The sequence below is a fragment of the Thunnus albacares genome, chromosome 18, assembly GCF_914725855.1.
Source record: "Thunnus albacares chromosome 18, fThuAlb1.1, whole genome shotgun sequence".
In the NCBI taxonomy this organism is placed as follows: domain Eukaryota; kingdom Metazoa; phylum Chordata; class Actinopteri; order Scombriformes; family Scombridae; genus Thunnus; species Thunnus albacares.
The window spans coordinates 17,713,569-18,001,926 of record NC_058123.1 but is presented as its reverse complement, the minus strand read 5'-3'; the positions used below and the strand labels follow the sequence as shown (position 1 = coordinate 18,001,926).

General features: G+C 39.6%; 12 protein-coding genes and 1 long non-coding RNA gene across 16 annotated transcripts; 3 read left to right on the top strand and 10 right to left on the bottom strand.

Moving 5' to 3' along the window:
- Positions 1-17,524: 17,524 nt before the first annotated feature.
- Positions 17,525-20,471, top strand: LOC122968771 (carboxypeptidase inhibitor SmCI-like). The gene is made up of 6 exons (XM_044334246.1): positions 17,525-17,681; positions 18,010-18,091; positions 18,374-18,541; positions 18,920-19,087; positions 19,454-19,621; positions 20,011-20,471. Exons 1-6 carry the CDS (start codon positions 17,601-17,603, stop codon positions 20,013-20,015), a joined length of 672 nt encoding a protein of 223 aa, XP_044190181.1. The 5' UTR covers positions 17,525-17,600; the 3' UTR covers positions 20,016-20,471.
- Positions 20,472-23,279: 2,808 nt separating this feature from the next.
- LOC122968657 (protein AMBP-like) lies at positions 23,280-28,441 on the bottom strand. Its single transcript, XM_044334042.1, has 10 exons — positions 28,216-28,441; positions 27,252-27,394; positions 26,659-26,735; positions 26,345-26,461; positions 25,810-25,911; positions 25,559-25,614; positions 24,623-24,704; positions 24,314-24,481; positions 23,708-23,881; positions 23,280-23,471 (listed from the first exon to the last, which is right to left on the bottom strand). Exons 1-10 carry the CDS (start codon positions 28,333-28,335, stop codon positions 23,446-23,448), a joined length of 1,065 nt encoding a protein of 354 aa, XP_044189977.1. The 5' UTR covers positions 28,336-28,441; the 3' UTR covers positions 23,280-23,445.
- A 729-nt stretch (positions 28,442-29,170) lies between these two features.
- Positions 29,171-33,231, bottom strand: LOC122969033 (protein AMBP-like). Its single transcript, XM_044334605.1, has 8 exons — positions 33,068-33,231; positions 31,404-31,549; positions 31,233-31,309; positions 30,985-31,104; positions 30,622-30,723; positions 30,041-30,088; positions 29,840-29,896; positions 29,171-29,476 (listed from the first exon to the last, which is right to left on the bottom strand). Exons 1-7 carry the CDS (start codon positions 33,179-33,181, stop codon positions 29,889-29,891), a joined length of 615 nt encoding a protein of 204 aa, XP_044190540.1. The 5' UTR covers positions 33,182-33,231; the 3' UTR covers positions 29,171-29,476; positions 29,840-29,888.
- A 1,418-nt stretch (positions 33,232-34,649) lies between these two features.
- Positions 34,650-38,484, bottom strand: ptgdsa (prostaglandin D2 synthase a). Its single transcript, XM_044334145.1, has 7 exons — positions 38,249-38,484; positions 36,578-36,717; positions 36,302-36,378; positions 35,348-35,458; positions 35,124-35,225; positions 34,975-35,006; positions 34,650-34,874 (listed from the first exon to the last, which is right to left on the bottom strand). The coding sequence occupies exons 1-7, from the start codon at positions 38,339-38,341 to the stop codon at positions 34,866-34,868; spliced, it is 564 nt and encodes a 187-aa protein (XP_044190080.1). The 5' UTR covers positions 38,342-38,484; the 3' UTR covers positions 34,650-34,865.
- A 1,464-nt stretch (positions 38,485-39,948) lies between these two features.
- Positions 39,949-62,198, bottom strand: slc27a4 (solute carrier family 27 member 4). The gene is made up of 14 exons (XM_044334087.1): positions 61,084-62,198; positions 59,343-59,504; positions 56,080-56,290; positions 55,697-55,880; positions 53,928-54,086; positions 50,489-50,558; positions 50,239-50,330; positions 49,769-49,878; positions 49,296-49,505; positions 48,828-48,954; positions 47,756-47,893; positions 47,490-47,654; positions 45,995-46,141; positions 39,949-44,913 (listed from the first exon to the last, which is right to left on the bottom strand). The coding sequence occupies exons 2-14, from the start codon at positions 59,501-59,503 to the stop codon at positions 44,756-44,758; spliced, it is 1,932 nt and encodes a 643-aa protein (XP_044190022.1). The 5' UTR covers position 59,504; positions 61,084-62,198; the 3' UTR covers positions 39,949-44,755.
- A 3,876-nt stretch (positions 62,199-66,074) lies between these two features.
- Positions 66,075-74,037, bottom strand: swi5 (SWI5 homologous recombination repair protein). Its single transcript, XM_044334482.1, has 5 exons — positions 73,806-74,037; positions 72,864-72,912; positions 72,656-72,759; positions 72,297-72,391; positions 66,075-66,699 (listed from the first exon to the last, which is right to left on the bottom strand). Exons 1-5 carry the CDS (start codon positions 73,901-73,903, stop codon positions 66,635-66,637), a joined length of 411 nt encoding a protein of 136 aa, XP_044190417.1. The 5' UTR covers positions 73,904-74,037; the 3' UTR covers positions 66,075-66,634.
- LOC122968940 lies at positions 73,405-83,439 on the top strand. Its single transcript, XR_006398914.1, has 3 exons — positions 73,405-73,669; positions 77,127-77,257; positions 83,143-83,439. It is a non-coding gene; the product is annotated as an uncharacterized LOC122968940 (long non-coding RNA).
- Positions 79,577-110,123, bottom strand: fam163ba (family with sequence similarity 163 member B, genome duplicate a). The gene is made up of 3 exons (XM_044334481.1): positions 107,883-110,123; positions 85,125-85,240; positions 79,577-82,208 (listed from the first exon to the last, which is right to left on the bottom strand). Exons 2-3 carry the CDS (start codon positions 85,215-85,217, stop codon positions 81,771-81,773), a joined length of 531 nt encoding a protein of 176 aa, XP_044190416.1. The 5' UTR covers positions 85,218-85,240; positions 107,883-110,123; the 3' UTR covers positions 79,577-81,770.
- Positions 110,124-112,536: 2,413 nt separating this feature from the next.
- dbh (dopamine beta-hydroxylase (dopamine beta-monooxygenase)) lies at positions 112,537-130,399 on the top strand. Its single transcript, XM_044333455.1, has 12 exons — positions 112,537-114,067; positions 117,226-117,372; positions 118,962-119,219; positions 119,522-119,698; positions 122,950-123,052; positions 123,929-124,095; positions 124,276-124,419; positions 126,419-126,457; positions 126,938-126,997; positions 127,252-127,379; positions 127,767-127,926; positions 129,545-130,399. Exons 1-12 carry the CDS (start codon positions 113,699-113,701, stop codon positions 129,668-129,670), a joined length of 1,878 nt encoding a protein of 625 aa, XP_044189390.1. The 5' UTR covers positions 112,537-113,698; the 3' UTR covers positions 129,671-130,399.
- sardh (sarcosine dehydrogenase) lies at positions 130,144-180,625 on the bottom strand. The gene is made up of 22 exons (XM_044333454.1): positions 180,365-180,625; positions 178,990-179,179; positions 178,387-178,523; positions 177,886-178,064; positions 176,342-176,521; positions 174,990-175,113; positions 174,437-174,537; positions 172,083-172,187; positions 168,135-168,264; positions 166,398-166,484; positions 156,624-156,714; positions 156,225-156,366; positions 150,272-150,355; positions 149,610-149,723; positions 148,983-149,121; positions 146,606-146,719; positions 145,313-145,460; positions 139,010-139,103; positions 136,594-136,756; positions 136,100-136,268; positions 135,038-135,173; positions 130,144-133,003 (listed from the first exon to the last, which is right to left on the bottom strand). Exons 2-22 carry the CDS (start codon positions 179,172-179,174, stop codon positions 132,875-132,877), a joined length of 2,751 nt encoding a protein of 916 aa, XP_044189389.1. The 5' UTR covers positions 179,175-179,179; positions 180,365-180,625; the 3' UTR covers positions 130,144-132,874.
- Positions 180,626-182,458: 1,833 nt separating this feature from the next.
- Positions 182,459-194,693, bottom strand: cercam (cerebral endothelial cell adhesion molecule). 2 transcript variants are annotated; one of them, XM_044334270.1, is made up of 12 exons: positions 193,915-194,693; positions 192,039-192,149; positions 191,016-191,133; positions 190,647-190,781; positions 189,727-189,931; positions 189,406-189,525; positions 189,101-189,177; positions 188,556-188,662; positions 187,556-187,688; positions 187,137-187,264; positions 186,527-186,730; positions 182,459-184,460 (listed from the first exon to the last, which is right to left on the bottom strand). In XM_044334270.1, exons 1-12 carry the CDS (start codon positions 194,115-194,117, stop codon positions 184,226-184,228), a joined length of 1,776 nt encoding a protein of 591 aa, XP_044190205.1. In that variant the 5' UTR covers positions 194,118-194,693; the 3' UTR covers positions 182,459-184,225. The 2 variants fall into 2 exon arrangements, with proteins under 2 accessions (XP_044190205.1, XP_044190206.1); XM_044334271.1 differs by lacking the exon at positions 193,915-194,693 and adding an exon at positions 193,823-193,908.
- A 12,451-nt stretch (positions 194,694-207,144) lies between these two features.
- urm1 (ubiquitin related modifier 1) lies at positions 207,145-222,662 on the bottom strand. Its single transcript, XM_044334446.1, has 5 exons — positions 222,550-222,662; positions 219,098-219,168; positions 213,761-213,842; positions 211,715-211,763; positions 207,145-211,128 (listed from the first exon to the last, which is right to left on the bottom strand). The coding sequence occupies exons 1-5, from the start codon at positions 222,582-222,584 to the stop codon at positions 211,060-211,062; spliced, it is 306 nt and encodes a 101-aa protein (XP_044190381.1). The 5' UTR covers positions 222,585-222,662; the 3' UTR covers positions 207,145-211,059.
- Positions 222,663-226,888: 4,226 nt separating this feature from the next.
- On the bottom strand, positions 226,889-286,807 carry sh2d3ca (SH2 domain containing 3Ca). 3 transcript variants are annotated; one of them, XM_044334007.1, is made up of 16 exons: positions 286,632-286,807; positions 284,603-284,890; positions 283,996-284,443; positions 280,336-280,375; positions 240,570-240,698; positions 236,897-237,046; positions 235,702-235,979; positions 235,460-235,537; positions 234,598-234,725; positions 234,113-234,485; positions 231,659-231,788; positions 231,314-231,429; positions 230,635-230,806; positions 230,428-230,539; positions 230,135-230,341; positions 226,889-229,468 (listed from the first exon to the last, which is right to left on the bottom strand). In XM_044334007.1, exons 1-16 carry the CDS (start codon positions 286,648-286,650, stop codon positions 229,293-229,295), a joined length of 2,844 nt encoding a protein of 947 aa, XP_044189942.1. In that variant the 5' UTR covers positions 286,651-286,807; the 3' UTR covers positions 226,889-229,292. The 3 variants fall into 3 exon arrangements, with proteins under 3 accessions (XP_044189942.1, XP_044189943.1, XP_044189944.1); XM_044334008.1 differs by lacking the exon at positions 235,460-235,537; XM_044334009.1 differs by lacking the exons at positions 280,336-280,375; positions 283,996-284,443; positions 284,603-284,890; positions 286,632-286,807 and adding an exon at positions 271,171-271,814.
- Positions 286,808-288,358: the final 1,551 nt, after the last annotated feature.

The window sequence follows — 288,358 nt, the reverse complement described above, 5'->3', positions numbered from 1 at the left end:
ATTGCACGGCTCTGGGAGGGTCGTGGGAAAACCGACGCGACAATACATCTTTCTACATGTTGGACCTGTTCATATTGCAACATCCATTGGGTGTCGACCTGCAGTTAACTGCTAATGCTTGAGTAAAGAGAGGTTGCAGATGTTATGAAAATAGTGTAACGTTTTTTTTTTTTTGTGGTTTGAGCAATTTCACTTCAGTATGATACTGCATTTAAATGCTATGAGAAAAACAAAAAGGAGCAGCATCTTACATCTGGTCATGTGTAAGTTCATTCTATTGTTAGAGCAGCTGTTAAACTTGCTTTCTGCGCTGCGGCTGAACCATCTATGACCTCAGCTCAAATGTTCTGCACTGACCACATCAAGTGCGTCCGTCCATCTGATGCATTTCTTTTGTTATAAGTCTCAGATGCAAACTCAACACCAGGAAAGTTAGCTCCTCTAAAACACCAGCCCCTCGTTGTTTTGATACCGTGGCAGGCTGAACGGGGCTATCTGGCTTGCTGCTCGCTTGTCCTTTCCTCCCTCCCTCTCTCCCTCCCAGGCTCTCACTTCTGCAGGATGTTTTTGTTGAGCTGGGTTCCCATTGTTCACACACTGAGTTGGCTGGCCTCCCAGGGTTGCTGCTGGCTGCTAGGCCCCCTAATAGGTTCTTCATGTGCCTTGGCTTTCCTTGCTCGTCTCGGTCTGGCCTGCGCACGGAGCAGCCTGCTCCACAAGGCATTTTTGTGAGGAATTTGTGTAGAGAAGACAGTGAGAGAAAATCAGATGAAGAATTGTTTCTTGTGGGAATTGTTGGAAGTCCAGAAAACTTAAGAGAGGAGTACATTATTTAAAAATGAACAAGCCACATTGGCAAATATAAGAGGTTACAGTCCTGTTTTGTGTGTTTCAAAGATAAATTGAGTTAAATATTGTCAGTTTATCGATGTTACAGCAGCTGCAATCAAGTGCATCTGTGTGATAATCTTCTGTCTCCATTCAAAAAGCCATTGTTCAGTGCCTCATAAAATATTCATACCCATGCTTACACCCCTCATTTGAACGGTTACACATGATCCGTAAGACACAAGATTATCTGGACGTCTTGTGAATATGCGTGTGTGTAAAATGCAACTTAATTGGTTTTACAACACCAAATTCCTCATTTTATAACAGCTCCTGATCAGCACGTCGACAATGAGCTTTGCTTGTGAGGATCTGTGTCTGACTTCCTCAAAGTACCTTGGTATTGACATGTTAGCAGTCTGACTGATTAATTATGTAGCACAAGGCTGGTTTGAATAAAATCTGTATTATATTTAGGATGGGAACACATATGAGGAACCTTTAGAGTTGCTACAGAAACTACTGGGGTGATGACAACCACATAAAGAGGAACTTGCTGCACAGAGACGTTTAACAGTTGTTCCAGTAGGTTGAATAGTGATTTTTGTTCTTGTTGGTCTCCACATGACACCTGTGATGCTGTTTAGATGACCTTGTTTTTTTAAGGTGAAACTAACTTACAGTACAATTTTTCCAACTTAAGACTAGGCAAAGCACTTTATTGATCCTTATGACAGATTTACCATTTGCCACTTGAAGGCAGTGTCAACTCCTGCTATTGGCTTGCAATATTTTACCTAGGGACACTTCAGAAATGGTTAATAACTGCAGTATAACCATAAAGGCTCAATGAAAGTATTAAAGCCCCTACACACCCATAGTCCACCAACACAGGTGTTTTTAATATGTTGCCTGATCAGAGCTCCTCTCAGGATTGTGTGGATGAGTACATGCTGCACTTTTTTGACTTGATAGCTCCGTTGCTCTTTTAGTTTTGTTGCAACTCACAGGGCAGTAAGATTTACACTGTTATCGTTTCTATTATTATGTAGAGTTTGCTGATGTCACTTGATCTCTCCACCCAATTTACACCTGAATAGATGTCTAATCAGGCAGAGTAATTGAAAATACCTGCATGTGTGTGCAGGGTGTTAAAATAGCTTCAAGATAATTATGACTCAGGAGGAGAGCAGTCCTGGCGTATCAGTACTGTAGTGCTCACAACTGTTCAGTGACATTTCCACAACATACACACCTGTCTGTGTGAAACTTAGTTCATAAACATGTTCTGTGTGGGCTTGACTGTGTTTTATGATGACATCAAACAATGAGATGTATCAATGTATTTTTTTAATGAGTAGAATTTTATATTTAGATCAGTTGGTTGTTCAACTTAACTTTACATTGCATTCATGAGCACAAAATTTGTGTTTATAAGGACATTTTTAGACAATGAAGCCATAGATGCAGCTTGGTTGCATTTGGGAATTTGTAGCATGAGGTTAATAAATATTCCTGTTACGCAAAGTATGTCAAACATAGACACCCCTCACTTAACTGTATACTGGCAAAAACTAATATATGTTTAATATTCTGTAATTATTTAAAGAATTTAAACCTGATATTGATTCTTCAGCCACTTCCCTTATTGTTGCTAGGGTGAATGAGTTAGCAAAGTTGCTTATTTACACATGCAGCAGACACAGAGCAACATTAGCATTCATTTGGAGTCAAGTTTCTGTCCACTTGATGAATGCAAGTACAATATTCACTCTCTGTTTTGGTCTCCTCCAACTCTGGATAATAATATCTGCCGCTGTAGCTGCAACCACTAGCTAGTCGCTAACTTTTCCTGTCTGCTGTTTGGCGTTGGGCTCCTGTTGCCATAGGTAGTAATTGGGGGTAGTAAACAGCACATTGAATTTCCCATGAATCTCTTGAGTCAGTTGCTTTAATCACCTAATCATTTCTAGGTGACGTGACTCAGAGGGAGTGGAAATGTACAAGATACTGACTGTTTCTTTTTGTTTTGTGATGTGATATAATCATTGAAGTCTTTATCTGTGTCACACTATGTGACCCAAAAATCTCCAGAAGTCAACAAGATGACTTTCCAGCTACACAATATCTTGCCACAGTTAGCTAACACAAAAATTAACCACCGGTTGTACTTGCTCAAGTAAGTCTGTATAGCTGTAACAGTTCTCTTTCCTTTTAGTTTTGCTTTAATGCATTTTTGATGTATGCAGCATTTCAGTTAATCACAGGGAGTGGGTCACAGAGAAATTAAGTTGTGTACAACAAAGCTGCAATAAAAAGTTTCCGCATGTAAAACCTAGTAAGACACTTTCCCCTCTGGTTGGCTTAAAGTTTCCCTCATGACAGGTGTCTATGTCAAAGTACTATTGATGGGACAGGTGATTGTTTATTGATTGTTTGGATCTCTTTATCTTGGCAATCATACCCCAATGTCTCATTTCTTAACTTTTTGACTGCCTTTATACAATGTTGCTTACTTTTATTATAGCAGTCATTTCCCAAAATCATTTGAAACACAGTGTGCATCAAAAATGAACAGAGATGTCCAGACAGTGATGCTGATGGATGACAGTGAGCTTTAAATCCTGCTGATACTGCACTTTCTCTGCGAAAACAAAAACATGTCTGTCGCTAAACACGACCAGTGAACACCCCCCTCCCCAAAGTCTGCCTGTGAGTAAGAAGGGGAGTAAAAGAAATAAAGTGAGAGAGAGAGAGAGAGAGAGAGAGAGAGAGAGACAGGTGGTCGGGCCGGTCTTTTCCTTGCCCTCCGCTCCTTTTTGAACTTTTCTTTCATTCTTCCAGTTCATTCTGTGCTTCTTTCCATAGCGCCAGTGACAAGGCGCTCCATTCACTGCCTCATTCTTCCACCCTTCCCTCCTCCCTCCATCTCCCTCGCACACCCCGACCCCATCCCCTCCCTCCCGGCTCCTTTGTCTAGCTTGCGGGGGCCTGCTTTAGCTGCTATTCACCAGCCAGACGGACCGCCATTGACTGGACCCCCCCCCCCCCCACACACACACACACTACCACCCCCCTAACATCCCTCCCTCCACAAAACACCCTCACACACACATATGCACACAGCAACCTGGCCATTCCCCACCCTACGCCCTGTATCAGGCAGCTGCTATGCTAATAGGGAGGAAGGGAAGGATGGAGGGAGGGAGGGATGAGGAGGAGAGACAGAGTAGCCAGCCTATAGTAAAAGGACAGAGGGAGGGAGAGCAGGGAGAGTGACCCCGCTCCTCCATCTCCATAGCCATGCCAGAGCAGCAGCAGACCTCCTGTTACACAAAGGGAGTCCCCCGGCCCCTTCTTCCCCCCCTCTCCCTCCTCTGTTCCCCTCTTTCTCATTCAAATCCATTTTATACCCCAGTGGTAAAGGGAGCTGTAAGTGCAGTATGTAAAGTAACCTTACTCCTGCCCTGCGGGCGTAACCATTCAGGGCTCAATACACAGAGAGCAGCCTGTGTGTGTGTGTGTGTGTGTGTGTGTCTATGCGTGTGTGTCCATTCCCTTGCTTTGTTTAGGACTGCAGCCCATACCTTCACACACACACACACACACACACACACACACACACACACACACACACACACACACACACACACGCACACACACACACACACACAACTGACACCTGTCCTTGAGTCTAGTTGCATCTCCCGTCATAGTCACATAGTGCAAGACACATTAGAGACCTGCGTGCATTCACACAGGCAAACACTCACCAACAACTGGGTTTTATGAGAGCAATTTATGTTAACGTACACTCAGCTGCCAATTTATTACGTACACCTAGCTGACACTATTATGCAGTTTAATACAGCAGCGCTGCAAGAAATGCTTCCTTCATGACAACAATGATGTTCAAACAAAGTGTTTTGGAAAGAATTTTAGGGTCAATTTGGAGACTTTAGTTCATGGTGCTGCTTATTTGTACTGTGTATGTCAGTGAGGGTAGACTTAAATATCAGAATTAAAAGGAGTAATGCCGCATGTTATAGCATTTATAGCCTGAACTCATCTGCAAGGCTTGCTCCTAGATGGGTTTTTATTGCAAAAAAAAAGAAAAGAAAAAAAGACATGCAGTGCAGTACACAATACAACAATATAAAATTGAAAGTACAAGCAAATTACAATAATTGCTCCACTGAACTTGATAAAATCCTTAAAAAAGTTGCCAACATTATCTGAAGAGAGATCAGACATGGGTGTTACATATTGAGTGAGGTCTGTATTTTATTCACATTCCTCATGTTTGCTCATAATTGTTTTAGGGTTTAAATCCCCTATTTTTTCCTGCATGAAGTTTGATCAAAAGTCTGGCTTAATTTGTTACTTTCAAAGTTTCAAAATACAGCACTGCTGGTTGTAATGCTTTGCCCAGGGCTGTGTGTTGGCATGTTTGTGTCAGCAGCTTTATTTTCTGCTAGCATGTGTATACATCTCTTTTGGTGTGTTTTGGTGAGGGGGGATGGGGGGTGTTGGCAGGAAGACATTTCTCTCTCTCTCTCTCTCTCTTTCTCTCTCTCTCTGTCCCTCCTGTTCTGTTATTTACCCCTGTGCGGTGTGACCCTGTGCCCCATCGGGGAGGCACGTCCCATTTGACATCTGCCTGTTTGTAGGGGGGAGGGAGGGGATACAAGGGGTGGGGTGCCCATATGGAGTTTCCAACCCCCTCCTCACCCCCAACCCAGCCTTCCCCCTTCCCTGACACACACACACACACACACACACACACACACACACACATGCGCACACACACACAACATCACAACTCCTGCTGCCTTGCTCCCTTTGTTCCACCGTATGTGTGTGTGTGTGTGTGTGTGAGATGTCATGCCATTCCAACACACAGACCTGCTGCAAGCTGGACTGAGTGGTGTGTTTGTTTAGATAGAGATAGATAGATAGATAGATAGATAGATAGATAGATATATAGATAGATAGATGGATGGACTGAAATCAGCCACATGGTCTCTCCTCTAAAAGCAAAATCCTATAATGACCTAATACTACACCTACTGCCACACACAAAAACACACACATGCTTACAGGCCTGACGGGGCCACTGTGTCATGACCTAACCCAGCTGGACTCCCTCGACTCTGATGTGTGTGTACGTGAGGCCATTTTTGACACAAACGCTGATGAATTTGAGAATGGAGTTTTTGTGTTGACATTCCTCTGCTCACGCTTGTGATCAAGACCATTCCTAAAATTACTTATTATCTACATAACTGATGGATCAACACCACCCATCCATCCATACCTAAATCTCTCTCTCCTCATGTGTTGCATGATTGGGTGTACCAATTACCCTGTATGGATTATCCTCCGACACAATGATTCAGTGTGCTGGACGCACAATGAGCAGGCTGGCTGCAGGGCTGGATCTAGGCTAACGAGCTCGGTGGAGTTTAAATGGCCCAGTGTAACACTAACAAAAACTGTCGGTGATACGGCACTCTCTCTGTCAAGGCCTGCTGCCTTTGTCTGACATGCTGTTTACTGATAATACCTCTTGTTAAAGGGCTTACAGTGAATTAGGTTGTTAACACATTGTTGCACAACTGTCGCAGCATTTTTTTTTCTATTACAGCAAAGAAAATGTGGCTTTGTATGTAAATCTTCTACATATTCATTGGCTGAATCGTGTCTACTAGCTGTGGGCTTTTTGATAGATTGCAGATGGATGGTTGGATGCACATCTCATCCTATATATTTAGGCCAGGTGCAGAAGAGTATTCATTCATCGGATTATAGATTCATCAGTCAAATGGCTAACATGACAGAGAGCAGGGTATATATTGGCACAAAACTGATTACATCATGCCGATATCATGGTCAAGGGATCAATGGAAACGAGTAATGTCTGCATGCTTAAGCCAAAGCCACAATTTTGATTCAAATGGACAAGGTTTCAATCCAAGTCGGATCTTTTTCAGGTAAAAATGTGTTAAAAAATTAATCCCATAACCACATATACTGTATACACCCAAACACACTCATAGGCTGGCAGGCTCTATAGTGGCAGGTAAATATCTCAAAATTTGTGTATATATATGGGTGTGGGATTCATTTTTTAAAACATTTTCACCTGATGGAGATCCAACTTGGATTTAAACGTCATCCATTTGAAATAAAATGAATATAGTGGCTTTCGAGTGGCTTTGGCATACTCTTTACCCATTGGTGCTGTCTTTTAATAGCCCTGCACCTACACGATGTGTGTATAATGGCACCTCTCCTACATGGTCAATTGATCAAAGAAAAATAGATAGAGAACACTTACTACTAAAGATATTGTCAAAAATGGAATTGTTGCAAAGACAGTTACAGAAATCACAAAAAATAAAGAAAAAAGAGAGAATATTCAAATATATTTAAAAGATTTTTAGAACAATGGATACAGCATACTATGAAACCATTGCACAAGATTGCATAGACCCCATTTACTAGAAAACAATAGTAAGGCAGGGAAACTCCACCTCAAAAATGTAGGAAATGTAACTAGATGATAATCAGCCTCATCACAGTATAAGAGTATACTTCATCAAATCAAAGGTTAGACTGTGTCAGAGTGACATTTATCATGATTGATTGACTGACTGATTGATTGACTGATTGATTGATTGATTGATTTTACTTGGCAGTTTCATTTTGAAAACACCAGCTCTGCCAGGGCATTGAGTGGTTACATAAAAGGAACAAGTCAGGATAACACAATAAAGCCCTGAGGCTTATTTCCATTGTGGTCGCTAATCATGAAAACCTGCCAGAAACTGCGAAGGAACAACAGTAAGATGTCGCACACATTGCTGCTGGATCTTCAACACCACATGGAAGTGGTCAGACTTGTGCTGTGATCAGAGCTGTACATACTGTTCTCTGGCTGCAGTCCAGCCACAACGTGCATACAGAGAACGAAGAGACAACAAGGCGGATGACTTCACATATGAAATGCTCATCTTAGGTGAAATTATCACTGTATACAATGTTATGTCTGCAATCATGGACATGAGATCAAATCTTTAAACTGTATTTTTTTTTTTTGTAGTATATTTTTGATTATTATTTTCCATTTCATCAAACAGTAGCTACAACTAACAATGCAGTCTACTCATTTCATCTTGCCATCACCTCAGGCCGCATTTACCCAAATTTCACTGTTTGTGAGGAAGGACAGGCTGCATTTGTGCTTGTAGTGTTTTTTCTCCAATCATGATGGTAAAACACTCTAAATCTATACTTTAAGAGTTTGCAATCTTTATTTAGATATGTGTACAGGTGTGCTGGTTATCATCCCGTCCATAAATAGGATTAAAACAGCTGTGTGGACATGCAGCAATGTAATTTCATAAAAAATACTCGCCTATGTATTATTTTCCTATACAATGAACTTTCAGGTTCAGCTGTCCTGTTGAACTGTAGCCTATCACTTGACACAGTTTAACGTGTCAAGAGTCAGTCTGGCTGAGTTAGTTTTGTGTGATTGGTGCATAAAATCATTCGCATATATGTGTATGTGTACTGTATGTATATGTGTGTGCGCACATGTGTGTATACATGTGTGTCAGGGAGTAATTATGGAGAATAAAGGCCTGGTTGTACAGAGTGAAACTGTGGGTTTTGAAGTGAGATGGGAGATGCTTTTCTGTTTGGCTGAGCAGACTCAATGGTTCTATTCAGCCAGCCCCCTTACTGCCCATTGTCCTCACACACACACACACACATGCACACACACACACACACACACATGGCTGTAGGGGCTCTGTGGAATTGGAGTGGAGGCCTGGAGGAGAGGGATGGAGTGTTGGGGGATGAGGGAGCTCCTGCTGAATCTGAGAGCTGTTGGGGGGTAAAGTGTCGAAGAGGGTTAGGGGAAAGAGAGGGGATCTGGTGGAAGGAAACAACGCTGGATGAAGCTCTGGGATGAGCAGAAAATGGAGATCCCAATAGGTGTCTCTTCAATGTAATATGAATCTTGCAAAATAAAACATTTCTGCTGGGAACTTGATGTTATACTTGTAGTGTCATACTCAAATAATACCTTAAATGTTGGATATGTCTCTTACTCTTGGTCAGCGCTGCTCAGGGGTCCTTAAGGGAGATCCAGGAGTTTTAATTTCACTATTATTTCATTGACTAGAAGTTACCCCAACGAGAGAATGTATATGAACGACTATTCTGTTCATAGGTTTAACACTCTTCACTGTTAATCTGCCAATCTACAGTGTAGACAGTTATGGAATAACTACATTTTATCAGATGGGGATCCCTGAGATTACATCTTATCAAATACAGGTTGTGGCCTGATGTGTATCAATTTGGGAGTCCTTGACAGCAAAAAGGTTGAGAACCACTGCTCTAGGTGGCACCATGTTTTTAAAAAAATCCCTGTGTGCACAAAAATGAACCATACTCAAATGCCCTTCACAGTGCTTAAACTTATTTTATTTACTTATGTGAGAAAATCTATAACAGTGTCTTAATCAGATGTTAATCACAGTTGAACTGTGTTGAAGTGTGTGTGTGCTACTAGGTCTGACTTTTTACATGTTGTAAAAGTAACTCAGGCACTTCATTTCTGCATTTTGCAAGTGCCGTTTTCCACTGTTTTCTCCAGTCAAGAAAACACACATTGTCACCATCTCCTGCTCTAACTTAGACCCCTCGTCCAGCAGTTAACCAGCTCCACACGTCAGAAAAAGACCCTCACACAATAGCCTGTATACGAACACACAGTGGTCACACAATAGTCTGGCTAGGGGTATGACGAACTCACACTCGTCGGGGGTTAATGATCGTCGTCCATTGGTCTGGAGCCCATTAAGCTATTGATCTGGCTGTGTCTTTTATGCCACCTGGGGAAAGGAATGTGCTGGGTCTTCTATTGTGTCTGTCTGCTAGTGTCACCGAGTGGTCATATACCCTCTGTGTGTGTGTGTGAGTCAAAGAGAGGTCGATCAAAGTAGAATGGGCGTCACACACTGTGCAGAGACACAGTGGAGAGTGAGTATTCTTAAGGTCAGTTGGTGAAGGGTCATTTGCTTTAGACTGACATGAGCACGAAAATGACGCGTGGAAAGAAACTTACTAACTATATTCCGACTCAAACATGCACACACTGCACAGTCCTTGACAAAAACACTAAGGAAGTAGATAAATGATAATGCAGAGCTCAGCACCTTTGGCGTCTACGTGAGGCGCATACATACACACCACACACACAAAGGGAAGAAAGGAGCTTCATTCATAGCTGCTTCTATTAGGAGGCTGAATTTATTGCCTCCTCTTATAAAACATCCAGAAACAATAAAACTTCTCCATGGGTGGAAAACGACTAATTACAAGCACTCTTGTTAGTTTAATTGAGCAGCTTTTTCCATGCACTTCAACTCTTTTTGAAAACATTCTTAAATCAGTAACTCTACATTCACTAAAGTAGATTCTGTATGAGGTAGTAAAGCATACATTATAAGGGGTGTACAAGTAGTAAATAATGACTATATTAATGCTTTATAGATCAATAATATGCCATTTATTAACTTTTAGGTTGCCTATGAAGAACACACAACTTTATTAATGACTTTCTATCAAGACATTAAGTTTGCACTTTATAAATTTTTGTAATTCATTAATAAAAGGTAATGTGTTTGTCAGTCTAACAATCAAAATAGTCTGCAGTCTCACAATAAGTTGTTAATTAGTGGATTTAGAAGTGGTCAAATGGTTCATTGAAGGAGTCTCTCTCATGAGTTTAAGAAAAAGAGTCAAAGTAAGTTTTGCTGGAGGAGGATAAACACTTGTCAGACTGATGGTCACAATCTGGCAACTTATTACGTTTCCTCATTATGTGTCAGTTATCATTATATGAAGCATAACACTTAACCCTTAGATGCAAAGGTGGGCCAGTAATGACATGGCTGGTCTTTTTTTTTTGTGAAAAAAATATTTCAGGTATTGCTCAGAAATCTTGTAATTGATTTCCACTCATTCAAAATTCTTTTATTTACATATTAAATTTTTGTATCATTACCCCGACTTTCCACCAGTGGGTCAAATATGACATGTGTACATTTATGATGGAAAGCTAAGTAGTATAACTGACTGATATTTACAAGTTTGATAATTTGATGATGAAAATGACAAATACACATAACACACTTTAAATAATGCAACTACCAGCAAAATTATACTGGCACATATGCAGGCTTATAGTACGGGTAACTTCTGACCCACTTATGGAAGAGTGTAGGTTCCAATGACTTATGTATCTAAGGGTTAATAAAGCAATTAATAGCAACTTATAAACGCTTAATTAAAGATCCTCTCCACGCGTTTTAAGACATAAAAAAACTCACTTTAGTTTTTTTTGTGGAAAAATCTTATCAGATGCTAATTATTATTCAGTTACCTAGTAAAGAATTCTTAAAACGACATCTCGTTTCAAAAGTTTAACTGCTGGACACAAGATGCCTCTTACTCCTACTACTCCTACTCCATTCTCAGTGTGTGCACTGCAGGCTTCAACAGTAGTAGCAGTAGGAGGATTGCACTTCTTTTTCTTGTTCTTTACTAGAAATGTCAACTTTTCAAATATATCTGTTACTGTTATTGTGACTGTTACGCCTACTTGAGTAATATTTAAGTAAATAAGCATAAATTTCTTGCTTTTTTTCAATATCTGAACATCTTTGCCAATTTTCTGGATTCTGGCTATTCTGAGGAAACATCTGTTGGATCTCAGACTCACTGAAAACGCTCAGATGACACAGCTGGGGCTTAGAGGAGGGGGCGAATGGGGTCTTTAAATGTTGGGGGCTGCCAGTTGGTCAGCCATGTAATCAGAGTTGAACTTGAAGAAGGAAAGAAAGTGATGTCCAACAGAAGATGAGAGTGAGAGTAATGTGTGTGTGTGTGTGTGTGTGGGGAGGGGGGGTCTTCTGTTGGGAGGACAATAGACAGTGGCAGCAGCAGCAGCAGCTGACCAGAGAATCCCTTCTTCTTTTGTCATCCTGTATAATGACGTCTCTCCCTTTCTCTCCCTCCCTGTTCACCCTATCGCTGCTCATCACTCCTCCCTCTCCTCCGGATTTGGCATCAAGGGACTTCAGCATCCCTCTTTCCTGGCCTCTTTTTACTCCATACTGCATGTCTTCTTCTGTCCATCCTGCTCTTCAGAGCCACATGATCTTCCTATACATCATTTTCTGTGTGCATGTCTTTGCATGTCAGTGTTTGTGCAAGTATGTGGGTTTGTATATATGTCTTTTCCAGCCTTTGCTCCTAAAGAATGTAACCTTTGAGACACTCTCCAAACTCAGTAAATATCTCCGCTACAGGCCATGTGTTCACTGTGTGTACGTGCAACTCCCATCTGTGTGCAACCTGTGTGTGTTGACGACTGAGATGCCCTCTTCTCTTCTCTTCTCTTCTCTTCTCTTCTCTTCTCTTCTCTTCTCTTCTCTTCTCTTCTCTTCTCTTCTCTTCTCTTCTCTTCTCTTCTCCTCTCTTCTCTTCTCTTCTCTTCTCGTACTTTGAGTATCAAACTAAAAGTACTTGTTCTGCAGGAAATTGTCCTGATGATTGTTATATGACATTATTAGATTATAAATACCGATGTATTAATGTTGTAGCTGCAAGGTGAAGCTAGTTTTAACTACGTGATACACAATTAGACAAGTTGACCACCAACATAGGAGTCGGACCACTTCTAAAGAATCACAAGTTGAATATGAGAGGTCATGAGATGATTAATGATATTGGATAGATTCTCTAATCTTTGCTATTTTTGGTGAAATAATTGATAATTTCTTACTTCTTCATTTACATAAAACCATCTAAGAAGTTTAAAAGAGGAAGTCACATTTGGTGGAAACACTAACTGTTCCCTGACACCTGAAATGTGACAAATGTGATATTTTCCAATGAAATGTAGTGGAGTAGAAGTATAAAGTAGCACATAATGGAAATACTCAAGCTCTAGCTTCAGCTAGACACTTTATATATCCATTGCAGAGCTGCAATGATTAGTCGATTTATCGATTAGTTGATCAAAGGAATTAAGCAAAAGAGCCAAATATTTGCTCAAGCCTGTGTCTCAAATGTGAGGGTTTTATGTTTTTTTCTGTCTTCTGTGATGGTAAACTGAATATCTTTGGGTTTTTGGACCATTGCTTCAACTAAACAAGAGATTTGAAGACGTCAGCTTGGGATGCGGGAAATTATAACAGGCATTTTTCACTATCTTTTGACATTTTACAGACAAAACAACCAATCAGATCCAATTAATCAGATCATTAGTTGCAGCCCTGATCTGTTGCACTGCTTAAGTTTGTAACGATATTTATCTGTATGGTCCCTGCTAACTAACTAAGTATCCTAAGTATAGTACTGGAGTAAATATACTCAGTAATTCTTCACCATTGGTTCCTTGAGTTTGATCCAAAATATTCAGTCAGTAGGGAACATGTCCACAATTTGTAATTTGTAATAAACTAATTCAAATTCATCAGAACGTGTGTCCTGCATTTGACTAAAACATTTCTTCGAGTGAGCAGGCTCGCCCAGCACTGTACACTGTGAGACTGTCTGAATTTTGTGTAATTAGAATGAGTAATTCTGATTAATTCAGATGCTCAGCCAATATAAACAGACAAGCAGCCAAATAAGAAGAAGTACAGACAGAGTGCTTGAGCTGACGTGAGGAACCAGCTGAAGCTTGGTGGGAATGTGGTTCACACAGCATGTCTATGCAAAGGTATTGGAAAATTTTCTGCATGACCAATTGAAGTTCTCACTTCCTCTCCCTCTTCGCAGGAACTTACTCACAGTTTTTCTCCTGGAAAGCAAATTGAAGTGTCAGTGTGTCAATAAGGTTGTTTCAGTGTGAGTGTGTATGTGTGTGTGTGTGTGTGTGTGCGCGTGCTGAGAACAAGAGAAGAATGTGTTTCTGGTTATCTGTATGTGTGTGTGTATATGTGTGTGCGTGTGTGTGTGTATGTGTGTGTGTTTGTTTGGTAGCTCTCCTCCAGGCAGCACCAGGTGATATGGCCCGGTACGGAAGGTCACCGCTGTGATGTCACTTCCCCTTCCTCTCCGGATATTCCCAGCATTCTACTGCCAGCCGGGAACTCTGGGAACTAAGAGCAGGAAGCCTGGCTCCTTCACAAGAGAGAGAGAGCGAGCGAGAGAGACTTTCATTATTATTATTTTGTTATTTTTATATATATATACTGTGCATGTATTAATAGTAATGTCAGTAATATGTTATGTTTCCTTATGTTTGATTGTGAAACATTCATTCCTTCATTAGTTCCGCATTTATTATTCTTATTATTATTTGTGTTCATTAATAACTAACACACATGCAGACAATAAACACATATATTTATTTGCAAATTTTGTCTAATGTTTAAAAGTAATAATACATTTTTTAAAATTGGAAAGATAATAAATCTGCAGGTTTTTTTTGTTGTTGTTGTTTTCAGTTTTTCCTGTCCTGAAATGTATTGTTGTTTACTGCAATGAGTCACTATTTATACAGTGCTTTGGCAATACTGTATCTGATTATGGTCATACCAGTAAAGCCCTTTGGATGTGAATTTGAGAGAGAGGGAGAGCAAGTGGTGGTGAGGTTATGTGGTGATTTTGCAGCACCGAATGACTCATTTGCTGTAGAAAAACAAATTTAGGCAGCAAGGAGAGAGTTAAAATAGAAGTAGAAGAGCCAAGGACACAGGAATGAGGAAGGTGCTGTTGTGTAGTGTTTGTGTATTTTAACTGTATGTATGTGTGTATCTGATTGAGATGGCGTACACAAAGTGAGGTGAATCATCTGTAACTAGAGCAACATCGCCCCCTCTTGGTTATGTACACTCAATGAAAAACAGCAGGTTTGAAGATGAAGCTTCATTTCATTTCATCCTTGTGTTTTGTTGAGATTCATTGAGCTTCATTTCCTCATTGTTTGGGATCCCACGTGCCCAAGCGATGTATGTATAAAAATAATAACAATAATTGCAAAACAAGCTTTTCTTCTGACCTCATTAAAAACCCATTAAGTAGAGAAGTTTTGCCAAAAACTGGGCTTCCTTGTTGAGGGTAACAAAATACAGAAATGACCTTTAAAGTACTGTTATTACACCAAATTCAGAAGTTTTTCATGTTTTATATGTTGCAAAGGTCATGCATTAACAAATATTTATTTATTCTATTTGCCAAAAAGTCATTCACAGACAAATAATGTACAGTATGTTAACCTATAGTGACATTACTTATGTTTGGGGTCAGTTAGACCTCAGGGGGGTCTGGCACCAACAACCCTGCCACGTTCAAAGTCACTTAAATCACCTCTCTTCCCCATTCTGATCCCAGGTTTGAACTTCAGCAGATTGTCTTGACCATGTCTACATGCCTAAATGCATTGAGTTGCTGCCACGTGATTGTCTGATTAGATATTTGCATTGACAAGCAGTTGAACAGGTGCACCTAATAAAGTGGCTGGTGAGTGTATATTCATACTGTAAAGTGGGTAGACAAAATATTATAAGCACCAGTAACTATATCAAGAGAGTTATAAAGAAGAATCAGCAGCATTTGTCAGCTATTAAAGAGCTCAGGCAGTCAATACTTTGATATGTGAGTTTTGAAAGACACAACTACAAGACAATAAGAAACAAAACAGAGCTGTGTCAGTCAAAAAAAAAAGAAAAAAGTTTTATTTAACCATAAAAGAGAACAATCTTGAAAATCACTGCAAGATATGCAAAAGCACATTATGTCTATACTTATATATGTGTGAGCTGCACAGTACTTTGCAGCTCACACATTATATTTATCTGACTTTGACAAAGAGTAAGACTGCAAAAAAAGATGCGGTGACAAAGAATGAACATTGTGTGAGACATGTTGTGTTTCGTATTTCACACCTCACTTTCAGTGTGACATCTCTGCCGACACTCTTTCTCATTTTCAAAGTTGTTCTGGTTTCCAGCACCCATAGATGAAGACTTCACATCTCTTTGAGGTGCAGCTGTAGAAGTAATGTTGTATCAATGCCTTACATGGACCTGCCTCTGGTGCTGTTGTACAGAGGGAGATACAGAAAGTATGACAGAAATGGAAGATAACCATTAGTTAGGACTTGACTGTAACACAAGCCAGTAGTGTATTGTTTGTACAGTCTGTTACTGTGATCAACATCAGAATCAGGATCTCTGGTCTTCCATTCAGCACACATTCATTACCATCACTGCACAACTATGTTGTATATAAGAGTACCATGATATGCAATTAATCAACTGAGTAACTTGATCTCTTACCTGTTGCACTGAACTCAGTTGCATTACCAGTAGGACCAGCCACATCTGTTCCAGTCAACAGAGTTGCATTACAAGGCTCATTGTCCACTTCTGCAGAAGCCACAGAGGGCTTCCACCCTGAGGACCAGTCCGGGCCTGTCCTTGCCTTACCATCACTTATAACCCTCACCTCAACTCAGACTAAGGTGTACTCTGTTACCCCCACATGAACTCGAGCCGTATAAAAACCATTGAGTAACAGAATAAAGCTCTGCTTCAAGGTCCGATTTGACTGACCACTTACACAATAGGGTTACAGCAACATCAGCAGATCAATAAATGTCAACAAGCACACAACATTTTCTTCTTTTTGAGGCCTACTTGCTTCATTGCCTTGTGTATTTTCATAAATCTTACTTCAATATTTGCTCATTTTATTCTATTTTTTTAGTCATTTTTTGCACTTCAGTGTTTGTTTGCAACATTTCCTTTTGTGTGAATATTTTGCAATTTTATGTCAAGTACAAAATAATATACAAAATATAAAATAAAGTGTATTATTATTATTTTATACTGCAGTATTGAGTCTTTTATAGACATTTTTCTCTGAGGGCCTTTTATTTTTATAAAGCTGTTGTCTACTGTTGGATGAGACTTTTCACGACAGCATTTCTTTTAGATTTAAGACATCATCTTAGTATTTGTTAAAGGAAGAGTAAAAATTAAACAGCAAATACAAATTTGTTTTTAAAAATGGTGACATATACCCTCACAAGTTTCCCGAGCGCAAGGTGACGTCCAAAAAAGAACAACAATACTTAATTTAAAATGATATGAAACAGCAAATCCTCACATTTGAGAGGCTGGAAAAAAAGATTTCACATTTAGCTAAATACATTACGTAAACAAACAATTGATTATCAATATATATGTATATAAATAGAAATGTATTTACATTTTATATATAGTTACAATGTTCAAAAGTATGCCATTTAACGAAAACCAATAAACCTTTAGATAACACTCTGCAGTTGTAGAGACTCTACATGCATTTTCTCTACTCTCAACTCCTTTTATCCAGAGAGCATTCGTCCATTCTACACATATAATATGTGGATATAAAAAATTTGTATATACAGTAGATTGAAAACACTTCTGTGTCTAGCGTTTATGTGGTCAGTTACCCAAACAAGTCAGACCACAGAGAGGCAGAGTTCAATATAAAAGTTTTACCCTTTCGCTCATTTATTTGGGTCTGGGAGTTAAGTACACGTGGGGGCAGCAGAGCACACATAGCTCACAGGTCAATGCCTTGTCTGGGTCGAGATAAGGGGTATATCAGAAACAGCGAGGCGAGGAGATGGCTATAATTCCTTCTATTCAGACTTCAAGAGACAGGTGAACAGAAAGACGGACAGTATGGTGAAAGCTGTGATTCTGATTTCTGTGCTGGTCCTGGGGTTGACATGGACTCTCCAGGGGCTGCCTACGGAGGATGTGGTGAGTGGCCGAACTCTGCATTTCTTTCTGTAAAGGATTTTCTATTCTTCTTTTGAGACCTTTTGTTTATTGCCTCTTTATGGCAACAGAGAATAACAGGTCAAATGTCTCATGCCTCATGAAATGTGGACATTTCAAAACATAAAGTTTTGTAAATTATGTCTCCCTTCATAAAATATGAAATATAATAAACCTTTACACAACAGGTGATGCTGTCAACCAAACTGGAAAAAAAGTGTTTTACTTTTAAGCGGAATACAGTATTTAGAAAAAGAGGTTTTAGGTGTCATTGTATCTCTGACTGAGTCTGTCTGTGGTTGTGATACAGGCTGCTGGGAAGCCTGAAGACCTGGACAGTGGCTCTGATGAGGGCTTTTCTATTAGTAATGCAACTGAGTTCAATGCAACAGGTAAGAGATCAGTTTACTCAACTGATTAATTGCACACCACAGTGCTTGTGTATATGCAGTACAGTTGAGCTGAATATGTGCTGAATGGAAGACCAGAGATCCTGATTATGATGTTAATCACAATAACGACAAACGATACACTAGTGGCTTGTGTTACAGTCAAGTCCTAAGTAATTGTTCTCTACCCTTTCTGTGCAATGTTCTGTATCTTGCTCTTTGATTTGATGTATGAAATGTGCTATATAAATAAACTTAACTTGACTTGACTCTCTCTTTCTGTAGAGGCCTGTAAAGCAGCTCCAGAGGCAGGTCCATGTGAGGCAAAAATACCACGTTACTTCTACAGCTCCTCCTCAATGAGCTGCAAAGTCTTCACCTACCAAGGGTGTGGTGGAAACCAGAACAACTTTAAAGATGAGAAAGGGTGTTTGGAGGGATGTCACCCTGATGGTGAGGAGCAAAATACAAAACACAAACTGAACACTGCACATGTAAAGTTGACATTTTACTTGTCCCTAGTGTAATGCCTTTTTGCATTTTTATTGTTTTCTCCCCCCAATTTGCAGTGAGGTTCCCAGAAATGGGGCCCCCACATGCACATGATCAACTTTTTTATCATAATTTGATGCACATTCAATGTAATGGTCAGCTCACAGATGTACATAATTCATAAACACTATTAATAGGAACTTTAACTTGCCAACACTGCTTCAGAGGTGGATCATATTAGGTTGTATTGTAGTTTTCAGTTTCAGTTTGTCACATATACTGTATGTTGGTTCCTTTGTGGTTGCAATGTTCTGTATCCCCCTCTCTCTGTTTCTGTAGAGGCCTGTACAGCGCCACCAAAGACAGGTCGATGTAAGGCATCTTTCCAACGTTACTTCTACAACTCCACCTCAATGAGATGCGAAGTCTTCATCTATGGAGGGTGTGCTGGAAACCAGAACAACTTTAAAAGTGAAAAAGAGTGTCTGAGGAGATGTCAAACTAAAGGTGAGGAGGGAAATAGAAAACACCACATGTTACACACATCTGAACACAGTACACGTAAAGTTGACATTTTACTTGTTCATTCATTGTCAGTGTAATGCCTTTTTGCAGTGAGGTTCCCAGAAATGGGGCCTTCCCATGCACATGATCAACTTTTTTATTATAATTAAAAGTAAAGTACTGTGCAGCTCACAGATGTACATAATTCATAAACACTATTAATAAGGACTTTAACTTGCCAACACTGCTTCAGAGGTGGGTCATATCAGGTTGCATTGTAGTTTTCAATTTCAGTTTGTCACATATACTGTATGTTGGTTACTTTGTGATTGAAACTTTCTGTATCACCCTCTCTCTCTCTCGCTGTAGAGCTGTGTACAGCACCACCAGCGACAGGTCCATGTAAGGCATCTTTCCAACGTTACTTCTACAACTCCACCTCAATGAGATGTGAAGTCTTCATCTATGGAGGGTGTGCTGGAAACCAGAACAACTTTAAAAGTGAAAAAGAGTGTCTGAAGAAATGTCACAAACAAGGTGAGGAGGGAAATATAAAACATATTTCACATGTCTGCATACTGTACATGCATAGTGAGGTTCCCAGTCACAGGTGTCCCACATGCACACGATCATATTTTTCATTATATTCTGATAAACAATGACAGTACTGTACAGCTCACTGATGTACAGGGATATACATAATAAACACTGTATGAACAAGGACTTCAGTGTTGTTGCAAACACCGCTTCAGAGGTGAAATATTGACTGTCTGAGCACTAGCAGCTGACAAATGCTGCTGATTGTTACTGATGTTTATATTATTTTGTGCACCCAGTACACAGTATGGATATACTATATATGTGCTCATGTAGATTTATATCAAATCCTCACTCAGATATGATTTAATGTATTTTCTCTTTTACAGCATAATTGCATCCAAAAGCCAAATGAAAATCAGTGCAGAAGAATCTGTTTCCTGAAGGCGAAGTGAAATGAGGAAAACACAAACACAAAGATGGAGCATGATCCAACTTCACAAGAGGAGCACATCAAAGAAATATTGTGATTTTTGTCAGCACTTACAGAATATGTTAAGTTATATCACAACAGATCACCAATAAAAGAACTCATTACTGTGTTTGGCTCCATAAAACAGAATTGAATTATTAGATCACCAAGACAGCGATAACAGACAGGCCCAAAAGATGATTACAATGTTTGCAACTCTCAACTTTTTTAGGCTTTCCTGAGAAAATGTTTTTTTCTGATAAAAGCTAAGACAAAGCTATAATTGACATTCTGATAAGTGTGAAAGTTGCTCCTCTACATTTTCACCGGGTCCTGGTTCCCAACACTACTTTTTTGTATTAAATCACTAATTTTGGTCCAATGTTTCTGCTGATTTATCAGTCATGTTACACAAATAATGGAGTATGTGTTTCAGTTGATTAGTTTGTGTTTCACAATGTTATATTTTGTTGAAGGGCTTCAGTCCTGCTGTGATGTTTCTTTTTTGAGAATTTGTGATGGTTGCGCAGATTGTCTGCTAAATCAGTCATAGTGACAACAGGTGTGCATCATTAATTACGCAGTGAGTCACTAGGCCTTGTCCAGTTGAGGTAGGAAGGATAAAACTGTTCTGTTGTGAATTACATCCTGTATAATTTGGTGCACTCATGGCTGTGTGTGTGACCACAGGAAATTGTGATTGTCATCAATAAGAGAAATTCTACATCTGTGTAGTTCTATATAGTTTTGTTATCAGTCAAGGTCACCCTGTGGTGACCTGGGTAGATGCTATGTTTCAGTTAGGTGAGGCTGAGAAGGTAAAGGGTCAGTCACTGGTCAATTGTGATGAGCGAGGGAAGGGAGTAGGTGGCAGCTTGCTGTGAGGCTGCAGATTTCATTGTTTGTTTCCTTTTACTTAAAAAAAAAAAAGGTTCTATATGTAGAATTGTAAAGCAATTTATATGTATTAATCATTTTTTATTGCCAGTGAGTGAGCAGGTAAAAATGAGACCTTCCTGACTTTCTCGGTTGTCTGTAATAGCCTGTGGGCCCGGGCCAGATTTTCCACAAATCCAACAGATGTGATGTTTTGTGCGCTCCCAAGTGTCTTGCCTCTCTCCTGCTAATGTCAACAAACGACTGGCAGAACGACACAACAACACAAAAAAACGGTGCTATATGACAAAAAACACCCTGCAGATATTAGCTCTCCAGATAATGACACAGCTAGCTGCCTCCATTAATAAATACACATTTCACAATAAGACACACTTGCAATAACAAGTTACTCACTGTTGAGCACACACAGCTAAAAAAAACATTATTTCTCAACAAAGGAGCAGAAAGAGCAATAGCGGAACATAGCTTACCCCTTTTGTTTTTCCTGTTGGTAGTCCAAAGGTCCTAATAAGCACACATTTCACAACAAAACCGCAGCATGCTGCTCCCCGACCACAGTGTGTTGCTTTCTGACCACAGCTCGTTGCTCCCCGGCCACAGCTCACTGAGCCTACTGGCATTTAGTAAACACGATTGGTAAGAAAAAGTTGGCGGTTTGCAGGTTGGGTCAGGTTTGGGTGGTTGATTAACACATATCTGTGTGAGTTTGGTGGTGTGGATTGGCTCTCACTAGCCACCGGCCACAACACAGCAGGAGCCTCTGTGTGTGTATTTGTGTGTGAGCAAGCAAGTGCAGGTACATACAACGCGGGTGGGGCTGACTGACTGGGACTGAGAGATGCTTTGCTGAAACATGGTGCAAAACACAACGTTACAGATCCTTTATGTACTTATGAGAAGTGTAAGTGAGGAAAAAGACAACACCTGCAATAGTCTTGTGACGTGAGCACCAGGATGTCGACTGTAGCTCATTTAACAGGCACAGATGTCACTAATGAGAAGGAATTTTTGATTCCTACATATAGAACCTTTACATTTCTCAGGATTCATTTTTGCCTTGTTTTTTTAAAATATCACCTCAATTTCATCCTCTTTTTTGCACATACTCCGTCCTGCCGACTTGCTTCTTTAACATCCCTTTAAAAATTTCCAGTGCCAAATAACATCATCTGCCCTTTATATGGGGCAGTGGTACTGCACAGAGCTTTATAGCAAGTTTCAGCTCTCATTGTTTATCTGTCTGCAATTTTACTGTTTTGATTCACTCTCATGGCTCTCACACAGTGTTTTCGACCACAGCAGGAAGCTATTTTCAGAGAAAAAGCTCTAAAAACCGACTGTACACTACCAGCTTAGCAGCAAATGGCAAACAGAGAAAGTTAGCCACTAGTTAGCAGTGGGACACATAGTGGGACATTTAGCAGAGAGCCAGATATTTTCCTCAGGAGTTGGTAGAGACCAAAACCAGAGCTAAAGGAGAGCGAATATAGACGGGTTTCCAAGCGCCATCATCAGCGAGATGCACACACATGTGGGTGATGAAAAACAAATGAGAAAGACTACGAGTTTATGAGAAGATTAACATGTAATGCACAATTCACAAAAATAATGGGTGAAAAATGTTAATTATCACTTTCCGATTATTTTCAGCATGTGACTCATTAACAGCTGTGTATGGAAAATGCATCACATTGTTACAGTGTGCAGAGTGTCTTTTCAAGATCCTGTGTGGCTGATAAATAAAACTTATTAAATCTTATACTGACATAGTTTCTTATGAGCAAAACTTTTCCTGTATTCACCATAGTCCAGTGTGTCTGTGCTCTTAACTTGTGCAGCAGTCAAATAGCAGGATTGTCATGCTAACATTATGAAACAGTAATTATACTGGTTTCCAGCAAGTTGCTTTATTTCTAAGTATATGAAAATGTGTTTTCTGCGCCCCTGCTGTGCACAAACCCATTTGTTTGAATTTCAATCATCAGGTGGCCAAGAGGACGACTCCAAATAAATCATAATGTTGCTCTGTAACTTCTGAATGTATAAATGAGCAACTGTTTGCTGTGTTCACTACTTGTTTACACTGTTTGCAAGTAGTTAAATCAGTTAATGCAGGTTTAATTGTTCCAATTGAACACTCTAAAAGGTTTAACTGTGTTAAACCTAAAGATGAATGAAATGTCACTTCAATTTTATCATTTAGATTAAATGTTGAACACATTTAGGACTGCAGCCTCTTCTACAGTCCCTTCATTCTGATCAAGACACAATAAACATCAGCCAAAACAGAGTGATGAGTTGTTTTATTGGTGATGTTTTGTGATATAACATTACATATTCTTTGAGCGCTGAGACAAAATCATAATGTTTAACGTGCCCTTTGTGTAATGCTGGTTCATGTTGCATCTCTGAACAGCGAGTTCAGAAGAGCAGCAATGTTTCTTCATGTTGCTCAGTCCAATCTCAGGAGCTCAGGATCTGTGGAAGAGCAAAAATACATGAAATGCTTTTATCATTATGTGGGAAGAGATTCAGTGTGTTTTTTAGTGTTGCATTTGCATGAACACATACAAGCTGTACAATAGGTAGTTTAACCAAGTTTTACTTCAGTTATGCCAATTGTGCAGAATTCCTCTTTCTTCAATAGGTATCTGAGGCTAGATGTATCTGTGTTTCTATTTTACAAGTCTGTATTTCTTCATATGTCCTCTCACCATCTTTGACCACTCCGCAGTACTCCTCACACTCAGCCTTGCTGTAGAACTTGTTGGCATTGGCCTGGCAATAGCCAGGTTTGTAGGGCAAACACAGACCGATGGAGGAGTCAAAGGCCCAGATGAGTGGATGTCCTGTGCAGGGTTGGGGTGCCAGGGGCAGACGACACACAGCTGTGGAGATAGAACACAGGAACTTGGATGTTTTTCATTCATTTTCATAGTTTTCATGTTTTCGACAGCCCACACTTGCAACAATGACAGGCAGTAATAACTAATTCTGTCCTACGGATGGGCTTCAATCAGGCTTCCCTTTTTCAAAATTCCATTAAAGAGGAAAAATGGCATCAAACAGTATGTGGTGAGTGGGAAGCCAGTGAGGGATCATATCCTTGTTGCTGCACCAGCAAGTTCTAGTGGTTGGTAAAAAGAAGTAGCTGGAAAAATTAGTATTTCAAATTTGGAAGAAAAAAAGGTTAAAATATGCAAACCAAACTAAATATTGATACTAATATAGAATAAACTTGCAATGTATAAAAACATTGATGAATGCATTTTATGTGTAATCATCTGATATGAAGATGTGTTTTGTATTTCACTCCTCACCCTCAGTGCGACATCTCTGCAGACACTCTCTCTCAGAATGAAAGTTGTTCTGGTTGCCCAAACAACCTCCGAACTTGAAGATCTCGCAGCTCATTGCGGAGGAGTTGTAGTAGTAACGCTGGTGCATCCCAAAACATGGTCCTGTGTCTGGTGCTGCTTTACAGGCCTCTACAGAGAGAGAAAAGTAAAATAGATACCCATCAGTTAAAACCTCAGAATCATTCATTTTCAGGAATGTGTTATACTGTACATTTATATGTAAGTGTATAATGACATGCTATTAATATATTGAGTAAGCGGATCTCTTACCTGTCCCATTGAACAGAGGTGTGTCATCACCAGAACCCTCCAAATCTGCAACCAGAGTAGGCACAACACTTCTCTTCACCCTCTGTATCACATCCACAGACAGACTCAGTTAGAAATGCAAAGCCACATGAACTCCAGTATTTCAAATATTTATAAATTTTTTTAGCAACATCATGTTCTGTAACTCCTTGTACCAGTGCTTCATTGAATCTATCACATTTTACAAAGGGAGTTACTAATATATAAGACTATATTTTTATACAGTTGCAGCTTCAGATCTATTGTAAAATTATAGATGTTTGTCCACATTAAAGCAACAACATTAAAATGTGCATTAATGCATTTAACACTATTTACTTTTTATATGCAATATGCAATGTATACATGGTTCTAATATATCTGTAGTTTTACTTGAAGAGAATCCATGGTTTTTAGTTTTTAGTTTTAAATTATTATTAAACATAATACTTCTTGCACCACTTTCACACTCTTCTATTGTTTCATTATTTTACAGTTCCACTGAGAGCACATTTAAAAAGACAAATTAAATTTTTCATGGTCATCTGAGCAAGGCATGAAATCAGTTTGATTTCCTCCATTTTTGCAGCCAGAAAAATATTAGCATAATAGTATATTAGTAGTATTAAATGTTATTTCAGGCATTCCTATATAAATGTACTACTGCTACTGTACTGCTACCAGAAGGGCTAATAATAATAATTCTCTAATTTCGGCAGAGAGGGATTTAAATACTTATTCTTTTACTTAAAGCTGAGTGTATATTAAAATAAGAATACAACAAGAACTAGAATATGAATGGAAAGCTGACTGAATTTGTTACATTGTGTTTAAATGACAATAAAATCGAGACATGCATGTTAAGAGAATTTAGTTGTTTGTTTTTTTTGTATCTGTAAGTATGTAGTCTGTAAGTACCTGCGGCTCAGACTGAGGTGTTGGCTTTGCCACCTGCTGTCCAGGAACACAGTCACCTGCACAGACATGTAATGACAACATCATTTAAATGTCCAACCATCCTGTTGTCTTATGTTGTTTTTGTTGTGTTTATGTTTTTGGGCCACCTTGCTGCAAAAAAGATTTTCCTCATGTGGGACAATAAAGATCTGAACTCTTGAAAAATGTTAGTGTGTGTGTGTGTGTAATAATCTATTGTGTCTGTGCTGTACCTTTGTTCTGTTTAATGATAATGGTGTTGTCACTCATTCCCTGCTGTCTGACCAGTGTTTTGAAGTCATCCAGCACAGTCGGTCTCACCTCCATGGTCCTACCTGAAGGGAACAGAGCAATTTGGCTGAAGCAGATGTAAATTAACACTTTAACATGGTGTGAAGGGCTTGAGCTACTGTAAAATGATGTACTTGGGTTCACCTGATAATCACTTTCACTTAAAAAAAATACTGATTTCACCATGTAATTAAGGGCTGCTAATAAGTTAGAAAGAATTTGGTTAGAATTTATGTTCTATCTTAACACAAATGACGGGAAATCCCAATACTAATAAAACTTGTGCTTGATAAGCTGCTAAAAAATGACACTTAAAGCTATCAAAATTATACTGATTTGATTTTCTTGTATTTTATTCATAAGAATTTGGGTTGAAATGGTGCTGAAAATATCAGTCAAGCTTTTTTCAAAGAGCAAACTAAAACAATATGAAAAAAGATAATGAAATGTCCGGGTATATAGAGAGTGTCCACTCACTGTAAAGCTTAACAGAGATGGTCTTATTCCCTGATGATTTCTGTTTGCTCATTATTAGTATCGCATACTCATTGTAGTTTGTGTGAACCACATAGGCATCAACATCTGCCGCCCAATCTGCAGGAAGAAGAGCACAGGGAGAATAAACATAATACTTGTAAAATCTCATGGATGACATCAACTGAAGACAGAGCTGCATCACTTTCAAGATTATACAGAGAGAGAGAGAAAGAGAGAGAGAGAGAGAGAGAGAGAGAGAGAGAGAGAGAGAGAGAGAGAGAGAGAGAGAGAGAGAGAGAGAGAGAGAGACATACTTGTATTATGGTAGAAGAATCGTCCAGGTGTGGTGGTCAACTCATAGTCCCCAAAGATCTCTTTGCATGTTCCATGTCTAAACACAAAATGTATTTATATCTTTATATTTATGTGATCATATGTGTGAGTTCATCCTTGAGATCATGTATGATGCTGCAGGCACCTGACAACAGTTAATACAACTGAAGAAGTGTCATCTGTGCAGAATATGTCATATATGTATAAAACACAGTTGGCACAGGCAGCTTTCGATTTTGCACACCTGGTTTTGGTTATTACTTGATGTTGTCTCGCCAAAACACTGTCAGGATTAGCCAATGAGGGCATTATCATGCACATAATATATATATATAATAATATATATAATTATATATGTAAAAATTACATATTTAATTTTCTTTCTTGGATTAACCCAGGTTGAAATTATAATTTGTTGAATTTTCTGGTAAAATTGCATACATTTTTATAATACAGTAGTATTTTTTATTTCAATGTAATTGATGATAAAGCATTTCTAACTTTAAAAATCATATATTTTCATAGGTTTTGTCCATTAGAGCATGTATGTGTCATTCATGCTCTGCTTACAAACCTGAGTACATTTCGAGTCATCTTGATTTTGCCCTGGGTGGTACTTCTCTGCAGGACCAGTTTGCCAATGGCTGCATCTCCCTTGTATTTATGCATATGGGTACATGTAGTTGCCTTGGCAATATCGTGCCAAGTTCCCAAAAACTGGTAGGAAGAGAAACTGCTATATGAGTTGAGAGTTTACTTGTGTAATTCACATAAAGTATAACTGAAATAAGCAGGGTTGTTGCTTCAGTTTATCAAACCAAAAACAGTAAAAAAAAATGTGAACTTCACCTTAGTTAAAAATCAATTTATAAAGTATATAAAAATAAATGAATTACAAATGAATATTTTACAAAAACTATTTGTTTTGCACTCTGTAGATCAGAAATTTGCACAGCTCATACTAAATTAAAAGTCACAATTATTACCAAAACACGTTAGTACAAAAAGAAAGAAAGAAAAGAAACACAAACGACCAGTCAAAACTACAGAGTATTGCATAAATTTGCAAAATTTGCAATGTAATTTAATCATTTTTTTAAACACTTCTCATCACATTCAATGCTTGAGAAAGGCATTAGTAAAGGATAATGTACTATATACATCAATCCCTTTGCAGAGCTCATTTGGATGGATTTCAAAAGAAAAATACTTTTTGTTGCCTGTTTGCAGCTGAAACTGATATTTCTATTCCAGGCTGCTTTACAACATTTAATGCATAGAAAGCACAAGAGGTTTATATAAAATACACATTTAAATTTACGATACAAAACATATATTTTCAAGTAATTGATATGTATGTATTTTAAGCTTTCCACTGACTGCAGGATTAAACAATTTATCCCCCAAACAAAGATTACAGATTAATTACTTAATTACAGAAAGAAGAGAGAAATACAGAAGAAGAATATATACATTTAAAAGTACTGAATATTACACATAAAAGAGCAACTGTGTGACTACTGAACTCAGACACTCACCCTGGCCAGATCAAAGTTTTCCTGTGTGGGGTAGAGAGGTTCTGGGATTACAGGGAGACCCTGGATGGTCCAGGTCCATCCCAGGACCAGGAGAGAAACCAGAACTACCGCTTTCTGCATCCTATCAGCCTGTCTTTCCACTCGTCTCTGACAGGACTAAGACACTAAATCTTAGGAAAAGGGCCATCCCCTCACCTCACTGCGTCTTCCACCCCCCTCTTCTCTTCAAAGGGGGACAGGGCATTGACCTGTGTTATATGTGTGCTGTGGCCCCTGCATGTACTCACTCCCACAGCCAAATAAAAAACAAACAAGTAACAGAGCAAAGTTCTGTCTCTCCGTCTCTCACTTTGTGCTTTGACATGTCAGAGCAGCTGACTGCTTAAACGTTGGACTTCAGCGTTTTGGCAGCCCCAACCAATCAATACATGTGATGATCCGAGAGACTAATGAGTAACAAATACATGTTATTTTACCCTGCAGTATTGAGGTTTTTATACTTAACTTTTTAAAATTGGCAATCTGCAATACACAGAAAAAACAGTAATCTTCTCAGGCTTCTCACAAAGCTCGTGTCTTTATTTGACATCTTCTAGATTTAAGAAATCACAGATTGAGGCTTTTTTTTCATATGAATAGTTCAAATTCTGGATTCATATTTTTTATTATGTAGCTACAAATTAACATTTTGTAAATATAAAATTATAATCTGTAGAGGCAAAGGAAAAAGCAACCAAGCATTTAAATTGTCTTCTATATTTGAAAAGACTACCAGAGCTTTTTCTTCTTCAGTCTGAAATTACAGTTAAACAAATACAATGTGTTTTTACTGGAAAAGTTAATGTTAACTGGAATTAATTTGTATTAAGTAATCATAATCATCTGATTAGTTAAAATTAAGGTAATAAATTATTATGTATTAGGTGGAATTATGATGAACTAATTATTTTATCATCATCATGATTATCTTCATTTATTATACAGTACCAGTCAAAAGTTTGGACACACTTTCTCATTGAATGGTAAAGTGCATCCAAATTTTAGTTAGTGCATCACAAATGAAATTTAAAAATCCTTTGTATACAAACATATTCATTTAATTACTGTAGATAGTGACATAGTATTTATATGTATTCAGAGAGGATCACTGGAAACCAATCAGTGTTGCTTTTTCCATTGAGGAAACAGTCAATGTGTTAATAGACTATGATTGTTTATGGTGATGTTCCTCCTCTTCAATTTGTCCACATGGGCTTTTAACCTGTAAAAGTGAAAAAATAATGATCAGTTCTCTAAAAGTGGACAGAAAAATACAGTATGTGAGTTATGTTTCTTATATTCAATATTTATACTTGCAGTTGCACAATTTCAGTGTGTACTTTTGAAAAAATATGAAATAAGGCTTGGGATGAAAATGTCTGTTGTAGTTTATGAAATACACTGGATATACAATATGGGAATGAAAAATACTTTACTACTAAAAACTACTGTTCCCATGAGCCTCCTTTACTGATCTGTGGGAGACTCACTCTACTAGTGTAGTATGAATTTGTTAAAGAAAAATTCCATCTGAGCACTGACCAGTGTAAAAAAATTTTTCAATGGGAATGATTTGTACTCTTACCTGGTGAAGTATTGCCAGCTCTCAAGCCAAAGTCACCACCACATTTCTCTTAGACCTCTGGGGAGCAAAAACATGCAGTCACGGTCCAAAATACACAAATTGGTGACTTATCCTAAATTTATGACCAATGGGAATGTATTCATTGAAAAAAAAAAACATTGTTAATGGTGCCTGTCATTTCATTAAGTGTGAAGCACGTACCTGATCTAGGAGTGGGCTCTGTCACCTGCTCACCTGGAGTACACTCACCTGGGAAGAGTAAGACAGAGAGAGAGAGAGAGAGAGAGAGAGAGAGACGAAAGACAACAAACTTACATTAAAAACAAACAAAAAACAGAAAACATGCAGTACAAACCAAATAACAGCTGCTCACTTTGTTGCAGCCATTTTTTGCATGTTTTAACCGTTACCTTTAATATTTGAATGTATTTTAATCTCTATAGAATTAATTGCTTACATTGTAGCCTTGTAAAAAAAACTTATAATATTTAGGGTGATGGTTTCCTTTGCTTTTATTTGACTGTACCTGATTCTCACCTGTCAAACATATATGCAACTAATAAAATCAATACCAATGTATTGTGCATGCAGCCATCATTAATCTTGTTAGTTACACCTGTGCTTTTGCTGCTGTAACAAGGTGTGTCCTGAGAAAACTCTATCGGCTGGGAAATGTCTTCAGCCGCTTGGGAAATGAGCATGAAAAAATTTCAGTAAGACAGACGAGACAAAAATGGTTTCAGGGAGGACCAAGCGTGTAATGAATGTGTGTACGTCTAAACCTCTGTTCTGATTATTGATGATAGTGTCGTCACTCAGTCCCCGTTGTCTGACCAGTGTTTTGAAGTCATCCATCACAGCAGCCCTCACATCCATAGTTCGACCTGAAGAGGACACAATTTCTGTTATATTTCTTTTAGAGCACAGACTGCTCTGCCTCTATCACTGTTTATACTTGGGTTATACAGAAGTAAATGGAATTAGTTAGTTGTTGTTGAGATGGATTTTATACATCTGATTCACAATATGCATTTTTGTCACAACTTTGATTTCATGATGAAATGTTACCAAAAAAAAAAAAAGGGGCTAAACATAAGCATGTGCACTTAACATAATGAAAAATAAATTCAAGAATGGTTCCTCACTGTAAAGCTTCACAGTGGTGGTCTTAATTCCTGAAGGTCTCTCTACGCTCAGCAGAACCATCATTGCAAACTCATTATAGTTGGTATGAACCACGTAGGTGTCAACATCAGCTTCGAACCCTGTATGGAGGACGGTGTTCACAATATGCTACATGACAGATTTAAACCTTGTTAATGTGGTGTGAAATGAACAGACAGAATGTGAAATTAGATAAAAAAGGATGGAGGGCAAGAGGAGAGAGACATACTTGCAATGTAGTGGTAGAATTGTCCTGGGGTGTTGGTCAAACTGTAATCTGTGGATGTCTGTGTACATGAGCCGGTCCTACATGCAGGCACAAACAACACAGGTTTTAAATTGTGTGTTTGTGTGTGTGTGTGTGTGTGTGTGTGTGTGCAAGCATGCATGTGAGTCTGACCTGAAATTAGTGGCTGTCATTGTGAAGTTGGCCTGAGATGCCACATGTTTCAGCTCCAGTGCACGAATGACAGGGTTTCCCCTCTTGCGCTGCATGTAGTGAGGACAGGTAGAAACCACTGCCAGCTCATACCACTTCCCCATGAACTGCAAGGAGCATGAGAATATTCACATCGAAGCATTTGCATATGGATTGATATGCAGTCATAACAGCAATCTCGGAACTCGTGATACAACTCAATACTTTCATATTTTATTTTTCAAAGGACAGTATTAGTGATAATTTCCATCCCTAGTTGAATTAATTCAGCGGTTATTACAAGGCACAAAAGCATCTCACAGGGGAGCTGCTGAAATCATATTATGGCAAGAAATCTTCCATCATTTTGACTAGTTAACAACAATAATTTAACTTATGAATAACATACCATTAAAGAGGGAAAAGTGCCAAACTTAGTTGTGAAATAATAACCATTATTACTCTTTTTTAAAAAAATATTTTATCTTGCTTTTTCAAATCCAAACACAATAACAAACAACATGTAACCAACAAATGACAGTACAAAGTCAACAAGACAACAAACAATAAACAAATCAAAATTAAAATCAAGTAGACACCATCCACAATGACAACAAAATAATGCAAATAACTGTGTCTCAAAACATTGAGAGACACAGGGCAGCATCTCACCTCGAGGATCACCTGGTCAAGCACATCCTTAATACAAGAAGACTATAGAGGTGCAATCAATGTGATGCGATGGGAGATTTTCCATATAATCCACAAAGGATTGCCATATCTTGTAAGATGTTTTACTCTTATTCCTCAACCAGCAAGTTATTTTCTCTAGGGGTGTACAGCCACATGCCACTTGGGAGGGGGACATCTGATTTCCATTTTAATGCAATACAGTTTTTTTTAGCAATGGCCAGCACAATTTCTGTGAGTAAAGTTACCCAGTAAACAAATCTCTGGATACAATGGAAAGACGACACCATGAATACCAGATAGGGGGTCACATACCCCTGCTGAAACCCCTGAAGTTTAGGGCCCTGCCAAGTGGAATGTAGGAATGCTTCCTCATCTAAGCCACATCTAAAACAAAAGGGCAATATATTGTAGTTGTATTTGTGTAGTTTTTATGGGGCGATATAGAGCGGATGCAGGAAGTTAAATTGTATCAATCTATATCTAGAGTTTAAAGTCCAGGTCACACCATCCCTGCACAAGTCACCCCATAGTTCCCCATCCAGTTCTATTCCCAGGTCTTTCTCCCATCTAAGTCTGGATCTGTTCAGATCAGGTATTAATAAACTTGATAACATAAGAGCTTCATACACTACTTCACACACTAGTTTTAAATAATGATTGGTCAGCATGGCCACTGGTCTTTGTGGTTGACTCCAATAAAGTTGTCTGGTTTCAGATGGCTGAGGAAATCTTTATCTGTCAAGCAGTGTTTCTGTTTAAACTATTCAAAGGACATAAATGTTCCTTCCTCATAGCACCAGAACTACTCTTTAGGGAGAATACATGATGATGAAAAGATGGAGCGGGTGGGGAAGGGGCGGAAGGGAAAACTATGTCTCCGTCAAACTTAGTTAAATTTAGTCATATTTGTCTTAAATAAATAAAATAATCAAACTAGTATCTGAGCAACTCACCTGGCCCAAATCAAAGTTCTCCTGTATGGGGACACGAGTTTCTGTGAGCACTGGGACTCCTTGCAGGATCCAGGCCCATCGCAGGACCAGCAGAGACACCACAACTCTTTGCATCCTTTCAGCCTGACTGTCCACCTCTGTCTCTGAGAGGATGGAGGCCCTGCACCCTGCACTTGTCCAACCCTCCCCCTGCTTTTCACTACCTTCCCTGGGCCAAACTGTGTTTTGTGAATTCTGTCCCACCACACTGCAAAGAATAGACAACGAAAAGAGCAAAGTTCTCGACTGTCTTTGTCTGTTTCGTGTGTGCACATAAGTGTGTGCATGTGATTGTGTGTTTGTTGGTTGAAGTGTTGAACAGTCCAAATAATCAAAATGAGACACTGGACTTTGAATTTGAAGCTAAAACAAACAACCAATCAATACATGTCAACTATAACAGCTGATAGTAGAGAAAAGGCTGCACTGCTCTCTGCCACCTTGTCTTTTCTGATATTACCACAGGAGGGTATTAAAGTCAAAAAGCGATGAGGTCTGGTTCATGCTAATGTGGTGAAATCTGCCCCCTGTATGCAAGTTTTAAAATATTTAGAATTTTTTTTTAAATAACATCACATTTACCTCTTAATTTGTTCCTTAAAAAGGACCTTAAATTTCAAATTTAGGGGTTCACAAAACATGGGGATAATGAATGGATAGATTAATGGACTAAAATGAATTAAGATATTTTAATGGCTTACTTGCATGGTTTTTAAAGTTTTTAAAGGGAAAAAAACACCCCTGAATTTTCATCTTAATTAAGTTTTAAGGCCTTTTAAGGTATAAATTAATGGGTGGCTTCCAGAATTCTTGGTCTATTTTGAGGGATTTTTACCTTGCAAAAAATCATTATATTAAAAATATCTTAATTAATTCCAATCAATTTGTTATCCCCTTAAAAACCCACAAAACAAATCTTAATTCCATCATTATTAATGGGTAAATTAATGGAATTTTATTGTAAAAAATTAAGGGATTCGTTTTCATAGTGTAGTGAAATCTGCCACCCGGTGGTCATATTAGAGTCGATTTTCACATGACACAACTCACACACAAAGCTCAGCATTTCCTTTCAGTGAGCTACAGCACTCGCAGTAGATAGATGAACATGAAGTACACAGTACAAAGAGTAGATTATACACACACACACACACACACACACACACACAAAATCAAACACTTGCACCTAGCCTCAAGGCTTATATTGTTTATTTAAGTATAGGTTAACACTGTGTCAAATAGCACAATCAAATATATTCTGATGTTTTTTAAAAGTCAGAACTTAATTCAAGAAGATGAATATACAATATTTGACCAAATGGCAAAAAACCAGCTACCACAAAATGTGGTGATTAATTAATTAATGTAAAATGCTTGGTGATTAAGTGAAGCGCTAACATGCACAGTATATCTGAATGAAACCTGTGATTTAAATAACTCATGAATAGGCACACACACACACACACAAACACACAAACACACAACACACACACACACACACACACACACACACACACACACACACACACACACACACACACAGTCTGGAGGTTAAGATTGTTTATTTAACTATGTCAACACAGTGAAACAGCAGAACTATGAAAATAATGTAAAGCTCTATATAAAAGAGGATGATGTACAAATTCCATCAGCAATATTTGCTATTTATCATCTTAGTAGCCAGAATGATGATGTTTGCCGGAAAAAGTACTTCATAGTCAATGCTGGGTGAAAATAGACTGGAGAAGCTGGAGCAGCATCAGGAAACCTGGAGAGAGAAACAAAAACTATTACACAGAAGATTTGTTAGACAGAAATCAACAATTAACTCTGCTGTGTTTCACATTTTCAAAAAGAACTAGACTCACCTGACGTCCAGATCCCGCTGGTGGGCAGTTTTCTGGTGGTCAGAGAATATATAGACGTGAATTAGCTAACTTCAGGATAATTGATTTCTCCCCATTGTTTTTATGTGCATGAGTGTATTTATGTGTATACTGTATTGGCTCTACTTTACCTACTGGAGGTGGAGTCAGAATAGACTCTCTGGAGAAACCCCGGGACAAAGCAAAGGCTTTAAACTTCTGAATGATGTCAGGTTTGAGTCTTTGAGTGCGACCTGCACACAGAGACATATATAGACAGACAGATGTGATGAACACTATCGGCTCTGCAGTGACACTGCAGCTCACATGTTTAGATGTAATGTAAAAAATGTGTGTATGTGTGTTTGCATCTCACCGTAAAGTGCCACCTGCGTGTACTCTCTGTTGAAAACCTTGTGTTTGAGAACCAGAGCGAATTCAGTGTAGTTCGTCTCCACCACTGTGATGTCCTTCACCATGTTATGGCCTGAGTGGAAACACAACACAGAAATGAGACACTTCTTGGTATTCAGTATTAAATATTAACCAGGAAAACATGAGATTGAATGGAAATCCATGTGAGATGTAGAACAATTAGTAAAATCTGTAAAGCAGAAGCAGAAAAACAGACAAATCAAATTGGGTGTATTAAACATAAACAAAACAAAGAAAAACAAAATGAAGCATATTAGAAATATATTGTATATAAATTAAAATATCTAAAACAAGAAAGAAAGAATACAACATGAAAGAATAAAAAGTATAAATACATGTAGCATTGGAATAAATATGTGATGTACTGTACATGTATTTACAATTATAATGAATTTCATTTGTAACAATTTTTAGAAAGGATCATCTCAAAGTGCTATAGATTTGTTTTAAATGTAGATATTAAGTAAAAACAAACAGCAATAAAAAATAACTAAAATGCATATAAATATACATAAGTGCATCACATACATTCTAACAAAATCAACACTCTACAAACATGCTTGGGTCATTTTTTGGGGGTACTATTTTACTTTGATTTACATTCCTACATTTTTATGACACTTAGGAATATTTGTCACATGTTCTGCCTGGACACTGTGGCTTCAATCTGTGTGCTCAGGGCGGTTTTTTGCTCATACTGCTGCTGATCCAGAAACTTGTTCTACAACTACGGGCACTCAATCAATACCAGTCAGACTTCTATATTGGATTATCATGGAAAAAGTAACGTCACAAAGCTTTTTAACTATTATTTCTTGTCTCTTTCTCTCAAACCACAAAACGATCTCTCCCGTGGGAAGGTTATGAGTCAGATCAGAGGTGAGCCGAGACTTACGTGTGCTGAAGTAGGTGAACTGTCCAGGTACGGTAGTCTTCTCATACTGGTACAGCTTACTCACACAACCTACAGGTCTGAAGCACACAAAGGAAACACAAACATCACTTCATATATCCCTCTGTGTCTTCTGCCTGTCCTCCTCTCCTCTTTGACTAGCACATCTCACGCCTTTTGTGGCCCCTCACGCAAACATGTACTGGCCTGTACTGTGTATGGCAATATATAGACTGTGCTCACATACAGAATGTCACCGCCTCACACACACAGACTCACGTGACGTCCCACATTGTGAGGTTAACGTTGCCGTTCACGAGTGGTGTGATGATTCCCATGGAGGCCTTTATTTTGTCTCTGTACGGGACAAAATTTGGAGAGTCGTAGGCCAGACCCACACGGTACCACTTCCCTGCAAACTAAACACACACACACAAAAACACTCAAATGTAACATAACATATTAAAGATCTTGGGTTTCTGAGTGTTTTGATACTATTTTATATATATATATATATATATATTATATTTCACTTTCAGTTTATGACTTAACCTCATTAAAAAGGAGAACCAGGACGACATAAACACATGTTCATGCAAGGACACAGTTTACACAGACTATTAGACGAATGTGCGCAATGTAACTGTAACCCAGTCTTTGAAAACAGGTCATGTATACAGTTTCATTTTTAAAAAAGGCTCAGTAATTTCCTGAAACAACTGGGCACTCTACTTTTATACAGAAGCAAATAGTGTTCAGGGAACAGATTTGGTGTGCTAGTGAGTAATTAAGGTAGCTGGGGCGTGTGTGGGGGCTTGACCCAAAATATGCTGAAGTGCACGTAGTCATCATAATGAAAGAACATGTCACCCATGTGTTTTTAGTGGTTTTTGGACCATGATGGTCTATGACACAGAGGAATCAAGCTATATCAGGCTTTAAGTAAACAGGTAATACTTCTTAGAATGATCAATTTGTTGTTTGTTTCATGAGATTTGTTGTTAATAATGAAATATATATTATACCATCAGAATTATCCATATAATCAGCTTCCACCTGTCACCAAACATAAGCATGGATAAAAAATAATTTTCTTTCTTTATGGAACATTTCGTGGCTTTTTCTTATGCATACATACATGTTAAGTGTGTACAATTTTAGCATTGACTGCCCCGAGGGAGGAAAACAAGAGAGCTGTATTTGTGTCATGTTGTGAACATTTCTGCTAACCACATAATCTCCTCATATCTCAACATAGATCCTTTACAAAGTAGACTGAACTATAAGGACAGAGCTGCTTTATGTAAATGATAAACAACTTTTTCCTGATGCTGCATTTTCTGTTTAGGCTTTGTAGATAAAATTTATAAGTGGGAATTGTAAGGTAAAAAAAACAAACTGAGGCTGGGTGTTATCTGACATTTTACATTAACTCACACCAGAGTGGAAAATGACTGACCTTTTGATAAATATAGAACAATCCCATCACAGAGATCTTACAAAAACACTTCTAGGATAAATCCGCAGTTGCCTATCAAATCAGCCACAGGAAACAAATGTATATCTTCCTTTTCATGATGTTTCTCATGGTGTATTTACCACGGGAAATATCAAACTGACCTCTCTCAACCTCTCCTGTGTTCGGAGACCAGGAAAATAAGAATTCACAAATTTTTTAGTCATTACAATTTGTGACTTGATTGTCAGCGCTGGGACTTATGCCCATATTTGTTTGTTTTGGCTCAAACTGAGGAGCTGTTCTCAAACTTTGAGTACATACACTCACCAAAACACACGTGAGGGACACAGCGTTCCCTCACCATTGGAGTCACTAACTAAAGAACAAATAATGAGATCAGAACCTGCTGAACTTAACAAATCAAACTGATTTAAATACATTCATACTTAAAAACAAACATTACATGAAGCATTTATGTCTGTCCATCTTACCTTCTGCAGGGAGAAATCTCTCTGTGGCTTCACGTCTGCGTGCACCATCATCGAGCACATCACCATGACAACAGCGGCCACTGTGGTCCTCATGGCTGCGAGGAGAAACGAAGAGGCGAGATGGACGGGCTGAAAGGTTGAGAGAGGGTATCTGACTTGAGCCTAAAATGAACTGAAAGCGTTCGTCAGACAGACAGACAGGTACAGAGTGGCAAAGCCTGTGGCAATGTTTGTTTTTCTCCTGATCCACCCACCTAGTTGTTAGCCAATCATTGCTGAGGATCAGGGAACAGTGGCTAAGTGTTAGAGATGTGCGGTTCCAAAATAAGCCGAATGTACAGGAATATGTCATGCATGTGGTTTATTATCAGATGAGATTCATGTGATTTCCTCATGAGTTCAAACACACTGGTTTCACAAGATCTTACAGCACACTGAAACACACGCCACAAAAAAGAAACCTGATGAGGTCAGTAACTTCTGTCTACCATTACCATTACAGTATCATTTATAACAGATGAAGACATCTGAGGACACAACAGTGGCCTTCAGTATCATGATCTTATGGGGGCAAACTGCCTTCAGTGCTGGGTTTTAACTGAAGTTTCATAGTTGCATATAAAACAAGTTCACACAACTACAGTATGACATACTGTCATAATTATGACTCATATCATGACTTGAGAAATTAGTCATTAGTAAATGAAGAGTCTAATTTTGAAACTCATTTTTATGTTCTGCTTTCACTTTCCTCAGTTTCAATATTTCTGTCTTTATAAGAATAAAAATCATTTTCTTATACTGAACTGAAAGTAATTTCTTCCCATCTGAGACGTCATACTTTTAGGTTCTGCTTTTCTGTCACAAAAAGGACAATAATGTAAAGATAAATTGCTCAAAATGGCATTTATTGACAAGTTCACAGATTAAGTAAAACTGATCAATAAAAGGTTAATAATGTAGAAGCTTTTAAGATCTAGTTTGTATTTCTGAGTAGTAGCTTGACTTTGGTAAAATTAGGGCCGAGGCTGTAATAGGTGTTGTGGGCCGTGTAAATGTTAAAAATAGGCCAAAAGCGAATGAATATACAGAACATACGATCTGTGTTGAAAGGGGTGTGTTTCCATCACACAAGAACAAGAACTCACTGTTAAGCTTTTCAGAGGTGTAGATATTTGGATGGAGCGGGAAATGATGTTGTAAAAACAGAGATTAGAGTACAAGTTCTTTGAAAATCCTCTGAAGAAGGTTTGTAGGGACCGAAGATATACCGGATGTACACACCTTTTATCCTAACCTGATACAGTAGTTGATAAAATATATGCATGCTAAAACTAGTTTAGATCCTGCTGTATGTAAATTAGAAAGAATAGTTTTTTTTGGACCGCCTAAAAGGTCCTTTCATACTTTCCAGTCATGATAGTTAAATCATAAGAGAGTATGAATCAAATTAAATGGTTAATCATTTATTTTAAGCAAAACAAAGGCATTTTGACACATCTTAAATTTTACCTGGAAGTTCCCTTACAGGAAGCCTGATGTAACCTGAAGTGAACTGCTTAACCCAATGTTTGGAACAGTGTTTTTTCGGGTAAATGGCCTGCTGCTAGTGTTGAAACAGTCCAGATATTGCTAATGTCAGTTCCTGGCTCAGGCCTGAGCTCAATCATAAGAGAGTAGTTCAACAAACAGAGCCAGAGTGAACAATTTAAATAGTTTTTATTAATAATGATTTTCCATTTGCAGCACTGCTTTTTATCTCATTTTCTTGAAATGCATGATGTATACAGCTAGCCTTCGGTGGACAAGAGGACATCAGTGTGTGTGTGTGTGTGCGCGTCTCACACACACACACATCACACCTCACAGACCTCCTCCTACACACTCTGCACAAGCTGAGAGCTGCCGCTTGTGCAACGACACAATAGAATAAAATAATGATAAAAAAAAAAACTTTCACACAGATAGGCATACGTGTACAAACTTGTTGCCTTCTCTAGCACTGCTTGATGTTCCTGAGGATCACGGCAGGGGAAAAAAAAAAGACAAACAAAAAGTGCAAAAAGCAGAAATATTGATCAGAGGCATGAGGGACAGCGAGACCAGAGAGACATAAATTTGATAAAACACAAGTGTTCAGTTTGTTTGTGATCTACAGTGTGGCCTGCCTGGTGTGTAGTGACACACACATGATCACAAACTTCACTGTGACCTTAGAGGTGCTTTACAATCAGACACTCTGGTTATATGTTTGCAAGTGTCAAGATGAGCTGGGTGACAGTTTGATGCCTCTGAGACTTTCTCACAAATTTGTTCACTTTGGAACTTTTTGATTTTTGGCTCAAGAAAGACATAAGCCGAATAAACTTATAGTCAAAATCAATCACCACAGACTGACTACATTTAATATGCGGGTGTATTAGGGGCTGGCATTAAATCAGTTTAATCTGTCAAATAATAATATTATACATACAATACATGTGTAGAGGACCTGGGAAATCAGTCTCTTACACCTTAAATCAAAAAAGGTGAAAGGATCAGGAGTTTTTAACTGATTATAATACCCACAGGTCAGTTGGAACATTTAAATCTGTTTTATAGATCGGTTTACAAATGTTGCATGTAGTCCACACTTCAAAATATAGTGTGTAATATTGCGTTTTCAGCATTAAATGTCCATTTACAGTAGTTCAACTTGCAGTCATTAGGCCCTTTCATTTATCATCCAAAGACTGCATGATAAAATAGCATGGAAACTTGTGTGAGTCTCCTTGTCTGAAAAGGTTTTAAGTATTGATGAGGAAGCAGCTCCCCCCTCTGGTCAAACAGGTGACCCAACACACCCTGTCCCACAGCCCCGTCACTCTGCAGGCCTTCAGCTGTTTCAGGTTTTGCACATTGACTTATCTGGTTTGCCATCTGCTTTTTTAAAAACAGTATTTATCAGCTGGGAAATGGAAAATTGGCTCCCAGTCAGTTTCATTCATAAAAGATCCCCAGCTGGATAATAGTGCCTTTTATGAAGGTACAGTTTGACTCTGATGGCTGCTTTAGATTGTCTTCCACTCACACATGAATCCCCCTTTTATACCAAAAATCACAAAGCTATGATTTCACGCAAAGGAAAAAAAAAAAAAGCAAAAGCAAACACAAACAGCAGTGAAACAATCAAAGTATAATTAACAGTTCTTCAAAAAGAATAATTTAAGCTCATTTAAAATTAAAAAAGTGAAAATGGAAACATCTTATTCAGAGTGCTCTGCTGTGGGGCTGTTTAGTCACGCGCCCCCTGGTGGTCAGGGTTGACAAGTGCAACCCTCAGTCAGAAGCATCATAACAGCCAGAAATGTTCCCTTGAATACGTAAATCACACTTTACAACATCATCATTGGTCACTCGTTTGCTTTTCAGACATTCATGAGAACATATCACACTCATCATTAAAGAATAAATACAAGTGACAGAGACAGACTCTTTTAACTAAGACCACAGAGGAGGCAGGGATGAATCTCACTTTCTGTCAAACAGCTTTATTGGGTATTTTTGTAAAAGTCCCAAAATATGGAAATGATAGATGACAGCAAACTGCAGCTGTCAAGGTCAACTTTGTCAGTCAGTGCAAGAAGAAAGCTGTTTAAACTGAAGTGAGATTCAGTCTGCAGAAAACAAAGCAGCCTAGGCATCGCCACAATTACTGTTAGGAGTAATAAATCCTCTACATTACAGCCAGTGCTCAGACAACTGGCTGTACTGTAGGCGGACTGGGATGTGGTCATCTGTAAAAGATACTGTAAGAAAAAGTCATGGGGTAATGGCAGACTATACACGACACACACATGAGCAAAGAATATCTGAAAACATTTTTTTGAGTGTGTAGTTGGAGCTTTATGTCACTAGACCTCCTGAACAATCTCAAAAAAGTGGGCAAAACCCCTCCAATATACTTAATTGAACACGTAACGAACGCCAATCAAGGAAATCATTTGAAATGTACTCAACTGCTGTCTTTTTTTAACCATTGTCTGAATCAACGTGAGCTCAGCGAGATGAAGCAGATGCGCCAGAGGACGCGGCTCAGTATCTGACAGAGAGAGCGAGGATCGAACAGAAGGTGCCTGCTTCAGAAAGGATTGAGGGCCACGGCCAGAAAGAGAGAATAAAGAGTCAAACAGGGAGGAGATGATTTAGTGGAAAGGAACGGGGCGGTTGGCAGAGAGACGATAAAGGCTTAAAGTAAAGGTGCTGAGCAGATGGAAACTTAGGCGAACATTTCTATAAGACAACCCAAGAAACACACACGTTACGAATAAGACGGCTAGACGACAAATTAAGCTTACAGTCAGGACTACGTAGAGTGGAAGAGACTCAAAAGGAAAGGGAGTAAGGAGGATAGAGTCCTGGGAAACGCAATCACAGTAGCCTCGGAAATTTTGGTCTTCCTGCAGCTCCCGAGATTTAGGCTTAGCTTCGTGAGGCTACAATGACAGGGAACTCAAGAGACAGACAAAAGAGCTAATGGAAGATAGAAGCTGAATGAAGAGAGTGAAGGTGGAGGACATGCTGTATGAGATACTACTGTATGTTTGGGCCAGGGCCTGTGAATCTGGGAGGTGAACTCACAGTAAGGCACAGTGCTCTGCTTGTGGTTGATGATGCTCATTCATGCTGCTACAACCTCTGATGACAGATACTGTACTGCAAAAACAGACATAACATCGATGACACATGTCACATTTTCTCTTCTTCTACTGCTCTATTTCGACACATCCCCCCCCCCACCCCACCCCACCCCAAGTTCCAGTTTCCCTACTCCAACCATTTAAATCTTTGGATCTTTCGGCTCTCTTGAACGCGGCGGAACATCCCTCTTTAGCACCAGAAAACACAAAGTCCTCGCTCAATCAGGTGATCTGGTGCTTCTTTTGCTTCAGTCGAGTCCTCTTCATATGTTTCAGAATAATACACACACACACATACCCTATTATAGGTGAAGTCTACCTTTTAGGACAAAACCTGCACAATACAGCCACACAACCAAGCTGCACATTAGCTCGGTGTTTATGGAAATAGCCCCATGTATTTAGCCCAGGGTTGAATCAGTCAGATCACATTACTTTGTGTTCTAGCAGCTGATAAAAAATGCATGCTGCAACTTCATTTTTGAGGACTCTAAGAGCTGTGATAGCACAGATTTGGATACACATAAAGCAGAAAAAAAACTGATACATTTGCACTATAACAAAAAAAAAAAAAAGAAAGCTTACAACAATGACATAAATAACTAAGACTTCTCTTAAATATGTAAACAAGCACTACAACTTAAATATATTTGGTGTGATGCAGACATATTTAAATACAAAGCTTTGTTTTATATCAGCTCTCGTGTGGTGTGGCTGATTATTGCACTGCAAACGCTGGAGCCCTATTGCACTTAAAGTACATCTTCAACCACTGGTCTAATTTAACTTTTACATGTCAAAGGCTTTCCAAAATCCCTCACATCCTTACATTGTTCCCTTAAAAAAAAAAAAAACACACACAAACAAACAAAAAGAAAAAAAAAACTTGGTGACCTTTCCTCATTTTCATCTCAAGCCCTTTGTGGCAAAGAGCCAGAGGAGTGGAAATGAAGACTAGGAGACCAGAGAGGTCAAGTAGACCTTGGGTAGAGAAAAGATGTAGCTGTCACATATATTTGTCGCTGCTGGCTAATTGTGCAGGTGAAGTCGAACAGTAGAGACTCCAGGCTCTTTGCAAAACAAATGAACAGAGAGACAGTTTAGGTCCTCATAGGTCCCTCAAATGTCCCACACACTGATCCATGTTCCTCTTAAGCATCCATCAAGTTTATGGTCATCCATAGTTTCATGTTTTTGCATTCTGGATGCCAGGCAGCCTGCATTCCTCATCCCTCCCAGTGGTGGTGCACCCCCTTCCCCACCCCTCCAGCAAAACATCTGGTTTGATGGACCAGTACGGACAGGCGGGGCTGTTTGACAGCTGTGTGTGCAGGGGGTTATGCGGCCATGACGAGTGGTTTCAAGTTATCAAACAGACCTGGTTACTGGGTTTGTGCCTCTCTCTGTGTTTGCTGAGGTAGCGAGAGGAGTTGCCGGGGAGATTTCGGGAGGGATGGATGGAGTGGTGCGGTGTGTGTATGTTTGTGGCGTGCATAAGTCTGGTTTTAGGGATCAAAGAGCAAAGTGGTTTTGGGAATACAATGTGTACGTGTACGTGTGTGTGTGTGTGTGTGTGTGTGTGTGTGTGTGTGTAAATGTGTTGGCATTTGAGTCAGGGTGCACGGAGTGTGTATGGCTATTACTTTTTATGTATTTATTTGTGTATATGGGGACAGGGTCCTGCAGTCTGCTATCCTGGTCGCACAATATTGTCTTCTTTTCTGTATCTGTATGTGTGTGTGCGCTTGTGTGTGTGTGTGTGTGTGTGTGTGTGTGTGTGAGTGAGTGTCTGCATGTACGTGTGTAGATGTAGTGGTCAGCCTGGTCATCACAATTTGTGTTTCCCTGACAGTATGGAGCGGTAAAGCTCCTCGTCCACCGGCACGTAACGTGCTCTGCTGGAATCCAGGAAGTACAGTCTGTCTGACACCACGGTGGGGTCAAAGCCGTCCCGACGCAAGTCCGTCTTCTGAAATTTGAACGTTCCTGAGATGGAGAGACACAAAGAATACAGTAACACTAAGCAGTTTCAAAATTACTGCACTGCACAGGTCAAATCCCATGAAAAGTCCAAAAACAAACAATGAACTGATTCTACTAACAAGTCTGCGTATAAAGCTTAATACAGCTTATTCCTTAATGTTCCACAGACCTCCATTGTTGTCCAGCAACAACTAATACAGTTTTTCTCAATTGCTTAAGCACAACATTTCTCAAAACACTAAGAACAAACACCACACCATTTCTTACTGAACAGAACATCACTTAATTTGTCTTACGAAACATTTTACTCGTGTCAACAGGAAGTTAATTAACTATTGCATCACTGCCACCAAAACTGTGCCAGTATGACTGAGGACATTAAAATTGTGTTTCTTTATGTAATTTCTTATTCTTATCTTAGGACTGCTTGGTCCATGTTCAGTATAACTGTGGTACAGCAAACTCAGTTTTGCCCCATGTGATGTAAATGTGTTTGAGAAATGATGATAGGAGTTGCCCCTTTAAAGATTTGACAATATGTGAAGTTTGACTATTTCACACAGTGTTGTGAAATACTATTTCCATTCAAAAATTGCGCCAAAGCAACTGAGAGAAACTGTAAATAACACATTAGTGAGCACACAGCTGCACTGGGCGACATGTCCCTTCATTACCATGAACACATGCAGTACAGTTTATTTTGTGTCAATCCCACAAACCCCGTCCTGCTGCAGTAAATAATCACTAGCGCACCAGATCCATGACTGTAATATGGCTTAGAAATAAATTTACACATTTGTACATTGACTTCACTGGTACGGATCTGTCTTGAATAATTTGATACAGATTTTCAAAATATTGGATGATATTATTTTCTCCTATCTGTCTTGTGAAAACTAAAATTAAAAATCAGAAAAATAAAATGAGGGCACACCAGAAAGTAACTATGATAGTTCACGATTTAACTCCAATTGTAATTTTTGTCATATTGCACAGACATAAAAATGAAGTTCATCTTAACTTCTAAAAATCTCAGTTGTTGGTTGAATGTTTTACACAAACAGCAGTGAAAAGAGCGCTTTACCTGTCTTGTTGACCTCCTGAAGGAAACGGAGGAAGACAGGTTTGGCGTACGGAGGGAGGGCCTTGTCCATGTCCTTCACAAACTTCTCCAGGTCAGTGGAGTGAGACGGATCAGCGATGGCTGCCATTCCAGCTTTTCCCTCTGCTCCTGCACATGCGGAAACACATATATGTTTAAGTTTATGGTCAGACAGATGTGTGTGTTTATGCAAAGAGTATCTCATTTGTACACTTCCCCTTCGTACAAGAGATCCAGCTTCACAAATGAGAGTTGTCTGGCAGTATTCATTTACTTCTACATCTAACAGCAACAGGGAATAGGCATCTGTGATTCGTCTTTCATGTCATTCAGACTGCAGAGCCTCAACAACAGCTCAGCTTTATGAGTGATGACGTTTCATAATAGTATAATTAATTTCCTATCACATTAAGTTAACCCTAAGTCAACATACATCAGCAGTAATAACTTTAACCTAACAGCTTTTTCACAGTGTGGCTCTTGTCAAAATTTGTTTAGAGTTCATCTCTCTATACAATGCTGTAAGTCCAGAGGGCACGAAAAACCTGCCAACACCTCTCTGCCAGTGTCTGCAAAACTAAATACTGTAAACTTCAGCTGTCGCATTAGATCATTCACATGTTACATACTGTATGTCTACCTTGTTTTTCTTTCATTTGAGACACAGTACAAAGTATCTTAAAATTACATTTTTGAATGCATTTTAGCATCCATCGTACTGGAGTGTTTTGCCTACATTTTAAAGCATAACTGTGAACAAAAAAAGCATGTGGCTACAGGTGAAGAGGTAGAAAAGGAAACAAGCCCAAGATCTAGAGTGAACAGGAGGAATCTGTGGTCCAGATGTACTTTTTGAAGTTGTAGTCAATTTTTTTTGTTTCCATTGTTACGTAATGTTGTCCCAAGAGGCTGAGGAAGTGAAGTACAGAAGACCCAACTGAGAAATGACTACACATAGAATAATAAAGGAACTAATAGAAGCCCAAATTAAGCAAAGCTTGCATAGCTCCAAACCAAAATAATACTATAATAATAATAATATTAATAATTCAAGAAACGCCTGAAAGCTCTTTGAACCACCTTGAGCCGCTTAACTTTTAGCACTTTGTTGATTGTTACACCTCTTTCTTGTTGTTTATGGAATTTCTTATGCAATTGTCTAATTCCAGTTGTTTCTTACTTTAATAATTATATATATATATATATATATATATAAAAAAAACGCTCTTTGTGTAACATTTTCTCATTGTACTTGCACCTGTCAGCTATTTGAGTATTTGTACCACAGCTCTGTCTGAGTCACTGTCCTCTAGAGATTGATTGTCTTGCCTCGTTTGTAAGTCGCTTCGGATAAAAGCGTCTGTCAAATGACATAATTTAAATTTAAATGTAATACTTTTTTGGGCACAAATTGAGGAATGTCCCTTTAATCTCAAATGAGGGCACATATTCGAGCAGGTATGTTAAAAGATTTTACCTGGTACTTCTACTCCATATACAACTACATCTTTCATGTCAAGCAGCCTGCTGAGAGTCCCCTCCACCTCAGTGGTTGAGACGTTCTCTCCTTTCCAGCGGAAAGTGTCTCCTGTCCGGTCCTTGAAGTACATGTGGCCGCATTCATCCATGACCAACACATCACCTGGTGAGAGCAGGGGGATTAAAGATCAGTTGGCATGGAACAAGATGAATATGTCAATATATATATATATGTGTGTGTGTGTGTGTGTGTGTGAGACTGACCAGAGAGATAGGCACTGTCTCCCTTCTTAAAGACACTTTGGGCAATCTTCTTGTTGGTCGCTGTTTGGTTGACATAGCCGTCAAACCTCCGAAGAGGGTCATTCTGAATGATCCTGCCGACTAGCTGGCCAGGCTCGCCTAGAGAGAACGAGAGAGAGAAAGAGTGAGAGAATGTATTTGTGTGAGAACAGAGGGATTTGTGCGGCATTCATATGAAATCAAATGGCCATTTTCACAACACAAAGTGGATTGTTTGTGCTCCATCACGGGTTTCAGAGAGGACTACGAGTGTCTGTGCAGGTCTGCATGTCTACGTTGCATCACATAAGCCCCTTTCACAACGCTGCTGCAACCCTGAAATTTTCCGGACTATACCTGGAGGAGCTGTATGTGTGAACGCAAATGTCCGAGTCAGTCAGACTGGACATTAAACAGACTTTACCCTGCCAGCTCCCCGGTACAAAATCCGTGTAATGTCCGATCGAGCCCATGTGTGAATACAGCAGTGAATTCTCCGGAGAATGCACGGAAAGCGAGTAGACTGCAACTGCTCGCTGCAGTAAGTGCAACAAAATCCCGCAGTAAGGGAGACGGTGTTAGCAATTTATCAAACAACCGTTGAACAAGCAGAACATAAACTTAAATACAACGTCTTTGGCTTCTAGCGATCAATCAATTTCAGCAATTTCTGGTCAAAAGCTTAAAAACACTGAATTACAACCTCAGCGTACTTTTTTTGCATCAGGTCCTGCCTCTTTCACCCCTTGCCTAAACCAAACAGAATATTTCCAGTAGGTGAGAAGACGTCTGACACACATGTCTGTAGTTCATGTGTGAAAACAGCTATATATTCTGAACTCAATGCTACGCTATAATTTTGATTAATTGCAGGCTCTCTAGCTCTCTGATTAGCTCATCAATGGAAGCCCAGGTGTGAGCCTATTAAGCTACGAGTTGAGTGTTCAGCCAGTGAAATCTGATGTTAAAAATTTCCAGAAAAAAAAAAAACAACAACTGCAAAACGCTGATAGTGGTGCTCTCTAATAAATGTAAACGTATACAGTAAACCTACCAGGTTTACAGGGAATGCAGACGCCATCAGGTCCTCTAATGAGCTCCATGGTCTCTTCATCGACCCTCACCAGTCTGATGGGGTAGATGAAGGGTAGAATCTGACTGTTGAAGCCACACGCTCCAACCTGGAGGATGGACAAGAAAATATCAACATCCACAAAGCTTTTAGTGTGGCGAGGAAAGTGAAAGGCAGACAATTTCCAGCCAGAGTAAATAACAGCAAAAACAACTCCTGTGCCAAATGTTCCATTCTAGTGATTCATCATGTTTGTTTCCATTTGATCATCAGGCTCTGTCCAAATGTATGGCGAGTGGGAGTGCAGTGTGTTGTGTTATATCGATGAGAGGCTACCAAAACTGAGAAAATAACACATTTTTAGAACAAAAGAGCACTTTACATGAAGAGGATTTTGGAGCTCTATCACTCATTTTTCAATCACCATTTCGTTGCAGGACGCATTCCCACCTTGTTATCGAAGTTGCCCAGGCTGCAGTTGCACTCTGTGGCTCCGTAGAACTCTGCGATCTGTGGGATATTGAAGCGGTTCATGAACTCCTCCCATATGGACTGACGCAGGCCGTTGCCCAGTGCCATGCGCACCCGATGCTGCTTCTCCATGTCCCGAATTGGCTGGTTCAGCAAGTACCGGCAGATCTCACCTATGTACTGCACAATCTAAAGGGGGAAGGAGGAAGATGGTGGTGAGAGATTAGGTAAAGTTTAGTTATGAGACAGGTCTAGGCTAATTACCGATTTAATACAAAGCTTGCAATAATGAAGGGATTTAAAGAGCTTAACTGGGGAATAACATCAAATCTTGAGATTATTTTTTATGAAAGTGACAGGAAAGATGTCTTTTCAGCAACACAGTGAGATTGCGGTGTGCTGGACTGCCCATTGAATCTGTGGAGGAGACTTGTTATCTAAATCATGCTTACAGTGCAGTTGTATTTGACACAGTCGTCCCAGAAACGAGAGGCGGAGAACTTCTTTCTGATGACTACAGTCATGCCGTGTATTATACACTGGCCCACTCCCACAATGTTACCTGTGGACAAACAAATATGAATATGAAGCAACAAATGTGCAACTTCTTCTTTCATTAAAATAATGAATAGCACATAAACATTATTAGTCTTTGTTTGTCTGTGACATTATTTGTACATGACATTCTGCCTAATTGACAGAAAAAAACAGAGGATGAACATTGACACCCTTTTTCTTTTTTATTGTAGATTTTCAACATTCACCATCTCATGCTAAATAAAGTAAAAATCACATTATTAGAAATATCAAGAATTATACTGAATGAAGAAAAAGAGCAAATGTCCTTGCTGACATGAGGACAAGTTGCATGCATTGTAACTTTGAATCTGAACTCTTAACACACACAGAGTAACAGATTTACCTGCTGAGTGGTAGAGCGGAAGGCAATCATACAACACGTCATCTGATGTCATCCTGAAGCCATAATACACCAAAGCTGCCATGCGGTAGTATCTGAAAACCAGAGTGGGATTTAAAAAAAATAAAAATGTCATGCGCTTCTCTCATCCTCTTCTAACAGTATTTATACAACACAAAAGCTAAATGGATCAACAAAAAGAGCAGCTGCAGTTCCTGTGTGTGGGGTAGTTAGCTACATGGCTCCTTCCTACCTGCTGTGCACAACGATAGCAGCTTTAGGCATCCCAGTGGTTCCTGACGTGTAGATGTAGAACAGGCGATCTGAAACAGACAGCACAGTGATAGTGAGTTAACTTTACGGGGGCTGCTGGGCTCAGGAGGATCGGTGGTTCGATCCCCGGCTACTCTAGTCCGCATGTGGAAGTGTCCTTGGGCAAGATACTGAACCCCAAATTGCTCCCGAAGGCTGTGCCACCAGTGTGTGTGAGTGTGTGTGTGAATGACTATTAGAAACTCCTCCTGATGAGCAGTTGGCACCTTGCATGGCAGCCTCTGCCATCGGTGTATGAATGTGTGTGTGTGAATGGGTGAATGATGGCATGTAGTGTAAAGCCCTTTGAGGGGTCAGAAGACTAGAAAGGCGTTATATAAATGCAGTCAATTTAATTTAAATAAATTTAATGCGTAAAAATGATCGCTCTATCTATCGTGTTTGAATGCAGCTTCAGTTTACTCTTTTTCCAATGAATGTTTAATCTTGAATGTATGTATGTATGTATGTATGTATGATCTATGTTCTATGTGTTCATGTGCATTGTGACATTGTCGGCAAGTGTGCTGTGTGATACAGCAGCTTGGAGCCCAAGACAAATATCCTTTGCGGGACAATAAAGTATATCTCATCTTATCTTACCTTATCTTAAACATTGCTAAATTCTGATTAGCTGTGCTTTATTGAAATGCCTTTGATCAGAACGTTTTTGATAGCTTATTTTGTCAAAGTTACAGCACTGAAGGACTGAGGCAGAAAAAAACAGAATCTCTCTTTAATAGATAATGAAAATTAGACCATTACAGTAAGTCAGTTTTTTCTCTGTGACAGCACAGATGCCCTGATCAGACTGAGAATCCTGCATCCAGACGTAGCAAATTGGCTTTAGATTCAGTTAAGAGAGATCTGGGACCCAAAATGAACTAAACGAACTACCAAGTTGAATAAGCAGCTCCTCAGTCATTTACACACTACACAACCTACTGTATGTGTACACACACATTTCTTATCATCTCCACATGCAATTTGGCTGCAATCTGTGCACATCACCAACATTTTGCCATATTTCAACATGGCCAAAGGTCACAGGTTTTATTGCTGCATGAGCCTGCGTGGCTATCAGTAATTACAGTCCACAACAAAACTGAGTACACCCCTGTGCAACACTTAATTGTTAAATGATTAGATTAAATTGAAAATACAGGTGTCACAGTACAATCACAATGCAACAATAGTGAGTACGCCTGTGACCATTGAAACAAAAATGATTACAACTGTGACTTCCAATCAAGACTGATTAACAACGTTATAAAAGAACCTAGGAACACCACTATTTTCTCAATTTTGGCCTGGGTTGTGGCTTATGCAACGTGGCTCCACATGGTGAGGAATTTCCTGAGCAAGAAGGAGGGAAAGGGTACAAGATCACCAGTAGGCTACTGAACAGAAGCCAAAGCACAGTTGCAGCGGTGGTGAGGAGGTACAGGAGGACCCATACTGCACTACCAATAACAGAAGGCCCAGTGGTCGTCCTCGAAAAATTATGACACGCACAATTAGCTATTTAAGCAACCTTGCTTTGAAAAACAGACCACCAAGTGCTTTTGACTTGGCACAAGGATCATCTGTGGAAATTGGTATTTCAGTGAGTGCTCAGACAGTGCAAAGGACATTGCATGAGGAAAACCATTGCTCACAAAACAGTATGAAACTGCAAGATTAAACTTTGCCAAAGAACATGAATAGAAGCCTGATGAATATTGGCAGCACATTGTTTGGTCAGATGAAACCAAAATAAATTTGTTTTGATCAGATGGGGTTTGGCATGGACCCGGCCAGGACTACCACAGTGACTGCATAGTGCCAACTGTGAAACATGGAGGCAGGAGTGTGCTGATATGGGGCTGCATTGAGTGCAAAAGGTGTAGGAGAGATGACATTTATAGATGGCACTATGAATGCAAGTTTTCTCTACCCAATTACTGAACAAAAAGATGGATACCAGTCTCAAGAAAGTTGGAAGGATAGAAATCTTCCAATATGACAGTGATCCCAAACACACTGCAAAAATCACATAAGAGCTTTTAAAGAAGAAAAAAGTGAAAACTATGACCTGACCAAGTATGTCCCCTGACCTGAATCCAACTGAACCCCTTTAGAGTATTTTAAAGACGGACGTAGCTCAACAAAACCTCTCCAGCAAAGAGCAGCTGATAAGATAAGAATTATCTGTGAAGAATGACAGAAAATCTCTCCACAGATTTGTTATCATCAACTAATGAAAGCTGTGCTGATATTTGTTGCAGTTCATGCTTAAATATGGACCTTTCGTTATAATTTAATCAGTCAAACATTCTGTTTTTTTAATTAGTTGGCTTAATTCTTCTTCTTCTTCTTGATATTGACCAGGGCTGTACTTTGTCATATACTATTCATGTAGTGTTGAAGTATCCTATAGCAAAAGCGAGTGAGCAGGTAGAAGTCGATTCATATTGTTCTGGATGAGAGATAACTGATTAGTGGATAAAATAAAAAACATGAAATGCTTAATAGTGGAGACAATAACAAAAACCTATTATTAACTATTCTAGCTACCTGATATTGTCATTCTGTTTCTCCATAGTGAAATGCTATTATCGTTATTTCTGTCAACTCTGTACACATGACATCTACTGCATGTCTGTCCATCATAGAAGAGGGATTTCTCCTCTGTTGTTTCTTCCTTTTTTTCCTGCTTTATGTCTTTTTGCAAGTTTTTCCCTTTTCAAACAGAGGGTCTAAGTATAGAGAGTGTCATATGTTGTATAGATCATAAAGTCCTTAGAGGAAAATTTGTGATTTTGGGATATATGTAAATAAGTTTCTGTCTGGCTCCATTCTTATTTAAAGTCATACATATATTTAATAGCAGTAACATAATAATTTCTAAAATAATCAACAATGAAACTGTGTACTTTTTAATACGCCTACTGTATAAAAAAATTAAAAAACAAAAAAAGAAACCTCGATGCAGAGAAAATATTATTGACATTTTAATTCAGTGTGTTTCAGTCCTAAAAATGATTTATTATGTGATTTCTGACTGTGAGTCAATGCTAGACCCCAGAAGTATTACTCACCACTCGTCAACTTCAGTGCTGCCAGACTATTTGTACATGCAAACAAATGGAAATTTCTGCTTTGCTTTGGTTAGAGTGGGTGTTGCTATTTTGACAGGAGGCAACGTTCGAAATTTTTATTACTGATGACCAGGACATCTGATGTTGGTTGCTGAATTATTAATACACCACAGAAAAGGACTCCAAAAAGCATCTGTCAAACAGCTTCTTGTTAAATTAACTTCTTAAATCTATTAACATAGCTGGGGAAACTCGTATCCCAATTGGTTATGAGGGACTTGATGACCATGGCGTTCTTACCTGTGAAGCAGCGTTGCGGCCGGCTGGGCAGGTGAGACGGGGCGGCAGCCAGCAGGGGCTCGAGGCACTCGGTTCCCTGTGGGACACGTTTGGCGTCCCAGTCTCCGGAGCAAAACAGCTGCACTGACTTTCCCATTGAGCTGTGGATCTCGGTCATCGCTATGGGAGCAAGGGAAACACATTAGAGTAAATTAGATCAATTTTACAATCCCACATTGCAAGAGAACTACATGTGATGAAAGATGGTTTGGCATTGGGCAGGGTAATAGGGGACAGAAAATGCCTTAGGGTGTCAGGTGGAAGGTGGGGAGGGAGAAAGACAAAAGAGAAATACTTTGACATAAAAGGAGGAAGAGCGGTGTAACAAAAGAGAAGGGCAAAAAGAAGAAAGTGTCAGTACTGTCACAGTGAGAGAAGCAGACAGAAGGAGGGAAACAACATATTGTAATAGCTCTCATATTTCCCCCTGCAAACAGACATTGTATCTTAATTTAAAAGCTTTATGTCATGCTGGCTCAGTACTTATGCTACTGGCTTGACTTTGGCCTGTTCGGTAGCAAAGAGGCTGCGTTTCCAATTACTTAAAGGCATAAAGCACATGATGGGGTCCAGGATCCCAGGACGAATGGCTCAAAGCTCATTCACTCTTTATGGCTGTTGAGATCAGGGCTTTTCAAATTGGGCAGGGACCCAAAAGAGGGTCATGAGGAGATTGAAATAGATCTCCAATTTATGTTTGACCATTCTACTGAGCTGCAATTTTATATTACTAATGCATCCCAAGTCCAAGCAATAAAAGGCATGTTTAATATTACACTGTGGGTAATGAGATGAGACATTATTAAAGGTAATTAGTTCTATTTGGACATTCAAATCCAAAAGTAAAAAAAAAAAAAATCACAAACACACAAATATTTCAGCTGAATTTAATCTCATGGTTCATTTAATCTTATTGTTAACAGTCGCTTAGCAACTACTTCCATTAGTCAATATCAAAAATATAAGGTCAAGACCAGTAATACGTGGTAGAAAAATATTGAGGTATGTAATTATTATATGTGCTGAAATGATTATCCATTAAAATGAGAGTTTTATGAAGAGTTTTATGAGTTATATTGCTAATTTACAAAAAAAATACATGACTCAACAGGGCTTTACAGTGGTTGTGTTACATCAGCTCTGTTGTTGTTTTCATTTTTAGTCCAACTTTAACCCTAAAAAAATATTCTGTAAAAAACAAAATCAATCACAGGTTGTATCCTGTTTGTTTGAAGATCATGAGTTTACAGTATAATCTATTTTTAGCTGGATATCTTTGTCTGCATCTCAGTGCTGTAGGTCACCCCATCTCTCCTCATACACCTCTTATCTGTTTCAGTTTATCTTTTATCAGTCAGTTTTCTTTTCAGTCCCGAACACTGCAGATCGATAATGGTGACATTTCTCCACTTCCCTCTTCATTACTTTTTCCTTTCTTTCCATTCATTAGCAGTTTAAAAGCTCCATTGACTGATATTGAGGAGACACCTCCTTCAAACCCATCTATCTTTTATGATGCTTTCTCGCTGCAACACTCACCTTTCTCATCTCGGCGGAAGCAGAACAACATTCATCAGCAAAAGTCAATGCTGTACAAACTGAAAAGCCCTCTGAGACAAACTTATGATTTCTGGCTTTAAACTTGCTGCAGATAGTACTATTACTTATATTATCTGTTAGCATTATGTGCACATAACAATATGTATATTCTCAATCCTCACTACTCTTACCATCAGTCAGCTCTGACCCAAACACCACAGCCTTGGCATTGGAGATGGTGACACAGTGGACCAAGGCCTCTAGTCTCAAATTGAAGTTGATGAGAGCGGCTTCTATTCCGATCTTGGCCATGCCCAGCCACAGGCCCACATACTGGGACCTGTTCTCCATGAAAAGGGCCACCACGTCACCCTCCTGAAGGGAAACAAAAAAAAGAGGAGCTGTCAAACAGATTGTCATCAAGTGATGACTGACATTTCTTTCTATTTAACTTGACTCTCCGTAAAGGAGTCACCTCCAGGATGGAAATGACATCAGAGAGAGTTATGACAATTAAGAGAAATGACAATGACAATTAAGAAGCTCTTTGGGATATCTTGTTTTATGGATCTACCTTGAAACCTCGCTGGAGCAACAGGTTAGCCACTTTGTTGGAGTATTCATCTAACTGGTGGAAGGTCCATCTCTCCCCAGTCCCTTCGAAGATCAGTGCTGTTTTGTCCCCGTGGCGGCGGACTGTTTCAGCGAAGATCTTCGGAATAGTGTTCTTTTCTTTGAGGTGGCGTCTGACGTTCATTTTTACCCTCAATAACACTACCGCCGCACTGGAGGAACAAGAAAAAATATGTTATTAAAAAGGGTAAAACAGCAAGTTAGAATATCTCTTCCTTTTTGCCATTTGATGTAAAGGCCAATCCCCCTCACCTAAAAGACATACTGTTAGTTTTTGGTTTTGCAGGTTTTAGCACAAGAACACAAGTTTTTAGATGGATTTCCCACCTTTCAGGCAGGTGTTGCTTTCAGTTCATTGTGTTATTAATATTTCGTTGCTTTCATTTTGTTGTTGTTACCATGTTACCATTACATAGTATTGCAACTGCAAAAAGGAACTTTCTTGAAAACTCTCCTTGTCGGTGCTTCCAAGGATGCTTAGACATCTGAAATTTGAGACTCTGCTGGCAAAAAGCATTGTATTCATGAATCAAAATATCAGAAAATCAACCCAACAAGACAGACTATACATAATTATGGAAATTATGAAAAGAATAATGTGAATTTGGTTGCTCATGAGTTTAAAAAGTTTTGGTTTGGGAGGAAAGCAGACAGTATTTGCAATTGTATAACCATGCAGCAGTAATGTGACTTTTGCAAAATAGTCAGTCCTGCACAGTGGAGGCATGGATGCTGAGACCTCGGATATTGTTTGGATAAAGGTCAGCAATAATATGAAGTGTGTGTAATGTGTAGCTATGCAGCTAAAACATGCAAAATTACCAGTATTGTCATTTGGAGTCATTTGATGTTCAGATCAAAACACTATGAGGTTCATCTAAATGTATAGTTGACCAACTAAGGTCATCTCTTACCTATAATGTGCAAAACGTAACAACAATAAACATAAAATGTCACAACAGAGATGGCTGGTCGGGTCCGAGGGGGCAAAGTCTGCCTACATGGAAGCATCTCACTCCATACTTTACATTTATGGTGCAAAGGTACAGATAGTGGGCATGTTACAAAGTACTGTATAATTACTGAAACATCATAAAAATCTATTAGGCCAGTTATTGAGTTACTTCTGGCTACACTTTGATGGTAATGACATCTTTATCACTACACAGGGGATTAGTTTGATGTTGGTCTAGATAAACATAGTTTATAGTTGCACAGCTGTTTCAGTCATTTCAATAGTACACTTGGTCGAAATAAAGCTGTTTGGAGATCTTTGTTATGCAACAGATGAGCTGCATGAACCATTTAATTGTATGAAAACTATGTAAGACCCAAAATAAAACTGGTATGATTAACTTCTATAATTTCAAATAGTGGGTTCTTTATTCATGAGTGGAGTTTCTAATTAGCAAAAAACTGCACTGCACAGCATCGTTAAGTTAAAATAAAACTCTGTTTAAAAAAAATTCTAACAAACACAGATGCTTTACGCCCACCAAACCACCCAGAGACAGTCACTGGCATTTGCAGGGACAGAATTGTGTATACTGGAGGTCGGTTTAGTGTACAATGGCATTAAGATGTGAACCAATGGTGCTTCTTACAGTGTGAATACCTGAGCCCTGTCACAGTACATTTACCCAATAAAAAATCATGAGTCACTGTGGAAAAGGAATGCTTTGACAGGGTTATATGGTGAATTTTTAACCCTGAGGTTTCAGATATTGTCAATACATAGACAAATAACTCCAGCTTTATCAGAACTATGTTCTTAATAAACTGTATTAGGGATATTTGCATCTGCTGCAGTATTTCTGAGCAGGTGCACCCAGCTAGGTGCCATGTGTAGTGATACATGTAAATAAGAGGAAAGGGATTACTCTTATTATATGACAATTTAAAAAAACATATAGCCTTGGGAACTGGGATCTGAGAACAGAGGCCATTTTTTGTAGTCAATGGGTCACAGAAAAGCACTTTGGTTTATTTCTCGTCTTTTACAATTTCCTGTTTTACCACTATTGGAGCTATTCAGGGGGAAAAAGGAAGTTAACCACAAACCAATTACCATGGTAACCTCCAACTGTAAATATTGGCTTTAGGTAAGACAGTTAAAAGCCTCGCACCTCCCCCCTGCCCTCCATTGTCCTTTGTCTAAAATAGTTCAGGCTACCTGCTCTGCCACAAAGTTCTGAAACACACAACAGGAATATGCAGCTGGTTACTAACGCTGGCTGTAAAAGAGCCTCAGGTCTCAACCGGTGACTTCTTTCAAACATGACGGCCCGCATTTTTTCGGTGCTATAAGAGGCTTTACTTGCACATGTTCCTCCTTCATAATATGGACAAAGTACTGCATAATGTCCTTATCAAGTGTAATGACACTGAAATATTGAAATTATTTATTCAGAGTGTACTTTGTGGGATGCATGCTTTTAATAACTAACTTAGAGATTACTGTGTATCAATATGAGTCAATATCATTATTTCATCACATATCATTCGATTGAGACGTGGTGAACTATAATTCTGGTTTATAGTCCTAACTTATCAAGACTAATGTCTTTGCCAGTAATCTTATCAAAGACTTGCAACATTTTTGGTGGATGTATGGCACAATTTTTATGCCTAACCACAGTGTGTACAAATGTCAAATTTGTTTTACTGTGTCAAAGGTCTTGTTTTAACTGATGACAACTGATCTTCAGGAACTGTTGAGATGTCTGTAATTGTTTGAACAGAGACAAGTTTTCAGTTGTTTGTGCTGTTTATCAAGTACATAAGATTTGAAATGAAAAGATGGAGGAGGTGGATGAACCCAGTAGGACTCATGACCTTTTTTTATACGTAAAAAGATCTATAACTACCCCAGTTTTTGTATAGTGAGATGGGACAATGATACGGCTACTGTTTCAGTTAATCTGGATGTTAACACCCTAAAATCAGAAAGGTGTAAGTCAGCACTTTCACCCTCACGGTCATTGTTCTGCTTCAGATCCAGTGTGCTGGGGTGCAGAGCCAAAACAACTGAAAATTTGTCACTGTCCAAACACTTACAGGCTGCACTATATTTTGGGTTTGGCTCACTGTGACAGCAAGCAGTTTAAACCAAGACCTCACTGGTTGAAAAATAGCTAGTAAAAAAAAAAAAAAAAAATCAACAGCCCAAAAGGTTTCACTTCACATCAACATCCCTGCACTTACTGTAAGTCTCTGCCAACTGTTTTGGCGAAAATCTGCAGGAAACTCCATCCTCCGCTTCCAAGGTAGAAGATCAGGATGGCCGGGAGAACCTGGTACCAAGGCAAGCCCACCAGCAGCCTCAACACAAACAGCAGGGCAGTGCAACACGATAGACGCAGCATCCTGAAAGAATGCACACACATATAAATAGAGGGAGATAATAGCCCAAAGACTGCGGACCATGGCTGCCGATCATAAACATCAGTTCACTGGGACAAAGGTTACATAAGGTTTAAGTGAGCAAAACTGATCTCAAATCTGCATCTTCACAGTGGTATTCAAGCAAATCACTTAAGAATGTTATCTACAATGATTTTGTACACACATCCTTTGCCTACTTTAATACATTGACTAAGCTTTGGTGCCCCATGAGCTTGTAGTGAACGAGGAACGAAAGTGAAATAAGAAAATGACTTCTAATCGTATCCTGAAAGTTCTTATCTTGTATGGGAGTTGAAAGTGGCCGTAATCAAGGAACTACAAAACACAAACATTTCATTTATAAACAGCTACACATTTGAGCGTAATACTTTCTTTTTCAGCAGAATTGGTAAAACCCGAAAGGAAAGTCCTAGTTCTTTTCTCTTACAGGTAAATAAAGCCCAAGGCTACAGAGACCTAACTAAAGGCAAACTGTGACAGCTGAGAGTAACAGAGGACAGCATGTTGTTGACATTGGTGCTCAGTGCTACCTGATAGCTACAGTAGGAAGATGATCCTAAAACCGGTGAACGATAGGCTTACATGACTGCTTATTATCTATTTATTAGCCTACAAAGAAAAACACTGCAGGGTTGTTAATTTTTATTTATCATTACAGAACAAACAACTGGGCATTTTTAGGATATTTTAATGAAAGTACAGCCAGTTTTTAGAGTCAAGACTAGATTGTCATTGCTCTGCCTTCCTGCATGTGGTTGTCTATATCATGCCATTGCAATAACTCAGCTGCTATTTAAAACATTTACTGTGGACGATTCAGTTAACCCTGGATGTCCGACATGACAGGATTTGTCATACGTCAGGGGGAAGAAATGCATTAAGAGGGCAGTAAGAAAAAAAAAACAGCTTCATCATTCACTGCTGCTGCTACACCCGGATATTTAAAAGGCGCGTAGCATCATATTGCGGTAGTGGATAGGGGAAATCATAGAGGCTCAACCCACAGTTGGGTTGACTGCACTTCACTAATCGTGCCATGTGCGCTTTCAGACAGGCCCTTTTTGAGTCATAACCCGGTTGGACATTATCTATCGGGCTAACCTGATGTAGGATATCATGGTAACAGGCGCGCCGGGGGGAAGCAGGGCGCGCTGCGTAAAATGCGTGCATCGGCTTAAAAGCGAGGAAGCGGATGGACAGTGTGACAGCAGTCTCTTTGTAGGATTGAAGAGGCACGCTGACTATGCTGTCCACGTTCACATAGATTACCTTTCATGGACCGAGACATGCCTGAAATTAAAGTGCCGATCGAGCCACCTCTCTAGTCTCTTTAGTGGGGCTCATCGCTCACAAGGTTGTCAGAGGACAAGGGAGTCAGCGCCGGGCTCTTTCCCCCCGTTTTTCGCCCTCGCCAAAAATAATCACCGGACCCCATCGGTGAAAGTTGAACATCGCGGGGGCGCACAGTCAGCTCGGGGCTGTGGCTGGGGTTGGAGTGGGGTGGGGGAGAGTGAGGGTGACCAGCTTTTTTCATACATACCTTGCACTTGGTTCACGCAGTCACCGCATATGTAGCTGCGCAGAAATCCCAGACGTGAAGCTCGCTGTGTGCGTTTCCACCTTGATCGGCTTATAATGTGCTCGCCTGGTCGCCCTCCGCTTCTCACCGCCGCTCGCTTGTGGCTTGACAGAGGCTCACAGAAACAGCACACACAGAAAGAGAGACAGACACACGCACCGGGATCCCCTCCTGCTGTTAATACCACACCGACCCGCTGCTCCTCTCTCTCCTCCTCCGGTGGTTTCAGGGAGTCAGATTCTCCTGGCTGTGCGCGTCGACTTTGACCCCGCGATCATGATCCGTTCATTGTCACAATCATTGATATCATTTCTGGGTTCATTGTACCGGATAAGCTCGCTAGCAAGCGTAATTCAAATGACCTTATAATTTTCTTAGCTGCGCCCGCCCACCGCCGACAGCATCCCATCAGTGTGTCAGGAATAAGCGCTGACGGACGGGGGTAAGAGCCAATCAGCGAGGGTGATTTCTTACACATCACATCCGGTAGGGGCGGGATTTGCGGTAGTTGTGGAGAGGAAATGCGGTGGGGCCCTGCCTGCCTGCTCGCTTCTGCTGCTCTCATCGACATCTCACCGTAGCAGCGAGGTTAGCAGAGCACACACAGCAGTCTCTACCCGGCAGTTGACAAGGCCCAGATGCGGAACTCGGTGGTGTAAAATGAGCCCTGCCTCTGCGTGTGGAGTCCGCCTCACCACGTCCATTCATTACTGCACAAGACGTATGTGTCAACAGGAGGGTCCCGCGGAGGAATGAGGAAGGGCAGGGTTACACACCAGCCTCGACTCTACTATTATGTGCCACTGCGGGCCAATATATATAATAAAAAAAAGTGAAACACATTAACCACCAGCCTGCAGTTTTCACTGCAACCTAACGCTACACCGGCTAATTGCACGATGTAGATGTCTTGATTGGAGGCGTGTCCTGTAAATTGAAAACCTGCTTTGCATTCACATGGTTGGCAACCAATGAATGTTAAACAAATGTAAATGCAGCTGACACATATGTGGACAGCAGAGCCAGAGAATACTGAAATATGCTTAAAAGTGAGCCTATAATATCACATCTTTGCATATTTTTTTGACATTGTATTTCCTTCCTGATTGCTGCAACTTTAAGCAAAGAAGAATCTTGCAAGTCCACAACAAACAATAGAATAGCTTAAAGGACAGGTTCCTCAAGTCAGTCTTAAAACAACAGTCAGATACCTATATGAACACTGAAGGAGGTTTTCCTTGATGTCATCATTCCTCCTGTTCATACTGGCTATTTAAAGATCCCTTTCAAATGCGCTTTCAATGTACAGAAAGTAATGGGGGCCAAATTCTACACGTGTAGTCCACAGTAATTTGTGCAAAAATGCATTTAAAAATTTATCTGAAGCTTATATGAGGCTTCAGCTGTCTGAATCAGTCATATCAAGTGGATATCTGCCACATTTAGTCTTTTCAGCATTAAATTCCCTCTTTACATTGTAAGTGCATTATGAAGGGATCTTCTATTGGCCAGTATGAACAGGAGAAATGTTTACATGATCACAGCAAGAAAAACCTATTTCAGTGTTCATTTGGGCTCCTGACTATTGTTTTAAGATAGACGTGAAAAACTGTGAACCCGTCCTTTAAGCCTATATTTGAATGACACGACACTGACATTTTACACAGTTTCCATTACAACAATGTGACATGTCATACAAACACATTGCATAATCAGGGGAGATTACAACATGTCTACTATAACAAACTGAAATAAGTTATTGCTGAAGGTTAACAGAGGTTACTTCCCCAGTGGCCTGGAGAGCTCAGATAAATGGGGACACACTTATTAGTACAATCTTGCAAAACATGTTACATGTAACCCATTTTCAAACAGTTGGCTGCAAATGCCTACTTGGATAAAAGTCAAAGCTTTACACTGCAACCCTGTGAGACCCATGATCAGCATTTATCATCTGGTACATGAAGGTACAGTATATACCCTCTGACCCTAATATGTGAGATATTAAATGAATGATAGGCGATGGAAAGATGAGGATAAGAAAGTAGGATAAGCTTTGTCCTGCAAATGAGAGATAATAAAAGTGCACACACACACTTTTTTACTTGTCAGTCACAATTACACCTGAGGAAGAGCAGACGTCCATTGACACACAGACAAACAGAGCATCATCAGGGCTGTGAAGCTCATATGCTGCTATCGGCTCAAGAAGAAACATTATCTGTGTTTGTAAGACAGATAAGGGCACACCCAGGATATTATGCCACTTGTCTACTGAACATTTCAGGCAAACAGAACAGCACTGGGGACTTTCTTTTAAAATAAAGGAAGTAGGTACCCAGCCCCTTGTTTTTAGTTTAACCTTTAGATGGTTCTGTGGAGACAGGCAGGAAACTGTAAACGAGCCTGACAGTTGCCTAATATCCTTTTGTCCTCCACTATGTTTTTTTTTTTTTAAAAGTGGGTGGGTTTAACAAGAGAGAACTTCAGGGGGAGGTTACCACAGAGATATGTCATATTTTGGGTTGAATTCAATGGACAGGCCTGTTATAAAAGTGGAGTCTGATAAACGAAATACATCATTTTTTTAAGTTACACTTTCACTTTGATGAAATGCATTTACTTAACCGTTTCATTCCACACAATTAATACTATAACTTTGACGTATCTGTATACCTCTTTTGACTTTTCAGATAACACTTTAAGTCCTCCTATTTAGCATTTACAAGCAATACATAAACATTTAATAAATGGTTTATAAGACACTAGTTTAATTTAGTTCTAAGCAGATGTAAGTTTATTAATACATGTCAGTAACTCCTCGCTGTTGGCACCCATAAGTGACGGCTGTTGTATAAACAGATAATGGATGACACTATAGTAAAACACAGTTGTAATACTATAAACTATGTTTTCATAGCAGAAGTTATAATTGTTATAATGAATACTGTACATTAAAGGCATACTATGCAGGATTTTCCTAAAAACAATGTATAGACTCATACAAAAATAATCTCTCTCAATCATCACTTATGACCCACTAGAAGTGTGTGGTAGTGTATATATCTACAGAGACTCTGTCCTCTGCCTGTATTTCCATATTATTTTGCTGTGTTCGGGACGTTTCTGGGCGTCAACCTTTGGACAGTGGGTATGTAGTCCCCAGCCAATAACAGCATGCAGGGTGTGAGGTTGGGACTCCATAAAAATGTAGCGACCAGATTACATTGTCTCTCTCTCCTCTGCTCTCTGTCTGTGTCTGTTTGAGCGAGGGCAGGACTGAGCTACATACACACACAGAGCAGAGGCCACAGCAGACAGGGTGAAGCTCTGCATTCACATAAAATCCAACAATGCTTTAAAATAACATTTTATTTATCTGATTCACTACTTTGTTCTCGCTACTGCCACTCCCTCTCTCCATTCACTCTTTAGCTCGCTTGACCACTGCCCTCTCTGCTCTCTCTCTCGCTCTGGTGCTGTTGGGCCGAGGAGGAGGGGCCAACTTTGAATGTTGCGTTTACAAACACCAACCGACAATCCCACATAGTATGCCTTTAATAAACACTTAGAAATGTCCTCATATCTGCTTATAGCAGTATCATATAAGCCATTTATTAAATGTTTATATACTGCTTATAGATGCTAAATATGGGTACTTAACCAGTTTTCCTAGTGGGATTAGAGGTGATATAGCAAATAGGAACATACTGGTCTGAGTGCCTCATTTATAATAATAATAATAATAATAATACATTTAATTAGTACCGCAGTTTTTATTCATAGTGAACTCAACTCGAAGTGCTACAGTATTAATAACACAGAACAAGCAACAAAGAGAATAATAGAGTTAAGATTAAAAAGCCTTCCTGAATAGAAAGGTTTTTAGACCTTTTAAAAAAAAAAAAAAAAGAGTCTAGGGTCTGTGCTGCCCTCAAATGGTTAGGAAGGCTGTTTCACAAGCATGGTGCAGTAGAGCAAAAGGCTCCCATGCTATGGAACTTCTGAAGGTTTGAGTGGAGGTTTGTGGTGTGATCAGTTCCTGTAGATAGGGAGCCGCATATCCGTTGAAACCAGAATTGATGTTACATGTTTGTGTTTTTGCACTCTCATCAGATCCTGGCAGCACTGCTCTGAATGTACTGTGACTTCTGGATGCAAGGGATCCCTGTGAAGAGCACACTGCAGTAGTCCAGTCTTGAAAGAGATAAAGGCCGAGACAGGTTTCTCTGCATCTGACAGGGTTAGAGAGGGGTGAAGTTATGTGGAATTATGTGTAGGTGGAGAGATGTTTTTGGAATTGTAGAAAAATGTTTTGCATAGATGTCTTATATAGTCACCAAAAGTCAGCTGAGGGTCAAACACCCAGATTAGTGACTGAGGAGGAAAGGGGGATGTCATGGCTGTCAAAGGTGAGATGAGGTATAAAGTGAGCTTCAGTTTTGCTGCTGTTTAACTGGAGGAAATTTGTGCTCATCCAGTCCTTTGTCTCCTCAAGACAGGTGCTGAGACATGACATGGCTGCAGAAGGGCTTGGAGCAGTTTTGATGTACAGCTGGGTATCATCAGCATAGCAATGAAAAGACATCTCATGTCTGCTGATGACACGTCCACGAGGGAGTATCTAGAGGGTAAACAGGATGGGGCCGAGAACCGACCCTTACGGAACAGCACAGGTGACGGGGAGCGATCTAGACCTGCATCCTCCCAGTGAGACATACTCAGTCCTACCAGAAATGTAGGAGTAAAATCACTAAGTGCAGAGTCTGACAGACCAATTCTGGTGTGGAGGCGCTCTAAGAGGATAGTGTGATCCACTGTGTCAAATGTAGCACTCAGGTCAAGGAGAATCAGGAGTGAAGGGGACCATGTATCAGCTGCCATCAGCAGGTCATTCACAACCCTGAGTAGACCTGTTTCAGTGCTGTGTGCTGAATGAAAACCTGACTGAATTTTTTCAAATTTATGACATTTTATTGTCAGTGTACAAAGCATAATATACTAGGAACTAATATATTTTATGTTACACTTTCATTTGTCCCTTTTTCTGTAAATAACATACCAATATAAGCTCAAATGTCAACACAAAACACCAAAGTTGGGAGTGTCTCAATAGCATTTATATTCTTGCACAACCGAGGTGAGCTAGAGAGAAATCATATAAACATTTCGTTTTCTTTCACAGCCTTAAGTCAACCATTTGAGTAGATGGTATGACATCATGCCTGCCTGCTGGGCCGACAGGCATGATATCATTCTCTTTTCATGCTTATTGCCACTATTCAAATCTCTCTCTGTAAAGAGGTGAAAACAGGATCACTGAGAACATGGGCAAACCTATCTGTAAATGAGCCAGTAGTGACTGGCTGAGGTTAAGACCGTTCCTCCAGGCACATCTTTAGTGCGAATCCACACTCATGTCAAAGTTCTTTGGTGTTTTCTTTATGCCTCTCTCGCCTTGGGAACCATTCTCATCACTGTACTTTCATACTTTTTTCCCAGTCTTTTTTTTTCAGTCTTCCAGTTCCAGACCAAAGTGGCTGTAGAGATCTCGTGTGGTGGTCCCCCTCAGAGCAGCTGCAAGACATAGCAAAGTAGGGGTTAGGCCCCTTCAGCAGATTACAGGGTCAACTCCCTCTAGTCTTCTTTTCAAACAATCTACAAAACACTGAACAGACCAACATCACAGTACTAAACAAATGAATGACTTTAAACACAAGGCTTGTACTTGGTGAAAAGATTTTACACAGTAACTTTAACAACTATTAAAAACTAAACCAGACCTTTTGTCATATCCATCGCCATTGTTTTCATTGTCACAATGCAACTAAGAATATAAAATCAGCTTTTTAAAAAGTTTTTCCCATAAACTTAACATCAGTTTATATAAATTCTAGCATATCTGACAAATTACGCCCACTAGCTTGATCTCTGGCTCTTTTGCATTATACAGAATCAAGCCATGCTGAGTTGTGCCAGGCTGAGCCTGATACAGAGACCAGTTGGCTTGTACAGTGTTGTGTAGGAAACACATGTATATACAGGGCTGACAAAGCCGTAGCATTTCTAGTATGTTAATGCGCAGTCAGCGGTTTTATTATCAGTTCATGTGTGGACTATTTAGATCAATAATTTGTCTATCATAATATAAAAAGTAATGACACAAACCCATCACAATTGATCACAACTAAAACTGATATCTTATTTTTTTTTTTTTTTTTAACTCTATTTGACCAACAGTTAGAGACATAAAATATTAAAACATACAGTAAGTAATGTGAAGCAGACAGTAGAGAAGAGGGAGAAATTGTGGTATTTTTTTCTTGATAAAGAAATTAGATAAATAACAGATTATCAAAACTGCAAATTACATTTTATTCTAAACAATTATTTCAATGTTATCTGGCTAGATTGAGAAATTTTGAATCAAGAACTTAGATTTACACTCCGTCTTTCTCTCACTCATATACTGTACATCTTCACTTGGTCTTCTTACTGGCCTTGATAATAATAAGCAATAACTGAGCCCTCAAGTGATGAAACTGTTTCTCTTATATGTTATGCACATTATTCTCATTCCGTGAGGGTATGTACATGCAGTGCTGTTGGCAGGGGGGTTTGAAGGCCTGGAGCTACAGAGACGTTCATTGTTTTGATGTGGTTTAGTCAATCATCTCCTCCTGCGGGGCAACGCTCAAGACTTTGTTGCATTACAAAGTTTTGTACATATTTTCGTTCACTGACATTTCATGCGATTTCATTTGAGAAAGTACTGTACTTAAATAATATGCTAACTTCAGACTTAACTGTTGAATGAATTTTGAATGAAAATTTCTCAAAACGGAAAAATGTAAATAAATCCAGGAATAACACTGTTGACTACAAGCAAAGGAATCTTTCAAGAGCAAATGACAATAATCAACAACTTCTGACCAAAGCTGGTGGAATGAGGAAAGAATGAAGAATGAATACTTCCACTGTATATACAAAAGACAGTATGTTTGTTTTTCATGTTTGTTCATTTTATCGCCAAATCCACAAAATCAACCTAAATCAGTCTAATTCTTATTTTGCCATTTCAACAATACGATTGATCATATTGACAGACTATCAATAACGATGGCAAACTCTGTTTCAGGGTAAATTTTCATTTCAGCTCATCTTAATTTTTTTTTTTTTTTAGCAAGAAACACAGCAGAGTAATGAAAAACACTGCCAGCTGTGGGCCTGACACAGTTTAGAAACTGTTTTCCAGCAGGTTTCCTGCTGTCCCACAGTGAGGACAAAGAGCAATAAAATTAAATACAATTTCTCATTTGTAAAACTCAGAGGTTATATAAATAGCTGTGAACTGGTCAAAATTTGAGTATTTGAATGACTAGAAAGTCAGAAAGGACATTTCTTAGGAGACATGACAATGACCTTAACCCTGACCAACAGACAGACAGACAGACATGGCGAGAGACAAAAGGACATTGTCTTTAGAGGGTACTGCAGGGCATCTCCTCTTGTCTCCTCTCACTTTACAGCCTGCCCACCCATCTCCTCCCTCTCAGAAAAACAGCATACAGTACAATACACAGCAACTCAGTGTTCAAGTGTAGACTCTTTGTGAAAGTGTGTGTTTGAGAGAAAGTGTGAGAGAGCGAGCAGGAAGAGAGAAAGAGAGGATGATGTGTGTTTGTATTTGACAGTGTGTGTAAGTGTGTGTGTGTCTTGTATGACAGACGGAGATTGTGACCGTGTATGTGTGTAAGTGATGTGAAAGACTGCCATTGTCTCAGAGGGGAAACGCCATCTCTATTCACTAAGAGGTCATTATCATCCTGACTTTCCACTGTCAGGATGATAATCTGAGAGATGTTAAAGACATAGCGAGTTTTTACATCACAGTTTCATCTAAAATGAGAGTTTTTCTTCATGGAGTAACATAGAAGTGGGTAAGAAGTGATATTAGAGCATCGAGGAATGTGTTGGTCCTAAAAATAAATAAAAACCGACTGAAATCAACAATAATGGTATAACATAAAATGTGTCAAAGATAAGTAGACTAAATTGATGTCCAGATTTTATGCGACATCACACACACAAGCATGTGCATATAAAAGTAGGTGAAAAGTCATGTTTGTTATGACACACACACACAGACCATAATGTGACTTGGCTGTGATTCACCAAAACTTTCTTAACAGTGTGAAAGGCTTGAACTTCTCCACACTTCCTCAACCTTATGCACACAAACATTTACTGTAAAGATGCACACATTTACAACAGTTATTCACTAATCGTAGCCTATTTCCTCATACTGGTTTGCTCCCAGTACATGTGTCACTATTTTACTGATTTACAACCCACACAAAGTGGCATGTAGTGTCATGGGAATCATGTTAAAAGTTGTAGGAAGGAAGTGAAATTCCAACATGACTTTTGATCTCTCTGAGAAAGGAAAGTGAGGGGGCTTGCTATGTTGTAGTGGCTGGTTTCAGATCAATGATTTGAGTAAGGAGATTACTAAACATAGCATTGCAATTTAAGAAAAAAGTGTCATCAAATGAAATATGGCAACAATGCCAATATATGACAGTGACACAGAAAATTAGGGACTTTAAGTGGCTTCTTGTAATTTAAGTTGGATGATATGATGAATCATGTAACTCAGCTGGCTCAAATAACACTTCAACCAAAGACATTTTTTCTGTAAGGCCTAAAGGGATTCAGTGTTTTATAGGCAGGCCAATACAATCTAATGCAAACATAACCAGTGCTGTACAATTAAATACAATATAAAGTTGAATGCGAGAATTGGCTTGGCTTTTGATTCAAATTAGTCTTGGTAGAGACACCACTCTGTTGCCCTCTGATGGCCAGCTGTAGAACAACTTGAATCTCAACAGATCAACAAACAAATTTTAATATCAGTGTTTCTCCTATACAGTATTTATTCTGCAGCGGCACACCACTCCTGCAAAATTATGAGCGCCGCTGCTAAAATTTCACATGATCATTAATATCAATGGGTTACTAATGATTTTCACTCGCACACAGAGCGAGCACGATAACACTCATTATTGTGAAATAGTTTTGAGTCATTGACTAGTGCATCAAATCCCAGAATCCTCCCTCTCCTCATTCTTCAAAGGACATCTATGTGAAAGGTACTGTTATAAGAGTAGCGTAGCTCCGTTAAAGAATAGGAGAGCGTGTGATGTGTGCGCTTTGTGAGTGTGTGGTTGAGCGAGCGGCAGAAAAGTGAAGGTGAATGCGAGCGGAGCAGAGGAAAAGATTAGCGATAAGTTGTCAGTCAGTCTGGCAGTAAATGTACAGTACAGGCTACAGTGTGTCATTTGATAAATGCTGCAGCTTCTCAAGACCAAGAGAAGTCTCGTCTATTGTTTCCCAAACTGCTGGAAAAATGAAATCAACCTAGGAGAAACACTGAATATGTTGTAATGTGACAAAGACACATTTTCAACTTCAGTTCACATTATTCATACAGGCTACAGCTGCAGTACCTTATCATATAAAATACATGATCAGTAAACATTTTTTGCTTTTATTAACAATATTGGTTAAAAATAATTTTATCACTAAGGATAAGGGCAATAATCCTAGTTTTGGCAGCAATATCAGGTTTTGGAAATATGATCCCATTCATTTTCCACACTGAGAGTCATATTATTTTAATGCTGTACAGCAGAGTTCCTAAAAACTACTAGACTGTGACAACATCTGTATATTAGAGCTGCGATGACTAGTCGATTATTAATCTCCACTCAGTCTGATGCCACCGTGACCCGGTCCCTGATAAGCGGTGAAAAATGGATGAATGGATGCATTATCGTTTTAGTCATTTTTAAAGTAAAAATGCAAATTATTTGCTGGTTTCAGCTTCTCAAATGTGATGATTTAATGACTGTCTTTGTCAAACATGATGATAATCTGATTTCCTTTGGGTTTTGAGCTGTTGGCCAAACAAAACAAGACATTTTAAGATGCCAAACAATTAATTGATTAATCGACAATGAAAATAATTGTTAGTTGCAGCCCTATTGTATGTGATAATAAATCTTATTTTGTCTATTTATATTATTCTGAGTCATTTAAGTAGTTTAAGGATGTGATCACAGATCAGGATGTGATCTTTAAATAGCTTACATTCTTTGGTCCAAATAACACCAGAGAAAAACATATTGTTGTATGTCTCATCCAGTCTGTTCAGGGTTCACACTGCCTTATTATGAATGAGCCAAGAGGTGCAAACATGAGTCATATAGACAGACTGACAACTCATTCAGTTTTGGTCAGCTGTCATCTTGCAACACTCTTATTTTTGGTGTGGAGAGCTCAAGAGGAAATAGTTGAGAATCATTCGTAACTGCATCAAGACTTCATCTGTCATGGATACAAAAAAAGGCAAAAGCTAAAAAGGAGAGGAAGCATCCTATAAATGGCTGCCAGGATAAGAGGACAAGTCGAGTATTATATGTAAACTATGGTTGCTTCACATTGCTTTCATACCATTAATTTTCTACACCTCAGGCCACTTAGAGGAAAAATTAAACTCATTCCCACAGCCTCCATGTGACTGTGCACTAGCGTTAGAATGACATTGTATTGATCTAATCAAAAGAACTGGGTTAAAGGAGTGGAAGTTCGCAGTTAGGGTTGGATGAATCACACCGAAACAGCTAGGAATGAAAATTGATTAAGAAACACTACACTATGTGTAAGCTTTAGTAAATTCCCATCATGCAAAGTCGCTGTGACCGCAGCAACCTTGACTGATCAAAAGCTGTGCATGTTTAGGATCCAGATTAGTGCAAAAAAAAGCTGGTTGTTGAACAACCTTTATTGGTGATCAGTGCTGTAGAGAATGTGCACAAGGGCTAACACATTAAAAACCATTAATCACTATTATATTACTTTATCACTTTCCAGTATCTATCATCGAACCTGTCATTCTTTTTACAGCTCAGTTCATTCAGTTTAAATTGAAATTCTGATATGTTTAGAGGTCTAACTCATTTATTTTTTACTGTATATGGTAGCAAAGAGAGGCCTTAATATTCACCTGTGTATATATTTGTTGTGGAATGTGGAACTTAATATTAAAGTGCACTTTTAAATGCCACTAAATAGGATTGATCTCCGGTCTATATGAGCATTTCTCTTACCGATACGGCCCAGGAGTGACTGTCCAATGTCTTTGATGTCATTATATTCATGCAGCATATCAATATGATGCTCCAGCTCCTCCACTCTGTAGCCCCTGGAGAAACACAACTGGTCTCACACAAAAGCAGATATGTGCAAATGCTCATATACAGTACAACACACACATACTAAATTATAAACATCTCAAAAAGAGGCAAATAACAGTAATACTGACAAAACTATGGGGCTCATCACTAGTGATTCATTGTCCCCTAATCCTAAACTGAATCATCAACACTACATGCTTAACCTCAACCCATACCACTGGACCTCAAAGACAGAAATACAGAAAGACAAACACACACACAGCTGTACTCACTCAGCCTCCAGCTGTGCTATCTCTGCGTCCAGCTTCTCTCGACTCCTCTCTAGCTCTGCCACCTCCTCTTCAGGGCTAACTTTAGCAATCTCTGTTACTTGAAGCTGTCAAGTGCAAAACAGACAGCCATGATATCGTAATGTTCATGTGGCACTACATACAGGATTAATGTGTATGTGTTACAGATAGAGAGGGGGGGTGTACTTACGGGTGATTTGAAGTTGGAGTGTACTTTCTTAAACTTTGAGAATGGAGTTCTAGGGAGAGAAAAGTGGGGAAACTATTGTTGAAGGCATGACATGTTTCACTTGATGAGAAATGTTTAAAGACACTAAAGTGTCTGTGTGTGCTAGGGCTGCAATGATTTGCTGGTAAATTGATTAGTCAATTGACAGAAAACTCATTGGCAACTATTTTGATAATCGATAAACCATTTAAGACATTTTTCAAGCAAAATTTCCCACTTCCAGCATCTGGGTTGAGAGGATTTGCAGCGTTTCTTTATCTTATGTGATAGTGAACAGAATATCTTAAGGTTTTGGGCTGTTGGTGAAACAAAATAACCAATTTGAAGATGTCACCTTGGGCTTCAGGAAACTGTGATGGACATTTTTCTCTATTTTCTGACATTTTAATAGATGAAATGATTAATCGAGAATGTAATGGTCAGATTAATCGATAATGAAAATTATCGTTAGTTACATCCCTAGTGTGTACATTAAAAGAAAACAACAACAGGGTTACAACAAGAGTGCACATTTCCTGCATTGGCATTGAGAAATTCTCCAACTAGTTGTAACAAACAAATCACATCATTTATGTTTTAAGTTAATTTAATTACAGCTCCTGCAAACACACAGTTGAAGTGTCCGTCAGTGTCCTAGCCATGGCTAAATAATAATTAGTGCAATCAACCAAGGATTACTCAGATACTGTTGTGTTCGCACTGCATTCACATTCACGCAACTTGAGCAGAATAAATGGAAAGAGGAAACTCGACTTGGAGGTGAAAAGGTAGGTGATTTGTTTGTTTGATGCAAAGACTGAAGACATAAGCTGAAAAAGTGGGTAATAACAGTTTGTGATCATCGGCCAGGAAACAAGAAATGCATTAATATTTAAGCTAGCTTAACTGTTCAGTTAGCGTTACCTTTTCAGTGCTCCTTTCTTCAAGCTATTCACGTCCGGCGTCGAAGCTAGACAATTACTTGGACTACGGTGGGGTTCAGCGGGCTGCTCTGTGTTCATATTGCCTTCAACTTTAATAAATAGTGCGTGTGTTAGTGTTAATTTGATGCATTAAGTACAGCATTTGAACACAGAGAAAAGTAGGAAGTTTGCAGTTCGCGGCGGATGGTAAACAGTCTCACACTGAAACCTGATTGGTTCTTGAAAGCGAGAGGCAGGACTTGGGTACATTTTGGTAACCGTGGTAACAGCCGTGTGACTGGCGATTTTGATTCACAACTGCTCCTCTCGTCTCGACGTGGGAGTTTTTGGAGATTATAAGGCATTTGCTTATTAGATGTTTCTCAAAATATTAATAATTATTATGGCTTTATTTTGGTTTTACATGTGATACTCTGCACATGGGTTGAATATAAAACGTAAGGGAGAACGGGGTAAATAGAGCCAGTGGGTAAAATGAGCCACCCACTTTATCTAGGTAATAAATAAGCAAAAGTAATTATGTGATCACAAATTAAGAAAGAATAGTTCACATTACTCAATCTATCTTGGACTTAAGCACATGGAGAGAGTGGTCAGCAAAACAGAGCAAAAAAAAAAAAGATTTTTGTCATGCCAAGTGAATTCATCATGTCACTAAAGTTATGTCACTGTAGTTACTACATTTTCTGTAGCTTCGGGGTAGTTAGTATGCACTTTTTGATCTAATAGGTCCTTCAAACAATGATATAAATACACTGTAAATAGGAGTCAAGGTCCTAGAAAGTGAGTAACGGTATTTTGACAACAAAATTGATTAAAGTCGCAACATAAAAAATTATAGAATCTATGAGGTTTCACCATAATTGGATAAAAGGTGGGAAATGATCTATTCTTAATCAACTATGGACATTGCGAAGGGGTGTCTCCAAATATAGCATCAAACAATGTCACGGAGAACCAAGGAGTGATATATATAAGTTTTACTCTCATCCAAGTTTTAAATTAGCTAATTTGACTGTCTCAGTTTGGAGTGTTATTGAAATGAATTAACCTTATGTGTGACTGGAATGTGTAAACAAAGCAACTGTCCCTATTTGACCACTAGATGGCGACAATGTCACGCTTATATTAACTTTCATACATTTCTGATTTCATCTCTCACTTGATTCCCTCTCTCAACACTTAGACTACCTCTCTTTCACTCTCTCCTTTTTTCTCACTGTCTGAAACAACCCACACACTTCTTGACTGAGAAGAATTTTGCATAATTAGAGTGTGATGTTGTGCCATATATTCATGTTTTTAATCTAAACTGAAGCCACTCTGGACTCCTCACCAACCAAGCTGCCTCTTAGACTGATTCAAAGCCACCAGGGCTCTAAATCTAAATCGGTGGTGGATTAACAAAGCAAAGGTCGTGTTCAGTCCACCAAAACACACACAGAAACAGACACACACAGACACTTTTCCACAACATCTCAGTACGGTTCACTGGACAAGTACCAAAGGAAGGGGAAAGATTTAGCTCTTAAAACACAGAAAAAACAGGATGAGTGCGGAGGAGACAGACAGGCTTCATAGAGAAAAGAAGAGGGTGAGACAGGCAGGGAGAGACGCAGACAAAATGTATGTCTAGGGTTGGTGTTGGGGTGTGGAGGACATAAAATCAAGCCCATTCTGCGTCATGTCCTCAGGATTTCATTGCTTATTTATCAGTTGTTATACAGAGACAGAGAGGGTGGTGAATGAAAAATTCAGACAGGATGCATGGCCTTTTCTCCTTTTAGAAATCGCAAGATTACACACACTGGCCGCTAATGGCTCCTGGACGCAGTCATGTGTGTGAGAGGAGGGAGAGATTTGTGGAGGATGGCTATTTCTACCCATCTCTGACACAGCAATGAGAGGGAAACACTTGCAATAATGATTTTCACAATGTCACAGCAAATACATCAGCTGTTGTTACTGCTAATGAGTGTAACAGAGAAGTCTGTTTGTGGTGTTGGTTGTACTTTTGACTATAGTCTGAGTCTGATCACAAGTGCTCTTTGTGATGTGTTACCAACCTCTCAAAGCTACTGCCTGTTTATTTTTGGCCATCTGGTTAATGTCCATATATTGGTGGTGAGGGGTCTTTTAGGATTACAGAAATAAAAGACTAAAGTACTAGCAAGGATTGTTCTCTGTTGGACAGTGAACATTGTTGGTTGAGATGCTACTGTTTCTGCCTTTATTGGCCCTTTGATTGAACCGAGTATCTTTATAGTATTTAGCAGCAGCCTTTGTTTATGCTTATAAGTGATGCTGGATGCTGCATGTGAACATAATCACAAATAATTAAGAGTGCACACACATGGGTATACGGCAGGCTTGTCATAGTATAGCACAGGTGTCACTAATAACATTAATCAAGTGTCCTATGTAAGCCATGACAGTGTAACCATCAGCCAGCATGCCAGGACCCTGAAACTGAAGCAGCTGAATTAATTTTTTCTGCAATTACATATCAAAGTGTCCTCTGTGGGAAAAGACTATTATGTTTTTAGAGTACTATATTAGTATCTACACTGGCTGCATTATGTTGCATGTGCACTATTTATTTGCTTAGTAACTGAGTCCTGTCTGAGTACCAAGTTCACATGTATTTAGAAAAAAATTCTTAACTGTAGATCTACTTTCTGGCTTTTTTGAGCAAACTTCGTCCACTGAGGAAGACCATGAGATCCGGTTTGAATCTCTGGAAAAAGTGTAGTAGGTGGACCTTTAGTTAAAAGGGCACTCCACTGATTTTGCACATAAAAGTCAGTTTACTCATCATGAGAATTTGCTGAAAACAGCTGTATAACATCTTCTGTGGCTCTGGAGGAAGTGTAAGAAAAGCGAGTTAGACTTGAGACTTTAAGTATTTGACAGAAAAACTAGGGGCATGGAGTTGGAAAGATAAAGACATTTAACAGACAGTGACGGTCAAATGAAAGATGCTATTAAATTGCAGTATGGGAATTGAAGGATCCTTTATAATAGTGGCAAAAATCTTAATATCTCAGTTTCCTTTGACAATTCTTTTTGCAATCTCTCTCTGGCAATTCCCTCAAGTTTATCTATTGTTTCAAAATGAATTTTCATGCTCAACACATTTATATTTTTTTGGACTTGTTACAGTCCTAAGCCTGCCAACAATTTCATTGCAGTTCTTTTAAATCAACTGTCTATTTGGCTTTTTGCACAGAATCCATATATGGATAATAATATAGCAGGTTAATAACCACATCTCCTGTCTTCCACTATTGATAATCTAAAGGAACTTTGGAAAGGAGGTAGAAGAGGAGGCGGTGAGAAAAGTGTAAGGAAAAACTGAACAGGAGGAGAGCAAGGGACATGGGAGCGAAAGGTTGGAACAGCAGAACAATAAAGAGGAAAGGAGAAGAAAAGGTAGGAAGCATTGGTTTCTAATGTTAGTTGGAAAGCCTCCTATCTATCATGTTCATAATTCATGGAATCCCAGCCATTCCTCTGTGCTCCTATACCTCTAAATTCCACCACTGGGGAATTATGGCCAGAGTCCATAAAATAGGCACACACACACACATACACACACACACACACACATACATATGTACATACAACAGAATAAGGGAGGAGGAGGAAGAGATAGCAGAAAAAGATGAGTGCACAAGAGATGCAATGGACAGAGTGTGAGAGCGTGAGCACAATCTGCTGCAGGGTGAGCGTGTGTGTGTGGGGTTCATAGATGAGGTGGATGACTCAAAGCATGTCATAAAACATCGATACACCTCTAAAGGCCATGCTACGAGCTCTGCTTACACTGGAGGCGATTATGCCTCTAAATAATTCACACAGCTTGCGCAAGCACTTCTTCACACAAATACAGGAATGCACACGAACCTCATCAAAAACCTACGTTAAAAAATGTATATTATTGTAGTGCACACATGCAAACAGTCAGGCAGTTCACATATTTAAGCAACCAAACATTGACAATTCAGTATAGATAAATACACATATTTTTTAGGTTTGGCTGGAATAAAACATACAGTAGAGACAGCCGCCAGAAGGAAATGGAGATGATGTTATTTTGACAAAATGTCAGATTTTTCCTTCAAGTGTGCAAATAGACAGATGAAGGCCACTAGCCCACATTGAACCTGCCAAACAGCATTTAAAATGAGTTACAGAAAGGCACCATCACTGAACCTTCCTTCTCATCTAACTCCTGCAACTTAGAATTTTTAAACGCCTCATGGTAGAACTTGAAATCAAAAGTAATCAAATGGCCCCCAATAATTAAGTGTGAAATCTGGAGACTGTAAACAGAATAAATAAATACATTTCCAGACTATTTGTCTTGTGCATAGTGTGACAGTAATTCCCTGTTACAGTACTTGTCATTATTGTAGAAATAAGTGGGAGTTTGAATATATCCACATCAAAGAGAATCAATCATAATCTGAAATGTTTTTCATGGCTGAAGCAGTGCTGTTGTATTAATTACATCACAAAATGGCTATTCATGCCTGTGCCAGGGAGGCCTCAGTTTGATATCAGCTCCTCTACGCCTCCATCTGTCTGTATATTCTGTGGTATGTGCTATTTCTCATTCATTAGCTCTGACTCATTCTTCTAATAACTACCTCTATTTCCTCTGATATAGTTTTCAGTTTTTTTTATTGTATTATTCTTCTTTCCTCTCTGACTCAGTTTATTGCCAGAATAAAGCTTCTGGTTTTCATCTTTTAGCCTTGCTGTACAATGACTTTTCATTGTGGATATCATCTGCTCGCTGTCCCATTCTTGTTTCTTATCCTTCCCATTCAAACATATTTGCCGTCTTCTTTATCACCTTGCCTCCTCAGGCCTGACTGGATCTGTGTGCAAACACATTTTATTGCTGTTGTTGTGGTTAGAGGTTTGACAGTCTTTACTGAATTCTCACTTTAACATTTCATCTTTTAAAAAAACCCAAAGAAAAACATATTAGTAGGTTCACTGGTTTCAGTCTTAGACATATTTACACCTGTAAGCTTTTAGAGAATACAACTTTTGGCTGCTACGGGGGAATACCACTTATTTTCCTCTATGAGTTTAGATGATGAACGGATGTTGGCTCATCAACAACAAATAGCCAACATATGCAGCCAACAAAGCAGAAGTAGTTTTCTGTTTTCAATCTAGGATGAGACACGACTGTCATTTTACAAAGAGATATCCAAACAGACTTGTAATACGCTGCTTTGATCAGTAAAACTAATCATCTCATTTTAAATCCTTTCGTCTAGACAAAAAATAAATCTCTATTTTCTACAAGATTGCTAGCAGGAAATGGTCCAACTCTCTGCATGGCTGTCCTGTCTGTGGTGTGGTGTTCCAACCTAAGCACATATGTCATCTAGCTGATATTTACCCTGCATTTAGCAGCTCACTAAATAACATAATCCAGGATGATGCACCACGGTTTTAGTTGAATCCACTGTTTAACATTTGGCATCCAGCAGGAATATGGTCAGAGAATTTCTAACTATATGCATTCTCATTACTATAAAATGTGATAAACGTTATTATCAAAAGGCTTCACTTGACATAAAAGTACACAATGCAAATTCTAAATGTGTAAATGACTCGAATCGAATGAGTGACTTCCCTCGCTTGTCATTCAAAAACATTCAAATACGAATTTGAACTGCGAGAAATGTTAACTCAACAAAACAGATCAGAAAGATTTTCACACCATTTTATTAGCAACAATGTGTCTGTTAGTTATACATTAGAAACAAGGACAGAAACATTTCTGTTGCACTGTACTTAGTCTGAAAAAACAGCTGGATCATAAAATAAAGCAAGTAATTCAAATACTTTAAGGTAAAAGCAACACTGCATTTGAATATACACCTGTAATAATAATAATAATAATAATGATAATAATAATATATTTGTCTCATTATTCTTTATGGCACTAAATTTCCTGTGCAACTGTCACATAGTTTCAGTTTAAAAAATAAGGAAAGCATAGCATTGTTTGTATGTGTGTGTGTGTGTGTGTGTGTGTGTGTGTGTGTGTGTGTGTGCGTGCATGTCTATTATGTCCTAGTGTATTTGCAGGAAAGCACATGTCACAAGAGGAAAAACTAATCAAAATCACTCAAGGTTTCACCCTTTGGGAAAATAAATGAGCATGATTGCTGTTAAAATCAAGAGAAAGAGAGAGAGAGGAGGTACAACAGCATTTACCATCCATTTTGAGAGAGAGAGGGCGAGGGGGTCAGGTCCAATCAGCTTTGAGCCCCTCGCACGTCCACCGATATTTCCTCTTCTAAAATCAAGCTGTAAATAATTTCACTCATTAAATGTGTGTCCCGTGTCCATAAAACTCAGCCACTGCTCCTCCATTTAGAATATCAGCCCTCGAGCCAGGCTGGCCAGCCAAGCACAGAAAATAAAAACAATCCCAGGAAGGAACTCTCTGAGTACCTCAGAGCAAGAGCGAATATTCCTCAGTCCAATGAGTTGAGAGAAGAGAGAGACTGCCGTGTATGCTATGGCCTGTTAAATATTTATAGATGTGCCTTCAGAGGTGAATGAATCTTCAGCCCATGAATTCATATATCAACAAATTAGAGACAACATAAGGAATGCAGTGAAGAATCCACAAACTGAAACTTCAGTGGAGAACTATGATGAATGTCACATTGTAAAGTTAAAAGTGTTGCCGTAAAAACTTTTCGCTCCTATAACTGCCATCTACAACTTGAGCCTTTGTTATAGCAATAATCTGTAAAATAAACATTTACAAAAAAGCTGCAAACCCATTTAGAGTTTGTCATATCATCTGCTCGGGTCTTTTCTTTGCATTAACATGAATTTAGGGCACATGGAAACCAGTACGCTCCCTTCACCCATTACAATAAATGTTTAAAATATTATTGCAACCCACCACTGGGTTCAGTATGGGGGTGAAAAATTGTGTTTAATTACGGCGTAAGAATTCTGGTATAACAATTGATCGAGTTATACGCACACACACACACACACGCACACACACACATGCATGCAAGCACACTCGCACAAATGCAGCCCCCTTTGGCACCTATAGTCCCCCCTGTCCGCAAGAACGAAGAGACCTATCTCTGCTGAAGTGTAGTGTACTGTTGTCATCAGACACTTCTGTCAAACTGGAGACCTCTATGAATGAATCATGTGGAAAACAAGTAGGGATTTCCTTCTTCTGTGAGCCCTTTATATGTTAGAATATTATGGCCTAAATTAAGTCTTTCTAAAAATGTCTGTGGGTGACAGCTAAAACACCCCCCTGATGTCCCCCTTTCTTCCTGTAGTCTTTCCACTGGTGGTGACTGATATTTCATAATCTCTGTAATCTATGGATGCAGGAACAGACAGATCATCCCATCATAGGAGAGGGGAAACAGTGAACTTCTCCTACTCATATTTTGTTTGTAGCAGCTATGGCAGAGAGAAAATCCCTGCCGATTATGTCATTTTGACATGGCAGGAATCCATCTGTCTTTCAGGCCATGAGTAGAAGAGTCCTGGGGAAGTTAGGCTACACAAATTTCATCAAATCTTAAAACAAATTCAATTCTTGTTGTTTAAAAAAGAACTATTAAAAACAAAACAAACCAAGAAATTCATGTTATTGATAATTTAACATTTTTTAAATACTTTAATTTCTATTTTGGCCCAAGTGTACAGTAAGGTCCTGGACCTGAGCAGAGTACCTTTTAAAATCCTGTCCTGAGAGCCATCTGAGTCCTCCATTCTGCAAGAATTCTGCCAGACTAGATCAGACCATACTAGAGGGGATTAAACTGGTCAAGATGATGACAAAACACAGTCTGACTCAAGCCCAGTCCAGACTAGGCCATCCCAATCCATTAAAGCATAAACTAGACTGAGTTCCAAACTCGCCCAGCTAAACATCAGTGCTGATGCTACAGCTGCGTGTGAACATGTCCCTCATGGTGACCGACCGGGCGAGGTTTGGTTTGCGGTAGTTTGAAATGTTCACAGGCACTGGCAGGTCCAGATCCTGCTGCTGGATGCTGCGGTAGCTAATCCGGTCACCCCCGTTCCTCAACCCATCTGGCTGGTGGTGGATCTGCGGCTGAGGGGGCTGGAGGTAGAAAGGCAGCTCATAGTGTGTACAGGATGGACAGAAGGTCTGTGAACGCGTCAGTTTCCTGGCCAATGGAGGGGTGGAGAAAAGGGCTGGGCCATTTGGGATGGCGGAGGCGGCGGCCGTCGCCGCCACAATGTTGTGATTGGAATGGACCGGCGGGAGGCGGGATGTAACGGCAAAGTCTGGCTCCTCCTCCTCCGACTCGGACTCTTCCTTCTTACAGCAATAATACTGGTAGTGGGACAGGAAGTAGGGTGGAAGATGGAGAAAGGTGAAGGGGAGCAGAGATGAGCGATTGAGTAGGGAGGGAGAAAAGGTACAGAATGATGTAGAATGTAAAAGAGAGATTGGGGATAGAGGATGAGGGAGAGGGTGGGGAAAAAAGGCATAAAAGAAAATTAAAGAATAATAAAGACAAAGAGAAGAGAGGTAAGAGAAAGGGAAGAACATTTATTACACTGAGATGACAAATATCTGCATGGTCATAGTGGCAGTACGGCAGAAAGATAAATGTTTTGTTAAATTAGTTTATATGTGCTACCTTGCCAATGAAGTCTAGGTCAGCCTCCATATTATAATAATGTTCATGTAGAACAATTTTCCAATTATTGCAACCAGATAGCCAGAGGCTTTCTGCATATTGAATAGTGGAAAAGGCAAATAACATTCCATATAAAATAAATCTAGCCTCACTAACTGTAATGCACTGTATATACACATTTATCAACATCACTACACATCTATGGTTTATGTACTTCCACAAAAATTGCACACTATGTGCCGAAAGCAAGCATTCACTCAACAGTTTTCAGAGAGTGGATGTCTCTAAAATGTCAAAAAGGTTTTGTCTCTGATCATTTTTATCATCACAAATCCTCAACCATTACAGTTCGTGCTGACCTTTATGCAGACTTGACTTTTCAGTCAAGAATTTGTGGCTGCTATTTCTTGCCTTACTTATATGAAACCATAGTGTGGGGATCACTTTGATTTTTCTGTGAAATATAAGAATCCAAACAACATAATCAGCTCTAAGTGGATAGTATCATATAACTTCCACTCAAGCAATGTTACCTTAGTTTCCGGTAATCTTCCGGTTATCTTGGTAAATGGAATGCATCTATATAGCACTTTTATCTCTTGCCTCTCATTCATCCATTCACAGCAACTCTCACACCGATGGCAGCGGATACCATTCAAGTGCCAGTGGCCCCAGGAATCAAACCACCAACTATGCACTTATAGGATGACCCTCCCTACCAGCTGAGCCACAGCAGTTTTAAGATTTGCATCAAATTTGTATGTCTTGTTCCACTGTTCAGACTCTCTGAATCCCAATGAAAGACATCGGTTTTGCCATTGTCTCATGGTAATAAGACTATGTCATAGCATCATTTTGTCATTTGTCATATCCAGTATTCCACAAAGATTTTTAACGCTCCATTGCTGTCCGTGCAGCAAAATGCACAGGGGATTAATTCAGTGTAATCTACAGTATATAATGTAAAACAAAAACAAATCCACAAGCTGCAGTAATACTCCCTGGTGGTGTTATTAGTGTGATGTTTCGACCTAACTGGGGTTTGTCAAGCATGAAAACACAAAGCAGTTTTTTTTCACCTGATTCTATTTTCATTTTGTTCTTTCAAAGTACAGAGCATCTGGTCAAGACCAGTGATCTGAATATAAGAGCACAACCCCAGAGAAAGATGGACAGCCTGATGCCTTTTTAAAATGACCACAGTGAGATGAAATACTTGATAGGAAATGAAACTGAAATCTGTAACACAACTAATGTGAGAGAATTCAGCAAAAAGGGATCAAAGGAAGGATTTGCTAAACATTAAGAGTTTGAAGAGAAGATTGGGTTCAGAGTGGAGACACACTGAGGCAGAAGTGCTGATGAAAGCCAAGTGCACACATTTCTTGCTTACTGGTGTGAAATGAAAAGTATTCAAACTTATATTTGTCAGTGCAGATACGGCTTTTATTCCTCAGTGCTGTAGCAACCTTGAACATTTTCTATTCCACTGGTTCACTGCATTCATCCAAAGCTCCAGTTGTGATCTAATTTGATGGCTAACAGACTCTGAGCCCGGATGACCAGGATCAAGAACTACTGACATAGAGTTAATTTTTTTAGCCATACTAACGGTATGGCTCTGGGGATGTCAATGTTACCACTCTAGTCCAGACTGAATGAGGTTCATGTTTGTGATTTTGAGTGAAATGTAAAACTATAGGGTAGATTTCCATGACATTTGTTACACACATTCCCTTCTGGATGAATTTTGATTACTTTTCATCTAGCACCACCATCTACTCAAAATTTCACTTTGTTCCATACTTTGGTTTATGAACAAATGCCCACAAAACTAAGGCCATTCCCATCAGCCTCAGCTGTTTGTGTTTAGTGCCAATTAGCAAACGTTTGGATGCAAACACACTAAACTAAGATGGTGAACATGGATAACATGATACCAGAATGTTAGCATTGGCACTGTTATGTTAGCACGTTGATGTTAGCATTTAGCTAAAATCACTGCTGCACCTTAGTATAGCCTCACAGAGCTACTAGCATGGCTGTACCTGTAGACTCTTTGTCTTAATTGGCAACTGATTGTTACATCTGCCAATGATCAGTGGGCTATATGTTTGTTTGGGATCTCAAAAACGACTGAACAAATTCTAGTGACCTTTGGTTCAAACCATGACCCTGGAAAGAAATGTTTCATTACAGGTGTGAATATCACCATGCAGCCATTTATAAAGCACTTAATCTTTCAGTTTTAAACCAAATTTAGATGACTGGTGCACATGTTGCAGTGATCCTGCAAAATTTGATGACATTTCACCTACAGGTTGCACTAAAGCACCATACACAGTTCAAATGGCCATGCCTGAGTGGAAGAAGTAGAAAGAAAGCCCTGGTCTGGACTTATCATCCTTTGTAATTGAGATTCACAAAGACAGTTCTAATGGATTGAAGCAGCTATACTTCACATATATTCTTATATATGCTTCAATAGTTTATTTAACCCAATACTATGACTACCAACAAAGTGCTATAATCAAAGACTTGCAGCTTTGCAAACTTTCAGAGGAAATATAATGAATAAGAGAGGCTGAATTCAACTGTGGACTCACCTGCAGCCTACAGTAGCACAGTACTGCGATGATAAGGAGTAATATAACTGTAGCTAGGATTCCACCAGTGATGACCACTGTCCCGGCTGTCATTCGAATGGCTCTCCATCAACACCCTGCAGAGAGCAAGAAGAGGAAAGAATGGGAGTACAGGAACATAGAGAAAGAGAAGAGGATGGTTGGGAGTGAGTGAAAGAAGAAATGAAGGAGGAGAAAGCACACAATTCATCAGTACGGTGGCTTCATTAAGTAGATTATAACTGTGTGTCATCTCAGTGGTGCTTATTGAATTATCCAGCAGTTAGGAGACATGTAATAGAATCATCCTACAAATGCTGCTCATAATATAGATGGGACCCCAGACCTTAACACATAGAAAAAAAGAAGTACGTGTGTGAGTGAGAGTGAGGGAAAACTGCGTTCAACAGCAGAGCAGCAATAAAAATGAGATGCAGCGATGACAGAAAAGAAAAGAGGTAAATGAATGGTGGGAGTGAGGAGAGATGAAGCTACTGAGCAGCCAAAAGAAACAAAGATAGAGTGAGCAGTGATTTGACATGAGGCGAGAGGGAGAAAGGAGGTCAAGATGAACTGAGTAATAGGGATAGAAAGGGATATGATGAATGGGTGCGAAATGAAGAGAAAAGATGATGGAGAGGAGTAAGATGGTGGTGTGAGAGATAGATGGGAAAATGTGAAACATAAACAGAGCGTACATGGAAATGGAGAGGAGAGGATGAGAGAAAGAGGTAATAAAGATGGGATGATGACAAGGGAAAAATAGAGTGATTGGATGACTAAAAAGATAGAAAGGGGCGTAAGAAAATAAGTAATGAAGAAAGAGAAAGTATTTTCCTGATATTTGTAAAATCATCAAGCCAAGCCCAGAGTTGAATGACAGTCAAAACATATATTTCTATGCATGCCACAGGGCTCACAAATGCCTAATCTCAAGCTTTTGTTTACTGCTTAAAAACCTCCAAAAATATTTGTCAGCATCAGGTAAAATTAGAGAATGTTTCTTATTACCAATTATTACCTATTTAGGCTATATTAATTTGCATGTGTTAGGTACTATAAGCCACAAAATTTTGGATGAGCCAGCCATCTGTCGGTCTATGAGGTAGTAATAAATCTAGTAGTAATAAACATTTAAAACATTAAAAATGTCTTTTTTATTAATACCAGCCAACTCAGAACAATACAATAAAATAAATATTGAAGTTACATAAAACATTTTTCAATTCAAAACATGTTGAGAAATCCAGTGCTTTAAAAAAGGTCAAATTCGACCTGTGTTGTCAATACCATTTACCTGGAAGAGATAATCAAACATAATCTAAATGCAATGCTTTCTTAAAGAAATCAGCTCAGAATGAATGCAGCCAAGCCTGCTCAGTGTCACAGATGAGAGTCAGTGATTTATGGTTCACTATATGCCTGGTTTACTGTAAAATATGTTCTGAAGTGCATAAAATAGAACAATGTATACCAAGACATAAGCTGGAGAGAAATGCTTGGTCAGTGGTTACTCATTTGCGCCTGATACATCGATTGTCTTGCCTTGCGAAGCAGCTGGATTTGCGAGATCACATCACAAGATCACGCAAGAAATCCATCTTGTCAGGCTTCAAGTTATGAGTCACTTGTGACCAATCAGCGTTGCGAATCCAGCTGCCTCTCAAGGTAAGACGATGATAGACGGTGGTTCATCCAATCACCTGCCAAGTATTTCCTGTAAGTACCTGCCCTTTTCCAAACAGTTTCCAAGGATGACTTCTCAAGATGGTTCTGAGAGCATTTTGAGAGCATGGCTTCCTAAATCCGATGCATATCCTGATGAAACAGGGATTGTTTAAAAGATCACCATGAAGTCCAGACAAATCTTTGGCTTTTAAGAAACTGACAAAGACAGTTTTTATTGTGCTGGTATGTAACAATAAGCATTAAGAATGGAAAAGCGAAATAGAATAGAACAGAAATAGAATAATGTTAGATATAGTGTGAAGTAGACAGAGGGAAAGATCATGACCTTTATTGCATCAATCAGTAGGAAATATCCAATTGGACAGCTGTGGGTGACCTATGAACTTTGACCTTAAATCAGAGGTCACAATAAAGACAAATGGAGATGTTGACCCTGAGCTTTGAGCTCATATTCATCAAGATCTTCAGAATCATGGTGCAGATATACATTGACTGTTATGGTTTTGTCAAGTCAGGAAGTTGCTCTTTGTTACAGTTTGAACACAGGGAAATCTAGCCTACACAGTGGTTTTTACATATCTCCTGCAAATAGGAATGCTGCAGTACGTCATAAGAAGATTTGAAGCAGTATGATTGACTTGAGACTGAACTGACCTCATTCTCAGTTCATTAGATCAATGCTTCCCTTTAATTACCTCTTTTCAGTCTACAGCAGTTGGATTACCGGAAGACGCCTAGAGCCAAGAGGCTTTAAATATTCATTTTACTCTTGCAAGTAATGTACATTAATCACAAACATTGTAATGTCTTTCGTATTGTCAAAAGTATTTTTTTTTCTTTTTCTTTTCTGCAGGATTAGTAAGTATTTGAGGCTGTGACATAACTGAGGAGTTTGATCCCTGCAGTATCCATTGAACCCTTACCTGCTCACTCATTCTATAATCTGCCACATAACAACAGTTGAAGAGGAATTTCACCCTAAATCCTGTATGCAGGATAAGCATTGTTGCACTCATCACATGGACAACATCACAGTTATAGTTAGTTAGAGTTGGGTGTTGTACTTGTGATCACACTCATCAATAATATTATCACACAATAGTACATTGTGAAGTGCCATACAAAGCAGGATGTGGATAGAGCATGCAGCAACTGCACTGTTGTGTGATTACTGTTACTGCAGAAATTGTACTTGCCGTGCAGCCATAATTTGCCTGATAATGATGTTATTATTTTCACAATCACACAAGATTTTCTTTAAAACTGTTTCAGCAGCTCAGCATTTTTTACACAGTACAACTTTACACATTACATTTACCATAACAACTGCAGAAACTGGGCTCTCCAATGTTCTAACTGTATTTCATGTATCATATTATTTTGTGACCTACATTTTTTCTTGAATTTGTATATTTATATTACAAATTGCACATTCCACTGTATCATAGTATAATAAAAGTAAAAAAGATTAAAGTTGAGATGGATTTAAATGTAAATCATGCTGAAAGTTTAAAGCAGGCTTAGATGAAAAAATTCAACCATTAAAATGCAAAAACATTTGCTCATTGAGTCATTGATGTAAACGTATACCGTCTATACAGTTTTCACCACACAATGATTTGAAAAAATGAAAAAAGAATAAAAAAGTGGTCATTCAGTTCCCAGATTTAGCAACACATATTTGGGGAGATACTTGACAGATGTTGGTACAGACCTCTTTTCCCTTCATTACATCCACAATCTGGAAGTGTCATAGAACCACACCATCACACTGCATTGTGGATAATTGCCTGAAACCAAAAATAGGCCAGCAGGCTTGTTGCTAAGCTATGACTCAATGGTGCAAGCCATTATCAGCCAGCAAACACACAGCAGTATAGGCCTGTGCTGTCAAGATCTAACTCAACTGTGACATGGACACACCCTTAAATAGAAATATTGACTGAAAATATGGAGCACTCTGAGGTAAACAAAAAATAACAGTCACGGCAGATAAGTCATCATGCATTTTATATTATTTCCTGCTTCCCCAGTACACAATTTACATTGACTTTGTTCCAGTTTCCACTTTGACAACCTGATGTACTGTTCTCCATCAGCCTACTTACCTACACTTTACTGTAAAATAGAATGTGTGCTACAAGCCAAGTGACTGACGGTTCTGACCTTCTCACCCCGAAACACCTCTAAATCATGTTAAATTCCTTTGTGGGTAACCTGTCCAGACCATATTAGCTTTCGTTGTGATATGTCTCTCCAGAGATGCTCTCTATAAAGTTAGAATGGATTAGACTGTCTCTACAGTGGCTATCTGCCCTGTCACAGCTACTCTCCCCTTAGGCTGGAATATAGCTGGACTCTAATCCAATCTGTAGGACAAACAGTTCGCCAACCAAATCAATATGAAGGAACAAGAAAAACAGAGATTTTTCAGCCTTAAAAGATTTGATTTGAATTAAAGAGGTAAATGTATGAGATGTTGGGACCTTTTTTGTATGCTCACCACTCTCATCAGTTTTGTTTTCAGCCATCGCAGGAAGCTTTTTTCCAGAAAAAAGCTCTAAAAACCCACTTTTTACTACAAACCTACCATACAGCAGAGCTACAAGTTAGCTGGTGAACATACAGAGCGTTTAGTAGTAAAAGAGACAGATATTACTCTAAGGAGCTGGTGGAGACCAAAACAGAGCTAAAATTAATGTAAATATTGCATTTCTCAGGTTGCCAGACATGGGGCTCCAAATGAATGCTAATGTTGCTCCTTCTGCTAGATGTGTATATATAGGCAACTGTTTGCTAACAAATTTGCCATTGACTTTTAGCAAAAGATGATAATATGTCAATGTTGCATTTACAGCTTGTTTCCACTGCCCCACGTGGCCTTAAAATCAGTTTTGTGGGTTTAGGTTAAAGCTTTATGAAATATTAAGCATGTGAGACAGACAAATGCAACCCAAAAACTCTGTATGTAGATAAACTTATCAATATTTTTAGCCATGTTAGCAGTGAGTCTAGGGATGGCAATATTGGTCGGCCCACCATTTTGGTCCACAACTATTAGATAGATTACCATAATATTCATACAGACATTCAAGGTCCCCAGAGGACAAATCCTACCAACTTTGGTGATCCCCTTTCTGTCATTAGTGGACTGACATTTTTGGCTTTTAGTGAGATGTCTTGACAAATATTTAATGGATTGTTATGAAATTTGGTACAAACATTCATGGTATCCAAAGGATGAACCCTAAATACTTTGGTTATTCCCTGACCTCTAGCACCACCATGACCATTAGACCATTAGATGGATTGCCAAAAATTTGGTTAACATATTCATGTCTCCCTCAGAATTAATTCCAATCACTTCAGTGATCCCTTAACTAGTGCCGTATCTGGCTTAACTGTCAGTTTGTCCAATACTTTGGTATATGAACAAATACTTATAAGCTAATATTCCCATCCCACACTCAGCTTTACTTTTTGTTTAGTGCTAATTAGCATACATTAGCACTCTCACAGTGTTCCAGCAGCAACAGCAGACAGCTGCTTTCTGATAAACCCACTGTACACTACATGCCCAGTACCAAATGCCAGACCAAATTAGTGACTAGCTGGTAGTGGAACATTTGGCTGCTAAGAGCCAGATTTTTCCCCTCAGGAGTTGGTAGCTGAAACAGAGTTAAAAGGAGAGTGAATATTGGAAAGACAACTCCAAATGGATGCTAATGTTCCTCTGTGTCTGCCGGATGTGCAAATTGGCAACTGATAATGCTAACACAATTGCCACAACAACACTGTAAGATGAGAATATGTCATTGTTGTGTTTACGGCTAGTTCCACTGCCCCCAAGTGGCAAAATTTTTTTAAAAATCAATGAATGCGTCTTTAAAATTCAGTACAAGAATGCAGTCACCTTGAGTCACTATTGTGGCCTTTTTGACAATAAATGTGTTTTATCAGTTTTATGATTAATATAAACATGTTTAGTCAATTAATACTACTCAACATAATGTTAGTGTTTCACATACAAGCCAGTGATACAGGATAATTTTGTTTTTCAGTAAAACTGTCTGTACAGATGTAACACTTGTTTCACTTTAAAGCTAAGACAAAATATATAATGCTTATAAAATATACAATCTGTGCTCTGTAAACCTGTTTGTACATGTTATGAGCAGTATTTCCTTTGGTGGTATCGAGCTGTTTCTGTTGAAAAACAGTCCTACTCCTTAACCTCTGACCTTTCTCTAACTGGTGCACACACAAAACATACATAATGCAGGCAAAGGACACACAATAGTCATATGGCAAATCATTTTAAGCATGTACAGTATAGCAAGTCTACAAATTACTATGGCAAAAACAAACAAACAAACAAACAAGACAACACAAACTCGAAAGCATACAAACACTAATGGACACAACCAGTGACACATGAAAAGTCATTACTCATGTGTACACACACACGCATGTACATGCAGCATTAGTCATTGAGCATGGTAGGCAGGCAGTATGTATCTCCTGGGGCCCCTTTAATCAGATCAGTGTGTGAAGGATGTGTTGCAGCATGGCGATGAACAGTGTTAATTATTTAACCACACACATACACACATGCACACGCTAACACTCAACCCAGACTTCATAGTGAAATAGTACAGGAGAAAGGCAAACTTGTCTGCTCAGCTGCTTTTGCTGGTATCTGTCCACTGGAATGACAAAAGGTTAGGGGCGAAAGAAGAATAGCACTGGGCACACACACACACACACACACAATGATTTTAGTACTTGCTAACATGCTCAGACAGTGGGCTTTGGAATAAATTTTCACGCTTTGATGAAACATGGCATAGATCACAGCAGAGGTCTTGCTAGGAATAATGGCTGTTGACAGGCTTTCACTTGAATGGGGCGGTGTACACGGTAGGTGGTGGATTCGAGTCATACACCAGAGACAATAACGTGCCCTGAGAACAATGGGATGAGCTCTATTACAACTGTAGCTGTCAAAGTATGAATTCACACATACACACATAGTATACCCATATACAAAGACACAACACACACATGGTTCTCTAAGGAAATTACACAAGCCAAGCAGTGCTTGAGTTTCTATGCAAGTTCTCGTAAACAGTCTTTCACAAGAGTGTCAATCGATTCATATAAAGAAAGTCATTTCATCAAGTGTTGAGACAAAAACTGTTTCATTACAGCTTTTTGTCCTCGATTAGTCTACCCTCTAATAAACTGTGCAATCAGTAAGCATTCAATATAGTATTTGCCACAATAATTAACAGCTCACATAACTTCCAACTATAGTCTGTATCATTTTGGAAATTAACCAAAATTCAGACTTCCATTATGAGGCATTGGTTGTATGTTACTGTATATGCACCATCATGAAGATAACGAAGCACCACTGTGATCCACTTTGTAGGCCTACACGTCAACTGTTTCTTTAAAGCACAATCTGTCATGCTGTCATATACTCGTGATAAAGTGGTAAGGCTTTGAAAGAATAGTTCAACATTTTGGGAAATACACTTATTCGCTTTCTTGCTGAGAGTTAGATAAGATGATTGATACCACTGTCGTACCGTTAAGTGTGGAGCAAGAGCCAGGAGGCAGTTAGCCTAGCTTAGCATAAGGACTGGAAGCAGTGGGTAGCAGCTAGCCTGGCTCTTGCTTAAGTTCAGAAATACACCTGACGCTCACCAGTTAACATGTTATATCTTGTTTTTTTAATCTATACACAACAAAAATTTGAGGTTCTAGAGGAAGTTATGTGCTTGAGCTATTTCTTGATGATTAACACTGACAACCTCACTATGATGAAATCAACACAATCACTGATAGTTATAGCACGTAGCACATTTCTGTTTGTGTACGGATTAAACAAATGAAAAACAAAGTGTTCATTAATGGGCTTTAGACATGTGGAGGATGGCATATTGGTGAGCTCTGGAGAGAGCCTAACCCCAACCCTAACCCTTTGCTTTGTCATTATGCTAAGCTAAGCAAAATGCCTCCCGACTCTCGCACTATACGCTATATACTATACACTATACACACAGTAATGAGAGTGGTATCGATCTTCTCATTAAACTCTCAGTGAGAAAGTGAATAAGTATATGCAAATAAGTGTAAATGTTTAACTATCCCTTTAAGTCTCTTTCTAATCAAAATTATTCCCTTTTATTCTGGATCAAATAAGTGCTCAACATTCTTGATTGCATGGTGCAGATGAGCACAGGCTTTTCACTGGAAAACTTAAAATGTAAATTTAAGTCAAATGAAATCCTAGATCCTAAATAAAAGAAATTGCAACTGATGTTATAATTCCACATTGTGAGTATGGGACATGTCAATGTGACAATACAATCTAGAGTACAAATGATGAAGCCTATGCACATGTGTAAATGTTCTCCAAGAGGGAGATGATGAGTTCACTAAGCATTGACATGATGAAGATGATAAATTAATGAAAATGAGCTTTAGCTATGATGCAATGGTGTAACACTGATTTCACTGGATGTGTATTTATTTATTAATTAATCTCCCTTCAGACCATCTCTATTCAAATGCAAGAGGTACTATTGACCACAATAAAATCATTTTCACCTGTTCCACATTAACAGAAGGATGTACACATATTTGTTTACAAATTGCTCCTTAAAGTCCATGTAAAGCAAAAATAAATATGTGTTCTGCATTTGTCACACCACAGAAACATGTATATTAACCACCCAGCAAAATTTGAATGATTAAAAAAGTTGCCAAGTATATAAAGTTAAACAAGCAGTATTCTCTGCTCTGAAACGCTGGGGGTGTGTCTGCTGAAGGCGCTGAAAGCACGGACAGCCTCTGATTTAACAACGCTTATACCTAACTCCAATATAAAAATACACAATTTAAAATAGCTTGTCTGTGGGTGTAAGGCAAGCAGCATGGATGACATTTTAAAAATAAAGAAACATTAGGAGCCACTGTTTAATTTGGCACATATTTTGTGGGTAAATTTGGGCTTGTATCAGTAAAAATGTAACTTAAATGACTAGTTAACAAGTAACCATCCCAAATCATTATGTTAAATTGTTGTTTTTTTCAATGGAGTTCAATGCACTTAATGCTACTCACTCCTCTGCTGAAACATCCTCGGCGGCTTCATTGGAGCAATAGCCGTGCTTTTTGGTGAAGTGCTGCCTCTGGCCAGAGATGTCCCATCCATTGACTCTACCTGTCATCACAGCTGCACAGCCGGTCCCGAAGCCGAAGCTGCTAGTGGCTCCACCCGTCAATGGATGCTTCAGCTGAGTTAAAAATAACTCGAGCACTAACGTTGAAAAATAGCCTCATTCACCAGTAACAGCAGATTAACCAAAGTAAATCCCATTGTCTGCGATGACAGTTTGTAAAACTACCCGATGTAAAAATAGTAACTATGAGCATGTTAACTCTAGTGTTTATATAGTGGGGGGGTCATGTTAGTCACCCTCCTACATCCACCATTTCAGACCTGCCCAAAAAATCCTGAACACAGAAATGGTGAAAAACAGTTTAACACTCTAACTCCACAATCCAGTGGTACATAGTTCACAGTCTTTTCACATGTTTTCAGGAATTATTTTCTAACATGTATATTGTGTTTAAAAAGAAATCTCTCATTTTCCTTTACACAGACTTTAAGCCTTGTCACTATATTATCCCGTCAGCCGCACTAGCCCTTACTGCAGTATAACTTGATTCTCCCTCTCAGACTCCTGGCTCACCCTGTTCCAGCGTAAAATTTCACCTGGCGTACAAAAATGTCTTTTGCCACTGTTTTTTTGTGGCCCTGCAGCCACCTCCTAAAGTAATGACCACACACAGCGAGCCTCAGGTAAAGCTCTTCTACCTCATCCTTCTACTAAAAGACACTGAACAGTTTAGTTCATCCACAAGTTTGACCTTGAATCAGGAACCAGGGAAATCCCAAAGGCTGTTGGAGAGAGTGGGAGGAAGGAGTTTGGGGTTGCGGATGTAGAAAAGAGAGAAACTAGTTTTCTCAGGAAGCCATGAATGGAACCCAGGAATAGTTTTTACCTTCCCATGTGTCCTTGTAATGCCTGGGTAACATTTCTCTAATTAGTGCCCCTCTGTGAATGATATATCATAAAAATGGCTCTCGGCTAGTATGAATATAGCACCATGAGGACATTTGAAAAAAACTTAACGATGACCTGGGGTGTCTTCATTTAATTATACAGCTCGCTAAATGACTCTCATCCATCTAAATGACCTTGCTCAGTTGTTCTTCCAGTTCAAATTGCATGCTGATGTAAGATGTGCCATTGTAACTTTAAACGTGTTATGCATGCGCTGGAAGCAACAGACTGTGATTGCCCGTCCTTGTCCACGACATACAGTACTGAATGTCTAGACAATGGCTTTATTGTTGTTGTGGGTTTTCCAGGTCCATTTTTTGGGGTACTTGGGAATGCTGTGGCAGTATAATAGAATAATCTTTATTAGTATTTCTCAAAAATGAAAATTTGGGGTTTGTCTCAATTTTTGGATAAAGCCACAAGAAGTAACTGTGCCATGTTGTGGATGCTAAAAACAACTTCTACAAACTTTCTCAATTCAATAGAACATGAACTTTGAGCAGTCTTATACACAGTAGATAAAAATCTGACAAAACAATCTTTTTAAAGGATGTCATCTAACTATCTGTCAGTCTTTTTCCTAAATTCTATTTTTTCCAGAATGATTAAAGAAAATGAGCTTTCACTTTCAAAGCATATCAAAATAATTGCATATAATCAAATTTTGTCAGTTTGTCACTGCACTTCCTGCTCCTCCCCTCTGCCATGCCATGCCATGCTCTACCCTCTGCCGTGCAAATAATACCACTAGTCTGTGCGTGACAGCCTATAATCTTGGCACCAGAAAGAGCTGAAGTTAGCTCAGAGATATTACAGTTCTTTGAACTCAACAGTTGATGGATTGAATTGCAAGTCCTAGCCCTGAAACTGAATGATGCAAACAGTAAAAAGGTATCCTGAGTGCACTTAAAGGGTTGGTTCAAGATTTTCAAAAGGCTGTGACAGTTATTGTATTAGACTTAATCTACGATTTTGGCCCCAAACAAGAAGCACATTTCATCACTTTATAAAATTTTACAGAGCACACACATAAAGGAGCCAAAAAGGTTTGTAAGCTTCTGGATACATTTTGAGCCACTAGTGGAGACAAGGAGTAACCCTAAGAAAGTTTAAGCACACAAAAATGTCCACAGTGAGAACAAGTGCAACAGGTATCTCAGGAGTCTCAGGAATGCTACTCCTACTTGGCCTGTATAATGTATAAGTATCTCACTGACTGTCTCTGCTGCCAATTCATGCTCAATCAGCCACTGATGAGCTCTGAATAGTGCCAGCAATGCTGGGCACATCACAAAAACTAAAGCCAGGGGTCTGCTACAGAGGCTCAGTGATGGCCCGGTGGCATCGGATGGATGACTGTCAGCCTGGTGTTTCAAGGTTGTTAAATACACGTGATAATAAAATTGCAATCAACATATTCTGTAAACATAGGCTTACTTGAGTATATAGCATATATAGCATACAAGTCATACTGTAGTTGAGGCAAGTGCACAAATTTATTATCTGTATGTATGTGTGTGTATATTTGATTGTCATTTATTTAGGTGAAAGCAGAAGACAATATTTGATGCTGCAGAACAAACTATTTATTCCAACATGCCTGTCTTCTCCTCACACACATTCACACACACACACACACACACACACACACACACACACACACACACACACACACACACACGCACACACACCTCAAGCAACTTCACTCTAATGTTTCTGCTTAGCTCTGCAAAAATACAACAGACAAGAGCAGAGCTACAACTCAACAGTGTTTCCAGTCTCAGGGCTGGAAATAAACAAATAAATAAACTGCTGTTTTCAACAAAATATCAGTCTGTCAAGATGTATTTATGCAAACTCGCTTTGCACTGTTTGGTCTTTCATATTAAATCATAATAATAACTAGAAGAGTGCACTCAGTTGAGTGCAGATCTCCGCCAGGTGTGTACAGTCAAGATGGCAGTGAAGAAAACAAAAACGGGGATTTATTCATCTCATATTGTGCCTAACTTTAGTGGATCATAACATATCAGGTATGGCATTAATCTGCAGATGCTCCGGTTCAAGATGAGACCAAACTTTTCCATGGATATTTATGCTATGTCGTAATGCATATTGTAAAATGGCGAGGACTGCTGAAAAGACAAAATTCTAGGTTTTACAATAGGCTCATAAGGAATCGTATCAATATTTATTTGAATTCACAACACAGCCCACTCTCAAGGTACCAAAATTTGACACCGATTGATCTAACATGGCAACAAGGCATGATTGGTTGTCCCTAGCGGAAACAAGATTCCAAACTGAAGCAGTTATTGATCACTTGTGGCTCCTACTGGCTGGTTAAAAGGAGTGAGGAGTCAGCAGTCAATGTCGGCATGAAACAGAGCAGTCAATGGTGTTGTTAAATAGTTTTTTCAAAAATTGTGAATCATCGCAACCACGAGAGGTCCTTGAGCATACAGTCATAAATTTGCACATAAAATATTAGGCTGATGGGCCCAGAATTATGCGAAATTAGCTGCGGACAGATACACACCCAGACACACACACACACACACACACACACACACGACCAAATGCATGATCCCCTCCAGGGTTACGCCTGGTGGAGATAACAATAATGAAAACAACAAACAAGCCAAATCTCACCATGTGTTGTTCACCCTTGGCAATGCATATTTTCTGTGTGTTTGAGTATATACAGTGTGCACATGGGTGTGTCTATTCTATTCTATTCTATTCTATTCTATTCTATGCTATTCTATTCTATTCTATTCTATTCTAACTCTAAACATGATAAATCTATCCAATAACACTACCTACTGTCTGCCATTGGTTCAGTCCTGGTTTATAAATTCAGTGCCAGTCAAATCTGCTCCTGAGAAATCGCAGTGACAGAGGAGACAGTTTGCTGTGACACTCGGAGCTCCGTTAGGACCTCCTGGTGTGAAAAACATTAGCCATGCAAACACACCAAGCAGTTAATACTATGCTGAATCTGCCCTGTATGACAGATTAATAGATTATTTCAAAACACTCAAAAGTGTAATCATATGTTGGGTGTACACTGCAGGTGCCTACACACACACACACACACACACACACACACACACACACACACAAACACACACACACACACAAACACACACACACACACACACACACACACACACACACACACACACACACACACACACACACACATCCAAACCTCCCCTCTGGCTACATGGTCTGTTCGGGGTAATGCACTGCCCTCAAATAAATTAAATTCATTTTCCTCTTCCAGAAGTGGGTAAGACACCATTAAATTACATTTGCTCTTTGACACTTGACAATGAGATAATTCCAATTTTAGACTTCTCACTTATTTTGTCCTCCCTAAGCCACAGCGTGATGCATATAATTTTAGCCCTAGGTTGGGGACTGGTTAGCTTACTAAGTTGATGACAATACATCTTGAAACATCCCCTTGTGTCCCATATAAGCTGCCAATTGATATATAATAAATGATATTTGACATGACATAATGTGCTAATCATAAACGCATGTAAACCAATCACTGTGGCTAGATTTACCATCAGTTTGCAGGATAGTTAATACTGATGTAACATCGAGGAACTGCTGACCAAACCTAATTTTATTTGAATAAAGCTTGTGTAAAACTATTTTTACACTCGACAGGAAGTACTATAGGTGGATGTTACAAGTAAAGAGACGCATCAATCTCTGAGCACAGCAAAGCAGGCAATAAAAAGTAGTCCTGAGTGAATGTATGCATAAAGTCACATTAATATATTGCATAATTCAACTTGGAAGGTATCCAAATGTATTCAAATGACAAGGTCACATACGCCAGGATGATATAATGTGACCACATCTGGTCAGCAATGTCAAATGTTCCTACAGTAGTTACTGGATGAATTTTGTGTTTATATACTGGATTTTACATGAAGAATTACAGTCAATGTCACCGTTTCCATGATTTTGCAAATTTCAGATGACACCACCACATCCTCTCACTATGTAACATGACTGTTGTAGCAATTGAAACAGTAGTTGTTGCATTATAATACCGTGGTGGCACAGATGTAAATTTACAGCAAGTCTTGCTATTTCATTAGCATGTATCAAAACCTTTTTGCTTTTCCTCAGAGTTCTTGTAGAGCAGTGTACAAAAATCAAAAACTGTATTTGACACCCTGTTTTTTCAAGTTTGAAGCCAGTCAACTCTGAGCAACTATCTCCAGGAAGTTTCTTCACAGTTCACAGGTAATACTAGCTTTCATTTCCTTTCCTGTTTGCTACTGTGTGTGCAAACCCCATGCTGTTTACAGTCTTTATGCGTGGTCACCCCCCAGTGTGTGACTTGCTGTCAACTTGTCAAACATAGGTTTGTTGTGAACTGAAAGAAAACACCCACAGTTATCAGCACAGGGTCTGTGACTTGAAAGTGTGGGTGAATTGAAGCTGAAAGCAACCTCTAACCTTTGTGAACAAACTTTTCTCATTTACTTTAGTCCATATAGAAGTTTGGATGGTTTCTAGCTATTAAACATCTATTTTTTTCTATAAAGGTTTTTAAATCAGAAGAAAATGCATCTGTATCGGTGAGCCCTGTGTGTCAAAGGAGAGATGGCTGAAAGAGAGGCTGGTAGTTTTTGCAGACAGTGTGGATGTAGACTCGTGAGCTCGTGGTAAGTGAAGGACACGTAACCTGATCGGTCATTATGTTCCCATACAGCATAATGGATATTTCATCTGATATTTCATCTAAATGTATGCATTAAAATCCACCATATAGTACCTGATGGATACATACTCACACTTTGAAAGGACATACACACATACACACACCTGGCCAGATGCCACAGTAAATGTATGAAACAAGAGGTGGTGTAGTGAAGGTCAAGTCGTATTATAACATTCTAACCAGGTTATCTCAGTGCTCACCGCAACATAACCCCAGTTGCTGCCATTGATGCACACAACGGACAAAACATATGGTTAGAACAGCAGAAGAGAAGAGAAGAGAAGAGAAGAGAAGAGAAGAGAAGAGAAGAGAAGAGAAGAGAAGAGAAGAGAAGAGAAGAGAAGAGAAGAGAAGAGAAGAGAAGAGAAGAGAAGAGAATCAGTGTTGGTAAGAAAGCACAGGAGTCTCTTAGCAGCAGTTCTGTCTGTTAGTGTAACAAGACTTAACTAGAAAGTTATGTGTGTATTTATCATTATGAATTAAGGGATGCAATTCGGGCTAAATTGCCTTGCATCTGCTTGTGTCTGTGTGTGTGTGTGTGTGTATTCGTCTTTTCCTCTTCAAGCTTCCAGTAAGGGCAGCTGGGCACCTGCGCTGCTCTGCTTTGCTTCTCTCCTTCATCTTTTTATATCCCCATCCATATTCTCAGCACACTGCCACTCACGTCATTCACTTTTTGTCATCTTTCACTGGCTTTTGCTTTCCACCTGCTCTCTCTCTCTCTGTCTCTCTCTTTCTGTCTCTCTCTCTCTTTTCCGGTGCCCTCTCTCGGTCTGTTTAGCCTCTCCTTCCATTTGCTTTGCTGTCTTTGTCTCGCTCTCTGCTCTCAACTACTCTCATTGTCTTGTCTGTTTAGCTGATGTAAACTGCCTTAGGGAGCGTGGGTAGACCTCTGTTTTAAACATCACTTTGAACAGCAGTGCCACTCACAAGACAGCACCTCTGACACAGAGATGGATGCATCCCGTGGCATGTCACCCCACGTATTCAGACAGAGACATGGTATTTACAAGAAGTTACACAACTCAGAAGAGTCTCGGGAGAGTCAAAAGTTACTACGTACAGCATCTGAAGCACTGATGAGATCATCTCACAGCTGTGGCATACCGCAACATGCACTGTGGGAAAAAATACCCACAAAAACATGCACACAAAAAAATATCATCAGTTAGAATGGATGCACTTGAATACTTTGCATTCTTAGAAAGTACCACTTTCCCTTACCAAACATGGACAAAACCCAACTTTGGGATACTCTCTCTCTCTGTCTTTCTCTTTTTCTATCCCTTGACTTGCTCTCTTTCCCAGTATCAGCATTACATTACTGAAAGCAGGGTGTGAAGCTCAGTCAATACAGAGTGTACCATTGACTTGGTCTGGGCAGGTGTATGGTAGAAGGCACGCAATGCAGCTACCCTTGACACCAAAAAAGCAGTACACAGCTGGATTGCCACTGACACCTCCCCTACTGCCCCGTTCCTCCAACTACAAAGCACGGAGAGTCACCAAAATACCTCACTGGCACAGTGGAAAAAACTGCCTAAGGAAAATGCCACTTCACTGAAGCAGAGCCGCGCTTCGTGCCTTGCTTCTGTACAAAAATAGAAACCTTAATGTCAGTTTTGGCAAGGATTTGACACTTCTTTGGTCTTTGGTCTTCTGCCCCCTCAAATTCACAAATTTGTCAGCGAGCCCCCAGATGAATCATCAGTTGCTTTGCCTCGGTTGTTCACTGAATAACATAAAATAAAAGGCTACGAAGCTTTATACATCTAGGCTAAATGGTTTCAGTTTGGGTGTTGTCCACGCACTTTTAAGACAAACCATGGTGATCATTACCTAAAGCTGAGAGACTGCCCTCACAAGAAAAACTGCTGTCAACAGAAGTGCTTGTCGAATAGTCGAGCAGCATCTGAAACCCCCTGCCCCCGCATCTTTCCAAAGTTGGAATTGACTGGTCTGACAATTTCTAGAACTTTCCGCCACCGGCATTCACGCCTACTGCAGGCGATGATTGGTCACAAGTATTTCTGTAACATTATAAATGCCTTACTGGAGAGACTATATGAAGGTGTGCGCAGTTTATCCATATCCATTTTTAAATAATTGTCATGTTGCCTCTCTATGACAGCTGGCCCCCCACATTCAAGTGTGGCCAGTCAGAACAGCCATAAACACAACATCCCCCGGCCATAACTCTCTAAGAAAGGATGTGAGGCTGGATGGAAGCGTGTGACTTTGACATGGGAGACTGCTGTTCCCATCTTGTTTTTTTTTAACTATGACGTCATTCCATAGTCTTAACCAAAGAGTTGTCGGTGTCATATCAGAAAACAGTCAAATTAATCCTCATCACTGGTTGTTTTTAACAGTTTTGAAAGGCACTCACAAAATACGTCATTCTGCTGATAGGGGCATCAGTTCAGAAAAGGCTCATATGTATCATTCTGGAAGACAGTGATAAACAGCACATTTTGTAGGCTATTTTAGTTTGCAGCACTTGTTGCCAATCATAGCCAGGATTTAATACTGGTGTATTGTTGGGGTTTTTTTTTTACACTTTCTACGCAACAACTCCTTAATGCAGTGTGAAAATCACTTTACAGAAACTTTCTTGAGATATGAAATCCTACGCAGTGAACACTTCTGGTTTTATTTTTGTCACTGTTAAAATTGTGGGGGTTTTGCAGTTGGAGAGACTGTTTTCGAAAATTCTTCCTTGCTGGTGACTTCATCTGCTTGTGTTTGCGCAGAAAAAATTTGATAAAAATCGAGATGATGCTGAAAAGGATTTATCTTGCAAAATCAGACTGAGTTGTGTACAGCCTTAATCTCAGAATTTGCTTTGGTCTTATCTGACACAAACACATCTGTGACATAGTTTATGAGGTACAGAAACAACGTTCTGCTCACATTTCTGTGACTGTGGAAAGAAACAACATGAACGAGGAGAGATTAGCGGGAGTAGACTGGGGAAAAGGCAGAGGGCAAGAGAACACACTAAGAAAGAAGAGGATAGTAAAATGTAAAGCAAATGAAGAAGAAAAGGCAGCAAAGGGCACCTTGGAGAAGATGAGAGGATGGATGCACACATCCTTGATGATTGTATAGATGGTTGAAGGAAACGTGTTGAAAGCTCAAGGCTGCTGATTGCTTGGTTGTTAGTGCTAATGGTCATCGCTCAAGAGGCAGTGTGTGTAAAAGTAGGAGCGGGTCTTCAGTTACTATGGCGACAGGGCTATTAAAGACTGACATTTTACCATCGCCTCTCCTGTTTTTTGAGTGGGTGGATTACGCTTAAAAGTTCTAGCCTCTAGTTTGCACTTGAACCAACTTTTCCCAGTTTACTGTATGCTAATATGTCAGCACAGTGCAGTTGAACAGAATCACAGAGACATCACTGGTCTATCTGAAACAGCACACACCCAAACACAAGAAAAGCAATCTAGTGTCCAATGTAGTGAGGAATGTGCAGACTGGTATTACGGGGAAATTAAAAAACCATTAAACAAATGCATGGCTCAACACAGGAGGGCCAACTCCTCAGGTCAAGACTCAGCAGTTTACCTACACTTGAAAGATAAGTGACACACGTTCAAGAACAATAACATACATATTTTGGATAGGGAGTACAGATGGTTTGAAGGAGGCTATCTACGTCAAAGTAGAGAAACCATCCCTCAACAGAGGAGGACAACAACTCACATTTGGTCTCATGTGACAACTCCAGTGACCCTAACGACTGACGTTACAACAGCCAGGAGCACTAACGAAACAAGTGGTGTCAATGACCTTGATAATGACCCCACAGATGTTAAAAACCTAGGACTGCCCACCCGTCAGTTAGAACTGAAGAAGCCCCTGAAAGGTGAAATGTTTTCAAGTATCTATAACCAAGTCCAGCTGCCCTCGATTCAACCCTCCTTGGATAACCATGACCTGGATGACTGAGAATCTTCACAGACACCACAGAGACGTATAATTAGGTACAACACACCAAAAAGAGAGGAATTTATGAATGAGAATCTCTTGTCTTGTGCACGTTTGTTGTGATCAACTCTTATGGCAGAGTAAGTCACGACCTTGCTGAGCTAGCTTGTTCTTAAATTCATTGGGCTTCATCACTTTCCAAAAGGAGCATGTTGACGTTTGCAACTTTTTAGTCTCAGATTTAACATTCCACAGCTAATACTCCATGCGCACAAAGACTTTGAAAAAAGGCTTTAGACCATAACATTTGTAATGAGCAAGCCCCTAGGCTTCCTTGAAATGTATAGTTTATGTTATATTTACAGATGTAATGCAAATTTTAAACTTAGTCTGAGCAGTCTGCCTTTATATTTAGTGTGTAATATATGCAGCATGCTGCAGGCTATATACAAGGACAGACAGGCCAGTTGTGCAAGGCTTAAAGGAAAATTCAACATTTTAAAAAAACATGGGTCTTATTTTTGTAGCTTCAGCAATCATTCATACTGTGTCATAGAGCATTTTAAAAGCATTTTGCCTGAGGAAGACCTGTTGCAAAATAAAATTAAAGAGAGCTTCGATTCAGTGTGCGGATACTCATTGCATTGCAATCTTCAAAATCCAATGCTGAGATCTGGGAACACAACAACAAAGGGTGCAGTAGAGCAAGTAACACGAGTGGTCAGACAATCAGACAAGTTCTAGAGAAGGTTAGTCAAAATTATTGCAGAAACTGTCCATTTTAAACATCTTTTACTCTTTGAAGAGCTACCAGGAACCTTGCCCTTCACCACTTTTACTTCAGACTACTTTGTTTTAGATAACTGGGATAAACTGGGAGTTTGTTCACAACCTGTCTGATAATCTGACTGCTTGTTTTACTTGGCCTGATTGTGAAGTGCATCTAGTGATGTCATCTTGTTTCAGTGATTAAGTTGGTGAGTAAAATGTTAACAACTGTAGGAATGATGGCAGGGACTATGAAAATATGACCCATCTTGGAAAAAAAGCACAATTGTTGGCACTATTCATGTCATATGTGCACGAAAATTCAACACACATGATAATGAAACTGCCTTGAATGAATCACAGAAAGTGAAGGACACATATAAAGGGACAACAGCTTTTCTTCTGCTGCTGTTTCTCCTCCTTCTTTTTCTCCTTCCCCGCCTCACCTCCCTCCTTCTCTTGCAGTGAGCTTCAGTTTTTTACAATCAGCTGGCCAGTGACTTGTGCGCGTGTGTGTGCGCCTGCGCCTGGAACGCGTGCGCTGGTGATACTGGTGTCTGCGCGGTAACCCATTTGTGCGTGACCGTGATGTGTGAGCATGTCAGGGGTGTAGCTGTGAGGGGAACAGAGCGCGGTGCCGAGGGGGAGGGGAGGAACGGGTTGGTGACTGTTTAACATGATCATTGAGCAGCCATATTCCCTTCCCCCAGTCTCCATCCATCCACTCCACTTCTCCTTTCTCCTCTTTATCTCTACCACAGCGGATCTATCATGATTCCCTCCTCCCAATAGTGCATTTTAAAAGTAATTAAGCTTGATATGTGAGTACACTTCAAATGCCCAGATAAAAAAAAAGAAGTGGATATGCTGCCTCTGTAATTGCATTTTCTCTTGACTCTTGCCAGTGTTTAAACCTTCCCTCCTCCTCCTCTCCATCCCTCTCACCCTGTTTTATATGCGCTCTTCTCTCTACACCTTTCTTCATCTTTTTTCATCACCCATCTGTCTTTGAAATTTGCTCTTCCATCCTACTCATCTCCTTGTCCTTCAACTCCCTCTCTCTCCTCCTCTTCTTTCTCCTGCTGTATGACTGAGAGGATGGTGAAGCAGCAGCAGCAGCAGCAGCAGCAGCAAGCAGACAAGAAACACACAGTCACTCATAGTCACGCTCCGAGGGGGACTTGAGTGTGTGTGTGTGTGTGTTTGTGTGTGTGTACATGCAAGAGTATGACTGATCTCCCTGGGGGCCAAGGTTGTTCCAAGGGTCATTGAGAAAGTCGCCATGGGAACATAAGCCCCGCCTTGTCTTGCATTGTTGAAGGCCCTCTAAAAACACAGTATGTACTATAGGTGTGTGTGTATTTCTTTTCTGTTTAGACCATTGCATGGTTTTAATCCTACTTGTCATTCCCCACACTTGCTTTGGGTCATAGTTTCACTGATATGATATGATAGGACATGACAGGATATGATAGGGAGTGTTTAAAATCAGTCACTGTGAAGCTATAACTAAGACAGCGTGGGCATGACTTAAAAATAACACCCTTGACATCATAGCTGAATTCACTGTAGCTCAATGAGCTCATGCTGAGGACTCGCAGGTATCAATCTGACTGAATGTGCAACCTTCATTTCTCTTTCCACCTGGCTGGAGCCTTGAATAAGAATAATTTTCTAAATAACATGCTGAGTTAGACACAGATTCAAAGAAAAAATATATATCTCAGAAAAGTGTTTGGCCACCACAAGCATCCAGAACAGCATCCATGCTCCTTGAAATGGATTTCACAAGTCTCTTTAACTCTACTGGAGGGATACAACAACATTCTTCCGAAAGATTTGGTGTTTGGTGATGGTGGTGGAGAGTGCTGTCTAATAAGTTACTCTAAAACCTCCTAGCATCATTCTCATCATTTTTTTTTTGTCTTTAACATGTCACTCATCTGTATGTCATGACAATGACTTGAGGGCTGTGGTAAAATTTGATTTCAAAACTTTTAAGTGCATGAGGAACAGGTGAGGCATTTAGATAAATAAGGTATCTCAAGTAACTAGACACAAGAGAGGACATAAGTATGTAATGTAATAAGCCCAAATCACTTCTGCTGATACGCAAGCACAGTAGAGCATAATGAGTATTATTCCTTCTGGGTAGATTAAGCAAAGAGTCTGAAGTGGAGCTGACATTTTTGACTGTCAAACAGCACAGTGGAGGTCTGAGGTACAGATGCTGTATTGGGTTGTGGTGATATCTTTAAATCAGTTATTTTACAGTATGAAATTGTGCTTTTAGTAGAAGATATATTAGAAAGTTTTCCTCAAGACCAAAATACATTTGTTAGAGATAAGGGGACTTCAAAACTATTCCAAATCTCTTTTATGACACATAAACTATGGAGGTCATTTTAAGAGGTCATTACTAGAGCATATAAAAAACGCTGTTGAGTTTTAAGTATTTCTCTGTATTTTCATAACATGGGTTGTTAAAAATGTATTATTTTTCAGGGACAATTTACTCAAGATTCTTCTTCAAATCCTCAAGTAATGCCCATGTGCTGTTTTTGCTGACAGCAAACACTTTCCTTTATCAAATATAAACACTGGAAGCTGTGATTTAATCTTCTCGGCTTCACTTGTGATCACATTTTCGCTGGCTAGTTATTAGTTCATCCACCACAGTGTTTCCAAAACACCCAGTAGGTGGTGGGCTGCATCCTGCTCATTTCCTTGCCTAAAATATTGTGTCATTCTAACTGTATTCAAACGCTTTACTGCATGGCTTTAATGTTGCATTTCCACTCCGCCTAAAAATATCTGGAGTGAACAGTTTGGATGTGACCATGGCTAACAGTTGGTGACAGTAGCTGTGGCTCACAAGCCATGCTGTTTTGTCAGCATGTGGCAAGCCGGCCAGCCAGCAAGTCTGTCATACAAAGCACTGAACCTCTCCCTCGCTTTCACCCTCTCTCATCTATCCTTCTGCCTGTTTGTATATCTGCATCTGTTCATTCAAACTCCACTTACCCACTAACTGTATCTGGACCATAGGTTAATTTAGCTTCTACAAACACACTCTACTATATGTACATTGTACTGAATGTGTGGTATATGGACTATAAATCAATTATACATGTATGGATAAAATAGGGAGAATAAAAGCAGATTCTTGCTGCTGAAAGGCAACTGTGGTTCTGTCCATGGTGCTGAAATGAGAAACTCACCAAGCGCTCTATCTATCTATCTATCTATCTATCTATCTATCTATCTATCTATCTATCTATCTATCTATCTATTCTTTTGTTTGCCACAGCATGCATGACTTGACTGGCAGATGTATTTGTTTTTGCTAAAATGAAACCAACGCAACAATCCAACCTGAGGATGAGTTAACTGAAGTCAAACCTCAAATGGGTTGAAGTATTTCCAGCTACAGTAAATTTCTGGTTTTAAGGTCTTTACCTTCAGAGATAAGAGGAATTCAGCAGGTCACATGTAGGGGTAGTGGTGGCTCCTTGGAGCTCAGGTCCCGACCTTTGCTGGCTTTTAGTGTGTGTCGACCTCAGTCACTGAATAATGAAAAAAAAGTCCCAAATGTAGCTGTCGAAGTAGAGATGGAGTTCGACTCGAGCCAAAAAAAATAAACCCCAATTGGCTCGATCCTCTTTAGTTAATTAAAAAAAATACAAAATCGCAAATGCCTCCTTTGCAAAAATGCCCAAGACAATGTTCTACTGTAATGTGCTTCTAGACTACTTTTCGCGACACATTCTTGTCATCAGCATGCAAAATATTATCTGTCCAATTCCAGACTTGCAACTGAAAAACACTCCAAAGGCGACAAAGATGATGATCTGCCGTGCTGCAAGGATAATATCTCTGGAAGGGCTGTTTGGAGCAGCCACACAGTTCCATCCACCGCTTGTCTGTTTGAGTTGTTTGAACAGTAGAGACTGGTTAACCGACGCTGCCCGCAAAATAAAACACTCCTACGCAAACATCATCATCATCATCATCAGCCTCGACAGCATGTGTGTTGGAGGAGGAGACAGGAGGATAGAAAATCTCGACATCTCCATTTCAACAACCAGTTTCCCACCGTCCGAGGAGGTCGAGGTCAGATATTTGCTCGGCGGCCAATCGACGCGAGGCTTTTCGCTTCTCTCTCTATCAATCTATCTATCTATCCCCTCCCTCTCCTGTATGTTCCTCTCGTTGCATCCAATTTTTGGCGAAAAGCAAGCCGGCCAGTCGCTTTGGGGCTACAAAGTGTCTACAGCTGGCTAATCCAAGAGAATATATGCGACTGTGTATTTGATGCACGGTTGTTGGATCTCCGTGTAATCGCCGATTCCTGCAGAGCGACGTCCGAGCAGTGCGCGGAGACTAGTAAAATGCGCTTAAATCCAGAGGTGGCTCTATAGTGCCTGCGGACCCAGTGAATGAACGCAGCCTGGAATGTGCAGCCTGGGAGATGGCGCTTTAGTCACAGGCTCAGATTGGCTATGGGTGCTACGGGGGGGATGACAGAAGGCAGACAAGACGCTGGATGACTTCTAAGCAGAAGTCTGTCAGAGTTTTTTAATAGGCTGGAAATGTTCATTACATTAAAAAAAAACAAAACGCACACATTTCTGGGGAGCTTATAAGCAACACTGCATATAACATGAGTTTTATCAAGACATCATTTTCACAAGTCAGGTGAATAATAGAAAAAAAGTGAAAGAGCAGTGAGGAGAAGTGGTGAAGAGAGGGAGCTTGTGTGTCCTTAGACAAACTCAAAAAGCTGCAAGTGTACTCCATCACACACCAGCCTGAACCTGACAGTCAACCTTCACTATGTCCTCTGGTTATAGTGAAAACCAGAAGCTGCAGCAGCATTTAGAAGAGGAATCCATTAAGCTTCTCTCTTGCAGTTAATCACACAAGCTGTATGCATTATGTGACAGCAAACTCTATAAAGATAATTAAAAAATTACACCTGTCCTCTGCCCAAGGTTCAGCCAAGGTGGAAAAACAAACGGGCCCTCTGTCTGGAACAAAATGTTCATTAAATGCTATTAGGAAAACGGACACTACTGTCCCTGGAAGGATCATTTTTCTCTGTCTGTACCTTCCTGTGTCTCATGTCCTTTCACTCTGTTTCCTAAATCCTATCAACAAGACATATTGGGGATCCATCCATGGATGTGACATACTGTTTTCTACTTGTTACCCTCTGTCATGTGATCCACATGTCTCTGTTTATGCCAGAGTACTCCCCTGCTATCAGCCTCTGAACCCGAACTGTTTCACTGCTCTCTTTTTCTTTCTCTCCCTCTCTCTCTCTCTTTACTCCTCTCCAACTCTTCACTCATCGTCTCCTCCTAATTATCCATTCCACCCCTACAACTCCTCGCCTCTTTCATTCACATCAGACGAGGGGCAGTTTGAGGCAACGTTAAAAGTAGCTGTTAGAGTTTTTATTGCATTCATTATTCAAACATGCAGAAGTGGAGATTAGTGCGCTCTGAGAGTGTGGAGCGTTGAAATATTTATATTATGAGAGAATGAGATGGTTGGATTGGTCATATCAGGGTGAATTTTGCTTTTATCCATTTTTCTCACGCTCCCGCTGTGTGTGTGTGTGTGTGTGTATTTATGTGTACACGCTTTTAGGCAGGGTGAGGTGTGTCAGAGTGGTTAGGAGTCAGTTTACCTCATATTCACAGCTTTTCCTTTTTTTTGAAAGAAAAGAAAATTCAATAACAGAATTCAAAGTAATCTTTAACTGTATTATCAATATACAGTGACATCAACACAATCTAATGCAATTAAGTACAATCTTTTTGTCAAAACTGGATTAACCTGGTAAAGTGGGTTAACTGCCCTGGGGGCCGAGACCCTTAGGGGCCCCAAACATCTTTACTGCTTGTCAATTAGTATTGGTAATTTGATTATTTTAAAATGTGTAAGGAATTTGCAGCAGTTGAGTCAATATCAACAAAGACAGATCCTGCATTTTTACCTGATGTCATAGAACGGCCTTGTAGAGGTGCCCCATATAAAATCCAGATTTAAGACTTTTATAATGTGCTCACATGGTGTATATTCCTAAATAAAGCCAAATGAAAGTAAATTAATTGACGGAAAGCCTGAAGCCATGTTGTGTTACATTATTCCTGCATAATTACTGGTTGGTTTGTGTATCTCTGGACATATAAGGAAGTCTGCTTACTTAATTGGAGGTGACAGGTGACATGACATAGACATAGAAGTGTGATGAATACAAGAGAAACAAGCTCAATCAACATGATGATAAAGTTTTGATGATAAAAGATGAACAAGTTACAGAACTATTAGGCTACATAGTATTTTGTGATATTACACATATAATGTAATGCAATCAGACCCTAAATGCAAAATAAAAACATATAATACAATACAGTAACATTAATCACAAAACCTAAGACTATGTTCACAAGCTATGGATCATTTGTCACATAGATTCCTTATTATTTTGGCATCTGTGTGTCCATGCATGTGCTTGTCCCAAACTGAAAGCAGTGCATGATGGGAAAGTTTTGGGGGCAATATCTGGATTGTTCTAGGCAGGATAATGTCAGATAGACCCTCAGGCTCTTTGCATAAACACACCCACACACACAGACATGATTACACACATGCAAAAAGGATTGTCGTTCTCTCCCTAAATCTGTTCTTCCTCACCCATTCCCCCCTCGCCCCCCCATTCTATCCCTCTCTCTCTTTCCCTCCGGTGCACTGTCGACTTTACGGCGTCTCGTCTCGTTTGTGTCTGCTGACACATCACTAGTGGCAGCAAAAAGATAAGTGTGCATGTAAAAGAAATGAGAAGGCAGGGAGAGAATATGAGGGGGTGATCAGCAACAGCAACAGAGAGCAGTGTGACAGGGGAAAAACAGACTGAGGAGAGAAGTAGAAGTGTGATGGTGTAAAAGATGAAAAGAAACAATTATTGTACAGACACAGAGAAAGAGAGAAGGTTATTGAGCTTCGTGTGTAGGCCAGAGACATCAGAAGGCCACGCAGATCTCTGTTTGCCTCAGGGACAAACCGTCTTTATTACATTAACCAACACGATACCAGTCCGGGTCTTTCTGTCCTGATCTCTGTTTTCTGCACAGATCCAAAGCTTTCTTTATATATGAGCCTATTCCGGAAAAGGATTGAAATGGTTTGACGTCATGTACAAAATTTAATCCAACACATGCAGACTTTGCATTCACCCTACAGCACGTTTGATGACGAACTCTCCCCGGAATTCAAGGGACCTTGAAATTTATTGAATCATCCTTATAGAACAGGACATAGAGTGAGATTTGACTAATGCACAAAATGAGGTTGCCTTCCCTGTAAACTGGCAATCTGTGCCTTATTTATCTCTGTCCTGATTACTTTAAAGAGCAATTAAACACAATAAACATCTTTTGAGCTGTTAACCCACAATGCTCTTCCTGTGTGCAGCCTCAGACAGAAACGTTTTGACTATTTCCATAACTCAAATCACTATCTTCCTTTAAATAACTTCTTAAAACTGTATTTACTGTATTTACTGGCATTTAAGTTTTTATGCTTGATGTCTTGATATGTTCTTTAACAGAGTTGGTCACCTATGTGCAATGGAGGGCCAATAGTTTGCAGGGTTTCGGTCCAACCAAGGTCTCCACTGACTTATTAGCACTTCCTCAAGTAGAGCAGAGGACCTCATCAGTGAAATTACTTGCTAAAGTTGGAATTAAAAGTGTTGGCTGTCCATAGCACATGCTTGTGTTATACATGATATATTTATTCCTGTATTTTATTGTCTGCTGTATGTAAAGCATTCTGTGACTACGATTACACAAATAAACTTTATTATGATCAGATACACTGTATATGGAGTATTCAGCAGAATGCATTTTGTCAGCAATGCAAAAAACTGGAGCTAGATGACCAGTTTGGAAAATGCTGCCAAGAGGACTCCACCCTGTTTGATGACATAATACTGAAGGTTTCATGGCTGGTCGAGCTAAGTTGGCAAAACCCCCAAGTGGTGTTGGTGCCTTTCAAACTTTATTTTACGTCATTCTGATTTCTACAGTTCTTTCTTTGACATTGTGTTCTCTCATTGTAATTCATCACTTCTGTCAAGCTCTCTATTTGCTATATTTTTATACTGTATTTATTCTCAAATGTGCACAGAAGGTGGGGACCGGCTAGAGAACAGTTTATCTTCTATCTGTCCACTGTTACTCACATGTTTCTCACCAAATGCAAACACACAGACGGACACAAGCGCACACATACATTTCCACAGGGGCTTCACTAACCTTTTAAAGCAACTTGAAAGTGTCCGTCTTGCTTTTGAAACCCGTAATTGACAGTTTGATTAGGTCTTTTGTAGCCTTAGGTGAGGGCTTAAGGACTAATGCATTAATGCCTTGTTTACGCTTCCACAAGTGTTCACTTCCCCCTAAATCTGCTTTGAATCACATACCCAAAAAGCCAGGTGAGAGGCATGGTGCGTGAAATACTTTATGTCAGGAAATGTATGACACATGATTGCCAAAGCAAAAAAGACAGAGATGGAGAGAGCAATAAAGTTTTGTTAGTCGAAGCCGATTGTTGTTGATAATGTCCATGGTTGAATTTGGATCAATTAGGGACTGGCAGATGTGCAGAATCATGGTTGACCCCAGGGCTTAAAGAATACAATCCAATTTTCCTCAACAAATGTAATACCATTAGGGCGGATAAAAACAGGCAACTCACAAGGGAGGAGTCTCTTAAAAACCAGGGAGGGGGGATGAGACGGAGAGAGAGACAAAGCAGTTGCTCAGAGGAAAGAGACAAAACCCACAAGTACTTGGAACCAGAGACACCTTAAGTCTGGAAAGTTGGTGATAGTCAGGAGAAAGTTTAACTTTTTCAGCAAATGAGGGCCTGAGAGGAAAGAAAACTCAGGAAGAAGAGAAAAAACAACCTCACCTGACTGGTGCAAGAGCGATAGTGAGTCTTCTGTGGCCAGTAAAGAGAGCCGAGCTGACAAGGCAAAACGAAACTAGTGAGCGTTTAGAGAGTTACTCCTCATATAGAACTACAGCATTGTTACAACACTGGAGAAAAACTGTCCTCACAACTTTTTTGGATTGAACTTCAAATCAACTTTAGCTGAAGAGACTGAGCAAGACTGAAGGACAAAATAGGGGTGAAAAGGTAATCACTAAAACCAACATACAAACACAAATTCAGCAGATTGAGATCCATCTTTTTGGACTATGAGGATCTTCAATAAAAACCTTCGCCTTCAGGACGTCACCATCATGTACTTCACTGCCTTGGCTACCCTGATGGTCATCCTGGTGTCTTCGTACCAGGCGCCTTCCACTGCTGTTGAAGTGTCTAGCCTTAAATCAACACCCTCCAGCCCTCTCCCGCCTCTCCCCATGCCCTTCCGTGTGCCACTTGACCCACGCGGGGAGCTCCAGCTGGCCTGGAACATCAGCTACGCCGAACAGGAGGTGTACATGGAGCTGAGGGTCGCAGAGCTGAGACGTGGCGTGGTCCTGGGTATGTCTGACCGTGGGGAGCTGACCAACGCTGACCTGGTGGTGCTGTGGGATTCTGGAACCAAGAGCTTCTTTGGGGTAAGCAATGGGGATCAATGTTATATGATTGAGACAGGGCATGGCTTACCTCTAAAAAATTGAGGGTAGCAAGCAGGTTTCTAAAACTCAAACCATCTTTCTCATTCTCACTTCCCATTTTTTGCTTGTAAGACTCATAAACGTATGGGAATTACATGAGAATCCTTAAGGAGTGGCCGTTTCCCTCTTTCTTGGTGTTGTTCATTTGTCTGTGGTCCCTGGGGCGTGAGATTGGTGTTTTTGCATGAGGAGCTGGTGGACGGCTTGGCTCATGATCACATAGTCACAAAGGATGTTATCGGCCCCTGCTAATTGGAAATCACTCAAACTGCACTAATAGCTGAAGTTCATTGGGGGATCATTAGCAGATATTAGCATATCAAAATTGAATCCTGCGCTGATTAAGATGTACAATGCCTCATTTTCATTTGTTGTCACACCAAGCCTTTTTAAGAAATCTAACTCAGATTTTTTTCTCTGAATTTTCCTGATAATTTTTCTAAAAAATAATTAATCTTGCTTGAAAAACCTAATTTACCTTCTATTTCATTTGCATTTTTGTCCATTGTTTTACTATTGTGATATGCTAAATGTAGAAATATTAATGAGAAACCATACGCAGGTTGAATACTACAGCAATTCAATGCAGTTATAAAAGGATCCAGTGTCAATCCAGATTCATTCTCTGTAGAAAAACATTTTTCTTCTTATTTTCTAATTTTCCTTTTCTTTGTCTGTGAGCGTCACATTATTAATATAAGGACTGAGACTGTGTATCTACCAAAATCTGTAAAGGTTGTTCATAGGCTACCGTGGATGCCAGACATATTAACAATTTACATAAATATAGCCAAAGCTGTGAGCAAATAAGGAGATAACTGTTTGTCTCTTACACAGCTTCTTTAGTTTAACTTGTAATAGCAGCCAAAATATTGTGTATAACTTCATTGTCTTTTTTTTCCAAAGGCGTATCCCTCCGCCATGATGAACAGTGACTCAAAGCTGCAGACAATGTGTGCAGTGTTAACTAGTTCCTCAGCAATATATAGAAAAAAAAGGACATTTTAAATAGTTTTCCAATCAGTACAATTATTTCCATTATACAGAAAACATCAGTAAATTAGGTCGATCTACAATATAAATCTCATTTTACATTAACTGCAATATGAACTGACAAAAATGTCAAAGAAAAAAAATGGGAAAAATCTTAATGAATTAAAAAGTTATAAAGCTTTACATGGTTGCACTAGGGACTATTGTAATAGTTCTACCAGGGGTCTTTTTCATCTTTTTTTTCATTTTTAAAGTTTTTTTTTTTGGTCTTATTCAGCAGAGACAAAACACAGAGAGGAAATTTCTGCAGTGAATTTCGGCTGTGATTTGATCAGAGGCCAGAGGGAGCATGCAGGACTCCAGAGGCCACTCTCCAGGCACAAACATGAAGACTACTGAACGGTGCAGTTTCAGGAGGGATGAGAAGGAACACATAATCGTGTCTCATTAGTGCCAACATACTTACGTTTGTGTGCATGTGTTAGTATTATCAGTGTGCCAATCCACCCTGAGGCATGGCTCATTAAGTTAGATCAGTAAGACTCAAATTACCTTTGAGGTTAATCCTCTTAGACTACTTATATTATGATAATCAATTTATAATTCTGGATTTGGGTATATGGATTGATTTCAGTTTAGTCCATATTGTTGCTTCATAATTAAACTCAATGTGACTAAATTTAATGTAATTAGATGACAAAGTATGGACAAGCCAAGAGTTTTTTTAATAAGTGCTGTATAGTACAGTACTTTGATTTTCTACCTCATTTCTAAACTCAGCTTTGTTTTTCTGACCATTTATTTCCCTAAATCCCCAGTAAACTATGTCCTGGCAGTTTAAAATCAAATGTTCATAATGTAGCAATGACATCATTGTTAAGAATTTTCATGTTAAATTGATCTCCTCCCTGCTATCCCGCGCTCTTTCTCCTCTTGTTCCATCTGTCTCTCATCCCTCAGGAGGGCAAAATTACCAGCAGAGGAAAGGTCACTGCTGTGCCACGCTTCTCTCTTTCACACTCACTCACACTCTCTCTCTCACACACACACAAACACACACACCAACACTTCAACATCACACTCCCTATTTAAATTGATGTATTCAAATTGGAACATGGGGCTTTGAATTTTAAGATTTTGTCTCATCAAATCATACTAGAAATGAAAGGACAGAAGACTTTTTATTTCTCATATTCTTTCCTTTCTTCAGTCAGGTGAAGGACTTGAAGCACTTAACCATCTCACACAACACATACTGTATATTGCCCATATTTTTTTTTTTAGATTTATATATACTGTATATATTTTCAAAAATTGTTGGCTTCAAAATCTTTGCCGTTTGTGCAGAACAGTTATATAAGAGTGACAGAGATGGAGACAGAAATAAAGAGAGAGATCTTAGGTGCTATTCTGGACAGATATGAATGTGAGAAACATAACAGCAGCAGATAGACTGAGCTGTTGCAAAGCCTCCTGGCAGAGAGGTAGAGTCTTGTATACTGAGTTGTGAAAGGTTTCACAACACCAACAGCCGCAGTCTCAATGATTTCTTTTTATTTATTGGATCATAATCCCCAGTGAAACATCTCTATCAAAGCAACCATGTTGTGATAAAATATGATATGTGTAAAATTATGTTTGTGTCTAAATGGTGACATTTATTTGATCAGTGACATTTTGACATTTGAGTTTTGTTTTCCGACATTTTCCTGCAAAATTCAACGACCATGTTTACTTTTTGCTATAGTTTGAAATTTTTAGTACCACATGTAGTATAATCTCCAACCTGGTTTGGAGAGTATACTACTGCAGCGATATTGAGCTCCCCTGAGATTTATTCAGCAAAGATTTAATAATGAATTTCACTTGGCGATTGCAGCTCTGCTACGCCCGACCTCATCATTTATACATATTTTAAAATGGAAATGAGTTGTTTCTGTTAACTGATCCTCGTTTAAGAAAGTGCTGTCCATTTTTGTTTATGCAGTGTGTTTATTTATATGATTTTATTCATTATTTGGACTTGTCTCAATTATTCCGTGTGTGTGTGTGTGTGTGTGTGTGTGTGTGTGTGTGTGTGTGTGTGTGTGTGTCCTCTCCTTCAGGATGCATGGAGTGACAGTGAGGGTAACGTCTCACTGGACAGCCAACAAGACTACGAGTTGATCGAAGCCACGCAGAAGCCTGATGGCTTCTACCTGCTCTTTAAAAGACCATTCAGTACATGTGATCCCAGAGACTACCTCATAGAGGTGTGTAAAGCCTTACTTTCACTGTATATGTGTGTGTCTACATGTCAGGGGAGCAAAATGTGGGTCTATTAGTTTTCATAAAACAATTTCAGAGTGTGAATATGAATATAAATGATTTTTGTACTTGTTAACAGAAATTGAACTCTATACTATTGGTTGGTTCATTTTTGCAATGTCTACTGCTTAGAGAAATTTGGTATCCTCTTGCTTGATAGGTGATTTTGACCTAGTGGCCACACTTAGTATTAGTGTAGTATTGTAGTGTAGTTTTGTAGTATTGATTAATTACATGACACACGCTGGCTCAAAAAGACTTTTTCCCATATACAGTACGCAATCATTACAAAAGGAATGTCTTGAAAAGGTTGAATACATTTTTTTCAAGGTAACAGTCATCCCTGCACAACTCGAGTGCGAATGAGCAGCTTTCATTGGAATGAAAAGGGTGTCACCTTGGAATGTGGTAATTTTCATAATATATCTTAATCCATCAAATATCTGTCAAAATAGTTTCACTAAAACCAGAAATGTCAACCTCATAGTGGCACTAAAGGAAAACTGAGGGGAACACCGAAGTCAATCAGGCTTCAGCCTCTGGGGTTCATGAATGTCTGTACCAAATTCTGCAAGATTCTTTAGCAACTAATTGCAGAAATTTGACAAGTTTTCTCGAGGAATTCATGGCAACAAGTTATTTTAAGTACCACAGGCGGGTTCACACAGTTGAAATAGTGTGACCACCATTTTTACACATCAGCGGTGTAAACCATTTACACATGAGCAGGGCCAGAGCAAACATGGCATTGTATTTGTTGACCCACCACACCTATTACTGAAGACTCCTAAATGTTAAGAATGGTGTGCAGGACATCCTTGATCCTACAGCGAGGAATTAGACCTTTAAACTTTACTATCTTATTCATTTTTCACCCGTAAAGCACTTTGAACTTCACTATCCTGTATTAAAGCTGTTGCACACATAATGTTTAACTGATTTACAGCAGGAATTTTTTCTCCACGTACATTCATGTTATCTCACCACCCTACCAGAGCAAATGTAAAGGGCAAACACACTTGTCACGCTCCATATGTCTCATGTGGCCACAAGCCAAAAAAAAAACATCTGTCAATCTTGAACAGACTGAACTTGACAGTTAACAGGTGGCGAGGAGAAGAAGAAGACAACATGGGAGGGATGAGGGAACGATGGTGTTTGAATGCATGTCTGTAACCAAAAGAATGATACAGTGTATTTTAACCGAATGTGTTAGTTTCTAGGTGGACTTAAAATAGGTAGATGTAAAATACTCAGGAAGTTGGAATGATAAGCACAATATCTACTGGAGCATTCACTATAATGATTATGGTTTCCATGGTACCACGTTAGGCCTCTAAGTTGCAGACACAAAACCACCATACTCATCACTATGACAACATAATGAAAAGTTCTCTGTGTTTGCCTTAGTGAGCATTTCAGCCAAATAATAATCATGAGAGACGATTAATTTGAAATACACACGTCAGCTGTTCATGTTCTGCAGTGAAGCCATCAAACATCCTTTTTTCTCTGATTGCTTTTGATTGGTCAGGAGGGAACTGTGCACGTCATCTATGGATTCTTGGATCAACCGCTCACCTCACTGGAGCAGCTCAACCTGTCCCGGATCCACACAGGTGTGCAGAGAGTGCTGATGCTACGCCCCGACACGCCGTCGCCCACCCTGCCACCAGATGTGCGGACGCTGGAGGTTGTGGCGCCAAATGTCACCATCCCAAATCAAGAGACCACCTACTGGTGCTTTATCCGGAAGCTGCCGGAAAACATGCCCAAGAATCACATTGTTATGGTATAAACGCCTCTAAAAATGGAAACCCTTACACAGAGTTTATTTGCAAACAGCAGAGTGGGTGTTTGAGATGGAGATTGTGCACAGGCAGCTATTATTGCTCCTTGTTTACCAGCCGAGCCAAACAAAACAACAGCTGCATTGTCATGGTTAGAAATAAGAAACGTAAATCAAAGCAATATATGTGCTGATGTTTTCATTTACATACCTATCTGAGGTAGCACTATTTCCACAGCTGTTAGCAATAGAAACACATAAAACTTCTTTTTTTTTTTCTTTTTCTCTCTCTGTGTTTCTGTCAGTATGAGTCAGTGATAACTACAGGTAACGAGGCCATCGTGCACCACATAGAGGTCTTTGAATGTTCTCCGGATGTCCGCAATGTTCCAGAGTACAGCGGCTCCTGTGATGACAAGATGAAACCAGGCAAGCTCAACTCCTGCCGCCATGTCCTTGCTGCGTGGGCTATGGGTGCTGAGGTATGATGGGAAACAGACACCAGCACTCTCTTCTCTTAATTTTACCCCAGTGGGAACTCTCCACTGACTATTCACAAAAAACAAAAACTGTGCAATAAAAATATTCTCAAAACTCGAATCATCCACCTACACAAACACACACACACAGTCAATTAAGAAGAATAAACTTATACATACTCAAGTTTTTGAGTAATTGAAAGAACTAATTGAAAGAGAAAGTTGGAATAAAGCTTGGTTTCGGTCCAGTACTTGTACCTATTATAAGAGATAAACAAAAAACTCCTACTGGAGTAATATCCAAGCCTAGAAATGTGAACAGAAAACCCTGTAAAGATGATCCCACACGCAGCACAAGTCTATTAAGAGCTTGGAGACAGTCCGTGCGTGGGAAGCACACGCACATGCAAAATTTCATACACTCGCTTACATGGACATTCAAATACACACACCGGAACACCGATGAAAACCATGTGCATGTACAGTATGTATGTTTAGAGCTTAGGAAGAGGCACAAAAGGTTTCATCATGGCAGATATTCTAATTCAACCTACTAATCTGACAGGCTGAGTGAACCTGAAGAAGCTACAGGTGAAACACGTTGTTTGTTCCTAATAAAGTCACAGTAAAGTAAATTCAGTGTACGGTGGTTGACTTTGATCTTCACCTAAGATGTTCCTGTAACTGACCAGCACCTGATTGAAAATACTGGCTGTGCATGGAGAGTTCTGTTCACTACTAATCTGACAATTAGCAAGTTATCTAACCAGTCAGAGCTCACAGCTACTGCTGGATGGTTATATCAACTGGAGTTTTATGCAACTTGATGATTATTTTACAGACAGATTGGTGTAATATGAGACTCCATGTGTATTTGAAATCTAACAACTTTTTGCTTCTCTTTTTATATTTACAATTGATCAAATTGACAAAACCCACTGATAATTATCACCAGACTATAAAGTTTCCCTCAGATCTATGTAACCTTTTAACTTCTTTTATCAACCTCGGCAGCTGTTTTCAGCAAGAAAAAAATCTGATACACTACTTGCCCAACACAGACAAAGTTAGCAATTAGCTTGCTTGTGACCATTGTGGAGCATTTAGCAGCTAAAGAGCAAGAACCAGAAATTTCCCTTCAGGAGATACCAGAGCTAGAAGGAGCCCTCAATTGAACTTTAGTGCACCTGTTGCGTCATATGAACTAGTCAACTAGCTAGTCAGTCAGTCATTCTTCTAGCATTAAAAGGATAGGTTCACAATTTTTCAAGTCTGTTTTAGACAATAGTCTGGTGCCCTTATGAACACTGAAAGAGGTTATGCTCACTGTAATCATTCCTCTTGCTAAAACTGCCCATTAAGAGATCCCCTCCAAACGAGTTTACAATGTAAATGATGGGGAATTTTGTCCCCATCACTTACACTGAAAGTGCATTATGATGGGATCTCTTAATGGCCAGTATGAACAGGACAATGATTACAGCAAGAAAAACAGTTTCAATATTAATTTGGCACCTGACTATTGTTTGAAGACAGACTTGAAAATTTGTGAACCTATCCTATAAGTCAGCCAAGAAACATACTATGACTACCAACTGGCTGGCTGACGAAGCAAGCAAGCAGCCGGCTGGTCACATAAAGCAAAGAGGACAGGCAACGGTGAACCTGTCACCATATTTCTCTGCTCTGCTCCCCACTGTAACACAGCCAGCCAAACAAAAACAAGCAGGGTGCCTTCTTTGAGCTGTGAGGACAAGATTAGGTGGGAAATATTCAGGGCTCTTTCATCACCTCTTAATAGTGTTGTTTAATTCTCCACGGCACCACATCAGAAGGGAAATGCTGCCTTGCAAAAAAAAAAAAAAAAACACAAAACAAGAGAGAAAGAAGGAAAAGAGAGTCCAGGAAGTTTGGAAGAGGATAAAAACAATAATGTATGACACTGTCAGAAAGCGAGGAGAGAGGGCAGTGCCAGAAAAAGAGATGTGTTTGTGTGTGTGTGTGTGTGTGTGTGTGTAGGAGAGAGAGAGGAGTGAAGAGAAAGCAAATCTCTAAGGATTTTACTGTTATGACGTGAGAGCAAGATCAAATGAAAAAAAATCTTTCTTGCATTACAAACGGCATCAGTAGAAGTGGCTTAGCTATAATAAGTAGATCAGTTCAGAATCTATGGAGTGAAAGAAAAAGAAAAAGAAAAAATATACCTCTCAAGTTCAACTGGCCTCCCAGAAGGGGCATCCATATGAGAATACAACCTTTCTCAGGGTAGAAATGATCAATAAACATTTTTTGAGCCAGACTATAGATCCACAAAGGCCTGAAAAACATTTGAAGGCTCAAACCAAGGAACAAACATACTTTGTTGTTTGGAGCAAATGGTCTGTGTTCTGTATCACAATCATTCACTTTCAGTCAATAGATTGAAAACAAAATCAGCTACTGGTTGGGAGTTTGTGAGTAGACATCCCTTCAACTTGTGTAGAAAGCCACACTAGTAGAGTCTATCACAAGAGGTTACCTATCATTTTTGCAGTATGCACAAGAAGGTGAATAAGAGTCTGATATAATAGTGATTCCTTAGATATGCCGCTTTGACAAGGGATCACATCCTTAAGAGGGTGGAGGACGGGTTTGACATTGATTGGATAGAAGTCTGAAACTGAATTTTAACATCCTGCTGTGAAATAAAACTTTTTCATCTGGAGGTTTAAGAAACATCTGTCAAGACTCCAAAGAGGCCTGATATATGTCTTTCAACACTTTAATTGGTACATGTTTGCACAGGAATGTACATCTGAGTGACTTCTTTCTGTCATCCTCTAATAACGTCTGCTTTGAATGGAATGACAGTATACTAAAAAAAATCTGTTTTTTTTAGCTCCTTCCTCAAAAAATGTGAAATTTACTTTACCTTATTTACCTTAGTGCATGAAAGTCCCAGTTTGTGAATATGGTTCAGTTCCTTCCACTAAAACACTAAGCTATCTTTAACTATCTCTAATACAACTCTTAACAGAATATAACAGCAAACCACAAGTTGTGCATATTGTGAAGATGTTCAAACTTTTCAATATTAATAAATATAGGAATAAAATGCATTAAAATGCATTTTGACTCTTGCAGATAAGTTACAAAAACTTCATTTTTACTCAGTAGCTCTAAATTATCTGTAAGATATGTGGAGAGGAGTCTTTGCTACTTCAAAACAGCTGTGCAATAAATAATAAATTGTGTGTGTGTGTGTTTTCGTGCAGGCTTTTTACTATCCTCCTGATGCAGGGCTGCCTATGGGTGGACCGGGTTCCTCAAGGTTCCTTCGTCTGGAGGTCCATTATCACAACCCTCTCCTTATATCTGGTACATACACACACACACGCACACACTTGAACCTCGGCATACTATATGCACTCTGTCTTTTTTTTTCTCTTACACACACAAAAGCAGCAGGATTCTCTGTATTTCTCCCGAGGAGCTCCGGGCTTATCTTCAACAGAGTAATTCATTAAAAAAAAATTCAGATAAACCTTTTGATCTCACTATAGACTTTGCTTTCCCTATCCTGATATGACCTTAGAATACGCACACACATCTATTTTTAATTCTCTACACATCCGTCTTGTTTTAGCGTCGTTTTCTGTTACGTTTGTGTATATCATCTTATCTCTTCCTCAAAACTTTTATTGCAGTTGAACATAGAGCAAAGGCTTTGGATCAGCTTACAATCCCTGACACTAAAGGTCAAACCCCAATAATAGCAACACTGATGTGCTCAGTTAGCTTGATTTTAATTTTCTTTTTAAGTATTTTGGAGCATTTTATACCCTTATTAGAGAGTTGACAGGAAATGAGATTAGAGAGAAATGCAACAAAGATCCTTGAACTGGGGACATTGCAAATTAAACCCACATCAGAAATATCACCAAAATCACCTCTTAATATCTTATTATAGATAGTATAGACTATTACATTGCCATATTTGAGTCTTTTCTGTTCCATACACATTATACGCTCATCACACCTGTGAAATTCAGTGACATTATAATCTCTCTGCTGTCTGTAATTATTCACTCAGAAATCTTAAATTTGTTGAGATGAACAGCACCTGAAATAAATGTATTATTCATTTATTCATGCATACTAAATTTGTTTTGAGTATTGAATATATTAACATGATCTACTAGCAAGCTGACAGTAGGTAAAATACATTAATGATCCATGATATTCTTCATGCAGGCCGGAGTGACTCATCAGGGATACGGTTGTATTACACCCCCAGTCTGAGGCGGTATGATGCAGGGATCATGGAGCTGGGCCTTGTTTACACTCCTATCATGGCTATCCCACCCAAACAACACACCTTCTACCTCAGTGGGTACTGCTCCTCCAAGTGTACCCAGACTGTATGTATTCAATAAATCTCTTATTTATCAAAGTATTAATGATTCTAATGCTCAAATGTCAAGAATGATGAGAACATATTTGAGCTGGCTCATATTGTTTCAAGTTTTGGTCCCTTGAGCACAATAATCTTTGGAGCCTAAATTGAGTCTCTCTCTCTGTCTGTCTGCCTGTTTTTCAAGGCTTTGCCTCCAGGAGGCATCTATATATTTGCATCCCAGCTGCACACCCACCTGGCGGGGCGTGGGGTGAGGACAGTTTTGGTGAGGGGAGGCAAAGAGCTGGAGGTGGTACAGGAGGACCAGCACTTCAGCACACACTACCAGGTGAGCGACAGCAGGGCTCGGTTTATCCAGAGGAACTCGGTGCAAAGATCCTCTTGTGTATATTGTGCCTGATATTGTATTAGATTAGATAAAAGTGAGTTTTACTTCACATCGCGCTGAGCTGTGTGCCAGAGGACAAAGATTCAATAAATAAGTGAGAAATGAAGACTGAAGCTGGCTGTTGGCTGCTTCTTCTGCACCTTTTAAAATAAAAACCAACCGAAGTCATTTCATTACAGTAAAGTCTTTTTAGAATTAGTCTTTAATTGCGCTGTGCACGACCCATATACACATAAAGCTTATGTAGTTTAGGACAAGGTGTTCCACATTATTTCAGTTTAAGTGAATATAATGGCCTTGTGATTTTTTTTTAAAGAATTGGGCAAAGAGAGTGGCACTGTACAGCTTGATCATTTTGTAATGATCCATTACAAAATTTCTTTTGCATGTACCATACTCTTTAATTAGTTGCAGGCTCAAGAAATGGTGCTACAAAGGTTATGAAAAGCCAGAATATTAAATCGCATAACTGGCATAATTCTGTATATCTCTTACTGTCAACAAATCCCATGAACAGACCCAAACCAACAATGTGTTAGCCTCAAGTCCATCGGTTAGGGTTATAAAAACATCTTACAAATGTATTGTTTCATTCTTTAAAAAATGCTCAATAATTTCCTTAATCAGCTGGGCATTGTAGCTTTCAGAAAACATTACTCACATGAGAACAATTAGTGTATTTTTTGGGGGGGGGGGGACTATTTTCAGTGGTTGATTAATATGCATGTGGTGCTCTGGTGAGTATTTACAGCAGCATGATTGTGTATGCGGCATTGACCCCTATAAACTACAGTGCACAGGTTTTTCATAATGAAGGAGGATGTCAGTCAGTGCAACACTGTGGCTCACTGATGTTTTCAATAGTTTTTGGCACAGAGGAATCAGGCTTGGCTACACTGACAGTACTTCTATCAATACATTGTTGGTTTTGGTCTTTTTGTGGGATTTCCTGACAGTAAAAAAATGTAGAATATCACCAGCCTTCTTTAACATATTATTTAACATATTCTTGTAGGAATAATTTGCATAATACACGCTTAACATTTCCATATGACCTTTTTACAAGTGATGATAATAAAAATGGACAGCATATCTTGTTTGTAATACTTTTGATTGAACACCTTCATAGCCAGGCAATCACTGATCACCTGACCTCACCTGAAATTTTCTGACCCACCGGTATTTTACAGAAAATTATAGGCCTTCAATGAATCGAGTATAGCACACCAAAATCTCCATCTAGTAGACTCCTGCCCTTCAACTCAACCCTCATCATCAAAACTGACAAACAACAACATTAACAATGTTGAGAGACAGCAGCTCACATCTGTTGTGTTTTATTTATGCGCAATATCCTGAGGCAGGCACACACACACACACACACACACACACACACACAGACACACACACAGAGCAGAGAAGGACATCTGCTAGACTGCCCGATAAAATCTCCAGCTGCTGGCGATGGCAGAATAGTCTGAGTGTACCTGTGTGGTGGTGTTTCAACCCTGCAGCCTCATTAGGCATATGAAGACTTTATCAGACCACTCTCAGCAAAGCTAATAAGCCTTTCACACACAGCTAATAACTATGAAAGCTGCCTCCAAGGAAAGCATCAAGAGCAACCAGTGTTTTATCTTGCTGTGTTTGAAATAAATCTACCGTACACAACATGTTCGGCTCTGCACAAAATTAAGATGTTAGACAGGAAAATATATTGTAGAAATACTTTGTTAGTTTTCCAGTGCTGAGGACTTATTTTGACCTGAACATTTTGTCGATGAACATCACATCACAGATCTCAACCTCACACTTTGAGTGTTAAGGATGTTTTCATGTCCAAAAATACAGATATGAGAACATTGGAATCATAAAAATAAATTTTGAGTTGATGTTTTGCTTTAATATACTGTATTTCTTTTTGTGCTCTTTCTTATAGACTATACGAGTTCTGAGGAAAATGGTGAATGTTTTACCTGTAAGTACAAAGTTGATGACTATGCCTGCATTTGAAATGACCAAAGGCCATGGCTATTACATGGTTCCAATGTGCAGATTTTACACTCAGACAAGAATGTGAATTTTTCTGTTCTGCTAGCTGAGCCAAGTACTTCTGAACGGTAGTGCCAGATGTATTCTTTCCTCCTTGCATTTAAAGTGTTGAATTAAAACACCTTGCTGCTGTACAACTGCTGTAAGATGCTTAAATGGAGTGAAAATAGGGACAGGCTGTAAAATCAGTGCTGTGATGGGAAATTCCCAGCGGTCTGTCCCGGGACACACACAAGACAAAACAAAACCGCAGCAGCTGTGCTCCACAAAGCAACATTCTGTCTCACTGGCCACCGGCCTCTCCTAAATAATTAACGTTCTGCCAGTAACCTTAAATTATCTTTAGTGCTCTTTGTTAAACTTAAAATATGGCAAACTGCTGGTGTGTTTGTGTTTGATCCTGCAGGGTGACGTCCTTATAACAAAGTGTACTTATAACACAGAAGATAGGAGCAAGCCTACCGTGGTGAGCGTCACACTATCAATATACAGTGTTATTTTCATATTGCCAAAGTTAACCTTGAGCAAAGACAACAGAATAACCTTGAGTATTCCTTCTCTAATCTTTCTCTTTCCTTCATCTTTTTCCTTCAAACTCACCATATTTCCTTCATTTTTGTGATCCTTCCCATCTCTCCCGCCCTTAATACCTTCATCTGCCTTCCGTACTACATCTTTGTCTTCTTCCCCATCTCCCTCCAAATCCCTTTCTCTCCTAAGGGAGGTTTTGGCATCATGGAGGAAATGTGTGTTAACTACATTCACTACTACCCTCGCACTCAGCTGGAGCTCTGCAAGAGCCATGTCGACGCAGGATACCTGCAGAAATATTTCAGCTTCATTAACAGGTAGCACACGCACAAACCATCTCTCTCTCCCCTCCTCCTAAAAATCATTTGCTTGTTCCTCTTGTCCTTCATTCTCTCTTTTCCATTTTGCATCTTCCTCTCCCATCTCCTGTGACTAAGCAATTTTTGTTTTCAACATTCATCCATCTCCGTTTTGTCCTTCACTCCGAGGAACCACATTACTTCTTTTAATCTCGAAAAAACCAGATGCTTTGTCCTTTAAAGTGAAACTGTTCTCCCAATACTGATTCTTACTGCTTGTTTTCCCCCAATCTCTCTCCCTTTCTTTTCTCCGTCTCACTCCACCTCCCTCCGCCTCCCTCCCAATTTTTTATTGACTTTCCTTCAACCTCTCACTCTCCTCCCTCTATCCAATCCGCCCTCCAGGTTCCAGGAAAATGACCAGTGTGTGTGTGGTGAGGTTGATGTGACAGAGCAGTATTCTCAACTACAGTGGGACACATTCACTGGAGAGGTGCTGGACTCCCTTTATAATACAGCGCCCTTCTCTATGCACTGCAACCAGTCGACTGCACAACTCTTTCCTGTGAGTCCCAAATCTCACACACATACATACATACACACTAGACTGCCGAGCCATCAATTAAACCAGTTCAAAAGCAGACATTAGCTGGACAGTACAGTCTGACAGGCTGAACCGACAGCTTGTTAACTTGTAATTTTAACACTGACACACACACACACACACACACACACACACACACACACAAGATGTCTGGATTGGAATGAATAAATCAATTACAGTAGAAGACTGTGTGGAGGCCTTTCAAGGTTTTTTTGTCAGAAAAAGATTTCTCCGTGATGTGCAACATCAGTTGTGCAAGCGCAAACAAGGACAGCTACATAAAACAGATTCCAGTGTTTGGGTGAATACATCAAGAGCACGACTAGGCGGAGAGTCACAAAGACCAGAGATGATCTAGGTTTGGAAACAATCAGCAGCAAAGAACAGGCCAAACAAGACATGTAGAAGGGAAATCCAGATCAGGAAAAGTGAGGACCTCACAAAGCATACTGCTGGATCTCTACATACAGCACATGTATGCTAATGTTGTTGAGAGTTTTCATTTTAATATCAACAAACATGGGGGTCTTTAGAGAGGCTGGAAATGATTCCATTAATAGTGCCACCACTGGCAGGCAGTTTAAAGACTTTGACCACAACTGCTTTCCAGATATTTTGGAGGAAGCAATCATGCGTGAAATAAATTCAAAGTAATGCAACAGTAGGCTTATAGCCAGTGTTATGGTGCAGTCAGACCCGATTTGACTTCCCGTTCATTTCTATGTTAAACAAGGCAAGACACATTCAATTTCTGTGGCAGAGTGACCTGCCTATTTTGCTTTGCAGAGTTTAGTCTGATTGAACTTTGATGCAGGACATAATGTTGCGCACCAGTTTCCAGCCAGTTTGAGAGGGGAGGGTTTTGGGTGTGTTAGGGACCTCTCATTCGGGAAATATTATTTTATATTGTTATTTCATATCAGCCCAGCAAATAATACAAGCAGCAGTGAGTGCAAGAGCAGCGGCAGAGTTTAACGACAGAAAATATTTAATAAAACAACTTACAACTTTTATAATTGACTATCTCCCCCTGCTTTTGGCCACACCACACACAAATTTTGATCTGACTGCAGCTTTAGATGCACACATGTTCTCACTCTCACTAAATGAGCAGATAATCAGCACCGACATCATAAGTGGAAAAACTGATCATAAATCACCACAGCAAATTATTTTTGAAGCATTAATAAAACTACACAATGTAAACAAGGTTATTCGTGTAACTTGAGTGATAAATTAACAGAAAAATTTGCATAAAAGTGGACTGAAATGAATCTTTTAACACAAACTAATGTTGAGAGACAGAGCCTGGTAAAAAGGGAAGGAAGCAGCCTTTTCAGTTTTACAGCTCTGCCTACAAAAAATATCTTCAAGGCTAAAATAAAAAAAGAAGTGTTCTTGAGTTATTTTTTAAGATGTTGACTATGTTTGATACACTATTCTGTTACAACTGTGCAACAACTTCAGTAAAATCTGCTGTCTAAAAATCAAGGACACCACCAATTTTGTCATTATTTGAAAGTTTTTACAACCAAACAACACATCAGATGTTAAAAACATCATATATCTGTTTCTCCAGGGAGAGTGGGACAAACAGCCTGTACCGGCGGTGACGTCTGTCCTCGAAAAACCTCGTTACCCCTGTGAGGGAGGAGCGAGTCCCACCAGCCAGCCCATGGGACTCGCCCGAGGGGGGGCGGCCTGAAAAACTGCACACTGCAGCCCAGGGAGAAGCCACCTAACCTGGGAAACGCTGAAGAAGCTCCTGTGATTTGATAGAATTTGCCCTGGTCTTATCTCTGCTGGGCTTTCTGCCACCTGCTGTTATATTCTTATGCAAATTCTCATTGTCTGTGTTATTATTAGTGCACACAAGTTAGTATTAGTCCTATTCATATGTCATAAAAGTAAACTTTAAAGTAAATTAATATGAATTTAATACTCCTACATATTTCTTTTGCTCCATTTTGTCTCCTGCTCGTCTTGATATTGACTAAAAAATATCATTAACACATTATATTATTTACTGGATATTTTTAGTGTGTAATAAACAGTTCTATTATGTATGAGTTTTATAGCTTACCACTTCTATATTCAGTGTGTCCTTTGCTACATGTTCCTGTGCGTGTTTGCTTAATTTTTTGTGTGTTCAATTGAAAGAAAAGTCACAATAATGTCGGCAGTTAAAAAGATATTTATTAAAACACAAATTGCTTTGGACAGAATAAATGAGTCTGACTTGACATATCCTTCAACTGATCACTTTTGTTCTTTGTACTGGTCAAAATCTTTTAAGACAGTATATATTAATAAATGCATTGTCCAAACAAAACACGGAGACGCACATTTTTAAGCATTGTGAAATACTTTTCACAATTAAAAATCATCTTCATCTGCTCTCTATCATCAAGATTTTTAAGAGAAATTAGATAAACTCTATTAGAAAAAAAAAACAGCCTCTGGACACATTGTGGTAGAGGACCATTAGTGATAGTGTGTTATAAGTCTGCTTCACATTTCCTGCCTAAGTCTTGTTATTAACCTAAGCTACTCCTGAGAACAACCATTTCAATGATTAATGGCTTTCTGGGTAGAATCAATGAATCAGTCCACATTAGTAAACATGTTGTGCTGAACGTGCAGCAACACACATCAGCAGAGGCAGGTAGTAGCTATACATATAAATGCCTGCTTCTACTTGAACACACTTCTTCTATTCTTCTCAAAGAGTGTGTGTGAGATCAACTTTAGTTTCTGTTTGGCCTAAACTTTAATAGTTTAAGTGAGTATAAACACACTTGGAAAATAGAATTTATTGCCAAATTGTAGAAGTGTGGAAAGACAAAAACTACATTTTGTAGTTTTTCATTCATGTAAACAAAGGATTAACTAAACATCTTAAATTACTGTACATACCAACACCTGCACTACAGAAATGAATCAGTTCTCAAGGTGCTCAACTATTGATATATCCTTCCGCTGTTTAAGTCAGTTTTAACTGCAAAAAATTGAAAGTGAGTAAGACATTTTCATTCAAACAACCATGAGTTGTCAACACAGAAACATGTTGCTAGAAAACATGTTAGCCCTTTTAGTTTTTATGTATATATACACACACACAAAGCGCATACACGAATAAGCATCATAAACTCTCAATGTATATACTCTCAAATTAAGGCTCGTCCTGAAAAAATCTATACGGACTCGGGTAGACAATTCAGTATAATTCACATTTTTAATTTTCCACAGCATTGATTAGATGAGTTCTACAACACTCACTACACCGCTACACTGAGCTCAACTGTAGAAATGAAAGTGGTAATTAATGAAGCAAAGGCGATTTTTAATGTGTTGTTGCTCAAAGTGTCCCACAGATGCTTCACAGTAAATGTGAAGCGAATACAGCTGGGAGGGCTCTACTGTGAAGTAGATGCAAAAAAATATAATAAGTGAGTTTGATTTATCATCAAAACAAGAAATGGGAGCTCTTAAGAATGTATGAAATGGTAACCCTTTTAGAGAACAATGTATCTGTTAAAAATACAACCCTGGAGAGTAGGACGGATCAGAAAACAAACGGGTTCTATCTGTAACAGCTGCTGATAACTGTTGTCTGTTTCTGTCATTCTTCTTCAGCAGTGTTTTGTTCCTGGCTGGTAAACTACGCTTCAGGGTGTTTTTTCCCCCCTTTTTTCCCCAGCTCCTATAAACACTCGCTACCACTCTACCAAGTAAAACTCTGATTTTAGTCATTGTTATCAGCACAAACATCAGTCATTGTAATCTGACTCAAACTGCCTCAAGCTAGGGAAGATGGTTTATAGTTTGAGAGTACTTGCATTCTCTAATACAATACTGTAATATCTCGTAGGATACCACTCATAGATATTGTCCTCATTTCCTCATTAGGATAAATTAGAAATTCACTGCAGTATAAGGACAAAATTAGAGTGAACGGTCTGACTCTAATAATGGCCTGTTTCTAATAAAGGTCTAGTTTTCTCTTCAGCTACATAAAGGCTCTGGCTACTAATTGGGAATTTATGGTATTTACTTTGAGTAAAAACACACACACACATGCATATGTGACTGTACCAGAGTACTGATAATTGGGCTAAAAAAAGTTAAGCACAACAGCAACATCTGCCTGTGTTTCATACACAACATTACCATCACACCTATAATAATGAATATTGGCTTATTGTTCTTCACAAAGACAGACTACTATAAGATGTCTGAGTTAACTAGTGTTTTCAGTGGAGGCCTAAAAATCATAGCATTTGAAAACAGACATGGATTAGTTACACATTAATGCCCCCATTTTGAATTGGCTTGTTTTGATTGGTTTCTCTCTCTAAACTGTCTTAAAATTGATCATGTGCTGTTATTTGAGCCCTTTAGATCGATCCTGTAAAGCTGCAGGCTTACTCAAGGTTAGCTGGGTCACAACTGAATCGTTTTCAGTTTACCCAGGTGTACTGGTTTAAATTCTTTGATTACTGGAGATAAGACGATTTTGACACGTCATCTGTAATCTTCACAGTAATACTCCTCACATGAGAGCATTCACAGGAGTTTATTTATCTCTAAACGTGTTGCTGAGGACATGAAACACCTTCAACAACAAAACATTCGAACCAGATTCATCATATCAGCAGCTTTCTGATATTCTTGATACAGATTTTCCACCATCCATAAAACACCAAATTTTTAAATGAGTACAAGTTCCATCACGTGTGTTCAAGTTCCATCAAATCACAGATATAATCTGAATAAAATAATCAACATTTGAGACAGAGAGGTAAAGATTTAAACACCTGTATGTAAAAAGTCAGTTGCGCCTCTCTCTGCTTCGTTCATCAACCAGAAGTGTGTGTTTGCTTCAGTGTTTACACGAGTGTGGTCCTTCTCAAGCATAGATGCCCTTGACGCGTTTATTCTCAGGGTCAAATGGAGATTTGAGGTGCGCCTTGGCCTTGTACGTCACTCCCATCCTCTCCAGGGTAAACTCACCACTCTTTATGAAATCAGCACTCACCTGATAAAAGAGAGGAGAGAGAGAGAGAGAGAGAGATGGGGTGAAAATAAGAAGTGTGAAAATCAAAAAAAAAAAAGAGGGAGATAAGCTGGAAAAGGAGAGAGGGGAGCAAATTTGTATTCGGAAAGATGAGGAGATGGTGGAGATTAAAGCAGAGACAGAAAATGAGATGACCAATTGATCCCTACTCTGTATAAAAAAAAAAAAAGGGTTGCCTCACAGCGTTCAGCGTGCAGTATCTGACAGAAGAGAACAGTGCAGGAGTTATACAACGCTGAAAGCAATTCTTTCACTCATGAGTCAATGTCAGCTCCCTCATAACCCAGAGAGCTAATTTTTACTGACTGACTCCCTTAACCCTCCCTCCAGCTCTCTCACTGATCTGTCACTCGCTCTTTCCCTTTTTCATACACACGTACAGCTCTGTCTTTCTCATCACCACTTAGTTTTTTTTATTACTTCCATGTTGAGGGGCTTTAGAGGGAACGGCGCTGTGGTCAAAGGCTCTATCCAACTAACAGCCATATTCAGAGATAAAGCTGCGTTCATTCCAGCTTAAAACATTTACAGCCTTGTGACATTACAGCAAAGGCGGCACACCAGGAATGACATTGTTGCCCTTGTCTCAGTTTGAATGGATGCCCAGCATTTACCTGAATTTGGTTTAATTCAGTGTTCTCTTTAAAATCCTCTGAGTCCCCAATTTGCCACTATTACTGTTATTCTATTAAGATATAAAATGATACCAGGTTTCTAAAGTGAAATGTAGTCACTAAATCCAAAGTGTTAGTCAGGCGTTCCTATTAAAAAATAATGAAATATCAACTTTCTTATTCATTTTAATTCAAAGAAATCAGATACAATTCATGAACAGCAGACAGAGTCAAATGTGCCTTCCTGCAAAGAGATGCTTCTGTCATTAACTTTCCTAAAACATATTAAATGCTTTCACACTTACTTAAACACCACTGATGCATGTACAGTGCAGTCTGACAGCCAATTAAACCAAGGGATATTTTTTTAATAATGTACTATACTTTACCACTGTTTGACTGTAAAATGTATAGAAATATATAAAGAGGGAAGGAAGAAAAAGAAATACAGAGATCAAGCAGACAGAGCAGTGCAGACACTTTTACGGCGCTCTTCATAAGCCTGTCACACACACACACACACACACACACACACACACACACACACACACACACACACACACACACACACACACACACACACACACCTACATATATACACAGGTCTGTCATTCAGTATTACTGATCCACATCCCCCACTGTACATTCACGTCACTGGCTTCAGCATGGCATCTTTGTGTGTGTGTGTGTATGTGTGTGTGTGTCACAGTGCACACGTGTCTGCATTTGTGTGTCTGCATCTCCAAACTGAAGTGCTCAACAAAGCCAAGGGTCAATCCGCTTTGTTTCGCTGGTCACGACTCGGGGATGGATATTAAAAAGATGAGCACACGCATATGCACGCACACACACACACACACACACACACACACACACACACACACACTTCAACCCATAGCTTTTTCTCACTGCTTCTATTCTTCTCTCTGATCTTCTATTTGTGTTTATATGAGTGTGTTTCTGTATTTTCATCAGGAGAGAAAAAACTGTCTTTCACACACACACACACACACACACACACGAAAAAACTGTATGCAGGCCAAAAAAAATTGTTATTCAGTCTAATGTGGGCTCCTATCTAATCTATTTTTTATTATTGAGGCCCAAAATTGTAAATTGTAAAGCTAATGCAGGAATCTGCCTTTTCCTGTCTTGTTTTCAAGATACTGACACACATTTCTACTGTTCCTGCAAACATGGAAGAAAAGTGGTGATTATCTCACCTTGCTAGTAAAACATGTTGTGATTTAAGAAAAATACAAAAAAATTTACAAAAATTACAATAAACAGCCCAGAAAACAACACTGAAATTATTATATAATTATTACATTTTATGGTGTGTGTGTGTTGGTTTATGTACACATGTGTTTAAGGGCCTTACCACTCCACCATCAGGGTTGCGGATATATCCATAACCAATAGTTTTGTCGATGAAGAAGCCATAGTCAGAACGCCGCAGGTGACCAACAGGAACACCATTACGGAAGACAGCCTCCAGACCAAACATTGGTACTTTCCTGGTGGAGCGAGAGAGAAAAATAAAGGTTAAATGCATTCACAAACACACACACCACACATAACCGGTTCCTTTAACAGAATCACAAAATCAACTAATCCAAGTTAGACTTGAATTAGTGTCAAACAGAATATGCCAACTATCTCTTTCACATGAAGAGAGCAATGTTTTTATGATGTCAAATTGCTGTTGTCAGGTCTACTTACATCTCTAAACTGTAAACTCTTCAGGAACCAAGACAAACATGTATTTTTTAGTTTGACCATTATTTCCGAGTGTACTGAACTGCTTTGATAAATGTACGGTTTATAGAATTTCCTAAACTCATTTGGGGATGTAATGCTCCAGCTGAAGATTAAACATTAATAATCACCAAACCAAGAGTTATGAGATTTTCACTTCACAGTAATGAAACGGTGGAATCACATCTTAGAATCTGAATAAAGTAGAATACTTTAAACCTTTTATGTGTTTTCAGATAAAAATCAAATAGAAAAAGACAGAAATGAGGACTGTATTCACTCGTAAACTCTTCACAGTTTATCTGGAGCTCAGGGCTCAGGCATCTCAAACATACATTGATCTTTTTTTAATCAGTTTTACATTTTCTCACTGCACATTTGCTAAATGCATAAAAATCATGAAATATTAAGGCTCTCGTTCTCTGAGTAAGATCACTCTCCGTGAAATGTAAAGGTTATTTACCAACATGCGATGTAGCTATGCTGCTGCTGAAAATGATAAAACTATCATTAGGAATTTATTTGTGGAAGAGATCTGACTCACTTCCTTACAGGAGGATTCATTTTGAAAACTTTTATGTGTTTTCTTAAATGACCTGCGATGTTCAAATCTTCTGTATGTTTTGTTCATTTCATTAATTTCCTTCTGACAAACACATAATGTCATGACAGAAGCTTTACTGACTCATCTATGGTGAAGCAGACGATGCGCCTCCTCAGACCGTCCTGCTTCTGTTTCTCCAGCCTGTCCCGGCCCTGGAACGGGATCGAACTCTTCATTTTGCAGGTGAAGGCTAGCCCCGCCTCCAAGGGTGTGTCGTCTGGGCGAAGGTCGGCGTGCCAATGCCTGTACCCTGATGAAGAAAAGAGGAGACAATGCAAACTGTGAGAGGTGACACAAGAGAGGTGGAAACATGCAGTGCAGAATTCTTTTCAAACAGCTTTGTGCAAAGTTAAGGAAGTATTTTTTAAACATATTTGCATCAAACTCGTCCTTTATATATGTGTATAAACCTGCAATTTACATAATCCAGTAATCCACTTTGATTGGCTCCTATACAGATGTTCTATTAATATTACTGTAGAATCGAGGTCAATTGTTTTATTAACTTCTTAAATTTCAGTAAATCTGTAACCTGAGCTGGCTTTAGTTATTTATGACCTCAGATTGAGGGTTACCTTTCTCTATGCTGAGTGAGTCGATGGCCCTATATCCTGAATTGATGATGCCATGCTTTGCACCAGCAGCCATGACGGCATTGTAGACTGGAAGGCAAGAGTCTTTGGGAATGTGCAGCTCCCAGCCGAGCTCTCCAACGAATGACAGACGCATAGCTCGCACCTGGACGAGAGAGGGGCAGAGAGGAGGCTTAAAGAGATGGAGAGAGGCACATAGAGGACCAAGCTGCCATTCCTCCGCTTGTGCAGTCACACACACACAAACACGAACACTTCATCTTCAAGGACTGGATCTACTTGTCATGCATTTTAATACTAACAGCAATTTCCGTGTGAGAGAGAGAGAGAGAGAGAAAGAGAGAGAGAAGAAGGCAGGAAGAGGGAGAGCAAAAACCCAGAAAGCAGAATGAGAATAGAATAGATACAAAGATATGATAAGGTGCACAAAGAGTGAAACAGGGAAACTGTAATCTCCTTTCAGAAATGAATGTTGTGTCCAAAAAGCTTTAAGTCTTGAAAGAGATTAAAAATCACCACTACGGTTTAAAGTTGGAAATGGAAGGAAGGAGAGCAAGGAGGGAGTGAGGTGACGGAGCAAAGAGGAAAGAGAAACAGTGCAGAGAAAGAGGGGCAGACAGGTGAAATGTACAAGATTGAAGGACAAGAAAATAATGCTATAAAAGAAGACATTAGGAATCAAAGGAAAACCTGTCAACCTGGGTGTTACTCTTTATAATTTTGTCCATTATGACTGCTGGTCCTCTGGGGGCTGAATGGGGCAAAGAGTGCAAGCCTCCTCCAGCTTTCCAGAAAACCTCAATTTAATAGATATTATCTCAAAAAACATCTCTTTCTGACCAAATATAAACACAGAAAGTAGTCCTCAGAAGATCCTTGTAGCTACTGTAGGACAATCGCCCACAACTAAAATCTAAAAAGTCTTTATTGTACGTGTACTGTGTCGCTTTATTTTTGCAATTCGTAATTTTGCAGGCATGAACCATCTTCTTGTGTTTTCTACTTATTTATTTAAAGCTGTAGGAAGCTTGTGCTCTTTTCCCCCATTTATGTCGTTCTTGTTCTTCCAGAATTTCTCTTTAAAATGGTTAATATGCAAAAAAGTACGAATGAGTGGAGAGGGAAAGGCATAAGAGAAAAGGAAACTGAACACAAGTGAGAACATGTGGAAGGGAGTGAAAAATGAGGAGCGAAAACTCTCTCCAACAGTTTCCCCAGTAGGTGCTGTGGCAGCCGGGCCATCTGGCCAGCCAAGGTTCACCCTGGACCCATATGTACACCATGAAACTCTGGGGATGACAGTACATGTAGACCTGCGCATATTCACAACACGCACTCCACCAGATACACAAGTGACAAACTTAAAACACACAGAAACGCATGCATGCTTCATGCACACTGTCACTCACATTTACCGGGCGAGCATCAAACACAGACACGCATAACACGGACACAAGCACATGTGAGAACAGAAATGCATATAAACATGAATTCATGCGACCTAACAGGCATGCCAGCACACTCGCTTCATCTGGCGAGTTAGAAAAATAGAGAGAGACGGAGAGAGAGAGAGAATCTAATGAGCTTTGAGGGGAGCAGAGGGCAGAGAGAGAGCTCTGTTCTCTCAGCAGTGCAGCCATTAAAATGTCACCCAGACAAGGCCAGTTACCAGCTGGAACATAGCACAAGCAACACACACAGACGCACACACGCATATGCACAGGCACTCCTGCCGAGCAGTGAGAAGATGCTGTCTGCAATCACTGGTGCGTTGCATAATTCATGCAAGAGCAACAACAACTGAACAAGTGTGTGTGGACATATGTGTCGCTGCATGTGCCGGTACGACACGCTCGTTTTGATCTGAGGCCAGACTCAGTGTAGAGGTCATCTCCAGAGCTACAGGCAGCACGCCTTGCAGCATTATTGTTTGAGAATTGGATGAAAAATACAGCTAAGTATAAATATATGATTTTTCCAGTGCTTGTAAACAACACACTATAAACTTTATTTTCAGTTATGAGCTTCTAGACCTCGGGGACAGAAGTCGAAAGAGATAGAAGGCGAAAAGAGGTGGAGAAAAACAAAAAAATGTGGACAGACTTGACATCTAAGTAAGTCACAAGGATGCCTTGAGACATGCCATCTGTCTCACACACACACACACACACACACACACACACACACACACACACAGTCTAAAGTCTCTTTGAAATAATAAACCAGTTTCACTCCACAGCATGTTATTTGCATATAGAAGTATTTTTTTCAATTAACTGCATTTTTTATTTAACTCACACTGACAGGGTTATTTTGAAGCTGACAAATGTACCACATCCAATTACTGTAGAAATTAGAGAGAGAGTGTGTGTGTGTGTGTGTATGTGTGTGTTCTCACCTGATGCCCTGCTGCATTAACAACTTTGTGGGTAGAGAAAGGGAAAGCTTCATTGCTCAAGTCTGTGTCCAACACCTCCTGAAGTACCTCTCGACTGCACAGCAAAAGAAAACACAATCAGTCAGTGCTGTATATTTCACATGTGCATCTGTGACATACTTAAATCTCTACATTTGTTTGTTTGCCACCAACATAAATAATACTGGAATTATCAGAAAATTTGCCATATTTCTTCGATAAAAATACATTTCATTGTGGTGGTTAATTACTAAACTTTAGAAAAAATGTAACACTCGATCCCCAGAAAACTACAGTAGTACAAGTGATGATCTTTGTAGAGATGTACCGTCTCTCCTTCTCCCACAAACTCGCACACACTAAAAATCAATATTACATAAGGATGAGTCAACAGAAAAAAAAAGGACTAAGTTTAGCTTACTTTGCTACTTGTACACTTGCATGTTTGTGAGTGGGCAGGTAGAGAATACAATGCATGAGGCCGTTCCTGGAAGATATTTTTTGCAACAGAGTGGCAGGAAGCCAGGGTTGAAGATATTTGAGGAGGGGCTCGGGTTATGTTTGTGTGTGTATGGTTGTGTATCTGTGTAGGTTTTTTTTAAAAAATGCAATCGATGTGGTTGTACTTGGATGTGTGCATTCTTGAATATACTCATGTGTGCAGGCATGCATGTTTGTGCTCCTATGATACACAGACGGATATTTTCTCCAGGCTGTCCTCCAATTTCTATCCTCCCTTAAGCAACGCTTTGTTCACTGAACTCAAGAGCCCAAGAGCAAGGCCAATTAGCTATATATAATCAGTGAATGGCTCTATTTCTGTGTATGTGTGTGTGTGCGTGTGTGCTGTGTGTGTGGGGGTCTTACAACCACCAATTTGTTTGTCTGACTTGCCACTTAACTGTGGCTCTCAGCTGTGGATTAGAGGATGCTTTTCACAAACACACACGGCTCTCTTACAGGGTATCACATAATTTCATATATTAAAAATACGCTTCATAATTACAAAGCAGACCGAGCACCATTTTCACCCTTTGGAACGCACTGCCAAGCTTTTTGACAGAACCTGCGAATTCGGTGACTCCCCTCTCTGCAGAATTCGAATGCGACATCTCTGGGAGGGAAAACACAGACCATAACACATTTCCATTTCCACAAACGCTGTAATTTTCTCTCTCCTTGAGCTTTAAAGAGATCAATTTGCATTGTGAGAAAACAAAAGCCAAGCACTGGAGGGTTGATTTGCTGCAATTCTTCATATATGGCGTTGTGCAGAGGGAGGCAATACAGATGCCAATCTTGTTTATATTTTTGACACACACACACACACACACGGAAACATCCACAAATGCAAAAACAGACAGGCACTCACAAGCTGAGCGCACTTTGGATGCTCAAGAAAACTCAATAAACCCCATAATACAACATTCTATTGTGTGTGTGTTTCTATAATCAAACACATACACGCTCACAGAGAGATGCAGCATAATGGGCTACTGCTGTCAGTGACGCACCGAGTTTCTGCTTTGACGTAAGCAATAACAGCATGGAATAGAAAACTTTGTAAAAGGGAAGGCGACACTGAGAATAGGCGATTGAGCATCAAGGGAGGAGAGAGGAGAGGAGAGTTAGAACGAGCCAGATAAGATCTGCAGAGACAAGAAGACCGAGAGAAAAGAAACTTGGGAGAACAGAAGATGAGAAAAGCCTCAAGGAGAAGAAATCGACACAGCCCACACAGAGAACAGAGTGGCCTAACCCTGCTGCCGGTAAGGGGGAGGAACAAAGACAGAGGGGTGGCGAGGTGGGGAGGAGAGGAGGTGAGAGGGGAGGAGAAGATAGAAGAGGAGTTCAGAGAATGAGATCTGTAAGAGGTAAAGGTGCCCTGACTTGCTGTTTGAGTGAGGAACAAAAGGAAAACTGTAGGAAGCAAGAAGAACGTGACAAGCTCGGACTAACTCCCGTGTCCGAATGTGCAGGACCGTTTTCACCTGCGCAGTACACGATTTCTCATCCTTAGATGAAGAAATCAATAGATGGTGGTTCTGATGGATGCGGGTAAAAAGAGGAATACTGTGACATTTTCACTCGAATGTTCAGTTATAGCAATTTTCTGAAAAACACCAGAGACGCTACTTTTCTCTTTCAGTGAAGAAAAAGGTCAGAAACCTGGAGTTGGTATTGAAAAGCAGAGAAAAATAAAGATGTCTGTGAAGAAATTAATTAGGAAAAGAGAGTAAAACCCAGAGAAATATGATATCCTGCAAATATAATTGTCACTTTTGTTAACAGTGTTTTTTTTAAAAAACATAATGAGACCAGAGGTATTGCTAGATGTATTTTCAAATATAATTTAAATAGTTGTTTGATTACACAAGTCTACTTAGAGAAGTAATGGATTTTAAAGAGTGAACACTTCCTCTCCAGATCCTGGAACCACTAGGATCAAACCCTACCCGACCCAAACCAGGTCCAGACATTTAACAACAGTTCCAGTGAGCCTCACAATGAAAGCTGTTGAATATCATCAGTCAGCAAATTTTTTAATTCAGCGAGAAGTTCAGCAAGATCAGGACATAATAACAGATGCATAATAATAGGACATAATAGACGCAAGAGCAAGGTCTTTTCGAGAGCTTGAAACAAATCACACATGAATCCTGCGTTTGACCCGTTTATACAGCAGATTGCCGTTAGTGGTTTTTCCCCGTACATCTCTGTTCACATAAGAGCTGCTTTTTTTTAAAATCCCTGCTAAACTGTATAATTTCATGAGACCCAGTATACATTTTTTGACGTGCAGTCCTTAAAAGTTGTTATTGTGTTTAAACTGGGGAGTCAGCATGGGAGATGATGCAGGCGAAGAGATGTGATTCTATAGGATTCCTTTTTATTATATATAGTTGATGCAACAACCTACACTCTAATATCACTGCAGCTGCCAGCACCTCTAGTCCTGCAGTACTGTAAATGCTGTGTGCAAAGCTTTTTTCTAGTTTTCACTTCACAATATCATATTTCAGCTCTGAGATTCAAAAGAGAAGAGTTTATTGTTGAAAGGCCTCGAATTTGCCACCAGTATTACTTGAATCCTTTGGTTTCCAACAATCTGTGAATAGCCCAACCCATGTTAAAGGACACACCCTAGATTTTGTTCTCTCCTCAGGTCTCTCTATCTCCAACCCTGTGATAGAAGATTTTCACCAATCTGATCTCAATTTGCCACATGCTTCTCATGTCTGCCCTACACTTCTTTGCTCCTGCATCCTAAATTCTTCCACTGCCACTTGGTTTGCAGAAGCCTATAGAGAGGCTCCCACCACCATCCATCCCATGCGAGCACAGAGGAACTTGTCTCACTTTTTAACAGTACTGTTTTGACCACCCTTGACTCTGTTGCACCGGTCAGAACTGAAATATGGAAGCCTTTGGCCTCATCATGGCTTAATAACAGTAATATCAGAGAAATAAGGAGAGCATGCAGAAGGGCAGAGCGGAGGTGGAAGCGGAATAAATTGCAGATCTCATTTCAAATTCTGAGGGATCTCTTGGATAAATACCAGCTGGCTGTCAAAAACGCTAGGGCTCAATACTTTTCTAATCTTACTGACAAAAACTGTCATAATCCCAGGGTACTTTTTAGTGTGTTGAAGTCTATCACCTCCCCCACTCCCACCTCCTATTTAGAAGCGTCTGTCTCTAAATGTGAGGACTTCCTAAACTGCTTTACAGACAAAGTACTTGACATCAAAGGTGGTATTATTCCCTATGGAAATAGCCTATCCATCTGCTCTGAGAACACTGCAGTTCTAAATTCCCTTAAGTCCATCACTTTACCACAACTTTGTCATATTATTTCTTCTATGAAGACCTCTACCTGTTCTCTCGACATTATTACAACTAAACTCTTCAAAGAAGTTATTGGCACCATTGGCCCCAGCATTCTTTCATTTATCAATAGCTCCCTGGAAACCAGCCATGTTCCCCAATCTTTCAAACATGCAGCAGTCCAGCCACTTTTAAAAAAAACAGAATCTAGACCCTTCAGTCTTCAATAATTACAGACCAATCTCCAAACTCCCTTTTCTTTCTAAAAGCCTTGAAAAAGTAGTTTTTAATCAACTGTTGTCCCATCTGGCTCAAAACTGCATTTTTGAAAAATTCCAATCTGGCTTCAGAGCTCTTCACAGTACTGAATCTGCATTACTGAGAATAACCATTGACCTCCTTCTAGCTGCTGACTCAGGTAACTGTTCTGTCCTTTTGCTCTTAGATCTAACTGCAGCCTTTGACACAGTAGATCATTCACTTCTTATTCACAGGTTAAACCAACGGGTGGGGGTCCCTGGTTCTGCATTAAACTGGTTCTCTTCATATTTGTTCAACAGATCCTTCAGTGTCTCTATTAGCAACTATCCATCTTCCACTGCCCCCATGTCCTGTCGTGTCCCCAAAGGCTCCATTCTTGGTCCAATCCTGTTCTCCATCTATTTGCTTCCGTTAGGTCACATTATTAAAAAAAAACATTTCTTTTCAGTGTTATGTGGATGAAACACAGATCTATCTCCCCCTAGAGCCTAATAACTGCAAAAAACTAAATGACCTCAGCTTAATGAGAATAAAAATGAAGTTATTTTATTTGGACCACAGCATTTAACCAACATTACATCTCCTCATCTTGGCCCAATGGGTCCTTCTTTTAAATCACATGCAAAAAATCTTGGAGTCATTTTCAATTCAGGATTGAAGTTTGACAAACAAATCAATCAGGTTGTAAAATTAAGTTTCACGCAGCACCGTATCATCTCCAAACTCAGATCAATTCTCTGTATTTCTGACCTGGAGAAAGCCATCCATGCCTTCACATCTTCCCGCCTTGATTATTGCAACTCATTATATTTTGGTATCACTCAGCCTAGCTTATCATGTCTCTCTCACGTCTAGTTCAAGATGCAGCAGCAAGAGTTTTGACAAGGTCAAAAAAGAGGGAACATATCACACCATATCACTGCCTTTTAGCTACAGAATTGATTTTAAAATCCTGGCGTTTGTTTACAAGGTGTTAAATGGTTTTGCCCCCTCTTACATTACAGAACTCCTGTCCCCATATCACTGTCAGAGAACTGAGACTGTCTGACCAAAGACTTCTGTCTGTCCCAAGATCCAGGACAAAGTGTTACGGGGACAGAGCTTTCTCTATTGCTGCCCCAAAACTATGGAATTCTCTTCCTCCCACCATCTGATTCTCCCCACTATTGAGATTTTCAAGAGTCATCTTAAAACACACTTCTACTCATCAACTTTTAACTGTGACTAACTTAATCCAGCTCAGATATTTCTCCTGAAGTCTCTGTGGGTCTGTCTTGCCACTATGGACTCTGTGTGACCATGTGCCTTGTATTATTATTATTATTATTATTACATATACATATGTGTGTGTGTGTATGTGTGTGTGTATATATATACATATATATATATATATATATATATATATATATATATATATATATATATATATATATATATATATATATATATATATATATAGTTGATTTGATCTAAATGAGGTTACAGTTATACTATAATAATTCTATATTAATCCAATAATAATGCTACCTTACTACAAAAATGTTATTTGAAAAAGCCAAAGTTGATAGATGGGTCCAGAGATCAGTTTTTTAAAATTCTGGTCTGTTTGAACCACTAGGTTTGAAAAATTGCATTGATTCCACCAGACGTTCATTCAGAAACAAGTCACGCTGGAGTCATTCAGGCTGGGATCCAGTCTCCATGAGGCTTCATATGTTTTTAAATGAACACATTGAACAGGTCCTTCTAGATTTCAGGTCATGCTAGGTACACCTTTTTAAATCCATGGACCTCAAGGTGTTAATTGTTGTTGAGATAGAGAACTGTATGATTATCTCTCTTTGCAGGGTTTATAGCATCATGAAACAAACAATGGTTGCATTCAATTGCAGGATTAACTGCACTCACCACTTATGTCTATGGCAAACTCTCAAGAATAGCCACTTAACCTGCTCTCCTCTTATTGATCAAACTGCTAATTTTTCCCCATCTCATGTGTCCAGGATGTGAATCATAACCTGTGTGTCCTTAGACATCAGTCAATCAGTTACCTCCTTTTTTCTCCTCTCCTCTTCTCTGCTCTTTGCCCTCACTCCCATATTTTGTCCTTTCTCACCTGTATATAAATCATGACAATGTCCCAAATAATTCACAACCCTCTTCTCTCTCTCCCTCCTTCTTTCTTTAATTCCTCACCTCTTGGGTCCCTGGATGCTGATCATCCCCATATCCTCAGAGTGGTCTGTCAGATGGCAGCGGAAGCCTTGGTCCTGAAGAGTTGTTCTAATGTGGTTCCAGTTGTGCTCTGCTACACCACCTCCAATGGCCAGGTAGTACGCATCACCTGGGGTGAAGGAGGAGAGAGGAGAGAAAAAAGAGATAGTGATGAGGGGAGTAAAACGGAGCGAGGATAGAGAGAAATATGTCGAATAAGAAACTGTTCAAAATGGACACAGTGCATACATTTGTACTAATAAAACGGCAGGGGTTATGTTTAAATTGAAAATGTTGTGCAAGAGTATTTTTGAAATTTTGTTTTTAAAAGCAAGTAGTCGAATAAAGGCCTGGTTCTCTTTGCAGTAGAGGTAAATAAAGGCCCAGTAACATAATAGCATTTCATTGCTGTTTCCGACCTAAGACGGCATTTTCAATAAAGGAATTTGTCCCCTGATCCATCTGTACCCTTTTGTGTTATTAATCAGTCCCTATGATGATACAGATGGGAATGACATTCAACAAACTGAGGACATTGGAGTTCAGTACACCCTTGACACCCCTGTTCATTTATTCTTTATTTTTAAGTCTTTCTGGTAGGACGGAGGCATGTACAGGTAACTAAATATAATGCTTTGTCATTTTTCAATATGCCAACTTTTCCCACATCAGCCAAATATAAAAACGTTCTTGCAATTTCTTCAGTTTTTTTCTTCTGCAGACTCATTTGAAAAAAAAAATGTGGTGGCGGGGACATATATAGAAAAGTATGCAAAACAACTGAGTGAGAAACACAACAATAGATGCATACAGCAGAACAACAACTGTGATTGAAGGATAGATTTCTAAAGATAGAATGACAAGGATATATTGAATTACAGAACAGAACATTACAACGAATGACAGTGATGGATAAAATGATAGAACCAGACAACAGAATAATAATAACAACAGGTATAAGAATAGAAAGCTAAATATTACAGACATACAGTATTGATAGATAGACTGGGAGACAGAGCAATAAATAGAGCAGAGGAAGACAACAATACATCTTAAATAAGAAAGATACAACGGAATGACAGACATATCCAGTAACAGATAAAATATAACAGTTAAAATGACAAAACACCATAGCGATGGAAAGATAAATAGAAGAACAGAATTATAGATGAAATAAAACAAGAGAGAGAGCAATGGATAAAACAATACAGGAGACAGATATGACAGAATGATAAAAATGACACACACACACAAACACACTTCACACTTTCTCACCATTAGATTCTGGTGCCAGTGGAAGGTTGGCAGCACCAGACTCCAGCCTGCTCACTGTCAGGTCAGCCTCCGCCCCTCCTCTCTTATTCAGCATGCAGGTATACACAGTGGACCCTGAAACACACACATACGCAATTAATTCTCCTGGCATATTTTGCAGGCCAATTTAAAGTGTGCAGCCTTGTGGAACCAAGCCGACAGAAATCTCAGTACAAAAAAAAAAATGAACCCAAATCTGAGGTCAGTCTGGTTTGTTTCTTTGTGAATAATCCAGTTTGTAAGAATATGTATGACTATGTTAAACTCAAGTGTATTTACACATACTGTAAATTCATAACTGTTATTTTTGTGGGCAATCATTATCAATCTCTGTCTCGAGGGAATACACTCACACTGAAGACATATGAACCTCTTCTTATTGTGAAGTAGTTACCAAGGAAACGACTGAAATATGAACCCCATTAAAACTGTAATGATTGCTGAGAACATCACAAAGAGAGATATTCACAACAAGAACATCATCAAAATAATCTTGTGATGAATGATGTCTGTGTCTAATTACAAGAGACATAAAATGATAACGTGTCTGTCATCTATTGGCCAAAGGAGCCGAAGGTTGCGGTGACATGCTAACATGTGACTGTCCATCAGTCATCTCTCATCTGAACGAATGATTGATGTTACAGTTTCACTGGCATTACAGAAAACAGTGTGTGAATGTGTAAGTGAAGCCTAAGTCAGCCTGCTGAGACTGCCAAGTGTGACCTCTTCAATTATATTGAGAACTGGGAGCAAGAGTAATAGACAAGACAAAGAGAGGGCAAGATTGGATGATGTGTCATCTACCAGGTCAAAATAGCTGAGTTTTTGAGAGGCTATCTTCGTAAGTGGGGTGAGACCTGGTTGTCATAATCAGGGAGGATATTAGAGTGTAAGTAGTGGTACAAAAGATCAGTAAACAAGCTACAGAAAATAAAATATTGCATTTGCAGGTAGTGTGGTGTGTTTTTAACACTAGCTGTGTCAGCTCAAAGGATAAGGCTGCAATTTTCTATATTCTTCTTGTTGTCAAGAAATCTCATGTGCAGAGCCAAACCAACAATGAACTCATCCTACATCGTATTCCTCTGTGTCATAGACCTCTGTTGTTGTCCAAAAACTATTAAAAACACGTCAATGTTGCTTCATGTAGCACAACAAGCTAGCAAAGCTCTGTAAACAAAACTGTATTCCTGTGCATGCACCCTTACACAGAACAAGTCTCTGGAGACTGATAACATAATCGCTGTTATTAGTCTTTGGAGCCTTTTCTGAACAAACTACCGTGCCCAAAACTCTTTGCAGCAAATGAACATGTCACCCAGTGCAACTGTGTGGCTCATGACATGTTTTTAATAGTTTTGGACAACGACGGAAGTCTACGGCACAGAGGAATACAGTATATTAGGTTTATATACTTCTAAGAAGGATGGATGAGTTCATTGCTGGTTCGGCTCCACACATGAGATTTGTTGACAATAAGAAAAATATAGAAAATCACCAGCCATATCCTTTAAGTCTGGGCACTCACAAGAGATACATGAAAAAATGGTCAAAATCGATGAAGCAGAGACCAAGATATCCCTCTTTTAAGTCTCTAGTATGAACCAGGCTTTAAAATAGTTGGATCCTACATTTCCCATAATGTAACCAATAGCATCTTTCAAACTCCAAAGCTCCAGTTTGTAACACAGAAGACATTATACAACTGTTTTTGCAAGCTGAGAGTTTCTCCTTAATGTGGAGTTTTCCTTTAAATGTCCCACTGTGTAAAGTTTTCAAGGGATTATCTTTCAAATGATTCTGACAGCATGAGTTTTTATTGGTCCAAAATGAGACAATTGGGGTGGGTACCACTGGGATTCGGCAAAGTCAGAAATGTTCAAATCCTACACAAAGGAGCCTGAATCTAGAAAATACTGGTCCTGGCATTTTTGTCAGAACTTGACAGACTTTTTCAGAACTCTTGGTTGCACTTCTCCCGTTTCTTTACAAAGTGCACATCACAACACAAAGGCAATGTATCCTGTTCAGCATCAAAAAAAAGACAGTAATAAGTAGGAATGTGATGAAAATGGAGAAAGGAATATCCAGGGCATTTTGGAGCTCTGCCCAGTTTTACATCTGTACACACCTGTCACTGCAGAAAGAAGGTGTATCTGTCAGTTCGCTGATTTAGAAAAGTTATGAAGGATGGAGGAAGAGTGGACTGTTTTGCTTGTGTGTTGGCATCTTGTTTAGTGCCTCTATCCATGTATCTGCCGTGTTCACTCTGTCAATGTTTTCTCCCATCTGTCTGTATCTGTGCATTTGTGCGTGCGTGTGCAGTCAGACTGACCTGGCTTCTTGTTGACATCAGCAGTGAACAGCCAATCAGCCGCCTTCTTGGCATCTGGTCCAGTGAGATAGAACTTTCCAAAGTAGGACATGTCAAACACAGCCACACCGTGTCTACATGAGAGGCACTCACTCTTAATCTGCATTTAAAAAAGCACAACACACACATTTAATGAGCACAGACCCTGACATTAAATAAAAATCGGTCCTCTGGTAGCACCCAACAGTCAAAAATGACATTTCTAAGATGACTGCATATCTATGGAGCCAGATCCTTGGAGGCAGCATTCATCACAGTCGTGAAATGATCGGAAAACTAATAGAGAGGTTTTGACATCAAGGTTGGTCATTCCCTGAGCTGCTGAGGTAGTTTGCTCTTCCTAAAACACATTTTTGCACCATAAAACTGACTGACTGTATTATCATCAATGTCTGTTGTTATTTCCCATGAGCACACATATTTCATTTCCTAATGGAAGCCTTCAAAAAGTGTTCATACTCATCTGGCCGCCCTGAGTCTTTTTGGCCTGTAGTTTTCTGATGAAAGTTGCATATAATTTAATAACACTTTTCTATTAAATAATGCTCATTTTCACACATACACACACTTTTACACTTTGGATCTTACCACTTCATGATGTGGAGGGAAGTCAAAAGTGTATTCTTTGCCCAGCAGGTCGTTGTATTTGTAGTTGACATTCTTCTTAATGTCATAGGCCCCATAGTAATCATAGTCTTTAACCTTTGCAGTAACACAGACAAACAAGTTGTTAGAGGCTAATTAATCACCACTGTCTCCCAAGCACAGAGAAGGACAAAGCATTGGGCCAGATACTGTGTCAGCGTTGTCCATTATTGGCAGTAAGTTGCTTATCCAGCAAGCCTGATGGACAAATCCCATCTTAATTGTTTGTCTTCCAAATGCCTTTTGTCAATATGTGGGTATAAATAAATCATTGCCATGCACGTGCTTGTGTGCAGTGTAAAGCTGGTGTTATACTTTCTGCATCTGCAAGTATGCAAGGATCCACTAGGGTCCATGTGATGTAAATTTCATCATTAAATGTGTACTGTGCAGACATCTGCATACCTCCAATTTGTTGTGACTGCATGGCCACTACACTACAATCAATAGATGCTGATCTACTGCACGTGTGGAACGCATCCTCCAAGCGGACTTCAGAAAGTATTATAAACAGAACTACTACGTGTTGTTTACACAACGCGTAGTAGTGTCCGTGTGCATGTTCAGTTGGGAGTATATTCAGGGCTTTAGTGTGTGTGTCTCACAGGAGCGGGCCCGCCTGTGTTGAACCAGCCAGGTCTCTCCCAGCCATGTCTCTCCTGGAACACACAGCCCTGCTCCGTCAGCACCTGAAACAAACAATCACACACACAAACAAACAAACAAACAAACAAACATGGACAAACATAGAAAGATGAAATCAGCACAAGGGAAAACAGCTGAGAATGGTGACCAGTGTTTACTTTGGAATGACTGCATGAAAAAACATCTGTTGGAGGTAAGAAATAGGGATGTTTTTTTTCTTATTTTAATTAACAACATATATTAACAAAATTATATAGTCATAAATGTATTCTTATATTCAGCAAAATAACTTCCTATGAAGAGAAATGAACACATTCATTGATTAAATATCTTGCGTAAGGGCATTTTGACTGCTGTTTTTGAGTATTTAAAGTAGCACTATTAATGTTTGTGGCTACTTAGGGGCTGGAGAACGAGCTATAACTACAACATTGACATTTTGTCACCTTATTACCTTATTATCACCTAGTTGTTATGTAGATTTTGCTAGCAAACAGTTGCATATTTATATATCTGGCAAGCACTGAATATAAATCCAATATTCACTCTCTTTTTAGCTCTGTTTTGGTCTCCACCAACTCCTCTGGATAAAAATATCTGGCTCTTTAGCAGATAATTGCTCCACGATGTTCACCAGCTAGTCGTTAATTTTGTCTGTGTGCCATTTGGTGCTGGGCAGGTAGTCTACAGTACAGTAGCAGCTGTCTACAGTAAAGTTGAACCAAAACAATGAGCTGAAAGACGCTAAAACACTCCGTAGAGCTGAGAGGAACAATAATAATTCTCTGTGGTCTTGGACTACAAGCAAACCACTTTCACATTACACACAATCAAATTCCATTGTTAATATAATAGGAATGATTAGTGTAGCTTTAAACCAAGACAGTATGTCACAAAGAGCAATAAATGAACTTACCTAAATATTAAAAATCAATCTAACCTTGGAGTAATTCATGAGAAGTGATGGTAAAATCCTGTTTTAGCATGATTTCATGAGGTGTTTCATGAGGTGTTGAAATAAGATGTTTCACTGCTCGCCATCCTACTTGTTACTGTAAAATTGACAGTCGCCCACAGTTGGTAGGTATGTTGTGCTATGCTCTCCTCCTAGCAGGCAGCTAGGAGGAGAGCTAGCTCTTGCCAAACTTCCCACACCAAGCTATATTTACCATCTGTGCTACCGAGGTGGAGAAAACGTGTGAGCAGCAGTGTCAGAGATGGCCTGTTTGTGCTCTGAAATAATCTCGTATTGCTTCCTAAAAGTAGACAGTCTCATTATTGTGCAGGGACTGCTTCTCTGGCTGACCAACCCCCTTAAGTACCTCTCAACCATAATACATGTTGTCATGATTAGGAGCAAGAGCCAGTATTGCGAATAAAAGCTCATTTAAAACACAATAATTAGACTTTTTGTTAGATGTTTTTTTTCTTCTCCACTCTGCTACCCCTACACTACGTCTACACTGCTCTCCAATAGTAGGGAGGCTAGTTGCTAGGTGATGGCCCTTGACGAGTGATTAGCAGGGTTGGACCGACCCAGTCTCACAGGGACTGTGCTCTCCTTCTAGCTACATCTGTCTACCTGAGAGCAGTTATTTGTGTCTCTTCAGTGCTCCATACTGTCTGGCTTATCTGGTGCCATAATTGTACTGGAACTCAACATTATGATGTTATCATGCACATTAAGGTCTTTTGTGCTGGCTGGAGAAAGTTGTGATGAAAGCAAGAATTGTTGAAGAAGTGTTTTAGATTTAATAATAATAATAATAATAATAACAATAATAATAATAATAATAATGGATTACATTCTTAAAGTGCTTCATCTTGATACCTGAAGCATTTCACAGTGAAGGGGGGAAACTCACCTCAACCACCACCAATGTTAGCGCCCACCTGGGTGATGCATGGCAGCAAGAGGGAGGGAATCATTGACCACGTTTACATGCACAAAATATTCTGTTTTTTGTCCTTATTCTGAAAAAGACAATATTCCTACTGAGCGATTTACATGGCTAATAAAAATGAATATTCCACTAATATTTTCATTTACATACAGCCGTGCATATCATACACGATAAACGCCCCCATGATGTATGTAGTTGGTTTGTTTACAACACACAGAGCTGAATGTAAACAGGCGAAATAATGTGTTGCAACCTGCAGTAAAAACTCCAATTGAGACACATATTCCGAATACGCTGTATACATGTCCAAAGAATGCTCCTAAAATCCGAAAAATATCAGCATGTCCCACATGTCTTAATCGAAAAATGCTACATTCGGAATAATGCCAAATTCGGAATAGCCAAACAGAATATGCTGTTGACATGACCCGTATCAAATTTGGAATACTGTCATATTTGGAATAATACTGGAATATTAGTGTTCATGAAAACATAGTGACTAAGCCAGTTACACTAGGGGATGATTAGGTGGCCAGATGGACTCATCCAAAGGACGGCATCTCCTACAGCACAGAATCCCTGTTACTGCACTGGGATGTTTGGGATTTTATTAGGACCAGAGGGAAGACTGCCCCCTACTGGCCCACCAACACCACTTCCAGCAGCAACTTGGATTTTCCCAGGAGGTCTTCCATCCAAGTAATAACCACACTCATGCCTGCTTAGCTTCAGTCATTCAGCATAAACAGGGTACATGCTGGTATGACTGCTGACGACATGACTGCCTAATGGCCTAAAAATAACACTGCATGCTGTAACATTTAACTATGGTGCCTTGTACAGAGTGTCCATCAGCGTAATGACAATGACTCACTTTAAACAAGCCAAACAATAATTAAATGTTTAAGGCTGAAGTTACAAATGACAACTGGCTTATCAACATTTCTGAGAGGAAAGTTGGCATTGGCCATGGCACAGAGTGATGCGTTGTGTCATTTGTCACCGGAAACACCAAACAAACCAAAAAAACTTCATAGAGATCATAATGATACTCCTAAGTGAGGAAAAAATGTGGAGTAAATACAAATGAGCTGCTGATTATGCACATTAAGTGTCTCAAAGTACTGAAAAAAGAGTACATTGTTTCTTTCATTTCAGATTGTATTGTTGATTTTCCTCTTTTATGACTGTCACTTGTTTTTTAGTAATAAAAATAAAGTACAAAAACCATTGACAAAAAAACTAATTCATTCAAGTCTTTAAGAGGCCCTTTAGGAAACTGGTTAATTATGCATGAAAGGTGTCAAGGAAACTAAATAAAATAAGCTCTAGGAAAGCAGTAGACATGAGTAACAAAACACATTGACGACATTGCTAATGCAATTTGTGTGACAGTAATCCATTTTGAAAGAATGCCTACATGCATGAACGGTGGTAGAAATTGCAGCAGTTAAAAGGTAAATGAAGTCTGGAACAGGAAAGCAAGGCTAAGTGGGTCATTAATGCATAAAATATGGCGGTGAGGCCCATTAAGAGTTTGTGTCGGGCTAAGGAGAGGCTGAAAGGCATCCGAGACTAGGCTACCGAAGCTAAGTGTATCATTTATTGTCACGTTGGCAGGGATTGCATTGATAAATGTAGCTGCCGGAGATAAGTTGCACTGCTAACTGCTGTCTGCCTAAACCTGAATCAGCTATTTGGCTCTAGATTTGACTGGAGAAGACAGGAGGAGGGGGGGGTTTCAAGAGGAAAGACAGTGGCAACCACAGGTAGAAAAAGAAGAAATGGACAGACATTATGTATGAACCGCAGGATGAAAAGAAGAGGAGATTGTGTTGGAGAGGATGTCAAAAAGAGAGAATACAGGATGAGAGAAAGACGAGTGAAGGTTGTGGGTAGAAACAAAACAGAATAAGGACTGGAATAAATGGTTGAAGGAGAGAAGAGAAAAAATCAAACAGGTAAAAGAGAAAAGGAGTGAGTCACACAGGTCTGAATCTCCAGTCATACAACCTCTAAAAATATGGAAAGTGATCAAAGATAACCGGTTAGGTGATATGCAAGAAGAGAAGCTCCTATGACTTAAAGACGTGAACTGCTTCCATCCATGTTAACAAACCCCTGCAATACAGAATGTTTTCCCTTCAGCTAAAAAGCCAAAAAGGTATCCGTCCATCTAAATCCTGAAAGATACAAAACGCTGCCCACGCTTTTTCACTGAAAGTAAAAGCCCTGCTTACCTAACTAAAAGAGCCTGAGTAAGTTGTGCGTAATGTTTATCAGAGGTAGGTGAAATATACAGTATATGAATATGGTCTCATAACATCTCAGAGAAAAAAGGTTTTATTATATTAGATCAAACTTTACTTGTTAAATATGATGCAGACAGACTATATACAGGGTTTATATGTATATCTAGGACAGGAATAAATAACAGGAACACCCTTCAATGTGACACAATAACTGTACAAAGGATTTTTGTTTTGTGTTGTTACTTTGTCCATCCATGTGTGCATGGAGAAAATATCTTGCTCTTCCTGATGCAAAGAAATTGATTCACACATTGTTGTTTTCTCATCTAGACTACTGTAATGCTCTTTTAACCGGATTACGCAAAAAAAAAAAAAGCTTATATAAAATGCAGCTGTCAGAGTCTAAACTCCCCCTCCACTCAAAAATGTTTTTTTTCTTCTTGTTCCTACAGTTGAATATTTCAGCTTCACTGTGCAGGATGATGTATGTTGACACTAGAAGACACACATTTATCTGCTGAAAGTGGAAAGTTTTTCTGTGCTCATTGAAAATCTGATTTTAAGGGGTGGGCCTATGAGTCGGATTTGTGACATCACAACTAGTTTTGAAGCCAATCTTGGTCCAATATTTAATTTAAGCAAGTGTGATGTGGAAACCTGAAGCCTCCTGTGCACAAACACTGAGAATTTTTAATGAATGAGAATGAGTAGATGCTATTTTAAGGATTTTAACATGGTAATTGTATTCTTTTTGTGAAAAAAAGAACATAGCGGACACATGTTATTGCTCCAAGCAGAGTATTTTTGTATGTCTTAATACCTGTCTGGAGGAGATCTTTAACAAAAACAAGTAAAAGAAGGCACATTACACCAATATTAGCATTTTTACATTGGTTTCTTGTATCTTATAGAATTGATATAAAATTCTATTACTGATTTAAAAGGTTATGAATGGTTTAGCATCTGCATATTCAATCGACTGTCTCTCCCTCTATACTCCTAACTGCTGCCTTGGGTCATCAAACTTTACAGCACTTAATGTTCAAACAGTTAAGACAAAGACATACAAAGAGGCAGCGTTTTCTTATTATGGGCCACAACTGTGGAACAACCTGCCCGTAAATATCCACCATGTAACATCTGTAAATTCCTTTAAAAACATTGTAGAACTAACATTTTGTTTTTAAGTAGTCTTTATCAATGGTGTTTATTGAATGCTACTGAAAGTTCAGTTATTCCTTTTAATCCTATTTGAAATTCGAAATTCCTTTTATACTGTCTGTTGTATTTAAATGCTTTGTTTGCCACCATCTAATTTATTTGTTTACATGTTTTAAATGTCTTTTATTTTTTACCAATTTGATGTAAAGCTCTTTGAGCTGCATTGTATGTATGAGGTTCTGTACAAATATAATACAACATAATAAAGTTATTATTATTTGTGCTTTTACAAATTTTCCAGTTTAGCAATATTTCCTTAAAAATATAAAATGTTGTACAATATTATAAAATGTTTCAAATTTCATTCTTGTTTTATTGAATTTTAAGTAAAAATTACATGTACAGAAGCAAAAAAAAAAAACAAGATCTCTTTGCCAATTAAACCTGTGGTGCCCTCGCATAAATGACTCAAACCATAGCTGAAAGCGGTCTGAGTAACTCACAGAGGAAACGCAGCTTGTTAGGGATGTTTCCTTGAACTGCTCAAGAAAAATCCCGTTTAACTGTCTACACTGGAGATCAAACAACTCATCTACCTGATGGAAAGGGTCCTTCCTCATGTTTCGGCTGGCCAGCGGCTCATCAAAGGGGAACACCACAGAGTAGTTTTTAGCGTACGACTCGTGGCTCCTCTCTCTGATCCAGCGTTGGTTGTCTGTCAGTGAGTTATGGAAGCGCCTGAGACGGGAGGGAGAGGAATTCAAAAGATTATCACTCATTAAAAGTCACAATCACTCAGACTCCATTAAAACTTCTTCGTCCTCTGGGTTCCGTTTGCTCTTTGATAAAATGTCAATCAGAAGCTCAAAACCATTTTCTGCTTTGTAGAGTGGATTCAACTTCCTGTGATATAACTGTGACTGATCATACATCTTTGTACATTTATATATATGTGTGTGTGTATATATGTACAGGATTTGTATGCACAGATGTACCTGATGTCGTATCCGTACATATCCTTTTCAGGGCGGCCATGTATGATCCAGTGAGCCAGCTCTCTACCGCAACCACCTCCCAGCATCATACCTGGCAAAAACACACATACAACACACACAGAAAGAGCAAAGATGACACAGTTCCTTACAGAAAACACATGAATTACTGTTGAAACAATTAGTCACTTAATCAAATAAATAGCTGACACAAAATGAATCAACAACTATTTTAATAATTGATTAATCCCTTAAGGCATTTATTAATCACAAATGCCAAACATTTGCTAGCTTCTTAAAGATGAGGATTGCTTATTAAATCTCTTTATGTATCATTTGAATATCTTTGTATTTTGGGCTAGGACTGCAACCAACAGTTATTTTCATTATCAATAAGTTATTAATCATATCAATATAAGATGAATCATTAAAATCGATAAAATGGCAGAAAATATAGAAAAATGTTCCCAGAGGCCAAAATTACAGCATTATTTTCGACTAAAGGTAATCTCCGACACTTTTTTTTTCACTATTTTCTGATATTAGATAGACTAAACAATCAATTGATTATAAATATTAATAATAACAGCCATATGAATTGATAAAGAAAATCAAGGTTGGTTGCAGAATACACAATTTTTATCCAATTTTCGCTGAATAATGGGTCCACTGCACAAACAATAGGTGGGAAATAAGAGAGAAAAATCTGAACAAAAAACAGGACCCCTCTCCCCTTCTCTCTGTGACTGTGGGTAATAGGACTAATTAATTTGGAGAAGAGCAGTTCAACAGAGCACTTTCGTCCTCTGCTACAGCCACTATATGTCATATGACCTACAGAGGATTGTTTTGACCTTTGTTCCATCATTTGACCCTTGCTCACAGCTGCCCCTGAGCAATCTGACCTCATTAGCTGTACCCAACGGCTGCAGCATTCTGCTTCTTTCATCCCAACAAACACACGAACACTAGCAATTCAATATTTTATCCATCCGGCCCCAAAACTGCTGGGTTAATGAGCTGCTCCCTTTTAGCAACCCCCTTCTTGTGTTTTGTTGCTGGTAATTTGCATACACCGTGTGTGTGTGTTGCGTGCGTGTATACACACACTCAACATCAATATGCAGCAGCACGACCAGGGTGTCCTTGCATCCCTCCTTCATCCCTCTATCTCCATCTCTCATCGCTTCACTCATCTGCAGGCTCTGTCACTCTGGGCCAAGCCTGGGTGGACGTTTGAATGGATGGATGGATGGATGGATGAGAGCAGGGGTAGGGAGATAGAGGGAGGGCAGCGGGAGGGGGATGATAGAGTTCTCCCAAGATGCTGTGGAGACAACCAGCAAGGCGAGGTGGCATTGATAAATGTCACCCGAGATAACTGCGCTGATGTGTGAGCTCGTATCTGCGTGTGAACCCTCATGCTCGTGCTTCCACTCATCTTGTCATCCCACCTCTCTGCGTTTGTGCTTCACCTCTCCTTCCCCACTATCGGTGTCTTGTTCTATTATTGTTCGTTTAGACTGTGAAAACATTTGTTCCTTTCTATATCATTATCTATACTCTTCTGCATTGCTCTGTGATTCTCTTCAGATATTTAATCTCTCTCTTCTGACATTTCTAGTGATGCTATTAGTGATTCAAAAGATGCTTTTAAAGAGAGAGAAAATATACATATGTATGTACACCCCCTGTATTTATCCTTCCCACCATCTAGCTGCCATAATAGCCAGTAAGTGGGTTGATTTGCAAGTCAAAAGACATCAAGGTTATAACAGTGATAGATTTAGTTGAAAAAGTTTTTTAGAAGTCTAGGTTACATTTAAAGGAGAAGTTCAACATTTTGCAAAATGTGCTTACCATTATAATGTCTGTACATGAAGTATAGAACTGTATATAGGGCCCTCAATATGGCTACCAACACCTGCAAGCTGAAGTTGTTTATTTTATCTGTACATAGTAGAAATGTAGACACAACTATTTGTGGTTTTAAACCAGCAGTGTGGAACTTTTACATATAAATGAACGTCTGTTACATTCAAGCCTTTGCTAAACAAGTTCACAAAATGCTGATTAAGCCTAACACCTTGCACTCCAGCTTTAAGGTGGAGACCAACTACAGCTGAGAGCAGGAGGGCCCAAAAATGCAAACTCTGTTGCATGTTTTTAGTCATCAGCGTGGAGGACTTTACGGAAAATTTCATCTGCACCAAATACAATAAAATAAAAGAACTGTAGGAGAAGCTGATTGATTTGCACATAAAACTACGTCAAATGACAGAGCTAAAAGGGACATCGAAACTTCAGGACACTTTTAACTCCACGGTTTTAATTGGATCAGCTGGCACGGGAGCACAAACCCCGGCACTCCTCGCATCAACTTTTCAGGTGAAGAGCCATGTGTGGAAACACTGGCCAAGGAACATTTTCCACCACTGACCACTCATTGGGCTCCTGCTCCATACCATGCCCAAGGGAACATCAGTGGAAACAAGTGGGTGACAGCGGCAGACGGGAAAGACAGAGGGAAATCCCCCGCCCCTTACCATCTCGTCCTCAGGCTAGAAAACCATTTTACCGTGCTGAGCCCAGATTCGTCCACTGACAGCCATCTCTCCGCTGCACCCAGCCCTCCACCATCACTTGCTTCCACCATGGTGATTGGTGATTCCATCATTAGGGGGCTCTCGCTCCCCTCACACAGAACCACTGCAGCGGTCCACTGTTTCCCCAGAACCCGTGTGTTGGACCTCAACACACAGCTTCCGGCCGTGCTTGGAAAACATGCTAATGCGAGTACTGTGGTGGTACGCATCGGCAGCAACAACACTTCTCAGCGTGAGTCCGAAACTTAATTTTAAAGGAACATTTTAAAACTTTTCTCACTACCCTTAAAGCAACTGAAAAAAACATTGCAATTTCAGGACCTCTACCGACTTACAAAAGGGGCATAGAAGAATTCAGTCGCCTGTTCTGCCTAAATTCATGGCTAAAAACCGCATTTGACAAATTTAAGGTCACTTTTATAGACAACTTTGATCTATTCTAAGGCCGCCCTGCGTTCTTTAAATGCACACAGGGGCTCTCAGGTGTTGCCCACAACATAGTGCAATGTATATCACCATGACTACCTACCTCATCCAGCCCTGTTTACTCTATGAAACCCAACTAAACTCGACAGAAAACTACCAACAGAACAGGGCCAAACATAGATAACTTGGTTATAGTTCCCATAAACAGAAACTCGTTTTCAACTTCAAAACGGACAGAAATCAAAATGTCTCTTTTTAATACAAGGGCATTAACAAACAAATCTTTTTGTATCAATGACCTAATCAATTATCACTATCTGGACTGTCTTTTGCTTACTGAAACCTGGCTGAGCACAGATGCACTTACCACACTGACTGAAGCCTGTCCATCCATTTACACTTTTTCCTATTCATCTAGAGTGGGAAAGAAGAGTGGAGAGACAGCTGCAATCTACATAGAGACACTGAAGGGTAGGGATGTAGACCTAGGCACATTTCATGCATTTTAATATAATGCTACTTTTTAAAATTCTCAGCCTTGCTTCCTTGCAGTGACACTATGTATATATATCTCAGAATTCTCAGTCCTACTATCTGTCATTCACACAAGCAATGATACCTGCATTTTAATAAGTGATTTCAACATACATGTTGATAATCTCACAGATACCAGAGCCAAAGAGTTTACTGCCTCACAAACATGGACACACCTTGGATTTAATTATATCATATAATCTTTACATCAATATATCCTCTGTCACTGATCTGACTCTGTCTGACCACCACTGTGTGTTTGACAGTTTTGATCATTCTCTGCCAAGTACAAAAAAATGTATCATCAAGAAATGCTGCATCACCTGTGAGGTAGCCACAACACTCACATCGCACATTGCAACCTACAAAAATAACATCTTACCATCATCTTGTGAAGACTTAGTTGATGATTTTAACCATGAAATGAAAACAGTGCTTGATGCACCTGCTCCAATTAAAACCAGGAAAATAATTACAAAAAAGGTTGTCTCATGGAAAAATAGTCAAACAATGGCACTTAAAAGCGACTGTAGAATTTTGAGCGCAGATGGTGAAAAACAAAATTAGTAATACATCTCAATATACTCACCAAAAAACTTAAAAATTACAACAAGGCAATTCAAACATCAGAGCAAGCATATTTCTCAAACCTCAACATCAACATTTACAGTCCCAGACTGCTTTTTAGTACAATAGATTCTCTGGTAAATCCCACAACTAACTACAGTATTAAGCTTCCATGTTCTTAATGTTTGAGTTTGCTGGCTACTTCAGGGAGAAAATAATCAGCATTAGATCTGGTATCTGCCAGCAGAAAAAGCACACTGCACTGTCACCTATGCTTTTACCTATGTCAAGCTGGAACATTTTGGTTGATGCTATAACTCTCAGGAAAATAGTAAGAGAACTGAAGCCCTCCACATGTTCCCTTGACCCAATTCCTACCTTTCTTTTTAAAACTATTTTTAATTCTGTATCTGAAGACATCCTTGCTAGTAAATCACTCCCTACAACTTGTGTGTCTTTCCCACTGATTTTAAAACTGCAAAATGAACCTGGATATTTTAACACCCAGCAATTTTAGACCAATTTCAAATCTCCCTTTTTTAAGCAAAATTTTTGAGAAACTAGTTTTTTCTTTTCAAACTCAACCAGTAAATTAGAAATGTTTCCATCAGGTTTTAGAACACATCACAGCACAAAGAGAGCCCTGATAAGAGTAGTGAATGATATCAAAACAAATCTTGACAGCAACAAGCCTTCAGTTCTGGTGCTACTTGACCTGAATGCTGTCTTTGATACTGTGGACCACCACAGTCTTTTAGATAGATTAAGTGAGCATGTTGACCTATATGGAACTGTTTTTAACTGGTTTACTTACTCTTATCTTTGCAGAATACATTTTTTGTATCTATAGATGACCACTCCTCCAAATGCTTTGAGGTTACCTGTGGGGTACCACAGGGATCAAATTTAGGACCATTACTTTTTAATTTTTACATGCTACCCCTATCAGGAGGCATGGCATCTCTCTCCACAGCTATGCTGATGACACTCAGCTCTACATGGCCACGTCTCCTGGTGACAATGGGCTGATTGACTCACTTTTTAACTGCATTTTAGATATAAAGGCCTAGATGTCACAGAATTTTTTACAGCTCAACCAGGATAAAACAGAAGTACTGATCATTGGTTCAAAGATTCAGAGAGAGAAAGTGGCCTCCAAACTAAACACACTAGAACTCAAATCTAAGCCAAGAAGCAAGCAATATAGGAGTGATTTTTGATTCCCATTTTAATTTCAAGGCTTATGTGTGAGGTGTCACAAAAACAGCATTTTATCATTTGAAGAACATCTCCAAAGTGAGGCCATTTCTCTCTCTGAGCAACACAAAGAGACTGATGCACGCTTTTATAACTAGTAGGCTAAACCATTGTAATGCTCTCCTTTCTGGTCAACCAATGAATACACCATACCACTGCTGACTAAGACCAGAAGGAGAGCACACGTTACACTTCTTTTAAAGTCTTTACACTGGTTACCTATTAGTTTTCATATTAATTTTTAAGTTCTTTTATTAGTTTATAAGGCACTACATGGCCTTGCACCAGACTACCACTCAGAAATGCTATTGGTTTATAAACCAAGAAGGCCCCTCAGATCCACTGGTTCTTCTCTTTTAGCTGTTCCACAAAGCAGAACAAAAACCTTCGGTGATGCTGCTTTCAGCCGTTATGCTCTGAGCTGCCGGAACAGCCTTCCAGAGGATCTGAGAGGAGCTGAAAATATAGATATTTTTAAATGTAAACTAAAAACCCATCTGTTTAGTCTGGCTTTTATAATTTTATGGTTTTATTATTTATACTTACTTTATTTATTATCATTATTTTATTCTATTTGTTTTATCAACATTTTATTATTTTACTATTATCTATGTATTTTGTAATTTTTCACAATTTTATTTTTTGTTATTTTTATTGCTTGTATTATCTTTTATTATTTATATTTTATTATCTTAACTACCCATCTTTTATTGATGTCTTATTCAATTAACCTTTTTTTTACTTTTTTAATTGCTTTGATGTGCATTAGTAACATCCTACATTTTGTCAATTGCTCGTAAAGCACTTTGAATTGCATTTCATTTGTTTGAAAGGTGCTATATAAATAAAGAATATTGGAAAGTGATTAAAACCCAGTTGGGTTTGTGCAAATGATATGAAAGGCAGCCAGAATCTACCTGTTGCCTATGATATGCTGTGTATTACTTTAATGCTCTGCGTTCTGCTGATATGTAGTATCCCATTCAGACCAACATGGTGACCTGACCATCTGGCAGATGAGACAAAGTTTAGGAAAGCAGCAGTGTGCGACTCTCCATCAGAGGTGGGGAATTAACAAGATGAACATCTGCCAAACAAACTCATCCTCAAAGCTTCTTCTCTTAGAAAACCAGAACAGTTTGAAAACACTTCAGATAAGCCACAAATCTCATCTCTGTGTAACTTTTTGTCCACACAGATGTTAACCTTCCCACCTCCATGAAAGTGCAACAGTGCAGTGCACAGCTGCTTCCTTAAGCTTTCCTAAGTTTTGAAATGGGAAGCATCCTGGATTGTGAGAGACAATCAACTTAATGTAAGCCTAACATATGACATTTTACTCTGAAATAAACTATTCTATTCTGACTTTTTTCTCAAAATATTATTTTTCTTAAAGTATTATTTTTTTGTTGAAAATTGTGACTTTTTTTGTATAAATCATGACTTAATTCTCTAAATCTTTCTAACAGAGGCCCGAATTTCAGGCTCTTGCCTTTCCCTTCCCTTTTCTATAAGGTTTTTGAACTACTTAGCTTTTCTTTAGAGTTACAGTCACCATCCACTCTTCCATTTATCTCTCTGTCCTCCATCAAAGCAGCAACAGGAAGTAGACAAGGGGATGAGGTTTGGCTGCTATTTTAGTCACTGACTCAAACCTGGCAATGAGCATTATACCCCGAACTCAATGTTTTTTCCAATCTTAATTGTGTACTGCCTTTAAGGACCAGTGTGTAGGATTTAGTGGCATCTAGCGGTTAGGTTGTAGATTGAAACCCTTCACCCTCATCCCTTCCTTTCAAGTGGCTGGGGGAACCTACAGTGGCCACGAAACTTGCAAAAAACGTGAAAGGCCCCCTCTAGAGCCAGTGTTTGGTTTGTCTGTTCTGGGCTACTGTAGAAACACAGAGGTGCAACATGGCGGGCTCCGTGGAAGAGGACCCACTCCCTATGTAGATATAAAGGGCTCATTATAAGGTAACGAAAACACTTATTTTATTAAAACATACTTATGAATATTATATTCATACATACACATTTCTGCCAAGTCTGTTCCGCTAGATGCCACTAAATCTCTACACACTGAACCTTTAAATATGGGCAATTTTCTGTGCCGTATAATGTGACAAAAAGCCTCAGTAAGCCATAAATTCCTAAAGGTGCTCATTATTGTGATTATGAGCAAGATGGTGATGCAGCTGGGTAAGAGGTGCAGCAGTTAAAAGCAATTAATGAACCATAAATCACAATAAATAAATGCACTTAAATGTAAGCGTTCAGCGTGATGTTTTGACACTAATAAAAAAGTAAGTTAAGGTTCTGCAAGCAGAGTTGCTGATTGCTTGGCAACCAAAATGAACTCCAGCAAGTAAAAATGAAACAACTGGAGGCTTAAAAACTTACAGAGCACTCAATGATAGATTTTTTTAATGAGAATCTGTCGACTTTGACCATGCGGTTTCTGAATTATCCCCTTTGTCTTGCCCTGCCTTGAGCCAGATAAGCTGTGTGACTTCATTTGTGCATTTGTTTTGTGTGATGGAATAAAATGGGCAGAGGATTTTTCCCTTGCCAGAGGGACAAAGAAGCAGGGGGAAGAAAGAATGATAGATATACTGTAGAGAAAAACGGGAGCCAAGGATGACATGAGGAGAAGTGGACATCCTGAAGCTCCTGCTTTGGGAAAAGCTAGTGAGGATGTTTGTTTTGTGTGTGTCAGGCAGGTGGAAGACATTTCGATCCAACCTTACTCTGTGTGGTCAGAGGCAAATCCTTTTTATAAAGTCACAGTTAGCAGGTGTGATCAGTGATGCAGGGCACATTTCAATGAGCTTTGTCCCAGCCTGGCACATAACAGAAACGACTAGGACCGGCAGACTGTAATATTTTATCTAGCTCCATTTTTGATAGGAACTTTCAGGTTTATTTGCTTCAGAGGGGAAAGAGATTAAAAATAAGGGTTGCAGAATTATTTTCTTCATTGATTCATTGGTCGATAATTTTTTTGGTTTATCTTTTTGTTTATAAAATGTCAGAAAATAGTGAAAAAATTCCCATCACGATTTCACAAAAACCCAAGGTGATATCTGACCAGCAGCCCAAATCTCAAAGATAATTTACAAGGTTAAAAAACTTTTGCTCTCTGAATGACTTGATGTTTAATCAGTTATTCAAGTTGTCTGTCTTTAATTTTCTGTTAATCAACTACTAATTTCAGCACAATTTAAAATCATAAAGCAATACAGGTTTTAATGAATAAGGTATTAACCAATATAGTATATGAAAGGAATCAAAAGCTCAAGTACAGGAGTGTATGAGCCCTTTGTTAAGCTGACAATGGACAGCAGGATATAATCATAATGATAATAATTCAGACTCAGACTGATGGACAGAAGAGAGCGAGAGAAGAGGTACTCATGAACAGCAAGGACTAATCAGCAATTTGCAAAAACCTAGTGTCCATCTTATAACTACAAAGACTCTTATATACACTTCTGAAGCGAAAAAACAGATATAGAAGGAACATTTGTGTGAAATGTCAGAGTGTTTAAAACACTGTATGTCCACTCATTAGAGCTCCACCTCTCAGCACCTCCGAAGCTCTGGTCAGAACAGACAAGACAACTAGAGCTCGACCCTGTAGTCTTCTGCTTTTATGCAGAAAAAATAAGCTTTCTCTCGACTGTCTGTCAACGTAGATGGTGATTACTTTACCCTTTACATCCCCTTTCTCTCTGTTTTTCAGGCTGCTGAAATACTCACATTCGCCCCCCGTCTAATGTCAGAAGCCCATCTGTAAGTGAAGTAATGGAGTGACTTGAGTTGTTGTTTGTGTGTGTGCGTGCACGCGTGTGTGTTTATGTGTCTGTGTGCATGTTTTCTCTCCGTGAACTCGGTGAAGAATCAAAACACTCCATTATTCATTTGTGCCTTGAAAGTGTCCACAGAGATTGGCAAAGGCTGGGTCAAAGTCTAGGAAAAACACTCTTCGGCCATTTCTTCTAGCTTGTTTTCCTCTTCTTTATTTTACTGTGCGGGTTCTTTGAAGGTTCTTATGACCTTTCTAGCTATATCATTTCACAGTTTCCTCGAGGGAAACTCTCTATACCGTGAAGTACTTGAAACCATACAACTGTGAATGATTTATACCATTTGTTTTAGGTAATCTGACTGGAGATGTGTTTACACTCTCTGTCATCCCTGAGCACTTTTGATAGACTGCTTACACATTTAAAACACAAAATCTTATGTAAAGATGATGTGAATATAAACTGGTGGAGACACAGCCAACATTCATCTAACATTCAATTTATCTAACATCTCTCCCTTTTTATTATTCTACTGGTTTTATTTGTTCTTCCTTCCATTTTTGCATCCCTGCAGCACTTACCGGCACTGTTGAAGCCACAGCCCAAGAAGTAACCTCTGACCTCTGGAGCTTCTCCCATCAGCGGCTTATGGTCTGCTGTGAATGATTCTGAGGACAGACAGACAGACAGAGAAATTTTGTGGGTAACAGTGGCAGCAAATGTAAGATACACAAACTTGCTTCATGCCCAGAGGTTTGTAAAAGATCCAGCATCTCTGGCAACGTTTCTATATAAGCGATTGCTATAATCGATTTTTAGCCATTTATATTCTATGCTGACAGTTTAGCCAGGTCTCGCTTCATACATTTCTTTTATAAGAGATAACGTATGTCAGACTTCCTGGTTAAATAAGGAGTCTCGTTTTCTATTTTCACATGTTTAATATAGAAGATGTGACATGTGAGTGTGGAGACTTTAGATTGTTTAAAGACAACTTTGATGGAGCTGTGCTGAGTCACAAAAGTAATGTAACGGGTAAAGATACACAGTATTGAGTAATTAGTAAAGTGGTGTAATTACTTGAGTAAATGTATTGAATAATTGATTACATATTTCAAGTAACTTGACTAACCTTAAAATAAGATGGATTTGTTCACTGTATCTGGGAAAGTACACAATGCTATGAAAAGCTATTTGGGGAATACAGTTTTTTCTTCTGTGGTGATTCAGGAAGTATTCAAATTAACCTCATTTACAACACCCGAGACAGTAATGAAGCCCTGTGCAGCAAAATGTTTTTTGAAATGAGTGTTTGCATCTTCAGTTAACCAAGAGTCAAGACCCGAACCCGTAAGTGACGGAGATTCAAGGTCAAGTGCTTCACTTAATGGGGCTAAAAAAAACACACATGTATTTGCTCTCTCACACACACACGTATCATTGTACATGCGAAGATGTTCATCAGCCACATTCCTGCTGTACCTGCTGAATAGGCCAAAGGAAAAATGTTTAACCTTTACCTTTGACTGATCTACTAATTCCTACCTTAAGCCTAAACCAACCTTTTGAAGACGTGAGGAATTTTTCTCATTCTTCCTGTGGTTGAGATTTCTGCTCTATTTCCCGCTATTTCCCCAAGGAAACTGTGGACTCAGTGAGCACACTATCAATATTCAATGTTCAATGTGGTGTATTTACTGTATCATGTAAAAATAACACTTGTTGTTACCTGACTTTCTATCTCTATAAATTTCTAATAATGTCTCAAATTCTGCTTTTCTCTGTTTATGCTGTTTCCTTCTGTCATTCTCAGATTTCTTGGGTCATTCCTCTGTGTGTGTATTTGTGTATACGTATAATATACGTATGTTTCAACTTTTGTGAACTTTTAGTTCACAAAATCACAAAATCAAACAGTTGCTTTACACTATAATAATGGAAAACTCAATTTAATATTGTAACTCTTCATGCTGCACAGCAACAGACCGACTCGCTCAGCTTCCTTGGCAACGTGCTACTGCCTGCACAGGCAGTCAGACTTGAGATAATCAAAGTCCTTTATAAACATGACACACAGCCTGCTAGTTTAGGTATTCATGAGTGAATGCAGTATGGGAGTGGTGAACGAGATATTTCACAGACGGATACATTTCACTTTTAAATATGAATGCGTCCAATTTAAGACGTGTCACGAGAGTTGCTTGCTCCCTGTTGTAATGCATAATGTTATAGGGAAATTTGCAAGAAGGGCTTGCAGGATTTTCACAAAAAATGGATGCTTCTGTTGTGTGTGTGTGTGTGTGTGAGTGTGTGTGTACCTGGTCCACAAACTGTGGACTTGATGCCAGTCTGCTCCAGAACAGGAACTCTGTTGATTGCACCCTCGATATGTTGCATGAACACATCCCAGTCCAGGTCAAACAGGCTGAAGGCAAACTTATCAGAGACCTGGGAAATACAACACACACAAAAACATCACGGATACATCATACCTGTTTTGTCTAATCTTAAAAGCAGCACTGTATGTGAGAACTACTTGTTTTTCTAAAACTGCAAAAACACTGTGTATCATTGTTAAAAATGGCTGCCCATGGTGGGGAGTTTAAAAGATTATTGTTCTTAGTTTTACAGAATAGTTCCCAGATCCGTTTGAACTCATTTTTACAGGGACTTTATGTTCCCATTCATCTGAAAATTACGTTTCCTGCTATGAGAACACATTGATCTTTGTGAACAGGGTCCTTTTACAAGGAGTACATTTTCCTATTAAGGAAATTGAAGAGAAAAATTGTGACAGAATACAAATTAGCTGCTGATTATGTACCAAAGTCCCCCTAAGTAAGTAAAAAATCTCAAAAAGTGGTTAAACTACATAGTATTCTAGCATATCCATTGTTCATATTATCCATTAAATTAATCTACACTACTACAGCCTGTTGCATGTTTGATGTTCACCACCTAAACTGAATGCCACCCAGGCTAACATGCTTTATTTTCTTTTCCTCCCTCATCACTGTTGACAAGAACATTGTGACAGAAGCCCAAGTTACGGCATGTGACTGTAGTCATCCGACTGAGTGTGTGTGGGCGTGAGGCACATGTTGCAGCCACAACACAATCCTGTAGCATCTGTTGAATTGACCCTTTCTCAACAGGGAATCAACATCTGTCAAATCAGACCCTTCCCTCTCAGTTCATTTGCTCCCATCTGGACATCTGCCACTCCCTCTTTATCAGCTGGGCCAAAATGCAGCCTTTAGCTCCTACAACTCATGCAGGGCAGTGAAGACCGCCTCGCCTTAAAATTCTCCCCTCCTACACTAATCTGGCTGACTGGGGTACTCAAATTGAAAATCTCTGTGCCGTGGCCCAGTCCAGCACACCAGCTTGTGTTCTGTGCAAAGATTTTATCCGTCACACATTTCTCCCTATATCCTGGCACTGATTCGGTCCTCCATGGTGAAATGAAATTCCCACTTCCAAGAAAAGCAGTCACAGAAGCACTGAGCGCATACTGAAAGGAGTTTCTATGGCTTTACAATTAGCGTCAGTGGCAGCACTTTCAGTTGTGATTAAGACTTGAATGTGCAAGCTGACAGTCACGGCTTTCATGTTACCAAAGTGTTTTGCATTATTGCAGAGCACCAACACTCAAGTGGAGTATCGGAGAAGCTGTGCTTTTTTGTCCTAGACGCCACTTCTCTCAATCCCTCCAAAGCCATCAATCCTGCCCATCTTCACTCAGTAAGCATCCTCTATTCTCTTCCTGCTAATTCTCCTTTCTGTATCTCCTCTTTCTCCCTCCATCCGCTTCAAAACATCAAAGCAACGTTCAGCTGCAGAACAAGAACAAAAGAAGCTGCTTCTGCACAAAGAAAATCCTCTAAAATGTAAAACCACAGAGGAGTCTGTAGACAGACAGGCAGCCAGACGGAAACACAGAAAGTTTCGGAGTCAAATTTGACGAACAGATAATCAGTGTCCTTCAAATACTTCATCTCTGAAACCTTTCATAGAAAATGAGACAAAATATTTTTCATCTAATTTTTTTTTACATTTTCAGCCTCAGTAACTTTTATTTGAAACTGAGGAATATCTTTTCTTTGGTTTTATTTCCACAAGTATTTCATTGCAGTTCCATGGTTTTTGATATGGCTCATTCTTAAACATGAACAGGCTGAATAGGTGGTAATCTTTGCTTGTGAATGATACGGGTCCAGGATTAAATTGCGTTGTTAGAGCTCAGATTTAAAGGAATACATGAATAAATCAGACAGGAATAAATGAAGAGAGAACAGTGATAAGCGTAGGGCACTGAGACAAGAAAAAAGGAGCAGTGAGAGGCCTGTCACCTAACCTGCCCGCCCAGTTAAAAAAAAAAAACTGCTTTAAAAACCTGTCTCTGTGAGAAAGTACACATCCATTAAGACCAAGACCACCTTTCAGTTCAGAGGCTTTTAGGAAGATCAATCTCCAAAGTCCACCACCCGTTTAAAAGAGTGTGCATGACAGAACTGCCTGTATAATTCCTTTTTACAGTTTTACAGTCTTTTACAGAAATTCTTTGGTTTTACTACACCAATAAAAACACTGTAATCAATAGTAGAGCAAAAAAATATAAGGTGAGTGGGTGGTGCTAAAAGCGCAGTTATGGGGTTATTAAAATAAAATAGGTTTATCCCCAATGGAGCATGTATTATGATCATCATTCTGCCTACTAGAAATGAAATAGCTAACGTGCAGCCCATAAGACACTTGAGTGTTCAGCACACAATACTTTTTGAGGATGTTTTTATATAAAAACATTTTGTCATTTGATAAAATGAACCAAACTTTTCACGCATCAGTGCTTAATATTATCTTTACACAAGCTGTGGAAGAACCTTGCCTTACTAAAATTGTGAATCACACCAGGAAAAATATGATTGAAGAATAAGGTAACAAGACTTAAAGCTATACTATGCAGGATTTGCAGCGGTGGTCGAGCCATCGAGTGAATGAAGAGAGCGAGCAGTGTCGTAAAGAACAAAGCCATGAATCAGATAAATAAAATGTTATTTTCTGATTGTGTTCTAAAACACAAATAAACACACCCACACCTCCGCACAACCCTGCGGGATGGTGCAGCATTGCCGGATTTTGTGTGAATGCAGAGCTTCATCTTGTTCGCTGTGGCCTCTCTGCTCTGCATGTGTGTAGGTCAGCCCGCTCTCGGTCAAGCAGACACACAGACTTGCAGCTCTTTATACATCCGTGACACAGAGACAGAGAGCAGAGCGGAGCAGAGGAGAGAGACGGAGGCAGTGATGTAACCTCACACCCTGCGCGCTGTTATTGGCTGGGGGCTACACACCCACTGCTTAAAGGTTGACGCCCAGAAGCATCCCGAACACAGCAGAATGATAAGAACATACGGGCAGAGGGCAGAGTCTCTGCAGATAAATACACTGCCACACACGTCTAGTGGGTCATAAGTGATGATTGAGAAGGATTACTTTTATATGAGTCTATACACTGTTTTGCGTAGTATACCTTTAAGCATTGTGTGGGAACTTTCAGTTTTTGAGATCGGTATTAGTTTTCAGTGCTAAATACTGGTTTGGTGCAGGTGGTCAGAACTAAAAAAGTAGTGAATTTGATACACAGCCACTTCTACCATTAGTGTTAAAAAAAACCTCATGAATTTATTTTATGTATCTCTACAGTTTACTGTGTGTTGCATGACTTGCAATGTTGCTTGATACAGTATGAAAGTCATGTTGCTTCTGTGTTTCTTTCAGTGCCTTTGACAAATAAATCTGAAACACATAAGATGACGAAAAGCAGAGACAAGAGAAAGGTGCACTAAAATTAATTGGGCTAATTGGCCCAGTATACCTGAAGCTATCTGAAAGCGTGGTAACACACACACACACACGCACACACACACACACACACACACACAAACACACACACGCACACGCACACGCACACAGAGTCAAGTTATGAAAATGACCTCCAAGCTAATACAGCAGCAAGTAATGAAGACAAGTGAAGGAAAAACAGACTAAATAAGAGATGAGGTCAAAATGACAGAGAGAATGAGAAGTATACAAACAAGATAAAAGTTTATTGAGCTCCTTGATTAGAGTATTTGATTTTATGTCGAACAAGACAGACATGACGTCATGCCGCTCACTCAGGCACGCGATAGTTAATGCACAAGATTTCAAAGACTCACAGTTATGAGTGAGACGGTGAAACATTCAGGCAATATGTAAGTTTACCTCATCCCAGAAGATAGGGTTCTGTTCATAGCCACCCACAGACAAGGCATCACCTTGGAGGCGGAGGTAGACTGATGCATCATGGTCCCTGACATTTGGCATGTTCTGCAAATAATGATCAAAACATGCATTAGTCCAGGCGCACTGTGCTGCAGATTGTGGGCAGATTAATCCTTACGTACAAGACAAGAAGAGGATGATTAACTGACTTTATCAACAGTTTTCACTTTCATTTTTTTCATTTTTCAATTAATTACTTGACCTTTTAAGTGTCAAGCGTAATGCTGAATGCACAACATGAAGTAGTATAGCCTTAATCTTTATCTAAAAAATGTATAACTTTGTTTGACTGGCAGCTAAAACTGTAAAATATTCATGATGACAAGACACATGGTGGTCAGTGCTTCTATGTTTTAAGCATTTTAGTTTCGGCACTTTACACGAGGACATACTGTATGTACAGAACAGGATATACAATACAGGACTTAATATCCATAAAAGTCTTCACAGCACCAGTGGCACATACCATGACATACCTTCACAAACCATATCATCTTTTTATGTGTGGTTTCACAGCTACTGACATACCATGAAATCCTCTTTCAAAAGACAGCAGAGACGACAATTCATCCTCTTGTGTCATAGTAAATATTCCTGTGGAAGTGTCTAATGAATAATTATACTTCCACTATGTTGTGTCATTTGTATTCATCTTGAGTGCTTTTCATTCCAAAGTCAATTGGCTCGTTGGGTACAAAACCAAAATACCAGTGAACAAGCTGACATTTGGAAAACGGCTCACTACATACAATAAAAGCCTAACTGCTCTTTTCCTCTCTCTCCTGAGCTGAGTACAATCAGGCAATTTACTCCATGTGATCAATACTGAGCACTGCGCTACACTCTGCGTCTGTCTCATACTCACACAGATAAAAACATACAGGAATTATTATCAGCAAGCCTGGTGTATTTTAAATTTAAAGCCACAACAGCCTCCCGGGACAAAAACACGCATCTCTTCAATCACAGAAATGCAGTCAGCATAACATGTTTTGACCTGACAAGTCGCACACCCTGGTGGGAGCAGATTTCCTGATGGCATCTGAGTGTGTCATTTTGTGTGTGGGCTGATGTCTGTGTACATGATGAAGCAGTAATGCTGGTTAAGCTGCTCTTAAACTACATAACACAGAGAAGGTCTGACAGTCTGGTTAAAACCACCGGCCTCTAGAGGATGAGCACAGTTATGCATGTGCACACTGACTAAATCTAACACACACAAAATCAACAACACAGTTAGTGTATTGTGTACAAAAGCCATGTCAGGCATGTGTTATATATCCATACAGGGACTTCTCTCTCACCCCCCTGAATACACATATTATCAACATTCATGGATACAAACTAAATAACCTGCATTTCTCTGTCAGACAAACAAACACACACGTCATGCTAATACACACTAAGCAGTCTGAACCATTACAAGTTGAAATCTAAATGGTCACAGTGCCCCCTGTTGGTCATATAGACTTAATACAGACAGATGACGGAATTTCTGTTACCATGGGGAATAAAATTAACCTTAAAACTGGGTTACAGTAATACTTTCTTTAAGAAATCCTGAATGAATAAGTATCATAATACACCAGAAGGTTTAAGTTACTAATAATTCTTCTAATATTTTTTGAAAGTTTTAAAGTTGTAAACATCATACAGCTTTTTGTAATTAAAAATAAAACAGTTAACATTAATGCCTAGCCTTATTGTTGATCCTAAGCAATTAAAAAAAGGCAGCCACATTAAAAATATACTACAATCTCTTGCATTATAGTGCAAGAATAAAAGAATACAGAGATCACAAGATGAAAGAGTACTTTCAAACTTTTACATAAATTTAACTGGAACAAACACATCAATAAGGAGCATAAATACTTGTTTAAATATCTTTGGGCAAATATGAAAAGACATCACTTAAGATACAGGTGTGTATTACGAAGGCATTCTGTGTCCCCACTCACATAGCTTTGCTTTATCAGCATAAGCAAACAATCAAAGAAATAACAGAAACTGTACTGAAATAATCTGCAGTCTATTTGATCTTGTGGCGTCTTATATTTACAACAATACAATGATTTACAGACACGGATTTGCTGTAAATGTTAGCAATTTCTTTCTAGGAAATAATGCTCAAAAAAAGCAATAAAAAGGCAAAATTTGAGAATCATATTTGTCATTAGCCAGAATACTATCATGCCTCCAGCATGGTGAACCAGTTGTTGTTTAAGTCTTGTGTTTTTACTGATAGATCTTTAACCTCAGTCAAGCTGTTCAAATATGACAGATAGCGATCCTACCTGTATGCCTTCAATTCTCTCTGTCACCACGTAGGCATGATGCATCGCAATGAGAGGCACCTTGACTCCGGCCATTTCCCCCAGCTTGGTGGCCCACACACCTGTAGGTAACACACAGAGACACAAAAATGTCATAAACATGCCACATTCAATTCTGGATATATGCAGTTTGGGCAATGACACCTGTAAAATTGTACCAAAGTGCTTCATCTACATAATGTATGCCTGGCTTTGAATGGCCTCAGTGCAGTGAGCCAAATCATGCTTTTTGATTTAAATTTGCTCCAAGAAAATACACCAACACAAGGCCTGCATAGTTAATCATATCTACACGATTAATTCAAATGGTTCAAACCTCTACACTATATCACATTAACATGTTAAACTTGCATCGGTAGGGAGATCTGTTGCATCTAACCAAACACTCCTAAAATCTTGCATCGAGATTGCATAGCACTGATTATCTTACACGTCAAACAAAACCAAGATGCTTTTCATCTGTGGTTTTGTTGTATTTGGGACGATTAGTTAGCTGATCTTAACTGAGTCTGACCTGCACAGTTCACCACACAAGGTGTCTCAATGGTCCCATGGGGCGTCTCCACTGCCTTCACCTTCTTGACCCCAAGATCATCCGTCCGCACTTGAATACCAGTCACCGGGCAGTTCTCAATCACCTGATGTTAAGAGGACAGTGTGAGTTTTGTAATGAATAGTTGTTCACATGCAGTTTAGAGAAACTGTACAGCATATGCTCAGCTCTACCTGCATGTAATGTGCAGGAGAGTTGTAAAACAAACTGAGGTTGTAAAAAGATTTTCTATTCAAGTGCAACCTCATGTTCTCAAATGTAGTAATGACAGTATGTATAAAGTATACTATACAGTAAAGTACTGTTATTTGATTACAGCTTGAAAATGTTACAAACATATTAAAAAAATCCTAAGAGCAAATAGTACATTAAGCTGCAAGCTAGTTCACAAAAAAAGACAGTAGTCTGCCACACAATAATCACATGGTTTAGTCACTATAGCATTGTAAGACTATGTAAGTATTAAGTAACTAAGACCTGTTGCTAACTGTCATTTGAGGGTTGTGATGCCATTGTGTGAGAAAAGTGATTGATTTGTATTTACTCTTTTAGGACAGTATTTTTAGATCTCATAGCCTGAGCTTAAACTGCTCTCCAGCAACCGTGCAGTCTCAGTTACCATGGTGATCTACCTGTACAATAGCTATATTCATGAAGCCAAAAAGTCAGTAGCCTGGATCCAGTTTTTGTATAAAATGCATTATGAAAGCACTGACCGTGCGTGGTCTTATCTGTTTCATTTACTCACTGCCATTCAAGCCCTCGTCTGTTTGAAACAGCAAGTACTGATTAGCTGTACACAAGGTTATGACACAGCTATCTTAACTGGATTTTCTTGGTCAGATAAGGTGCTATTTTTGCACTGAACTGTTGGTGTAACAGGTAGATAAGTGGCAGATCTTAGTGCAAATCTTAAGTAGGATTCTTTACAATGTAAACGCTAGAGGCAAATGGAAGTATTTTGGTATACCATTATGAGCAATTTGCAGTGTTCATTTGGGTGGGATGTATTATATCTGGAAAATTCACATGATGTTAAGTACACAGAAAAGTATGCAAAAGGGAAACTTAAACCACATGCATGTGATTGAGGCTTCTAATAACAGTTCTACTGTAGGTTTTGGCATACTAAACTCATCTTCTGCTCTAAAGAGCTGCTGTTCGAAAAATCCAAGAGTTACAATTTTCGAAGGGTAACTCATCTTTCTTTGGTTGACTAAACTGCAACTACAAGTGTTTACACCCACTGTAATGTGATGCATATCCATGAACTGAACACAAAATTATGTATATTGCAGACCAGTGCACATTACCGTGGCTCCCCTGGCGGAGGCAGCTCTGCTAAGGGTTGTACAGGTGCCTGCTGGGTCCATGGTGCCGTCTTTTGGTACGTACAGAGTTCCATACAGATCGTCAACATTCATCAGAGGATACAAGTCCTTGGTCTCCGCAGGTGACAGGACATGGGACTCGATACCATAAACTTTACCCAGCTAGAAATGAGAGGAGATGACATGTTTTAGTGGTTACTGTCTGTTATGATCTTGCCTGAGAAGGACTTTGCATCACATCCATGTTTAAAAACATGTCTTTGTCTTTTCTGACCACAGCATGATAATGGATCAATGCTGCATAGTCCTCACAGCAAAGGGAATTTATTATTGTTCTGCTCAGCCAGCACTATACTTTGATTTCAAATTCCACAACTTAACCATTCCTGTTTTACTTGTGATACCAGAGGGCATCATTCACAACATGAAGACCTTTTGATGTTTTTTTTTTAATAAAACTGAAATAAAAACTCTTTTTAATCTAGTAAATATTTTTTCAACAATTAATCTCAAAAAAAGAGGCAATGGGAATCACCTAAAATAGGAAGTTTTGAGTGAATTTTGAACCTCAAACACACATAATCGAGGTAAACAAAGCCTTATGTACTACCTCCTAATATTGCACAATAAAAACCCAAACACCAACTTTGCATTTTAAAGCACTGAGCAGTAGTTTAAAATCAATTCCACCCCATTTACATGCATTTTTTTAACTCTTCATTTACTCTACAGGGGGAGTCTGTGGTGTACACACACATTAAGTCTCTATGAGGTATTTGTTCTTCGGTAATGGTGATAACAAGGGTTATTACCACACAAATATAATTATTCATGAGCCATTACTCGTTGGTAGCCCCCAACTGACAATGACAATCAGTGCATTAAGATGCGCACAAGAAATCAAGTTACCTGGAGAAATCAGGTTATGTAGCAGTACAATTGTTTAAATGCACTGTATCAGCCTGGTTATTGTAAAACATGCGTTTATCTGTGCAGCAGCTCAGTAAACAGATTTATTTGGAGCCATAGCTTTTTTGTGGAGCATGTGGACTTACAGCGAGCACACTGAGAGTACAGGCTCTGTGCCGCTTTTCCTCACAACACAATTGCGTCTGAATTTTACAAAAAGTCATTTGCTTTAACATCTAGAACTAAATTATTTTGAATACAAGGATAAACCTCTGTGTGGAATGATATTTTCTTATTGATGATACAGTGATACTTCTTCTGTCTGAAGTCTTTTTGGTCTTGCACATGCATTCTTAAAAAAACACAATGTGTGTGTTGTAGTGGATGTGGTGACACCTGTTGCTATGGATACAATTTAAAGCTATGATGACTGCATCTTATGCCAGTTAATTACATATTACAATAATATCAACTCAGTGTAGGAGCAGTCTCTGTAGCAATTCTGTATATCAGCTTTTGATATACATTAGCAAATATTATCCAGTTCAATATGTTTACCTATCAAAGCATCTATCTTTTCCTCACAATGGCCAAAACCAGGCGATCTTGATCCTTACCGACATGAGGCGCTTATACTCGTCAAGTCTTTGCTTGTTGGAGGCAATAAAGAGTCCTCCATTCTGGATCCAGCCTGTGTGGAGACCTGTTTCTTCTTCCAGGTCTTTGCTGATCACATTCCTGGTGTGAGCTAAGAGCTCAACCTCAACATCGCTGGGACGGAGCTGCCACAGCAGGCCTAGTGAAAATACAGACACATAATAAGGCATCCACAAAAATTCTTTGACAGGAAAGACTTGAAGTACAGGTTCTGTAGGGATGCATTGAAAACAAATATAATAGTGCACTTGGTAGAAACACTGTGTTTGGCTGTATTGTTACATCAGCTAACCTTGAGTTCTTTACTCATTGTCATCATGCTCTGTGTCGGTTGGAACCATGCTATTAACGTAGAATAAAACATATTGGATTTTAAAATAGTAAAGATGCTCAACATTTCAGCATGCATCATCTCCGGTACACACACCTTACACCTGTCCATATACTGTAAAGTTCATTACCTGCCGTGTGCCAGGTGGTGCCAGCAGTCAGTCTGTCTCTCTCCAGCAGAACTACGTTGGTCAACCCCATTTTAGCCAGGTGGTAGATGGTCTGACAGCCCAGACTGCCTCCTCCAATCACTACCACATCCGCTGACCTGACACAGGTGGCAGATAATTACAGGTGAGCTGAGAAAATGACTTTGAAAATAGGATAAAGGTGATGCCACTTCAAACCAGTCAGTATGTGACAGTTCACTGAATGGCACCAACTCAAAAACAAAAGCTTTATAAGTAACTTTCAGGGACTATGTCTATGTCATAACTCATAGCCGTAATATTCCAAAATGATGTTTGCCTAATAAACTGACATTAATCCAGTGTGCATCTACAATCTGGCCTTTAGGACATCATAATTATTTTTCTTCCATCAGTTGCTCCATTATACCCATCTATTGATAAATCAACTTAAAAATTTATCATCCAAATCATCTTGTATCGATGCAAGAATTCAAATAGATGCTGATCTAAAATAGAAAAAAATAATAAACCACCATTTCCACAGAGGATTATATATAGCAAACACTCCCTCCATCCATCCATCCATCCATCCAATAAACTAACCTGGGTAAAGGTTTAGTTGGCCCAGATGAGGCTCCATCATCCTGTTTGAGTGTCTTCTCGTAGGGGACACTTTTTTCCTTGGTGTGTTCTGAGCTGTAGGACCGAGCGCTTGTCCGCCACAAGGGAGAGAGAGGAGGCCGCACTGAAGACACCAACCGCCAAACTGCACTCCCTACGAAGGCCATTGCCCCTGTGGACAGTTAGAAGACACAAAGGGACAGAATGACTCTCTAGATGTATATTGCAGAGTGCAGAATATCCAAGGTTTCAGAACAAAGTCATGCCCAGCATAACTAGTTTCAAAGTTATTCACAAAAACATGACACATGCTTGTATACAGTATTCTTGGTATGCCATATTCTTAGTAATTAAATATTCAAATCCTAGCTTTGTACCGTTACACAAAATTGACTGTTTTGTCCATCACATGGTAGAAAAAGTTCAAGTCAGGTAAAACAGGATGATGGCCTGGTGGGTTTAGATGTTATTAAACTCCAGTTCAAGTCAGCAAAAACCTGCCCTGTGTCCCAGATTTCTACACCAAGGTTGCAAGTCTGCAGCTGGCTGCAATCTAAACTCCAAAAAAGCATGGTAGCCACTAAATAACAAAATTCCTCTACGGAGATCAAGGTCCATGGTGTTACATTATCACTAAAAAAATACTTTAACTGCAACTTCAATGTGGTCAGTGAATAAGAATGTTTGCAGACCAGCATCAGGTCCTGACAGGGAACATCTGTTCCAACTTAGCCACCCTAACTTTACTCTGAGAATTAATCAGCTGATGTGAACTCAAGTCAAGAAAAAGAGAGAAAACATGAGATTGCTTACTTTACAAAACTGGTATTACTCTGACAAGCCTGCTTGCATATTTGAACTGACCCTAAGGCGTTTGGCATGGCTAGCTGGATAACCCCCACTGTGGACTTCAACCTCTTCATTTGTCTTGGCTTTTGTTAGTTCAAACTTATGCAACCTCCAATATTTTGAACAGGAGGATTTGAAAAAATAGCAGCATACTGCAGATAAAGTGTGTAGAAACGGGTGCAGCAACATCTCACACCAGCTGCCTCCCGCGCGTCTTGAGAACAGAGTTTTAATTGCATGTGCACAACATCCATGTCACTTTATTGCACTTGAGTAAAAACAATAATATTGACTTGTATCATAGAGCAAGCACAAATAACGGGCTGCATACATTTAAGCGTAGAAGCTACAGCCCAAAATAACAAACAGCCTGCGCAGCTGCAAACAGTAACGTGGCATAAAACGCTGCATGTGACCCTTCACACCGACCAGCTTAGTTTTCAACCGACGTAACCAAACCTGCACGTTGCATGTTACTGTAACTTTAGGTTTCCACAAGCACACTTACAGTCGGTTCCGGATGTTAGTAAATCCGCTCGACGCGAGATGTGAGGAAGCAGAAACCAGTGTATGGGCAAAAGGGGTCCGAGTCGCGGGTAAAAATGTCCGTATAGTTGTGTAAATCAGAGAAAGAGCCTCAAAATGTGTCCTAGAAGCTGTAGATCAGTTAGTGCAGTTAGCAGCTGGCTGATTGCAGGCGGGAGTGTAGTTCCTGCTTTCACCTCAGTGAGACCAGTTCCCCCAGTGCACTGCAGGCTCATAGACATAAAAAGCAGCAGAGGGCGGGCAGTTTGGTAGCCAGTAGTAGTAGTAGTAATAGTGGACGGTTAAATAAGGTCACTTGGTGTTGGTCACATGCAGCACACAATGCCAAATACTGCACAATTCAGACACATTTCAGTCTGCTGACTGATCAAACCATGAATAGAAACCAATGGCTACATGAAAGAAAAATAACTTCAAATTTCTAAAACCATCATGCATGTGGAAAAGGTCAGGAAAAGGTCAGCAACAAAACTTTGAAAGACACTGGTACACATGAAGAGTACAGGGGGCAGCTCAGAGATTATATGGGGTGATAGTTCCTGTGGTTTGCTCTTTTTAATCCTTTGTCATTTCAATTGTCATAATTGTATTTTAATTAGGGATTTGTTAAGATTTATTTGCACGGATTTACCAACCATATACTACTGGTTAAGTCTGTGTGTGTGTGTTCGAGGTGCATAAGGGAAGCAGCTGCAGTTTAAAGTCCTCGAGGTCCAGAGACCCAGCCAAGCAGAATTAGAGCATCAGAGCAACATAGATCATCATGTATGTAATGTTTGCATGTGTATGAGGCGCAGTGGGACTGGGCACATATAGTTGTGGTGATCTTGCAGTAGGGGATTAAAGGCTGAGGAGAGAAGACAGGAAATTCATCCACCCAAAACAAATCTGCCGAACACAGTAACTCAACATTATGAAACCTTGTGCTCTGTAGCCCTGAGCCATTTGTGTAGTTACTCTCACTGCCAAGTTGACTCCTTCAATCCCCACCTCCAAGCCAGCAGCCAATAAGGCACTGAGTTTATGTTCCCTCCTGTGTCAGGAGGATCTCTCCAGTTCATACAGCCTGGAGCAGGTCAGAAGCTGAATCTATGAGCTGCAGCTAGTCCCTCTATTTTATGGACATGCTTATGTCACACTGTACATCTGGAACTAAAAAAAATTGTCTACAACAACCGTTGAACCTAGTCATCTTCTTGCAACAGCAAGTTTATACAGTATGCACATACGTTGTGTCTGATGTTGCAGGCTTCAGGAGAAATTAGGTCGTGTAAACCGGATAGATTACTGAATGTGCAGGCAGCTGAGGTATGCTTAGGTGTCATGTACTTACACCTATATATACTGGATGTATCAAGTGCTTGTGTGCATAAAAAGAGAATAAAAAATCCGGATGATACCAATGTATGATTAAAGAAATAATGGTTTATGTTCTGTCCTGACAAAAGTATTATTAGTGTATAACAAGACTATTTTTCTTGTATAATCTGTGAATATACAGCAAGTCTTGACTCTTGCCATTGTACTTGATTTGTTAAACCAACAAAAAAGGTTGAAGCTGTTTGCGAACAATTGAGGCAAACCCCTCATTACACTCATGATATCACACTAACAAAGGAGCTGAGTACACAGAAGCTGTTGTGACTTGTTACACTTTCACAACAGTAACAGGACAAACAGACTCCCTGTTTTTTTTTTTAGTAGCTGTGGCATTGAAAAAAACTTTTCATAGAAAGAAAAGTTGACACCACACACAGACTTGCACTACAAAGGTTTTTAGAGCCCTTAATTTTTAACAATGACTGAGATTGATACAATGTTTGAAATACGGTTTATACAGATTGATTAGAGTCAGCAAAATGAAAAAAATCTGCAACTATGTTTTCAAAACTGTTCATGAAATCCAGGAAATTCTACCCTGCTTAGACTAGTTTGTCATGTATAATGACATCATTCCCTCTTGTGGTGGATTTTTGTCAGTACATCTGATTTAATTCAACTTATACATAAATACTTCTCTTTCCACAGAATGAAATGCAGAACCACATTCAGATAATGAGGTTTAAAAACTATTTTTTATTAACATTTTAAAAGTTTGCTTTACAGTTATCCTAACACCCAATTTCATGACATTTGAGTAAAAATGAATCGCTCAAAGACTCTGAGAGAGGCAGAAAAGCCATTGCATTTTGATTGCATGCTGTACATCATATTGTGTGACTCATCCGTCAACCACAACCAATTAAGACGCAACAAATAAATTAAGACATATGCAGGAAAAGCAACACTAATAGTAACAGATAGAAAACGAATGCATGAAACCAGACTAAATGAAATATAAGTATAGTGTAACTTGATTGTTGTGATTTAAATCCACAAGAGACATCGGAATTAATCAGTTACTTGCATTGCAACCCTGTCCAGGCAACTTGTCATTCCTAGATTGAAAAGGATCCCAGTGATATTACAAAAGGTTGTTTTAAAAGCTGTGTTTTAACATGACTTGAAAAGACTTCTACTACAACATGTGTGGAACAGTTTATACTATTTGGGTTTGGGTTACATCCTAACACAGGATGGAAAGTATCTGACTCTGTGAGGCAACACTTAAGAACAGATGAACCGATGCCACCCTCTTACACTGCCCATTCATACCTTGACATCTGCTTATTTTATACAAATAGTAGAGCACTCACAAAATAGTTTACTTATTTCAGTTGAGCATGTCTAAAGTAGTCACCACACAAAAATGTTTCCACTGACTTGTCAAATCATTGTGCAGTGTCAAAAATATGCACATTTAGACAGCCTAAAACCATATACAGGCATTTTGTTTCCAATGAGTGTTGAACTATTTCAACATAAATTTCCAGAATACTGAAATTTTTTTATGTAATGTCAGATATACTGCCAGTATACTCTTCTCTTGTAAAGGTATGAATAATTTTATTTCAATAACTAAACAACACCATTTTGTGGTCTATATAAACATAAAAATAAAAAACCTGTGAGTAAAACAAGACTTGGTGGGAGTCCTAGTATTATATATCCTCTGAAAAATCCAATTTTTGTTGCTAAATGTGAATGTAAAAATATTAAGACACAGCCATAAGATATAAAAGAGTTCAATGAGTCCATGTTATTTCAGTTTATCAATTACTGACTTGACGTAAAAAATAATTTTATAGAAGCTTAAATTGTTCAAATGCAAACATTCAATGTGTTAGTTTCATTAATAAAATACTTCCTGAACATAATTTGTGCCACTGAAACAGTCTTATACTGTCCATAGAAACCATGAGGTACATCATCATTAAACAAAGGGAAATATTAATGAGCAACTTTTTTGTACAATTACATCACTTTGTGTAGGAAGACATGCATGAAAGGAGAAATGTATAGACTTATAGACTGTAATTAGCATTATAAACATGCAATCATAGGAAACACACGCACCATCACAAATACACATTCAACCAGAAATGTTCTTCCGTACTGTATAAACTCTCAGAATGTTAAAAAGTTAAAAAAAAAAAAAAAGGATCTAAAAAGGTGGATTGTTCTTGAGAAAAATCTGTTGTGCAAGTTCCAGCATCCGAATTGCTAAGACCCCCCAGAATCTTAGCACCACTATCATCCTGCGCCATACGCTTGCTAACATTCTTTGGAGAAAAGTCCAGTTTAAATGGCACTGAGTATGTCAGTGGCGTGACACAGAGCGGACTGAAATAACGTCTGAGAACACTTTTTCCTCTCAGCATCTGTCTCTCTGACCTCGTGGCCTTTTGACCTGCAAGCTCTCCACAGCCACGTCTGCTTCGCACTAAAGTTCATCCTTGTAGGAAGCTGAGAGGATCTCGGGTGGCGGGGCAGCCCCTTTCAAGGTCTTGTGGGAACCCCTCCAATCGGTGCGTACTGAGTCATCGTCCCACAGAGTCGACGTTTCCGTGTCGCTCACCCACTGGGGATCACCGGCGTAGTGACACGGCTGGACCAGGAGGGGGCGAGTACTGAAGGCTTGTAGGTTTCTGTTAGGGAAATGGGACTTGTAGTCCTCACTGCAGAGAGAGAACAATGATAGAGATTATATAGATTAGAGACTTTAAAACATTTAGTAATGTATGTTAAATGTATGTAACTGCATCATGGAGGAAATGTAGACTTTAGATGTATAGATGATAATTCTCTGTGGGAAGACTTTTCCTACAATGCAGTGTTAATCAATGTCTGTAATATTTTGGGCCTAACATGGAATACACTGATTTGACAAGAGATGGAGACAGAGGCTGATTTTCAAAAGGCAGTCAAGTCACTCTAATGGCGACAGCAGGACCAATGTGCGGTATGCATTCTTAGCGGACTAGTCAAGCATATCAAATTAGAATCACAGAGGTGAGGGAGAAAGAGAGAGAAAAAAGAGAAAGTGGGTTGGCTATAAGCCAGTTTTCCACACATGACAGAGCACAAGGATACCGCCAAGCCTTCTGGTTTACAGGCCCTTCAGCCCAAGTTGCATTTCATCTCATACACTCAGTGACTCATATGTGTCTCATTTACTCTGCTAGATCATCACTGTGGTATGATGAAGAAAGTTGTCCAGTTGGAGATAATCTCAGGGATAGAAATGGGGTCAGAGTTGCATACAGATGCAGTAGGAAAAAACAAAAAAAAAACCAACCAAGACAATAACCACAAACTACAAACATCTTTTCTGAGTTAAGGGGGTCATGAGATAGAGGAGGCATTTGTGGAAGAAGACAGAAAAGAAGAAGAACAGCAGTATGCATTTCTGGACTGGTGGGAAGAATCAATTGTTGCTGTTTTGAGCTGTTAGTAGCTCTGTGAGGCTGCACAAAGGCACAGCGGTGCTTTGAGCTAAATGTTTTCATGCTAACATGCTCACAATGACAATGCTAACACACTAATGTTTAGCAGATATAATATTTGCCATGTTCACTGTCTGAGTTTAACATTTGCTAATTATCACTAAACACAAAGTACAGATGAGACTGATGGGAATGTCATTAGTTTTGGTTGTATTTGGTCAAAAACCAAAATGTTAGACAAACTAAAATTTTGACCTGGTGATGGTGCTAAATGAAAAGTTGAGAATTATTACAACATCTATGTCTGTACCAAATTTCATGTCAATCCATCCAATTGTTGTTGAGACATTTCACTCAAAACCAAATTAAGAACCTCTTGGTGGAGCAAGAGGAAAAGTCAAGGGACACAACATTTTGTGCCAATCCGTACAGTAGAGATACTTCACTGGATCAGTGAAAACTCTGAGCTGCTGGTGGCACTAGAGGAAAAGTAAGAGGATCACCAAAGTCACTAGGATTCTTCCTCTGAGGACCATCAACGTCTTTTCATGACAATCCAGACATTTCGCTCAGACCGTAGCGGTGGCCTGACTGACCGACATAGCGTGGTGAAAACATCAAAAGCAAGTCTGCCATAAACACATGTGAATAACCTCTGGCTGTTTATCTGGCAACCACACTGTGTCTAAAAAAAAGTGGCCATCGTGGCCATTCACACTGCCAAAGATCCAGACAACCAATGTCAATTTCCAGCTACAGTGAAAGACATGCTGCTGTGAAATCTGTACATCATGAAAAGAAAAATGCCCAGAGAGATTAAAATCTCTTTTGAAATGTTTTCTAATTCAACTTGATGATCACTACACATTAAAACGACAGGAATAGAAATTGAGGCCAAAATCAACCTTACTTTCAAAGAAACTCATATAAGTAAAACAACAGACTTCATTATAGTTCTTCAATCTATAAACCCTATAAAATTTAAGCTAAACATATTATATGTGTACATGTTCATGCAACATCAAGATATGCTGTTTTTAGCAGTGATAGGGTCAGTTTTAGCTTTATAGGTCTGGCAGGAGAAAAGAATTCAGAGCTTACAGAGGGAGAGAACTGCACTGCAATATCAGTTTTACAATTTAAGTCACTAAATGTGAATATGACTGAATGACTGGTAAAAAGGAAAGGTAAAGTATCAGACATGATATTAATATCAGTGAAGCCATGGAAAAATGATTAAAAGAAGAATGGTGAAGTGTGCGCAGAGTACTTGCAAGTGTAGACACACGACTACTTACTTGGGATGTTTGTCATACATGATGGGTAGGAATTCATCGACAGGCAGCATCTTGGAAAGTGGCTCAGCATTGAGCAGTTTTTGGGCTCCCTGCAAGGAGATGGCGTAGGACAGAGTCCAATAAGAGTAGTCGGCCACCACCAAGTTACGAACGTTCTCCACTGCCTCCTCTTTACTAGGGTTCACCTGCTTCCTGCCAAAGTATCTGTAGCAACATAAAGCCATAATGAGCAAAAAAGAAGATGAAGAAGAACAAAAGCAACAGAAGAAGAAAAAAAAGCACAGGCTACTGAAATCTGTTGCAATATTGCTGTTCTTTGGTGTTGGCAATCATTTTCAAAGATTCTTTTTTTTGCAGCATTTGTTCTGCATATGTGTCTGAACATTTCCAGAGAACCATGACAACCACAATACACACAAAGAAAATAAACTGATACATTTCCCATCCCCCTGCTAGGTGCATACTTTCAAAATGCTTTTATCATGTGTCTGATCCACTCAGCATGATTCCAACTCAAATAATTTGTTTCCATGTCCTGCAAAACAAGAATAGCAGATACACAAACGCATAGGTCTGAACTGGTATGCAAGTAGAATAAAACATATCTTACATGATGTCCCAGTCCAACTCCACCTGCTCCACCTCCTCCATCAGTCTGAGGACTCGTCGTTTAAAGTTGGCCTGGAAACGGACGTCGTCCTCAAAGACTAGTGCTTTATCCATCTGCAGATCCACCATCTGAGGAGAATGAAAAACATCCGTACTACTAAAAGCCTGAAGAGATCAGTAGAGTTCGGTTTTGACAGCTGGTTTCATTTTGGATCTATTCTCTCCTCTCTCTCTTTTTATACTAGCAATGATAAATGTACAAACTATTCATGTAACTATTTATATGTATGTAATACTACATGCTACTTTGCTAAATGGGAAAAGCCTGATCTACCTAGAAAAACTGGAGTTTTAGTTCTCAGCTGTTAATAATTTTTGTTGCTTAAACTTACAAGTATTAAAAAAGTTGCATCATCGTACCTCCTTCCAGATGAAGAAATGGCTGAGGAAGCAGCCCACCTCTCCTTTGGTCAGTGTGCGTCCAGAGAACGGGTCATAGTAGCCTGGTAGCAGGTCCACACCCAGGATCTTGATGTCACTGCTGTTCAGTGCACTGCATACACACACACACACACACCCACATTTTCCTAAATAATCACAGATAACATCAGAGAGAAATATGCTCCACCATGTACAACCCCACAGTGAGTAACTCCATCTTCAGGTTTATGGTTAAATGTTGCAAATGAGATTCGAGTTCCTATAACCATCTTTTTTTTTTCTTTTTTTACACTATGATCCAAATGAGAAAACCCCCTAGTTGTGTACATACTGTATATGGTTTACTTAAAGCCATAAAAATACATATTTTTTGTTATAACTGCCTTCATTAAGACTTCCCTCAAAATGTGATTATACCTTTACAATGACCTTAAAGGAAAAACATGAACGATGAGCTGAATTAAATTGTTACATCTCTTATGACAGAAAACTATGGAAATAGATAGAGAGGGAGGACACAAGAATAAGGGAAAAAAATAATAATAAGACACTGAGAATGAGTTATAACCTCAAATTCAGGAGGAACAACACAGATTAAATTCTTTAAATCTTTGACAGATAATTGAACAGTCATAGCGATTGGCCCCTTGCCGCACTATGAGCTTGACAGCAGTAAGCAGCTAAAAATAGACAAATGGATGGAAACTTGTACTTTGGTTGTGGTCCATTCATGTTCTATCGTTTTACATCAGAAAAATATATCTTAAAAATAAGATATTGTCCTACTAAATATCAGGATACTACAGATAACCATGAATTAAACTAAACCATGAGCTTATGTATCAATGCCATAGATCAATACACTGCAATAGCTCCTACTTTTCTTTTCCTCTCAGCAACCACTCTGCAATCCTACATTTCCTCTCAGTATCTGTTATTTCTCACTTGTTCTCCCTGTATTGAGTCTTTCCGTACTCACTTTCCATCCACAGCGTCTACCACCTTGACGTCGATCTCCAGCTCATTCAGAGAGTACAACATCCTGTCTCTACGGTCAAGACGGCGTCGCAGATTGATCAGGTAAATCTGCGGAGACAAGGACAAACTGTTTTTTGACTCTGTTAACTGTCATAACTGCTGTGCATATTGTTAATTCCCATATTTGACCTCTGCAAACAAGTCTACTGTATATTCTGTGCTTTCCTACTCCGTGAACATCCATCCAGCAAAACCTTTTCAGTAATAACAGGCTTCACATTCTGAATCATGAAAACAGCCTAAAAAGCCTAAAAAAGTAGAACTTATTCCTATTCTTTCTATTTATAATCAAAAGCTGATGTCCAGAGAGGCCCGACTCCAGGATTCTGATTATTACCATTCAAAAGAATGAGAGTACATAAAAATCACAATGTTTTTTCACAGATGCTGAGGTTATAATGTTGCTCGAAAGAAAAAACTGTTTGATGGATTCTGTCTCTTAAACTTACAACATCCCTACCAGAAAAATAATGGAGAGTCTCTTACCTCGTCAAAGCCCATGAGGTCTCTCTGTTTGGGGAACAAGTGGACGTAACGAGAGGGGTACATGCGAGGACCATCAACTGTTCGACAAAGAGGGGTCACAGGTAAGAAGAACATAAAATAGCTAAATATATCAACCAGCACAGCATGAACTCGTGGAGACAACTTGTGATCCATAAGACAAAGTTTAACAAATGAGTGCTGACTGTTGCCTCGCTTCCTTGTTTAACTCTCTGTCAGTGTTTGTCTTTATGTAAAAAGGGAAAATGCAGAGAGAGAGTCAAATAGTGAATACAGTAAGTTCTTACTGAAGGACTCCAGATGGACATGGACGAAATTGAGACGATCATCTTCCAAGGTGTGGTGAGGTTTGGCCGGGATGTTCAGGTAGCCGTAACGTTCCTTGTTACACAGGTACATCTGTATCTCTGAGCAGCATCAAAGATGAATCGATCAATAAATGAATGAATCAATGAATCAATCAAACATTGTTATGTAAAATCCTGGGATTTTTAAGGCTTGTACTCAAGTCTGACACATCCCCATTCCTAATCCCCCACATAGTAAGCGTACCTGTCTTTAAGTGGATGTGACTACAAAAATATAACCACAAGCAAACGCTAACGAACCTGCAGCCCGGCAGGAGAAGGCGAACACAATGATGTCATCGTAGGGCCAGGAGTACTCCTGATGAGGAGGGTAGAAGGCCAGTTTCTTCATGCCCTCCTTCCTTAAATCCAGCAGCATGGTGGAGTGGACCATGGGCACAGGGAAGCAGCCCTGTCTTTGACGGTGGCGGGTGGGGAAATACTCTGCTGTTCGACGATAATATCCCTGAGAGAGCGTTGAAAATAGAAAATATGTCAGGACAAAATATTGTTAACAAAACTGTGGACAGCAGATGAAAATTAGTTCTAACTCTAATGGTAACATTTGTATTTGATATTGTACATGGTAAATATCAAAAGATATACAATTAACAAGTTACATCTAAATACAAATGTTTATAGGTGGTTGTGCAATGATCAAGTGCATGTGTTTGAGAGGTTTTAGCAGTGCACTTTTCCCCTGCAAATGTTTGGTGGCTCGTTCAAGCTAAGGTACAGGACAAGAAGTGTGTTTATGTTTGTAAGTTAGATAAGGAGACTTTAGCAGAAAAACTCATGTGGGTTGTTGCTCAGAATCTGTGGCTCTTGTGTTGTGTGGCAAGATGCTATCAGGCCCACTGTCACCGTCTGCCTATGACTGAACACCGTGTTATTGCTTTATTCAATATTTATTCAAGATTTGCTAAATCGAAATGAGGACTATGTAGGCCGATGGCGGAACAATATTTAATCAAAGTAATGTAAAACTAGGGGGTGCAATCATGAAATCAAAGACTTTAAGATTTAAATTTCTCCCTTTCGGTTTCTGTTTTTTTCTCAAAGGAGAACACGGGACAAGTGATTTACAGAGCAGATATGTGTGCTGTAGTAGATAAAAAAAACGAGTTTCACACGGTTTTTCTCAAGTGTTTGCTTCCAATAGACTCCAAAGTGTTGCTCACCTGCGGAGTTATACCGCACCAGTAGTTGGAGTACGCACCCGGAGAGTCTAACATGGGAGCAGTGACTGACTTGTTCTCTGCTATCAACAGGTTGAGGGTGTCTGGGTTGGTGAGGATATTGTCTGTGTCAGCAAACTGAAATGGAGACACAGAGTGACAAAAGAAGATGAAGGAAGGAGAGGAAAATGGGAGAGCGACTGTCGTGTCAGATCTCTTGCGTCTTTTATCACTGGAACAATAATCATTGCCAAAACGTTCTCGGAAGAAATAACAGCCGCAAAAGAAGAAATAACTTTGGTGAAATGAAGCAAGGGAGGAACTGATATGAATCTTTCACTGTAATCCCAAGACAGAGATTTTCCATTGTACCAGGATGTAGTCAGCCCAGCGTTTCCTTGCAAAGTTGAGTGCCGCCTGCTTCAGCTTCATCACATACTCGTATCTGCTGTTGGGCCAATGCTTAGGACCCAGCTCTCCTGCATAGGACCTAAGACAGACAGAAAAAATGTATGCTAACATATATACTAATATGGTATATTATTCTTATTTGCCATTTTCTCATATTTAATAACTGATTGAGTTTGGCTGAAGGGTCTCTAGACCAAGATACCTTTCCTAAATAAATGATATAGATGTAGAAAATTCAGCCAGCACTCTCAAATGCTTTTCCATGCAGAATTTCAAAAGAAAAAAAGAAATGCAAAAATACAAAGAAACCTTGTAGGATGTGGGTAAATCTATTTCTGGGGGTAATTATATATGCAGTTAAAGCTGTATGCACAGCTGAGCTATTGCTATACATACAAAAACTGGACATTCAGGGGAAAGGATTAACCATATTTTTCACCTGTGCAGACATTGTTTGATGTATCCACAGATAGAAAAGCATAATATCAGTTATAAGGCCTGTACATTTACACTACGATACATAATAATGGCACAAATGATGAAGACCGACATGTGAAAAGATGTCATGGCAGTGGATTAAACATAAAAACATTAGAAAGAATAAGATGGAAGTTATGTTTGATGTTTGATAGAGGAACAAAGTGCATAAAAAGATGTACAAAATAGAGCTGGACTGACAGCTGAAGAAGTTGAGTGACTGCTAGCAGACTTGTGTCAGAGACAGTGTGTGTCTGACATACACAAAATCTTCCACTACTGGCCTCCTCAGCTCACAAAGATGTCCAGACAAAGTAACATGCACAGACAAGCAGGGGCGTGCTGCATCATTTCTGATTATGCAAAGTGAAAATAATGGTTATCTTTCATCAAAACAAATGTGTTTCTCAGTGTTCACAGTGCATAAAGACACAATGACAAAGTGCAGTTTTAAACTGGACTGTAAAAAAAAAAAAAGGTTATCTTTATTAATATATTCTGACTTACGTGGGATGGTCCATCGGTCTCCACTCAACATAGTGGTAAAACTTCTGCATGACAGTAAGCCACTCTTTCAGCACGGCGGTGGTGTTGTCTGTGTTGTGATCCGTGGCGGCCCTGAGGAGCACAGAGAGGGCAGGTTGTAAAATAAATGCACTGCCCCAAAACTGATGATCTAACTGACTAAAAATGTTTCAACTGTCAGTGTGATGGAGTGCAAATTGGACACAATTCTCTGTTTTTGAGTAATGCTTTGAAAGCTGATGTGCCAACACCACTTTGAAAAGCATCACTAGAATGGAAAAGTCAGAGTGAAACCTTTTAGATCAGGATTTTACATCATGGTGACTGTGTGTAACTAACTGTTAACCACCAGTAATTTCACTTCTACTTAAGAGCTTAATATCTTCCACAGTAAACGTTTACTTGAAATTACAATAAATACCCTGAGGCTATGTAAATCTGCCAACCATCAGAGATTTCGCAATGCCGTTTACGTCGTGGTATTTCTTCCTTTCAAATCTCTGGGTGTATATATGTAAAGTTGTAAATCAATACGCAGGAACACTCTATCCCAATACCAGACTGAGATGAATCATTTTGTTTTTGAATTATTTGTCAGGTGTTCAATTTGCTGGCTCAGTGGAAAACAAACATTTCTGTCTAGTTACTTTAATACATTCACATCTTCTCAACTGATTTTCAGAACATTTACTTTATTATGACATATAATGATACTATCATATAAAATTACATACTGTATACTGTAAAAGAGGTTTTTATCCATCCCTAGTGGAAAGAGTAGTGTAATATCCTACACCCACTCCTGCTCTGAACACACCACCTACAATATCATTATCACCTAAATACAAATTAGATGACACATCTTTGCTGTTACTACATCATTATTCAACGTAGTCATGTTATATGATCCTTCCTGTGTACTTCCTGTATTTAAATTTAAAGTAAAATACACTTTCAATGAGATCAGGGTTAGTATGACACATAAACTACACCAAAGAGCAACAGAGGAATATGCAGCATATTTAACATACAAGGACTACCGACTGGGGTCCCTGGGGACCCCAACAATAAACTACTGTAAGAAACAACCATCATACAAAATGTTAACTTCTCAAAACAAACACAGATTTTATTATTATTTTAGGGTTAGGGTTAACCCTTTCCCAGCACACCCCTGGGAAGAGCAGAATTTAGGGTCTTCGACAGAGCACATGAGGAAATCTTTGTCTGCTACATCTGTGTCTGTCTCATTCAGAATGACTAACAGAGAGCCCCCACCCCCTCCAGACAGTGTGTGATACTTTAAATTATGACCTATGGAAAACATTGACTCAGTAAGTAGTTCCATCTTTTAAAACTGCATAGGTGAAATTGGATGCTTTTGACTGGGGTCCCCCAGAACCCCAATACATTGATATTTTAAAAAGCAGAAAACAATGATAGTAAGTCATAAGGGAACAAAGTGATTGACAAAGTCATGAAAGATTAGAATAAAACACCTGAGATATGACAGAAAGTATACCTCTGGGGTCTGCGAGTGCCCCAATCAGTAGGATTATGGTTAATCATTAATGTTAGACATGTTTTTTTGAAAGTATTCCTAAGAAAACCCAACAAACTACAGACTACATCAAATGTCATGCAATCCACAGAAGAAAATGAGTGTGGCGGAGTGAGAAGCAGCCTGGAGTGTGAAAGGCACAGAGGGGACAGAGGAGGGGGGTAGGACTCTGTTGCTTTCTCAAACTAATTTAAATGCCATTGACCTTTTGAACGGCTGCTATAGTCGGATAAAGAGCCCTGTACAAACAGCCCTGGCAGTGCATGCAGTCCACAGCGTCCATGCAGGCAAACCCACCACACAGAGATGCGGTCTTTGGGGTAGCTGAGTCTCTCCAGAGCTCCGAGGTAGAACGGCAGGGAGTGAGCGGTGTTTCTGGCTATGATAGCGATAACCACGGTGGGAGGCTGCATTTTCGACTCCTCTGGATACTTCTCCTCCGAAAAGTAGCATTCTGCCTGGAGAAGCGAGGCCCCCAAAACTAGAAAGTGGAGGAACATGGTGGAGGCTGGTGAGACTTCAACGCAGCACGTAGCCGCTTGTATACGCGTCAGCAATCCAAGAAAAACTCCCAAATCTTTCAACCCCTCCTCCTACTTGTACGAGCCGGTTAGCTTTTTCCAGTGGCAAATCCAAACCCCAGTACCAGAGAGAGTTAAATTACAACTTCCGCCTTTTAGGCCTGTGGAACATAGAGGAGTTTGCCAACGTTATCCAGCAATGGAGGCGTGATTTGGCCAGGTTCTTCATGAATCTCCGTAGAGAGTGATGACATATCCTCAGTATGCACCAACCACTCAGTCAACAAACTCCACCAAGAGTGAAAAACAAGATCTCCTCAGAGTAATTAGTTTTAATCAGTTTAGCACAAGTAATCGCTGATAAATGTGTAAAATGGGTCAAAAGTAGCTCTTCTCTCCTTGTTATATATATATTTTTTTATCATAAGTCAGTATAAGTATAAAAGGCTGCAGTGTAGGTGTTTACATTTTACAAACACATCAAGCATGTATATTTTATGTTAGGTAGACCTGGTGAAATGTAATTTATAAGTGAGATGATGGATAAATGGTGTAGTAATATTAAAGGCTGCAGTATGTTATCAGTAAACTGTGATGTGTTCATGGCAGCAATGTCACAGATTCACCAGCAGAGGGAGGGTGTGAACCAAGATAAGACCCATTACTAAAGCTATCTGAGGTGTATTATGCTTTTTGTTGGGTAGTAATGGTGAAATATGCCACCTACATTTACTCAAAAACTGTACTTTATAGTATAGTATAACTTTGCAGTTACTGGTACTTTCTTTGATTGTTTCCATGTTGTGCTTCTATATATGTCTACTTCTCTACATTTCGAGGGATATAATGCACTCATGACTGCAGCGATAATTACTTGCATTTTTGCAGTGTGCTGTGCTATTTTACTACCAAAAACATACAATCAACTTATAAACTAGTCTATGATGTATTGCTGTAGATTTAAATACACATCAGTATACAGTGTAAAGCATTTCAAATAAAGTCCACCCTTAACAGCTACAACATTAGTCTCATAATAAGATACTAATCAATTTCAAAGGGGAATAATTTTATGTTTTATATTATTTTTTTATATTAAATGCATACCAGTACACTTTGCTAGTCATACTTATTTTACCAAAGTAAATGTTTAAACTTGCAACTGAGTATTGCCACTTTTAGTTAGTGTATATTGCCTGAAATGTCAAAAGTCGCTTTGAATTCTCAAAGAAACAACAGAGTATTATTTTTGCATTTGCTGCATCTAGGAGCTCAATGGCACGATGTTCAACAAATTGGAGACAGTTACAGGTACTCTAGAAGATAGATTGTAAAAGCACCTGAAATTATTCAGCATCATGGGCTCTAAAACTGTGAAGGTGGGTTGGGTGGTTGCATGTTTGATGGCGTTAATGCCAAATAGGTGGGAGGGTGTCATCACTGCAACAGTCTCCTGTAGGAAAGGTTAAGTAATGTGTTTAAAGCTGTTAAACACGGGGGGACTGACGAGGGAGGCAAATAATTCATAATGATCAATGGGACTGGTGTTCATCCTGATATTCAAGACCATGATAATGAAAACTTACCAGAATTTTTCACAGTTAAATTAGGAAGACCACTGAGTCAGTGGAGTCATGGCAGTTCTTAACAACCACACCAGTTTCTGGTATTTGCTAGGAGATCGTTAAATACAACTTATAATTTGTTAGTTTTCCATTTGCACTCTGACTTTCTTGTTCTGCCTCTGACTTGTTTAACTATTAAAACATTTGGTGCTCTTGTAGAGTTCCTTATAAAGAAAGAGCTAAGTAAACAGAGGTTAGATCCTCAGTATGTAAAAGAGTCATGTACTGGGTGCTGCTCTTTGGAAATCAGACAAGTGACATGCAGAAGCTGAGCAAAGGATGCATTAGCAGGTAGATACACTGGGTTTAGGGTTGAGGAGTAACGTGAGGCATCAGAGCATCACAAACAGTGAGAGTAGATATATTTTGTTTTAAAGTTGCAAACACATAGGTCAGAGGATACAAAAAGTAAATTTGCTGACCAGGCCATGCAAGACACTGCACATATTATTAATAGACTCATCGAGGATTAAGAATGTGTCATGCAGAGAATTAAAAGATAAACACAGTGAATAACAAATCTCAAGTAGCCTTTACCTCCAAAACACCAGCCAGAAATTCTTGGCTGATGGAACTGCAGTGTTGGCTCCCATTAGTCTCTTAAAATAAATACATCCATCCAATGACCGACCATTGTCTCTTATTTACTCGTCTCCCCTGATGGTATCATAAAAGATATATTATATACAGTATATAGTAGTATAGTAGTATAACTCTTATGATACCATCAGGGGAGATGAGTATGCACTTGTGTTTATTTCATAGTGCAATATTATTATTAATATGTAATATGTTGTTTTGTGTAAGTTGCTTTTAGTCAAATAATGTTCATGTTGCTTGTTTGTTAGCAGTGCTGACTGTAAAAGAGGATTCACTGAAATAAACAATATAATAATGCCACTATATACACAACTACAAATCAACAAGGTCTCAGCACCAGTGTTCATTTCTTTGGTTGGGCGTCCTTTGGACCAGTGGGATCCAGGAAATATGTCATATGGGTGCTTAAAAGAAGATCAGCTGATCACATAGCCTGTCCACAAAGAAAACAAGTCCACCAGAGCTCACAGTATAAATCAATTTGAGACTTATTTTGAGGAACTTCATTTTCCCTGCTGTGGATACAAGTATATAATATAGTGTTCAGTTCAGCTTCTGCTGCAAGGGACCACCTTGAACCTCCTCAATGACCCCTCTTGGTCCCTCGGACCCCGTTTCAGAAACTCCTATAACAGCTGTTGTCAAGATTGTTTTCAAAAGGAATAAAGAACCACAAGATCCATCATTGTTTATTTTCAGCTTCAAGTTTTTATCAAATGGCTACCTTCTAGGACTGCAACTAACAATTATTTTCATTATTGATTAATCTGTTGATTATTTTCTTGATAAATCAATTAGTTGATTGGTCTATAAAATGTCAGAAAATGGTGAAATGTAAATCATGTTACCCAAAGCCCATGATGTAACCTAAAATGTCTTGTTTTGTCCCAACCAACATCATAGACCATAGGATCATAGATGACTAAAGAAACCAGAAAATATTCACATTTGAGAGGCTGGAACAAGAGAATTTGGATTTTTTTTTTTAAAGAATTACTCAAAACAATTAATTGGTTATCAAAACAGTTAGTAGTTAGCAATTAATTTTCTGTCAATTGACCTATTGATTAATCATCTAATTGTTGCAGCTCTACTTCCAACATTTTATTTTATAATATGCAACCTCCCTTTATATAATAAATGGCATAATGTGTTAACATAACCTGAACCAACAATCTAAATGATTGATACAGTGTCAAATTTATCATGTTCACAAAGCTTACATGTCCAGCAGTCATACACATGGACTGTATGCACATGCACACAGTTACATCTTTGGAAAATCTCACTGAGTTCAGAAGAATGCTTTATTCATTATTGCAAATAGATTATTGGAGCAGCTTGAGAAAACATTCAAACACTAATTTTAAGTGAAAAATGATTTAAAAAATAGATGTTTTTTTCCAAAAAACGTGACGGCGCCAAAGAATGAATTAATGGTACAAGAATGGTGCAAATATTTTATGCTCAATCTGCTCAGCACTCAAGTGAAAATTCAACTTCAGAGGTTGACAGTTCAGAAGCTGTGAAAAGTGCAAAAAGGAGGAGTGGTGGGAGCAGGAGAAAGGGAGTGATGGAAAGAGTGGGGGTGGAGAAGAAATGAGCAGAGGTATAGATGTGGGTGGAAAATAATAAGCAAAGTGGTATATAATGAATTTTGACTCTTTTGGCGGGCTCTGTGAATGAGCGGAGGCAGTCATGGCTGACAATAGTGGAGCTGGGTTAGAGCGGCCGTTTGTGTGGACAGGTCAGGGGTTGAGGGTCAAATCTCTCCTATTCATGACACCCCAAGTGTCGCCACACTCACACGCAAACTCACACTTGCAAATGCACACACACACGCATGTCAGGGGCACTTTCCCAGCGCCGGTGGCTGCAGCAGATCTGGGAGAGTTCAACCTCGGGTGCACTAACTTTTCACTGCGAGGTCAAGGGTGGAGATGGTGTTTGTGTGCGGGGGTGTGTGAATGAGAGGCAGGGGGAGATGGAAAGGAAGAGAAAAGGATGGAGGAAGAAAGAAAGACAAAAAGAAATTCTTTATTGTTTTGACCAGATTGCAGGAGAGAGTCTGAAAGAGAAAAAGTAGATAAACTGCAGCTACTTGACTCAATTATCCAGTCTTAAAGGAACAGTTCATCCAAATGACCAAAAACATATTTTCTTACTTACTTCCAGTGGTATCAACACAAACAGATCGAGATCAGTTCGAGTTTATTTGCGCAGATATCTAGAGCTGCAACTAACAAATATTTAATCTGCCAATTATTTTCTCAAGTAATCATTTAGTCTATGAAATTTTGAAAAACAGTGAAAACAATGGCATTCACAATTTCTTAGAGGACACAAAAAGGACTAAAATTTTGAGCTATTCAATTTACTGTCAAATATAACAAACAAGGACAGCAAATCATCACATTTGGGAAGCTGGAACCATCAAATGTTTGATATTTCTGCTTGAAAAATGACTGAAACGATTAATTGATAATCAAAATAGTTACAGATTAATTTTCTAATTATCGACTAATCGATTAATCAGCTAATGGTTGTAGCTCTACAAACCTTGAGATTTCAGAGGCATCTCGAAAATTTCTTCCACCATCACAATGCAACTGAGGTGGATAAGAACTTTGTCTATGATATCATCGATAAATAATCCACATGCCTTGCTGTGACAAAATATCCTTCTGAAAACTGTTAACATTGTGTTCTGCGGTTTATAATGAGTAACAGGGATGCTGTTTTTGGAAATGGAGGTTGCTGTTGAGTTTTTTAGATGTGATTTTTCATTGCTGGGAGAACCAAAAATGAAATTCTATTCACCTCCATTGTACTGGAAAGTCAGCAGAAATCTCAGAGACAAATATCTCAGAATTCTTGCAAATAAAACCCAAATCTTTAGCGTGTTTTTTTTTTTTTTTAGTTTGGGTGAACTGATCCTTTAAAGTGGGTGGTCTACCAGGGGCCCACCATAGCCCTCCATGCAGTCACTATGCCACCAATCTACTCTTTCATCTTCTCCTTGCCACGGCAGAACGCTTTGGTTTAGCGTGAGAGAGTGAGTGCCTCTAGGTTAGGATGTGTCAGAGTGAAAGTGTTTCTGTCTTTGTGTTTGTGTGTTGGGACCGGGGCTGGTAGGCAGCAGAGAGTCGTGACATTCTCACAAGCTTCCGGGACCTTTATTGCTGTGGCAATAATCAATAGCGTTCCCACAGAGACGTCTTTTGGCTGGGCGGGTCAATACCTGTCACTCAGGGTCTGAGCCATGGCACATACCTTCTTACTCAGCAGCTACAGCTGGCTCACTCTGTCTGCTCCCCTCCTCCTGTATCATCTAATGCATCTCAGGAGTGTAATGTTTGCACAGTTTAAGGAGTCATGTGTTTTATGTAAACTCATATCCAGTTGAGCATATGTATCTTTTTTTTTTTTTCTTTGCACATAGCGTGTTGTTGTGCTCACAGGAAAATGTAGTCACTCCAGTAGGACTGCAACTAATGATGAATCCATCTTCAACTATTGTTTTTGATTAATCAGTGTATCCAAAACACAATGATAGTCAGTTTGCAATGATATAAAACAGAGAAAAGAAGCAAATCCTCACATTTGAGAAGTCACTAGAGAATATTTGGTGCTTTTTTTTCTTGAGAAATTACTTAAACTATTACCTGATTATCAAAACAGTTATCAATTAATTGTCTATTAATCCACTAATCAACTCCAGTTTTTGGTTATTTTCATTTCATTTACAGTAAAATGAGTATGATCATCTGTTGGTTTGGAAAACTCCAAAACACCTGAGATCATGAAACTTTTTCAAAACTCATTTTACAAACTGAAAATTTCATAGCAGTTTGAAGAAAAATCTAAGAAAATCTGACCTTTGTTTTAGCTCCAGTGTAGCTGATATTTTGGGAAACTCAATATTTTTTCATTTTTACCTGACAGTGACTATTCGTATAGGCTGTTTTTTACTGAGCAGATGTTAAAAAATGTTATTTTCGTCATACATTTCCCAGAGTTTTAAAGGTGCACATTTTGTTGCAGTAAAATTATATTCTCCACTATTTAGTTACATTGAGAAACAAATGTATGATTTTGCAGAAACACAAAGAATTTCGTCTTTTAGCTCATTAATGCTTAACTAATCCAACAGGTGCGCATTCTATAACAGTGTTTTTGCAGATTAAATGTAAGTGACGAGTCATTGTTTGTTTGCCTGTGTGTTTGCAATAATTTAACTATAATCCAAATATTCACAGATGTCATGTTTCTGGTCACAACAGACAGTGTGAAGAGGATGATGTGAGTAGCAGCAGTACAGATAAATTGACTGCTAGGCCAGTGGGCTGGGTTTTTTTTAAACCCAGGTGGCCAATACTGCTGTTTGACTCAAGCACTTAAATAGAATTGCTCCAGTAAAAAGATGACCTGTGTGCGTCAAGTCCGGTCTTTACACAACACCACTTAGTCAGCACAAAGGAAGTGATGCTCAGACTGAATGCGTGGCAGTAATGAGATTATGAGGTCAGTGATACAGGTGTGATTGCATTATGTGTTCTCATGAATATGAAACGGATCATCATCATCAAAAGATTTATACTTTTTGAGTCCTTTTTAAAAAATCTGTTCAATCTTGTCAAATCAAATCATTGTCCAGTGACAGAGAGGATGATGGTTGTTGTAACAGTCTCATGTAGAAATGAGGTTTTAAACAGAAGAGATATCCTGATAACGAGATGTTCATCATCTACGTTGATGCTGCTGCAGTTTAAAGTGAATTTCGGTTGCAGATGCACAATTTTTCAGCTTTGTCAAATCCTCAAATATGGCTGAATGACTACGTTTCCCTACTCATATTGATAACCTGAAACTCAAACTAGGTTTTCATTTTTATTTTAAGAAATTAAGAAATGTTGCAAGCTTTTTCATGCTTTTTCAGTCCACAATTTTAACTGCATTAGATTATGGTGACACCCTGTATAGGCTTGACACAGTCTATCATTCATCTGTGTGTTTTATATTGAACTCTGAAACAAGAACTCATCAAGAAAGATTCATAAGTACCTTTTCATATTTAAAGCCATCTTTGTTAAACTTCCTGCTAACCTTTGTGAAATGCTTTCTCTTAACAGCTATCAGACCAGATCATCTAGATGGATGATCATCAGTATCTCTGAGTCTGCTCTGAACTTGGTGAAACTGCATTTTAATATTATGTATCCTGGGCTTGCAAACATTCACAAACTTCATCTGGAAACACTACCTTCATATCAGGCATTCAAGCATCACATTAAAAAAAATGTTTCATGAGGAATGAAATTGTTTTAAGTTGTATCTCTCATATTTCTCAGATCCTGTTTTGCTGTGTTGGATGTGATTGTTGTAAATTAATGAGGTTTTAACTTTGTGACACCTATTGTACACTGCCATTTTGGCCCACATGGTAAAAGATGTAATGCATCTGAAGAGATTTCCTGGTTAAATAAAGTTTAAATTTAAAAAAAAGAGGAATAAAACGGGTTGCAACCTGTTACTTTATCCAAAAGAGAAGAAAATCTTCTTACACACTTAATGTTTAGGCCTATTGAATTAATTAAATTTTAGACACATGCGCATTAACTTTTGCAAAATCTCACACAAATCACAAACCTTGCAAATGTGTATTTATTCATTGGTGGATTTGGGATTTTGTATCTTTTAGTCTTGCAAACACTGAGATTTGTGAACATCCTTGTGCCCCGTGATCTCTACAAAGTAATGCCGAGATTAGTGTAGACTTCTCTGCTTCTCATCTTCTCCGTTACTCCCTGGATGACGCTGTCCGTCGCATCGTTGCCAAGCAACAGCGCAGCCACTGTCAAAGAATTCTGGGGGATGTTTAGGCTGCGGCATGCTAGGGGGGGGGTTATGTGTGTGTGTATGTGTGTGTGGTGGCAGAGGAGAAGAGGGAGGGTGAGGAGTGTGTGTTGGTCAGAGTAGAGTAGCAGGACAAACTCAGTTGTGCATTTATATGAGAGTTTTCTTTTAATCTTTTAATCTCAGCCATTATGCCACTTGGTGATTCTTCGAGATTTGTTTTACAATCCAGCCTTTCATCAGTGTCCAAAGAACATGTCTAATCTCTGATGAGTCAACTCTTCTCACACTAAGAAAAAAAAAACTTTGCTCTTCACACTCTCGCAAATGTATGTTTCAATAGTTTTTTCTTGACCCCAACATGTGAAGCAATCTCTTGTCTGTTTCAACGAATAGTAAAATAACTGCATGTCTTCTGAACTTCACTGACCTCAAAAAATATTCATTCATACTGTAAGTGACAGTAGTTCAGCAGCACAAAAAGGTGCAAAAAAAAGTGAAATAAGAAATTGTGGGACACAGAATGAATTTGTAAAGAAAGCTAAAAATGTATTCCTTGTGGTTCACGGCCTTAAGACTTCTTTTGATATGTTTCTCTGAACTGCATTCCCTGCCTGTCTCCTTTAATACACCTGCTTGTGCATCATATTTCCTGCCTATCTCTAACATTTCTCCACAAAGCAGTCAGTACAGATGAACACTGTTTTCTTGCAGGATGAAGTTAGTGCACTGCTGCTCTGTCATGAGGATATTTTGAGAGAATACAGTGTTCCTGCTGGTAGATATACAGATGTAGGGCTTGCTGAGCCTGTTCAAAAACACCAATTTACCTCTTTGTCCATTTGACTCCTTATGTGTCTTTCCTCTATGCACTGCTTAAACATGCTTCCCACTAAATGTAAATGACATTCCCTGCCACAGCGTTGCCTCTCTCTCTCTCTCTCTCTCTCTCTCTCTCTTTCTAACCTCCCTGCTCTGCTCTCCATCCTCTATAGTCGTGCCCTAGCAGCAGGGAGGAGATGCCTTCACCAGGGGAGGTTTATTTTAAGGATTCCCCTGCTCCCTTTGTCCTCTCTCTCCTCTCCATCTCTCGACGGGATGGTTTCATAGCCCACCCTGCCGACTGGGCCTCCCTCTCCCCTGCCAGGCCTTTTAGCCAGCGGGTTAAACATTGATTTGTGAATGGAGGGAAGCACAGTGGCCCCTGCGTAGAGTGCAGCAGTCCCCTACTGTTTCTGTGTGTACACACACACACCCCTACTATACACCACCAAGACTAACAGCCAACATGAAAGCTACTGAGCTAAAAAGCCTTAATTCAACAACTGCGGATGGTCGATAGTGTTTCAATTTTCTTTGTGTGTGATGCTGTTTAGGCTTTAATAGTTTATTTGACTTTTTTTAAATTGCAATTTTCACATTCAGCATAAATTAAGCCCAATACAAACAACTTAAGATGAAGAACTGAAGTAAAAACATTGAGAAGGATGCCAGGAATTGTTTTAACACTTTACTTTAAAGTGTTTCGTAGCACCTAAAAAGGATCATTTCTCTGCCTGAACACTACTTGAAGATGTTTCACATCTAAAAGCCAAAAACATTTGTAGTAGTGCAATAAATCCCACAGATCATGTGCATCACTTGTAGAGCTGTCAGCAGCTTTTTGCCAAACATAGTCATCATTAAATCAAAGAACAAAATTCTGCAGCAGATGGCTGTTTTTACAATAAATGTTTCATGTAGTTACAAGGTAAAAAAACAAACAAAAAAACAACATTTGCACTGTGTGGCTGTTTCATGGTAGAAACTGAAAGTGTCACTCTTTAAATCTATAACCCTGAGGGAGAGACCATAAGTGAGGGATGTCAAGGTGAGAGTGAAAGTGGAACCTCTTGACTTATTGGGTTTCCCGCCTCTGGAAGAGTCAGGGCATGAAAAGGCAGAGAAAGAGAGAGGGAGAGAGGAGTGGAGATGGTGGGGTTTGCTTTTCACCACTCAAAAAAAAAAAAAAAGAGCAATGAATGAGTGACTGGCTGAATGAATGAGAGGCGGGCTGGGGCTGAGAGGGGCTCTGGCCCTGTGGATCAGCAGAGGTTAACTCGGCTTCTTCAGAGAGATGAAAAGGGGGAAAAACGGATAGAGCTTTAAAGAGGAGGACCCCCTGCGCCCGGGGCGGGATCAGTCAGGATGATTTATTAGAGAGAGAGAGAGAGAGAGAGAGAGAGAGAGAGAGAGAGAGAGAGAGAGAGAGAGCGAGAGGAGGCGTTTGTAAGCATCAAAAAGCTGCAGCGCAAACGCAGCATTCAAAAGTGCTGATATGCACGACATGAGGATGGGCTTGATTCAAATCCCTCTTTCCAGTGATGCACAGAGCAACAGACCTCACACGTCTCACCTCCCGAACTGTACCCACATTTCGGAGAATTGAACGGTTTTACGCGTGAACAATAACGCTCTTGATAGACTATTATCACTGAGTCCAAAATGCACTTATAAAGGCAGAAATAGCTGTTTGATTTTTGTTATAAATTCTTGCAACTTTTTGCCTTTTAAATACTGAAACCGATCCCATTGGTCACTGTGTCCATGATTTAACCAGGTGCGTTTTTGCGCATTTTAAGATAAATAAAAGCACAGTTGCAACATAATAGGAGTTTATAGTGTAATAGGACATGTGCAATGCATTGCTCAGTCTATGCAAAAGACACTCTTCTAGACTTTTTATTGACCTCTTATTGCATCTCTTTTTTTTGTATGAAACGGTCTGTATAAATAAAGTTGTATTCTTATCATAAGACAACACGTTCTCTGTCGCCCCATCAATCGTCTGTCACATGAGCATCATATAATTCACTCATTTTCTGTCACTCCGAACAACACTTGCCACAGAGGCCTACAGTAGGCTGCCCTCTCTGCTGCAGAATGGCTGCACATGGCGCTGAAGGCACCGCTTTATGTCCAAGTGCCTGGTTACAGCGTTGCACTAGTTTGCTCACACAAGAGAGGGGGCACAAGAGAAACACTAAACGTCATGCAGTGCGGTCAGAGAGTAAACAGTGTCGGGATTGTAATCTCTTTTTGGGTAGAAAATAGGGCTGTTGTGTCTTTAAGAGGGGCTGCTGGTTCCTCATCGCAGCTGCTGGCGTGTGTGTGTGTATGTGTGTGTGTGTGTGTGAGGGTGTGTGTGTGTGTGTGTGTGTGTGTGTGTGTGTGTGTGACATAGAGGACAGCCGAGATTCATTACTTAAGCAGTACAATGGACATTTATCACCCCGTGGTGTTATTCAAATTCAGTACCAAGCGAGGACCTTCTCCACTCCTCTCTCCGCCTTGCGTCGTGGCCGCAGCGTTTATTGTTGGAGCAGCGTAAGAAAAAGCCAGGAGGGCAGAGAGACATGCATCCAGTCAGCCAGTCAGTCAGTCAGTCAGTCAGTCCGTGAGACCCATAGAGGAAGGATGGAAGCAAGGAGCGTCTGTCCGGAGTGTAACGAAGCCCGCTGCTCTCCTGCCTGCTCCTCATCCTCTTTTTTTTTTTGGTCACCATCCGACGCTGCTCGCTGGGGGGCATTTGGACGGAGCAGAGAGATCCGAGAGAACGCACGACGTGGGAACTGAACCAAGGACGCACCAACGGGAACTAAGGGGTCTCCTTTTTCTTTCTTTCTTTTTTTTTTTTTTTTTTTTTTTACATTTTCATCACCAGCTATAGAACACCAGAGGAAAGAAGATAAACGCTCCAGTTGTTTCTTCTTCAAATAGGAGAGGATTTTTTTTTTTTTAATAAAATTAAATATCGTGGGGGAAAGCCATTGTGCATCTTGAGGCACTTCAATCTTTCCCTAAATAGATGATGACACTACACAGGTGCAGAAATGGCGAAACGTTTTCCTGGCATCTCGGACTTTAAAATGAAAAAAAAAGTCCCGTTGAGCTGTTTGATTCCTATGTTTGCCAGCTTTTTTTTTTTTTTTAAAGACACTTGAAACGTATGCGACTCTCTGGTGAACCAAAGGAGATGACATTTTACTCAAAGATGCGGTGGCCATTCAGCCATCTTAAGGGCCCAGAGATCTGGACAGACTTGGGGTTAACTTTACAACTAGCAACCAGTGCAACGGAGAGATAGTTATAATAGAAAAAAAAGTAGAAACAAGTAGGGTGAATATATTTCAGAAAGCTTTCAAACAGCAGTAGAAAAAAAAGTCAGAAAGTGATGGTGGCTGCAACAATGGCTTCTCAGCCTTGACAAACAACTGAGAAAAAAAAAACAGATGGACTTTCTTCTAATGTGGTGATCAGTCCAGCAAAGGGGATGAGCTGACATTTAATAAGGGAATGTGTTCAAGGATTTTGGATGTACTACTTTGAGGGGGGAAAGTTGCATAACAAGCTATATGTGAATGTTTTCCATCGAGGTTTAGTTTCCTGCTGCAACAGATTTTTTTTTTTTTTTCAAATCCAAGAGGCAATGCTGAGCAGTGAGAATGTCAAAAATAATGCACAGTGCTGCAACTCCCTGTCTTGTGGGGAGAAAAAGGGGAAAGAAAACAGTTGTTGGGTGTCAGACGCACAGTCAATAGCTACTGTCAAAGGGCATTTAGGCAGCCGTAGCAGGTGCACCCATGGGCCTATACAATAACAGCCCGCGTGGACACTTGTCATTTACATACTAAAATGCTTAATTTCCTTCTCCTAATTTTAGAGGATACACAGAGTCTTTAGCGACTGATTGTCCAAACGCAATTCTTGAGTAAACTCCAATTCAACCCCAAGAATTGTGTATGGACATCTGTTGCTGCAGACTCGCATTCATCACTGCTGTCTTTGGCCACACGCCACATCAAGAATGTAGGCCTCCAAAAAAAAACCCCACAAAGAAGGCTATAGGGAGGCCTTTAGTCTCGTTTTGTGTTGTAACTGTCTCATTTTCAGGTAAGACACACATTCGCAAATTTGCATGTTATGGAAAGAGAGAGAGAGAGAGAAATAAAAAAAAAAAAAAGACGCGCGACCGGGCCAATAATAAAGTGGAGGAAACCTGCTTCTGCCTCATGTTATGTGTTTTTCGGGATTCTCGGTTGTGTTTGGCCCGATTGGTATTTACACTTTGTCGAAGATCTAATCAAGACTGTTTGTTTTAAATGGTAAATATCGACTGGGAGCGTCGATGTATTGACTGTGTTTGGCAGATAGTAGAAAAGCAGTGAGTTGGGTGCTCGCAGAGAGGCCTGCATGCAGCACAGATGCACGCTGTGCAGGAGATGAGCAAAAAAAAAACCTGGACTATATCATTACATATATGAAGCAATGAGCAATGACTGTGAATACAAACGAAAGAGGCAGATTAAATATTTTTAAAAAATCGTTAAAAGATGCAGTTGGCTGTATAATAGTTTCTTAAATAATCATTTATTAATATATTAAGAGCCTATTTAGAGTCTATTAAGGCAAAGACAGAGTGCAACCTGCAGAAGGGCTCTTAAGCACACATACACGTGTTAAAACACAATTATTAAAACGCGTTTTAGTGCTTCTAAAGCAGATTAAAAGGCAGTTTACTGAGTATAAGAAAGGTTTAAATACAGAAATAAAAAAAAAACACAAAACAAAACAGACAAGCACAGAAGAGGCCTGATGATTGATGCTGCCAAATCTCTGGAGCCAAACAGCATCACGTGGGATGCTTTCTGGCCCATTTGAAGGTTTTATGTTTTTACTTTTTTCATTGTTTGTGCTTCAAATAATTCTAATGATTCCTTTTTTTTGTAATGATAAAAAAGAATAACCGTTTAAACTAACATTACTCTAATAAATAATGAAATTTATTAGAGTAACGTTTTAACGGTTAAAGAAAAATATACAAAGATATTTGATCTCTTGAATATGTTTCTTGTCTGAAATGTTTTTTATACATGTGGTTTTTGTAAATTTTATTTCTCGTTTTATTCTCAGTTATAGCTTCATCCATTAATTTATAGCACCACACACACACACACACACACACACACACACACACACACACACACACACAGCCAACGTGTGTGCTGTTGTTGAACATTAAAGGCTAACCTTTCTTTATGCAGGAGATCAGTGCACCATGTTTACTGTTGTGCATTAATGCTGCTATGTCCAGTTCACTGGTGTTTCTCTTATAGAGGGATTGTTTTTATTTTATTTTTTTAATTTCTTTACCCTTTTCACCCCTTTTCAGCACATTTGAAGCATCCAATTACAACCACGATATGAATTATTTTTTATATTGAAGCCTGTTCTTATCCCCCTGCGTGTTCCCCAAAATCAACATCAGCAGCATAACAGAAATGTGTTTCCCACAGAGACTTTCATTTTTAATAATAATCAGCAGGTTGCAGTGTTTTGTTGTAACAGAGCTTGCAGCATTTTGATGGTGGAGATTGATGCTAAAATAACTCTAATTAAGAGCTTTTCTTGGACATAAACTTTTGTGCCATCAACCCAGTTTTCATTAGTTTGTGCAGCATCAGTTGTATATATATTTCAGTGTTGTGTTCAGATACAGACAACATGTCCTGGATAGTAGATACAGGAAACTGTATAGGCCAGTGGGTGCAATATAGGAAAACACGATGGAGAGCAAATTTGGCAACAGTTGCTTTTTTAGCAGGAAAGCGAGCAGAAATGTGTCACTCTGTTTAGTAAATAATCTCAGAGTACATGAGAACATGGACAAAAAGCTTATTATTAATGTGTAATTAATAACAGTTTAAGTTTTACCAGCATAATCGAAATATTAGGGGTTAATATAGCCTATATTTTCCTTCACTTCAGGGTTTAGGAAAGAGAAACTTTTTCTCTTTTTTATAAATATAAAAAATATAGAAATATGCTGTAGAATATAGAAAACAAAACAAAAAATAATGCTATCAGACTATTCTTTAAACCATATTTATTCCTGTAAATCTATTCGTTTCTTTACATTGGATATTGTTTACTTAATGACTGACTGGAGATCACAGGCACTTGTTATACACCGTGGTGTAACCTGAATTGTTCATATACATGTGTGTGTGTGTGTGATCTCATAGTGAGGCCAGGTCACCATCTCTCCTGTTGAGCAGCCAGTCAGTCAGTCAGTCAGTCAGTCAGTTTGCAGGATCAGGTTATAACCCTGCATGAATCAGGTGGAAAACTCAACTATAACCGAGTGCATAAAGGCTACAAACACTATTAATAAACTCAAATGGAAACTGAAAGGGACCTCATTTGTAGCACACGAATTATAGGAAACTATAGGATGTATAGTATCATGCTGTAACAGAAGAGACATTTTAATAACAGTTTATAGAATATAAACTTTCGAAACCCTTGATGCTCTTAATATTCGGTCTAAATGATTAGAAACAAGGCTACATTTAACAGGACAGTATGCAAAAAGAAAGTTAAAGTCTCTGTCTCAGTGTCGTAGGCCTGCACTTGCAGACATAGTGCTACATTTTCTCCTCTAAACCCCTCGCAGCCTCATTAGCATTTCCTTTCTACCAACCATTATCGGCCGGTTTCCCGTTGCAAATCGGACTCTACAACCGAGAAAAGGTTTTAGGTCGCCCCGAGCGTTCAGGGGAGGGCAGCCCGGAGGCTAGACCTCGACCTCCCGCAGTGGTCCTGTAGTTCACCCCCCCATCTCACCCCCCACTTCCCCCCCAAACACACACACACACACACACACACACACACTCACTCACTCCACCCCCCTCTTATGAATATTCCAGTTGAGCGGGGTTAGGATGGTAAAATCTCCCTCAAGTGATGGATCCTTGCAGACAAAATTGGGTTTTATGGTGACATGTTGAGATAGATCCGGTACTTTGTGAAATACACAAAGCCACAATGTAAATTTGGAATTTGTGAAACAAAATTTATTTTGGGGGGGGAAAAAAAATCAAAACATTGGCGAAACTTAACATTTAGCAGCAGAAACACACAAAAATATTTATTGCAAATAAAAATACTGTTTGTAAATGAAAGAAAAGGGTACAAGAGAATAGATTTTTCTTTAATTACACAACTGTTTATGACTGAAAATAGCCACTTATAAAAAGATAGGGAATAAACATTGTTGAAATATTTTTGAAAAAGATATTTTTTCAAATTAAGAGTGTAATAGCAGAAATTATAATTGTGTACAGAAACTACTTTTAAAAAGATTTTTTTTAAAAATCAGGCACTCAATTAAAAAAAACAACTTTTCATCTCATCCCCTATTGTGGGGGAAAACATGATAAGCAATTAGAAGAATAAAAAAAAACATTTTATGAAACATTTGGGGCATTTAGGACCATTAAAAAAAAGAAAAGATCCTTGTGGTGCTCTTAAGATGACAGTTTCATTATTTTCTTTTATATTCTAGTGAGCTGGAGGTCGTTTTGGACCTCAAGATAAGGTCACACGGTTCTTTACAGCCATGCTGGAAGTGAGGTTTCAGGGAGATGAGGGTTTACACACCGACTGTAGGTTTTTACAGTCACAACTGTTAGCTGACCAGTACAACCAAGGCTTCATACGACTGTCCCTTGGACCTGTCCGGTTTAAAAAAAAAAAAAAAAAAAAAGTTGGTATTTACGCCAACGTCAGAAGAATTCCTGTCTCACAGGTTCCACATATTTCTTAGCAACCATCTCTGAATTCCCACTTTATTCCTGCACCAACATCAATCACCTCAGCTGTCACAGTGCAGGTTGATGGACCCACAGCATCCAATGGGGTGATGTTTTGTTGAGATGTGAAAGAGTGAGGAGTGCAGAGGATGTGGAGAAAAAGGCTGAGTCTGTTTTACAGAGATGTCAAAAATATGTTTGTATTTTCTATCCTCCATGAAGAGTAGAAATAAACACAACATTGTCTTGGTCTTGTAGTTGGTATTCCAGCTCCCCCTGAGGACAAGAACACACACAAAATATTCAACATTTCTCCCATTAAATCAAAGGAAAAAATATGTGTTTACCAATACAAATATGTGTATTACTCCCGTGTTCCCGTCGGGGGTCCGATCAATGACAAACTTTTCATTTTCATTTACATGCTGTGATTGAATCAGCTGATTCAAATTGAAGCGTTCAGACTGTGTGTGCATGTAAAGATGTGTACAGATATGAGACCCCTGAGGACAAACTTGTTTTGCAGCTGCCTCCACATTATATGAAACATTAACCGAGTGAGAAAATGAACATGAATGTGCAGGTTAACATCCTAACCTTCACACTCACACAAAACACTCTTCCTCTTTCTTCATTTAAATGTTCACAGAAGCATTTTATGAGAATGTTTGTGTGCAGTATGAAGACAAACTCTGCTGTATGCATGATCTCATCATTTAACACTGAAAACAGACAACACAGGTTAGAAGAGCTAAAAATAAAAAAAAATTATGCATGTTTCTACACACACACACACACACACACACACACACACACACACTCTCTACACCATCTGACACTGAACATGGCTCCCACAGCTCACCATTAGCTCCCAGTCTGCATCATTGATAAGCACCAAAATCCCAGGTCTCCTGTGGGAAAAACACACCGTTTTCAGTGACAAACACATTTTCTGAAGGTAACACAGACCTGAACACACACAGACATGCATGAAAAAGATACAAAAACGCCTCTACACATCACACACACAAACACATTTTATATAGATTAAGGAAAAAAAAGCAATCTGCATCCAGTATCCAGTAATAAAACATATATAAAAAAAACAAGTGTAAACATTTGTTCAAGTTGCAGTGAAATATGAATACTAAGTGAGTTAAAGAAGTGCTGCAATTTTTTTTTTTACATAAGAGAAATAGGAAAACTAAATCTCAATTTTGTGCTTGAGATTTTTACTTTTTATTTTTTTCGACAAATGGCAATTAAACCATACATATACATAAAAAATGACTAACTTAATTCCTACTAATTATTACTAATCTCAGGGTGCTCTTTCACTTCTTGGGGCGGTGGATTGGGACACAGGGGTAATTAATGTAGTGATGAAAATACACCTGAAAGTCACTAGAAAAAAAAAAAAAAGATTTTTTAACTGAAATCTTTGGTCAAATAATATATTTCTTAATATTTATAGAAAATTTTAGTTGAGAGAAATTTAAAATGAAATCTGGCAATTACATTTTCATAATGTAAATGTAACAATATACATGAATAATAATAATTAAAAAAAACTACTACAAGATTACATTTGAGAAGATACACTAGCATATTCTTATCTAGCAGTGTAAATTGACTGCATGTGTGTGTTATGTTCATGTTACAGCCCATACTGGATCATAAACAAGGGTTTAGGAGTTATTGCTACTAATGTTATGTGCATTTAAACTGCTAATATGTAGCACTAACAATCACAATTCTCAAACTGTTTTCTGGCTAACAAAGACTGGAAGTAAGGAGGATATTCTAATATGTGACATAAGTGGCTGGTGTATAAGAGTAGAGAGTTTGCCGGTAAAAACAAACTGTCACTGGAAATTAATGGGGGCCCAAAAACAAAATACGTACAAGCTTTTTTTTAAAAAAAAAAAAAAAAAAAAAAAAAAGCCCACCACCCTTCAAAAGAGGATAATGGGGATAATGGGGGGAGGGTAACAACAGGCACCTATAGGTGGAGGCTTCTTAACAGATGTTTGTGTGTTTTTTTCTGAAAGCTACAGAGCAATTTAGGTAATGCGGATGACGAGATAAGGGCACGTCCCAAACAGATAGACGTCTCGTACTGTTCAAATGAGCTTCTATCCACCTTGTAGATGCAATGACGTCAATGAGAAAGGGCAACGTGAGAGGAACCTGTGCGTGCAAACATGCGCCTGCACACACACAAAAACCCGCGCTGTGTTGAGAAACGAACAAAAGAATACAAAAAAAAAAGGGGCAAAGCTCGTAAACTAATCGCACGCAGTGACCTTAGATCTTTTCAAGAGATTATGACAAAACACCTTGATGATCGTTTGCTCAAAAAAAAAAAAAAAAAAAAGCAGCCGACATAAAGTACACACAATCACACGCATCTAATCTATAAGGTTTATAGGTAGCCCAGCTTTTTCTCCATTCATTGGTTGGGTGATGCTATAAATAGTCCCGCACAAAGGCAGCTGTAAAAGTCAGCCAGTCCTATAAGGCTGCTGTGAGCCCTGGACCCACACACACATTTACACATGTGTATACACACACAATTGCACACAGGTAATCATCTTACTGAAACCTATAACCTCGAGGCTAGACTGTTTTTTTTTTTTTTTTCTCCAGCGTTTCAGCAGTTTTAAACTGCAGGAGAAATGCTTCAGAAAGCTCCTCGACTCACAGTCTACTTCAGTTTCATTCTCACATTTTCAACATATTGAAAGCTGCTCTTATTGAGGATTTTTTATATGTCACATCAGGCATTTATGGTATTTTGTACAGTGTATTTGCAGTGTGATATATAACATATCCTTCAAGGTTATATATTTTTGCACATAGATCAAGTGTGTGTCAAGTGCGCACACACACACATACACACACTCACACGGACTCTCCCTGGACAAAGAGCTCAGGCCGTTCCTTCAGCAGGTTCTGTTGGATCCAGACCAGCAGCTGCTTCATGTCCCCTAGAAAACACACACACACACACACAGAGGCAGACAACAGAGGTCACAGGTCAGGGGTGAAGGGTCAAGGTGCACAGTTCCAGCCCCCTTGGTCGATATGACGCGACAGAAGCACCAGGCGGGACAAGGCTGTGTTATATGTGTGTGTGTGTGTGTGTGTCTGTGTGCATGTATATGTATGAGTTTATGTGTGTGTGTGTTGGGTTTGGGGGGTGGGAGGGGGGGGGAGACGACAGTGCAAAAGGGGGGGAGGGTTGGCTGATGTCAATGGCCAAGAGCGACTTTGTGCACCTTGGATAGAGAGAAATAAAAGTGTGTATAAATTTAAAGAGACTAAAACAAAAACAAAATGTAGAAAACAGACTGATCTGCAGCTTGACTTGACAATATACAACACTCATCAACCACCGACATGTTTTGAAAAGGAAGAAAAAAAATTGATCCAGACATTTTCAAACAGCATCTACGCTTAAAAATATCTATTCTTTTCCCCTTTTCAACCTCATTCTGGTGATATTTCTCAGTTCGGGGCTAATAAGAAGAGCTGCAAAAAAATCCAATTTCAGAATAATAATTTTCTTTGTTAGAGTCAAACACTAAATGCTTCTCGCCTGAGCTTGAATATCAGCGATGCTTGAATTTTCTATGAGTCTGACCTCTTGAACAATCAGATTGACCTTGTCTCAACAATAGGTTGAGCCTCACTCAGACCGACTGACAGCCACAAAGGCGAAGACAATGAGAGTTTTTAGGATAAATCCCCACTAAACATCTAACAATGAATATATTATAGTTGTGGCTATCATTAACATGAAGATTCAAGGTGGTGTGAGAGCCTTTGAGTGTTTGTGTGTGTGTGTGTGTGTGTGTGTTAGTGCTTGGTGTGCATGTTTTCTTAAAATGGGGGGAAATAGTGTAATAATATGGACACAAATATATGTGCACAAATCTAATATTTTTCTCGTGACTATTTCCTGGATGTGCGGCTTGGGTGCGTGATCACAGCTGTCCGCTTAATGTAGCCCAACAACTCACGATGACACTTGAGAGCAGGACTACAATTGCGCACACACACACACACACACACACACACACACACACACTAAGCATCAAAATGAACAGTCTCCATGACCAATTTACACAGGGACGAAAGAGCGGAAGAGATGAGGGATGGAAATGTAAAAAGGAGAGGAGAGAGTAAATAAACAAAGGAGAAGAAGCGCAAATACACTTGAGGAGATCAAGAGGAAACAAGAGCAGCAGCAGCAGCAGCAGCAGCAGCAGCAGCAGCAGCAGCAGCAGCAGCAGCAGATGGAGGAGATACGAGGGGTAAGAGGATGACAGTGAGTCATCTCAAGTCAGGTGTAAGGAGAGCGGTGGAGCCGTAGCAGGTAGGCGTCAAACCGCACAGGGATTGAAGAGTTCAGCTGTATCAAAGGCAGAGCGAATGTCACATTAACACAGTACAACGGCTGCGGTGTTTACATGAAATACATTCAGGGGAAAAAAAATAATGCATGTTGGGGGGAAAAAACACAATGCAGATACATCACATTTTTTTGCTCTTCTATTCTATCGACGATCCCATTTGATTCTGAATGCAGGCTTTGATGTATTTTGTATTTCTGTCTTAAATGACTTGTGTCTGAAATCTGCTGAATATCTTCCTGTTGTTGTGCTTTAAATAGCAAAAATTGGGTCAACACATTTGACTAAAATGTTTTTTTTAATTTTCTGTGGAAGAATCATCTCCCCAAATTCAAGGTTCAATTTATTCATCCATTAAAAAAATATATATATGAATTTACAGTGCTCCCATCCTAATGGTGACATAAACATGATCACAAAACATAAAAATATAAAACATCCAGATGATAACGTCAAATAAAATAGAAACTCAAAAAAATACAAGATTTCTCGAGGCACATGCTTGATCACGGTGGCTATAAGGGTAACAGACTGTGTGGATGATATGCGATGTTTAAGGTGTGATGTGTGTGTGTGTGTGTGTGTGAAGCCGGTGTGAACAGTGTTCAGGTTAATTGCAGTGCTTTCGGGCAGCTGAGTAGTTTTCTACGGGTCCAGGCCTCCATTAAAAAAAAAAAAAAAAAAAAAAAAAAGACAAATACCTCCCCTTCCAACACACACACACACACATACACACACACACACATATAGTAGGGCAGTGAATATTGACCTGCACCTCTGCGGGGCTAAAAACAGAACTAATCACTACAACAGTCATAACTCCTTCTTTTGTGGTGACTCCTTTCTTTGCTCTCTCTCGGCCTTTGACTATTGGTATTTTTCTCCACCATTACCCCTCATTCGCTCTTTCATCCTCTCACTCATTTACTTTTTCATTTGCTTTCTCTCTCTCTTACACACACACACACACACACACACACACACACACACACACACACACACTCATTCCTTCATAAAAACCTGCTCTCCTCCCCTCCTTCTCTTTGCCTTCTCTTTTATTTTCCCCTCTCCAAACACACACACACACACAAGCAAACATGTTAAAAGTTGCACATAGAATATAAACCGGTTGCCTTAGCTCAATACATAGGTTAGTAATAATTCAAACTCAATCAATTGAGCTTGCTTTTTAAAAGAAACAAGTCATCAGGTCCTTTTAATAGCTTTCTTGTTAAAAGGTTACACACAGGACTACAAATTTTAATCATCAGTACTCTGAAGCAGGCTGATAGAAATGAACTGTGCTGTATAAAAGATGAGACGCTGTAAAGAAATTAGGAGTTGGAGAGGTGAAAGCGAAGAACAAGGACATGTTGAGACTGAGAGGTGATAAAAGAAAATGAGCGAACAAATGGATGAGAGAGAGGGGGGAAAATGCGTCACAGACTCCTAATGCATCTTGGGATGGCTGCGTTGCGTGGGTGGAAAGGAGACATGGAGGGGAGGGAAAAGGCGCCATTTTGACGCAGATTCAAAACACTTCCCGCTTCTCTTTTGTGCACGCACTTTTTCCCCCCTTTCTTGGCCTTTTGCTTTTCTGTCTTCGTGCGATTATGATGGTCATGTGAAAGGGGGGGGGGGGGGGGGGTAGCTATCCATCTTTCTGCTGATGTGTGGCGTAAAAACTGTGTGATCCTTAGACCACGGGGGTTTTGTTGTGTGTGTGTGTGTGTGTGTGTGTGTGTGTGTGTGTATATGAGGGAGAGTGAGAGTTAGATAGAGAGAAAAAGAGAGAGAGAGAGAGAAAGATTGGGGGTGGGGTGTTTCAGTCGAGGGTCATCAATCACTGGTTGGGGTCAAAGAGAAATACGAAGGATTCAGAACCAATTATATCTGCCTTCACTGCCCCCCTATGTACTCTCACTCACACACACTCTCTCACACACACACACACACACACACACACACACACACAAGTAAGGTGAAATTTGTTCGGAGAAACATTTACAGGATCAGCAAACCTGCCAGGCACACAACCAGTCCAGACTTAAGATCAAAATAAGCAAATGTATCGCGGAAATTTTATGTAAAAATGATCCTGTGATGTCAAAATTATGTGCACTATATGGCGAATATTGGGGTTTTCTATTATCTGTGTCATGCACACATATGAACACACACACACTCGGCTGGTGCAGGAAGGTCATATCTTCCTGACATTCCCTGTTCTGGTCAACTTTTGTCTTTTTGTTGTCGTGGTAACATCAGCGCCGTGGTTCAACACCCTTTGTTTAGTCAAATTCCAAAGACACATATTTCTCTCTCATTGTCTCTCTCCGTAAAACACACACCCCATTATTTTAACCTCTTGGAAACAGATTTCACACAACTTTTACTCTTCTAAAAATGCCTCCTCTTTTTTTTTTTCTAAATGACCCGGGTCCTGAGCTGGGTTGTGGGGAATAAAATCCGCTGCGGGCAGGTTTCTCCTCAGCTCTGCTAAACTGAATCCCTCTGTCGAAATCAAATCGAATCAGTTTGGATCCTGAGGTGAAAAAGTTTTTATGAAGTGAAAATTGAGTATGTGCTTACCAAGTCGGATGAAACTATCCTAGATAAAAAAATAACTGAGAGCTCTGTTACCCCGAGCGCTCTCTTGCAACCCCCAGAGGTGACATAAACTTCCCCTTTACACTCTTTAATTTCATCATTGCTTTATGGAGCAGTACATGTATTTCCATAAAATACTGTTGTAGCAGTGTTATAACCACTAAAATACATACAGTTGATACAACCCTAAAGCAAAAATAAGGTATATCACAAGCCACAGATTGCATGCTCCCTCCTCAAATCCTACTGCGACCATATCATTAATATTTCATTTCTAGAAGTCCAATAAAGCTACTGTGTGTGGCCATTATGATCTAAAACATATCCTTTGCACTATTACAATTATTTTGATATAAAGACTGATACAATATTGATAGCTTTTTGTGACGTAAGATCACTGCTAATCGTTTCCACACTATTCTTTAGGTAATTAAACACGCAACAACACACAAGTTCTTGCAGCCAAAAACCTCAGTGACAGGTGTGTATGATCAAAAACCAAAGAATCCTGCACATTGTTGATGAAACTGAATTCAATGAACGGCAAAAATGTTGTTAATAAAGTGAGCGTAACTGATTGACAGCGTGCAGAATTCTTTGGTTTCTCCCAAAAAAAACAAAACATTCTTTACTGACAGTACCAGTCAAAGGTTTAGACACCCATTCACTGCATATGCATATTTCAATGCATTTATAATTTAATTTCAGCACGTTACGACAGTCAACTTCAAAAGGCTGCAAACCTAATCTGTAGTATGTCATAAATTCTCAGAAACTCATATCTGGTTTTATTTGTGTCCATTTATGAATATCATCGCATGGCAATGCAATTAAAACATGGATATATTTGAAAAGTTTGCAGAGATGCTGCATTCATGTGCTGGTGGATAGAGGATGGTTTAATCACACTGCAGTAACAAGTACTTAGAAAATCAAAACGTGAAGATAAATAACATGCAAATATGGATGTTGTGATCACCATGTAAGTACACATTTGTAATAAATAAACTAAAGCTTGCAGAAACACTGGAATGGTCCTTTAATTATAAACAAAACACGCATGAGGAATTTTTCTCATCCACGGGCTTCCTGTCACCACATGTGTCTTACACAGTGAACCGAATATTTACTTTAAAAACAGAAAATCTTGAGAACATCACTATTTCATTTAGACCACTGGAATGCATTAAGGCTCTAATTATGACACAGATACTCACAAGGTTCGGCCTGGCTTGGAAGAGTGACATGATGTTCCTTCACGCCATTAAAAAGCAGCTCTGCTCCTCCTCTGGACAAAACAAGAGTGAAACAGATACATAAATTGTGTGTTTTTGTGGCATTTAGTCAGTTGTCAGGGTTCATAATGAGTCCGTCAGTAACACCGGTGTTCCACTATGCCAGTCTAATTAACTTCTTCAAAAAGAAAATACACCTCAAATGTTATAAAAACTGTTGACAGACACATTGTGGTATTTTTTTAACACAATACAGGAAGAGCTAGTTGCTGTTTAACACACACATTAATAACTCCCATGAGGAGCATCAAGATGACAAAAGTAAAATCAGAAATCAAGCTTGAATTCTTGTCCCCATCATCAAGAGAAAAACTCCTTTAGAGATATATCAACACTTAAACAACACACATAAATGTCAGTGATCTAAACAGATGCTGGGATTAAATATATAAAACCTATTCTGAGCTTGTGGCGGTTTGTCCAGACAGAGAGAAAGGTTTTCTGTATTATTTGTGCATCACGGAGGAAACTGTGGGTCTCGGAAGAAATCGTTAAAACATACTGGCAGGAGGTTCAGGCTGACAGATACTCAGGAGACCAATAGAGGACTTTGCAAGACGACTGCTGCACCACACGACTCTCAAGTCTCAAGTCTGACCACTATAATGACACTAGTGACACAGTGTCTGAACATTTTCCATCTGAATCGGTTTTAACGGTGTTAGCGGAGACAAAGTCCTTTCAGTGCTGAGGCCTTATAATTAAATACTCTAGCGGTAGAGCTAAGGTTAGGCAAGATGACAACATATACCATCAGAGAGATTTTGCCATACATTTGTACTGTATCAGCTATCTCTTTTATATCACTGGTTGTATTAAGTCATTGTGAGCAATGTTGTAAATCACTGAGCTTTCTGACAATATTGGATTTTTATAGCAATGTGATGACGTACTTTCATTTGTCAGTTTTTTTAATTTTCTAGATCAGCCAAAAACTGACATTCCTGTCTGGTTATGACATTCATTCATAATATTGCAGTTTATTTTCAAGAAAATGGTGTATATTACCATGTATATAGATATTGTGATATAAAATTACATATACCATGATAGAGGATTTTTTGCATATGGCCCACTCATATGTGTGGCTGTCTATTGCTGTCTTTTTTTTATTGTTCAGGGATTTTACCAAATCAGAACTAGAAACTTTAATGTTTAAGTCTCAAGTCAAGTAAAGTCTTTATGGAAAGTAGTATCAAGTAAGTCTATTCTTACAGCGGACAAGGCAAAGTCAAGTCTCAAGTCTTCATTTTTGTGACATAAATCTGACTGCAGTCAGGTCTACAGCTCTGGAGGACAGTGGTTGTCCTTTAACTATTCAGTTCAGTGGTTATGTTCAACTTGTTTCATTCTTTATAAGGTTGTTAATTGCTCTATGTTGTTAGAGAGATGCTCCATACTCGCAGCTTCAATGTTGAGTTTCATGTCATCTGTGCAAATGAAAAGGTATACAGCATGTTTTACCAGACAGACTTGTCACCTCTAGATGAGCTGCAGGAGGAACCAGGAGAGGTGATCGGTCCTACAAACTGTGCTACTGAGATGAATGGTCTCTGTGTATGTCATGGTCTGAAATAATCCCACTTTAAATGTTTTACAGGCTTCAAAGTGCAGCTTGGATATACTGAGATGTTAAAAGTCAAGTCAGTCAGCTGCCAGCACTGTTCATTGTTGTTATGTTATACATCATTTCTGTGTAATGTTATATGAGTTAATGAGTGTTTTCTTTCCTCTCATTCTCTCTTCATAAAAAATGTTAAATCAACGTCCAATCTCTCTCAGATTAGAGACAAGTAGCGACTACATCATGATGGATATGTCACATCAACGACCTTAAAACTGGCCAGCACTTTGCCCCATCTGTTTATTTTCCTTCCATTTTTCATTTATTTGACTCAAGACCATAATCACATGGTATGGAGCACAAACAGAACATACAATAATAGTAAAAAGATAGCGCACAGCACAGCTAAAGTACAACAAATGTTACCTAACCAAAGACAAGACATTCTTTAAAAGGCCCCTATTTTACAAATTACTTCTGGTTTATCTGATTGTAATAACAAAATTAATAATAGATGGGCAGTTTGAATAATATTCTGGCAATTACCTTCCTCTACAATTCATTATGCTTGCATTCTTACACTGTAACAAAATTCATTGTTTCTATCTTTATTTAAGTGACCTCAGCACTGCGTGTGATTCAGTCACGTAGCGCTCCCTACGAAAAACATAGAGGAGAAATAAAAACATAATTTTTCTCAAGTTATACAGCCGCGGGTTACAGCTTCAAATACATTTTCGTAATCCCACAGATGTTTACTGTCTGTCTGGAATAATACAAATGTTTGCCAGGGGCGAAAACAACATTTAAATCCAACATTTCCGCCCTGCTCCCCCTCTTCGCTGCTTTAGCTACGGTGTTTCAATTTAAGGAGTGACCGTGTTAACTGGTGACTTCCGGCCGAATGCGTCCGTGGTTGTCGTGGTGACGGCAACTGTGGAAAACACGAACAGACCACGTAGGTGTCCTCCTCAAAGCCTTAAAATTCTCTTCAATTGAACGTTCAATACAATATATATTCGTCTGGTCCTTTTTGTCTTACAACAAGAAGCGTTCACATTCCATAAACGTACTTTTTATGTGGAGAAAATATAAATTAGCAGAACAGCTAGCGTCTTATGATGAATTTCACACTTATACAGGTTAATTGGTTGAACGTGGGCCACTTTCCGATCGAGGACAACGATAGAAAATCCGAAGATAGGCTACGGTTTGTTTCCACATACTAAGAAATTTCACGAGAGGTGAATGCGTTTAGGTGAACACAACTTATCTTACGTAAACTGTTAGCGTAGATAACAAACACAGATGAGTATGTATTTAAAACCGATTTAAGTAAAATTGAAGGCTGTTCTGTTCGTTTTTTCCGACTGCTGTTGTCACTACGAGCAACCACGACGCTTTCTGCTGAGAGTCACCAGTTAATACGGTCACTTGTTAAACCGTAACACCAGTCGAGGTTCAGTCTGTATAAATGTTGGATAAAAACGCTGGTCTGGACCCGGGAAGATATTTAATAATTCCAGGCAGACAGTAAACTTGTGTGCAATCATGAAAACAAACTAAATTCGATGATAAGGTTAAAAATACAACGTTTGTTTACACCCAAATGTTGAACTGCGCACTGACTAATGCCACTGAGGTCTGGTTACACTGTCAGTTACACTGATTAGAGGTCTGGTTTAACTAAACGAAGGCTAAAGGTACAAAAATAACCTGCTACAGTGGTCATGTAACGTATTGCTTCCACATAACTACCGCCAGGACACGTAAACAGGTACAATAAACTATCAGCTTTAAATTCGCCTACCCAAACTCCAGATGAATCGCTACAGATGCTGCCATATTGTCAGCACGTGCAGGAAGTAGTAGGGGAGAGAACGGGAAGTGACGTAGTTAGACGCGATCATCTCTTTTTTTCTATTCGGTGAAGAGGAGCAAGAAGAGGTTTTATACCTGTAAAACTGAAAGATACCTCTGTTTTTAAAAATAAAATAAAATAAAATAAAAAATAATTAATAAGTAATAATAATAATAATAATAATAACAATAATAACGTTCTGTACTGTTATTTTTTTTTAAAGTTTTGTTTTAACAGTTACATCACTTTTACTATATGTATAATACTTTATATTGAGATGTTTTTTCTCAGTGATGCTAAGGAGCTTTTTTAGGGGGGATTCACCTGATGAGTCAAATTTTCCTCACGTATTAAAATTTTTAATAGATAAATTATGTGTTTTATTTATTTATTTTCTCCCAGAATTTTACTACATGTTTTTGAACTTGAACATGTAGCCTAAGCATTTTTGGACCTCTGACCTCTGGAGGTCTGCTCTACACACAATATTTAGTTGTGCTTCTGTGAACTTCAGGGGTCAGTATTATAAATGAAAACTAGAATTTTGCAATCTGTCCTTTATCCCTGTTTTTGAATTGTACGGATATGGACAGAATTATAATTTTAAAGACAGAATTTCTTTTTTTTTTCCTGTTTTTACCGAGTACCACGTTCTTATGGAACTCTTGGACTTTTGGTGCAAAGGGTAAAATTACCTGATGCCCTTATAAGTCAAAATCTGCCTTATGATGGTGCCCCATTTATAACTGGACTAGTTTATAGCAGTGGTTCTCAAAGTGGGGTCTGGAGACCCACAGGGGTCCTTGACGGGGTTCCAGAGGGTCCCCAGCAAAAAAGGGAATAATTTATTTTTACTATAATTCCATCCATAAGTAACACAATGACAAAATGTGTGACTATTTTGGTCATGGGTTTCATACACTTTCTGTAATAAAACATCTAAAAGCAAAAATCTTATCAAATGGGGGTCTGTGGTCTAATTTGTGTCAGTTTAGGGGTCCTTGATGTGAAAAAGTTTGAGAACTACTGGATTATAGCACTCTCTCTCACACTCTACTCTGCCTGTGCATGTTTGCATATTTGCATTGTGTATGTCAATATGGAAGTGTGCAGAGGCATGACGTGAGTGTGTGAATGCACATCTGTCTCTCCCTGTCCCTCTCTCCCTCCTCACATACATCCTCAATCACTCTGGTGACAGTTCCGGTCCCAGTATACAGGGCCGGGAAGATGAGGTGGGGGTGGAAAGGGGTCGGTCAGAGGTTTGAATTGCAAATACGCTGCCTTCTGTTGGCGTCCAAGCCTTAGCAGGCCCTTCCCTTCTTCATTCATGTGTTAATGAGGAGTCAGTGCAGGGGCAGATAGACAGATCGACCAGGGGCCTTGCGGGGGTGAGGGAAGTGTGAGGCGTGGGTAAGGAGGCAGGCGGGAAAACGAGGGAGTCCTGTGATGGTGTGGGCATCAGTGGAAGTTTCAAAAAATAATGAAGACATGATGAGCACCGTTAGTGGTTGCAGCCTCTCATTCCAGCTGGGATGAGATGATTCCTAACAAATGAAAACAGGCGCTGGGTGAGCTCAGAGGGAGACAAAGAGGCGGAGGATGGGATATGAGTGCATTATGATCGTAAGTTTCATGGTTAAAGAGGGAGTTATCCAGGAATGATCAAACCATCACTGGGTGTAATGTACAGCTTATGGATGGTGCACCACACTTCTTTTGCACTCTGATGGATTTTCTGTGCTGTCTTCATCTCAGTATGCACCAAACAAAAATGACCCTTTACATGTTTTCGAGTGTGTAGGTCTAAAAAGAGTTTTACAGGTGTAAATTTTAAAAAAGGATGATATTTTAGTATTTTCAAAATGTATATTCAGTTGAAGATGTGAAATATGTTGAATTTAATGCTGTTAACGCTGTGCTTGTAAAATGATTCAAATGATGCACAAGAGCACCAATTTGAATACACAATATCCTGTTAAAGGGATAATCCCAGTATTCATATATCATTTTAAATACAAACCCAAAACCTGATTCACTGCCTAATGCATATACGTAATACATTTTTATTTGATCATTTAATTCTGTGAAGGAGGAAATGGTAACTTTTTGAGAACGAAACATTGTTTTTTAAATATCTGAACTATAGTACATCAGAGCTTGAGCCAATATTATATATACTACCCAATATTTAGACTGTCCCAAAAACAGACACATTCACCTGCCTCAGCATCAGATACTCATAGTCGGATGAGTTTGGAGTCATTTTTGATGTTTCTCAATATTAGGAAATCTCTGCCACAATCAAGCAAAATTACAACCCTGAATCCAATGAAACCAGGCAAGTTTTAACCTCGCCACTAATATCTTCCTGTAGATGGACGTCAAAAGTCAATGCAGCCAGGCACCAGCTATAGAGCAGCCCGGGTCACACATGATCAGATGACAATGACCAACACAATGGATTAGCTATAAAAGGGCTGGGGGGAGAGATTAGGGGTGAATTGATGACGGTTGGCTGGCTGGCTGCAGGCTGGCAGGCCTGGGAGATCTTGGGTCTGTTTCAATAAGGAACATAAAGAGCTGAAATTAACATGTTCCATGATACCAAGCAGAGAGAATCCTCTTAGAGATTACATCCATAACATGTTACGCCTATGGAACTGTATGGGAAGAGGAGACAAAGAGCATGATAATTTTCTGTTGCAGCAGATTATGGGGCATCCTATTCTGTTCTATTCTATTGTGTTCTGATCTTCAGAGTTTTGTTCTTTTCTATTCTACATCATAGCTTTAATAATTCCTTTACTCTCTTTCTTCTTTTTTTTTTTTTTTGGGAGGAGGAAATATTTCACCTGGAATAAACTCGACCCCCCCTCAATATAACAGCTGCCAGGCCTCACTATACTGCCTCCATCATGAAGGGGGTAAGCAGCACGAGCAACAGCAGTACTCCTGAAACATCTGTGTTGTGGCGCACATACACACACATGTTGACAAAAGCTCACGTTGACACGCAAACACACGCATGCACTCATACAAGCACACACATGGATGGACACACAAACATACAAACACACACACGGACCATCTGTCTTTGTCTCCCTCCCGCTGCCCTCACCATGGGTCTGTCTGCAGAACAATGTGTGATGCTTCGAACACGCATGCTCAGTGCACTTCATACTGTGCATTTTCAGTGAAACAGGAGATACACACTGGTAGATTTGAATGAATAATGAACATTAAAAAAAAAACACTTATCAGAGAAGCTGAAGTGCCCAGAGGGGTGCATGGTCGAAAACACTAGGGCACCAACAAAGATTTTCTTCTCTACCTGAGGAGGAAGTGTTAAAACACAGGAAATACTGCACTGCCAGCTACACAAACTGGACCAGGAACCTGGAGGAGCTTTACAGTGGTTGGCTAGATGAGGCACCATGAAACTGTATGTCCACAACAGTGGGACCATCTTAGGTTTGAAAATGCTGTCCCCTATTGGCTACTAATGTGCATTACATTAAAACGCCTCCTTCGGGACAGTGTTCTTGTACTTTTATACCAAGCAGTTCTCAAATAGTTCATTATCTTCAGTGGAAGTGGTGATGAAGGTGAAGTATGTGTGTATATGCATGGGGATACAGCAGGGATGTTTATTATAATCCCTTATGTCCCTTGTGTGTTTACATAGCTTAAATGATAAGTCAGGCAATTATTGTCAACAAATCCCATTAAAAGACCAAACCAACAATACTGAGTTCATCTTTTAACACATACTGACTTCCCCAGGCTACCTATAAGCCTGGGGAACCTATAAGAAGACCGAATAATAACTCAAATGGCTGGTCACTGTCGCTTTTAGCAAACATCACTCAGACAGGAGGAGAATAGTGCATTTGTTGGGAACTATTTTCAGCTGCTGATTAGTGCTCCAATGAGTACTGATGTCAATAAATAAGCAGTGTATGTGGGATCAAGTCAAACTAAACTACAGTGCCCATGTTCATTTTAATAAAGGAGGCTGTCACACAGTGTAACAGCATGTCTCATTGATGTGTTTTTGGACAACAATGGAAGTCTACGTAACAGAGAAATAAGCCACATCAGGCTTTGGCTACACAGGCAACACTTAATGGTTGGTTTAGGTCTTTTTATGGGATTTGTTGAATACTATAGAATTACCAGACTTTTCCTTTAAGGCTGAATCTAATCACTTTGGGGATTTCCTTCATAAATTAAAGACATTGTTCTGTTTCATTGTACAGTACATACATTCAAACACTCAAACTCGTTGACACAAGCAATCATTTTATTTGAAAAAAGTGAATTGCTATGTACAGTACGTAAAAAAACATGAGATCGGTCCTAAATCACGTCTTTTTGCTTTTCAAGGTCATCTCATACAGTCCTGTTATACACAACAGGAGAATCCACACACTGTCAAGAGCATTCCTGTACAGCATTCAAAAGAGAACTAAGAAAAACATATTACATCATCATCATCATCACTTTTTCACCATCATTGTTATCAGATAACAAACCTAAACCAGTAGGCATCCTCTTGGTCTCAAAACACACATGTATAACAGGAAGCTGTTATATTGTATTACAATTAATGATTCTGTTTCTTTTGTTCTTTTCTTTCTTTCTTTCTTTTTTTTTTTTGCTGAATAAAGATCGCCCCCTGTTGGATCACAGTGGGAACTGGCACATGGCTCTCCACTTGATGAATTCTGATCTGTACAGCTGATCCCAAATATGGTTCAGACTTGAAAGCGGGACGGTAAGACACAAGCATTCATTTAAGGATCTCTGATATGCGACTCTAGGGTAGAAGGATATCTTTTAGAATTATTTCTGTTTGATTGATATCTGATATGACTTTCATTCATATATAGATTATCAGTTTGGATAAAAGAGGATTAGGAAGAACAAAGAATAGGCTTTTTTTTTTTTAAAAAAAGCTGATGCAGAAAACTGACTGAAGGTTTTTGTAAAATATTCTGAATGGGTTCCTCAGGGGTGTCAGCCCTTGGTTGAAATGATTGCATAGCTCTGAGAGTTGGCTCCAGCCCTCTCAGGCCCACATCCTGTAAATCCAGCAATGATTTAACACTGAACAGACAACCAATACATAATCCCAAAGGCAGCAAAAAAAATGATTACAATCATTTTCTCTATATTGCCGAAACATAAATTCAAAACATAGAATCAAAAGACATCCTTTGTTGCAGAGTTGTGGTCTACATGTTCTTAGATTCAGTTTGGGAGATTTGTTTTTTTTTTTTCATTCAGATTTCCAAACTGAAAATAACATGAAAGATGACAGATTTCTTTAATCACCCGAGATTATCAACAGAAATGAAAGATCATCACTTCACATCTGTGTCTTTCTCAAATTTGACAATTTGACACATCTTAATATTCAAATTAGTAGTTTAAAGCAATATTTCACATTTTTTGTAACATAAATCAACCATTTTGATTGTTTTTATTTTAGTTTTACCAGGATAGTCTCTCGAGTTCGGGATTGACATCCAAACATCATGCATCAACATCACCAAATGTTTGCATCTTTGATTCATGTGTTCCTTTTGCAGAGAAAACATTTCAGTTTGCTGAAGCTAAGAGTCATACCAAAGCATGTTCATAAACGTCTACATACTTAAGTGAAACATTGCTTTAATTGGATTTAAAGAAAATACATTGCATTTTCCTTAGATTCACGTAACACTGTTTTTAGCGACATTTTGTGCACAAGACACACAATATCAAACGCATTAGTCGAACACAGCTACGACAGAGGGTTGCTTCACGTTTTTAACAACTCACAAAGCCCTCATATTGAAGTTGCTGCATTACTTTGGCAAATGTTTCATTTCTGATACATTTATTAATGCATGCCTGATACATTTTTAATGGGATTCAATGGGACTGCTTGATACATATTTAATGAGGTTTTATGAACACGGTCCCCTCAGAATGAGCACTGACAGATTCTTGTGAGTTTGGTGAAGCAAGGTCCATAATGTTTTGATATCTTTTGATCATGACAAATAAATAAGACAAAAAAAAAAAACACATAAAACATTAATGACATACAAAAATGAAGGAATGTAAACATACATTTACACGCATACACACACACACTCACTCACTCATACAGACAAAACATCTATATATGAGCTAAGTAAGTTATTGTTGTCATTTCTGCTACAGTGTGTGACAGCAGTTGTTTCGAAACAAAAGAGTGTCTGTAATTTTATTGGAGCAAAGCCAAACTCTGCAGCTCTGTTTGGCCCTCGGGGCACACCGTACACACGTTACTGTTTGTACCAAGCGGAGGAGCTGGTCACCCATCTCTCCCCAGCCTCTTTTCCACTTAGCTTGTCTTCTCTCTGTTGCCATTTAAATATTTTAGCGCTAAGTGAGGAAGTCCACAGGGAGGAACAGAAGGAACGCTGTGCCTTATTTGGAGTCCACAGTGAGTGCAACAATTGTTCTAAGTGAGACCCTCGCTTCCTCGTAATTCCTATTGCTCACTGCAAACGCTCTTTTAGCTGCCTCTTCAATCACTCTCGCCCTCCTCGCCGACTCTTCCACGTCATCCGCCGCGATGCAAAACAAGACCGTACCACTATGAGTGGTGAGTGCAGATGGAGGTGTTTTGGCGATGGTCGGTGTCGGGGCAGGTGCTATAGCTCGCTGTGGCGCACGGGAGGCTCGAGCTTGTGCGATAGGGCGGTGAGGACCTTGTCGAACTTCTCGTAACGCTCCGATTGGCTGCCCTCGGAGCCGCGGCTGCCCCACAGGAGACGCATCTGAAACTCCGTCTGGAAGATGTCGCGTATTTCTGCTCGCTCCTGGAATCCTGAAATAATTACGAGAAAAAAAAGAAAAATGAATACTGAATAGATTGCTGATTGATTCAACATGAAGTCATTTAAATAAAAACACAAAAACTAAAGTTACCAGTGCTCAATTAAATAATTCAAACTCCCTGACCTACTGTAACCCTATAAATGAACTAAAGATAGCTTTTGTACATAAAATTCTTCAGCTGATCAGATTTTAACAGCTGTATGAACAAACACATCTTAACTTTGGATTATAACACTATTAATGAAAGGAACAGGCTGAGGTCAGGCTGATCAATAACAAGATATAACAGAAAACAAAGATGTGAACTAATAGCTATTGACAGACTGTTCAATAAAGCAGTAATGACTTCAAACTTAAAACCAATGGGGAGGTATTAAGGATCAATACACAGTAACCTCACACACACACACACGATCATTAAATCAAATTAGTGAAGTTTGTGATGCTGAACATGCATTATTAACACTTATGTATCGTTAGCATAGAGATGTAACACAAAACCAACTGTCCCACAACAACAGGCTGTGGAGATTAGCTTGAAATAATTGACTATTTTGTGAATTTAAACCAAATTATTCTGTAAAGACTAAGTGAAGAAATGTAGTTTTCCTAACTTTTTCCAAATCATGCTTCCAATGTCTGTATTTGGCCTTACCCTGCAGTTTGGTCTCAACGTTGGTTCTGTAGATTCCCCCGTGATGTGCGATGGAACGAGCTCCCTCTAGGTGGTACATGACCACGTCCACTCCCATCTCTGCACTCTCCCAGGGCTCCAGCGCCTCCCCAAGAGTCACGCCCCGCTCCAGTAAGGACAGCACAGGAATGATGTGGGGGAAGGAGGTGTTGGACAGGACGCTAGACTCTGTAAGAAAGTTTAGACTTGTAAATATACACTCACCCATTTATGAAACACAAACCCGCTGCTTTACATTTACACTAGGATCTTACCTTTTCCATCGTTCATATTCTTCATGAAAGGTTTGAGTTTCTTCTCGTACAGAATAGCGCCCTCTGTATGTCTCTGGCGTAATGTTATCCACGTCTGCTCCAGGCGGGAAATCTGAAGTGATGCAACAAAAATTATAAGAATGCGTTTGATGACCTTTGGAGTTTTTTTGCGCTAATGACGGCAATTATTTCCTGTGTCTCCTTTACCTGCGGCAGCTCCAGGGCTCTCATCACAGCAGCAAAGCCAAACATGTTGCCCAAGTTGCTTTTCAACTCCGCTGCTAATTGGATGGTCTTATGGAGCAGGGCTGCCCTCTCCTCGGTGCTTCCTGTGCAGCCAAGCAGGTCCACCGCCATCATGATAGACATGGTGTAAAACCTGAGGAAAGAGGGAGGCACTATTAAATAAAAACAGAGAAGCGTAGGAATAGGGAAGTAGAGGATGTTGAATCAGAGCCCATTTTGAGCCTGGAAATTCACATTGCGGCAGATTGTAGTGTATTATATGAGAGATGTCATACAGAGCCTTCAGATGTTGGCGAAATATAAAATATAATAATTTTACAAAATGATAATCAGGAGACTCAAGCAAAGTTAAAGAAGAGCGAGTCACACAAAGCTGTAAAGGCACAGTTTGATACCTCACATTTTCACAGTTTTTATCCAGATTTCTTTCAGTGACATGCTGTTACTTTGAGAAATATTTATTATGTTGTGTAACCATGCGTATGAAAGCAGAGAAAAAAAAAAGGAGATGATGAGAGGAGAGAAAGTAATGAAGTACGATGAGAATCAGATTAGAAAACAGAGGGAAGAGAAGGAGAGCGGAGATAATCAATAGCTGAATTAGTAAAAGAGTTACTGCATAAAGAAAGACAGTTTGTACCTCTCCAGTAGGTCAAGTCTCAGCTGGTGTCCATGTGGTAGTGTCAGCAACTCCAACCCTGAGGACACTCCCATCATCCTTTGCATCTCTGTGGTTACGCCTAATATTCTAGCAACCTGCCAAAGAGTAAAAAAAAAAAAAGATTAGTTGTATTTGTGATGAGAGTGTAAGTATTTTAGTGTGTGAATATGTTTAAATGCCTACTTGCATGCCTGGTGTCAGTGTGTGTGAAACTTGTCTTATAATTTGTAATTATATAATTGTAATAATTATAAGTGTGTGTGCTTGCATTGGAATTACATCATCTTCATGTATGCATGGGTGCGTGTGCGTGTTTGTTTGTACCGTGCAGTCCACCATGGTGATGTGTTTAGCTGCAGTCCTTGCATCCACCTCGGCCAACAGCTCTTTGACTCTCTTCAGCACGGACATCTCCAGAGGCTTATTCTCAGCTGGCATAAGGCAAGACTCGTACCTGCACAGGAACGATTATATCACATTAGGAAATACTGAACTGGGACAGTACATGGGCACTGGCAAGGACCATGAAAAAGACTGTTGATAAGGTAAAAGAGGTTACAATAGAACAGTTTTGTAACCTGTGAGTCTTGTCTGGTGTTCCAGTTGTTTCAAAGATGATGCACAGTTGGTGACTTTAAGTGAATCATGATATATTGGCCAATATTTGTTTTTTTACACAGAATATAAAGAGACATTTTTGATTAAGCGCCCTTAAAATTTAGTCATTATAAATTGTGACCGAGGTCTGTACTGAGTGGGAAATTTGCAATTGAAAAATAAAATGGTCAGTTCTCTTTGCTGGACAAACTATTAAATGGTGAAACTCTTCCTTAATTACCACACACATAAAGCACAGCGTCATTTCTGTTGTGCAATTTCTTGTCAGTTATCTGCCAACATACACACTGATACTAATACATCTGTGACAGGCTAAAATCCGCTGATAATATCGGCCATGCTGATATGCTGCCAGCGCATCAGCTGATACATAAGACGAGATGTGCCATAATCTAAAACAAACACCCATAAAACACTGCAATTCTGATGTCGGAAAATAATCTACTGACCTACATATGTATAAGTAGAGACTATCAGGCTTTGCTATCATAAATCTTATCCACGACATAAGCAGGACTCACTACCTAATGTGTACACATTCTTAGCTCATGTTGAATTAGTCCCACAACTCCTTAAAAAAGGGGCCTTAATAGTTTAATCACTTCCGACCCTCTGCCATCTATCTGTAAGACCACTCGACATATTGACAAACTGGACTGACACATCAGCAAACCAAACCAAATACACAGTATATATTCTATACAACTCAACAGTACAAACATTACTGATAATATGCCCGATTAATGGTACTTTCTCTTCCACCAGCCAGTCACTGACTCACACTAGTGTCTCAATCATATCTTAACTGCCAATTTCCCCAGCAGTGTAAACACTAATTTTTTGGCAATAATCCCCTTGCATCAAAATTTCACAACGGGCACTCGGATGCCCGAAGCTGCTGTCTGCTCCCTCTCTGCTGCCAGCTCAGTATACCTAAGCATTTTCTTTTTACAAGCTTCATCTCCCGTGTGCTCCCATGGCACCATAAGCCCAATAAAACACGGTATCTGCAGTGTCTCTGGCCACAGCACAAAGTCTGGCCTCAGGCTGTTTCCCACAGGATTATCAGCCATTTACTCAAGTCTATTTTCCTGTCTCCGCTCACTCGTACCTGTACTGCAGTGCCTCACTCGCATATTTTTTGCCCTCTATGATAAAATGTCAGCAGGTGTATTGACCTTTGAGCACACCGATTTTTACATCCTAATAAAATATGCTTGAGGGTAGCGACAGCTGAGCAACAGTCAAGATCCACAGGTACCTACTTATAGATACAGCAGCACATGATACGGATCTTGTTTGGTCTGCCTGCGTTGCTTGCAACTCCCTGCAGCTAGGTTTCTGTCTCTTTCTTTACATGTTCTCGGTTCATCTACAGACTCTGCTTTGCTTGATGAACAGCATCAGAGCACTGCGCTGCTTCCTCCTGCTTCCTATTTGCTGCACACGTTCTCCAAACAGTTGCCTTATGCCAAACCTTAAGGCTTACAAATCCTTATTACACATTAATCCTGCTCTAGTAATGATCACTAAGAGTGTATGCTGAACTGCTCTCTTTAGCTCTCTTTAAACTAGACTAAATGATCTTGGTCAGCAATTTTGTGGGAGTCTTTTCTGTCTTTACTGAGCCCGTAAAACTGAATTCAGCTGAAAGTCCAGCCATCAAATCAACTTGACATACAACAACATTTGTCCAAAGCTATACGTTTGGCCATATTTCTCTACCTTCCCTTCTTGCTATACCCATGAAATTTCCATATACTGTATGTCCACTACATTCAGCCAATGAAGACCTGATCACCAGCGACTGTATGTCATTTTTCACTCAAAGAGAGGAATAATTCATGCAGAATTGACCTCCACTTTGGGTGCAAACAGTAAGCTGTTGTGTGCTATTTTAACAACTTTCTTAACTGTGTGATTTGCAGATTAAATCTTTGCTGCACAAGATGAAAGCTGGCAATTCCAGCAACACCCACAATGCATTTAAAGTGGTCAAATTGTCAGCTGTTAGCCCTCAATGCCTGCAACATACTCCCAATTTAGCTCCTTTTCTTTCTTGTCATTTAAATCCAAAGCAAATTGAAAGAGAAGATGATTATTTGCAACACCATATAGGTTTGGACGCCTGATCTGTGTGTGTTTGCATTTGTCTTGTACCTGGATGGCTTGAAGGAGGATGATGTCTCCACCTGTGGGGCGCTGAACATCCCCTCTCCTTCCTCTCTCGCTCCCTCCACCCTCCCCTCTTCCACTCGCAATCGTTCCACGTAGCTTTTAGTCGGGGGTTTAGGGGGCCCGGCGGGGCAAGGTCTGAGGTCACAGTAGCTCCCTGCTGTTTCTGAGGAATGCGATTGGTAGCTGGGATGATGGGCGGGTGAGGAGTGTGCTGAATGAGAGGTATGCGCGGGATGCTCCGGAGGGTTGTTACTGGCTGAGGGGCTGAGCTGAGGGTCGCTGGAACGACGCATCACAGGCGAGGGTGGGACGACAGCCAGGACCCGCCCACCTGAGTGCGCTCTCTGCCTGGTGACTGAAAAAAGAAGAGTTTTAAAATCTCTTAAAAAGACTGTGTGTGTGAATGTAAGGGGGAGTGTATTTATGCTTTATTAATGTGTCTGAGTCTGTGTATCTCTGGGACTTACTGGCGCTATATGCAGGAGACAGCGGGGTTTCCCCAACAGGTGACAAGGGGCAGCGATACTCCTGAATCTGGTCCATGCTCATCGCACAGTTCCGCATTGCATCTTTATGGTGGTGGATGGTCGACGGGCTGCAAGCACAACATATTTAGAAGTTAAAAATCTTTGGGTATGGATTTAAAAGCTGTCAGGGTAGCAAGGGGAACCTCACAAATCAATTCATGATGTCACACTTATAAGTTCAGAGGACAGGGATGGTGTGGTTAAGGGTGTAAATGCTAATTTCACAGTGAGAGAAGAGGGAGACATTTTAGTCGGTGTGACCTGAAACACATGTTTTTATTTGTGTTATTCATAAACTTAAACTTTGTTTAGGACTCAAAAGCAGGAGCAGAAAATGTAGTATGGTGGGAAAAAAAATCCTCAAACTTAACTAACTTTTAAGGTGCATAATCGCTAATATTAGCACATTAACACTGGGAACAATCATGCCCAGATATATATTTTTTTTCCACACACCTATGCTTTTTAAAGCTGGTTTGTCACATGCTTTAAAAGCTTGCTCAAATCCTTCTCTATGAGAAATAGGAAGTACTTCCAGTGTATGCGACATATTTGTCTGCTCCTTCTTTGTGGATTCATGTTTCAAGCAGCCTCGTCCTGTTTGAAACTTGAGTGATCCAGTGCACAAGTGGCCAAGTGAAAAGAGTCATTTTGCAACTTCACTCTGAGGGTACTAACAGGTTCATTACTAGGGGAGGTGCTAATGGTGTCTGTGAAGTGAAGGGGACTGCAGGAATGTGGGAGGTCAGTGCACTTTAGTTTAGTGCTCAAAAAAACAACACTAGTGTCACACACACACAACCTGCATTTGGGCACAGGTTCCGGCTCTGGTTCTGGTGCTGCCACCGGTGTCTCAACTGGACTGGGGCTGTCTGAGTCACTGATCATGTATGTAACAGAGAGCAATGATGAAATGAGAATGAAATAGTGACAAATATGATGAAAACTGCAAAAAAATAATTGTAAGGATTTTTCTCCGCTTTTGTGTTTTAGGACAGAAATCTGCCACTTATAAACACTCCTCTCCTTCTTGTCTTGGCTCACCTGTGAGGTATCATCTTCTCTGTCGTTAGCCCGTCAGTCATGGTGACGCTCCTTCTCTTGATGTACGCCCCCCTCTGATTGGACGGTGAGTAGGCGGAGCCTTGCTTGCTGTTGGACAGGGCGAAAGTGGCCTCCAGGTAGCGCAGGGGGAGAGTCCTGCTGACTGGACAGTAGATGTGGACACCGCTGGATTGGGAGACGGGTTTGCGCTGGCCCACGTAGTACCGCACGAGCTCCTGCACCGAGTCGAAACTGTCGGACTCCAACACGTACTGCACCTGTGAGTGAGGAGATATTTGAAATTAATATAACATCTCGCGCCATGAACGTAATAAAGAGAACGCACAGAAAAAACACTCCAGGTTACACTCCAGCTTTTGTAGTCATAGTGGTTACAGATTCCTCTGAGTGGAGAGCACAAAGTGCTGCTGCTCCCCCTTAAATCCTATTATTTGTCCATTGCTTAAAACCATTTACACAGAGCGGAATTATCTAATAACTACTTTACACCCGTAATAAAATGAAACAGGGATCAACAACAAGCAGGGTGGGAATTGAGGTTTAGAGGCAGAGAGAGAAAGAGAGACAAGAGAGGCACAGCTGGTCAACTAGGCACACCTGCGACAAATTAGCCTGCCCGTATAACTATCCTCATTGTTAGGGGCAACAGGAGAAAACAGGCCTTCCTCACGGAGGACGGATGTTGACTTGCCAAACACACGAGTGACTAATAATATTAAAAATGCATTCCATTTAGATACGGTGCTGATCTAAAGTGAGACAAGAAGAGGAGGCTGTGGACAACCCTGTCACGTTAGTAAAGACTGTAGACTCAGTTGACCCTTCTCGCAGCTGGCATTTTAAGAGGTCAGAAACAAATGCGACTAATAACATTATTGATGGCATTTAGGTGTTCTAACACCAGGACATACTGAGTGGTGGTGGCTGTTTTTTTTATCTTTTGGCAGTAATATACTAGAGAGGATAGACAACAGCAGCAGTAAATTATTCTCCAGTGTCCTTTCTGCTTATTGAATATAAAGTAAAGGCAAAACGCCACATGGTTTAAGCTAAAAATCACAGAATACGGAGAGAAAATATAACAACAAGGTTAAAGGAATCATATATATAACTATATCAAAAAACAGTTAAGAGGTGATTACTGCTGAAACAAACAGCCAATGAAAGTCTGTACCTTGGTCTCGTTGGATTTGACCAGGACTTTGCTGATCTTGAAGTGTAGCACCTCATTATCCCATCGACAGGTCAGCACGTAGTCGCCCACGCTGGTCAGAGAGTCCCGCACCAGGAAATCTCCATTACGCACAACCAGAGTCTCTGACACCTAGACAGAGAAAAAAAAAAAGGTTTGTAATGGTTTTAATTAAGTAAAAGGAGACAAAAAAGGTTCCAATCCTAAAGAGCTGCAAGCATGTTTGGCTCACTGAGTTACAAAACGTGTCTGAACATTATGTTTGTGATACTTTGACTGTTGAATAATTGAATAATTGAATTGAGAGAATCATGATTATTTATAACAATGCCTCAGGACAGTTTGTGTTGCTGAACAAACACAACTATCTCTCTCACTGCCAAACTGTCTCTGCTATGCACAGTTTAAATTGGCAGCGGTAGATAAATTGCCAGCGACAATGGCTGGAGATGAATTTCTGAAGAGATGTTTTATTGAGTTTAGCACTATTGTAAAAAAAAACAAACTTATTTTGAATTTATTGACAAGACAAGCAATCCAGAAGAAGTAATCTCCCGTTCATGGTAAACGGAACAGCTTCAGGCTGTACGTCTCGCTGATACCAAACACTGCCGATCTCAGTGTCTCTGGTTTCTGTAGCTTTGTGAGAGGAGATCACAAATACTGATCTGGCAGCCATGTGCTAAAACAGAAACAGAAACTAATACAGATGGGTAACAAATGAAAGGAAAAACCTGAATAAATGAGTGGAGAAACATAAACGAATGCAGATGTTTCCACACAGGAGCGCTGCATGGTACAATTAAGCAATTAACATCCAGTCATGCTCCGTGGCATGTGTAAAAACGCTGAGCAGGCCTAGTTGATTATGAATTTGTATCATGATGGCAAGAAAAAAAAGATCTAAGTCTGCATATAGATCTATAGGAAAGATCTCAGTAAACAGGGTCGGAAATTGTGGTCGACAGCGCAAATTTGATGACCGTAATAAAAACAGAAGAGCATCTCTTCCTCAGGTGACTGAGAATGTCAACGCAGGACGTGATCAGACTGTGTCAGCAAGAACAGTCCCTCAACAATTACACAGAGAGAGATATTATAGTAGGGTTGCAGTACATAAACCCCTAATTACAAAGATGAATGCACATTTGAGAGTTCAGTGCTGCAAAAACAATAGGCACTAGTCTAAAGATGTGGAAAAAAAGTGATATGGTCAGATAAAGTGTGCACCAAGAGAACAGTACAGGTCTGAATGCTTTGACCCCTACAGTGAGGGGATCTGGTGGCTCTGTTATGCTGTGGGGGGCATTTTTCTGGCATGGTTTGGGTCCACTTGTCCCCTTAGAGGGAAGGGTCACTGCAAATCAATACAAAGTTGTTCTGAGTGATCACCTTTATCCTATGATGAAACATTTCTATCCTGATGGGGGTGGTCTCTTCCAGGATGATAATGTCTCAATTCACAGGGCATGAGGGGTCACTGAATGGTTTGATGAGTATGAAAATGATGCGAATCACATGCCATGTCACCAGATTTCAACCCAATTGAACACCTATGGGAGATTTTGGACCGACGTGTTAGACAGCGCTCTCAACCTCCATCATCAAAACACCAAATGAGGGAATATCTTTTGGAAGAATAGTGTTCATCCCTCCAGAAGAGTTCAGAGGCTTGTAGAATCAATGCAAAGGTGCACTGAAGCTGTTCTGGTGGCCGAACACCTAAGACACTTTATGTTGTGTTTTCCTTTAATTTGTTAAACTGAGCAGTATTCCTTTTGAAAGTGCCTGCAAAGAGAGTGCTGATGACAGCTGAAGGTGTTGAGCTTTAAATGCACTCAAACATGCAGAGCAGCACAGCACAAGGCAAGCAGTGTCACACCAGCAGGAGGCAGTATACACACAGATCAAAAGCTCAAACCAAAGTGTGGGATCCTCTTACATCTGCCATTTCTAAACATAATTCTATTGAGGTGAGTTTTTATAGCTGTTTATATCTGATTCTTCACTGCATTTGAGAATATATCATGTTTTACACTGACAATTTGGTACAAATCAAATGAGTGAAAGGAAAGTCACATTAGTTCATGCACTCGTGACTTTTGCACATACTGGAAGTCTTAATTTTAAAAGGAACAAGATCAGAAGAGAAGGAAAAAAGCGAGCAGGAAGGAAGGATGGGATTTAGAGAAGCTAAATACAGTACCCACCCACAGGGTGTGTGTGTGTGTGTGAGAGAGAGAGAGAGAGATTTAGTCGCTAAGTATTGTTTTGGTAACCAGAGGGCTCAGGGTTTCCCCAAGTTTACACTGGGGCAAATTCATGAATAAATGAATACTTTATGTAAATTAAAAGAGGAAAGATTCACAGATGGCTGATTTGAATCTCTGAATGTGTGTGTGTGTGTTTGTGTGCGAGAGAGAGACAGAGAACAGAGGTTGATCAAGAGACAGAGGCTGTACTTACGCTTCACATGTGCGTGCAGTGTGCGAGCGTGTGTGTGTGTGTGGGTTGTTGTTGTCATGTGTCTCTGTATATCTGTGTCTTGGTCACCAGCTGTGAAACTCAATTGTGTACATCAGCAACACGCGCAGCTGTCTGTTTGGCACAGTTTCCCTCCTTCCGAGCGCTAAAGCAATTTCTACTGAGCTGTGACAGATGATGGGATTCATTAATCAGTGTCAGTCTGTGTGTAAAGCATTTAAACTGTGCTTTCAAAGCCAGTGACTTTGGCAAAAGTAATCGCTCAACTAATACTACTGGTGACATCCACATCAACCCCCACAGAAATACTGTTTTTGGTATTTTTATCTCCTTTCATTCTGGCTTTTTAAAAGTGTGACATGAAATGTGGGGAATTGAAAAGCAAACTACAGCAACAATATGTCTTTATGAATGTATTTATTCATAATTTATTTCACTACTACAGGGATTGAGAGACTGTGATACAGAAAGTTTAACTTGAAGCTTTATATTAATATTTTAGTGGTTTTCTTGATATCTAACCAGGATAGAAAACTGATATTTTCACACTGACTAATAAGGAATGAAGTTTTGAGTGTGGTTGAGTATATAAGTTCATCTGGTTAGCTGAAATACATTAGACTTCATTTAATACAATGAAAAGTTTTATAAGTATCTTCATTATCAACTAATCTGTCAAACATTTTTTCAATTAAACAATTATTGTTTATCTATGAAGTGAAAAAAGCCCATCACATCTTCCCTCAAACTGTTTGTTTTGACCTAAAAACCCAAAGATATACCATTTAAAATGATATAATACAGGAAAAAGCAGCAATCCTCACATTTGTGAAGGTGAAACCAGCAAAAATTTGGCATTCATGTATGTATGTGTATCAATGTACAATCAGTTATTCTACTATATTTCAACTTTTCTTATGTACTTGTCTGCATGCGACTGTCTGCATATGTGTGTGCGCTAAGACACATTGTACACAGGAAGTGCGTCAACTCGATTGTTTATTGCCTTGAAAATTATGTGTGGTCCAATCTGTTCTCAAGTATCCATTCAGAACTCCCAATGTCATGACACAGGAAACATTATGTACACTAATGTGCATGTATAGATTGTATAATGTACTTTTACAGTTTGTGTGTGTGTGTGTGTGTGTGTGTGTGTGCGCGCATGTACCTCTCTGGGTATGTGTCCATGGTACCAGCCATGGCTCCTGATGTCAGCACAGCTCAGTTTCAGCTCCTCCTCCAGCTCCTTACGAAGTTTCTCGGGGGGAGACTCCAGCAGGTACTTCTCCTTGGAGAACTGCGTGAGACAAACAAAGAGAGGGAAAACAAGACATGAGTGGAGGCGAGTTTACACGAGGGACTCATCATCATCACATGTAGATCGTGCAGTGTTTTCGCATGGAAATGGACGACAGTCTATATATAACTTTTTTATTTATTCAAGGAAAACCCATGGAGATTAAGCTTTCGAGGGCAATTTGAATACATTAATACAATTATAACTACATAATATAGAATTTACAAGACAAAAGACGCAAAAATACTTAAAAGATAGGTCTGTCTTATACATATGGGCAAGTATTGTTTTAGCCAAACTTGAGAAAAATTCAAGCCGTGGATATTTGTCTCTCTCTTCCCTTGTTTCCTGTCATCTCTCTACTGATGCCATCTAATAAAAAACGCATAAAATGCCCCCAAAAAATATTTTAATGTTCACACCAGTAAACACAGACATGCTCAAAAATACACACCTGTGTTACAGAAGGCAACACCGCAGGGAAGCATCACTACTGTGCGCCTCCTTCCACACAAACAGACAGACGCTCATACACTCTCACGCACAAGAAACAATCCGATCGACCCTGACCTGATTACTGAGAGGGAGAAATCATCATAAGTAAGCTCTTATTGTTCTGATGTACTGTGGAGACGTAGCTTTAGCTTTAGAGTGCGGTCACTCAGGATGGCTTGTAATAATGCCAAATACACACACACTCATAGACTCTACACACACACACACACACTTACACGAATGGATCACATTTCAGATTTCAAAGCTTCATATTTCTGTTTGCACAAAGAGCACACGGGGGAAATCTGGATTGTAAAACATGAAAATAAACTCAGCTGAACATTTTCATGGTTATTTACCTAGCAATACTTTTCAGCTGTGTGTGCCTGAGATAATAAAAACCGGCATAAGTCGAGCTTCTTAAGAGATATTGACATCTGGATCGCTTGAATCCACAATCAAACTCTGAGAGGCTAGAAAAAAAAAAACGATTTGATTTATAGTGTATCTATCTGCATTGCACAAGTCATGAAGCACTTTACAGGATAGAATGTGTTCAAGTATCGGATCCACTGATGTAATATTTGCGTGGGTAAGGAAGGAAAAAAGAGGAAATCCCATACGGAGACCTACATGTTATGTAAGGACACCGTAGCTGCAGATGATTGAGGAAAGATTGAGTTCAGATAGCTGATCTTAGATGAGGCAAACAGAGGACACACACACACACACACGGAGGAACACGCACCAACACAAATACGCACGAAACACAGAAATCCACACAGGAATAAACAGCGAAAGGAAATCATCTCGCCTCTGCCAATATGAAGAGAAATGAGACTGGAGACCAAAATAAACAGTAAACAGACTTGTCACTAAGGCTAGCCTGTCGTTCCTCCTAATATTTTCCTTCAATCTCTCTGTCTGTCTGTCTTTCTTTCCATCTGGCTCTGTGTTTTTCTCTTGCTGTTTTCTCTCCGTCACACTCGTCTCCCTCGTGCCCACGGTTCATCTTCTCCTCTCTTCATCCCCTCACAAAATCATAAAGTTTCAGTAGAAACTGTGTGTGTGAGAGAGGATGGGAGACTGTGATGATCCGTGCGTGCCGAGTGTGTTTCTGCCTGCCTGCACGTGAGAATGTGTGTGTGTGTGTGTGTGATATGAGGAGACTACAAGAGGCAAACAATCGATCTTATCATCTCCAGGTCACTGCGAGATGAAATTATTAACTTCCTCTCTTCGCTGCTCTCCCCTTCTCTTTTCGCCCCTCTTCTCCAATCCTCAGGGGAAGATGGAGGAATATCGCCATGGAGGCTCACTCTCCCAGATTAGATTTGAGGTGTGTGAGTGTGTGAGTGAGTGTGTGTGTGTGTGTGTGTGTGAAGGGGAGAAGAGGCCAATAAAAGAGCAGAGGGGTCAAGTGTGCAGTTATTGCTTTTCCTTGTCTCTGTGGAAACCAAAGAAACGCCTGCCACTGAACTGATGCTCAACAATGAACTTGGTGTGTATATGTATGTGTGTGTGCGTGTGTGTGTATATATATGAAGGGTTATGGGGCAAATTGAAATGTCAGTGGGGCTCTATTTATGATACGGTTCAAGGAATAGGCTGACATCAGCGGGGACACGTTGACAGAGAGACCGAAATATGGATAGACAATAAGGAGCTGTGGAGGGAAAAAAAAAAAACTGTTTGACAAGGACAGACAAAGACACGGGAAACATCAACTTTATTATATTCTAACATATGAGGGTACAGACACACAAATAACCCAATCAAAATCTATCCCGTTTTAATATTGCATGGAAACTCCTTTCATGGCTTCAACTACAGAGATTCTCTGTGTGCAGTAGTCACAGACACACTGCTCTTGTAGAAAGAGGGGAAACAGAAAAGGTGAGAATAAAAGAAGTTCAGGAAAAAATGTGACTGCGGGACAAAGAGGGAAGACACAAAGGAACTGGATTCAATGGGAGACATATACAAAGACCAATATGATATTACTGGTATTTTTTACAATGACTAGGTGTACGACATTCTTATTCTCCCACTACGCTGAGTCCTTGGTTGCCATGGCAACATCAGCAAAGAAGAGTACAGCCTTCTGTCTTCTTTCAACTACATAGCAGAAACTCTACTTACTGTACATTATGCTACAAGTATTAGGCCTACCTCTACCAATACCTACATTACATTTACTTATATTAGATGCAAATTTAAGATGTATTAGATTACTGTTAGCACTACAACTGCCTCAATTGATGTTACTGCTACGATCAGTATTTTTACTCCAACTACCACTACAATTAGTAGCCTGATTTTCTTGCTACTACTTCTACTACTACTACTACTACTACTATAACCACTATGACTAATACTTGTTTGACTGTTTGCACTACAACTGCTATTACTACTATAAATATTGCTATAAATGCCTACTAGAACTACTATACTACCACTAACTGCTATACTTAGATTACTCTTAGTACTGCTATCATTTTAGTATTATAACTTCTATCGTTACTACAATTACAACTTGTGTCCATTATTTGCCCAATATAAAACACTGGTATAAAAAGACATATAACACTTTAAAAAGTGCTATATACTATGCTAATACTTCTACTACAGTACTACTTCTGCAGATAACATTAGCCTGCTACTGCAGTAAACTACATCCGCTACTGCTATAGGTAGTATTACTACGTTCACTACTCTTACTACTTCTGCTAGTACAGCTATTACTACTGTAACTGCAACTAATACTTTGACTACGGCAACTATTTTTGCCAAAAAAGCAAAAGCACTGAAAGGCAAGTCGAAAATCTTCCTTTGCCTTATTTACTATGCTTTGTACTTTCTGTGGGTTAAGTGGCAGAATATAAGGACCTTATTATATTTCACGAGAAAACTGTGTGTAGATTTATCAACACAACAGTCATACAGAGTAGCAAAGAGTCTCAAATCAAAACACAGAGACCAAAAAGATACACTGTGTGAACCAAGAGGAAGCCAGACAGACTGCAGAAACAGACGAATAAACAGGCGGACAAAACAGGCAGCGTACATAAAGACAAGACGGCAGACATCCAGGAAGGCACACAGGCAGACAGACAGACAACAGAAACTCATTAATGTAGACAGAGAGGCTGACACGCAGGAAGACAGGTAGCCCATTAGCAGATGAGAGAGTTTAGGCAATTTAGCAGCTGATGCAGGACTTTGGTTCCCCAGGGGAACGAAGAGAGGAAATGTGATTGGTGTGTGTGTGTGTGTGTGTGTGTGTGTGTGTGTGTGTGTGTGTGTGTATGTGTGTGTGTACATGCAGGATATGTGCATTCATCCATGTGTGTATACTTCATGGTAGGCACTAAAATGGATGGGGCTCTATTTTTGGTGCAAGCTGAGTTGGATGGATAGTAACACCAGGTTATAGAAGATAAAAGCAGGCTTAGACATATTCACTATAATAGTGAGTATGCAGTATAGTTAGAGTCACGGAACAGGCTACGGGGGGAAGTGGTACGTGTGAATATGAGTTATATGTACCAACGCAGTGTGATCTATCACCTAATTTACACCAATGCACTTGAGCCCTTTTTTCCCTCACAGCGGGCCAATTAGACGGTTTCGTCTCATGACATCATCACACCCTCTCTGAGTGAAGATCTGAGTGAAGTGAATTGCCACCACTATCACTCAACATCAGTAAGAGAAGAAACGGACCACCTAAAAGGAAAATAAATGAAAGGGATGATAATGGGGAGAAACTCTAAATATATGCACATATTTATACATATATTATACACACACAAATACTTTTTTTAGCACGTTGGCTGCTGTGTGTGTGTGTTCCTGCAGTTTTTGGATTTTGTTTTGTGGTCTGTTCCCTGAATTGGTTATTTCTATGTTTATTACTTTATCCAGTTTGCATATTTGCTGTTTAATTTTCAGCGCAAGTGTGCAAGATTTGAAAAACAATGTGACTAGTCACTGCTGCAAGATTCGACTGAAAGTAACCACTTTCTAACTAAATTAATGTCATTGCTGCATGTGGAAGCGCATGTTCGGTGATGTTAAATCAAGAAATATAAAAAGGTATTTGCAATGCACAACACAGTCGGGTAGAGTGTTAACTCTGGCGCATATCAGCGTGTTGTTATTTGTGGTTGAACTAGTTTTTTTTTTTGCTAATTCGTGTGGAAAAAGCACAAAGCCAAGTACCTTGAGTAATTTTTGAAGGGATGCAACTAAAAACAAACAACTCCGAAAGGGAAGGCATGAATGAGAAATGAAATGGAAGATAATTGCTGACAAGTATGAAAACCTGCAGGGGAAAAAAAATAGAGTCTTTTTACCAGCATGGATGCAAAGTTAAAAAAAAAAAAAAAAAAAAAGAAAAGAGAAATACTCCAGCTCACCAACAAAAGAGAGGAATGCATTCTAAACAGACTGGAGCACTTAGATCTAAGCTCATGTCAGAATGCACCTTCTTTCTTTTTCAGTTAGCGGGCTAGCCTCTAACCCCGTCGTCATGGTAACGCCTTAAGTGGTGGTGGCAGTGGGGGAGGAACGGGGGTTTGGATTTGGGCGGGGGGGGGGGGGGGGGGGAGATCCCACCTCCTGGTCATGTGCGCAGACACACACACACACACACACACAGCATACAGCAGTCAGAGGTCCAATTTTTTGAAGAACCTTACTATCCCTTGATCTGCTCTCTCCTCTCTCCGCTCTCACTTCCACTCTATTGCTCCTCTCTCTTTTGAGGAGATAGAGACCAGGATCATTGCACAGAGGCCCTTGAATCCTCCTATCTCCTATTACACACCCACACACACACACACACACACACACACACACACACACATAGGCCTGTACACATTGAAGAGGTTTATGTATATGTACGTGGCCGGTATCACCTCTCTCCAGACTGTTGTAATCCCTCTGTGCCCTCAAGCCTGATTTCCACTGTTGTATTCTCACTGGTTCACACGGGTATAATGGTGTTTAAGACATACGTAAAATGATATGAGCATTAAAGGGAGTGCTGGTAACATTAGACTTTTTATATTTAGCCTTCATGCTTTCTGAGCAAGGTGAGAGTGGCATTGAATCAAAGGTAATGAAACTGCTTTTGCAATGACGCAATAAAGAAAGCTCAGCGGTGCACTTGGTACGTCATGTTTTTAGTTCTTGGTAAACAGCAAGGAGGGAATATACTCTGCAATAGGTAATGGTTTGTACATATGTTTGGACCACGTTATCTACAGTCTAAATTGTTCAGATATTGCCTTTTTAAATGATGGCGCAGTAAGCGAAAATGGTGTATTGAAGAGAAGTTAAGTAAACTACTCATAACTCTCATGTAAAATGTCGAGTACATTCGAGTATAATCGCTCAGGTCCAAATAATTGCACCTGGCCCTTTTTGAACCAACTTTGATTGAGTTTTAACCCAATTTAAGCCTGGACCACAACAGCTTTTAATGAACCGGCTGTTCCCTATTAAAACATTTTTGAAATGTAGTGCTTAATAGCCTGGCATTTTTGTTGGAGAAACAGCCGTCTTTCAACTGTAAATTTTCTAGATTTCTAGTGATTAAATACATGTGGGAGTCAGATATCAGCGATACACTTCATTTTCACACATCAGCACATGCTGTGAAGTAGGACTGTAACTAACCATTATTTTCTTTATCCATTAATCTTCAGATTATTTTCTTGATTAATCGTTTTGTCTGTAAAATGTCTGAAAATAGAAAAACAATTACATTAAAATTTCTTAAATCTCAAAGTGATGTCTTTAAATGTCTTGTTTTGTCTGATCAACAGTCCAAAACACAAATATATGCAGTTTATTATCATGTATTAGCATGTTTTTGACATTTTTGCTTTAAAAAAAAAGTAGTTGAATTACTCCAAAAAAGGACAGAAGCACGGTTGCAATTTCAAGTTGAAGTACAATATTTTAAAAAAAAACAAAACAGAAATAATTCACTTCCTACTTCTCATATTTGCCATTAGCAGATGTAACCTTTCCCTTAACAGTGTAGGCCTGTGACATCATCGGCCTGAATGATGTAACTGTCTAATCATCTAACTCAATTGCTATTTGTTAGCTGTTGTTTCCCCCGACACCTCTACCTGATCTTGATGCTTGTTTTAATATAAAACTATAAGCTTGTAACTGCAGCGATGATTCTGTCCTTTACTGCAGTAACTCTGCTCTTAGGAGGTGAAGAACGCCGTTACTAATTACACCTCTTTCATTGATTAGCGCTGTCTGCCTGTGAAGCAGATGCAGACTTTATAACTCAACACGCACTGTTTCACATGATCTCATGAGAAAAAAACTCAAGAATAAAATTCATAAAACGAAATCTAACCAGCTGATTCATATGCTAGGGAATGGAGAGAAATTAAATGCAGAACTGTCCTTTTGGGCCAAAACAGGTTCGAGTTGAAATCGACTGTAAGAACAGTGTAGTCACAGAACGCTAAGATAGAAAAGCTATTTATGTTTTGCAGTATAGATTCCACTCTCATTTCACATGTCAGTATGCCTATGCACTTGTCACGAATGGGATATACCAGGCACTCAAAAAAAAAAAAACACAGATAAAAATAACAGTGCTTATGTCTCATATGATCAGACAGTATCAGCTACTCTCTTCAGAAAAAGAGAGAGAGAGAGAGAGAGAGCGACGACTGGTAGAAAGAGAGACGGAGAGGATATGAGACTGATAACTGTGACCTTCTACTGTCATTAAGAATGAGTGTCTCCTACGAAAACACACACACACACACACACACACACACACACACACACACAAACACACACAGGGCATTCACCCCTTGAGGCAGCTGGATGCGGCTATATATCTCACTACAGAAATACACACGCACACATACATACAGAGCACTGATGTGAGCTGTCAGTCAGTAGGGTGTCAGAGAAGAGACCCCCTGGATTGAGTGACAGCTGGAGGACGGGATATGACATAGAACTACACTCCCACTGAGACTGCAGGAAGCACAGTGCGGCTCTCAAAATTACACTCTCCTTCTGCTGTGCTTTTTTTTTTTTTGCTCTCTGCTGTCTCTCTATTTCTTTCACGTTTTTTTCCTGGGGTTTATTCTTCCCCTTCTTTTGACCTCTTCTCTGTCTTATAACTAAATATACTGTATATATTAACTCAAGACCTTTGTATGCATACAGTGACAAAACAAACATAAACAGGAGGATAAACTAACAATTACAGCCATGACAACACACACAAATACACTTATCTGGGATATATACATTCTTATACCAGAAAATGAGACTCTTTTTAGCAACCTCTGGACTCTATATATGTGTATATAGAGTACACAATGTTAAACAACCCAAGCAGTCAGCCTAGCAGACAAACAAATCCACATTTAAACCCAAATATCTAAACCCCTGTCAGAGTAGTGAACGAACCCAAAATGTCGCTTACAATTATCCTTCACACTATAGCGCTGTGTGAGCCACAACCACTGTACATCTCAGCATCGTTATCAAGTTAAACCAGATTGAACCAAGGAGTTTCTAGGGCTGTAGTCTGCTGGTCGACTGGTCGATTAGTTGGTCGATATGCTCTCGTCCGACTAAATTCTCATTGGTCGAATAATCTGCGTGTTATTTTCAAAAGGAGAAAAGTGCTACATCAATAGCTTTCCAGGAGTAATCCATTATTTCCTGCGGCGGGAGGGACAGACTAACAAGTTACCTGTGAAAACGGGGGTATATTCAAAACTTTGAACTCGCCCGACCTAATGGAGACTTCTGGGTCTAACTGTACTCAACGTTTACTGAACGTACTGAACGTTTACTGAATCTGTGTTACTCCATAATGATAACAACGAGAACCCCCGCCAGGCCAAAAAAAAAAAATTTTTTAATATTTGATATTCATTCGGAAATCGACAGCGTTTGGGAGTCTCTGTGCAGCGCTGTTCTCTGCAGAATCTAGACAGTATGTGTAATAACTATTAAAGCTCCTCCTACTGGTTTAAAGGGGACGTACCATGCACGTTTCAAGGTTTATATTTTTATTTTGGGGCTCTACTGGAATATCTTTGCATGATTTTCAGTCCAAAAACCTCCTTATTTATCTTATACTGGCCCTTTATGCAGCCCCCTCAGTTCAGCCTCTGTCTGAAACAGGCTGTTTTATCTCCTGTTTCTTTAAACACCCCCTTCCTGAGGAGCCCACACTGTTCTGCTTTTTGGCAGATTTCCGGCATCTCCGGAGGCTACATAAACAAATAGTAGGAGCAGGATTTCACTTCTTTTTCTCATTCTTTACTCGAAATAGAACCTTCTCAAATACATCTGTACACGTTCAAGCCGAAATATGCCAGTGGACGACGTGAACAACCCATAGAAAAACCTCAGCAACAAAGGTTATGGAACGGACGGCCGTTTGTGGGCGTGTGCAACAAGCTGACATCATCACGAGGAGGAAGTAGAGGTAACATTGCAAACAAAGCGTTGAGAGCAGGCTGAAGCTCTGGCTTTTGACTTGGAACTTTGACCATGCTTAACATAGACACACGACATTATAACAATATATAAATAACAGTCACAAAAGCATGATATGTCCCCTTTAAGACAATATGGCTGAAACATGTAAGATTATTATTATTTTCAATTTTATTTTGATTCATTCATTTATTCATTCAAGACCATGATTACATGATACAGAGTACAAACAATATACAAAACAAACAGGACAGAACAATATCTATGACTTCCTACTGTGTCTCTATATCATCAATGAAGTCGATAAGTAAAATCTCATCATAACCGATATGAATGAAGGCCACAATTAAATCAAAACGGTTATAAAAATGACTGTTCCTTTAACAAATCAATGCAAGTGTCTGCCTTCCTCTCAATGGACCTGACCCCTTTCTTTCTCTCTGTCCCTAGCTCACTCTGCCATTCATATTTTAATGTCTCTTCCTCTGTGATTCTCTTCCTTTCCTGCTTTTTTGTTTCTTTCAACGTGCCAAAACATTTCCTCTCTCTCTCTCTATTACTCTCTACCATTCTCTAATCAACCCGGTGAACAACATCTATCAGCGCTTTGATGAGAAGACCATTACTGAGAGTGTGTCTGCGTGTATCAGCGTGCATGTCATCGTGCCAAAAGATATATGCTGACAATCAGCTGCCTAAAGGGCTGAATGTCCTCTGTGTGTGTGTGTGTGTGTGTGTGTGTGTGTGAGACTGTATGCATGTGTGAGAGTGGTTTTGTGTATTATTATGTATGTATCCACACTACATACTGACACTCCTGTGAATTGAATTGTATCATTTCTGGCTCATTTATCTCAGTCTTTTAAAATCTGTTGTGTAGCGAGTGTTTGCACATGACAGTGCTGTCGGCGGCGATGAGAGAGAAAACAGAAAAAAAGTGAGCTAGACATCACAGAAACACACACAAAATAGATAAAAACCTTTTTTTTTTTTTAATCCTCACACACATGAACAAACAGAGAACACATACACATACACACACAGATATAAATACACATGGCACGCTGATATACACACAGTCACACACGCACACATACAGACACACACAGAGGAGCAGAGAAGATTTTAATGATGTTTGACTGTTAAATACGACTCCACACTGAACGCTTCTCCCTCGCCTCCTAACCCATGGTTTCTCTGCTAAACAGGCCTATAGGCTACTGTGTCTCTCTCTCTATCTCTCTCTCTCTCTCACACACACACACACACACACACACACAATCAGAATAGTAAAGGGAGTAAACATCCATTTCCCCAAAGCTTCTGCACAGACCCCTGTTCTCACAAATAAACACACACAACAAACAGAAACACAAAAATAGCAGGTACACAAAGAATATAAGACGCACGTGTGCACACGCCGTTAGAAATAAGCGCGCGCACAGGTTGAGATAGAGATGACAGGGCTCCGTTTTTCTAAAAAAAGGTACTGATAACATGTTCGGTTATTAAAGAAACAGCCTGGAGTGTTGATGTTACCCCGAGTACGATTCAGAAACTGATTAGAGATTACACAGATTCAATTAGACGTTTCTCTGGATGAAATTAGATAGCTTGCTTGAACCTAATTCAATTCAAATTAGTTTAATACTTCTGCTAATGACACAGCAATGTAGGCTCACACATTGCGCTGCTGTAATTAGATACACATATAAAAAGGTAATACAAACACATGCAGGGTTCTACAGCAGGGTGTAGATGACTTGAGGGGTCGAGTCTTTTCTGAACTGGAGAGACAGTTTGTTTGCTTTTTAAATTTGTATCTACTGTAAAATAAATGGAAACGCAATGTTTTCAAGCAGGACTGATTTAATTATGATGACTTAATAAGGAAAAGTAGCAATTAAATGCGATGAAAGGTGGATGAAAACAGATTTTTCAAATAAATGTTTACATGGCGGCACCTGATTCTGATTCTTTTATCCTGTGAAAACAGTCAAACAGATCCGTGCTCAGCTTTGTGAACATGTATTTTTCAGATAATCCGATGGGTTTATGTGGCTTTAGATGTAGTAAAAGTTCCCGAGCGATAAAAGAACACTTGACTGTTCGGTTCATCTTAAAAATTTAAAATTTGGAGGTCCATTGTTTCCACTGGACAGCAAAGATGGACATATTGCCGCCACCTGCTGTAGGTTACTGCTCCGGAAAGACCCACATCAAAAAGAGTGGCAGAAAAAAATAATTTACAGTGTGTGTGTGTGTGTGTGTGTGTGTGTGTGTGTGTGGCCAGAGGACACAAATGTGGGAAGCAGCAGTGCAATGTCTTCATGCCAGGTTTACAGAAGTAATAATAAAGCCTCTTTTGTTGATGTGATCCTTTTGGTTTCTCTACAAAATCTTCACATAACAATATCTAACAGAAATACTATCGTAGAAACAAATAAAATGATCTACATTTCCTTTGTTGACTTTAAAATATTAGCTGACAATTGCCAAAACTATTGCATCAAAAAAAAAAACATGTGACAGAGAAAATAATACACAAATGCAAATATCTTTGTTTGTAATATGGGAATAATTCCACTGTAAGAGATTCCAGTGACACAAGATGCCAACCACCACACATAAAATAAGACAGACACACATTCACACTACTCTCTTACTGTCGACTCAGCAATGCCACACCTATAGATGCTGTTGCTATGGTAACCCCATACTCTGCATGCCCCAGCTGGTGTTTCCCTGAGGAAGAAATGTATGTGGGTGTGTGTATGTATGTGTGTGTGTGTGTGTGTGTGTGTGACAGAGAGAGGTTAATGTGCCCCATGTGTGCTTTGCTCTGTCATGTGCAGTGGGGTGCACTGAAGAGGAAAACATGGCTGGTTGGGAGCAGTTATCATGGTATTCCATTGTGTGTATGATTGTGTTTGCGTGTGTGATCTTTTTTCCTATAGTTCAGGTATAAAATGATGATTCTGATTTAATTTCATTGAAGGTTGACAAAACTGTGAATGAGGATTAAATACTACTGAAACCTTTAGATTAACTCCACTGCCAAGAATTCACTACCCGAAATTTGAACTCTATCCAGATTCATTACAATCTGATAAGTGCAACCACAACAATAACTAAAAACAAAGTCAGGAGGCCACATCAGCCCATTCAATCACACTGTAACTGCTTTTTTTTTTTTTTTTTTTTTTTTTGCTATTTTCTTACAATGACTCATATTTTAAATTTGAACACATTACAGTGTGTGGTGACCTGGGATTCTGCCAACATGGCTGAGAGAGAGTGGGGCTTTTAGTAGACATGTTTTCAGTTTTGTTGACCATACCGTCACTCCACACAGGAAGCACATAGAGAACATTAATCCAGCACAAAATGTACAGATTTAGCAATAGTCTGTCTTCAAATCTATAACATAATAGCTAATTTACCATCGCTGTGACAGTGTGCTGCATTGTGTAGATTGCTTTCCATGTCGAATGAAGTAACAAGAGGTGCACTGTGTCTGATAAGGGGAACTAAAAATAAAAATGCCATGAGCTAATCAACAGCCTGACATGTGAGCAGAAATTTAAAGGGGACATAAGCTTGTTGTGATTTTCTATCATTTATATACTGTTATGATGTTAGATGTCTATGTTAAACATGGTATGTAAAAATACTGCCTTTGAGTCAAAAGCCTGGGCTCCAGCCCGCACTCTACTTCCTCATCAAACTGATGTCAGATGGTCGCGCATTCCCACAAACAGCCATCCGTTCCGTAGCCTTTGTTGCTAAAGTTGTTTCATGGGCTGGTCACATTGTCCGCCAGCGTATTTCAGATCAAATTTCGACTGGATCATGCACGGATGTATATGAGAAGTTGACATTTTGAATGAAGAACATGAAAAAGTGATGCTATCTGACTACTCCTGTTTGTATACGTAGCCTCTGGAACCGGCGGAGAGGCCAATCAGAAAAGAGTTGGCTCATCAGGAGGGGGGCCTTATAGAGACAGGAACCAAAACAGCCTGTTTCAGACAGAGGCTGAACTGAGGAGCTGCATGAATAGCCAGTATAAGATAAATGAGGAGTTTTTTAAACTATAAATAAAGAAAGATATTCCAGTAGCATCTCAGAATATAATATAGACCTGGAAATGTGCATTATATGTCCCCTTCAAGATATTTTGGAGCTTTCACACTCAAAATCAAACCTGCACATAATACAACTTTAATAAGGCTATTGATTTTTATTTGCCATATTTTTTGGGGGGACATCTTGGCCAACAATACACTTTCTACCAGCCAAAAACCAAACCACAGAGGGCAATTCAAACCCCAGTAGAGGCACAGACTTCTGCCCTCATTAAGAGCCAATGTCCATGAGGTACTCAGAGGACATTAATTCATGTTGATCACACAGTATGTTTGGATTTGTATCTGGTAGGGGCCCTGCCATTGTGTTTTTGTTAAAAAAAGCTGCTAACAGTTTAAGAGGTTTGACAGTTTACTTGTCATGTGACCTATGAGCCTTATAATACAGACACCATTGTGTGCCCACCCTACCACATTAATGCAGAATTCTTACGATAGTAATAATAATAATAAATAGAATAAGAGTTCCTCTTTCAAGATGTTGATTAACCCTGACTGGAGGACTGTGCTGTACCATCTTTCCTGGCTGACCAAAGATCAGAGTAATCAGAGAGAATCAAGGCTGTTCAATCACTGTATTTCTACCTGCTTTTCTGTGCCTCTCATACCTCACTTCTCCCTCAATGCTGTGCAATTTATAGACCGCTCCAATGTATACACACACACACACACACACACACACGTATGACTCATCAAAAGGCTTTCCTTTACATCACCGCTTTATTTTCCAACACTTTTCATCATTCATTCCTCCCCCCTACCGTGAGTGAGACAAACACTGCAGCCTTTTTTTTTTTTTTTCCTCCTTGCTTTTCTCTTGACATGTTGTGCTGTTTATATGAATATTTATCTTCCTTTGAACTTGTCTTGTTCTTTGTTTCCTGGTTGTCTCATCATTCTGTGACACGTCTATCTGTTTACGAGGTAGAGGTGGGAAAGATGGAGATAAGTAGGTGAAGGGACTGATCTGTCTCTGTCATCTCTTAACAGGCTTGGGAGGGTTACTTTTTGGATAGTTAAAAACCTAATCCACTTTTGGATTATCTCAATACCAAATATGAAAATAAAGACAAGAGAAAAGAAATGTCAATAAGATGACTTTTACTTAAGTGTATTCTGTAAGACAACAGAACTATGTAACCTTAGAATAGAAAAAAATCAAAAATGTGTCCTCTGCTCAGGGTATTTTTAAAGAAAAACTTGATTTTCATTCAACAAATTCAGGCAGTAGCCCACAGACCTATAATGAAAGTACACAACACATGATGTGCACTACAGAGAACATTCTCGGGGAAAGCCTCTGACGAAACAGTGCTTGGCCCGCTGGCTGTGTGAAGCTATCACACAGACATACTGTATGTCGCAGCAGGGAAAGACCTCCCATCGGGTGTTCGTGCCCACTCGACGAGAGCTTTGTCCTCCTTCGCAGCTCTTCTTTGAGGAACGGCGCTGGCAGACATACTGTATGTGCAGCGGCATCTTGGGCTTCACCGTGTCCTTTTATTTGGTTCCATCTGTGTGATACATCTGAGTTTTCTCTAACTCATGCACGTGCTTGGCGACCGGTGACGCGCTGTGAGCTCTGGATACGTTACGCACACACACAGTCATCTCAGTGGAGAGCTGTCATGTGCTCTACAAGCTGTCGTATACTCAAGCTCTCTTTTAACTTATCCGTACGAGTCTTTGGGACTGCCACAGTGCGTAACGACCGTCCCCGCCTCCTCTCCCAACATAAGTTCACTGTGTGTTAAGAGTGTGTACGTGCGCCTGCTGGGCACACCTGTGTGCGCCATGTGGTATCGTCCTCTACTAACATCATTGTGGATCAGTGAGTTATTTTGCCACATGTATTTTAGAATTGTAATCCTGCAAATAAACCCCATTTTCACTAAATGTATCAATGATCTGATAATAATCTGTCTTTTTTCTGTAACTTTAATGGAATAGTTACTTTTTTTTGGTATCCTAATTATGTAACGCCATGTATTCCCTTACTCCCCAAGCCTGTCTCTTAATTATCTTATTTATCCTGCCAACTATCTCTATTACCTTTTCTATTTCCTCTCCTCCATTAATTTATTCCTCCACTCAAATGGATCCTTTATCTCTTTTAGATTTAGTTAAATCACCTCACTTTCTCCTTCCATCTCCCCACTGCCAGTTCATCTCTCACTCGTATCCCTCCTCCTGCTGCTGCTGCTGCTCTAACCTGCCATCTCTCAACCACATTTCATCTCTTGTGCACTTTCTCTCACCAATCCACTCAGCCGGTCTGTCGGCATGGGTGTGTAGTTGTTTGTGTGTTGTGTGTTGATGTCGAACAGCAGAGGCATCACCTTGTTCCATCAGCGAAACAGAGAGGGAGAGAGAGAGAAGCAATGTATTACAGGGCGGAGGAGAGAGAGAGAGAGAATAGTGTATGTGAAAAATGAAGCATTTAAAAAACAATTCCTGAACAAGCAGTTAAATTTATATACATATATTTTCCCCTTTCTTTTGTCAGTCTCTGCTCAATTCATAGATCCTCAGCTCATTCCTTCATCATCTGATGATTTGTTGCTATTATTCAGAGATAAAGTACATACAAAATCCCAGGACCTTTATATTAAAGTCTCAATCTGGTTGCTCTTCTCTGACCTTAGCACCACTCAGCTCAAAGTAAAGAATATCCTCTTTTTGTCTTTGATTGAAACTGGAGCTGTTAGTGTCTATGACAACCAGGACCAGCTGGGACAGCCGACTGACACTCTGGGTAGTTTATTCACTCAGCGGGGAACGCAAACCTAATCTTTTTGTTTGGCGGCTCAGAAAAGAGCTTGTGATTGGTGGAGCTGAATGTCAGCAAACTGGAAAAATGATCATTTCTAAATATGACCTCATCATGACAAAGATGATAATTATGGTGTGTTAAGTCAGCGGCCACTCACGATAACAAACACCTTTGTCTGGCTTGGTCTCAATTTTTCTTCAGAAGGACACCACACACACACACACACAAACACACACACACTTACCCCTAAGGCCTGTGGCACTCACTGTCATCTTCTCTTCTCTAGGATGAACCAGTAATGGCTAATTTGTGGGCTTTTTGGGGTAAAAGGTCATCACACTGATTGATGGAAGGTCTAAAGACTCATCAATACTAACCTTCCTCTGTTAACACACATGCACACAAACACGCACACACACACATAAATCTAGGTCCAGACATGCGTGCGTGAATTTAAACATATATTGCAACCTATCAGACATACACTGATGCACCCACCCACACACACACACACACACACACACACACACACACACACACACACACACACACACACACACACACACATCCATTCCTATTTGCCATTTAATGGCGAGGCCAGTAACATTACCATCCATACTAGTACCATCTATCTTGACAGTGACAGGTGTGAAGAGAAAACCACAAACCCACAATGCATTTCTCCCATGCAGTTAAACAGGAAAGGGACCTGAAGGGAGGAAGCAGCAGATGAGGGACAGTGGGGGTTGGTGAAGAGGGGCAGCCTTGGATGGTTGAGATGAAAACGGAAATACGAACCTCTCATTGACTTGTGATTTTAAGAGAAATGCTATTGCAGAAAGCTGTTTATATGCTCAACAGCATCTTCTTATATTTGATGGAGGATTGTTTTTTCAGTAATAACAAAATAATAGCGCAGACAAAGACATATATTTCTACTTCTAATATATATTATATATATGAAATATACTTTTACTCTACTTTTTTTACCTCTTTACTTCAACAAAGACAGTGACCTCAGCTGTAGGCTTGTTACCATGGATACACACATATGGTGACACAGCATCTAATTAATTAATCAATGACTGACAGCAGAGGATTAATCAGCTTTGCTGCCTGAAATACTGCCAAGAAAAAGGATGTAAATACAAACATCAATACTCTCAGACAAACATAACTATAGCTTTGGATGTTTTTTTTTTTAAGTATTACATAATTACACTGAATTTGTGTATGTTAATAATGTTAATGATAGAAAATGCTGCATTGCCTACCCTGGTGTTAACGGATTAGGCTCAACTTTTAGCTTTAAACAAAATTCTGTGGGATCAAATCAGGATTGACTGTCTCTAGGTGAAAAAACTGCTCGCTTTCTCAGAGCATAAGGAAGTGACATAATCGTGTCCAAAGTCCCGGTAAAAAAAAACATTGTGATCACACAACTTTTATCACTTATTTTTATCAAGCCACTGTCTGTGGAGCAGCATAACAGGCTGTTGAGTTTTCCGATGAACATTTTAAAAATTCTCTGGATCTTCCATGTTTCCGCCCTTACATACTGTTCATATTCTGACCCTTCTCACATCTCATAATTAGTCTTTATACCAAAATTTTGAACCACAAATATATCTTTGATTCATAAATATCAGTCATTAATTAATTGGTGATTTATACTTTCAGAGAGCAGAGAGAGTGTATTCTTTTATTTGTTTATGAAGAAAAAACACTCACAATTCACAATCATACTATATGATGGTCTTTACATAAAACAGGGGAACATAACAGCCATAAAGATTTCAATGAATGTTATTGAATGTGAAGAATGCAACAACATTTTTGAATGCTGATTTTTGATTTTTTTAATAAATATGAGTCATATTTAACCCAGAACACTCACTATGTACAATACTGTGTATAAGCTGCACAAAAATTTAAAAAAAGGTTAAAATATTTCCCACTTTTGTATATTCTGGGCTACTTTAGGAAAAGTCATACAATTTCAGGCTACAAGAAAGGTGTTCAGGGTGTTTTTACTACTCTCAAATGTAAAAATGGGTCAAACTGAACATAAACAGTGTGTAAGTGTTAAAAGAATTGTTTGACATTCTAGGAAATCCCCTTATTCGCATTCTTGCCAAAAGTTAGATGAGAAGATCATCTAACTTTTAAGTCTATCCGTTCAATACAGCCAGGAGACGGTTAGCTTAGCTTAGTAAAAAGACTGGAAGCAGGGGGAAACAGTTGGCCAACATAGAAATTTCAAATTATAATTGTGTGAAAGAATATTTTACTGCCACTACAAATGAAAAAAAAAAAAAAAAGAGTGCCACATCATGAGAATCCATGATGTAAACACTCCTTTTAGATGTAAGGTCACAGCAGGGAAGTGTGTCATAGGCAAGTTTATCTGTTCGGTCACGATGACATCCGACTCCTTGCTGTGTCAGTACACACACACACACACACACACACACACACACACATAAATTTTGCCTAGTCACAGCACAAACAATGACCTATCGACTGAACTTGACAAACAAACAACGGCACAGGAAAGAGATGATGATGATGCAGCTGAAGGTGCTACTGTAGAGGACAGAAATAAAAAAAACAAAAAAAACAGGTGCAATAGGTAAACTAACAAGGAAAAAGAAGAGATAGGACAAAAGCAGAAAGGACGAGTGAAACAGAAAGGAAAAGAGAGGAAAAGATGCAAAAAAGTTTGAGGATAAAAGATGGGAGGAAAAGGAGAAAAGAGAGGAAAATGTAGAAAAAGGGAGTGGTGACTGTACATGATGAGATGGAAATGAGGAACAGTTTGATCCCATAGGAAGACCACAGATGCATATCAATCAGTTTTATCTCCCTATTACCAGCGCACACGCACATACACACACCCTTCCTCATCACCCCTGATCATTTAGACCGGCAGAAAGAAGCACGCCCTAGAGCTGTGATGCCATTGGCCAGCAATGATGTCATCTCTTCCTGGAGGTACAGCAGCGAGCTGTGCTATTGGCTGGCTGAGGCAGACAGTGGGAGAGCGCCGCTGAGGTATCAATTCCATTCATACAGAGGCAGCGGTGGAGTGTGTGTGTGTGTGTGTGTGTGTGTGTGTGTGTGCGTGTGTGCGTGGGCATGTGTGTGTGACCACTCCCCACTGAGGCATACAGGCAGAGCTATTAGGGCCGTGCCCATCATTCAGAGACACAGACAGTACCTGCTGGGATACTCCCTAATGGACACTCTCTCTGTCACACACACACACACACACACACACACACACACACACATTGGAATTACACTCATGCTTGCACAAATGCATACTATCAAATATGCAAGTAATCAAGCATGCACACACACCCTTGCACACACAGCTGATGGGGGTTGGGAGGGTTGAGATGGGTGTTGTCTCCTTGTTGTTACCGGGTTGTTGTCATGGTGATGCAGATGGAGCTTTTACTGCTAACTGGGACTCTCACTTTGCAGTAAACTACACACACACACACTGATAAACACACACATCTCTTTTCATACACATGCACACCTTCGAGAGCAGCCTTGCCCTCGCAACTGCTTTTAAGCACACAGGGTGAAAAAAAAAAAAAAAAAAAAAAAAGGAAAACAGAAAGGGACTCGCTTTCAGTGTCTGGGAGTGTGTGTGTGTGTGTGTGTGTGTGTGTGTGTGTGTGTGTAAAGGTGTGAGTGTAAACACTCCCATGAGAGACACTAGACACGTTCTGCTCGTGGGAAATTAGCCTGTGATAGCCTGTTACAAAGTGCTGCGTGTTCACTCTCCTTCCTCTCTTTCCTCCTTACATGTTTTACACTCCCCTCCCCCTCATACTACCCACACCTCCCACTCCCCACCCCGACGCCCCTTTTTTTAGAGTATGATGTCACTCGCAGGTTTGTGATTGCCAGCGTAGCTGCTGGGATTTGTTCCAAGGCTTCACGTGTGAACACAAGATGCAAACCAGCCCTGAATCTCATTTGACCTGTAGCTGCATTTTTATGTGAAAAATCTAACATGCGCACTGCATATAGATACAAATCCGGATCCAACGTACTGAAAGCCATCTCATGAAGCGTGATAATACACTTCTAGATGTACTGATACAGAAAAATAATTGCCTTGCTGGAGGATGTTCTTTGCCTCTGCCTTGTCCATTATTCTCTTATATCTGGACTCTTCTATTGCTTACTTATTACATACAGTAGATATGATAACTGCTATCTATCGACACAGTCTCTTCATCTGTCTCCCTGTTTCTTTCTGCTAAAACTAATCACTTTAACCAAATTATTATGGATGAGTTATAGAATGTGTTCCCACACATGATCTGTGCGTCCGCGCTGCATGAATTCTATCTTATTAGGAGAAGTGTTCATCTAATTTGAATGGAATTACGTCCAACAAAGCGATCAAATTCCAGTCAACTGAATCCATTTAATCTCTAATCAGCATCTGTATCTGGTTCATGTCAACACCCTAATCTGTTTCATTGATAACTAAAACCGTTATCAGCACCGTTAGCAAGATAAAACTCTGTCTTCTCTATCTGTGTGTGTGCACTTGTGTTTAACTTGTGCATCTGCACTAGTCCTGAAACAATTGGTCAATATCTCAACTGACTGAAGTTAAAACGATTTGACAAATGCAAATTAAATACAGATTTTTACCTTATATACTAAACGGATTATATCAATATTTTAAAAAAAAAACTAATCTATAGACCCGTGCATTCATGCATGTGTAGGCATGTGCACATACATGAGTGAATGTCTGTGGGTGTGAGCGAGAGAGGGCGAGCGAGTGTGTTCATTGCCATTCTCAGCTGCTCTCTGCAAATCATCCAGAGACGCTTTAACAGCCCTGGGTCTTTTCATAAAGGAAAATGACGCATTAAAAACTCCACAGAGGTCTAAGGCCTTCCGTAACTCAAACATGCTTTACCCAGTGGGATTTATTACAAATTAGAAAAAAAAAAAAAAAAAAAAACACTGACATGGAGAGCTAGAAAGCCTTACCCTGAAGAAAAAAAACAATCTCCCTGACAAGATGGACTCTAAATGAAAAAATGAATCATTTGGAAAAAAGGGCAGTGCTGGATGGTGGAGCTTATCACTGGATTTCAAAGTTGAAAACAAAAACTTCATCATAATATTTACTCTCTCGCTAGCGTCATTTCAATGCCTTAATTGTGTATCACTCCAAACCAGAAAGCGCTACTTTTTATATCAAACAATGGGCATGAAAAACATGAGAGCGCAGATGCCCGTTGCTGAAACGGCTATTTGTTTCATTTTGGTAGAACTTTAAAGCCGTCTGTGATCCAATAGCCTCTGCCTTCTCGGAGGTCAGCGGAGGTCAAAAGATGAAGGGAACAAACAATTGCCGACCTCCTGCTCCAAATCCCTTCACTATGCCACACTCCCTGTCAGCTGTGTCTTTCCCAGCACATGTGAGCGCAGTGTGTGTGTGTGTGTGTGTGTATCCACAGTGACAGACTAGTGGAGAGACTTCAGAGGGCTGATTCAACACACAGCACACACACACATACACATACGCTCTGCTCAGCCTCGTACATCACTTCTGAAAGTTTGCTTGTAAAACCGACACACATTTGACTTCATTCATCTTAAAACTCTACATTAGGGTTTGTGAATGAATGATCTAGCGGTAAAAGAGGAGGGGGAGGGGAGGGGAGAGACTACTCTTATTCTCAATCAATGGTGAAGAAAGTGGGTTCAATAAATAAACTTCGCTAACAGCCAATCAACTTATGCTCAGTGATGAAATTACATCCATAGATCATTTTCTTCACTTAACATCTGTACTTTCAGCATCCATTCCTCCGTTCAAGTCAAGCCTTCATCATTAACGGACCTGTGAGGCAATGTTTGCTATTTTTTTTAGCATGTACCACCGACTCAAACAAGCCGAAATAAAACCCTGAAAAATCTAGTGAACAGAATGAAGTATAATAAAGTACAACATAGACTGTGATTGCAGGATCTAAAGGAAAAGGCACTAAAAAAAGAGATGAAAACGCATATAAATATTCACTAAAGTAATTAGGTCTTCACCTTAAATGCTGAGAGAGAAGAGGATAATTATAATATTGAGTTAAAGGGCATTTTCATCTTCACCTGCAGATATTCTTTAGAATAATCTCTCTCCTCCACTAACCTCTGTTTAAAAGAGTCTAGACTATTAAATGCACAGCAGCGTTCGCCATAGGTTTATGTTCTTATGTTACTCTATTTTAAAGCTTCCCTCTATCATGTCAGGGAAGAGAGCAGATGATTACATGAAGCACTGAGCTGGAAAAGCTCTGTGATCCCAGCCTGCAGCTAAAAGTCATGATATGAAGAGACTTTCTTTTGCATTTTCACTTGTTTGAACGATGAGCATGTTATGCGCTTGAGTTTGCTGAACCATACAGCGCCCGAAGACACATTTCTACTAAACAGCCTGCGCTGTACAGTGCTCACACATAAAAACGGCTAGTATTAAACAGCAGTACTTATAACTCTCACTAATGCCGTTACCTGATTACTCTAAAGCCTGTAATATCTCATTAGGAACTGAGGGATACTTTAATGTACTTGCTTGGTAAAATTATTTGATAGGAAGGCTCAATGAACCCTATGTCAACACATCTGTTATATCTTTTCAGAAATCAAAGCACTTTTCCCAACTTTTGGAGTAAGCTGCCTAATAGTGGCCTGCAGCTGAAGGGCCCCTTAACTGTTCGTGTTTTCTTTGACCTCCTGAGCCAAGTTGAAGATTAAAAGAGACCCTGAGCGCAATTTGTCAGAAGGACAAAGAGCTTCTGAAGAGCGAGATAATAGTGGACTCTTTAGTGTGCAAAAAAAGCAAACTTCCTGTCACTGCTTCACAGTTAAAAAAAAAAAAAAAAAGCCTTCAAGCAAAGGCAATAAATTATATATAAATCTGGACTTTTTTTTTTTTTTTTTTTTGCTGCTTTGTTCTTGGCAGATCAGTTTTACAGAAGTCAGCTGGTTAGGCGAAGAGCCGCAGGTCTTTATTGCAATTTGGGCTTAAAAACTCCAACACACATAATCAAGGTAGGCAACACCCACTAACTACTACTGAATAACATTGCATGCACAACTTTATCCACTATTTTGGTGAGCGCAGCAAAGCTCTTTGACAGGATTGGACAAACTGCTAAAACAGAATAAGTCTAATCGTTGCTGTATCCAGGTATCTCTGCCCTCATGACCCAACAGCAGACAGTTGTTGTGACCAAAACGCGTTGCTTGGTTTGTATAGTTTGGTTCTTATGATTGGTGACATAGTCCAACAATGGTGAATGATATTTAGTATTTTTACATTTTGGAGGAAATGAGTTGAAATCATATATCACAAGCATAATTTCAACTTTTCAACTTTTGACTGAATAAAACCAAGATATCTCCCCCGGTGGTCTGGTTTCAACACCAACACCCTCAACATCAACACCCTCCATCAGAAATGAATGACATCCGCTCTCCGTTAATCTGACAGTGCGTGAAGTTGTGCACACAGTGTAGCTCCTTACCCTCAACCGCATTTCCCTGCTTAATAGCATCTCTATTGTTCGCATTAAGATGATCCAGGACAAAACAGAAGTCAACAGCACCGTTCATTTGTTCAAACATCTTGCGGTCCTGTCAATAATGACAGTTCTCTGTCAGAAGCAGAAGTAGCAGGATGTTGTTACGGCGGCGCAAACTCACTTAGGGAGGTTGGCATGGATGGCTGAGCATACAGTACGAGGCATCTGACTTTGACATCCATTCTCTACTAACGGTTGCAGAAATGTTACTTTAAACCATGACCGCAATCAAACAACAACAACAACAACAACCAAACCTTAGAGGCGGCAGATCAATAAATGCTCATATGAAAAGTTTTTGTGAGGATCAAACACTCAACAGTGTTCAAAAAGCACAAACAATGTCCTGCTGATAGGGGCAGAAAATGCTCATCAATTCGGAAGGCAATGACAAAATCAAAGAGAGGTTGTAAACGTCGAACAAACTCGTATAAAGAAGTCGATCTACAGAACTGTTCATCAGTGACACTGACTATGAACCAGCGACTCAAATGAAAGATTTGTTGATTTGATGTTTGGTAGAAGAGTTGAGAACAGAGAAATGTGAATAGAGAACAATTCTCAAGGTGGACCGGTGCATCACACATACACGTGTGGACATATACACATAGCTGTGAGCAGCACGGTGGCTGAATGATTAGCACTGTTGCCTCGCAGCGAGAAGGTCCCAGGTTCAAAACACCAGCCATCCCAGGTCCTTTCTGTGTGGAGTTGGCATGTTCTCCCCGTGTTTGCGTGGGTTTATGCTGGGCGCTCCAGTTTCCTCCCATCATCAAAGACATGTATATTAGGGTTAATACTCCTGTCAGTACCCCTGACTAAGGCACTGGCAACAAGAACTGGAGTTGGTCAAATACAGAGCATCAATTTCCCCACAGGGATCAATGAAGTTCTTCTTCTTCTTCTTCGTCTTCATACAAACACACACACAGGCTTCTTCCTCATTACTGCCAAAAACATCACAGTGCTCTAATGAGGATACGGACTCTGGAACAAGGCAATCTTGACACACACACACACACACACACACACACACACGCACAGCTGCCCTTCACACTATGAGCCCGCAGGGTGTGACAGGCAGGCACGCCAAAAGAGGATTTGTGGTGAAAAGCTTTGGGGAGGAGGGCGAGAGGGTGAGAGAGATAGGAGGAGTGGAGAAGAGGGGATTACATGGTGAATATTTCAATACTAAAACATACCAATTGGCTTGGGCTCCCTTTCTGGCTTGGACAGACTGATACACACACACACACACATAAAAGCATTAGCAAGGCCGTATCTCCTACAGCTAGCTTAGCGCTGACTAGACAGAGAGTGGGGTGATGGGTAAAGCTAATACTAAATTACCGGGACCCCCGGGGACCTGACTGACAAGATGATTGCTGGTTAACCTGCTGTGACTGACTGAGTGGACTAAAACCAGCCAAACTCTTCCTATTATAGAAAGACTATGTTATCTTTCTAAGCTAAACAAAAAAAAAAATATTAGTGCACAACATCAGACATCACTGAAACTAGATCCAACATCTAACATGCGAGAGGAGAGGACGCATGAAACACTTCAAAAGAATACTAGATGTCGCCCTCGTGGAGTACGTTTGATTTTATTACTGTAAAACTAATAACATCAAAGTGGAGATATAAACATCATATAGAGGACTTAGAAAGGACATAACACCAACACGCTACCAAGTTCAATTTCTCTTATTAAACTCTGACCTGCTCTTGGGGAGAAGAGATAAAGCGTGGAGACGTACAGAAGGGACATAAATGTAATAAAGCTGGAAAGTTTAATATGTATGATCTATTTGTTGCAGGGTTTCTGGAAAAAATCCTCCTGCTACATTTAATAAATGGACTTCTACGACTATCTGGCTTATATATGTATCACTAGGGCTCAATGTTTCCAGTTTTTAATTTGACAGAATCTGTGAATTTATCAGTTTATTGTCATACATTTAAAAGGTGCTGTACGACATTCAGCCCCACTAGATGTTGCACAATCTCAGACCAAAAAAAAAAAAACATGTGCATCATTTACTTAAGGACTGGAGAACTGGATACAGTGTCGGAAACGGGGCCCCGTTCATTACTGTGAACTTACTTAACCCTTTCATGCATGAATTATAATAACCTCAGTCAGGATTTTTTTTCCTAAGTGTTTTTATTCCCCTTTAGGCATGAATAAAAATATTTGAACTTCATTTTTTTTAAACATGGGATGACACACTAGAGTCCACTGTGGTGGCTGATGTGCAACTATACCATCAAAAGCCATGCATATCAAAGAAAACGGCTTTTGAATAGCTGTCCACTGTAGTGACCACTATGCATGAAAGGGTTAAATGGACTGGAGCATAATCAGCAGCTTATTTGGATTTATCCTCTTTTTTTTAATGTATGTTTCAATGTTCTATAACTGATTTTCTCAGCTTCCCTCATCACACGAGTCTTTCATTTACTGTAAATTTAGACAATCATGATCCTCTAGCAGCAGGAAATACAACAAGCTCTGGGTGCACAGGGACATCGAGTCCAGACAAAAAACTATGTCTATCTAAGTCTTTTGTCAACTACTTTTGAAAAAAAATCAGGGTATTTTCCTAAGGAAATAAGTAAAAAACCCAAAACAATGAGCCTTGTATACTTCACTGAGTACGATTAAGGAGCTATAAAAGGGGACTAAAATTAGGGCTACTGTATATTTTTATGACAACATGACTAAAACTTTCCATCCGGACACATAATGAGCTTCTGATTCCCTGAGAATCTGTTTGCACAAACAGAAACTTGTGCATGGGACTGGCCGGCAGAGAGGTGACATGTTGCAGGGTTGGAGGTCGTATGTACCACATAGAGTCGATGCTGCAGGAATGCTAAAGGACAGAGGGACCGGCTGCTGGCTGGCATGATGGCGGCCACACGCTGGTGGGGTCAGCGGGGAATGAGGCTACAGAGTCGGAGTGGGAGGAGGAGGAGAGAGAGAGAGAGAGAGAGAGAGCGAGGGGGAGGGAGGGAGGGAAGGAAGGAGGGGGGAAAGTGGCTGGCAGAAAAAAAGGATTAACTTCAAAAAACAATCAAAGTGAAGGGGAGGGGACAGTTCTGTGTACTTTTGTGTCTGTGCATCTGTTTATGTATTTGTGTGTGTGTGTGTGTGTCTGTCTGTGTGTGTTTTTCTCGGGGGCTGATGGGAAGGGGCGGAGGGGGGGGGGGGAGGGGGGTTTCACCGCTGCAGGAGTCCAGCGGGCAGTTACATTGTCCCAGTTACAGAGACGCGCTGGAATCACTGGGTATAATGCAGACACAATGGTTAAGCTGCATGTCTGTATATGTGTGTGTGGTGTGTGTTCATAGTTAGCATACTGCAGTCTAGACCAGGGGATCAAGTGTAATCTCTCTCCACTGATACAGCTGATGAGTTGAGGTCACACACACCACTGTCACTGGATCAACACCATCGCTGCATGTCACTTGTGAAGAAATTCATTAAAAAAAAAAAAAAAAAAAAAGTACAGTATTTCACCCTGTTTGGGCAGAAATTGTGGCTTTAAAACTTAATTGTTAACATCGCAACTATATCTGTGTTTATTTTGCGGTTACGGACCACTAATGAACGCCCACGATGCAACAACCAGCGTTAACAAGACGGTCTGCAGTCATCAGTCGTGCACAGACAGCGAAGAGATATACAACGTAATTACTCGCACAACATCCTGAACAACACGTGATATTTTTAAAAAGGTCTGTTTTAGTTTTGATGGGAAAAAGTACTAGTAGATGTTAATTTTTGGGTTTCTCATTCAAATCATTAAGAATTAATGTGGTATATAAACATTTTCACACACACTGCTTTGGGATCGGTGTTATGCTGAGTTCTGGCTGCTGCTGCTTAACAACAATATAATCTTCTTTGTCAGGTTCATCAATGATGATAAATGATCTGAAGTCTATAATTTTTGAATGTTTAGGGTCATGAATGTTTTATTAGACTCAGTAGTAGCATTTCCTTGATATGGCTGAAATTTACAAGGTTTCCTTGATTAATCTCTCAATATTTCTTAGGGTGAACTCTTCTGTCTTCTTTGTTGATGTGTTTTTAAGCATAGGATTTCAGATAGTTATAATAAATGAGTTTTTTAAATGTGGAAAAATAAATGTGTCAAATTCACTCTGTCATAGTCGATCAAATAAAGTATGTGCTGATAAAGCCGTTTGATTCCTATCAAACTTTGATGCCGTTACTGAGTGTTAATTGGTGCGCGCAGTTTTCAGCAGAACTGATTATTGCTGCTGAGTAACGCATCCTCTATTATTTCAGCTTAGGTCATTATTAAATGTATGAAATTCACACCGTCGAGCCAAAACGGCACAAAATATGTGCTGGTAAAACCATTTGATACATAGATCTCCAGAATTAAAGTTACAGTGCAGATGCATTATTCGGCAGAGGTGTATTTTATTACCTGCCGAGAACTGAGTTGAAAGACATCATTTTTAAACAGTACTGCACCGGTAGTGACATACAGTTACCAATCAACAAATAAGCACAAAACTATACCTCAACAACTGATCAATTCTCATCAAAATGAGTGCGATGACAGCAGTAAACCTTACTTTCCCAAAGTGAAAATATTCAGCTTTTTGGGGGTTAAAACATTGATAAGACGATAGAAATCAACGTTCCTTGTTCCCCTGAGCATTCAGACTTTCATACACCAGCGAAGACAGTAACTAATCCTTATTTTTTCCAGATAAAAAGAAGCTGCAATCACACATGGCAGGGTGTCTGAGAGAAAAGTAATACAAGTGTAAATATTGTAAGAAATGATTACCCCCTGGAGGCAAAGAAAAAGCATCAATATGACATTGAATGTGCAGAACAAGTAATGATTAAAGCATCGCTTCTCTGTGTAACAGACACTAGTGTTTGGGTTACATGACACACAGTATTGTGCTTGACAGACTATCTTTAATTAGAATGGATCGGGGAATCAATTTTGGTCTACAGACAAAATCAGACTGTTTGTAAACAAATCCAAATTGCAGAGAATTTTCTGTTTTTTTTTACAATAGAAAGGCTCCCAATTAACTCTTCACCATTCAGCAACGGCTAATTAATTTACCCCTCCGCTTACACACACACACACACACACACACACCTCTTCCACAACCACCACTACACATGAACCCCATGACAGATTTAATTAGAATAACTTCATTACTCTGAGCTTTGAAACACTTCACTCTAAACAAAAGCAGATGACTCAAAAAGCTATAAAGAAGCGAGGCAATGACTATATCTAGGAGAGACATTTCTTTTTAGAACGACAAATCAACTAAAAGTAATCCAGGATGAAGACACCAACTGTCTCAGCCAGTTGTCACACTGACGAATCATCCTGTTGGCAGGAACAAGGTAGGACACGCCAACACCTAACATCAGGATTATTGCCCTAAAAATACAGTTTAACCACACACATACACACACACACAAACTCAACTCTGTGGCTTTCCCACTTGAAGCCATAATTATATCAACATAGTCGGCTACAAACAGCGCAGCGGAAAGAATAAAAGAGAAGAGAAGAGAAGAGAAGCTTCTACTTCTTCTGCTACTACAATCACTTCAGTCCAGCTCAGTATCATAACCTCAGGCAATAACATCCTTTGGTTCCCCATAGTCTAAAATTTCCCATTATCTCATCTATTAACCAATGCATTGTACTCTCTTCTTTTATCACTGCTGTCATGTAAAATCCATCCATGTTTGAGATTTGTTTTGTTTTTTAATACCAAAGCAACTCTGACAGATAAAACCAAGAAAAGCACCTGATTCAGTTTGTCCCAGAAAAGTTGACATTTAAAAAGACTACAAGCTTTTCCTCAAACATCATCTAATATTACACATTAAACATGGCAGAAATATATTGTATAGTACTGTATATACATACAATATCTACTGTAGGTGTCATTTTGTCCCAGGAATAAGGTCACATATTATGTTTCAAGCACCGAGCCATAATTAGACCAAAGTTAAACTGATACCGTATGCTTCACTCAACTGTACCCTTCACATGCTTTCTCTCCCTCTCATACGCAAAAAACACAACTGTCAGACCTCTTTTTTTCCTCATATCACACATACAAAACCCCTTCCTCCCTCACCATTTTCCCCTCTATCTCTCTCCACGCTGTGATTTCACACAGTCCATCTGACACCCAAGTACTGTACAGCCTCTATGATATCATCAGTCTGCCAGTTAGCAGGCAGGCTGACATTACCGGTGTTACACCGTATTTGGTGACCCATCAGATTCTGTGACCTGCAGTGTTGGAAGAAGTACTCAGATCCTTTACTTAAGTAAAAGTATCAATACCACAATGTAAAAATACTTCATTACAAGTAAAAATCCTCCTGCATTTAAAGTCCTAGTTAAGTAAAAGTAAAGAAGTATTACCAGCTGAATTTACTTGAAGTACTACAAAGTAAAAGTACTAATTTTGCAGAAAATAAGGCTATGACTGATATATTAAATGAATAATAAAATGCTGCGTATACATCGACTCATCAGTGTTAATAATGTACTTTGCTATATTTATTTAATATATCATATATATATTAGGCTCTTACTTCTTTCAATACTGCTGGTCACAGAATCTGATGGGTCACCAAATACTGTGTAACACCGGGACAGGAGAGGAGCCAACAGTGAGCTCACCTCCCGTGAATACACACACAAGCATAAACCTCCAAACACACACACACACACGTGCGCATAGACACATTTGCCAAACATAAAGACACTTGGACAGTGTATGAAAACAGTACATACATATGCCACATGCACTTTAGGAAGCGTAGGTTCTCTGTTTCGGTACCACAACACGCAGAACACACAGAGATGTCCACTCACCTGCACCTGCATGAAGGATCCCCGGTAAAAGCAGCATGCTGCGGCCGACAGGGCACTCCACAGACTACACCTCTCCGTCATGGTGGGTTCACACCTTCCTCTGCTACCTTTCCTCAAACCTTTCCCCCTTGTTCCTTCCTCTGTTTCCCCTTGCTTCACCTCTCTTCTCACTTCCCTCTTCCTCTTCTTCTTCTTCTCTTCTCTGTCTCCTTACCTCTTCTTTCTCTCTACCCCACCCAGGGTGTCCGATACAAAACCACAGCCCCCCCCCGGGCTAAGCCTGTCCCACCCCTGCCTGCCTCTTCGCCTGCCTGCCTCTCTGTCTGGCTAACAGCCCCTCAACATAGTGCCACCACACTACAAAACCAGGCTAGAAAGCTAAAACAGCTAACACCACAGCTACAGCTTGCAAGCATCTGCTGGTAACCACATCAGCTATTAGCTCCGAGCGAGCTGCTAACAGCTGGTACTGATAACAGCTAGTGATATTACAGCTCCTGACATCTCCGCTGCTTCTGCCCTGCACCGGCTTCTGTCGCTTCTGCTACCTCTCGCTCCTTCCTCTCTCTCTCTCTCTCTCTCCCTCTCACTGCACTTGCTGCACTTCACGCGGCTGCTAGGGATTACCTCATTGCTTACTGATGAAGGGAGTGTGGGTGGGGGGAGGGCGGACCGATGGGAGAGAGGGTGGGAGGGATGGATGGAGGGAGGGTGGAGGGGGGGACAGGGAGGTGGGAGGGGTGGGGTGAGGGGGGGGTTGAATGCTGGCAAGCACAAGCAGAGAGGAGTGCTGTCGAATTGCAGGCGGATCCCACCCACCCACCTACCCACCCGACGACCCTCGCTTCAGCGCTGAGACAATGCTGACACGGGGTAAAGGGGGGAGAGAGAGAGAGAGAGGGACGATGGAGGGAGTTAAAACGGGGAGAAAGTAAGGACAAGATGGGAGGAGGGAGAGAAAAGATAATTAAAAGACAAGACAATGAATGAAGAAGATGCGGGTAGAGGGAGAGAAAGAGGAGGAGGAGGAGGAGGAGCGCAGGCTCCCAAAGGAATCTAACCTTTCTTAAGCCGTGAAAGGAACCCAACAGGGGTGCCCCCCACCACACACACACACACACACACACACACACACACACACACACACACACACACACACACACACAGAGGCTTGAATGCAAATTCACACCTTTTATTCCACCTACATGTCTACACACACACATACACACACACACCATTATATTACTGGAAATAGCAGGAGCAACATATATTGGTTCCTGTGGTGAAATAATGTTGACAGAAATGTTATCTTTCTGTGTGTGTGTGTGTGTGTGTGTAGCAGAATATAATGATGTGTCTCTAAAATGCCATGCAGACTGCAGCTAGACAGCTCATTATAGACTGAAACACACAGGCAGGTGTTTAAAGGATAACACAGTGTGATTTTCACCGGCCCATTTCACATACAGACACATACACACACACACACACACACACACAAACACAGGCACACATGCCGGCAGAGAGATGTCAGAAGGGGTGGGGCTCTGTCTCCAGAGGCCTGAGCGAGTGACATCATCGAGGACGCTTCACCATGGCAACACTGCGAGAGCCTTGACAGCATCCAAAATTCTGACACTGCATTTAGTTCAGTCTGCACCACTGCAGGGAGGCATAACGCAAGAGAGAGACATCGTCAGAGAGGGAGAGAAAACATGCAGCACAACAGGTCACAAAAAAAAAAGAGAGAAAAAAAAAAACACTGCACGCTCCCTTTTTCTTTCTTCTTATTTTGCCTTCGAGGTCATCTCTCCGCCACACAAACACTCAAGCATCAGATGATGCCAGCAATCACTTTGCTAATCTGCCTCTTGAATGCACACTAGTGGGTCACAGGCAGAAAGAAAAAGGGGAGCCGATAGATAAGGAGTTACAAGACACAGGATGGATTCATTAACTGCAGCATCTCCTCTTAATGTAATCTCAAATCATCCTGCGTTGGATTAGACAGATTACACAGCAGGGGCACAAATAATCTCATAAGAGGGGCCCTGTGCTTTCCTTCCCTCAATCCTCTGTAATACCATGCCAAAACAATCACAACATACAGCGTGTTTCATCTGGCTGCTGCGCCACACACACACACACACACACACACACACACACAAACTCAAAATGCATGATGTAGGGAAAAAAAACACATGTGCCACTATGATGGATGCAGAGTATAAAACATAGATGGTCGGGATATGGCTCTGAGCTTGTTGAACGTTAGGGGTGTAATTCCCACTCAGACATGTCATATAATGAAAATGTATTGTTCTGGAAGGTGCATTAGCTAAAAGCCAGTCCATGAAATGATACTGTTTAAAATTTATACTTTTTACATTCCACCTCCTAATTGCAGCCCATTATGGCTCCGTCTTAACAAGTATTTATGATTTGCACAAGTGAAAGAGTCCGACCAAGAGAAGCACGTTTTTATTATGAGTGTTTGGTAGCTCTATCTTGTGTTTCCACATGTCACGTTGCCTCCTCAGATGAATTAACTTAAGTCAAACAGATATCAAACGGCTGCCGTAGGGGAGCTGTGACATCAAAGCAAAGCAACAGATTCACCACAACTGAGTCTGAAAATATTTGATACGGAGAAAAAAAAATGTATTGTGATCTGCATTGTGATATAACACTCAAGGGTGGATATTCTGGTGCTTCAGTAAAGTTGCTCTTTTTACTTACTTTTCTCCAGAAACTGAGAAGAAACACATCTGAAATAGGGGCTGAACAATAAACTGAATTCATTGAAATATTATGAAACTCTTGCAGACCTAAATTTGATTGTTTTACATCTCAGAAAAGAAAGGAAATACTATGTGCCAATGTATTAAAATCAGTTATTGTCGCATATTTCAGCCTGGAGTTAAATGTGACAATTTATCATGATATACAGTGTGCCGCAGGTCATATCATCCAGGTCTAATCTTCACTGCACCAGATCATTTAAGATGTTAATGTAATAAATTGAACTCTCTGCAGACACACAGTAGGTCGTAACTTTGTCCCATTTTGTGCCTTTGGGAGGACGAAAGACGGCCTCACTCTTACTTCTATGTCTGTCTTCTACACTCCATTACCCTGAACCATCTTGTTTCTTTTTCTTTCTCTCTTTCTTCCTTACTTAGTTTCCACTATTGCTTCCTTTAAATTCATTTCATCCATCTTTTTTTTCTTCTCCACATTCACATGCTTCTTCACTTCTCCTACTGTTATCCATTCATTAAACCCATCCTTTCTCTTTCCCCCTCAACTCCCTCTCTCCATGCTCTATCAAATCCAACCTTTCTCCAACCCTTCTTATCACCATGCTCCTCCCCTCATCCTGCCTCCTTATCCCGACTGCTCATCACTCGCCTGACCTCCTCCTTCCAGCCTCCTCCTCTCTCTGATCCTTCTCGTTCCCTCCCTCCTCTCCTCCGTCCTTCCCCTTCTCCTCCATGGCCATCTCCTCCTTCCAGTCCTCTATCTCTACATCTCTTTCCCTGCTTGGAGGCGGTCTTCAGTTAAATATTAATTAGTGAACCCCATCCCGCGGGCTGATAAGGAGCACAATGGAGAATCCCGGCATGTGCCTGCGAGCATCCCACTAATGAAAGGAGTGTGTGTGTGTGAGAGAGAGAGAGAGACACAAAGATAGAAAGAGAGAGAGAGGTAAAGAATACAGACAGTGAGAGTGAGAGAGTGTGAAAGGGAAGAGAGAAAAAACGTGTGCACGTGCATGCGTGTGAGAGATGAAAAGAGACACACCGAGGGCAGATCAAGATTATATGTGCACACATATCCTCATGTGTGTCTGTGTGTGCACACGTGTGTGTCTAAAAACAAAGGCCGGGCTCCACTGGGGGTTAGGAGGGCACGGCTAATGATCTGTGTGTGTGTCTGATTGTCATCAGTGTGTTTTCACAGGGCGGACCCTTTTCACCAACTGGTTAATCCGTATCGAACCACCAGATATGTGTTTCAAAGCCCGTTTGAAACATCAGCCTGCAGTAATGATGCAGGGGGTGAAAGAGGCCCGGTGGAAATGCAGCGACTTTGTCTGCACAAGCGTGTGGAAAAATGCTTGTTTCGGTGTGAAATAGCACAATTAAAAATCAGCTGTCTTGTTTTAATTGTATTAAAATGACTAAACCTTATGTAAATGTGCTGCTTTAGCAACTAGACACATGTTTAACATGAGAATAAAACAGTTTGTAATACTTTCACTGTCTGTGTGACTGTTCTCTACCTTGTCTACTGCTTTGTGGCATGAGCATGCTGACCTTGAGGAGGATGGACAAAATAACAGAAACCTAAGAATATAATGGCCCGGCAGTAAATATCAGTTTGGTGAAGATTATAATGATTGTTTTGCTGAGACTCTCAGGAATTCTTGAGGCTGCAGTTTGTGTAGCAAATATCTAACAAAGTGCAACTTTCAGTCAGTGTAGCTGATGGTCTGCTTGTAATCACTGAGCCTATTTCCTGATGCAGTTTTCTTGTATTTTGCATGTGGTATTATGATTTTTGAGATAATTTTCTCCACCACGTCACTTCTTTTTTTTTTTCAGTGTTTGCAACTGAAGCGTTAGTCGTGCAGGCAGTGACTGCTGTAAATCATAATTACAAAAGGCAGCTGAACAATGAGTCATTCAAAAGTTGAAAACTAATTAGTGAAGTGTGCTCGGTGACAGTCAGCATTTTAAGCAACAGTAGAGTTTGTCAGTTGTTCCACCACTTTGGTCCAAACTGACATGTCTCAACAACAATTGGATAGATTGCCATGACATTATATTCATGGTTCCCAGGAGATGAATCCTAAAAACTTTGGTGATCCCATGACTTTTCCTCTACTGCCACCATGAGACTCTTTTAGAAGTGAAATGTCTCAACAACCTTTGAACTGATTGACATGAAATTTAGCACAGATATCCATATTCGCTTTGGTGATCCCTTAACTTTTCATCTGGTGCAACCAACCAGTCAAAATTTTAAAGTAATTGAACAAATTCAATTACTTTGATTTATGATGAAATACGTGCAAAAGTAATGCCATTCCCATCAGCCTCAGCTGCACTCTGTGTTTACTGCTTATTATCAAATGTTAGCATGCTAACACACTAGAGTAAGATGTGGAACATGGTAGACATTATATCCATTAAACATCAGCATGCTAGCATCGTCATTGTAAGCGTGTTAGCGTTCTGGCATTAGCATTTAGCCCAAATCAGTGCATGTGGTGCCATTAATTGCTAGCAGTTCATTTGCAAATACTGAACAATTACATTTGAAGTAATGGGAAAAAATGAATAAAAAGTTCAAATGATATTAAACTCTGAACATTGTGGTTTTCATCAAACTGGTCTTTACTGCAGGAGATTGTATTATGTTGCGTTATTAAGGTGTTTCTGTTATTATGTCCATGTTCTTAGTCTTAAAGATAACTATGTACCATAAAAGGGTAGTGTGCCGTATATCTGTATCTATATAATCTATCTGGGCTATTTGGTGACCTAAATAAAATAATTCATGCAATTATCCAAGATGTCAAAAGCCTTTCAGTAAACATGACGTATGTGTCTGTGTGCGCAGACATTGTCTGTATTGTGTGTGTGTGTCTGTCTGGAACAGTGACTTAAAATTTTGCAGGGGTGTGTAACCGAGGGCCAACCCTGACATTTTACACCCCATCTCATTTACAGAGGCACCACATTAATTCAATCTACTGTAATAGTCACAGGCACACACAAACACACACGCACCCACAGACAAACACACACCCACAGACACACACACACACACCCACAGGGCACTGCCTTAATTTAATTGGGCGGCAGACACACAGATGAATACAGATTTTGGAAATTCAAACCATTCGCATAATCAAACATGCAGTAATGCACAAATACACAGCTGAGCTCCTCCACACACACACACACACGCATGCAAACACACACGCATACACACACAATTTTTTTACGAGCTGCAGTGTGTGTCTTGTGCCAGACATATGTTAATAAACCTCATAAGGACCAACCCTTTCCACCTCCCCCCTCCTGCCCCTCTCTTCAATCTACCACCAAACCACTAAATACTGTAGGGCAGGAGACAAAACAAGGCTGGGTTACAGGCGAAAAACAAACACACACAATCACAACCAAGTAGCCACACATTTACACGTCATACGCACTAACTGTTCAAAAAAAACACACACATACTGAGACTGAACATTTAGATTTGATTAGGGTCAGGCCTGTTTTTTCCATCAGCCACAAACCATTTTAAAGCTACTTCTTTCACTCAAAAGTCACAAAAACAAACCCAGCAGATATTGCTTGACCAGCCGTGCGTCCGCATGAAAAATGAATGATGATAGATATTTTATGATAAAGCCTGAAAGATGAAGAGCTTGTCCTGAATGCTTTGGGGGCTTTGCTTACTGATCGCCTATTTTCTTTGAGCATATTCAGATCAGATCAGTTTGTCTGTCTTTCTCTCTGTCTCACTTTGTCCGATTTTCATTTTTATGTGTGTATGTACGTGTGTGTACGTGTGTGTGTGTGTGTGTGCGTGTGTGTGTGTGTGTGTGATAAGCTGAAGTAGAGTCGCTGGCCTGGTCTTTCCCATTATAACAGGGAACACTGAGGCCATGCAACTCCTGATTTAAACATCAGCTGTCATAAATGTTTCAGAGAAATGGAAGGAGATGGAGGGATTGCTGGCAGCTTTTGGAGGGTGGGGGGTGTTGGGAGGGGCTGTTGTGGTGTGTGAGGGCGAGAAAAGGAAAGAAGAAACAAATTTGGGTGACAAAACATGCTGGGGGACTTGAATTTGCAGGAAATAAAATGTAGGTGAGTTGGCGTTCAAAGCAGGAGCCAGTTTCCCTACTCCCTAAGTGCTTGTGTGTGTTCATTAAATATTACATGCATGAAATATGATTCAAATTCACCTTAAGAGCACTCTGTCACACATATGTCAAGCTTATTTAAAATTGAAAAAACTTCAGAAGTGACAGGTGACATTTGGTGTCAGCTAAAAGTGACCATGATTGTGATCAAAAAATGCAGATTTTCTGTAATTCAAACTCTTGTAACTCAAATTTATAAAGGTCAAAAAAATCAAAGATTAGTCCTGAACGTATGTTTGAGGCAAGCAGAGTGCAGACACATTTGTTTTACTACTTACATGCTGTTATTCCGCCTACAACCTTATAAAATCCTAACAAGGGAGGCAGTGTAGTGGGATTTAAGTGCCGTCAATTTGTTGTGGTCAGAGGTTGTTGGTTGTATTTGTTTTACAAAAGGAATACAGGTCAGGGTCATAGGAGAAGGCTTCTACTGTCCTGTCTGTGATGTATAATCAATAGAAAAACAGATCCCAAGCATTCAACTGTACACTTTCTTTCTAGTCTAGTACACTAGTCTTTTCTTTTTTCCTTCTCTCCCTTCTCTCCTTCTCGAACTTCACTCTCTTGATTTTACTCCACAACTCTCCTCTCAGTTAATTTGTTTTATAGTGTAAAGCACATGGTGCATGAATCCTTGTCATACATCTCCAAGGTCAAGAAACAGCTTCTCCCTGATCTTTAAGGAGTTCACAACCCGAGTCTATGGCCCCACCTACTGGCTGCAGAACAACATGCCTGATGACAGCACAGCGCTGACATTACTGTAGCACTGCTGAACTCCAAATTCAATTAGCTAAATGGCAGACTGAATTAGGCTAAAAGCAGAGTGAGCCTGCTAAAATGAGCCTAACTGCTGAAGACTGAGGGCTAATAATCAGCCACAATTACATCTGAAAGCTCACATTAAAAAATCGAATTCAATAATAGTGGAGAGAGAAGGAAATGCAAAATGAGTCGCTCGTTTAAAACTATTTCTCGTGTCTATACTGGCCTCTCATGCATTAAATGTGTGTGTGTGTGCATGTGTTGGTGTGTCTGACATAAATACTATATATGCAGAGATGAAACAAAAAAGTTAAAAAAAAAGACTTTTCTACATTATTATGGGCAGGAAAAAGTTGGAAAGTTGCTAAGTTTGTCTAATTATAATCAATTCCTGTACCATTAAAGGGGTACTCCACCAATTTTACGAATGAAGATCAGTTTACTTGTCAAGAAAAGCACTACTCAGCCTGTGAAAATGGTTGTATAATGTCCTCTGAGACTCTGTAGGGAGTCTAAGAAAATAACTGTCTATGTTAGGAACCTTCGGTATGGTGTTTGAAAGACGTGGGCATTAATCAGGCAGGGAGGATTTAACAAAAGATAGAACTTAGTTTCATTAAGGGAAGTGTAGGATCCAGTATTTTAGAAGCTTGACTACTACGGACATAAATTCAGCATATCTTGGCCTCTGCTGCCTCAATTTTGATCATTCTTTTAAAAATCCATCTCTTGTGTGTGTGTCTCAAACTTAACAAAAGTATAAATCGATGGAGCGCCCCTTCAACAAGCAAACTAAGTGTTCTCAAATTCATCCTCAATACCAGTGAGTGCTGCAGTGGTTTAATCAAGCAGAAGTACTGTTAATTTTCTTGACATATTGCTTAAGCAGAAGAAAAAGCACTGAGTACAAGTAACATATATCTTAAACCTGCATTAACTGATTTTTCTGGCCACTTTTGGGCAGCAAACACAAGTTGTGAACACGATGCTGAATTATAATCACCTTTTAGGTTGATATTAAGTTGACTGTTTGTCATTTACACACCCAGCAGTTACAGAGCAACATTAGCATTTGGAGTTGTGTTTCTGTCCACCTGGTGAATGTAAGTCCAATATAGGGAAATATCTGGCTGCTTAAGGCTCCACTATGTTGACCTAGTTGTTAACTGTGTTTATTTGCTGTTTGGTGCAGAGCAAATAGTGTACAGTGGGTTTTTACAGCTTTTTCTGTGAAAACGGTGAAACCAAAACAGTAAAGCTGCAGCCGCAGACAGCTAAACAATGAGCTAAAACTCACTATAAAGCTCTGTAAAGCTGAGAGGAGCTGCAGAGCCGAGTGAAAATTCTCTTTAGATTCATCACTATGAGCAAGTATATATTGATTTAACATTTTGCAGCTACATTTTAAAAAGACAACATTGTTGGATGTGATCGCTGACTGAACAGAGTAGACTTACCTGAACATATTCTGCCTGGGTGTCTGCTGGCTCCATGTGGCTGAAGAGACCGAAAAGAGAGAAAAGCAAAAGAGGGGAGATGGAGAAAAGAAGAAAAAAAGAGATGAAAGAGAGGGAATGTTAGGCAATGTAATAACCGGAAAAAGGCTGTAGACCTCTTGAAATTGTGCTTTGACACACATGCAGTATTTACACAAGCTTGCGTTTGATCTTGTCTAGTAACAGGTGCAGAGTATGTTACCACAGACCAAAAAACACGCCTGTATTCCCATGACCAACTTCTGCAGCGGCCTCTCCAGTGAGTAAAATTTTGTTGCAGTCCAGCTTCATGGAAAATGGATAGATAACAAACCCCACTGTGCATCCGAGGTTGCTCAATATGGTGCTGGTCTGTTAAATCTCTCAGGCACCATAACTCACACTTTTACACTCATGATGGAACCAGATCATGTGTCAAAGGCCCTGCTGTGCTACAGTCTTGGGAGACATATTGTGGATACTGCTGTGCGGCTTTGTGATATGGAGCGACAGTGCGCAAAAGAGGCAATTACACCCCCAGACAAGTTTTAAGATCAATCAGAGCAGCTCCCAATTGCATTATGGGTCTCACAGGGCCCAGAGTAAAGCCGTGTTACACATGACCACAGAGGCCAGATCAAAGGGTCCCATCATGGCAGTGGGCTCGGGAATGTTAATAGGTCCCACGGCAGAGAAGCACTACATTCCCCTCCCAAGCTGTTCCTGTGCTGGATCTCAGCTGGAAAAATGATTGTACAAGTGTAGAATATTTGCCTTCGTCATTTGCACTGATAACATCAGAATTTATCCAGAAAAAAAATAGATGAAAGAATATGATTGAGCTGTAAATACAAAAACATACCAATCATACATGAGGCTTTGAAAACAAATAGCACACATCTCTAGATAGGAAGAAGGCCATTGAGTGCTACATTAGAGCTTCAGTCCATGTCAAGCATACCAGCTGTGGTTCACTTACTGATATGCCTTGTTTATGCTCTGGAGTTACAGAGTTAACAGTTTAAACTGTTCTTGTAAGTCAGATTTGGATTGTAAAGTGTGATCACTGTTTGACACTGAATTGCTTTAAATAAGTATTCACGGTGCAAATAAAAACACAAATAGCTTCAGTAATCACTTGCGGAGAAATTCTTATTTCCATTTCATGTATGATTAATGTTTCAAACAAAGAAAAAGCTTGAAAAGCAGGAACATGTGGCTTGAGGCACTAGTCCATTTGTCACGGCTGACAATAAACTGAGGGGTTGAAAGAAACATTTACACTTCTCCCTGAAACTCTTCAACCTATTAGAAGTAATATGTCCTTAATATTTTACCTCATGTGCTTGACGTTTTATTTACTTTACTTTTATTTTATTTACTGTGAACTCTGTCTGTACAAGCAGCCCATCATCTTCCACGATGAATATTCCTGATTAAGTTTGTTTTGGTTTTTTTTCAGATTTTCCTCAACTGACTAAGGGGTGTAAAGATAGAGGGCGTAATGTGTTGTACATTGTAAAGCTGTCTATGATTTTGTGGTATATGATTAAAATTGACTTAAAATTGACTAAGACTATGGCTGCAACTAAGTATTTTCATTAACAATTAAGTGGCATATTATTTTCATGATTAATTTGTTATAACAACCAAAACATAATTCAGTTTATTTATATTATTATGTTATTTTTTGACAAAGAAACTCTTCAAATCCTTACATTTGAGATGCTGGAAACCAGCAGATGTTTGGCATTTTTGCTTGAAAACTGACTGAAATTATTAACCGATTATCAAAATAGCTAATTTTCTGTCAGTGAATTAATCCATTAATTGACTTTTGTTTCAGCTCTAGCTATGACATAACATGAGTTAACATTGGAAGCCTCCATCTTCCTTCCCTTTTTAAATTAGTGCCCAACAAAGGAGCTAACATGCTTTGCTCCATGAGGGACAATGAGACCAAAGAACAAAACCCCTACATGTATCTGTCATAAATATGCCAAATCTTACCAGCCACCAAAAACACCAACACTGTCTTTCCAGAAAAGCAGGCAAACTCAGGCAAAGAAGTAAAGAGCTGCACAGTCTGTCTAAGACAGAATAAGAATGACAGAAGGAAATGGACAGTCAGGCTGAGATGTGGAAGGACCTGTGATTTAGGACTGATGAGACATAGAGAGCTCTTTGATGTGCCCATACGGGACCTGCAGTACACTATAGAGCTACTGTATATTTCCCACGGTCCCTGTGCTGAACTAATGGGCTGATGTTGCACGCTCACACATGCACGCCCATGCATGCCAGCAGGACTACAGCCTACAACCATGCACACACACACACAAATCCCAGTGTAACACGATACATGCACTCTGCTATCATGCATGGAATATTGGAGGCAGAGAGTCCTTGGCATGTCATGGGAAAGCAGCGAGAAAATGCAATCTGCACGGGTGAGAGGAGGAGGAGGAGGAGGACGAGGAGGGGGAGGACGAGGACGAGGAGGTCAAGGAGGAGGAGGTTAGGGGGAATTTTAAGGAGTTACAGTACATTTTAGTCTCAAACTCTCAACAAAGTTTTGACTTTGCTGATGAATCAACTAAGACATGATGAAATGCACATGATGAGCATGCAAAAATCTTATTTCTGTGAGTCTCTTGTGTGTCAGAGTGAATCAATGAAAAATAAGAGAAAACATCAAACCAGCAACCCGATCAATAAAAGGAATCAATGTTACCTGCTGCCTTTAGAAAGTGAAGTAATGAATCCTGTTATCGTCTCACCTCATACCCATCCCCAGAGACAGGTCCCGTCCACAACAAAGTCAGCATAAACTGTAAACTGTCCACTGGGTACTGGGTTAGTCTCCAACCATGGATGTGCAGCCCATGGCTAACGCACAGAGTAGGGATTATCCTGTTATGGGTCCCAAGGGCAAAACTGAGCTGCTGGGCCCCCATTAACCCCCACTCAACCACTCTCAGAGTAATGTGAAGGCTACAGTTTTTCAATGCTGGAATATAAGATTTGCTATGTGGTAATCTTATCAAATACTGATTTATGAATGTGCACAAAACGGGTCCTAAAACTAGATTTTAACACAGGACCCACCTTAAGGCCTATCATGTAAATTGACACTGTGCTTTAGTGGCGCATACTGCATGCACTAATTTTCAATACACCCACCAACCACTTGACACTCTGTAAACCTGGGGCACTAGCAATCCAGCCTTTGCACAGAGGAAGATTGTGTGTTCCATTTCAGGGTCAAACTACATCAAACACTCATTGTTTAACCAAAGTGCAATATGTTGTGGTGAGGGCGGGGATTATTGTAAAAGAAAAAGCAACCAACTATTTGATACACATAGCTTCTACTAGCACACTATAATGTTATAGATTTGTACAACCTTAGATATTTTCTTTATGTATGTTGCATGGTTTCAATTAAACTTGCATTAGTGAGATAATAGCCTACTGTGAATACCATGATGTGCTAAGTCTGGGTAACAAAAGGGTCCTTAAATTGATGGTCCTCTCCCCTTCTCCTCAATCAGTAACCTACCTTTCCTCATTCAGTGAGTTTTTAGAAAGAAAAATCTTTGCTTTGTCAGAAAAATGTAAGTGTATTTGTATAAACCCCACCTGGAAATGCTGTCAGAGTTTTGGTTTCCTTTGTCTTCTCCTTCATGCGGGGTCTGACTGTTCTCCTGGCTGAGTGGCGGGGATGACACTTCTTTCAAGGGTTCAGGTTGGTCATCTGTTGTGAAATCTGCACCTGCCTGGGTGATGCCCTGCTTATCAGTGCTTGAGCCACCAGATGGCGACATATCTTCACAGGCAGGTGTGGGTCCTGAGGTGGTGTTTTCAGTGCTTATGATATCGCTTGCAGGTTCCTGCTGGCTCTTGGGTTCGGTTACAGAGTCTTGTTTGAGCCCAGCATCTGCTTTAACCACAGCCTCATCTCCAGCCACCTTGGATGAACCAGCTGCAAGCTTTGGGGGCCCGCGGTCTTTGTCACCAGCAGGTCGCTGGCTTTGACTTCTGCTGATGCCGCTTTTGTCTTTACTCTTCTTGACGCTGCTGGGGCCTCCTAGAGAAGGGAGGGACATAAGAAATAACAAAACATAAGCAAGACAGGGGTAGGCAGAGGAAAAAAAGAGTGAGAAAGAAGTCATACTGCACAAAATGACACTAAAATTAATTGCCAGGCTGAAGCATTAATGCTAAACTCTCAACCTCTGCTGCTTACCTTTATTATTCTTGTCCTTCCTCTTCATCAGTAGCCGTGGTAGCGTGCCCACGTGAGTATAGTTCTCACTAGAGCGAACGTAGCTGGCAGTCCGAGGGCGTATGGCATCCATGTCATCCATTGTTGTCTCAGCAACTGGAGCCATGTTCACCGTGGTTACAGAGCCACATTCACTGCAATCTCCAGGTTCATTCCCAGCGCTTGATCCTGACTTGGAGGACTTGGAGTCTGATTTTTCAGCGGAGCGGCGAAAAGAGAGGTTGGTGAGGCTGCCGAACCACTTGAAACCTGGAGAGGGGAACAGTTAGAAAATAAAAAGATCATTATGTACTGTAGTAACATATGATGTTGTCCATATCTGTTGGCTATAACAGCAATTTATGAAGTTTTTAATGAATCTTTTATTATTTGTCAGTATTTTTACCAGCCCACTATACCCACTGTACCTCTAAATTGTTTTTATAAAGCTATTTCAACAGAGTTGGTGATTTGATGATGGAGGAAACTAGAGGTGTGAGGAATTTGAGAGTATGGGTGACAGTAAGGACAGAGGGATTGTAAGGTGGAAAGAAGAGAACAAGGGATGAATAGAATAAGGAGGGGAAAACAAGTTAAAGAGGATGAGTTAATCAAAGATTTTTATATTACTAATGGATAAACTCACTCAATGTAGTGCAAAAGACAAGTCAATTTTATTTGTATAGCCCAATATGACAAATCACAAATTTTCCTCAGGGGGCTTTACAATTTGTACAGCAAGACAACATCTTCTGCCCTTTCAACTCTTGATTTGGATACAGAAGAACCCCCCAAAAAAACATTTAACAGGGAAAAAAAGAGGACAAAACCTCAGGAAGAACAACAGAGGAGGGATCCTTCTGTCAGTATGGACATGCATTAGAGCTTGTGTGTACAGAATAGACAAGATAGCAGAAATTACAGAAATACAGAATGGAAAAATGGGATGAAAAAATTATAGATAGATCAGCAACATGAAAAACATGAAGAATCTGATAAAGAGGACATTGAGCAACTTCAAAGTGCCGCCAAACAGATAAAAGTAAAAGAGGTCACTGATAGTGAGCCATAGAGCAAATATCACCCAACTCCACTGTTCCCTTCAGCTCTGCAGAGCTTTTTTTAGCCTCTTGTAGGTGATTATTTTGTTCTTCAGTCTTGCAAACTCTGCTCTCAGTGACCTCAATTCCAGCCATAGCAAGCAGCTGTTTTAGCAAAAAACAGCAGACAGAGTTAGCAACTTGCTACACATTGGAGCATCTGTAGCTTCATGTGTGCTGGATGTATTAATAGGTAATTGTTTGCCCAAACAATTTAATAAAGTGATAATTTGCTAGTTTGTTCTGCTGCCCCCAAGTGGCAAAAAAATCAATTAATGCAGCTTTAAGAAACAAGTTCTTCTCATTCTGCCCAGCTGTTACAGTAAATTGCCTTTTGCAGAGCTTGGGGTTTGGGGTGTTGCTCTACAGATGAGATGAATCTTTGTTTCCATTTGCGGCTGTGAAGTGAGACGTACATGTGCAGATATTGGATATAAATGTATAAATGCCATTACTCATGCAAGGGGATTTTTTTTCCTTTTTGCATTTTGCATTTTGCATTTTGTACCACAAATTTGACTTTGTGATAAAATGTTCAAGCTGTTTTTTTTAACAGAGGATCAAATATATAGAGTTTTTTAAAATTTATTTAAATAAAATATTTACTTTTACAAAACATAACTGTATAACATCTGTATAACTGAAATAATGCACTATATGGAACTGAAATATATACAAGCTGAGTCAAACATAGAGCAAAACAGGTCTCTAAAATAGCTTCTATTTTAATCATTTTAGCTGCACGTTGATTTTTACATTATGTCATTATGTTACAAAATTGACATGGCAATTTGTGAAAGGTTGTACTGATTAACCTAACTGCTCCCACCCCTGCAGACTAAAAGTGTAAACATATGATCAAAGTGCAGCTGCTCTGCACACAGACTCACACACACACACACAGTACTCACTTAGTCTCCGTCGGCTCATGTTGTGGCTGCAATGTGGGTACACGATCAGCTGCAGGTGAGTGACAGATGGATCATCAGGGAGAAGATGCAAAGAAAGAGAGAGCCAACAAGGGTGGATGATTTCTGAGCAGGAGAAACTTTCATATGAACCACAGTTCCTCTCTGTGGGTGAGATACTGCACACAATTTGAATGTGTGGGGGACAAAACTGAAAGATAAGAAGCAGCGACAGGGGCAGGGCAGTACTTGACACTTCCTGTGTAAAGCTGAAAGGGCCTATGGTAAGAGGAAATGGAGATGAGATGACAAAGGTTGACAGGGTACGATAAAAATATGAATATATGAAACATGTGAGGGTGCCTCCTGACCGAAATGAAAATGTGTTGATAGAACAGGATGAGTGGTGACGGCAACAAGGGTGGAGTAAAGTGTTTAAAACACAAGTGCTGGTTACTTTTACCCCACTGAAATAAAGAGTTTGTTATTAAATCATCCAGTAGTGGTCATAACCATCACCTTTGATATCAATGATTATCTACCTCATGCTAACAAGCTTTTAATCTTGCTAATGTGGTTTATATTCATAGTTAATGTTTGATTCAGAGCAGTGATTTTTGACACACACAAAATTAAGATAATTCTGAGGTAACTGTGGGTATAATCTGATTACTTATGTAATCTGATTATTTATGTAATCTGATTACTTATGTAAGGAGATGACGTCTTGGGTTTGAATATTTCCCTTAGTGTAAACCAAGCTGATACAGAGTATATGTGATAGTGACAGGCAGCGTGGGATGGGGGGATTTTTCAAAAGCTTAAAACTATTTAAGGGAAAACAAAAGAGGAAAACTGTTGCCAAGAATGATCTTTATAAGGATATGTTTTGGAGAGTGGCTGTACCAGCCAAATGACAGCAGCAGCAGTTTTCCTGACAGGTAACCTTGTGTGAATAATGACTGTTTCACAAGTAAAGATGGAAAAGACTGGGGTTGGCATCCTGTCTCCTAACAACATCGGTTTATTTTAACCATGATCGTAATCTTTCCAACTTAACCAAACAACTTACATATATGTGGCAGATCAGAAAAGACATATATATACTTGTGAATAATTTCTGTGACTGTCATATCGGTTGGTTTGGGAAGGACTGACAAATAACTTATTTTGTTGAATAAGGTATGAGACAGTCAATAACAAAATAAAATCTCAAATTTATCATAAAATACAAAGCCTTCAAAAAGAAAAGTGTCTTTCTTACTTATTATTTCTACCATTTTAGTTAGACATTTTACTTATGTGCTGTGTATTTATCTATTTTTTTAAAAAAAAGCAGAATACAGTTCACTTAAATCTGATTTTGTTGTTTCAAATGTCAGATCAGGCAACACTGGTTAAGATGCTGGTGCAGTTGCATACAAATGAGAAGAACAATCCCTACTCGTCAATATAGTGTTAGTATGAGCCCTGTGTCTTCATGGGTTTTCACTTCCTGTTGACTTATGGGTATGTGGCTTGTGTAAAGACGCCTTCTCTCTTCCTGTGATGTATATACTCACCAGTATGGTTATGAAACTCCTAAACTGTGAGGGTATTCAGTATTATATGCTGCACAGCAAAATGAAAACTCAGTACAGTCTGCAACATCCAAACAGTCCCTTTATTAGAAGCAGTATCAGCTGCAGAAACCAGAGGTAATATTATCATTTTTACATATTTATCATCAT

Coding starts and splice junctions, on each gene's coding strand:
- LOC122968771 (XM_044334246.1), top strand. CDS start 17,601: ATGGTGAAAGCTGTGATTCTGATTTCTGTGCTGGTCCTGGGGTTGACA. Junction 17,682..18,009: donor GGCTGCCTACGGAGGATGTG/GTGAGTGGCCGA, acceptor GTTGTGATACAG/GCTGCTGGGAAGCCTGAAGA. Junction 19,088..19,453: donor GAGGAGATGTCAAACTAAAG/GTGAGGAGGGAA, acceptor CTCTCGCTGTAG/AGCTGTGTACAGCACCACCA.
- fam163ba (XM_044334481.1), bottom strand. CDS start 85,217: ATGACAGCCGGGACAGTGGTCATCACTGGTGGAATCCTAGCTACAGTT. Junction 82,209..85,124: donor TGTGCTACTGTAGGCTGCAG/GTGAGTCCACAG, acceptor TCCCACTACCAG/TATTATTGCTGTAAGAAGGA.
- LOC122968657 (XM_044334042.1), bottom strand. CDS start 28,335: ATGCAGAAAGCGGTAGTTCTGGTTTCTCTCCTGGTCCTGGGATGGACC. Junction 25,912..26,344: donor CATCTCTGTTAAGCTTTACA/GTGAGTGGACAC, acceptor TGTTCCCTTCAG/GTAGGACCATGGAGGTGAGA. Junction 23,472..23,707: donor CTGCGGAGTGGTCAAAGATG/GTGAGAGGACAT, acceptor GCTCTTCCACAG/ATCCTGAGCTCCTGAGATTG.
- LOC122969033 (XM_044334605.1), bottom strand. CDS start 33,181: ATGCAAAGAGTTGTGGTGTCTCTGCTGGTCCTGCGATGGGCCTGGATC. Junction 31,310..31,403: donor ATGACAGCCACTAATTTCAG/GTCAGACTCACA, acceptor GCCTGCATGTAG/GACCGGCTCATGTACACAGA. Junction 31,105..31,232: donor ATTCTACCACTACATTGCAA/GTATGTCTCTCT, acceptor TCCTCCATACAG/GGTTCGAAGCTGATGTTGAC.
- sardh (XM_044333454.1), bottom strand. CDS start 179,174: ATGGCCTTCGTAGGGAGTGCAGTTTGGCGGTTGGTGTCTTCAGTGCGG. Junction 178,524..178,989: donor CCAACTAAACCTTTACCCAG/GTTAGTTTATTG, acceptor CACCTGTGTCAG/GTCAGCGGATGTGGTAGTGA. Junction 136,269..136,593: donor CTCACTCAGCATAGAGAAAG/GTAACCCTCAAT, acceptor TTTCTTCATCAG/GGTACAGGCATTGGCACGCC.
- slc27a4 (XM_044334087.1), bottom strand. CDS start 59,503: ATGCTGCGTCTATCGTGTTGCACTGCCCTGCTGTTTGTGTTGAGGCTG. Junction 47,655..47,755: donor AGACAGTGCCTATCTCTCTG/GTCAGTCTCACA, acceptor TGCTCTCACCAG/GTGATGTGTTGGTCATGGAT. Junction 44,914..45,994: donor TCAGGAGGTCAACAAGACAG/GTAAAGCGCTCT, acceptor TCTCCATCTCAG/GAACGTTCAAATTTCAGAAG.
- swi5 (XM_044334482.1), bottom strand. CDS start 73,903: ATGAACACAGAGCAGCCCGCTGAACCCCACCGTAGTCCAAGTAATTGT. Junction 72,913..73,805: donor AAGAAAGGAGCACTGAAAAG/GTAACGCTAACT, acceptor TTCTCTCCCTAG/AACTCCATTCTCAAAGTTTA. Junction 66,700..72,296: donor GTCACTCCTGGGCCGTATCG/GTAAGAGAAATG, acceptor TATGTCTTGCAG/CTGCTCTGAGGGGGACCACC.
- cercam (XM_044334270.1), bottom strand. CDS start 194,117: ATGTTCCTCCACTTTCTAGTTTTGGGGGCCTCGCTTCTCCAGGCAGAA. Junction 191,134..192,038: donor AGACCGATGGACCATCCCAC/GTAAGTCAGAAT, acceptor TGTCTGTCTTAG/GTCCTATGCAGGAGAGCTGG. Junction 189,526..189,726: donor CTTCTCCTGCCGGGCTGCAG/GTTCGTTAGCGT, acceptor GATGCTGCTCAG/AGATACAGATGTACCTGTGT.
- ptgdsa (XM_044334145.1), bottom strand. CDS start 38,341: ATGAGGACCACAGTGGCCGCTGTTGTCATGGTGATGTGCTCGATGATG. Junction 36,718..38,248: donor GAGATTTCTCCCTGCAGAAG/GTAAGATGGACA, acceptor GTGTGTGTTTAG/TTTGCAGGGAAGTGGTACCG. Junction 35,226..35,347: donor CACGCAGGTGGCACTTTACG/GTGAGATGCAAA, acceptor CTCTGTGTGCAG/GTCGCACTCAAAGACTCAAA.
- sh2d3ca (XM_044334007.1), bottom strand. Junction 284,444..284,602: donor GAAGGACAAGAATAATAAAG/GTAAGCAGCAGA, acceptor TCCCTTCTCTAG/GAGGCCCCAGCAGCGTCAAG. Junction 280,376..283,995: donor AACTCTGACAGCATTTCCAG/GTGGGGTTTATA, acceptor CGGTCTCTTCAG/CCACATGGAGCCAGCAGACA.
- urm1 (XM_044334446.1), bottom strand. CDS start 222,584: ATGGCAGCATCTGTAGCGATTCATCTGGAGTTTGG. Junction 213,843..219,097: donor TCCAAGCCAGGCCGAACCTT/GTGAGTATCTGT, acceptor TGTGTTTTCTAG/GGGACATGAAGCAGCTGCTG. Junction 211,764..213,760: donor TTTGTCCAGGGAGAGTCCGT/GTGAGTGTGTGT, acceptor TTTTTCCCACAG/GAGACCTGGGATTTTGGTGC.
- dbh (XM_044333455.1), top strand. CDS start 113,699: ATGAGGATCTTCAATAAAAACCTTCGCCTTCAGGACGTCACCATCATG. Junction 117,373..118,961: donor CCAGAGACTACCTCATAGAG/GTGTGTAAAGCC, acceptor TTGATTGGTCAG/GAGGGAACTGTGCACGTCAT. Junction 119,699..122,949: donor CGTGGGCTATGGGTGCTGAG/GTATGATGGGAA, acceptor GTTTTCGTGCAG/GCTTTTTACTATCCTCCTGA.